Below are 272110 nucleotides of genomic sequence, written 5' to 3'. Positions count from 1 at the left end.
GACACCAACTGGAGATTAATGGTGTCAATCAGCAAGTCCTCATTGACCACAGTGGTGTTCCAGTGATTCCTCCAGCTGGAAGCCTTCCCTCATTTACACCAGTGGGAGACATGTCCCCAGAGCTGCAGCGGTCAATGCCAGCTACAGACCTGGCCCCCAGCCCAGCTTCTGCTTGTCTTATGTTTAGGAGCACGCTGAAACTTAGGATGCCTGGGGCTGAGGCAGGTGTGGTGTGAGAAGGAGAGGCTGACAGCTCCAGACCCTGCTCTTCCATCCATCCACCCACCCACCAACTTATACATCCATCCACTCACCTACCCACCCATCTATCTACCCACCTATCCATCCATCCATCCATCCATCCATCCATCCATCCATCCAACTGTCCACCAATCCATGCATCTATCCACGCATTTTTCCATCCATCCATCCACCCACCCACCCATCTATCCATCCATCTCTCCTTCCATCCATGCCTCCATCCTTCACCATACTGTCCTGGAGCTCTCATCTGAGGGATTGAAGGGTCACCACAGAGAACTGTTATTACTCCCTGTGCTCATCCTGTGGGAAACTGAGGCACAAATGGTGGCATGATCCCCATATGTCATGTCCACTGGGGAGGCATGAATGGGGAGGTGGATGGGTGCTGTAACCCGTGCCATGCCGCTCCGTGCTACAATGCCCTCCCAAGTGTCTAGGTTAGGGACTGGCCCTCAGGAGCACGAGAAGGGATGCGTCATCCATCCTGTTACACGTGCCTCAGCCCCTGACCCATTTCTAGCACAACACGCTGCCTCCAATGATCCTGAAATGCCACCACCATATCTAGGACACTTGAGTTTCTTCCTTTTTGCATGATAAATGAAGGCATCTTGGGAAGAGCTCAGAGTAGCGCAGTGGAGAGCAGCCAAGCCAGAAAACAAGCGTCCTATCCATGTTGGGCACATCCTTGTGGCATTTTAACCTACTTCTGTGCTCCTCAAAGCAAGTTTGCACTCCCTGTGCCTCCCACCTGAGCTCTGCACCCCACGTCCCAGCCATGAGTCAACACCAGCAAGGGCTGACCCATGGTCCTGTGGCCCCACGGCAGCACGGAGAGCCTGGGACATGCAAGAACCTGACACACAGCAGAGAGGGGTGAGCAGCGTGGGTACATATCTGGCCTGCTTGGAGATGCTGAGGCCCAGTGTGCTGCCCCATCAACCACAGGATTCCCTGCTGTGGGGCTCGCGAGAGGCTGACATCCTCTGGGTGTTCAGAGAACAAGCAAAACAGGGGGAAAAAAATGCCTATAAACACAGCTCCCAAAGTCTGGTGCTGTAATTCCCCAAGCTACAAATTGCTAGCGCTTGGAAGAGCATCAGGGTAAGGGTGAGGGCATACTTGGGTGACCAGCCAGCCGCAGGGATGGGAAGGGAGTGAGTCATGGCTCAGCCCCGAAGATGCTGGGAGCATGATGGTGGTTCAAACTCCACTGCAGCAGGAAGGGAGATGTGGAAGCACCGCCCTGTGGAGGTCTACGCTGGGTTTGAAGTGATGCCTCCCTCTTGCTTGACCCCTCTGCAGACCCCTGTAGCTCCCCAAAGTGAGGTGCCCTTGTCCATCTGCTTGGGACAGTTCCCTGAACCATGCCCAGGGGGTTTCGGGGGATGTCAATTGGGCTGGGCCAAAACCGTGCCAGGAAGCATGGGGAGAGCCGCAAAGTAGGTGGTCACAGTGCAAGACTCTTGACAGTGTTGTTTTGCTTGCATAGAAACAAGGCATTTTTGGTGGCCACACATCACCCAAACACCTCGCCCAACCCGGGGGTGTCAGCCACCCACCAACCAGATTGCAGGGTTGAAGGGAAACTGAGGCACGTCTGATGCCAACCACTTTGGCTGAGGTGGTCTCCGGGCACCAGGTGTCAGGCTGCGGGGCTTTGGACGTGGTCCTGGGAGGGTGGAGGCGCCTGGAGCCGGCATCAAGGATCAAACCTGTCATTTTGCTGTCAAGCAGCTTCCTCTCTCTGCCCCTCCAGCCATCACCCGCCCCCGTCCGCTCCACCCCTCCCGCTCCTCGTCCTTGGGAAGAGCACGCCCATCCCCGTGGCCTCGGGGCGGGGATGCGGAGCCGGGCTCCCCCGCCCCGAAGGAGAAGTGACCGGGCTTTTACTCTGCCTGCTAGCAAGCAGGGAGGCGGCGAGACCCCCCAGAGACCCCCGGGGCTCCACACCCCCGGAACCCCCCGGGACGTGCCCTGGCCCCACGGAGGGAAAATAGCCGCAGGGCCGGGCCGCAGCTCTAGGCGGGGCCGCCGGCTGTCGCGACAGAGCCGGGTCGGGGACACCGGGAGGAGCGGGCTGACCCACCCGAGTCCGTGCGGAGCCCGCCCCGGGCCCCCTCGGCAGCGCTCCCGGGCGCAGCCGCCAGTGGGGCGGAGATGGAGGGATGCGGGGGGCGGTGAGGGGGGCGGGCGGCAGGAATCGATCCTCACAAAATCAATGATTTCTTGGGTTTTTCGGGGGGGGGGGGTGGGGGCGCGAGGGGCAGGGCCGGGGGTGTGGCGGGAGAATAGACACCCACGTCGAGGAAAAACTGCGGAGGGGAGTTACCGCGCCTTTCCAAGCGGCTGAAATCTTCAGGAGGAAGACGAGGGAGAATGGTCCTGTCTCGGGGACCCCCACGAGACCCCGTGCTCCCTCCGAGCCACCCCCCCCCCCCGTCCCCACCTCCCCCCCCCCGCCCCGCATCTCCTTCACCCTCCACTCGAATGCTTAAAAGCCTTTTGCATTCAGTCAGCGCCCTGCAGGAGGGACCCACCCGCGACGGGACGGGCTGGGGGGCGGCACACGCCGCGCATCGCCCGCAGAAATACCGCATCTCCCGGGCAGGGGGGGCGGCAGCACTGGGGAGGGGCTATCGGGAGGGCTGGGCTGGGTCCCGAGCCCCGTTTCCCCGTCCACAAGCGCTTCCCAAAGGGCTGCGGCCCCGCCGTGTCCCGGGAGACGGGGGTAGCCGTGTCCCGTGGCTGCCCCGACGGCATCCGAGCCCGTCCGGGTGGGGGGGACCGGGGGAGGCGGCCTGGAGGGAAGGCGGCCAGCGGGGGGGCTGGATTATGGTTGCTGCCAAGTGCGTGTGAGTTGTACTCGTTGCTCTGCGGGGAGGGCGTTTATTATGGGTTATAAATATATATTTTTTTTTATTTATTTGTGGGGGCGTGGGGGGGTGCCGCGCCCGCCCCGGGCAGCAGCCGGCTCTATCCCCGCCGCAGGCTGGCGAGCGGCGGCGGTGGGTGGGTGGTGGGATGGGAAAGGGGTGGTGAGGAGGGAGGGGGCAGCGTGCGGAGGGGGAGGCTGGCAGAAATGCTAATTCCTCCCTTCGCTCTCGCCTCGGCAGCCCAGTGCCCGCACGGTCCCGCTCCGGCTCGCAGCTCAGCCCGGAGGGGTGCGGGGGTCCGGGCGGGGTCCCCCACCTCCGCGCCGCGCCCCTCACCCCTGGGTCCGGGCTGGCGGAGGCTCCTCCGTGCCACAGGGACGGGGGTCGGGAGGAGGATGAGGAGGACCGGTAACGGCGAGGAGAAGCGCTGCGTGCTGCTTAACGCCACTTAGGAGCGGGTAAGGTGCGGGGTCACCCCCGATGTGGAGGGGGGAGGGGGGGCGGTGGGGGGTCAGGGGAGAGAGGAAAATAGGGAAGGAGAGAACTGGGGAGAGACGGGCGAGGGAGGGATAAAAGTGCGGAGAGGAAGAGGGAAAAGGCTGGAAGGAGAAAGAAAGAAAAAAAAAGCGAAAGAAAGAATAGAAAAAGGTAAAATTAAAGCAAAGAAGGAAGAAAACGAGATTTAATTTTTTTATTTGGAGGGGGGAGCGCAACCAAGACAAGAAAAAAAGAGTGAGAAGGGTGGGAAGAGCCGGAGGGGAAAGGGAGGAAAACGGGGGAGAGGAGGGGAAGGGGAAAGAGGGAGCGAGAAGGAGCGAGGGTCGAGGGGGCGGCAGGCGGGGGGAACTGGGCACAGACAATGGGGCGCGGCCCCGCCGGGCCGGGAGGGGACCGCGAGTGGGGCGGGGCCGGGGGGCGGGAGCCCTGAGAGCCCCCTCTGTCCCTTGGCAGGGGGAGATGGCCCCGCTGCTGTCCCTGTGGCTGGTGGCCCTGCTCGGCCTGGCCCGGGCGTGCCCCGAGCCCTGCGCTTGCGTGGACAAGTACGCACACCAGTTCGCCGACTGCGCCTACAAGGATCTCCAGGTGGTGCCCACGGGGCTGCCCTCCAACGTGACCACCCTCAGCCTCTCGGCCAACAAGATCACCTCGCTGCAGCAGCGTTCCTTTGTGGAGGTGACCCAGGTCACCTCCCTCTGGCTGGCACACAATGAGATCCGTTCCATCGAGCCTGGTACCTTTGCCATCCTGGTGCAGCTGAAAAACCTCGACATCAGCCACAACCAGATTGTGGATTTCCCCTGGCAGGACCTCTACAACCTCAGTGCTCTCCAGCTGCTCAAGATGAACAATAACCACATGGCTCTGGTGCCTCAGGGGGCCTTCCACACCCTGAAGGACCTCCGGTCCCTACGCATCAACAACAACAAGTTCACCACCCTTGCAGAGGGTATCTTCGACTCGCTTAGTTCCCTTTCCCACCTGCAGATCTACAACAACCCCTTCGAGTGCTCCTGCAAGCTCCAGTGGTTGAAGAAGTGGATGGACAGCACACTCATCTCCATCCCTGAGAAGGACTCCATCACTTGTGCCCTCCCAGAGCAGCTCCGAGGAGTGCCGGTGGGGAAGATCCCAGACGTGCAGTGCACCTCGCCTACTGTGCAGCTGACCTATTACCCCAACCTGGACACCACAGAGCTCTTTGATGGCTTCACCCTGACACTGCACTGTGCCGTGATGGGCACCCCGCCACCTGAAGTGAGCTGGAAGATCCGCACCTCCAGCCAAACCCTGGAGCTCAATGGGAACCTGAAGGAGAGCGCTGGGAAGGACCTCCCCAAACAGGACCCTGAGCGCTTCTTGGTCTTCAAGAACGGCACATTGATGATTCCCCACCTGAGCAAGCGGGAAGAAGGCACCTACACCTGCCTGGCCACCAATGAAATGGGGAGCAATCAGACTTCGGTCAACGTGGCTGTGGCAGGCACCCAGAAATACCCAATGCAGCCTGGGAGGGATGCACTGGGGGGCAAAGCACAGCCAGGTGACAAGAAGCCTGGGGCCAAGGGAGCAAAGAACAGTGTGCTCATGCCAGATGAGAGGAGCAAACCCCTCGGTCCCACCCGGCAGAGCCATTCATCCTCAGCAGCAGGGACAGAGTCCACAGGAAATGGACAAGTCCCTTTCCAGCTTCCACCCTTTGAGAAGAAGTGTGGCTCCACACAAACCAGCAAGTACATTTCCAACCACGCCTTTAACCAGAGCGGTGACTTCAAGCAGCACACATTTGACCTGGGGGTGATTGCTTTAGATGTGTCAGAGCGCGACGCCCGAGTGCAGCTCACGCCCACCTACATGCAGCCTGAGAAGGTCCACCTCAGGATGCTCTACCTGTGCCAGGAGAGCAGCCAGGGCCACGCCTTGGTCCAGTGGTCCAAGATCGAGGAAGGGGTGAACTCGTACTGGTTCCAGGGCTTGAGCCCCGGCACCAACTACTCTGTGTGTCTCACCTACCTGGGGGAGGACTGCCAGGTCCAAGTGGTCTTCACCACCAAAAAAGAGATTCCCTCGCTCATCATCATTGTGGTCGTAAGCATCTTCTTGCTGGTGCTGGCCACCTTACCCCTGATGGGGGCCACGTGGTGCCACCTCCTCTCCAAGTACCAGGGTAAGACCTACAAGCTCATCATGAAAGCCCAGAACCCCGACCAGATGGAAAAGCACATGGCCGCTGACTTCGACCCCCGTGCCTCCTACCTGGAGTCCGAGAAGAACTACAATCCCAGCGAGGTGGGGGAAGCGGATGTGGAGGAAGAAGAGGAAGAGGAGGAGGAAGGAGGCAGGTGGAGGAGGAGGAGAGAAACCGAAGGGGCTCCAGAGCTGGAGCAAGAGGAGAGCGTGGCGGCCAGCTCCATGGTGGAGTCGCAATCCAAAGTCAACGGCGAGGAGTTTGAAGTCCGCTCCGAGTACAGCGACAAGCTGCCGCTGGGCGCCGAGGCTGTCACCATCTCCCAGGAGATCAACGGCAACTACCGGCAGCGCCCGCGCTGAGCCTCCCCGCACCCCTCTGCCCCCCTCCCCGCTCCCCACCTCCCCCCGCCACCCCCCACCCCCCCCACCCCCGCCTCCCGGGGCACCGCCGCTGCTTTTCCTTAGAGGAAAGACCGCAACATCCTCAGCGACTGCCCGCCTGACCTTCCTCCTCCTCCTCTTCCTCCTCCCTCAGGTGGCAGGTCCCCGGGGAAGGGACTTCGCCCCGAGGATGCTTGGGGCGGGCGGAATTTATCTCCCAGATTTCGTTTCCGTCTTGGGTACCGGCGGTGCCTGCAACCTGCTCGGCGACAGCACCACAACGACTCCCGGTCCCCCGCCCGCCTCGGCCCTCCGCTCACCCCCTATTTTCTTTCTCCTTAAAGGAAAAAAACGAAAAAAAGAGAAAAAATGGCTAAAAGAAAAAAGCCCGATATTCCAAAACCTCTTTTTTTTTTCCTGGAAACAATTGAGTCCCCGGTGGGTCCCTGCGGCTACTCGGTCCGGTCCCGCCGCTCCCTCGGTCCCCGGTGAGTCCCCTCCGCTCCCCGATCTGGCCCCGCCGAGCCCCGGTGCGAAGCTCGCCGCAGCCCGGTGCGGAACCTCTCGCTCCGCGCCGCGTCCCGGTGGGTCTCTGCCGCGCCTCGGTCCGCGCCCCGCCGCTCCCCGGGGGGTGCCTATCGCGCTCCGGTGCATCCCTATTTTCCCGGTGGGTACCGCGGCCCCCCGGTCCCTGCCGCTCCTCGGCGGTGCTCTCCGTTCCCCGGTGGGTGCCGGGGCTGCCCGGTGCGCCACCCTCCCCGCTGCCCGGGGGCCGCCGGGCTGCCCGGTGCTCTCCCCTCTGCGCTCCCCGGTGCCCTCCCCGGTGCGCCGTTCAGCACCCGGCGGGGTTGGACAGCTCCGCGCCCCCCGCCCGCTCCCCGGGGTGGCGGGGGCGGCCCGACCCCCGCGGTCCCACCCCGACTCCCCCCCGGCCCGGCGGGGCCTCTATGTGTGTTGGGTAGAGTAGCCTTGTAGCCAAGTGTCTGTGCCGTAGACGCGCCCGCGCTGCTGGCGGGCGGGCAGCCGGGGGTCCGGCCCCGAGAGGCGAGGGGTCGCCGCCGCCGCCGCCCCCCGCCTCCGGTTCCCGGGAGCCCCGGGGCCGGCGAGAGCCGCGGGCGCCTTTCTGCGAGCTTCTGTCTGTGAAAGAGTCAATAAAAGGGATTGAAAGTGGAGCCGGGTCTGTGCTTGATGGGGGCGAGGGGGAGGTTGTACTCGGTGCCCCCCCCGGTGCCCCCGGGCTCTGCCCGGTACAGCCTGGCACAGCCGAGGGGACCCCGAGGAGACTGGGGTGCAGAGACACATTGCCGCAGCTACCAGCAAAGCATGCACACAGAGTCTATAAATATACTTTTTTTCCCCTACCCATACACCATGCACCCCGTACTGTATATATGTTATATTTCTGTATTTCTGTATATCCATATTATATGTAATTCACACACATACTATATATGTAGCTACACATGCACACTATATATACACATCTATGCTGTATACACTCCTTTTATATATACGCACACTCTACGTATACACACAAATAATTGTTATATGCACTTTACTATGCACACATATTTCATATGTACTCAGGTCTATACCCATGATATAATTTTTTATAAATTCAGCATATGTATGAAAATACAATAAACCAAATATGTTATGTACTCTGTAGACACATTCTCTGTAAACCAAATATATTGAAAAATACACACAGTGTTTTTCCCCTGGCACATACACACACTCTACACACATAGCAGTACTCATACACTATATACATACATATACAGTAAGAACACATACAATTTATATAAGCTCTGTGCACCTATGTGCACACAATATATATGCTCAATATCTATACAGATACATGCTAAATACCCACACTACCCGTGTATACACACGTTCTTTCTCCATGCATGCATACGCCCAACGCTTGTCTCCTATACACACCCTGTATGTATGTACATATGTACATTCCTGGCTGGCTCTGTGCCATCCCGCAGAGCTGTGTCGGGGGCAGGATGGGGCTGCCTGGGTAGGGTTAGTGTCACCCTGGTCCCCAAGCACTCCCAGCCCCAAGACCAGGGGTGCTAAGAAGGTGCCCGGTGGATTTTCACCCCCTCCCAGCCCGGCCGGGAGCACTCGTATCTCACCCAGCTGATGATTTAAGCTCACATTTACACAGTGAAGATTTAAGGCTGCATTTGATTGCTTTTCTTATCTGTAGCTTCAAAGCCACATGCCTTCCTAGTGTCCCTGCATGAGAGGCGTCGTCCCACTGTCATGTGGGGACGGTCACCCACTCACCAACACCCATGGGTGGCCCCTGAGGCCCCACTGATGCCCCTCGCCCTTCCCAAACGCAGCCTCTGCATCCCAGTAGATCCTCCCCTTAAGCAAGCACTCGCTTCTCCATCCTCCAGAGGAAGTCTTTCTATTTTAAGTCTGGCCTCTGCATCTTTCTCCTATAGCAGGGAGCGTGGGGGAGACAGACAAAGCAGGCTGGCAAGCAAAGAGGCAGTGGGCAGGGGGTGCCCACCCAAATCCCCCAAATCCTGGGAATCTGCAGCTGCTCCACAGCAGCCCAGGTGTTTGCTCTAGCTTTTAAAACCCCGTGCCAAGCAGAGACTTCCCCTTGTAGACAAATCCCCCTCTGTGGATACACTTATAATTGAGTTTCACGCTTAGAAACATATAAGGAATAGAAAAAGAACAATCATCTCTGCCTCTGTTTAATTAGAGAGTAATAGATTTCCCCGCCTAACATATCTATAGGGAATCTCGCTGTGATGAGCTACCTACTGACACTGGATTACGCCAAGATTTGGTCCTTTTCGGGAGGGTGCTAATTAGCACCCGGTGCCCAAAGGCACAAGAAGGGGTCAGGGATGGAGCTTTGTACCCTCCCACCCCCTCCATGTCCAGGGGGGGCTGGAAAGGGTTTCTCCTGGAAAGGGTTAATGCATCCCAGCACGAAGGCTCAGCCCCTCTTGAGGCATTAACCCTTCTGCAGAGCCTGCTGCCAGCCCGGGGTTGTGTGGGACTTGCCACTCGTGATGGTGACAAGCTCACGCCCACGCAGCCCGGGCTGTCACACACTTAGAGTGTCACTTAAACTGTGGGAAGGCGTCTGGCACCCTTTACCCAGGACAGCCTCAGAATAAAGCAGCTTCATCCCTTCCACCCCCAAATTATCTCTTATCCCAAATGAAAAAAACAAGGGAAAAGATCATCACTGTGTCCCCCACGGTATGGTCACCGGCAGCACCACAGCCTGCACCCACTGCAGGAGTTGTGCCTCGGGGGGTCACAGATGGAGTCTGGGGTCCCTGTAGACATGGACAGAGCAGCCCCTTTGATGGTCAAGACGTGCTTCACAGAACGGGGGACTGCTGGACTATCCCCCTCCAGCCAGACATCACCCTGCCCTGCTCCAGGGTGATGGGCACTGCCGACAGCAACCCACGGGGGTCAGGAAGCAGCTCCCGTGCTGGCCCTGTCCGTGACAGCATCACACCCAAGAGGGGCAGTAGCAGCTCCCAGAAGTGCCTTGCAAAGCACATCCTGACCCCCACGGAGAAAATCCACAGTCCACCAGGCATGCCAGCACCTCCCACAGCTGCCACGCTGTGAAGCCGCCTGATGAACACTCAAGATTCAAAATAATCCCTTTCTCCCTTGCGTGGCACTATTTTTAACCCCAGGCCTGTTCCCAGCCTGGCCTCAGCCAATGCGGCATGACAAGTGTGAAGACAAGGAGCTGGGTTGGGATACAGGGAGGTGAACCTCTCCAGGGGAGCTCCAACCCCCACCCTGCCCCACCTTGGCAAGTTCAGGGCCTTTTCCAAGGAGGGTCTGGCTTGCTCTGGGTTGGAGGTCCTTGGCCCTCTGGTTTGGAGGTCCTTGCCCCTCTGCAGAGGGATGGGGGGAAGCCCCAGTTTGCACAGTGGATGAGCATGGGAGGGCAGGGAGCAAGGACCCACTCACCATTGCAGCCCTGGATGTCCACCTCTTCCTGAGTGGTCCTGGATGCCCACCTCTTCCTAGGTGGTCCTGGCGGGCCAGAGGACGGTGCCTGAAGGATGAACGTTCCCTGATGTACTTTTAAAAGCTTTTATCAGCAGTTTATTGCAGGGCAGAGCTGGCTCTGGGTGACCTCCCTGTACCTCGAGGGCTCATCCTCCTTCCTCCTGCCACCCTAATGCAGCCCCTGGGCACCCACCCACCCTCCTTCCCACCCTGCCCCAGCCCCACACAGCCCTGCAGCGGGGGCACCCTGCGGCCCCCAGGCCCCCCAGCCTTTCACCCCCTCTCAGAGGCAACTCACCGCCCAGCAGCCTCCCCACGTCCTGCAGAAGCCACTCACCCTCCGCCCTGTCCGTCCCCCCCCCCCCGCCACGTCCCCTGGAGGGGTGGGCCGGGGCGGGGGGGCGGCGGGTCGGTTCTTCCCCCGCTGCGGGGGCGGAGGGGGGCCGGCCGCGGCGGGGCTCGGGCAGCGGCCCCCGGGGGAGGCGGGCGGGCGGAGGAAGGGCCCCGGCAGCCGTTTTCCGACAGCGGGAGTGGGTCGGTGCCATGGAAAACAAAAGGGCCCGGGGGACGGGGAGGGGAGGAGAAGCCCGACGAGGACCGAGGGAAGCGGCCGAACCGTTTTCCCCCACTCCGGAGAGGCGAGGGCAAGCGGGCTCCAGCCCCCGACGCCGCCGGTGAAGGGGCAGGAGGGGCCGGGGGCGGGCGCGGGGGACCGAGGAGAGCGGGGGGCCGGGGGGGAGCTGGGGCCCGGGGGGAGCGCTGGGGCCGGGGGGAGCGGGGGGTCTAGGGGGAGCTGGGGGCCGGGGGGAGCGCTGGGGCCGGGGGGAGCGGGGGGTCTAGGGGGAGCTGGGGGCCGGGGGGGCGGGCTGACCGGTTATTCACGGCTCTGGTATGCGGCGTGCCGGCCCCGCTCACCCGCCCCCGGCTGCTCCGCCCGCCCGGGCCGTGGGGCAGCGAGAGGCGGCGGGGAGAGGTAACGGCCCCGGGGGGATGCCGGCGGGGGGTGGGATGGGGTGGGGTGGCAGGGAGCTGGGGTGGAGGGGTGCTTCGGGAGCTCGAGCGGCGCGGGACCCCCCAGCTCTGCTTCCCGGGCATCCCGCAGCGCCTCGCCCGGGGGGTTGGGGGTCTGCCCCTGGGAGCCAGGACCGACACCTCGCTTGGCAGCTTGGGCTGGGACAGATACGGGGCACCCCAAAATGACACCAGACAGGGGTTTTAAATGCATCAGCCAAGGAGACACCGCCCCCCCCCCCCCCAACCCCAGCTCCCCCGCCCCGTACTGCGGGGCTCTCACCCCTTCATCACCCCCACAGCCCTCGGGGCTCCTTCCCCATCCCTTGACCCCCAGTCCCGGGGTGGTCGATCCCTGCAGGACAGGACCCTTTGTGTCCCCTTTTGCACATACACACACACACAGAGTTGTTGTGCAGGCCTTGCTCAGCCTCTCCTTTGCCAATAAAATGTCTCCCCCCTCCTGCTCGAAATGATGGGGTTGGGGACTGGAAGGAGCAGCAAAACTTGCCCACAAGGCAAAGACAAAGGGGTCTCGCTGCCAGCTCCTCGCAGAGCCGCAGTTAACCTCTTCCCTGGTGGGACACAGCTTCCAGCCGCCAGGAACCAAGCGTGCACAGTCCCCTTTGCAAGGCAGGCAGAAGGGGAGTAAGGAGTTAGCTCAGAAATATTTCGCTCTGAAGACTTCCAGCAGCCAGGGACCCCACACTGGCTTGCTGAGAAAAAACACTTAAACGGTTTTTTCCATGACATGGAAAAATATGGAGATGGGGGGTTGGTTTGAGGTCTGAAAGCGTGCTGAAAAATCTCGGCAACTTGATCGTTTAGCGCAAGGCTGGTTGTGAAAGAGTTGTGGTTGCTCTGTTTCTCCTCATTTCAGCCACAGCAGTGTGAAGTCTGAACCCCCAGCTCCCACTTTTCATCCAAAAACTTGGGGAACCAGGACCGTGGGGGCGGGAGAGGTGTGGGATCACATCAAAGATCGAAAAGAGGCATTTTCTAGTGGGGGAAGGAAAGGGTCTAGGGGGAAGGTCCCCGCTCGCTAGGTAATCGAAGGCTCTGCTCTTGGAGAGGAAATGCCTTCTTCAGATTAAGGAGTATTTCAAACAGCCTTTTCCAGCTGAAGTGCTGGAGATAATCACATGGGTGCTTTGCTCTGCTGCCGCTTCCTCTTAGTATTTGGCAAGAAGGTGCAGATCCCCATCTCTGCTAGACCCGTTCCCGTTCATTCCCCCCATCTCTGTTCCCAGGAGGAAGGATGAGGCCCCTGCTCTGCTGCCTGGGGCTGGCTGCATTGCTGGGTCCTTGCCTGGCCTGTCCCAGCACCTGCTCCTGCTCCACCAAGAAGAATGGGCGGTTGTTGGCTGAGTGCGCCTACAAGGATCTCCAGGAGGTACCAGAGGGATTGTCCTCCAACGTGACCATCCTCACCTTGTCAGCCAACAGGATCAGCTGGTTGGGGCAGGGCTCCTTTGCTGAGGTTCCTGAAGTGCAGTCACTGTGGTTGGGCTACAACCAGATCGGGGTGGTGGAACCAGGGGCTTTCGCCCTGTTAGTGCACCTGAAGAACCTGGACCTGAGCCACAACAAGATTGCAGATTTCCCCTGGCAGGACCTCCGTAACCTGAGTGCTCTGCAGATCCTGAAGATGAACAACAACCGCCTGTCTGGGCTGCCCCGGGATGCTTTCCACTCCTTGAAGGACCTGCGCTCCCTCTGGCTCAACGACAATGAGTTGACCACCTTGGCTGAGGGCACCTTTGACAACCTTCCCTCCCTGTCCCAGCTTCAGCTCTTCAACAACCCCTTCAACTGCTCCTGCAAGGTCTTCTGGCTGAAGAAGTGGACCGAGAACACTTCCGTCTCCATCACCAAGGGGGGCTCTACCTTATGTGTGGCTCCTGGCAGACTGAAGGGCAGGGCGGTCACAGACATCCCGGACCACCACTGTGTTGCCCCCTCCGTGCAGCTCACCTACCTCTCCAACCTGGACAACACCGTCATGTATGATGGCCTCACCCTGACCCTGCACTGCAGTGTGGCGGGCAGCCCTCCACCAGAGATCAGGTGGAAGATCCAGACCTCCAGCCGCCGCGTTGAGATCAACGGACCCAACGTGGCACGGGATGGAAATGTCAAGCAGAGCCAAGAGCACTTCTTGGTCTTCAAGAATGGCACCATGGCCATCCCCAACTTCAGCAAGGAGGATGAAGGCACCTACACCTGCCTTGCTGTCAACGATGTGGGCACGCGGGATGTCTCTGTCAACGTAGCCTTGGCTGGCTCGGAGAATCCAGCTGAAGACCTGCTCCGAGATGACCCCCAAGCCAGCCACCTTGGGGGTCGGAGCTGCTACAAGGGGGATGAAATGGATCCCTCTGGTGCCGGAGAAAAGCTGGTGATTGTTTACCACATGCCAAGGGAGTCGAAGAGCAGGGCTGGAGGAGCAGCGCCCCAGGTCCATCTGGGGACCCTCCTGCTGGCTTTGAGCATCGTGCTCTGCTGTTAGAGGGGGGAGAAGGAAACGGTGCCTCGGGGATTCCCCCTCTTTCTGTAGCATTTATCTTCACGTAGTGCCACGCCTTTGCTGAGCTTCTGGAAACTGTGGGCGGTCAGCAGTCAAAGGGGGCCAAGACTCAGGCCCAGGGCTGGTGGTTCAGCCCCTCCTTAAATGGGGGCCAGGCTGGGCTCCATTAATTGAGAGCTTCAAACGAGCTCGGGTGATGTAGAGCAGATCCATGCCATGCTGCCACTTGCCAGGCATCCAAATCTGCTGCTTCCTGACATCTCCCTCCTGAGACCAAAGCACAGCTGCAGGGTTAAAGTCTGCCCTCAACAGGGCGATCATCAGCCACGCCCAGAGCCCACCACAAGCCCTCCTCCACCCGCAGCAGCCAGCCGTGACCAGGGAGGGGATCTCTCACAGAGGATCCCATCAGTCCATCAGCACCAAAGATGGCATCCCTACCGTGACCAGCACCCAGGCCCTTGGTTGGCCAGGTGCATCCTTCCTACCACCCACCTCTGGTGAAGCACCAGGAGCAGAAGGACCAGCCTGAGAGAGGGAGAATAGCCTGGGCATGGAGTCCTGGGGTCCCAGGGCGCATGGCTTTGAGGGACAGAGATACGGTGGTGCTTTATAAGCAAGATGAGTACAGTAGGACACATTGGATGGGGCCATGGGCTTGGATCAGGCCATGTTATAGAGCAGGAGAAGTTTTCTCACAGGCTTCATCCCTGCAGAAGCACAAAAGGCTCCTCCTGGCTGGGTGCTGGGAGCATACAGGGTGCCTGCACCCTCCCTGCATGTCACAGGATCAGGCCCTGCCACCCTCGGTACCTCTCCCAGATGTGATGCAGCTGATTCCCACTCGCCTCACCCCTCCTCCTTCTGTTTCACCGCTGAAGCCTGCGGTACAAAATGCTCACCTGGGCTGGACCCACTGAGCTGCCCTGCTCCAGCTCTGACCCCTGAGGGGGGGGATTGAGCTCAAAGACCAAAATAATTTCCCAGCGCTCCTCTCTGATGGGAAACCGAGCAGGGGCTGCATGATGGAGCAGGAGGAAGAAAGATTGGGAAAACCCAGACAGCAGAGAGAGAAGCTGAACTGACCTATAAGCCACAAACACACTCCTTAAGTGCTTTAGTATTCCCACGCGGGACATATATACCATACCCGGCTGCCCTGGGGTGCTGGGGAACCTGTTGCCTTATGGCGGGGGGCTGAGCATCTCCATCTCCCCCCGACCGAGGCACGGGTGTTCCAGCTCTCGTGCCTTCTGCCAGCACTCACCTGCGGGAGCTGGGCAGACCCCTACAGCCACCCTCGCCTTATAACCAAACTGTACAGACAGCAATAAATACCTTTTTTTTTTTTTTTAAACAAGCTGGTGTGTGCTGCTTCTGTTCACCCCCAAATCCCGCAGGCCCAACATCATCTGGGATACCACAACTCATCACCAACCCTCTTTGCTCAGGGGGCACCCCATTTTCCTCTCCAGCTCCCCCAAAGCCCTCCCTGTGCTGTAGCATCCCTCCATGATGGCCTTGGAGGGAGGATGCACTTACAGGATACCCAAAAATCCCTCCCCATTGCTGCCTGCGGAAGGCAGTGACGCCAAAATCAGCTGAAAAGCAGCTACCCTGGAGCCTCAAGTCTCCACACAAGCTCTCCAGCCCCACAGTTCAGTGTCCAGCCAGCTCACAGGGCAAGGAAAGGGGCAGCCGAGTTGCTGCCATACTCCAACACAGTCAGGCTACGGCGCCGAGGTCTCTGTGGGGGTCCCAAGGCAGAAACAGCCTAGAAACAGCCAGCGGCTCCTTGTACGAACAGCCTTTGATGCTAACAAGCAGGCGCATATTTTTCCCATTACAGGCAGAAAGGATGAAAAACATCACGGCCCCAATGAGAGTTTTGGTTTCATTTCATAGGATACAACTTCTAACATCAATTTTATCCCAGCCGGGGTCCTCCCTCCCTGCCTGACTTGGAGTAGGGGGGGTACAGGAGCTTATTCCTGTAAAAGGGTATGGAGCTTGGGATAAGGATAAAAAAAATAAGATTTAGGCTCTCAGCAGCCCTAAGCCATGCCTGAAAGTCTCTGCCCACATTGCAGAACTACTGCTCCCCCCGGCTTCCCTGGTGCGTGGCTGTTTTGTCACCAGAAAGGCGAATTCCTCCACATTCACCAGCTCACTCATTGCTTTTATGACAAATTATTAGCAATATTAAGCATCACTCATTCATAACAAACAGGGCACCCTGCCACATGACTTCAGGGCTGGATGCTGCAGGTAATATCACACTTGGTTTCACCATCCTGACCCACCATGGCCACTGGCCAGTGCATGTCCAGGATGCCACAACCCCTATCAGCTCCTCTCTGTCTCTCCCATTTGCAAAGCCCCAGCACGACCCAGACCTGAATTTCCATGCCCCACATGGGCAGTTTTTCATTAAGGGCTGTGTTCAGCCGGATCAGCTCCCTGCACCACCTCACTGTCAGCTCAGGGGGTGGGTGGAGGGGACTGCGGCTACGCAGGGGCAGAGCTATCCCATGGCCATACCCGACGTTGGGGGTTTAAGAGAAGACGCGTGAAGAGCAGCTCAGTTCACCCCCCCAGGACACCCTGCTTATGTCAAAGAAGGGAAAGAAAGCAAGAAAGTTAATGAAGCCACCTCCTGCCTTCCTCCCAGGGCTGTCATCTCTCACCTCGGCCCCAGCCCACTGCCTGCCAAGACATCTCCAGGACGCCTTGGGCAGGGCTGTGTAAACAGATGCCGAAATCCAGCTCCACCCATGGCCCAGAGCTGCCAAAGATTTTAGGGATTACCAGGGCTGCACTCAAAGCCCCAGTGTGTCTCGGAAGCTGGAGTTGGGCTGGGATGGTCTGCGAGGGAAAGGCACAGCCCTTGCTTTCAGGCATCCCTGGGTATATGCAGGATACCCAGCACCCACCAGCACTGCATCTCTCCTGCGCTCAGACGCACAAACCCAAGCACACACACCACAAAGCCCAGAGCTGGAAAGCAGCAGGAACTGCACCTTGGGCTCCTGCTGTCTTGAAAAGAAAACAACCCAGACCTGCCTCTGGTGCCACTGCTGTCACCAGTTTGGTGACATCTTACTATGTGCCAGACAGTAATCAAATACTATCAAATCAAATCCAAACCAAACCGGTGTTGTTTTAATCGTATTTGATTAGTGGGCAGTGGATGTGACAGGGTTTTGAGCATCCAAGCACACCGGGTGGCTGTTGGGGCAGCACCGGCAGGCAGCAGGTGGAGGCAGGGACACACACACACCCCCCCTTCCCTGGGATAGAACAGGAGGGGGTCAGGCTCCTGGGGAAAGGGACAGCTCCCACTCAGGGAGCCTCAGTGTTGTGGGGAGATGCCAGGACACTCCAGGCAAACCCCAAAGCGCAGGGTTCAGCTTTGCTCACCCCAGCGAGGGGGCACAGGGTCCTTGAAAGCCTGCAGAGAGAGGAGATCCCTGGAGTGAGGGGCTCAAACCCCACTGAGCAGAAGGGATGGTCCAGCAGCCCTGCTCTGTGCAAGGTGGGCTGCACAGTCTCAAAGGCAGCTGCTTTAGCAAGGCTGACGTGTTTGGGATGGTATTGAGATGGAGAGCGAGGAGCCGCCAGAACAACTTGCCAAGAGCCCTGCTTGCTGCCTGCAGTGGATAACTGACACCAGGCACCCTTCCAGCCAACAAAGGCAGGACTTTCAAGGGACACATGGTGGGAAAGGGTGATCCAGCAACACCTTGGATGCATGCCTTTCATGATTTAGCCACCAAATGTCCTGTTGCAGTCCCCCTCCTTCATGGGAGCTGTGGTTTAGGGGGCAAACATTTTGATGGGAAAGCAAACTGATGGGCTTTGCACTAAATTTTCCCAAAGGTGGTGAGGAAGATGACAGATTTGGTCCCATCACCCCCAGGTCAAGCAGATCTACCACAAAAGCCTCTTCTGACAAGGTCAGTCCCAACCACCACCCGGAGACATGGCTACAATAGTCCTCATGTCCCTCCTGCCAGGTCTGGTTTATGCGGGAATGGCCAAGAGACCAAGCACACCCCAAGCATAGGAATGAGGTATGTGATTTATTAACCTTCCCCGACTCAGCATGTCCAAGTGAGGTATAAAACTGCTTTCTATAGATTCAAGCTCAGCTCACTTGGAGGGTCACCAGCCCTGGGGAGCTGCTGGCTTTAAACACAAGGAGGGGGGTAAGGGGGGTGGGGCGGGCAGAGCAAGAGGCATCAGTGGGGATGTTACAGGGGACAGAAAGCAAATGGCTCTGCAACTTCACAGCCTAGAGCAGGAGCAGATGGGGATTTTAGCCTTCACAAAATTGGAGGAAAAAAGTCCCAGGGTTAGGTACAATGTCCAAAGGGAGCCAGGACCAGACCTGCAAGGGAGAAGCTGGGGATGGGGTTGGCAGTGGGGACCTTCTCCACAGGGAAACCGCGCTGAGATGCAGGTAGTTCCTCATGCTCAGTCTGGGTGAAGATCCCTTCACACACACACATGCACACACACACCCTTCTCCCTCTTTCCTTACTGCCCTGGTGCTGGGGACTTGTGCCTGCCTTGCCACATGTCGGCAAGGCAACAGTTGAGAACTGGTGGGCTCATTGCAGGAGTGGCTCCTAAGAAGTTTCTGAGATGCCTGAAAGGTTTAGCTTGGCTCATCAACCCCCCTCCATCCAGGTCAGGCTTAAAGGTGACCTGTTTATCTTTACCTCTGGACCTTGGTAGTGGCTCAGAATGGACGTAGAGCTCAAAACCAGCCCCTGTCACCACTGGAAACAGACCAGAGGCTGGAAAGGGGCGAGAGGTGCCTGAAACTCCTTACAGCACAGGAGGAGAGTCAATGGGAGACAGGGGTGGGATGGGATGGGAGGGTGCGTGGGAGGCAGAGAGAGGTGGGGGGCTTCTCTGGAGGTCAGGGCTTGGGGGGGCTGAGCTGGGTGCCATTGGCTGTGGGGTTGGAGAGGGCAGTTTTCCGGCAAGCAGTCAGCGAGGGGTTGTTGAGGAGTGTGTAGGCCAGCCACCAGCGGGCTCGGCTCTGCTTGAACCTGGCTCTGCTTGGAGGAGTCTTCTTGGGCTGCATCAGCTGGATGCCTGAAAGGAGGTAGGAGGGGGGGAAATTTCAGCCCCAGCTCCCCCTCGCTGGGGCTGCCCAGATGTCATCTACACCCTGGGACAAAAGCAGAGGAGCCCCATCCTGCCCTTGCATGGGGCAGAGGAACAGGAGAAGCACCTGGGAGAGACAATCACATACCAAGCAGAGGTGGCATAAAAGTGGAGGGCACCAGAGCCACAGCCCCCAGTGGTCCCTTTACCCCAAGGCACCACCAGCATCTCTAGAGGAGCAGCAAACCCGCAGAAGAGACCCCGATGCTGCCCCATGGCAATGGCCTTGTATCCCCCCAGCGGTGGTGGGAAGGTCTCACCTTCTTCCACGTTGCTTGCCCGGAGCCCCGGTGGCCCCTCTGGCCTGGCCAGCTGGAGAAGCAGCAAGCAAAAAGCTTTCATCACCGGGTGGGACTGGCTGACCTCGATTTTCAGATAGTGGCAGTAAGTGTGGTAGCCTGGGGGAACACAGCCCATGGTAAATGCATATGGTGGGGCCAGACTTCATGGTTCCCCCCTCCCTCCTGCCCTGGAGCAAAGGGGAGGGTCATTTGCCAGGCTCCATCTCCACCCTGTCAGAGCTGCTCTGCTTTCAGAGCTGGGGATTAGTTCTACTCCCAAAATCCCATCAGGAAAAGCAGAGGAAGGGCTGAGGTCCTCTCCCTGCTGTTTTTAGTGCAGGAGAAGGGAGGGTCTGCTACCCATGAGAACAGGGTCTGGCCACTGGTGAAGCCCAGGGGAACCCCAGAAGGGCATCACCTGCCCTTGGGCATGGATGGAAAAGCAGGACAAAGAGGGCATCAGAAGCCACTTGCTCCAGTTGTCTCACCTGCCCATTTCTGAATGCAGGTGGTTTGAAGCCACCCTCATTCCTGGCAGCTCCAGGTGATGGAGGAGCCCCAGGCGCTGTCCCTCAGGAGCTCGGTGGTGGGAGAAGGGCTCTCACGTTCACAGAGATGCTGCAGAGGGAACCCCGCCATGCCCTACCTGGGTCGAAGGTCTCCACGCCACGGTTCAGCAGGCTGATGTCCAGCTGGCAGAAGTGGATGGCATTATAAAGGCCAGAAATGACCATCCTCCACACCCCAGCCAAAACGCCCACCAGGATGTTGATGGGGAAGAGCAGGTAGGTGACTATGTAGAGAGCTCGCCTGCGGGTGGAGAAGGAGGAGTAAGGAACACAAACACCACGGGATGGGAAGCAGGGCCCTTCCCTTCCAGAGAAACCTGCCAAAATAAGCCTCCCACCCTTCCCTGACTCCTCAGCAGACACAGTCCCCATCTGAGGTGTCTCCATCCCATGGAGAGAAGCAAACACCCTCCCAGGCTCTTGCAGAGGAGACAGCATGGTGCACAGTCAGGACTTCAGAGCCTGGCCCCCAGCACCCAGCACATGCAGAGGCTCCATTTCTCCTTGAAGACTTAGAAATGAGCCAGAGCGTGAGGCTGGTGGTTTGGGATGGAGAACATCAGCTCCTATGGAGGCCAGAAAAGCCTAGAGCAGCCTCCCCACTGTGCTGGGCAAGTGATGGAGGTGGTGGAAGTGCCGTGCCTGGGTGGAGCAGGACACCTAGATCCGTCTGTCATCCTGGTCTTCAATGTAAGGAGACAGCTTAAGCAGTGACACCATGCGCGAGTGAGGGACCACATCTGCTGGCAGTGTGTGAGCTGGTCCAGCTGATCCTGAGGAATCTGGGCTTCCTCTGAGGCTTGCAAATACGGGTGGTGGAGCAGAGCACAGACTTCGCCAGCTTCACCCCACCAAAAGCAAGGCTGTAAAGGGACCATGGCCCTCTATAGCACCTAAAGAAACCTCTCTGGGAACACGGAGCCACTTAAATCCCTCAAACCCACAGGCTTTCCCCCTTGAGCTCACAGCACAGAGAACACCACAACAGCAGGGGCACATGTAAACCCAACACAGTCCTGGACCTCAGGAAGGTCAGCTCTGACCTGAAGACCCCCCCCACATCCCCATACCTGTTGGTGAGCTCCTTCCGGAGGGGATGCTGCTCCAGGAATTGGTAGTGAGCTGCCAAATTTTGCACAATGACGGCAACAACCAGGGTCAACCAGAAGGGCCTGGATGGGAGGGAAGAGGCAGGTTGGACACCAGGAGGGTCTCAAGCATGAGACACCATCCCAGGCAGCAGAAACCTCCAGAAAAGTTGAAAGAGCCCAAGGTAGAGCCTCCCTCTGACAGAGTATCCCCAAACCACACCATGGCCATGGAAATGGCACCCACTTGGGTCTTCCCTCCCCCGAGGGCTGGGTGCACTCACCACATGTTCTGAATGATTTTGAAGAGGTGCGTGTTTGTGCCAGACTGGAGCGGGATGATGAAGAGGAAGGTAAGCCCCACCAAGCAGATGAAGAAAATCACTTGCTGGATGAGGAGACCTGGAAGGGACATATAGGGACAGAAACTGTGGTGGGGAAGGCTGGAGAAGTGGTTCTTGTTCTTGCACTTATTCCCCAAACCCATGCTCGTTGCTGAGCATGTCTTTCATTTTAATCCCATAAAGAGCTTGCAAGATCCTTACCTGCCTCCCCTGCTCCAAACACAATGCTCTGCGCGGGATTTAATTACAAGTTCAGCCTTTCTTATCACTCCCAACATTATCCCCGCTGAGAAGAGCCATCACTCGAGGCTGCAACTATGATGCCTCATCATAAAAATCAGCCTGAGCTCTGATTTCTAATCATAAATCACACCAAGATCAGAAGCAGTTGTGGTTTCTTGTGCTTGAGCTCGTGCTTCATCTCCACTGCTTTGCTTTAATGACTTGAAAATCAAGATTTTTAAGCAGGAGGTAGATTCACAGCAGCATGGTGAGATGCAGCCAGCTCTGCCAGGGATACACCGAGTGGGTGGCCGAAGGAAAGCTGCTCCTCACTGGCAAAGGGGTACAAGGGGCTCCTGGGTGCTCCCCAGCTCCTACCTCCACACTAATCTCTGCAATCTGCCTGCAGAAATAGGTCCACTTTCCTGATGGGTGGTCACCAACAGAGCTGGTGCCCCACCCCCTCACCCCCCCTTCTATCAACCCCCTGGAGCCTCAGCTGCACTCTCCTGTGTAGCCTCAGGGTGCTGACATGGTTGGGTGTTGTCCATGTATCACTGAAGCCACTGCCTAGAGTCACTTCCCATGGGCCAGAGAGGCCTTAAAATGTCTCCAAACCATGGTGGGGTGAAGATTTCTAACCCTTTGACATCCTCCACCCATTCATGGGCTCGCCAGCCCTCCCAGCCAGGGATACCTGGGCTGTGCTGGGGAAGATGCACAGCAAGGAGCACCCAGGATATGAAGACAGGGACTGGAGGAGACAGACAGTCCTTTGCACGAGATGCTGCGACAGCTTCTCAAATCAAAATATTTGGGCTTGAGCCAAAACGAGTCATTATTTCCCCACCGCCTTTTTTTATTTTCTTCCCGACCATTTGGTGTTCAGCATGGCCCTTCCCGTGGAAGGACAGATTGTGTTTGGGGAAAGAGGAACAAAAGCCTCACAGCCATCCCTTTGCAAAAACGGGGCAAGAAAGGGGGAAGAGATGCTTAAACCTGGGGTAGGTTGTGCAAGGTGGGGGTTCACCACCCATCCGCCCCCTCATGCTCCCCAGCACCCTTTACCCAGGCAGGCAAAAGCCGTCTGGAAGCTGGCAAAGCTCATCCAGCAGACGATGGCTTGTCGGGACGGGCGGAGGATATGTGCTTTGTAGAAAACATCCAGCACAGCCCCTTGGTAGAGTGCCTTCAGGTTGTTCCTGGGGAGAGAGACCAGCTGCATCCCAGCTTAGTGACAAGGTCAAGGCCAGAGGAGTGAGGACACCGTACCTGTGCATCACCAGCGTCCTCAGGAGCATGGCGCAGGTCAGCAGGCAGCACAGCACCAGCGAGCAGATGTAGCAGACTGCGAAGGAGCAGGGGGAGATAGCCAGGTCAGGGCTGCAGCCAGCCCCAGCAATGGGATTTTGTTGTAAAATGTATCTCAGGAGCATTGCGGGGGGGCTGAGTTATGGGGTTGCATGGATGACACCCCCCCCCAGCAGGGCACCGTGCCTCAGTTTCCCTCCATATCCCCCTTTGCGATACAGGGTTCTCCATCTCCCAGGTAGGCATGAACAGATGCCAACAGTGAAAGGGAAGGAGAGAAGCAAGTAGCCAGGGGAAATACAAGCAGCTCAGCTAGCTCAGCACTGGAAAAATCATTGAGCAAGCCATGATAAGCAGGCAGTGTGACGGAGAGAACCTAGGAAAATGATCTCAGAACAGGGGAAAGCTGGGGAAAGAAAGTAAGAGTGGGGAAGGAGGTCTGTGAGGAGGGAAGGAGATATCAGGAAAACAAAGAGGATGAGAGAAGCTTGGTGACTTGGGAAAAGCCATAAGCCACCACACCACACCCCAGGGTTGGTGGTACCCCAAGGTAGTGCCATGCAGGAGAAGGGGGGCACCCCTGCCATCCCCGCACCTCCCCATCCAGGGCTTTCAATTATCCAGGGGGCTGGGGGCCATCTGCTCGATTCCAGCACATATCAAAGCCCTCACCCGAAGGGCAGCATCTGCAGCGCGGTGCTGCCGACTCTCCCTGCCTCGCCATCTTGGCACGAGGCGGCTGCTCGGAGATGCCTGGCACGGCACCAGGATCACGCGGCTGCCTTTCATGTCTTGGCTCCAGCAGCTGGGTTTTAAGTCCCCCTGGAAGCCGCCCCATCACCAGCCAGTTTCCTGGACCACCCTCTGGGTTAGAAATCTCTCTAATTAAGTCCTGAAATCCTCCAAAAATCACCTGTGATTGCAGGACCTGTCTGGGAACCCACCTTCCAGTGACCACAGGTAGTACTTGACGGTGTTGAGCTCCTTCTCCATGTCACCTGGGACAGCCGGGTTCTCCGAGGGCACTAAGCCAAACTGGACCAACAACACGACGATGTCCTTCGTCATTCCCGCCCGCACAATCTGGATGGTGGGGACAACAGCTACCAGGAGCAGCAGGGCAACCTGCGAGGGAGCAGTGCCACGTGAGCCCTGGGTCATGGCATCCCACTGCTGAGCCATCGCCTTAGCTTAAAGACTTAAGGCTGGCTGAGCTCTGGAAGCACATGGCCGGTTGCTGCGGCTCAGCCGAGGGATGGTAATACCGTGAGGCACGTTAATACCATCCCTGTAGCCAAAACTGTGGTGTGGCAATGACCTCTGGGCTCCTTTGCCTCAGGAGGACACGGCCAAGAAGGCAGAGAGGGGGCTTTGCTTGGCATTTAACCATCAGCATCACCTGGTAGACAGCAATCACGGCTGTGGTTATGGACAGGACGAGCTTTAGCGGGATCCGGAAACCTGTAAGGCAGAATTGGAGGGTTGTATTGGAGAGGAGCTGTGATCTGGGATCACAGGGAGCAGCTGCAGATCCACCCAACCCAGCAGCCAAAGCAAACATCCCGGGGGGAGAGCACTGGAACAGGGCATAAGTCAAATATTCATTGGGATTTCCCTGGGGAAATCCTGCAAGGATATATGGCTGGGAGCCGTTTCTCTGTACTTCAGCTGGATGGATTTCCTTCCTGTTGATCCTCCTTTCCCGCAAGGCTGTGAAACCTCGTGTGCCCACAGCACTGAGTCCCACCAGCTGGGTGCCTGCTGCATGGGGAGCCGCATCCCAGGACAGTTCTCCCCACACTGCTTCCATGGGCAGAGGGGGCCAGGAGTAGCTCCCCATTCCTGGGCTGTTAGGGATTTTATCCACTTACTGTAGATTTTATTCCCTTGTCATAGCCTTATCAAGCATCGGGCTGTGATATTAGCACAACCCAAGCCTGAACCTGGCTGCCTCAGTCCACCTGGTGCCCCCATGGTGGGGGGGTCCATCTCCCCACCCCAATCCACAACAGTTTGTGCAAAGCCAAGGCGTCGCACGTGCGGCAGGCGGCAGCTGCCGTGGCACAGATGCTTTGGGGAAGGAGCCAAGAAAGGCATTTGCTTTCCCTGGGGAGAGGGAGGCAGCCTGTTTGCTGAGATGCTGCTGCAGCCAAGAGCGCAGCCCTTGCCTGCCCACAGCCTACCTTCCTCAGGAGTGTAGATGTAGGAGCGTAAATATGTCTGGACCCTTGATAGGAGGCTCTCTTCTATCTTCGAGGAGCTGGAGGAGGAAGGAGAGGGTGAAAAGCATGTCCCTCGGGAGCAGGGAACCCCTGTGCCCCTGCTGCAGGCAGCGGGCAGCCAGGCAGGGCTGGCACAGGCGCTGCTGGTCAGGCAGAGCTCAGGGAAGGTGTCAGTCATCCTTACCTCCCCTTCTGAGGGCGTTTGGACAGGACAGCCTTTAGGTACTTCTTATAATAACCTCTCCCTGTAACCTTAAGGATAGCAGCGATAAGTTGCCTGATTTGAGCACAAGGATGAGCTCAGGCACTCAGGGCAGGGAGAGGTGACTTTGCCTTTTGGGTGGCCAGAGCATCTACATCCCACCTGGCAGCCACCTCCTTGCTCTGCTACCCCTGGTTACCCACCCATCACCTGCACAATGCCCTGCAGCACCCTCTGCCAGGGATGGGCTCTCAGCCCTTGTTTGGCTAGCCACCATGTTAGAGCCATGCTGGCAGCAAATCTTCCAGCACTGCAAAGGTGGAAATAAATCCGCCTTGTTCCTGTCAACAAAGCAGCCCAGAACCAGGCATACTGGTAGGACAGCTGAAACCCCTCATTCCCATCAGCCAGCTCCCAGCAAGTGCCCTGGGGTCACTTCAGTCCATGCTTGGGCTGACTTTTTTTTTTTTTTTTAAGTACGTTTTTCCTCCTCTCTTCCCAACAAAGCCTCAGCATTTCCCAAAAGGCCAGGGATTATCCAGCCTGCCAGGAAAACAAGGCAACCCCAGTCCCAGCCTGAACAGGATGCATTGATGCCTTAAGCCTCTTGTACTAAGGAGTTTACTCCAAAGATGGATTTTTCACTCCCTTTTCAAATCCAGCAAGATAAATAGAGCCGCAACCCGTGCTGTCAGAGGGACAGAAGGGAGGCAGCTCCTGGTACCAGAACAAAGTGGGGAACACATGCCCTGGGACCACCCCAGTTCTCCCAGTCCCCAAGGCATATGGGCTGTGGGGCAGGAGAGCTCCCATAGCCATGCAGGTCCATCAAGGGGCTCTCCCATGCTACCAGCCCCTGAGTTGCCCCATGGATCTTCATTACCTCCTTATCCAAGGTCTCCTCCTGCCCGGTGAAGCTCCTGATGAGCAGGGATGGATACCAAAGGCTTAAGAGCACAAGGCAGAGGATGATGGGGACGTAAGAGAGTGTGGAGTAGTACCTGTATATCTGGGGAGAAGAAGAGATGTCACACATGGCATCACCCCACCCTGGGAGCTGTGTCCTGGTGACACCTTAATGTCACTTACAGGAGGCAATGAGAAAGCCACGCCAGCCCCCCTTTCCCTCTCCATGCAGTGGGGCACGTACCTTCGGTGACTGGGGACAATCCACCTTCTGCCAGATGTGGACCACGCAGTGGCACCAGGAGAGCAGGCAGCCCATGAGGTAGCTGACCCTGTGCCGGACGGTGGCACAGGCGATCAGGGGATAGTAGAAGGCTGGGTAGTATAGCAAAGCCAGGATCTTCCAGTACTCTAGATAGTACGGTGGGATGTGAGGAGGGAGAGATAAACAGGCAAGAGAAGGCAGCATGCTCAGGAGGGACCAGGGTGAACAGGCTGCTCAGGGTGCCACCTGAAGTTGCACACCTCTTGGGTGGGGAGGAGTGTGGTGCCCATGGGCCAGGAGGGTGCTCGCCTTACCCCGGGTGCTCTGAGAGGAGTAGGTGATGAGCGGCAGAGGATCCCTGTCCAAGACCAGCACGCACAGGGAGGAGAACAGGATGCCGAACACCGCGGCCACCAGCCCTTGGTTGCCTTCCTCCTCCAGAAAGTTGGCTGGGCTGCAAGCCAAGGAAAGAATGAGCCCAATACCAGATCATGGGCACCCTGTCCCCACCGTCCTCTGCCCCAGGGCTGGTTTATTGCATGCTGCACCCCAGCATCCCTCCATCTGCTTGGCTGCAGGGTAACAGGGACCCCAGGGACTGGGATGCAGGGCCAAGATACCTGAGAAGTCCTGGGACACCATTCCAGCAGCTTTGGTGGAGACGTCTGCGTTTCACCAGCAAGGACAAGCCCACGAGCACAGCCAGCTGCCAGAAACCCAATCAAGGGAACAATAAATCCATGGGGGGGGTGCCCGGGGGAGGGGGGGGGAGGGGGGCGCTAAGACGTGCTGCTATGTGATGGGAGCCTCCACAGAGACACCATCTCCACCTAACATCCTAAATGCAGACATGGCTGAAGCAGCATCAAGCTGCTCTGATGAGTTACAGGCTCTAAATGCCTCAGAGGGACCGTGCTGGGAAAAAATAAAAATGCATCAAAACCTTCCATTGACTACAGGCACGGAGCAAAGTCTGGAGATGTGTGAGTCCCCTCTTAGAGCATCCCAACTCAAACCTCACTCCAGCTCAAGCTGAAGAGCCTAGATCTGCTATTTGGGGGTAGATGGGCATGACCCAAGCTGGGGGGACAGCAAATACGATGTCAGGGCAGATAACCTACCCCGTGGGACTCCTTACTTACGGAGACGGGTGCCATGCAGATGTGATACAGTCTGGGAGAAATGGTGGGGTCGCAGTCTGGGATTGTGCTGGGAAACATGCTAGAATGAGGGGAAAAAAAATAATCATGTGTGGTTGTATTCAGTCCCAGAAGGGCAAAGCAGAGATGCCGGGGTAATGCCCATTTACACGGCAGCGTGATGCTGAGATGGGGCAAACCTCTGAAGAGCCGCCTTACACAACCAGCAATAACCAGGGATGAAGTCACCCTCACAAGATGATTTTATGATCAAGTGAGAGAGATAACACCCGGAAGCGACCCCGAGCTGATCCCCACAGGGATTGGGCAACCTCCCTGCATGTACAGGATGCTGAGGCTGAACAGGAGATCAGCAAGGAAGGATGAAGCCCCCCATTACCCCTTTTACCCCCATATCCATTCTGGCTCTGCCCTTTCAAGGGATGCAGCCTGCAAAGCAGCAGTTGTCCTTACTACCTAAGGCACTGCGCTTAATACATGTCAGCTGGGAGGCTGAAGACCCCTTGTAGGGTATTCTGATGCCTTTCCTATGGGAGATGGACCAGCCCCAGAGCTGGGGGGGCTGGCAGAGGTGGTGGCTGCCTGGGGTATGTGCATGTAGGATGAGGTCCAAGTGCTGCATCCCCTGGCCAGCCAAGGCCGGCCAAGCAGACATGCCAGCCTTTGTTTTATTTATTCGCTTTCTGGCCTCCATCACATTCCTTAATCCCTGCTTTGCTGCAGCAGCCCTCTTCTCCCCATGGCCAGGCATGACCATGCCCAGCCACCTTCACCCATGGGTAGAAAAACCCTGTGTCAGGGAGCTGAAGCTCCTGAGCCCCATAACTTGCCAGGGGGACACCACAGGAGCCCTCATGCCCTCCCAACCCCCACAGTGCTGGTGGGGTGGGCAGAGATGGGAGACCAGCTGCAGAGCTCCCACCAGCAAGGGTCCGATAGTGAAATCAGGATTTCTCAGGCATCATATGTCTGAGGCGGTCACCAGCCTGCCACAAAAGGCTTCATAGGACCAGCTGTTGTTAACAAAGCTCCAATTTCTGCCTTTTTTTTCTCTGCCAACAGCTGGCCTTGGGTAGACCAGAAAATTCCTGCTGCTAAAAAATATCCAGGCTCTGGAAATCGAGGGCGCTCGCCTGTAAGACTGAAAGCACAGGAATACCAAAACCTGAGAACACAGGAATACCAAAACCTTTCTGGTACCACCAGGGCTTAAGCTTCTAAATCCAGAGCATCCAGGAGCCATCAGATGGGCAACTCCCTGAGGCTGCCTTCATCTCTTCACTGACCACGGCTTGCTGCAAAGCAGGACACCCAGAAAATAACCTAGAAATGTCTAGCAGAGGTGTGGGTCATGCAAGTGGGGCTTCGCCTGGGAAAACCAGGGTGAGGCAAGGAGATTGCAAAGGCTGTTTTGCAATGCAGAAGATTAAGGACAAGGAGGAACCCTTTGGGCTGGTCACTGCTGGGATCTCCTCCTGCTTGCCCTCAGGATTAGGTATCAGTCAACTGAGTGGTATAAAATCCACCCGCAGAGGACTAAGTCAACAGAGGAACAATAGATGATGGTAGATGGGCCTTGGGATGCCCAGCTTCCAGATTTGTGGGACACCACTGCTCCATGCCTCAGCTTCCCCTCCCTATAGCACTCCTCTTGTCCTTGGGAAGGGTGCTCAGCTAGGATGGGATGAAGAGCACTGCTCTTGAGAGTACGTTCAGTTAAAGCGTGAACCATCATGGATGGAGAGGGAATAGGCTTTACAGGACACACTGATACACCAGCTGCGGGTGGGCTGGGGGGGAAAGGACATCCATGGAAGCCCAGGGATGGTCAGCCTTATTTTGTTCAGAGTCACCATGCCATGCAAGGACCCAGCTGAGCATCCCAGCCCTGTCCCGTTGCTCACTCCCTTCACCCCTAGCTGAGATCTGCACAGCTGCTTTGCAGAGAACTGGGGTGGGATTAAGGCAGGGGACAGATTTGCAAGGCTGTGTCATGGGGATGTCTCCAAACCCAGAAACGTGGAGCCAGAGCAGCCCTGTCTAGGCCAGCAAAGGCTCTGGGAGCTTCAGAGGGATGAGGGCAGCAGGTTAACACCATGCACTTTGCATTTTGGGGAAGGCTAAGCAGAGATGCCTGCTGCAGGGTTCACCCCAGCTCTTGCCAGAAGTACCCTAAAGAAATGAAGCATTTTTAGGAGGCTGAAACAAGGCTTTTTAATCACCTCCCACTCAGGAATAAATCGTGGCTCTGTAGCTCAGAGGATGTTGCTCTACGGAAGGGATAGAGCAGCTGGGCAGGAGGCTGGCAGCCACTCAGGGTGAAGCCAGCAGGGACAGGGAACATGTGGCACCCACCAGCAGGGTTGGACACTTACTCATCCTGTGGCACGGCCGGGTCCATGGTTTCATAGATGTACCAGTCAGAAACGAGGTCTTCTGAGTCAGCAAAGCCATTGTCCAGCAGAGCCTCATGCATCCCAGCAGAGCCGTTGGCTGCCATGGCTGTCTCCTTCCTCCCTCCACGGGCTGGAGAGAGACAGCAAGAGGCAGCTGGAGACAGAACGCAACCAGGCTTTCCCAAGGTGGGTCCTCCTGGGAAATGCAGGGATGGAGGCGCTGAGCCAAGACACTTTATCTTCTCAGGTCACTCCCGCAGCTGGGGCGGGGCACTGGGAGCTTTCAAAATCCAGCTGTGCCTCCAAGGATCCAGCTTTTATCTGGACTCGGAGGGAGGGAGGGAGAAGGGATGAGCACCCCCCATACAGCACAACCCGAGTGCTCAGGGCACACCTAATAGTCCCCCAGCTGCTCCCTGCCTGCCGCGGGATGCTGATAGACTTGGAGCCTTTGTTTGGGTTGTTTAACAGCTTTTACGCCAACAACTTGAAACCGGCACAAGGGTCAAGTTTTGGGCTTGGCAGCACAGGCTGGCTGGCAAAGAGGAGACGAGACCTCATCACGGCTGAGGAGCCCATGACCTGCAACCCCAATGTCCCCCTGTGCCACCCAGATGCCCCACACAACATCCAGCCTCTCCCAGCCCTGGGAGGAAACCTCAGCCCCTCTCCCTTTGTAGCAATAAAAAGGAAGGAGGATTTGTCGCAGTGCCAGACCCAACAAGCTCTTGTTTCTCCTTCTCCCCATTATTTTTTGATGACTTTGGCCCAGACAGCCCCACACCCTCTGCTGCTGTCCCAGAGCTACATCACACAAGCTGCAACATGCCTCATCTACCATAGCTATTTGAAAGTCAGTGCCCAAATGCCAGGCAGCAATGCTCAGCGCAACCTCCAAGCCCCAGGAACCAGCCCAGGACCTGGGGACACCTCATCCCACAGCTCCAGGATGTCACCAAACCCCCCAGGGCTGCTCAGTAGCTCCAAGGGAATGGGTAGGAGGTGGAGGGCTGAGCTGACAGCTCTGCTCCAGGCTGCTGTTTGTACAGCTGGTGTTCACCAGGGACTGTGATGGATGCAGCGTGTCAGCTTCAAAGAGATTCCCCAAATCAGGGCTGTGGCCCTGCAGGCAGCCCCGTCTTGGGACAGACAAGTGGCACTCACCACCATGGCCACACTGCCCATGGCCTGATGATCCACTGGGTATCACATCCCCAGCTGTGTTCTGGGTCCCTTCCAAGGACTCCCTTGTGAGACCCGGGACCTTCACCTCTCTTCTCAGGGAACCAAAACTCAGGTAGAAAGCAGGTCCCCCCCACCCCAGCATTTGGTCCATGTCAGGGTGCCACCACCATACTTCTCCCCACCAGCTCAGGCTCCAGCAGAGGAAGGACAGATCCCACCAGCCCCAGTTGACCGTCTAACTCAGACAGATCCCAGGCCTCATCCTTAGCGCACCCAGTGCATGTCCCAGCTTCAAGGCATCGACTCTCCAGCCATCCCTTGGTTTTGCCTGTGCAGGGAAGCAGCTCTGACCTCACCTCCCAGGAATGTAGCACTCCTTAAAAAGGTAGAAGGAGCCAGTAAAGTTCTTGGCAGCGAGCACACACACACCTGCAAGCACCTTTCTCCTCCTGTGGGGTCACTAAAGGCTGGCAGGGCTTGGAAGAATTGGGGGTGGGGTTCAGGCAGGTAAAGCAAGCCATGCCAGCCCTGGCACAGGGCCGCATCCTTCTGGGGATACCGATTCCCCTGCCAAGCAGCGTTCAGATGAATGGCCAGCTCCAAAAGCCACCATGGGACTGCCCATGCCTGTCTCACCTCCCCATGGGGTCACCCAAAGAATCGCAACCAGAAGAAAGATCTACCTACCCACCATCCCAGCCATGCAGCATTACCCCATGGGATCCACCTCTGAACGAGCCAGCAGATGCCACCTTGCCCGTGCCCTGACTTGCAGCCGCTCGGGGACATGGCAGCCACAGAAAAGCAGGAAGGAAAGAAAAGAAAGGCTCAGTGAGAGGCACGGTGCAGGCAGCCCTCAGGGAGCCCTGCCGGGCAAGCTGCAGCCTCAACCCATGCCAGGCAGCAGCAACATCACGAGATCAAGCTGACAAGCTCCCCGGGTGGTGACATGTCAGCTCCCTTTCCAGCACATCCTTGCTCGGAGCATCATGCACATCTGGACCTCAGGGCTTTGCTGCCCGTCTCTGTCTGGGTATGGGACCAAGGTGGGTCAGCACTGTCCCAGCACCAGGTGATCTTCAAGTCCTCCAGCCCAGTTCTCTCACCTTTACGACATGTTCATACTCATCTTCATGCTGTCTCTCTCCAGGGGAAGGTCTCCTCTTGTGGTCCACCAAGCAGGGTGGCAACATCTTGGTCACCATTCAGGAATGGTCTGGAGAAATCAGGAGGTGCTTCAGCACCTCCAGCACACCTGCTAGACACCATCAGGCAAGCCATGGCAGTGCAAGGCTGAGCGAGTGATGGTGAGGCATGGGGACATCCCAGCCTGGACCCCAGGGGGCCCTCTTATTGTCCTGGCCAACAGGGCTGGCACTGTGCTGGAGGAGAGGTCTTGCTGCCAGTGGGCATTTCAGCTGGGGAGAGGCACATGATGAAGGGCTTCAGCCTCACCGCAGAACAGGGAAGAGTTACCCCCCCTATTCCCGCACAAGCTGCAAATCCCAAATCCGGTGTCCCAGAGGAGGAGGAGGAGGGGAGGCAGGTGTGCCAAAACCTCAGCGGGATCAGCATCCCCAGCCAGGGCAAGGCCACCACCCTCCACCCTGCTCGGCGGGTGCTGGCTCCTCTGCCGGGGCTGCCCGAGATCCCGGCCTTGCAGCCCCCCCGTGCCCTGGGTTTCCCCGAAACCTGAGCTCTGTGCTCCTCTGGTAACCTCTGCTGGAACAGCCGGGGCCTTTGATCGCAGCAGCCTCGCCTGAGATTGATGGGTTCAATAAAGCTCCTTCATATTCTTCATTTCCCACTATCCATCACTCTCTGGGGAGCTTTTGCATCCCACCACTACGAATTAAACTTGGGAGGGGGCATAAGGGAATTACCCCCCCCTTTCCTTCCTCCCGTTCAGCCTAATGGTGATGCCTTGTGTACAGCTTTTAATAAAAATGATAAAGATCTCATTTCACAATTGTTCAGGGAGCCCTTGGGCCAGGGCAGGGAGGGGAGAGAGTTGTTTAAGCGAGATCTCTAATTCAATCGCCACTTGGATGGTGGCTGCTGGGCTGGTCCCTGCAAAGCCAGGTGGCAGAGGAATGGCTTTAGAGGACCTCAGAGAGAGAATGGCCTTCCCAAAGGTGGATTTAGCAGCTTCAGGTGATGCTTAGAGAGGCAAAGCCCAATCTCACGTCAGCACAAGCCGAGCCAGCCAACTTCAGCCCCAAAGTCAGTGTCCCAGCCCCAAAATGAGATGAGAAAGGCTGGTTTGCAGGCACTTGTGCTCAGCTAGGAAGGACAAGGGGACAGCCTGTCCCATCCCTTCGCTCCACTGATGACTTTGGAGCCATCCAAGCTCCAAAGATGCCCTGTCCAGCCCTTGCCCAGAGTTTTTTGAAGACTTTGATCATCTTTCTGGAAAAGCAGTTTTTCCAGCGTGAAGATCCCATGCTGTCTCCAAGTTCCCCAACCACAAGTGCTGCAAAGCCCACGCACACCCTGGACCACCCAGCTGGAGGCTGGGACCTCCAGGAAGTCACTGCCCACCCTTCCTCCAAGACAGGCTCAGCCCCAGGGGTTTGAGAACACCAAACTCATTGCACTGGTGAGCTGGTGCGGGAAGCCCGGTGGCTGGGGAACTGACCTCACCCCAGCCCAGAGCTCTCCCCATCCCCTCGGAAAAGCCCCTGCCTGGGCAGGGAAAGGTCCACAGGAAGTTTTTCATCCCACCCAGCCATCCCACTCTGACGGTGTTTTCCTCCCTCTTGCCAGATCAGACATGGGGAGGCCTGTTCTCACCCCATTCCCCAAATCCCTCCTGCACCCCAACCTCCAGCACCTGGGGGAGAGCTGTGGAGCCCCACAGCTCCTCGCAGACCCTTTCCTCTGCAGAGCTGGAGCCTGCAGATAATAAATCCACCACGGAGATCATAAACACGCTTGCCAGAAAGTCAGAGAAGCCCCTTTTGCATTTTAAAAGCAAAGGCAGCGTGAACATTTAAGCCAAAGAGGCTGTTTAAGGTTATTTTTAGGCTCCTGATTTCCCCCCTCCCTGCCCCCCTTCCTTCATTTCCAAGTAAAGGCAGAGGCACCTGCTGCACACAAAGCCCCCCCACAAGCCAGGGGAAGGGGAAAAGTCAGGAGTTTGCAGGATTGGACCAAAACTTGCTGACAAGGTCATCTGCCAGCACGGAAAAGAGTGCTGGGGGGGTGTCAGGGCAGAGCACCCCATATCCTCCGCTCCTGCGATGCTGGGGGTGTGTGTCAGGGCAGAGCACCCCGTATCCTCTGCTCCTGTGATGCTGGGGGGGTTCAGAGCAGAGCACCCCGTATCCTCCGCTCCTGCGATGCTGCAGGGGGAGCAAGCATCTCCCAGGAAAAGCCCCCCCGTCCCCCCCCCCCCCCCCGACTGCTTCCCAAAAGGGGGTGAAATCCCTGCTTAAAGCTTAAAGGCAGAGCTCGGATTTTTGGAGGGGGGTCCTGCACCCCAGAGCAGGATTTGCCCCAGTACAAACAGGCTGCAAACTGAAGCTCGCATTTACAACCTGGAGCAACCAACAACTCCACGGGGTTCGTTTAAGCCCGGCTTCCCCATGACGCCAAGTTTGCAAGAAGCAACAACATAAAGGGGTGGGGGGAGAGGAAAGACGGCAAAAAAACCGTTACCTGCTTCCAGCCAGCGACCTCCTCGCCAGGCACCCGGGCACTTGGCTTGGTGTGGGTCTTGGGAGAAGCGTGGCCTTGCTAAGCGGGGTCTACAGCATCCGCTGGCGGGAGCTGGGTGCGGATGCAGCCATGCAAGCTTGAAGGCAAAGTTCAGAGCACCAGCGGCGAGTGAGCGGAGGCTCGCGGTGGCTCAGGGAACTTTATCCCCTCCATCGCCAGGAGGCCTTGGCTGGGGGCCACCCTGGGGTTTAGAAAATTAAAAACAACCAACCCCGTGCTCCGCTCTCCCTTTGATTAGGCAGAGCTTTTCGGGAGAGGAGGCAGCTTGACCCAGCCCCCTTCTTCCCCAGCTCTCCGGCAGCTCAGCTGGGCTTTAGCTGCTCCCGCCACCCCGCTGTGCCAAGGTTTAGGGGGTAGCCCAGGGACTGAGATGCTGCTGTGTCCCCTCTAAGGAATGCAAACAGCTGTGCTTCCTCCTGGGGTAAATCAAAAGGCCAGCTCCCTACTGGTGTAAATCAGTTGAGCCTGATCCTTTGCTCAGTTGGTACAAGTTGGTTCCCAGGGGTGGGAACAGGGAAGGAAAGTTTTGGGTTGGTACAAACTTGGGGGCAGGTGTCACTGGTTTGGGGACAGCATCACTAGAGCATCCTCCCCACAGCTCCTTGGAGATGGCCAGATCCTGCCCAGGGCTTATGCAGCAAGTGACCACCCCACAGCAATGGAAAACAGCCTGGAGGAGGTGAGAAAGGGATGGAAAACATCTTGGGGTGTGAACTGGGGGATGCTTTGCCGCAGCGGTCAGGACAGGAGTAACCAGCCCTGGTGGTGCAGGCAGCTGGGAAGAGCAGGCAGCTTTGCTGTGCTGCCCTTATCCATCTGCTCCTTGGCCAACACATCCTTCCCACCAGCTACACACAGCCCAGGAGACAGCAGCTTGCAAAAAAAGAATATAATCTGGACAAATAAACACACAGTCCACATGTGACAACAAGTGGACCGAAGGAAAATTAATCAAGGTTGAAGATTTAGCTTAATTTTTAGCCAAAAGCTTGTGGCAATGCTGAACAAAATGACCTGCAGTGTTGTTTTGGTGGTTTTTGGTTTGGTTGGGGTTTTTTTCTTTTTTTTCTTTTCCCTTCCCTGGGACTGTTTTTAAATGAGAAATGCTGCTGTTGAATCCCAGAGGTGCTTCCTGGGAAAGCTGAGGGACTGGGGAAAGGGCTAGCAGAGATGGAAGGGGCTGAAATTCAGAATTTGGGGGTGTGTGGGTCCCTCCTAGACAAAGATACTCCAGCGATATCCATCCTGATCTTAGCAAAGTAATTATACAGATGCACAGTAGCCCTGGAAGGGTTTGGTTGCTACCAAAACATCTCAAGACACTCGAATATCCTGCAAAAAGTTGGTATTCCAGCAGTTTGTCATTTCCAACCCCAAAATGGCAGTTAGGAAAGCAGCCACAAGCCTTGGATATGGGGTTTCCACCCAGGCTCTGATGTTGCACCCTGCCAAGGTTTGCTGCCCTCTTCTCAGGCAGCAGCGGTGCAGGCAGCAGGGACCAGGCTGGGAAAGGTCCTACAAGGTATAGATGAACCAAGAGCTCGGTGGCATCCCCAGATGATGCTGCTTTCACTGGATAAGCATGGAGATGGGATGGTTTTCCTGCTTCTTACACCTCTCCCAGTCCTGAGCAGCAGCTGCAGGGTGCTGAAACCCTCCAGCGCTACGAGTCCCTCTCTACAGGCATCCTTGGCCTCTGCCCCACACAGTAAGGTCATTCTCGAATCCCTTTTCTGCTTCTGCAGAAGCATGCTCTCCTTGTATGCATCGGTGTCCTGAGCCGCTTGTATCTTGTAGCACTGGGTAAGGTGCTGGAGCGTTGAGATTCAGATACAACCCAGCAGCCTCAAACAAATCACTGTGCCCATGGGGACCCCTCCCTCAGGGAAAGGATTTTTATGTGGAGGAACAAGAGCTAAGGACAGCAGGAACCCACCTTTGGCCAAAACACTTAGTTCCCATCATTATTACTCAGCTTTCCAGACCCAAACCTTGAACTCATTACACAGGCAGAGCTCCAGCCATCAAAGGCCACCTTTGATTTTACAGAACAAAAAATCCACAGGCTGCCAAAATAAATAGACCTCACACCATCCCATAAATCAACCTCAGTCCCAATAGAGCCATAAAAATTGGTATTTGAGGGCCGGGGGGGCAAGGGAGGGTCTCAGCCCCAGGTTTGGCTGTGCCTTGTGTTCCGTTAACACTATGGAGGTGGCACCTCCAGACCTGCCACACGTGTGCCTTTGGCACAGCTGGGAACATGCTGCATGAATGAACTGTGCCTTAGATTAGATTATGGGAAAATTAGTCTTTGATGATGCTGTCATTAGCAGTGGCTCCGTAATGTGTTTGCACAAGGGCGGAGAGGAAATTAAGCAGGCTAGTTAAGGATGAAATAGCTTCCATTTCCCCACATTAGAGCCTGGCAGGGTTTTAATTGAGGCAGAGGAAACTTTCAGAAGCATTTGGGAGCTGAGGACCAGGCTGTGGTCCTTCACAGGGTGGGATCACCAGGCACCCTGCCGCTGCACCCCAGGGAAGCAAAGCCCAGCTCAGTGGCACAGGCTCCCCACCACGGTATGGAGGTGCAGGGGGGGGCCGGAGTGAGTCTCAGCTGCGCATCAGCACAACGGTGACATCTCCAGATGAGACTAGCAGCCCACATTGCCATGATTTTATGGGTGAAACAGCTCAGAGCAGCATCACACACAATTTAAGCCATCCCGAGGCTCAGCTGGGAGAAGCACCTTGCTCCAACACAGCGCTGCTTTAGGAGCACTGAGTGGTCTCCAGCCATCAGGGGGAAGAACCACCAACTCCTCCAACAGCATTAAAAGCATTTTATGCTCTCAGCCCTCTCAAGGAAGCAATCCAGCCATCAGCATACCCAAACACCCTGGAGACGTTAGCACTCTTCCCGACAAGCTTGGCTGGCAGGGGAATAATCCCCCTGTAGCCCCATTTCACCAGTTCAGGCTTAGCATCACACAGAGCACCCTGCTCCTCTGCTTTAAACCCAACTCAGTGCCCCAAAGCCCCTGAATTATAACTCATTTCCCTCCTGCCCTCACCCTGACCTCTGCAACATCCTCACCACAGCAGGAGGTTAAACGCACCAGCCAAGGTTGTATTCAGCACCTCAAGGCAAGGCTTCAACCTGCAGTTTTCTTCCCCAAATACAAACCACGGAAGGACCAGGAGGTTCAACCAGCCTCCCTGGAAGCATCAGGGATGTGTGGCAGGCCAGGATTTATTTTTAGTGAGTCCACCTGTGGCCCACGCACCCAGCCAAAGGGATTCTTGGGGGCAGTGATTTTGGTACAGGTCTCAGCTGGATGCCTCACAGGTCCCAGGGCTGCTCCCATACTAGAAAAAAGAAAAAGTTCTATGCCCCAGGGTCTCACATGGTGTTTTATCCCCCAACCTGTCCCCCCCAAGGATAATCTTGTTGTTTCAAGTTTGCACCAGCGTGAAGAGACTGGAATGTGGCTTTTTATATGGAGTGCAGAGCTGTCTTAGAGAAGGGCCATCTGCCAGCCCGGCTCCGGCTCACGTTTCACAGGAAACGTCCCAAAAGCTGTGGGAACACGCTATCTCAGCGCGATGGGGGAATGAGACATGACAGGGCAGGGGGCTCCTGGTGAGAATCAGCCTGTGCTGCTGTTCCAGCTCCTGCCCACCCCAGACCATTGACACCCTTGATGTCAGTCCTAAAATATCCGTGGTGGGACTAACCTCCAGATGCTCAGCTGGCTTGGCAGCAGGTTTAGCAGGCAGGGAGATCAGCTCCAGTTGCACCAGCCAGAAGCATGGACTCCTGGGTGGGAAAGAGCAGCTCACAATGCTGAGCTGGAGGAAAGCAGACCTGGACCAAACCCCCTTTGCAGCCAGCTTTGACTCAGGTCGTACACCTGAGAGGCTCCCGATCCACATGCAGGCACCCCACCAGCCCCAGTTTCCCTTCTGCAGCCCCACCACACCTCCCAGGACATCCCCAGCCCTCACTGAGGCAGTGAGACCCCAGCCCTGGGTCATCCTCTCGGTGCCCAAAGCCCAGGGAGCTCCCAGGCAGGCTGCAAATGCCATCTCCAAGCTGTGCATGCAAAGAATGTTTTCAGCTGCTTTTTTTCTTTTGTACAGACACTTCAGGTCATGGGGCAGTTTCTACCTCGGGCCTGTCTTCAAAGTCACCAGGCATTAGGATTAGGTGAGTGAATGGCCCCTGTCCCTTTTGGGAGCCGAACTAACAGCCAAGCACTGCTCCCCAGCCTCATCCCATTCCTTTCCCTTGGCTTGCCTGACCCTGTGCCACAAGCAAACCCAGCTAAAAACTTTCCTTAGAGACAAACCAGTCCCATCAGTGGGAAATCCAGCAAACAGCCCATGGGTGCAGGAGGAGCCAGTTTGCCTCACGGGGGTCAGCAACATATGGGAGCAACTGGCATGGCTTGCACTGTCCTCAGCACCAGCATCTCCCAGAGGCTCTGCAACATCCTACATGTCCCTGCGTAGTGAATGTCCCAAGGAAAAGGGCTCAGGGAGCTATCAACTCCCACCTGCAGGGGTGCACCCACACCCCCAACACACCCTGCGTGCACACGTCTGTTGCATGGCTCAGCATCACCCTGGATATTCTGGGCTGTTTGCTGGAAGGCAGCCACTGCTTTGCATCTAGTTACCTGGTTTCTCAGCAAACAAACGGAAGTTCAAAACCCCTGTCCCTGCCATTGCACAGGGGCAGGAAAGCTCTCAGCATCTCCCTACGACACTGAAGGATGCTTTTTCAGGGAAAGGGATTTCTTTTGGTTTTTTGCTCTCTTTGAAAGCTGCCTGCAGAGGTGTGAAGCCACCACATTACCCGGGGGCACCCCCAGGCACTTTCCCCACTGGAGAGGGGGAGTGGGGCAGCAAAGCCAGCTTGGCTCAGAAACCTGCCCCAGGCTGCCAGGAGGGCTTGCTCCAGGGCAGAGACCTGCAAGGTCCCTGCTCTCAAGGAGGATTCATCTCCAGATCCCGTCTCTGTCCCATGGCAGGCAAGGCAAGGGAGCCCCTCATCCCCCTGACCCTGCAGTGCTCCCAGCTGAAGGCTGAGGAGAAGACCCTGGATTTTGAGTTTGAGGTGGTTAGTGCCCAGTTTAACCGGCGGGGCTGCTACGCCCTGCGGCTCACCGTGGAGAACCCGCTGCTGCAGGGCTCTGGTGCTGGCGTCCAGCTCCGCATCAACAGTGGGGAGGTCATGCAGAGCAGCACTGCCATCACCGACACCATCGAGCAGAGCAACCTCAACCAGATCCATTCCTTCCAGAGGAGGAAATTCACCTTCACCCTGCCCAGAGGTAAGAGGCTGGGTGCCACAAGGAGAGGCTGACGGGGAAGGTGACCCAGGAGCACAGCTCTGCAGCAAGCACAGCCTGTCTCAGGGCTGCAAACCCCTGTAACCATGCTCACACCTTCAACCGTGCAGCAAAACCCTGAGCTGGAGCCAAGGCTGCCTGAGCTTAGTGGGGTGCATGGGGCGGGTCCAGCTTGGAGAGCGAGGTCAACACCACCACCGATGCAAACTCCTCCCACCAATATCTAAGATCTAGATGGACCCAGGCTAGGTAACCTGTTTGCTAGGGTTCGAAGAGCAGAGCTAACCAGGGCTGCTGATGGATGAGCCTGGGAGATGCTCTGGGACCACCAGCCCTCCTAAGCAAGACTTAACCTCCTACCACTCCCGGCAGGTTTCTGCAAGAATGACAAGAACCACGATGTGCGGCTCCATATCGAGGCCCTGCACTTCCCCAGGAGGGCGGAGAGGATGAGCAGGCAGGTGGGCAGAGCCTTCTTTGCCATCTACCCCCCGCCCCAACCAGCCCCGGATGAAGCTCTCTGCCAGGAAGGATGAGGACTGGTACCGCTATAGCGCTGTGATGGCTTTGCTACGGGTGGGCAGCGAGCAGCCGGCGATGCATTGTGGCCGGCTGGCCTTCACTGCATCTCTGCACGAGCACCAGCCTCCCACCATGCTGGCTTCCCCCCCCTCCGCTCTCCTCCAGCGCCCAGAAAAGAGACCAGCAAGCAGCAGGCACAGCCCCAGCATCCCCAGCCCTGGGCATCCTTGTCCCCAACCGTTCGCTCCGTACAGCTGAGTCTGCTTACCACTCCCTGCCCACTGAGGGCCATACCCGCTCCCGCAAGGTAGGAAAGCCCAGATTTGGGCACCAGAAATCCTATGCCCCAACAAAACAAGAGTAGACCAGTCTGTGTAGGACAGGATTTGGCCCTAGGGTAGCTAGATGGTTCCACATGGGTACCAGCTAGAATAAAAACAGGCAGAGAGGTCTTTATAGCTTTCAGGGGTGTCTTCAGTAAACAGCACAGCCTTGCCTCAGTTTCCCGTCCTTCATTCCCCAACATTGCTGAGAAGAAGCCTAGTACCTGTCCCCTGCAGGCAACTCAAGTTAGAGACCCTCTTTCTGCAGGACAGAAACAAGCTGAGACAAGCTCAAGATGCAGGTAGGGCTTTAGTGAGACAGCAGGCACCCAGGCAAAACCAGTAAAGATGGTCCCACCACTCAAACCATGCTCAGAGCTGTAGGAAAAGGTCTTTTATGGAGTATCCACTTGGCTCTGCCCACCTCACCATAGTCCAACACAGTATTAACCATCATGTACCAAGCACAAGACCCATAGCTTGTCCCTGGGCACCTTCAATGCTCTCCAGCATCACTCTGCCCTCCTCTGTCCCACCCTTTTAAGGGCTGGGAGCAGCCAGCCCCCATCAGAGACAGCTGGGAGCTGGGCTCTAAAAAGCTCATTAATAAGATAATTTTTTTAAATGAGACTAGGTTGGCGGCTGGGGGGGGTGGGGTGTTGGGGGTTTTTTTGTTTGTTTTTTGGTTTTTTTTTTTGTTTGTTTTGTTTTGATTTTTTTTTCCCTGAAGCAGTTAGGGCTGTGGAGTAGCAATCCCTAAGGGTGTATGTAGAGGGGGAGGGACCTCTAAGTCTGAAATAAATGTTGTTGGGGTGGTTGTGACTGTTTTAGGATAGGGGTTTTTTATGCATTGCAAAAGTTCTGCCCTTGAAGGGTAAGGTCCTGTGCCCAGCTGTTAGAGGATGGAGCTGGGATGTGGGAGGAGATGTTATGGGAGATGCTGGGGGGACTGGGAAAGGGGTGCTGGACCCCAAAGCTGAGTCTTCAAATCCCTTCTCTTACCCTCAGAGGCTGCAGGCTGACCCTGCACTCAGCTCCTCCCCGGAGCTCCTGGATGACTTGGCAGATGAGCATCCTTCCTCCTCCTCCTCTTCTTCCTCAGTGCCTGCCCCTGCTGTGCTGAGCCACAGCAGCTTCCACCTCTCCTCGCCAGGCTACAGCCCGGATCTGGCCTCCTCGCCAGCACAGGTGAGTGCGTCCGGTGGAGAAGGTACCATCCTAAATTAATTACAAAATGCTATTGTTCATTGTAGCTTGCTGTCAGAGCTTTGCAGTGCTGGAGGGGTGCAAGGGGACACAGCCACTTCCATCCTGTCCCTGGCTCAGCTTGGGTACCAGCCCTGCTCCTGTTCTCAGGCCATCATGTCCCCAGCCTAGTCATGGGGATGGGGAATGAGACATCAAACTTTGCATTTCTAGTACCAAAAGGCAGCCCTGCAGGCTGGCTATCCCCAGGCAGGGGATGGTGCCACCCAGAAGCTCTTAAAATGCTGACTGCAGGCATCTGGGACTGACACATCTTAAATGTTTCATCTTGCAGCTCAAACCTAGGCTTCTAAAAACTGCAGAAGCCATAGGGCAGGGCTAACGAGAGGCTGCGTTTGTCTTTCCTTAGTTATGTTAAAAGCTGTCTAAATAGAGGAAAAAGACAAACCTTACCCCAGGGGCTCCATTTCCTGCATCTCGCTGTAAGAATAACATGTCTGCTGATGAAGATGTTGTCTATGCTGCTTTCAGAGGTGTCTCATACACCTGTGAAAACATTGCTTGAGAAAGCTGGATTACAGCACCGGGGAAGGGATTGATCTCATGAACCCTCCCTAGGCATCCTCTGGGCTTGCTTCGTTTTCCAGGGAGTCCCTCGCGTCCTCCAGCTGAGCTGGTGGGAGAGCTGGGGCTGGTGGGCTCAATGTCAAGGTCTTCTGCAGCCTCTGGGCCACCAGCAAAGGCTGCTAGCTCAGGGATGGGGCTGGCAGCTCTTAGCCCCCCAGCTAAGGGCTTCCATGGTGGAGAGGTGACAAGGGACTCTACAGGTGGTGGCTTGTGTCCAGGGTGCAGTCACAAGGATGTCCTCGATGCTGGACACGTGCTTCTTGGTCCTGGTGACCACGTTGGTGTGGCTTTGAGGTAAACATTGGGTTGGCATCCCTCTCCACTCCGGTGTGCCCTGCCCGGGAGCTGCAGTGCTGCAGGATGCCTTCCTGCCTCCGCTCTTTCCCTTGTACAGGATAAATGTGTTGCTAATGACTCGGGGGCACTTGGTCCATGTATTTCACAGGAGTTACAGGGTGCTCAAGCCCTGCTGAGCTGCTCAGCCACTTTCCAGGGACGCTGCCTGCTCCTTGTGCTGCAGGCAGGATGCTGAGCACTGCAAACCCTCAGGACCCTGGAGCAACTCATCACCTTTCACAGCATTTAGTTTCTGATTTTTCCAGTGGATGTGCTATCCCTGCCCTGATCAGCCAAAAATTTACTGGCCAGAAATGCTTATTAGCGAGGCCTGATTGAGTTTGCTCAGCAAACGTCTAGACGGAAACTCTTTTGAGCTGTGGAAATCGATAACAATCAGCTGGGATGCGGAGCGGGATGCGGAGCCAGGCCAGGGGCGTAAGGCAAGGCATTAGCAAATGCAATTTCGCTCCTGGGCCCCCGGAGGGAATGCAATAAATCACCTGCTGCTGATGTCATCCGGCAAGTATTTGCCAGGATGGTTTTTATTTAAAAATTAAAAGCTGAGAGGTGGGGGGATGTTGGCTCCCTGCCCTCCTTGGAGAGCTGGAGTGATGGAAAACTTACTGGAGGGTGGGTGAGCTGTGCTGGGTTATGGGGAAGGGGGATGGATCAGGTGGAGCTGGGAGGGAGTTTTAATCTCTGAGAGCACTCCTGGGATGCTGCAGCCCAGAGCAAGCTGAAGCTATGGGAGCTGCTTGTCAGTCTGGAGCTGGTTTGGCTCTTGGTGGTCCAAACCTGAACATCATAAAGCTTCACATGTTGATCCTGCAGTGTGTGGTGAAGGTGAACCCTAAACTGAAGTGTGAGAGGTTAAATATCTTCCTAAATTCAGGCAGGACTTGGGTGATCAATAGTTTGGGGAGTCAATAATGCTGGGGCATGGAGACGGGCCAGTTCAGAGGGGTGAGGAGTGCCATCACAGTGCTGCTGCTTGGACCGGTGTCCTGAGGCATCCGGATGCTGGGGTATCACATCTGCTTTGCTTCCCCAAATGGAAAAGGCATGAGGATGCGTCCCAGCAGGGTACCAGCTCCTTGACACCGCCTTTGTGCTGAGCATCTCATCTGCAGGATGATGGGGGTGATGGATGGGTCCTGAGCTCTACCCAAAAGGCCAAGGCACGGGGATAATGATTTTTCTCATCTCGCCGCAACCTGTGGATAATGTATTCCTAGGCACGAAGCAGGAGGCTTTGCTGTCTGTTCAAATGCCTCGTGTGCGCTGCGGAGCCAGACGGCTCCCTAATTGTCCCAGGACCTGGGCACGGCACCGAGCAGATCGATAACAGGCCGTGGATGTTGTCTCAGTTACTGGGATGGCTGAGGCTGAGCCTTGGAGCTGTCAGCCCCAGGGATACCTCCTCCCCCAGCCCGGCAAGGATGGAGGAGAGGGGACTGGGCTCGCCAGGACCCCTGGGGACTTAGCAGCAGAGCACAGGGCTCAGTTAAGGGGAATCAGCCCCCAGGTGAGCAGAAGTCTGTCCTTCCTCTGGGAACCATTCCCATTTTACTTCCAGCAGGTCTACGTGGTGCTGGGGGGAAGGAGCCAGATTTTGGAGATCTCCTTGGCACTAGGATTTGGTTGCAAGCCCGTGGAAGATGGTTTGTTTCCAGTCTCCCTGGACCAGCTGGCAGCAAGGCGCCCATCCCAAAACAGCAATCTGTTGCTGTCAGGGTACAAGGAATCGCAGCCTTTCTGCAGCAAACAAATGGGTTTGCACACAGCTTGTGTTCCTGCTTGGTCCCGCTTGTTTACCAGGCTGCACAAGTGCAGGGGTGTCAGGCAGCTTCCCACGGCAAGCACACCCCATCCCTGCTGGGCAAAGCCAGCTGTGACTTGTGGAGCTTCAACAAGTCTGGCAAAGGGGATCAAACCTGCTCCTGGCTCCACTGACACCGTGCTTTATCCCTCTGGATTCCCCATGGAGCCAAACAGCTTCCCTAGTAAAGCATGCACAGGTGCAAAGCCACTCGGTGTAACACAAGTCACAGGAACGAGCACAAAAGTTCCCCAGGAATAAAGACCACCTTTATTTTTTTAGCAGGATAAAGAAAGCAAAGCAGTGGCTCCTCAAGCACCGAGTGCATTTCGGGCACAGGGACCTGGGAGAGTCTGAGCCACAGCTGGACGCCTTTTGGCCCCTCTTTTTGGCAGGTTCAGGCTGGGGCTTCCTTAATGCATGCATGGGGGTATCTCGGGGTCCCTTCTCCTCTGGTCCCATGTGGATGACTGGCTGTGAACTGAACTGCACTAGCTCGCTAGCTCTGCTGCTTCTTGGTGGGGAGCAGTGCCCAACCCTGGCCTCTCCTGAATGCTTCAAATCAAACCCAGACCCGACTGCAAGCCTGGCTCAACCATCCGGCCGTGCCGAGGGGCTGGGGGATGGTTTTGGGCAGAGACATCACATTTCTGTGTGCCTGCAGTGGCAGGGCAAGGATGCTTGCACTGGGATGCGGATGCCCTCGTGATGTGCCCCATCTCACTGAGCAGTGATGGTAGATAAAAGCTGCTGCCTTCCCATCGCCGGAGCAGCAGGGCTGGGGCAGAGGTCTCTGTTAGTGCGTGATGGATGGCGTGTGTCTCCTGTCTGTCCTCTGGCCAGCTCATCCATCACTCATCCCAGTGACAGCAGCTGTCACAGGGAGGGTGGCAGGGGTCCAGCCCTCTTCCCCAGCCTGCTGCCCTGACTGTAGGGTGAGGGGCTGAAGCTGCCTCGTCTCGCTGAAAGTCCAATGAGGCTGAAAAACAAACTTTGCCGGCAGGGCTCGCCCCAGGATGCGGGTGAGATGAATAATGCCGCTCCAGCGAACAATTTGTAGGGCTTTGGAAAGCTGTCAGCCCAGGGAGGAGTGTGCCTTGACGGGTTCATCAGGGACTTTGCCTTCCTCCAGCAACGCCCCGGCTCTCGGCATCCCTTGATCATCCCTGCTTCGTGCTGGAGGGAGCTGAAACCAAAAGGGGACCAGAGGCAAATGGCTTTGGGATACTGCTTTCATAGCTCAGATTTACTGAAAGGTTGGTTTTTCGGATGTGAAATGCATATTCCTAGTGATATAATGCAAGGAATTTATATCCCCTATCATACCATCTGGGAGCTGAGGCTGCCCAGTTTGGTCCAAAAGTCTTGTTCTCTGCATGCTTCTCCCTACCCGGGTAGAGATCTGGCATGGAAATGGGCCAGTGCACAGTGGCGTTTCTCATTTTCTTAGCTAAAATGGAGAACAATCTTTTTGGGTTGAGAAGACTGATCCTCAAGAGGTTTTTCAGGCTGTGCCTCAATTTACTTGTCTGTAAAGCATAAACTCTTTGGATGCTCAGAGGAAACACAGGCAGGAGGAGAGGCTGCTAACTCTAATTCCTGCAATTTAAGTCATCATGTCCCTTTAAGTGTCAAATAACTGCCATGATGAGAAAAGCAAATGGGGTTAAAAAGAGAAAATTGCTCCTTTTTAAGAGGCTGGGGGGGGGGGGGGGGGGGGAAGGAGGAGGGGGGGAAATTGCACTGGTGCCACAGATAAATATAGAAAGTGTAAAACTCTCCTAATGGAGCAGATGAGGCGGTGCTGGGCTGCTGGCCCATTTAATTATTTGACAGGTGAATTGGGAGTTTTCTACAGAAATGGAAGGAAAATGAATTTGGCAATTTTTAGCCCAAAGGGGTTCCCAGCTGGCGGCAATGGGGGCTCCCCAGGGAAATCGGCTTGGAGTCGACATCCCTGCGTGCTGATGGGAGAGAGCATCCTCCCTCCCAGCGCCTCAAAACCACCCTGTGATCTCTAACGAGCTCCCGCAGGGTCCCCTAGAGGAAACAACTTGCTTAAAAATAATAAGAAGAATATATCAAGCTCAGCCCAATTCCAAGGACAAAATCCCTTCCTTTCCCTGCTGCTGCCTTGGATATGGGAGCAGAGCAGCAGTGTCTGCCTGCAGCAATGGGGGTTACTGGAGCAGTGGGGAGGGCTGGGGCTGGCAGGATGAAATGATGAATAAAACAGTGTTTGCTTTCCTACATTGCGTTTCTTCCCCTCCCTTTTGTTTTGCTGGGGATCTGCTAAAGGGCTTTAACCACTCAGCTGTTTCTCCTTGGAGGATGGTTTGAACCTGCTGCATGAAGGTGTTGGGAAATACCCCTTGTAATACAATTGGGTTTGCTTCAAAAACGAGCTTGGGCTGCCTCGGGCCGTTGGTGGAGCTGAAGTTCTCCAACCATATGGCTGTTTATCTTAGGGCTGTGTTTTGAGCTGTGCTTGTCAGTCTAGAGCCTTTGCAGGGGGGAGGATACGCTTGCTGGCTCCTAGAAATGGAAACCATGTGCGTGCTGGCTCCTTCCATTTGGAAAGCTGATGGATTTTCCTTGCCTTGTGCCCCCACTCTGTGTCATCCTAGAGGCTATTTTTTCAAGAGCGGGGGCTTCTCAGTCACATGCTAATTGCAGGGGTCATTACAGGGGGACTGTGTTCTCCTCCCATCCCATGCCAAGCCACCTCAAGGCATCAGGGAGCAAAACCTCAGCAGTGTCTGAGCAAAGAGGGAGAAAGCATCCGCAGCTCGATCCAGCAGGATAACACCTTCCTGTGCTGCATCAGCAAACTATGGATGAGCTCACATGCCTTCCACTGGTGCAGGGAGATCACGGCACCGTGCAAAAGCCCCTTGCTTTGAAGGGGCAGCACCATGCTGCAGTTGCATCCCTGCTTGAAGGACCACGGTGCTGGGGATGCCCATCGGTGCAGCTCGGTGCTCCTCTCCCATGGGTGGGAGCAGGGGTCAGAGGAAGAAGAGCGCTGATACTGTTTTAATCTTCCTTTTAACTGTAATTGCATTTGGCTGGCTCCCCCGAGCTTGTTCCGGGAGATGCATTTTTCCCAGCTAGATTGCTTTCCTTGTTTTGCTCATTGGAGACAGGCCGGGGCCTGTGTCATGCCAGCTATGCATTAATAGAGCCTCAAATGAGATTTCACAGCCTCAAATATGATTAGTGCCGAGGCTCCGGTTGCTTTGGAGAGCGGGGCAGAGAGATAGAGATGAGGAGCTGTGATGCTTGGGGGGGGTGGTGCAAACCCATGCAGATGTGGGATGTCACACTGTACCCTAACAGCCTGAGCTTGCAGGGACCATGGGGCAGCTGGGATGCAATGTATCACCCACCCCCAGAAAATCATGAACTCAGGATGCTGAATTGTCCCTCGCACGGCATATTGGGTGAAGGCTGGTCTGGGCATAGCAGCTGCATCCACTCACCCATCAGCTGCTGAGTCCTTGCTGTAAGCCCATATTTCACCCTGTTTTGCTGCCAATGACATGTAAAATCTCCCCTCCCATACCAGTTCCCCTGTGCCCAGAGGTGTGTGCCTGCTCGCTGCTGTGATGGAGCTGATCACCTTCTAGCTGGCTGCTCGGCCCCGTTCTGTGGCATCCCTGGGGCTCTTGGTGTGCTCTTACATCCCAAAGCTCTGAGGTCCAGCCCTGAGAGATGGCTAGATCTGCCAGGATGCCCCAAGGGACACCTGGGGACCGAGCATCCTCAGGCTGGCCTGGCTCCAGCGTGTCCCAGCTATGCTCCAGCCCTCCCTCATGTTCAGACATGAACACAGGGCACAGAGCTGGAGGTGTAACTGGTGGCCCGATCCTGCCGCTTGTTTAAAGCCAAGTGGCACTTTATTTCCCATCCTCTGGGCTGCCAGGGGAGGGGAAGCAGCTTGCTGGTGTTTAGCTGCCATAAGGAAGCTTGAAAGGAGCCTGGGGAGACATCACATAGGAAAACTCACACCAGCCCCAGTCCATCTTCACTCATGGAGCCTACTATTATTTTATGAAGTCTCAGGAGGAGGATAAAGCCGACACATTCCAAACAGCTGCTCGTAAATTGCCAGGGGCAGGGAGGAGCTCAGGGCTGCGAACGCTCCTGCAGTATAAGAGTGGGTCCCCGCTCCCGAGGCAGCATTGCTCCTGGCTTTAGCTGGACCTGGGGTGCTTGTGGGGCTCACTACAAAGGACCAGGAGGGTCCCAGTCCTTCCATGGTAGGCCAGGGGCTGGTGTCTTCTCATGCAGAGCAGCAGTGCATCGTCCCAAGGTGCATGGGCAGGGCTGTGTTTGGGGCTGTGGAGGTGAATGCTGCAGGTGTACATCCCCAAGGCACTCACCTCTGGTCTTGTGCTGTCCGGTGCACCAGAGAAATCAAAATCCAAGGAGAACCCAACAAGCACTGCCCTTCTGCCAGAAGGATGATGCAGCTGTGGTCTCCAGCTGTGGGCAGGGGCCAAGCTGGGATGGAGGAGCCCCCACAGTGCCATGCCTGGGGGTCCCTGCTGGCTCCCAGCCTGGGCTGTCCTCCCTGAACTAAACGCCCGGCTCTTGAGGCTATTTATGTCTTGTCAGCTCGCAGCCAGAAGCAATTTAATCTTGGCTGAGCGCTGCTGTAGAGGAGCTGCCTGGGCCCCAATGCTTTTTTCGAGATGATAAAGAGTTGATAGAAAAACAAATTACAATGATGGCAGCTCAGGCACCGTTAATCAACCTCCCCGCAACATTGCAGTGTGGATAATTAATAATCATCCTTAAGGATGCTTTAAGGGTGGCTTGGGGTTAAGGTGTTGCGTGGGATCAGGGCAGCGGATTGTGTTGAAATGCTCAAGATGCTCCACAGGAGTTGGTGATGCTCCAAGGGAGCTCAAAATGTTTTGAATGCAGTGTCCCCAGCTGAGACCCTTGGGGACATGGGAACTTTGTTTGTTCTCCACCTCCGCAAGCTACAGGTTGCAAACTACTGGGTGAGAGCACCTGGTTTGGCAAGGACAGAGAAGTTTTGCTTCCCACTGAGTAAGAGAGCTGAAAAAGAAGCGTGGGCTCTACCTGGAACCACAGGCGCCCTCCTTTCTGGAAGAAATACTGAATTTCCTCCTGGCTTTGAGTAGTGACTGGAGGGTTTTTTTGGTAGTTAATCACAGCCTTGCTGAGGGTTTCATGTACCAATTGCCTGCAAAGCCTGGCATTGTTCACACCTGCTATTTTTAAAATGTTTTTTTCTCCTGCTGAGTTTTACTTAGCTTAACTGCTTGTGAATTTTCTATTAAAACTGCTCGCTAATTATCATGCTGTAACCATTGCTAGCGGTAAAACCTACTTGTTTTTTTAGGGAGACGTAAATGTAAGTGGTGGGTATGAAGATGTGCTAAGAAACCTGCTTCTGTTATGCAGAATGGGAAAGAAAATAGGGGAAAACATAGGAAAATGTCCCAAAATAGTGATCTGGAGCTGTAAATAAGGGTGTGGTGCAGGACAACGATCCAGCTGAGGGCCCGGAGACCACCACAGGAGAGCTCCATCAGCAAGCTGGGAGGTGTCCATGCAATTCAAAGCAAGGTTGTTTCCTAGCTCTGCCAGCTGGAATTCCTCTGGATTGAGTTTTTAGTGAGTATTTGGGGTGCAAATATTAAAAATCCAGAGCCTGAAGAGATGGTCTCTTGAAAAGAGAGGTCTCCAGGGGGAGCATTGCTGCCTGCCCTGCCTGCGGACCCAGCACTCTGCCTCTTCGAAGCCCCCAGTCCCCCTTGCCCTCCCTCTGTGACGCAGCTTGTGTTGATACAGCCCAGGGGTCCTAAACCCGAGCCTGTGCTTTCCTCCTCCTTCCCCCAGCTCCATCCTGCAGTTGTCCTCTTTGCTAGTGCTGGGGTGGGGCAAAATCATGCTTGCTTGCTTGCTTCTTTTTTTTTTTTTTTTTTTTAGGGTAGTGTTTATGCTTTTCCACGTGCTTTTGGGGTGCAGGGAGAGCTCGGGTGCTTGGGCAGGGTGCGGAGCAGCTCTGGCTGCCAGCAGGGTGAGACTGTGCCTGTGGGGAGTGACTTGATGGGTAGCATCTCACATCAGGTCAAGAAACCCTGTAATTTCCCCTCTCCATCAGCATCACTGGGCAGGGGGATAATTGCCACAGGGCTGGAGCTGAGGTGGGTTTGGGATCCTTCTCCCTGTTCCACTCTGCTGGTTGGGGAATCCTCCCCTACCTCGTGTTTCTGTTCCTTCAGTGCCGCTTTCTGGCTGTCACGGATCTAAGCCTGTCCCCAGCACCCAGCCCCGAGCCCCAGCTGGCTTCTGAGCTGACAGCAAAAAGCTAAGCTGGAGGAAAAGCAGATTTAAATGTTTTTTCTAGGTTGTTGGTGCTCAGAGCACCCAGGTTTCCACCCCACGAGCAATCCTCAGGTTGGTCTTGTTACCCCCCACAGTGGCAGGTCACCTCACCACTGCCAAGCCCATCACTGCTGCAGCCGGGCAGCCTCAGGACAGACAAGGGAGAGGGCTTAGGACAAACCAGCCCCTCATTACCCTGTTTGGAGGCAAAGCCACGTGTCGGAGGGGGATTTGCAGGCAGTGGCTTTGAGAAGCCCGCAGGGTGGTCGCTGGGCTGGAGCTTTTGCTTCAGCCCCAGGAGCTCAGAAGGATGGATGCATGGAGGGTTTGCTTTGCAGGGTATGAATCGGTGTGGGGTGGGTTTAACCCCTTGTAGCCACAGCCCTATGCAGTATCAGATGCATCAAAGCTGCCCGAAACGGTGGCAGGGTGAGGCCACAGGCAGTGGGGGACGGGGGACGGCACTGTCTCTCACTTGGACAGGGTGTGATGGGTGCGGGGAAGGTCCCCCGTGAGTGAGGAGCGGCAGCTTGCGGCTCTGCTGCGCCTTATCACATCAGCTGGTGGGAATTAATGAGCTGGGGTGGGGGGAGCTGCCGTGCTCTCCCCTTTTCCCCCCCAGACTGGGCTGAGATCCCAGTTCCTGTGGAGTCCCTATAAATTGCAGAATTGCCTGGGGTGGTGAGAAGAGGGAGCAGGGGGGCGACAGGGGCTGGGTAGGGTTGTTTGCAGGTCAGAGGGCCATGGGGGAAATTGAGGTGCTTTAGATGGTTAATGCCTGTTCTGGTGACCTGGCTTGGGGTCTTTGGTTGGGCCGTGGCATAGCTGGCCCCCATGGACCATGCTGAGCAGGGCTGCTAGACTGCTTTCGCCCCATGCAGGATGTTGTCATGCTGCTGGGTGTCCTCCCGGTGAGCCCAGCACTCACGGTGGCCCTGCCATGGCATAGTGACATCCATGGTGTGGAGCCACAGCTGGGCACTGGGGACAGGGAAGAGGCAGCTGTGATGGGGATGTGCCATGGGTGCCATCTCCCCAGCTTGTTCTCCCTCATCTGGGCTCTCAGCATTAGCAAAGCTCTTGGGGACTGGCTTGGGTGATGGAGACGTGCTGGCAATACCATCTTCCCAACTTGTTCTCCTCCATCTAGGCTTTCAGCATTGAACAGGGACTGTGGGGACAAGTCTGGGTCATGGGAATGTTCTGGGGACATCATCTCCCCCATCTGGGCTCTCAGCATCCAGCTGTGGCCATGGGGACAAGGTTGGGTGATAGGGACATGCCTACAGCTTTGCAGGAGCAGCCAACCACCCCCAACCTTGACATCTCTCCCACTTGCTCCTGGCAGGTATCCAAGTCCCCCACTGGGATGGAGGAGCCCGAGCATGTACCGGTGGCTGGTGAGGGACATGTGGCCCGCCTGGGGAAGGAAGCCATCACTGTCACCCTCCACAGTGCCAGCAACCTGCCGACCACACAGGAGGGCCGGGTGCCGTGTCCATACGTTGTTGTGTGAGTACCCAGCATCCACAAAGGGGACAACGGAGATTGTGGGGACACAGAGAAAGGGTTGAAGAGCTGTCACCCTATTGATAACTCTTTAAAAGCCTCAGGGATGGGGGGAAACCTCTTTAGCGGTGACATGCACAAGCATCACCTCCATGGGATGCTCAGTGTGGGGAGAGGAGCCAGGACTCTGCGCTGAGATGAGGGAAGGCAGGGAGTGGGGCACCTTGGCTCGCTGAAGTATTGGGAAGAAAGCATTCCTAATATTGAAAGTATAAAATGATGTCAAAGAATCCACAGGGTAATGCTGCCTGGGTTTTAGGATGATATCACAATAAATAAAAGAGTGTTTTAATAAATAAAACAGGATGCTTGGGTAAGGAGAACTTGCCTCCTTATGCATTATGTATGTGCCAGGGGACTCAATTAGCCGGTCATGCTTTGGTCTGTGTTAAGAGGGAGGCCTCTCTGCTCGGCACTGCTGCGGGGCGAACCTGGGGTCCCAAAGAGCCCTTCCAGGAAGCAGAGAGGCTTTGGCATTGCTTCCCTGGAAAAGGGGGGAGAAAGCCGCTGTAGGTGGCTTTGGAGCTTCGTCTGGCTGCGAAGTCTGGTTTCTCCAGGGCACCTCCCTGGGGCAGCGCCGGGCAGGCTGGTTGCACCAATGCCAGGGGACAGGGAGGCAGGGCTGGGGCTTGTCCGCTGGGGATGATCAGCAGCTAGGGCTGTGAAAGCCTGGAAACATCTGTGCAAGCCTGTAGGGCAAACTGTTGCTTGCTGGGCATTTTCCAGTGTAGAAACCCTGAGGTCCGTGGTGAAGGTGGTCCCAGGATCTGCCGGCATGGCACAGTGTGCCTTTTCTCCATGGTGCCCAGCCATGTTGGACATCCCAGAGACTCCCTAGCCAGGAGGGATGCAGCTCTCAATCGTCAGGTTTTCAGCAGCCAGGGCTGGCTGGCACGTGGACTGGCAGCCTCCACTGCCACCCCTCCATCACCCCTTCCCCTTTTTCCACCCCCCACCCCCCACCCCCCCACCCCCATGCCAAGGACCCGCTCTCTGCCCTGACAGCCTGAGTAACTCCACGCAGGAGTTGTCTCTATTTCCATAAACCAATTATACCCAGTTGATCTCAGGAGATTTAAACATCAATATCCTAAATGATAGCACGAGGGTGGCGTGTGATTGTTGCATCTCTCTTTACATTCTGGTGCTGCTCCATCACCGCATTGCCATGGTAACGGGGGAGTGATGGAGGGAAGGGGAGGGTGGTATTAGGGATGCAGGACACATGAGGGGCCTTTTAGTAACCATAGTGAGGGAGCCAAGGCAGAAGGGAATCAGTTATTGTTTTTCAGGGCACTTGCTTTAGAAGGAGAGTAGCATGTTGCATTTAAAAGGTGGGTTTTTACGGACGGGAAGGAGAAGCAGTTGGTTGATGTGCTGGGGGGGACGACCTAGTTGCAGCTGATCCCCCCGAAGCGGCTGGGTACCACCAGCAGCACCAGCCTGAGCTCAAACTGCCGGCACCCAGAGCGTCACCCCCCAAAATCAGGAGTGGGGTGGGAGGAGGGGAGCAATACTGTTCACGCCAGCCCTTTGTGGCTGTGCCCGGTCACTCACGCCCGGACTCAGCATCCCACAGTGCTCCATAGCTGTGTGCATTGCTTCCAGCTCTCGGTGCAGAGGACTGGGGAGGGAAAGGTTTAGAAGAGTGAATGTGAAAGACCTCAAGCAGCAGGAGAGCCCACACAGGCATCCCGATGGGCTGTGGCTCATCCCTGCCCTGGAGAGGGTGTTCCAGTGTCCCAGCAGCAGCTTGGTTCTGCTTCTTATCCTCTGAATGCTGAGCAAATCCCCACTCCCTGCTTTCAGGGGCACCCGTGGGTCTGCTTGGCATCTTCCTTTCACTCCCCCACGCACACAGACAAATTGCTCCTGAACCAGCGTGATGCAGGGATGACCTTGGCGTGCCGGAGCCAGGTGTGTTTGCAATTAACAGCACAAAGCGCCTGGCTCTGGCTGGCTTCTCCTCTCCATTGAGGACTGTGGGCGGGTGAAAGTACCTCCTGGCTTCTTCCTTTCTGCTCTTCAGCACCAAGACAAGAAACTCAAGGTCGCTGCTGAATGTGCCGTCTGCTCCCAGCCTGGGGGATGGGGGCTCTGACGTCTGCCTGCCTGCGGGTGTGCCTGTGCAGGCAGTGGTCCTGCTTGTGGGGTCCTGGGATGCTCCAGCTGGGAAGGGGTTAGGGTGTTGCTGCATGCAAAGCCTTTTGGCTCTGCAATGTGCCCAGAAATGAATCAGAGGCTCAGCTGATAGCCCCAGTGCAAGGGGGTGTGGGAAGTGGGACCAAGCGAGGTCTTTGGGGGCCCCCTCCTCACCCCAGCACCCAGCTTAGGTCATGGTGGCATGAAGATGGGTCGATCTGGGGTTATATAGAGGGTCAGGAGCAATGTAAAAATTGTGTTTCTCAAAGAAAAGGAGGAATTATAATTCTTCCTTTCTCATTTTGAATCTTTTCAGAAATTGCCCTTACACCTCTGTGACTTTTTTTCTCTGTATTTAATCACCCAAACTGAACCTGAGCCCCCCAGGCTCAGTGGGGCTGCATGGTGGGGGGCAGCATTGTCTTCCCCAGGACTGGACCCTCCAGCCACCACATTGGTAACAGCTGGGATGTCGGTTCTGCCAGCCGTGGCAGTGCTGCGTGGGATTTTTCTTCCCTGAGAACCAGGCACCTGCACCACTGCATTGCCTCTGCAGGGATGTCGGCCCCAAGAAATAACTCACCCTGTAGAGATAATAACTTCTAATCCTGGATAAATAAATATTTACGAGGGCTTGGCACAGCCCTGCCAAGCCCTTTGCTGGGCACCCGGGTGTCACACGCAGCGGGGTGGCTGCCTGACGCCATCCCCAAACACTGTAGCTGAGACACTAATGTATAATAACTCCCCAGGGGCGGCCGTCTTCATCTTTTATCTTTATCTTTTATCACAGCGGTGGGTGGCTGGGGCATCCCGGCATGGCAGAGCAAAGTGCCTGCCCTGGAGCAGGCGGGGAGGGATGTAGAGCATCAGAGGAGCATCTCTTGGTCTGTCCCAGCCATGTCCTGCCCCGAGGCATGCGATCTCGTGGGCAGCTGTCTGCAGTGCCTGCTTGCTGGAGACCCCATCTCCTGCCCCACCAGTGGGTCTGAAGCTCGCTGGGGTGAGGAGGAGACATCAAACCACATCTGCTCTCTGCTGATCCTGCTGCCCCCGGCCTATTAATTTGATTTTGAAGCACATCCCCATGTGTTGTACTGTTGCAGATTGTTTTCTGCCCCGCCCCGCCCCCCCCCCCCCCCCCCCCCCCACTTACACAGCCCTTTTTGAATGCTCTCTCATCCTTAGGCAAGTCTATAATGAAGGGGGCCCAGAGCAGCCAGTTCTCACCCTCCTCCTCCTCCTACCCCCCAGCACAGGTCTGGCTTCATTCGGACTCTGAGCACGTTGCTGATCAAGCAATCCCCCACAGAGCTCATTACTGGAGAGCCGATTTCCTACAGCCCCTCCACAAGAGTGCCAGCCCGATGCTAATTCCCACCTGCCGGAGCTGGCCGGCTCAGCTCCATCCCTGAGGGCTTCTCTGGAGCACAGGACATGGATGTAGCATGGCTGAGGGTCTGAGAGGGTGGCTGGGAGTGAATGAAGGTTCTGCAAGCATAGAACATCCTCTGATCAGGCTGGGAGGAACCTGCTTGTCCCACCACTACCTGGAGCTGACCCTACAGCTAGAAGGACCTTAATCATCTCCTCTCCCCCAAAGCTGGGGTCTCCAGCTCCCAGGGAGTGGCAAAGTGCCACCATCTGCTTTCAGTCACTACAGTGTGCTAGTAACCTCTCCCTAAGAGCCATGTTGGCTTTGCTCCAGCAAGAACTTTCCTGGAGGAGCCAGCACTAGACACTTTATCATCTCAACATGCAGAGCAACCCACTGACAGGGCTGGGGCATCTGCGTCATGTTGGCCTGACACCACATCACCATCCCCCTGCACTCTGATCAGGGATGGAGAGGACCTGAGGTCACCACACCACCAGGCAGTGGGTCTCTGCTGTGGTCTTGGAACTCCCAGGATAACACCAAGTGTTTTGCTGGGTAGCAGAGACCCCCCTAAAAAATCTGCCAGCCCCCTAATGGGCAGGGACATTATTATCATTAGCCAAGCTCATGAGTAACTGATGATCAATTGATAAAAGTGGGAGGGACAGTCCCAAAACAACCCTGATGGTGATGGCCCTGCACCAGCGTGGGTGAAGAATTACCCAGGGCCCATAGCTGCTAAAACTGCTGTAATTATTGCTCAGCCTCGTTACGTGTTGAGCTTAATGACAGCAGTTGTTAACATTCAATCTTCTCTCTCCTTTCCCAGAAGCCTCCTCCCTGTCCCTTCATCAATACAGTGGATAATTAGCCTCTGGGGTCTGAAATAGCCTTTTGGATAAAAAGAGCTACAAACCCCGTCACTGGAGACTCAGCAGGATCTGGCAGCCTGGAGTAAAACTGGCCCTGGACCCCCAGTGCAGCCCCCCAGAGCCAGGGCAGAGCTTTGCTGAGGGTGGCAGGAGGGTGGGCTGCCTGCTGTCAGATGCACCGAGCAGTATCAGTGCTCATCCCTCTCCCAGGCCCAGCTCCCCACTGACATATTCCCCTTCCTCACCCAGTAACTGGCCTGTCTTGCTTCCCTTTTCCTCCCAGTAAGACCAGCAGAGGGGATGAGCAGGAGCAGAAGCCGAAGGCTACTCGTGCAACCTCAGTGCCCACCCACACACCCACCTGGGAGGAGGAGGTGACGGTGGAAATAGATGCTGAAGATGCAGGCTGGGCAGGTGAGAGCATTGGAGGACCATGGGAACAGGGATGCTGAGGACTGGGACACAGGACTCATCTCCTCAAAGGGTTAATTTTGGGATATTAGGGAGCATTTGCTCCAAAGGATGAGGAAGAGGATGGCTGCGATGGGGACAAGCCATGCCCTGAGCCCTGCGTGGCTGTGATGGCTTCAGGGTATGACCAGGAGGGACATGCCCCCAGATATGGTGCTGCAGGATGGGGCAAGTGACAGTGCTTGAGCTCGGAGCATCCTCCAAAGCATCCCATGGGAATCAGCATCGGGGCAGCCCTCCAAAACTTTCCCTGCTGCCATCCCAACACCTTGTATTGGTTGGACCCACATAATGATGCTGTTACTCCCCACACAGGGCTGCTAAGTCTGTAATTGTAAACCCGTGGCATTAGGGGCCAGGGTTTGATTATAATCAGACTGTTGCAAAACAAACTGTGGGAGCCAATCTTCACATCATGCCTAATCCCATCAGGCCCTGACCTAAATGAAATTGAGGAGCTTTTGGTGTACTTTGGACCTGTCCCGTGTGGTACCAGGAGGGATGTGGGGATGGGACCTCCAGCCCTCTTCATCCGTCTCCCAGAATCCCCCAGATGTTTGGAGATGGTCATCCCCCAAACCGTCAGACCAGAGCTGTCATTTCAGATGCAGCTCACACCTTTGCTTGCACAGAAACATGGGGTCCACCCTTTTCTTGCTCAGAAATAGTTTCCATCAGCGGGGCTGCTGAGTGTAATCTGTCATCGGTGACGACTAGCAGAAAAGCCACTTGTCTCTCGCACAACCCCAGAACATTTTCCCTGGTGCTCTTTCCCCAAGGTGCTGGGAGGAAAAGAAAATCTCCATATAAATCGAGCACTTGCTGAAAAGCATGAGCTCAGGGAGGAGCACGCACTTGCTTAGCCCATCATCTTTGTTCTGGGGACACACAGGACCTGTGGCATCACCAGGTTGGCCAAGCAGGAGTTAAGGCGGGTGCCTTGCAGTATCATTAAGCTGGGGGAAGGGAAGCCCAAGTCTTGATGGCAGCATAAAGAGAAGGCGGTTTTCCCTTCCATCAGCTCCTTTTTTTTTCTGATAAAAGGCTCCTGCTCATGCTTGTCAACTAAATTGCAGCTTTGCTTTAAATTAAGGGAAGAGCTGGAGGTGCTAGTGCCCGTGGAGGTGATGTTGCCATGCCAGGGGACAGACCTGACAGCCCTGAGAGGGCAGATGCCATGGTGGCAAGTGGCCTCAAAACCCACGGTTGGCTGCGGGCTGACCCCAGGGCAGGGGGAGCTCAGGGAAGGATGCCACCCCCTGCAGCTGAGTGGGGTGGGTTGGAGGCAGGGAGGTGGATTAGATGGATCAGTGGGAAATCCCAGGTTCTTAGATGGGAATCTGCATTGTTGCCGGTTGTTCATGGGCTTTGCTTTCTTGGGGATGCCTGGGACATGTTCTTGATGTCTCCTTGAGATGTATGCATATAAACCCAGGATGGGTGTAAATCCTGCCCATGTCTACCCCACCATGACCTGTGAGGGGAAGGGGCTGCTGAAAATGAATCAATGCCTTCTGGCCCTTCTTCACCCAGACCTTCCCCTGAACATCTCCCCCTTGCTTCGCCTGCTCCCCTCTTCCACAAACCCTGCAGCCAGCCCCACAGCTGACCCTCTCCCTTCCAGCCCTGACTCTCATCGTGGCAGACAAAGCCACCAAGGAGGCGTTGGGGACCTTCCACTTGCCAGTGAGGCATCTCCAGCCCTTCCAGCCCCACCACTGCAAGCTGGTTCTGGTAGGTACAGCACCTGCCCCTCCATCCTGCTTATTCCTGCTTACAACTTTGCTTTGCACCAGCTGTAGCTGCGGGCTGTGGGCAAAGGGAGCCTTGTGTAATGGTGTAATCCCAGTGGGAAAACCGAATTTGGCAAGTCAAGGAAGGTGCTCAAAGAGGCTTGTGAGCTTCCTGCGAGGTGGGAACAAGGCAGGCGTTGTGCTGGGCCTTTTTCATCTCTCTCCAGTGGGAAAATGTGGAGGAAAAGCAATGGGATTGCAAGCTGGGAAGTGCTTTTGCCCTCAGCATCCTGTGCTCAGTTGACCCCTCAGCAGCTGTGGGGCCAGGCCATACGTCCAAATGTTTGTTAAACAGGGGCTGCTGTGCATTCCTTAATGAGGCAGGTACCCAGCCCCAGAGAGAAGCTGCTTCCTAAGCCCTTTGGTGGGGATTTCTCCATCTCAACTTGTAAACAGTCCCAGGAACCTGGCTGACAGCCCCCTGTACAGCTGAGACCTGGCAAACTCACTCAGTACACCCCCCAAATCAGCCTCCCCTATGCTCTGGCTGGCAGAAATTAGTGTCCTCTTCCCTGCACAGGGATTGGGAGCAATTAAATATTTAAATGCAAAAAGATTTATTATATTGATCTTTTCCGGGAAGGCTCTAGGGAACAGTAAGCTTTAATTATCAGTTGGTGCTTTATTGTCAGTGATGGGCTGCCTGCGCGCCCAGTGCACACATTTGGTGACCTTGACCCTTCCTCCTCCCACGGGTCACTCTTCTCCGCAAACAGCCAAGGACACGGGACCCTGTGGGGACAGTCCTGCACACCACCATCATCCGCAAAGGGAGCTTCATCCCTCGCTGTGATGGATTCAGCTATGCAGCCTTGGAGGTGAGAGGTGGCCCTGGGGACAGGAGGTGGCAGCAGGGGTTTGCAGGGTCTGGGATGGACCAGAGCATCTCAACTCAGAGAGGATGCTGCTGCACGTTGTCTCCTGCTGTGGTGGATCTTATGCTGATTTAGGGCAGCTTTATTTCCCCCCCATTTGCTGTGCCCTCACCACTGACACCCCCCCACACACACTTCCCAGGTGCTGCTGCGGGGGCTGTCGGCCCCCCTGGCCAGCCCCCCTGGGGCCCTCGTCGCTGTGGCCAGAGTTGTGACCAATGTTCAGGAGTACAAGTGAGTGGTGACCATGGGGGGCTGCTGGTGACGTGGGTGGGTGGTGCTGGGTTTGGGACAATTGCCTCCTCCCACGGTACATGGCTTGCCGGGAATGGATGTGGCCCCACACATGCTGACTCTCCCCCTTTCCATCACTTCACAGGCACCGCATGGAGAAACATCCCATCTCCTGTCCTGGCATCAGTCCCACTACCATCACATTCCCAGACCCTCCAGCATCAGCCTTCAGTATCGCCCGAGCTGCCAACCATGGCTACCCACAGGTACAAGGCTGAGCATGGCCGTGGGGGTGCACGGGTCCAGCAGCATCCATCCCATCCAGGTACCAATGAGCATCTCTCCTTTGGCAGGGGAGCTGAGCACCCCTGCAGAGAAAAGCTTTAGGGGCAAAGCAATGCTTTGAGCATCAAAAACACGGTCCTCCTTGCCCTGCCTGCAGAAACCCACAGGCAGCACCTCATTTGTGTCTTGTCCTTCATTTTTCCCTCTGCTCCGCTCACGCCTCCGGCTTGAGTGCCGCCTCTCAAAGGCAGAGACCTTCTCCTCCCCGGCCTTAAGTACCGTGGGGAAAGCTAGCGACGCACAACTTCAAAATAGCTGTTGCCAGGGAAACATATGCTTTCAGCACGCGGCATCATCAGTGAGCAGGAGGAGGGCCCCCCTTTTGTTCCCGAGCCCTGCCAAAAATTGGCAAGGAGGGAGAGGCAGGGGACTGGAGGGATGCTGGGGCAGGGGGGAGGTGTGAGGGGGCAGCCAAGCCAGAAGCCAGCGTGAAGCTGCCGCCTCTCAAAACCAGGGCTGCTCCATCCCTTCACCTCTGAAAAGTGCCAGCCGAAAGCGTGGTGAGGGCAGATGTCCAGCCACCCCGAAAAGATGGATCCAGCTGGTCCCAAGTGCTGGCGGAGCACATGTTTCTCCATCTTGGTCCTTCTCCCCCGTGTGTTGAATTTTGATCGTCGGGGAGTGAAGCACCTTTGTACCAACATGTTCGGGGAGCCCATAAATAAAATATTACTTAGAGGAGACCAGCCAAATGCCGAGTCACCCACAAGGCAGTGAATTATCATAAAAATCACTAGTGCGTTTCATTCATTACAATAATTGTTGTTTTATTGCCCCCCTCTCCTTTTCCTCCCTGAGTTGTTCTTTGCAGGTGAGAGGCAGGGGGAGCACCGAGGACCCTCTGCTTTGGGTCTGTACCTGCCCTAGCCCCCCTGGAATCAGCACCCCCAGCCCCACCGTGGCAGTGGGCTCAGGGTACAGGCTGCCCATGCCAGCTCTGGAGCAGATATTGCAAAAGAAATCCCCATGCTCTTGCCCCTGTGCTATCTTTTGGCCACCCCCCAAGATGCAGCACCCAGAGGCTGCAGTTTCTCAGCCAGAGCAAGGATATTCCACTCCTCTAAATGCAGCCAAAATGCATTTCCTTTGGATGTATATGGATAAATACAACCCCCACCCCACCCCCCACCCCGTGAAGCTGTGGTACCCAGGCGCTGGGCGAGCCCAAGCCAAGCCCCACAGCCCTGGCACAGGCGGCAGTGCCAACACGGAGCTGTGGGAGCCCAATGCAAGAGGACAAGTGATTAAACCCAGCCATCTGGCCTGCATGCACGCTGTTGCCTCCTCCTCTCCTTCTCCTCCTCCTCCCCTCCGTGCCCACATGGCTCTGTCTGTCTCTGCACATCACTGAGGATGCTCTCCCTGGGGATGCACAGACAGGTTGCCCTGGGGAGCTGCGTAATCCCCATCCGCTCTCTCCTCCCATCTCCTGCCTCAGTTTCCCCACACGTAGGATGCGCCTCCTTCCCGGGGAGGATGTTCTCCTAATGCCTAGGAGGAAAGCTTAAGGGGGAGGCTGGGAGGAGGAGGAGGAGGGAACGTTGCTGCTCCAGTTCCAGAGGTTAATGGCTTTCCCTGAGTGAACTCCTGGGCAGGCTAATCGGATTCGATAATTCTGCCAGCCCAGCGTGTCCTCTCGCCTGTCGATTCCCATCAGCATCTGCAGACAACAGCACTTGGGTTCACCTTCAGCGGGGCACCCCTCATACTTCTCTTACTTAGGGGGTTTTTGGGTTCCCCGGTTGTTAACCTTTCCCTGCCTGGCCAGGGGCCTGGAGACCTGGTCTTCCTGGCCAGGACTTAGCTGAGACCTGCACAGAGCCACCTGTAAGAGTGTTGGGTGCTCTCCTTGGGTGCTCCTGTTGAGCCAACAGCCCCTTTCTCACCAAAAGGGATGGGTTTGGACACACTGGTGCAATGGCAAATCCACAGGGCGGATGGGCACTGGGCTGTGCCTCCTACAGAAAGCCACGCTGCGTCTGTCCTCCAAGCACCAAGCTCAAACCTCTCTACCATAAATCTCCTTTTGGGTTCTTTCCCTTGGGGACCCTCCAGCTTAACCCATGTATCTGGAGCTTCTCACTCTTCTGGGGTCTGCACCATCTGGACAGGCAGCCGTGAGGACCAGGGGATGGCCCCATCCCCTGGGAAGGCAGGGGAGATGCTGTGGGCTTGGCCACCTCTACCCCTCCTCATGCCAATGATGCTGCCTTTGAATCAGCTCTCAGCAGATGAGCTGGGGTAGCTAAGGAGGATGAAGGCGTCTCCTTGCTCCTCCTCCTCCTCCCCATCCCCTTTGTTGTTTCTCCAGGTGGCCCTTGGCAGAGGCAGTTGCTGTGCCAAGATGTCTGCCCAAATCAGTGCATCAGCTCTGATGCCCTGGTGCAGAGCATCCATCTGTCCCGCCAAGCCGGTGGGAAGCAGCCTGGACCAAGCAAGCACTCCTGCCCCACCCCCCACAGCCCCCAAAATCAGGGGGGGAAATCAGGAACGACATCTCCCATCCCTGTCCGGGTGAGAGGAGCCATGTGGGCTTGGGACCTCTGGCAATTGGGGTCAAATTAACAATATGCTCCCACATTTGACTTTTCCCTTCCCTGCTGAGTCTGAAATGGCACCGTCTCACAGTGCCTTGTACAGGTCGATGCCAGGAAAAGTAACTGGAGGCGGTGTTCAGTGCTTTTTAGATTTTTCCCTCCAAAATTGGGCTTTCTGAGGCTGATGAAACAGCCCCGTGGGCTGGGATGCAGGCTGGGAAAAGAGAGGAGTGACTGCAGAGTGCTGAGCCAGATCCAGCTGCTGGGAGCTGCCCCAGTCTGTATAGGTTTTCCATAAGGACTTACAGGCACAGACTGGGCTCCCTGCAGTCAAAGCAATCTGCATCCCAGCTGAAAACCCCAGCTGACGCTAGGGAGCCCCTGACAAATTCCCAGCCAAGAGAGCCAGCCCGGTGCTGAGCCAGCACTAAGCGCTGCCCAGTGCAGGCCGTTGCGGAGGTGTTCTTGGCTCTGAAGCATCCCAGCCCCGCACTCCCCTTGCTAACAGCTCCCAGGGCTGGGTAATGCACCGTTGTGGGTCTCTGAGGTGCGTAATGCCCATTAGCATCCCCAAACATGAGCAGGGGAAGACCCTCCTCAACCAAGCATAAATGTGCTGATGCAGAAAAGCCGATCGGCATCTCATCCCTGTGGGGCAATGCTGACCAAGGGGAGGGAGTAACAGCATTAAAAAGGAGCTGCTGTCAATAATTTCTCGATGTTGGGCAGCCAGTGTTAAGGCTGACCTTTGGAGAGCTGGCAGGGCTCTCCCAAGGTAAAGAGAAGCAGCTGCTGGCAGGGATGGACCGATGCCATTTCCGACGACAGATCTCGGCTCTGGGGATAAACATGTTGCCCACTGTTCAATATCTGTCAGGACACCCAGATGTCATGCTTAGGAAAGGGTTTTGTGATGATATATGGACCGCAAAATCCTGTTTGGGCTTTCGGGGTCCATGGTTCATTGCAAAACTCTTTCCCAAGTGCAAGTGCCAGGTTGCCGGACAGATACCAAAAGGCTCACCCCAGAGCAGCGTGGGTCATCCTCCAGGCTCTTCCCATGATGTTTTGAAGCATGGGGTAGTTGGTCCATGTGGTGTTTTCCTCCTCTGGCTCTGCGAGGGGGAAGCTTTTGGCAGGAATTAGCCAGAGAGAAGTAGCCAAGCTTGAAGACCCAGTGAAAGCCAGGGGTGGGATGCAGCTGCGCAGGCTGTGCTTTTTGTTACCCCACCTCTCCTCTCTCCCCTATCTATCTGCTTATTTATCTCTAGAGAGAGAAGGTATCTGAAGGAAAATTTTCCTGTTGTCTCCTAAGATGTCCCGACCAGCTGGACCCCCAGAGCAGCCAACCTGGGACACCTCCTTCCTCTTCCAAGGCCGAGATGTAGCCACCATCTTCTCCGAAGATACTGCCCTGGCAATAGAATATTATCCGTACAAAACCAGTGAGTTCAGGGTCCCCACCGAGGATGCTCTCCCTTGTCCCTGGGCTTGGCCAGGGGCAGGTCCTGGGCTGCCGTGCCCCCAGCCAGCTGCTCTCACCCCTTCCCCAGTGTGGGATGCTCCAGGCACCCTTGTTCCTGTGGGATACTCGGTGCTGCCCCTCACCAGCCACGTTTTCCAGGAGCTAGCGGCACAGAGCGGTGGGATGCGTGTGGATGGCCTCGCTGTGCAGGTAAGCCAGGAGCTTTGGGGTAACACTGGGCAGGCTGGCACGGTGATGGTACCTATAGGTGGTGATACCTATAGCTGCTGGGATGGTGAGATGGAGATACCACCTCTTCATCTGGGTGGGCCACCCAGCACAGAGCTCCCAAGCATCCCATGGGAAGCCAGGGTCTCTGCTCCAACCCACAGCCCCGTGCCTTCGGGTGGCATTTGGGTGATGTCAAAGGCACAAAGGGCTCCAGTAGAAACCCAGAGGCCAGTGCAGGCTGTGACCCTTCCTCTGCCTCCCCAGGGCACGGACCTCAAAACCACAACTGGGGCCACCCCAACCGTGGGGCTCTGCCTGCAGCTCCTTCGATCGGAGGTGAGATGCTGGGGAAGGCGAACCCCGAGGTGGGAGGAATGGGGGTGGGGTGGGAGGGATGGGGATGGGGTGGGAGATGGCTCTTTAGAGCTACCACCCTCTCTCCAAACCTCTCAGGTGGGGATCAGCTGGGCTGGGGCTGGGTTTTATCCCTTGCACCTGTTGTCTCAGAGCTCTGAACCACGCCACTGGGCAACTGAAAAAAAGTGGCATCGTTCTTGCTTTCACGTATCCATCCTTTTCCCAGGGGTTTTGGCACATGCTTGTATTCCCAGGCAATCCTGACCAGAGGCAGCAGAGCAGGCAGGGCACAGGCAGGGTATCTGGGAGAGGCTGTTCACTGTCTCCATGTGGAGAAAGGCCAGGCTGGTTAACCGCAGTAACAAATGTCCAGCTGTCTTCATCCAGCATTTGTGGTCCCCAGGGATGTCACAGCAGGGAGGGAATTTGGCTGCTTTTCCTGGGGAGGAGGGAACCCTGCTAGCCCTTGGCTCCAGGACCAGCCCTTAGGCAGGTTAGGATGCAACCATGAGCCCAATCGATCTAATTACTGCAGCCTCCAGCCTCTGCTCCCATCTGCAAAAAAAAAAAAAAAAATAATCCTATCCCTAAAGTGAATTTGGGACGGGTCTGGATGCTGCGCTGGTGACCGTATCCCACCATCCCCCTGGGAGCCGTGGGGGCCAGGGCTGGCTGGTGGGGGTCTTTGGAGGGATTGCCCAGGGGGGTCAGCAAAAAGGGGTCTGCGTGTGATGAATTATTCACATGGGTGTCACTAAGTGCAGAATTAATCCTTTTGCTTCCAGCTGGCTGCTGCACTAAATTATCACTCGCAGTCATGCGGGAAAATGCTGCGGAATTCATTTAGCTGATTATTGTTTTGATCTGGGAGCTGTAATTTTTTTTTCTCCTCTTCCCCAACCTCTCCCTTTCCCCCCCTCCAGCCCTGCCTTCCTTAATATATGTAAGAGCTGGGAGTGGAAACAAAAAGCAGGAGAGCCAGAGCTGGCCTTGGGCTCTGCGTCTGGTTAATTCATCCGGCGGCAGCCCAGGCAGACGGACCCAGAGCGATGCAAATCAATGAGCGAGCTGCCACCGAGCAGGGAAGGGCATGTTCAGCTCCTCCCAGCATTGCCGAGGCCCTTGTTCCTTGCCTGGAGGTCAGGATTTTCTAAGGAAGATGCTGCAGCTGGCTGGCTGTGATCCCCAGCACCCCAAAACCACGGCCTGACAGGCAGGGGAGATGATGTTGTGGCTGCAGGGGCAGATCCTCTCCTCTCCCACTTTGAGCAGCCCCAGGCTTCAAGGGATGCTTGAAGGCTGGATTTCCAAGTCCTCAGCTCATGGATTAGTCCTGGGCTCAGCTTTGGGACAACAAGAAGCGGCCAAATGGGGGCCAGGAGGTAAAGACAGTCAAGGACCAACAAGGCATTGGGGCAGCCTTTGTACCAGGGTTGTCTTCGGGGTGTGAGGAGCCACAGCATCCCTGCCTGTCCTCTGGGGTGTGAGGAGCCCCAGCATCCCTGCCCATCCTGCCCCATGCTCCCTCACCCCACAGCTCTCCCCAGCCGGGTGGCAAAGGAGAAGAGTCACCAAGCTTATCTTGTTTCTTTTTTTTTTTTTTTTTTTTTTTTTTTTTAGTATTTTAATGTAGAGAGCTGAAAATGCATAACCTAGATTGGCTGGGCTTTTTATAACAAACAGCTAAATAAACTCTGGGCCATCTGTACTCCCCGGCACACTCGGAGCTGGGTGTAAATCCCGGCAGCTCCGTGGCCTCTGCAGGGATTTCACCAACTCCTACCAGGGGTCTGGATGCTCCCGAGCTCGGCTTCAGATGCTCACATAGACCCTCCCTGCTGGGAAAATGTCTCGAGCGCCAGGGTTTTCCAGGGATAAGGGACTCCCCATAAATAAGACTCATCCCCCAGTATTTCTGCAGGGTCTCAGACCCTGCTACATTTGTAATAGCCACAGGGAAAGGGTTTGGAGCAGCTGCTTTATTAAAAGCCAAGATCCCTGACACCAGGGATGAGCAAACAGGAGCTGTATTATCCCAGGGAAAGGGCAGTGCTGGGTTGCAGCCCCCCCACCCCTGTAAAGGCACCGAGACCCCCAGATTTGCCCCCACCCAGCCCATTTCCCCCTGCCTTCATCACCCTGCGCTCCCTCTTTGGAGTCCAAATGAGAACAAAAGACTTTGATCATCTCAGGGAGACAAAGAAATCAAAGACTTCAGCAAAACGCTGGCGTTTTAGCAAATTAATGGCTGTCACTGAAAAACTGTTGCAGCGGGAAAAGCTGCAGCTGACTTCATCCACCTCCGTACTGGCTGGTGGCTCAAGGCAAGGCTCCTGCTTTTTCTTCATTCTTCTTTTTGCACCCCAAATTTAGTGCCTTGCCCAGGAGAGATGAGTTTGACCATGCAGTAGCCAGTGGCAAATCCATGTACAGGGTCAGCAGGATGTGGTCCCTGATGTGCCCGGGGGATGCTGAGCCCCATCCAAGGGCTGGAAAATACACACCGGAGGCACCTTTACTCCTAAGGGATTTATTCATCACCCCTGTTTATTAGCCAGCCTGTTTCACAATTTGTTTTGGCACGACCCCACCTTGCTCAGCCCATTAACTCAGGACCTGGGACCTTTGGGGTCGCCTCAAGCCTCTGCCACCCACTTTGCTGAGCACCCTTGGTCACGTCACCCAAGACAGGGTCTGGGAACATGCCGGCACGTGGTGACAGCCTCTGAAAAAAAAGGGAAAAGCTAGTGCTATTTATTTCCAGGCAAGAAAAAAAAAAAATTGACAGGCTGCTTATATCATTGCTTAAACAGCCTTAATTTCTATAATTGCTGCCATTTAAAACCAGAAGCAGATCGGTGCCTGGTGTAAATTGTCACAGCGCCAGGGTGTAAATTGTCACCATGCCAGCCTGGTGACCAAACCCCTTTCGGGCTGGCAAAAAAATAGGTTTACAATTGGTTGGGGAGTGGGGAATCACCGTGTGTTTCCCATTACTTCAGCCTGTCTGGTCAGGTTTGCCCTCCATGAGCGCCGACACTGGGGTTTTATCCCCAAACCACGTTGCAGGGGATGGAGAAGTTGGTGAAAGGCTGGTTTCGGTGAAGCATCACCCTGCCCTGCTAATCATCTTCTCCTGGTGAGCTGGCAAACCCTCCGAGGGCTTTCGGCAGAGCTTGCCAGCTCTTGATTGACACCTGTCAATCAAACACATCACCCATTCCTCTTATTGCATGGCAAATTACAAGAGGCATTATGGCATCACTGTCGGCTGGGAGCATTGTTAGCTGGGGAGAGCCAAGCCAGTGAGGAACCAAAAAAAAAGAAGCAGGGAATGTCTTTGTTAAGGAGAATTTGTTGGTTTCCGCCGGCTGGTCCTGGGGGAGCGTTCAGGGCAGCGCTAATTGAATTAAGAGCACATGCACTCGGGCGAGCAGCTCTCCGATGGGCAATGGTGGCGGGACCGGGCTGGCCATCGCTCCGGCGCGGCGGGCAGCAGCTGCACACTGGCCTCAGTAATTGCAGGCAGAGCCTAAACTGTTGCATTTTGCATGATGCTGTTCCCCAGGGAGGGGGAGAGTGGTGGGGCGGGGGGCATCTTCACCCCAGCTTTGATGCTGAAGGAGCTTGGTTGAGGTCAGGGCGGTGGCGTAATGAAATGCGGCAGCAGAGGGGATGATGATGCTGATGGTGTTAATGAGGCAGTGATGGGGAAGGGCACGGGGACGCCTCTGGACACTTCATCCCTGCTGCCGGGCAGGGGGATGCTCACCACTCTGGTTAGCTGCACTAACGAGGCGCGGCCGGGCGCAGGCACGGAGCAATCCCCAGTGAGGGCCACTTCGCTGCTGCCCATGCCCGCAGCCAATTTGGAGAGGGCGCACAGCCTGACTGCTCAGCTGGCAAAGCGAAGAGAGCATCCAGGAGGTGGGGGGGTGAGGGGGAGCAGCGGATTTGCCAGGTCACGGTCACCAGCTCTTAGGCAGTAAATTAGGTGGGTGCTGGCGTGCCATGCCTTGATGCGAGGATCCCAGTGGCAAGGCAGGTCCCGATCACCTAAATCTGCCCCAATACTGGGAGCCAGGGCAGCCAGGTCAGGGCAATAGTCCCTGTCCATGACCTTGCCGTTGCAGGCAGCAGCAAGGAGTGTGCGGACTCCATCGTTTATTCCATTAGATCTGACTTCCCCCTCTAACCGGATTAGAGAGGAGTCTATAAAAGCCAGGCTGGCGGGAGGAGAGCAGGGCGCACCGAGCCGGGTGCGGGAAATGAGGGGCAGGGAAATGACATTACTGCTGCCAGCAGCATCTGGCAGGGGTCTGGCAGGGGCTGCCCATGTGCCCCAGGTGCCTTATCCGGCCAGCACCGAAGCCAGGGCAGCGCCAGGCAGCAAGGTGGCTTTTAGCATCCCTTTGCACCCACAGGGCCTGGGCACCCACCTCCTGCCCTCCCAGGGACGGGGGGAGACAGGCTGAGGGGGGCACAGAGCTGCCATTTCCACCATCACAGGCTTCAGTGTGAAGGACAGCGTCCTCCTCCTTGCCTTGTCAGCCAGGCACTGGTTCACCCCAGGGACTCCCTCCCTGCCCAAAGCTCCCCTCGCACTTCGCAAAGGTGACATGAGTGTGGCCAACCCACAGCTCTGTCCCATCACGCCAGTCCTGGGGACATACTGGAGACTTGGGTGGTGGGGCAGGAGACATGCAGTGGGGGTGGCTCAGTCCAGGTGCCCCCTCCTTGCCCCTGCCACCCCATCCATCCATCATCCAGACCATTATCTCTCCCTTCCCAGAGACCAGCAGCGTTCCTGCCCCTGTTGGGCAGCGGTGCCCTGCCCAGCCTGGAGCCCACCACCGCCAGCATGCTCAGGAGGGGCGAGGAGCTGCCGCCAGCCCCTGTGCAGCCATTTTATTGCCAGGTAAGAAGCAGCCAGCGATGGCATGCTGGCACCCTGCCCGCTGCATCACCCTGCCAGCCCCCGAGAAGGCACACACTCTGCCTCCTAACAGTGAAAATCTGGCATAGATCCCACATTTTAATCTCCCAATCTATGCACTGCTGGGAGGGACGGGTTTTATCTGTAGCCTGGTTGTAACAATAATTTCTTGTGTTGTGCCCATGGAGGAGCCTTTCTGGCAGTGCCCACATCCCCAGTGCCCAGCTGTTTCAGGGTGGCACAGGGGCTGGAGGGGGGACAGCATCCCATCACCTTGCTGGTGGCAGTGCTTACTGGAGCAGCCTGGATGCACCAGCTTCGATCTAATTGCTCAATCCCAAATCCATTTAGCAAATTCTCTCCTATTACCACTGCATTATGCTGGAGACCCCAGGCACCTCCAAGCTCATACCTTTTGGCTCCAGGAAAAAAAAGAAAAGGCAGCTGTTCTCCTCCTCCAGCCTTTGTACCGATAAATGGAGCCCTTGGATGAATTTAAACCCAGCCCTCCTGGTCCTAATATCTTCCTGTACTTTAAGGCATCTGGCTTTAAAAATAACAGGTCGTTAAACCCCAATTCTGCTTATTAAATAGCTGGGAGGGAAGGGGTGGAGGGGCCCTGTGCTGCCCCAAAGCCCGGTTATTTCCCCCTCAGCAGATGACCTGCAACCCAATCCCTTTTCTCCCTACGATTCAGGCTGCAAAGCAAGAAGAAAATTAACAATAAAATAACAACCATAAAAAATAGAGAAAAGCTATTTGTTTTTCCTCCAGCTGTTTTAATTCCTCCAATCCACTGAGCTTTATTACTTCCCTTTCCGTGGCTGTGCCGGCTGCTTTATGCCCAGCCTAATAGAAACCTGGAATGGGTCACGCGGAGGTGGGTACCGCAGCACGGCTGAAATGCGGTGAGGATGCGAAGTCCAAATTTGATGGAGCCCTGGGCTCCAGAGAAGCCCCACCACCCTTCAGACCTGTGCAGGACCCAGCCCTGGCATTACTACATGGTCTATGCGACGTGTTTTCACCCCCAGCTTTGCCACTTGTGTGTGCTGATGCCCCGAGCAGCCTCAAGCCCAGCTGGCTGTATCCTCACAGCAGCACCCCTGGGTCGGCAGGTGAGGGCAGGTGGGAATTGGTCTTGAGGATGCTTCCAGCATCCAGTTTTAAAGCCTGAGTGGGGCAGTGGCCCAGAAAGGGTTTGCACAAGCCTTGGGCACCCCTGCCCTGCCTAAACATCTTTTTGTTCTGGCTAAAAATTTTAGAAAGCGTTGCTGGTAGTATTATTATTTTCCCCCCCCAACCTTTGACAGCCGTTTTCTTTCTTTTGCTTGTTTCTCCCTCCTAAAGCACAAATTATTTTCACTCCACTTGCATTGCAGTGTGGGGAATTTGCTTGGAAAGCCCTGCAAGCCCATCTCCTGACAGCCCCGGGAATCAGGGCTGACACCCTACTAATGGAGCGTGCGTGCAGGAGGGAGCTGGGACATGACAGCCCCCCCGGCAGTGGGGTCTAGGGGGGTCTGGGGGGGAGCACTCTGCTGATCACAGCCCTGTCACTTCTTCCCACTCTGCTCTGGCTGATCAAACCCGGATCCCGGTCCCTACCCTGCGGCTTTAGAGGTCCTGCTCCAGATCTGCTTGTTAATGCCTTCATTAAAAAAGGGCGGGGGGGGGGGGGCGGGGAGAGGAAAACAAAGCAATGAGGAATATTATCAGAGATGGGGTAAACGTGCCCTGCCCTGGTCCCACGGAGGCAGAAAAGCCTCTGCGCAGGTTTGTGCTGGGACATGAGCCCCCCCTCGGGCTTATCAAGGTCTGAGACTGATCTCTGCTGGATGAGCGTTCTGACCTTAGGCCGAGGTTTACACCGGGCTCAGCCGCACCGTGTTTTCCTACCCTTGTGCCCTCTTGCTAAATAGATTTGTGCCTCTCTTACCAGTCAATGAATAATTTACAAGCAGCACTTAACGATTAGGGGGGCGTTTTCTCCAACCTCTTCAAACATTTGCTTCTTCTTCAAGCCTTTCTCTCCCTGCTCCCATCACCCCTGTTTCCCTGACCTGTCACTGCCGGGGGTTTCACAAGCCAGAGGGTCTCCTGTGGGGCTGGCAGAAGTCAGTGGTTTGAGGTGTTTTTTGCCTTGCTGGTATTTTGTTCCTGGCACTGCACGTGTGCCATCAGCTCTATCGCATGAGAGCCCAGATGTGCAGACTGTCCCCCAAAACCGCACCATGGCATGGCAGAACAGGCAGCTGTGAGGGGGGATCAGGATTTCTTGCTTGGGGCCCCTTTGCAGGACCCATTTCCAGCTGCTGGGTGACCTCCGAGGAAGACAAGGGCTCCTGTGGCTGCTGAGCAGGGGGTTCTGCCTCAGCGAGCTGGGAGGGGACCCCCCAGCACAGGCACTGCTGAGCCCAGCAGCTCCGCCAGCCTGGTGCCTGCAAAGGTGGCCCACTGGTGGTGGTGGTGGTGGGGGGTGGTTGCGGTGCGGGGGGACAAGGTGCTGTGAGGGAAAATGATGGTGCATGGGAGAGGGTGCTGCAAGGTGTGAAGGTGCTGCAAGGGCTGAGAGTGCTGCAAGGGGAGAGGGTGCTTTGAGGGGATAGAGGGATGGGAGGGGAGGGGGGGATGGGAGGGAAAATGATACTGCAAGGGGAGAGGGTGCTGCAGGGGATGAAGATGCTGCAGGTGGTTAAGGTGCTGCAGGGGGTGAGGGTGCTAAAGGGTGATGGTGAGCAGGGGTGAAGGTGCTTCAGGGTCAGGGTGTCACAGGGTGAAGGTGCCATAGGGTCAGATTGCTGTAGGCTCAAGGTACCACAGGGTCAGGGTGCCGTGGGGTCAGGGTGTGTGCAGGGTGCTGTGGGCTCAGGGTCAGGGTGCAGTGGGATCATGGTGCCGTGGCTTCATTGTGCTCTGGCTCAGGGTGCTGTGGGATCAGGGTGCTGTGATTCAGGGTGCTGCAGGGTGCCGTGGCTCAGGGTGCTGTGGCTCAGGGTCAGGGTGGTGCAGGGTGCCGTGGCTCAGGGTGCTGTGGCTCAGGGTGCTGTGGCTCAGGGTGCTGTGGCTCAGGGTCAGGGTGGTGCAGGGTGCTGTGGCTCAGGGTGCTGTGGCTCAGGGTCAGGGTGGTGCAGGGTGCTGTGGCGCAGGGTGCTGTGGCTCAGGGTGCTGTGGCTCAGGGTCAGGGTGGTGCAGGGTGCTGTGGCTCAGGGTCAGGGTGGTGCAGGGTGCTGTGGCTCAGGGTGCTGTGGCTCAGGGTCAGGGTGGTGCAGGGTGCTGTGGCGCAGGGTGCTGTGGCTCAGGGTCAGGGTGGCGCAGGGTGCTGTGGCTCAGGGTCAGGGTGGTGCAGGGTGCTGTGGCGCAGGGTGCCGTGGCTCAGGGTGCTGTGGCGCAGGGTGCTGTGGCTCAGGGTCAGGGTGGCGCAGGGTGCCGTGGCTCAGGGTGCCGTGGCTCAGGGTGCTGTGGCTCAGGGTCAGGGTGGTGCAGGGTGCTGTGGCGCAGGGTGCCGTGGCTCAGGGTGCTGTGGCTCAGGGTGCTGTGGCTCAGGGTCAGGGTGGTGCAGGGTGCTGTGGCTCAGGGTGCTGTGGCTCAGGGTCAGGGTGGTGCAGGGTGCTGTGGCGCAGGGTGCTGTGAGCCCCCATCCCGCCGGTGCCGCGGCCGTTGCGGTGCGCGGCAGCAGCGCCCCCTGGCGGTGTCTCCGCGCTCCGCCATCCCGCCCGCCGCTGCGCCGCGGCTGCCGGGGGTCCCGCAGCTCCGGGGGGGTCCCGCAGCGCCCTGGGCAGCTGTGCTCGGGCTGGGCTGGGGGTGTCCCACTGCGCCCTGGCCCCGGATGAGGCTCAGTTAGGTTTGCCGGTGAGCTGGACACCCATGGGTGCCCGAGCCCCCACGGCACGAGGCTGGGCACCCCCAGCACACCTGTCATGCAGGATTAAGCCCATCAATAAAAGCGACCCATAAATCAGCTGATGTGACCCCACGTTATATTTGTGCCCCTCTTATTTCTCAAGGACATTAAAGATTCAGCAATTTGCTTCCGCTTTTATTTAATTAGCTTTTTGCCCCTTTTATTTAATTAGCCAGCACTCAAAGATCCCGTGCCGAGGGTGGGTCCCCCAGTGTCCCCACTGTGTGACATGGGGGCACGGATGGGGTGCCCTGCATCCAGCATCACAAGGTGGGGAGAGGCCCTTGATGGCATTCAGAGTACGACAGAAACCTCCCAGCACCCAAATCCAGCCTCAGTCCCCCCAGTCCCTGTTTCCAGCTGGCTGGGCTGGGGAGAGGAAAAGTAGCTGGAAATGTTGTTTTCTTGGAGGCAAGATGGGGCGAGGTGGGATGGTGAAGAGGGGGATAGAGGGGCGAGCGGGTTGCAGGACAGTGGAGGGTGCTGGAGGGGCAGGGACCCAACGGCAGGGGGTTGGGGGTCTGGGGGGGGTCTGGGGTTGCAGACGGTCTGAGTGCTGCAGCTGTGCTGCATCGGGGTTTGTTGGTGACCCAGGCTCTGGGCAGCAGTGGGAAACACATCGAGCTTGGTGGGTTTTGCATGTGCTTCTCCCTCTTGGGGCTGCATGGCCATGGGTGGGGCAGTGGGGGGTATGGCCTGGGGCCCCCAGCAGCCAGCCAGAGCAGGGAAAAAAAGAGAAAACTGCTCCAAAATTCTGGGTTTTGTGTGTCTGGGGGTGCATGCATTGGCATGGGTGCGCCCCTGTGTGTCCTGCTCCAACGTAACCCCAGCAGCGCTACTAAACTCTTGGTGAGCGCAGCACAGGAGGGCTCATCCATCCTCACTTAGTGACTTCTCAGCTTTTCCCGGTGCTAATTAACAAAGGATGGGGCCCAACAGCTGGGAGGAGACGCTCAGGGCGGCGGGTGCTGAGGGCAGTGGGTGCTGCACAGCGCTGGGTGTTATCAGCCTGGTGGCTTGGGGTGTTGATGGATTTATGCTCGCTGCTGAAATGCAAGGGGGTTTTATCAGCAAATCGAGTCGATACATAAGCAAACGTGAAAATGGATGGCCACCACGCCGGCCATAAACTGCTGCCAGGCCAAGGGCAAGTCACAGCAGCGCCTGTCACTGGGGGGGGGGCGGGGGGAAGCTTGGGGGTTAGCCCTCTGCAGCCACTGGTTTTCCAAAGCTAGGGGCTGAGAACGCTTTGAGGGCACTTAAAAAGTGTGGGGTTAGGGGAGGGTATGTAACTCGGGTCCCGTGCACAGGTTTTAAAAGGGATGCTTGGAAAACAGACCCTTTGGGGTGCTGCCAAGTCTCCTGCTGGTACTGGGGTTTTTTGTTGTATTTCTCCACTTCCTCACATCCCCAGCTGCTAGAATTGTGTTTACCTTACACAGATGAGGATGTTTTCCTATGAGGAAAAAAAAAAAACCCACAAAGAGCCAGTGGGAACCCAGGGTAACAGTCGCAACCTGTCTCCCTCATTTTTTGATCACAGGAGGGGGCTTTTTTACGCTTGGCCCCAGTTTGCGGTCATGGGTGAGCAGCAGTGGTGGGGGATGCTCTGGCCCATCCTGGGAGGCTCTGCTGACCTTCCCTTCCTCCTTTTCCCTTTGGTCCCCACCACCAGCAGCAGGACATCCCTTTGGGACATCATTCTGGTTGTCCCAGTCCCTCCCAAAAGCAGCCCCGTGCAACGGGATGGGGAGGAAATTGTTTTTCAGGAGCCAAGTGCTGACTCAGCCAGAGTTTGCTCCCAAAAGTCATCTCATCTCTTCCTAGCTGTCGATTTTCTCTTTTTCTCTCTCTCTCTTTTTTTTTCTTTTTTTTTTTTTTTCCTTCTTTTTCTTTGAGCAAAATAAACCAGCAGCGACTCGCAGAGGAATCACAGTCCCTGCTGGTAGCACAACTGCTTTCTTGAGCCTTATCTTGAAGAAGCAGGCAGGCGGTGGGAGCCCAAGGAGCAGTTGTCCCTACACGGAGCATCCTGCCTCCCCGAGTTACCCGGTGTAATCTAGAGGCTTTTATTTCCTTGTACGACACGATATCAGCAGCCGGCAGCTGGGCCCGGAGCCGGATAGCGATGGTAATCACCCACCCTAAAATCATCATCCTGGTTAGGAAGGGAGCAGAAGATGTGGTGTCTCTATTAAATCGAACTCGGCTCAGATTAAGCGCTTTTCAATGCAATCCAATTAACTCTTAAATTGAATTGTAATGCTTTGGCTAATATACCCCCGTCCCTGCACAGCTCCCCGCCCCCAGCCCATGCATGGGAAGGGAGTTCAGCCTTAGTTTAATCAGATAAAATCCCGCTTATGTGCTGCCTTTCACCGGCTGGTGCATCCTGCCTGGTGTGTGGGCAGTGGGGGGCTAAAGACCCCCCTGTTTCCCCCAGGGGACCGATAAATGCCCCAGGGATTGGGGCTCACCAGGGAAATGCTTTGATTTTGGAAGTAGGGCGGGGGAGGCAGGGAAATGTTGCCCCACATATACATCTTTTCCCCGGGCGTTGTCCAGAGGATGGGTTTGGGTACTGGTGTGTCCCCAGGGAGGGGCTGGGGGCATCCAGGACCTGACATCCCCCCCAGCCCCATCCCGTACCAGTGTCCCAAGGGGATGTGTAAGGTTGATGAGGGCATCAGGCAAAGCAAATAAAGGCGTAGCTATCTCCTGATGGTTTCCTTGTGAGCTTTTGTTCCACAAAAGAGGGAGAAATAGGATTTTTTTTCCCTCTGATCTTCCTAAGCTGCTGCAGCAATTTTTTTTTCCTCAGATATGTAAATCTGAGCTTATCCCATCTTCATAACAATTAAGGAATTGGGCTTAATACTCATCCAGGGACATGTTATTTGTTGAGCTGGAGGGAGATTGTGTTGCGGAAGAGGCTGGTGCTCTGCCAGGGGCTCAAATGCCTCTGTGCTCACAAGTGAAACGAGTTGGCCTGTCCTCAGCCGCTCTCAGGGTGCATTGCTGTCCCCTCCCCGGCCAGGGATGGGGTCAGGCCAGGCCATGCCAATGCAGAACCCTCTGGCACACCTTATTTTTGGCCACTTTCGGACCTTCCAGCCTCCTGTGGCGGTTTATTGCTAACCCCACTCCCTTGCTTCACTCCATGCTGCTCCGTCTAGAGTCTAGAGATGGATTGATTCCAGCAGTCGAAGCTAATCGGATACATCAAAGCGTCTTGGAGCAATTTGTTAAGTAAATAAATAATAAAAAAAAAAAACAAACTTGGCCTAAGCAAATATAGGAAGGAGGGGGGTGGTTTGTCGGGGTGGATGAAAGGCTCTAAAGGCAGAGGAAGCTTCAGAGGCTTGGAAATTATGAGGAAAAAAATTTAAAAATAAATAGTTGAGTGCAAGGAGTTTCAAAGCTTCCATCATTTCAGACGTGGATTCCCAGCCTTTCATCCCAGACCCCTGCGGGAAGGAGAGACGCAGCTATCTCTGGGTGGATGTGAGATAGGAGGTGTAGGGGGAAATGTGTCCAAATACCCTTAACTCTGCACCCATCCCTGGGGACAGCGCCGGGGTGATGCTGCCTGCGGGGAGTGGGACCGCGGGCAGAAAAATGGGGTGGTGGTTATCTGAGCAGCGCTGGGCTGGGACTGAAGGCTGGGTATGGTCTTCCAGCCTCTGCAGGTGTTGTCTGAGCCTAGAAAAGCCATGGGTGAACCCAGCACCTTCCAGCACAGGCAGGGAAAGCAGCTGCCCAGCCTGGGCAAGCCAAATGCAGCCCTGTGCATTATTGATGGAGCAGATAATTGCACACTTCCCACTGGCTCTTTGATGAAAAATTGATGGCACGGGACGAGGTAGCGAGGGGCTCCATCGACTTACACCGGCCTCTTTGTTTCCTAACAAACACCAGAGGAGAGGTGGGTGCAGGATGCTGCAGCGGGTAGGAGGTGCAAGAGCCGCTGCGGGTGCCCTGAAAGGGGGATGGGACTGGGGGAACCAGCTGGGACAGAGCATCCCTAGCCTTAAAATCCTATAAATTCAATCTGGGGATGAAAGTGGGGTTTGATCAGCAAATTATCCTCTGTTCAGGATCAGGCCAAACCCCAAGGCAGAGCTGAAGCCTGATGCCGCCCAGCATCTCCAAGACATTGGTCCTCAGAAGTTAATTGAGCATTTGAAACATCAGAGAAGTGTGCTGGGAGGGGAGAGCGTTTCCATGCCCGCATCCAAGGCATGGAAATGAGGTGCTGTCACTGCCAGAGCCACCTGGCCGCACTGGGACCCGGTGGTGGCTGCCACCGTCACCTCCCTGGGTCTGCGCTGCTGGGAGCAGGAGATAAGGCAATGGGGACCGAAACGGGGCTGGGGCTGGGGAGGGGGGGCTGGGGGCTGTAAGGGGCTGGTGTCTCAAAGGGAGTGCTTGCAGGCAGGCAGAGCTGCAGGCAGGTGCTGCCCGCTGGGCCCGCTGGCTTTGGAAGGGGCAATGGCACGTGCGATGGTAGGAGGGATGCTAGAGGGGGAGAGATGCGGGTGGCCAGGGCAAGGAGCCGCACAGCCAGCTGCCTGCAGCTGGGATGCACCCGTGTGGGAGCAGCCGGGTGATTTTAGGCACTGAGCTGCTGCAGGGAGGAGCTGCTAAGGGAAGGGTTGTGTTGTAGCAACAGCCACCGGCGTGCCAGGCTGCCAGGAGCCCTTGCACCACCAAAATCCCTTTGCCAGCAGGAAGGGCCTGGGAAAAACAGCTTTTCCTCATGCTACAACCCCCCCAGCATGGCTGTAAGTCCACTGGCCAGCAGCTCAGGTGGTGGCACGGGGATGGGGACGGGATGTTTGTCCGGGGGTGGCTGAGCCGCTGGGAGTTTGTTTGGAGCAGGCAGAGCCTGGCAACCCGCTGGCAGGCAGGGCTGGCTGAGGGGAGCAGGGTGCTGGGGGCACCCCAGGAGCGGGGACAATGCTGTACTACAGACCCTTCTCTGCCACTGTGAGTGGGGGGGGGGGGGGGGGGGCACTGGGCGGGGGTGGGGACGTCGCCCTGTTCCTGGTGTCACCAACAGGAGCTGAGGACTCAAAGGTCCCTGTCACAGGGACAGTGCCTGGCTGGGGTTGCTTTCAGCCACAACCAAATTTCCTCCCAAGGGTGCATGGGTTAATGGTCCAGCCATGCGATGATGCTCAAAGCCAGGCATTTCTAAGTGTCCCCAGCCTCAGGAGAAGGTCTTCCAGCCCTGCAGCCACAACATGTTACACCCAAACCTCAAAGCGGGGTGTTGGAAGCATCGCAGCCAGTGATTGTGGAGGCTTTTGGGGCAGGGCTGGATCCTGACCCCACACCTGCAGTGCCAAGGGTGTTTTGCTCCAGGTGAAAGCCAGGAACGCTGCTCCCAGCCATGGGGAAGGGGCTGAAGGAGCTTGCTGCTCCTCTCAGAGGGCTTTCCCCAGTCTGCTCCTTATCCTCACCCTCTTCTCTGATGTCTCCTGCCAGCTCCACCAAGACAACGTGTCCCTCCCAGGAGCTGACAGCGTGGCCAGCATCCTGCCCGGAAAGCAGCCATTCCCACGTGGGACAGGAGCGCTGGCAGGGGAGCAGAGGTATGGGGACCACGCCGGTTTTGCGGCCCCCTCTTGGCTCCTTCTTCTCATCCTCCTTGGGGTGGTTTCCTCCTTCCTCCGTTCTCCCCATGTTTTCCCCAGCAGCTTCTCCTCCTGCCCCACCACTGCTGATCTTTCTCCTCATCTCCTCCAGGCTCCCATCCTTACTGCACCCCCACCCCCACCCAAACTTGCCTTGCCCCCTGGCACCCCATACAGGCTCCTGGCTCCTACAGAGCATTCCTCAGCAAAGGCTTTGCCGGTGTTTCACTCTGGTGGGAGCAGCTGGCCAAGGGTGTCCCCCTGTTCTCTGCTCTGCAGGTCCCAGGAGATCATCAGGGACCCCCAGGAGCTGGTGAGTGCCAGGGGAATGGGAGGAGTAGGGGGCAGCGGGGGCATGGGGGGGGACAGCAGTGTCCCTGAGGCAGGTCCTGGCTCCGGTGGGGACCAACGTCCGGCTGCTGTTGGCTCTGTGCTGCCGGTGAGTGAAGGTCTCGGTGGGGGCAGTGCTTGAGTTTGGCTGTAAGGGGCTGCACCTTGGGCACCAACCCAGTCCTGGGTGAACCAGATCCCAGGCAGCTGGGGAGGAGGGGGCTGAGCCTCTGGCTGCACCTGCCCCCCCCTTCCCCAAGGCTGTGTGATGCCGCTGCACCCCCTCCCCGCGCCCCAGCCCCCCCCGCAGGCCGCTGGCCAAGGCCGTCCCCAAGGCTGGGAGTGGGGGGCCAGGGGAGCTGGAGGCACGCGGCTCCCTCCGGCCAAGGTCCCTGCTGTCGGGATCCTCTCCACAGCCCGGCGTGGCAGGGAGGGATTCAGGAGGGTCTGCCTGGGAAGGTGCAAACCCTTGGGGAATTATTTCCCCCCAGCATCACCCGGCAAGGTGTCGTGCAGCCACACGGGTGCTAAAAAAACCCCAGGCTCATCTGTGTAAACATTCATCCCTCTGTTATTCTTCACCACCTCCCTTCTTCTAAATACCTGCAAAGCCTCGTAAGGCTCAGAGCGTGTGGCTGACCCCCAGCTGCAGCACTGCTGCACCCCATGGTCTTGGGAGAGCTGGTTTTCCTCCCAGGGGGTGGTAGGAAGAGATGGGGAAATGGGGGGGGGGGGGGCTGGTGGCTGGAGGGAGAGATGGGGGGGTGGGCAGGAGAAGGTTTGGAGGGACAGGAGAGAAGGATGGATGGATGGAGAAGAGAAGAGAAGGATACATGGATGCATGGATGGATGGGAAGAGGATGGATGGTTGCAAGAGGCAGGGGAAAACCTGGATGTTTCTTAGCTCCTCCATGGTGGGTCTGACTCTCCAAAGAAATACCCTCAGCCGAGCTTCTGGTGCTGGGGAAAGCCCCGGCTGGCCGCGGGGTGCCAGCAGCTCTGCTCTGGGCTGGCAGGAGGCGAGCGGCTACCGACTGGCACTGAAGCGGATGGCAGGGGACCTCCTGTCCCTGCGCCAGCATGTCACCAGCCTAGAGGTGGAGAACGGGCATCTGCGGCGCAGCCTGGCCACGCAGGAGGACCTGGGCCACGCTCTGCTCACCGACGTGGACCTGGATGTCATGACCCGGGAGGAGCTGCTAGACAGGCTCAGTGCGTGACAGGGGAGGGGAAGGTGGGAAGTGGGGGACCCCCCTCCCTGTTGCAGCAGAGGGGGCTGCACCATCCCTGGCCAGGTGACAAGGATGTGGCATGGGCTGTTGCAGCCACCCTCAAGCGCAAGCTGGTGGCCAGCACGGCAGAGATGAGGAGACTGAAGGACCGTGTTCAGCAGCTGCAGAATGAGCTGATCCGGGTATGGACAGTGGCAGGAGTGTGCAGGAGCTGCCTGGGAGGGATGGAGTGGGGGTGGAGGAGCAGGGGGGCAGCAGGGAGAGCGTCATGGCACCCCCATAGCCAAGCGAGTGCCTGAAACCCCCGTGACCCCCACCATGAGCCTCTCCCAGCTCTACAAGTGATGCCCTAAGGCTTGAGGCTCAGCGCAGTGGTCCCTGGGGGCTTTTCCCCTTCCTCCCCCCCAGAAAAACGACCGGGAGAAGGAGCTGGTGCTGCTCCAGCGAGCCCACCAGCAGCAGCAGGCTGCGCTGAGGAGGTGCCAGGAGAAGGTGGCCAAGACGAAGGGCTTGGAGGAGACAGTGCGGCAGCAGGAGAAAGTGAGTTGTGGGGCACAAGGTCGGGGTGGGAAGGTCAGCCTGGGGGGGCATGAGGCTCTGTGGAGCAGATGGGACCCTCCGGCCCATCCCAGCCCTCCATGAGATCTGCCTGGTCCCAGGACCATGGTGGCTGGGGAGGTGTGATGGTCACCACTGCCTCGTGTTGAGCTGGTGACATGGGAATGGCTCTGCTCGCTCCCAAGGTGATCGAGGTGATGGAGCGGGTGCTGCAGGAGCAGCTCACTGGGACGGGCCTGAGCACTGAGAAGCCATCAGGTGGGTGCAAGCAGAGATGGGGACCCTCGGGGGGGGGGGGGGCCTGCTGCATTCCTTTGGCCGTGGGATGGTCTGTGGTGGGGGATCAGAGTTGGTCCTGAGCCCTCCAGCACCCATTCCTGGGTGTCGGGGAGGTGAGGGCTTGCTCCTAACCCCCATCTCTGCACGGGATGGGGGTGTAGGACACATCCCCCCCCACTCCCCAGGTGAAGCCCTCTCCGAGGAGGTGTACACTGCTCTGCTGGCTGAGAACCGCAGGCTGCGGGAGGAGCTGGCCAGGCCCCACCACCACCCCACCCCCCTCTCCCCACGGCCCCCAGCTTTGCCGGTGAGACTGGGGAGGGGGGAACAGGGCTGAGATGGGGAGTAGAGATGTGGCACCCCAGAAAGCAACACCAGGGGGTAACTGGGCAAACTGGGGGCATCACCTAGGTGGCAACTCCAGCTCTGTGGGGTGATAGCCACCCCCGTGGCTTGCTGCCCCCCAAGAGCAGGGTGTAGGAAGCGGGGGGTGATCCAGCATTGCCTTTCCTCTCTCCTGCTCATCTCATGGCCTGCAGGGTGTTTTCGGGGGTGCGGAGAAGCTGTCTCTGCTGGCCAGGCTGGAGGAGGCACAAGCCCGCGGGCGGGTGCTGGAGAGGCAGGTGGGCATCGCCCTCCTGCACCCCACTTGCTGGTGGGGAGCTTGGGGGTGTTGGGCCAGAATGGGGGGCTCCTCTAGCCCCCGCACCTTGGAGAGAACGAGCCTGGTTTGGGTCTGTCCCAGCTGGAGGAGGCGGCGAGGAGATGGGGAAGGGAGAAGCAGGAGCTTGGCACTCGTCTGCTGGAGAGGGAGCACGGCTTCCCCCACGCCCCCGCCTCGGTGAGCACCCGGGGGGCACCAGGGCCACCCCACATGGGGGCTGGCAGCCAGTGCTCAAGATCGAGGGGGGCTCAGAGCCACCCCTCTGCACTCAGGCAGCTGGCAGGGGGGGGATAGCGGGGGGACTCCGTGCCCACCCCTACATCAGGGAGGATTTGCCTCAGTTTCCCTGCAGGACCCTGGGCAAGAGGTAGAGAGGAGGGTGGTCCCTGGCACCACAGGACCCCCCCAGCATCCCAGGATACCCCCCAACCTCAGACCCCCTTGTTGCAGTCCTCTCATCCCCACCCGATGCCCCCCAGAGAGGGCTGTATTTACAGCTCCTGAGACATTCTCCTGTTCCCCAGCAGAACCTGCCAGCGATCTCCGCAGCCCCCCCGAGAAGACCGCAGACCCTGGACCCTCTGCCCCAGCCCGTGCCTGGGGAAAGAGCTGGAGAAAACTAATGCTGGCATGAAGGAGCCAGTGCTTTTTCAGATGATGAAATTACAGAGTAAATCAGAGGCGAAGCAAAACGTGAGAGGGTGTCGGAGAAGCAGGGCTGCAGTCCCCGGCGTGGTCCCTGGGGACCCCTGCGCAGCCGGATGGGTGCAGCAGCACCCTCCACCCTGCGCTCCGTGGGGTGACGGTGGGGGCTGGGGTTTCGGGGGTTTATCTCCCCCGTGGCGTAAGCGCAGCCTTGAGCGGAGGCAGGGATGCACGGAGCCAAGGCTGTGGCCGTGAGAGCGTCCCAGCCGTCCCCCAGCTCGCATCCCTGAGCTGGTCTGGCTGTAAGGAGCTGAAAGCGCTTGCTGGGATGGTGGGGGTGACCCCCCAGCTGGGACCAGCTGGGTGTCACCCGGGGTCGGGTTCCTCATGCTTGGGGCTCAAGCGGCCGTAAGGTCAAGTAGATGGGTTTGTCTGGGATCAGGATGAGATCAAACTTGGTCCCGACTTCCACCGCTCTCATGGTTTCGATCTTGAAGTTCTCCAGGATCTGGGATGTGGGAGAAAAGAGAAGATGGGAAACACTGGAGGTGCCAACACCCACGTGCCGCCTCCCCGACCCCTTGCAGTGCCATGCCCCCAATGTCCCCAGCAGCAGGATGCTCACCTGCATGAGGAAGAGCTGCATCTCCAGCTCAGCGATCCGGCGTCCCAGGCACTGGCGGGGTCCGAAACCAAAACTCAGCCCCTTGAAGTGCTTGGGGCCAGCTGCCAGCCAGCGCTGGGGGCTGAACTGCTCCGGCTTGGGGAAGACCTCAGGATCCCGGCCCATGGCGTAGAGACCGACCTGCACCAGCGTCTGCAGGGAAGGATCAGCCCCTGTGGGTCTTGGCTCCCCACGTGGCTCAGCTGGTGCTTGGGGTGCAGGAAGGGGGTGCAAGGATGGGATCCAGCCCCACGGCTGCTCCCTCATGTCACCCACCCATGCTCCAGGTCCCACCTCCACCCAGAGCCCTGTGTGAAGCAGGCTGGGGTGAGGAGGGACCTGGAGGCCATGCTAACCTTTGGGGGGATGCGGTAGTCCTGGAGGATGACCTCCTGAGTGGTGTACCTCTGCAGGGTCACTGCCACGGGATGCAGCCTAGGGGGACAGGTCCCACACACCTGATTTTGGGGGCAGCCTCACCTGCTCATGTCCCACCTCAATGCACGACATCCCAACAGTGCCAGCGATTCGGGGAGGGAAGGGGCTGGGGGTGGTTTTCAGCGGGGGCTTCTCCTCACCGGAGTGTCTCCTTGATGGTGGCTTTGAGCAGCCGGATGGTTTTCAGCATCTTCACCCTGTCCCCTGCTGCCTCCTGCTTGGCAGCCAGGACTTCTGCCCGCAGCTGCTCCTGGACCCCCGGGGACCGCGCCAGCTCAAACATGGCCCACTGCAGCGTCATGGAGGTCTGGAGCAGGGCAGGAGAGCGAGGCTCAACACCAGCCAGGACCTTCTCCCTGCCCAGCAACCCTGCCCGCTCCTTACGGTGTCCACCCCGCCCGCCATCATCTCGGTGACGCTGGCCTTGATGTCATCCAAGGGCAGCTTGTCCTGCATGATCAGGCTGCAGAGGATGCCCATGTACTCCTTGGTGCTCTTGCGTTGCAGCCGCAGGTCCCGATAGACGTTTTGTATGCATTTGTCCGCTGAAAAGACATGGAGACATGGTGTGGTCTTCCTCCCCCAGGGCCATGGTGGAGGAGGAAGGCACCAGATGTGGCACCTTAGGACATCGTTGTCCCATGCCAGTGGCTTTTCCATGGGAGCTGCTCCTGTGGCAGCTTGGGACTGCGGTCCCTGCTGCAGGACCCAGCAGTGGCTGGGTGGGCACAGAGGGTTAGGGATGAGGATGCCCTGGGGGAGGACACCCTGCAAGAGAGTTGTGCCAGGTGCCAAAAGCTCTCAGAGGCCACAAGTCCCTCTGGGAGAGCTGCTCCCCTCAACATGATGCCCATCATCTGCCCTTTATCGCTCCTGGACAGTTCCCCACTGTTCCACCCCACAAGCTCCAGATATGAAAAGCCTTCCTGGACCTGGTGGCCCCTTGCTGGGTGGTTGGACCCAGGAGAAGGTCTCTGCGCTGGTGAGATGAGGTTGCGCTACAGACCCAGGTCCTCAAAGGGGCCTTGGGTGACACAGGACGGTGCGGGCAGGAGAAGCACTCACCCTGGGAGAAGATGGCATCCCAGGCCCGGACGTGGTCCCGCCACATCTTGGCGTTGAGGTGGCGGAGGAGGGCAGGCGGCAGGTAGAGCATGGGCGAGGTGGTGTGGAACATCAGGGTCACGGCATCGATGAAGCGCTGCGCCTCGGGGTCCACAAAGTCCTGCAGCAGCCCCAGCCGCTCCCCGTAGAGCACGTGGCACACGGCTGCAAGCACAGCACCCGTGAGGGGACCCAGCCAGGGGGGAACTTCGTCCCCTCCACCCTCTCATGGCCAGCTCCAGCCTTTCTATGGGGACCTGGCTTGGCCTCCTGCTCACTCTGAGCATCACAGGGCCAGGAAGGCATCCCTTGTTGGGCATCAGTTGATGACCGGTAGATGATAAAACAGTGTTTTATCAACAGTTTTGGGTTGTTCTCTGCTTGTCCAGGGAGAGGACATCCCTCTAGACCCTGTGGCTTTGGGGGAGAAGCTTGTTTGCCCATCTCTGCGGATGAAGCTGGCGGAAACACAGTGTTACCCATCTCGGGTACCTTGCAAAGAGGTGTTTCAGGGGGACATGCCTTGCAGAGACCCATGCCCCAGACACTCACACTCCAGGGCAAAGCGGAAGAGCTCGTGGGTGAAGTCGGCCGTCCAGCGCTCCCGGCCGCTCTTCCCCACCTGGGCCCGTGCCCGCTGGATGAAGTCCTCGCCCACTTGGCTCAGCAGAGGCACAAAACTCTCCACCACCTGCGGTGACAGCACCTCCTTGTTGAGCATCAGGCGGTCCGAGCGCCAGGCCTCCCCCGTCCTGTGGGACACCAAAGTGGGGGGTCAGAAGTGTCCTCCCCCATCCACGAACCCCACACACCCCCTCCCAGAGGATGTCACCTCCCAAAGCACAGGGCCAGTCAGCATCCTCATCACCCTCCTGATGCTCCAGCTTCTCACCACCCCATGTGCCAGGGCTATTGCGTTAGAACCTGGGAGCCCCGTTTTAAGGGTAACCCCCTGGCACCCCGACTCACTTGAGGAGCACGCCGTAGGGCTTGTTGCGGTAGTCGCGGTAAGCCACCCAGGGGGGTACACTGAAGCGCTCCGGCAGCGTCCCCTCCGCCTGGAAAAGGGTGGCAGCGTCCTGGGGGCTGATGATGTTCACACTCTCATAGACACCCAGCTTCTCCCTGTTGGGGTGCGGAGGGGGGTCAGCCCCGCACGCTGACCCCCACCTGCACCCCTCCCCGCAGCCTCTCACCTCCCCAGATCAAGCACCTTCCCCCAGCGCCCCCAAATCAACCACCCTTCCCTTCGCACCCCCTAAAATCCTGCCTGCAGGTCCCATCCCAGGGTATGCAGCGGCTCAGCACCAGAATCAGGCTCCCAGGGCTCAGGCAGCCACAGCCAGGGGTGCAGGACCTGGACCCCCACCCTTCCTCCTCTGCCTGGGGATGTCAGCTCCAGACCCCACGGAGATCAGGGTGGGCAAAGTCCGTCTCCAGCCCCCCCACCCCCTCCTCCCGACATCCCACATCCGCCAGGCACGAATGGGTCTCCCCTTTCGCCCCTCACCGTGGCACACAGCCAGCCGGGCGGCTCCAGCAGCTCAGGCACCCATTCACCCCCTCCTCACCCAGAGCAGGACTGGAAATAGCAACAGCATCCTGGACTGGGCAGGCTGTGGAGCCGGGGGGAGCGGGGCGGGGGGTGCCGGGGGCAGACTGCTGCCTCACCTGTAAATGGGCCCGAACTGCTGGAACTTGCGAGCCATGATGTGGTGGACGTTGTGCAAGCCGCCCTCCTGCCAGAAGCGGTAGAGGTTGAGCCAGCCAGCGCGCCAGTCGCCAGGCAGCTGGTTGAAGGGCCGAGGAGCTGGTGGGATGGGGGAGGCAGCCCCTCCAGCCCTGCGGCAGCCCCCGGCTGGGGCTGGGGGCCATCCCCGCAAGGCACCCGCAGCCCGGGCGAGCATGGGAGCAGGTGGCGGGGGAGGGAGTCGAGGGTGGCCTCTTTTGTCCCCCCGGCTGGCCTCACTCAAGGCGAGATGCTCATGCTCTTGCCCGCCTCCCGATGAGTCACGGCCGCCCCAGGGACAGGGACAGGCGAGGGCATCTCGCCCCGGCAAGGCGGCAGGCACTGGGGCACGGGGCAGCCAAAAGTGGTCGGCGGAGCCCCATCCCCTCCCAGCCCAGCCGTAGCGGGGCTTGCCAGGTGATGCACAGACCCTGAGTGGCATGGGGTGACAATGGGTGACGCTGGCAGGTGGCCCACACCACCCCAATAAAAGCGGGTGCTGTTGCAAGCGCTGAAAATGAAAATTTAACTGCCAAGGGGAGGTATGCTTTGTCTGCAAAATAAATAATAAAAATTACCTAGGGGACAAAACAAAGCTCAGGCGTGATGGGTGACCACAGGAGGGGACATCCTTGGGGACTGCCTGGCCATTGCCAGGGGTGTCTCACCTCTGCCCGCCCCAGGACAGGGGGTGCTGGGGGAGGCGGGTCCCCCCCTCCCAGGGCAGCATCAGCTGTCATTTAGTGCAGGAACCCCAACACACACACACACACACCAGGAGGGAAAGACTTTTTGGGGTGTCACGGTCCCCACCAAGCCAGGGACAAAGGCTCCAGCCCCTAAGATCAGTGGCAGACAAGATCCTGTGTCCCTAGGCCCAATGACACCCACTGGTGACCAGTTAGCAATGGGGGGGTGTGGGTGGTTTGTGTCTGTGGGAAGGGAGGAACTGGGGGGGCCCTGAGCCTTTCTGGGGTGTCCCTTCGGGGTGTCCCTGGAGTTGGCCTTGAGAACCCCCAGGGTGCCCCTGGGGTGTCCCTGGAGTGTGGGGAGGACTCCAGACATGTCCCCTGCCTGCACCGACTCTGTCCCCTCCTGTCCTTGCCCCCTGACTGCACCAACTCTGTCCCTCCTGTCCCCTGCCTGTCACCACCTCCATCCCTGCCCTGTCCCCTGCCTGCACTGGCGCTGTCCCCTGCCTGCACCACCTCTGTCCCCACCCTGTCCCCTACCTGGCACCTCTTCTGTCCCTCCTGTCCCCTGCCTAGCACTGCTTCTGCCCTTGTCCCCTGCCCACACCACCTTTGTCCCCTCCTGCCCCTGTCCCCTGCCTGTCCCCTCCTCTGTCCACATCCTGTCCCCTACTTTGCACCTCCTCTAGAGGTCCCTCCTGTCTCTTGCCTGTACCACCTCTGTCCCTCCCTGTCCCCTGCCTGCACTGGCTCTGTCCCCTCTTGCCCCCTATCAGGACACTGGCTCTGTCCCCTCCTGTCCCAGCCACTCATCGCTTGCTCCAGCTGCCACCATCTGCATGAAGACACCTGCCCTGGGTGACCACCTGCCAGCCCAGTGCACACCCTGAAGCAGCCCTACAGCCCGGGGACATGGTGGCACAGTGCCACCCCCCTGTCCTCCCCCCCTGCACTGCCACTGTCCTGGGTGGGACCCGCTGCCCCCTCTCTGGCCAAGGGAACGGGGTCAGTCTGGAGCGGTTTGGCCAAGCTGATGCTCGTAAAAACACAGGCCCAGGGGACACGGAGGGACGCGTGGGCACAGGGCTGAGCTCTGCCCTCACACGGGGCTGGGTGGCCCTGTCAGCCACCAGCTCCAGCCCCCAGAGGGGACAGCCACCCATCACACTCCGTGCCACCTCTGCACCCCCTCTCTCCCCCACCTCCCTGAAGCGTGGGGAGCCAGCTCACGGGCTCCATCCCCCCAGCCTGGCCCCCACATCTCCAAGGGGTCCCACACACACTTCCGTGCCCGCCCCCCGTGGTGCCCCCAGCTTGTCAGGGCCCCTCCCCAGCAGCGTTGCTGCCGCTGCAGCACGAAGGGAATGTGGCGGTTCGTCCCCCCTCAGCCACCCCCCAGCACGCTGCTGGCACAGGAACCCACGTGGCTGGGGGGGCTCTGACGGAAAGTTGGGGGGTGAGAGCAGGAAACAGGCCGGGGAGGTGCTCAGCAACCCGCAGTATCACTCCTTCTAGCAGAAACCGCAGCAGGGAGGGGGCTCTGGTGGCTTTTGCTGATGGCCCCATCGATGCCAAGCGAAGCAGTCGGCATGTGGCCAGGGGCGGCATTCCCCCGCCTCTGCCGCAGCAGCTCGCCCACGAAGCCCACATGACTCAGGCATACTCTCTGCTATTTCTGCACGAACCAAAATTCTGCACGAACCAAAACCGAGAGTCTTTCCCCTCCCCTAGTGGCCTCCTCCCCTTGTCACCCATGCTGGGGACAAGGTTTGTCCCGCCAGCAGAGTTTCCTCCTAATGAGAGGTGGCGCCCATGGGTGCCACACTTTCGCTTTTCACCCGTGGGGCTTTCCTGGCGCGTATCATCTTCCAAGCAAGTGGGGTGACTAATCTGCCTGACACCTTCACACCTTGCCCCGGTAAATCACACCTCGGAGAGGCTGCTGACACCCCCTCAGCTTTCTGCTCCATGGCAGGTAACCCTGCTGAGCCAGCACCGCAGCCCCAGCCCCAGCGAGACCCCAGCCTCCCTGGAAAATCCACCCCCCCAGCCTCATCCCTGGGGCTGGGAATGCCAAGGCTGCAGTGGTTAAGCAGAGGGAAGGTGTTTTGGTGGAGCAAGCTCATCCCTTCCGCATCTCTGTCCCCCAGAACCGACGGGAACCAGCTGGGATGGGGCTGACTTCAGCCGGGGTGATGCTGGAAGCAGATCTGTTTTGGTGGGGGCAAGGGACTGCATCCCCTCACCAGGATGGAAAGCGGAGCACAAGGGTGAAATCGGTGGCTGGAAACAGGGCACGGAGCTGGCCACATTGCTTTCTTACCTTAAAAATGCAGCCTGCATCCATAGGTGGACCTACGCAGCTCAGCTTGCACCAGTCCCTTGGGAAGGACAGTAGTTTCCATGTGTTTTCCAACAGGCTCTTTTCTTTTCTGCACCATTTTCATCCTGGGGTCTTCCCTCCTCTCTGTGTGAGTGAATCCATTCATCGCAAGCTTTCAGCTCCTGCCCACGAGCAGGTGGTTGGGAAAATTTCAGTAGTAAAACTCTTGCCCAGAAACCCCCCATGATTCACTTTGAGACTGGAGGGGTGGGGGGAAACTCATTTTCATAATGTTATCTTGAAAAAGAAAGAACTGTCAGCTGCTAACAGACCATAGCCATGATCAAGCAGTTGCTGCTGGAGGGTTTCCCCTGGGAGCAGAGAGAAGAGGATGACCTGGATGTGCCAGGCAGCATCCCTGAGGGATGCGGCGCTGAGCGCATGGTGCTTGAGGAGCTGCCAGGGGCACTCAGATGGACCCAGCCAGGACAAGCTTTAATCTGAAACAGCAGCAATTCTACCTTGTTTTTATTGCCCTGCTCCATTAAACTGAATCTCCTCTTACTAATTTATTTCGTGCAGTCCCCAAACCAAAAATTGCCGGGCTGATGCCTGGATTTCGGGGCCTCCATCAAGCTGGGATGGGGCACCTCACCCTCGTGGCTGGGACTGCTCCTTGGGGATCTCAGGGTGGAAGTTCATGGCTGGGGGAAAAGCATTTGTGCGGCTGAGGGCAGGAGTGTGGCCCATGGGAGGAAGGCACACTGGTTTAGCTCATGTTTAACTTCCTCCAGCATCTCTAGGTCACCTCGTTTCCAGTAAACGGCTGGATTTCCCACTCGCGTTGCTCACCGCTCCGTCTTGGTGGCAGAGCATCACCCACGCCACATCTGCCATGCCCCAGCATGGGCCACGGGCAAAAGGAACCCAGAGCCACACACAGGCAGACAGACACCTGTCCAAGGCTGGCCAGATCCTGAGATCCCCAGGGAAAAGGGGGGGAACGGCAGCAAACACCCCCTGCAAGCAGAGCTGCCACATCACCGACGGGGAAACGGCTTGGACAGGGAGGAGCAAGGGGTGACGGCAGCTGGGTGGCAGGGTTTCGGGCACCCGACCCAGACACCTGAGCTCAGCGGATGGCTCCCTTTTGCCCCCCTGTCCCAGGGGGCGCGGGCGATGGCACTGGGCCAGGTGGGGTGGGCTGGGTGGGCAGGACACCCGTGGGGAGATGGCCCGGGGGTGACAGCCCGTGGGAGCGCGGCTGGGTCGCGCCGGCTCTGGTTGCGGCTGCAGTTCGATGCAAGAAAAGATGCAAGATAGAAAAATGCAGGGGGAGGGCTCCAGCCGGTCTGCCGCAGGGAACGAACGGGGAGGGTGGAAGCTGTTGCCGTGAGGCGGCAGCACCTCTCCATCCCTGGGATCCAGCTCTTGCGAAACCAGGAGCGGCCGCCGGGGCTTTCGCATTCCAGGCTCCAGCCGGCGCCTTCTGGGATTGCTCTGCACCCTCATCCCGCCGGGAAAAGCTGCCCAGGGGGTTGATGTAGCTGCAGACAGCATCTCAGATGAGCCTGCAGTCAGTGCGTGCCCTGGATGCCTCGCGTGGAGCGAGCAGGCAGCTCCTGTGGGATTTCTCACCAGCTCTTGCATCCAGTTCAGACGGATACAGGATTTCCTGGGTCTATTGTCCTGCCCAGCAAAGCCTCCTCCCAGAGCAGCTTCCAAGGCCACTGGTAAGGCTGGAGGCAGAAATAGCCCCAAAAAACAGTGCTGGGGAAAAAACTGAACACTGTTGGGGCTTTTGTTCCAGGCGTGCGACCGTGCCTCCCTCCGCCTGCGCCGCAGGAAGCCTGGAGAAGCTGCTGCAGTACCTGACCTTCCTGTGCGTGCCTGCTGCCATTGAAACAAGGCTCTCGAAATAACTCGCTCAAACAATGTGGCCATCGAGCAACGCCTCAGCCTTGCCCTCCCCACACGCAGGTTCTCCCTCCGGCAGCCCCGGAGCCTGCAATCAATTCCAGCGCATGTGTTTGCCCACATCTTTCAGCTCATAGTACCTAGAGGAAATAGTTGGTGGCCAGGGGAAATGCAGCCCAGAACAAAACACAACCTGAAATGTGCAGTCTGATGCTTTCCTCAAGAAATTTAGCAAAAGGCTCCATCTTTTGTCCTGGCTGTCCTCGGGGAGCAGGGTTGGGGACCCACTTACAAAAGCTGGGCTGGGGGAGGAGACGCTGCTGCAAGGCCCTGTGCAGGTCTGAGGGGTCTCTGTGCTGCCCAGGGACTCCGAGTTGTCCCTGTGGCACTTGGTCCCACGCTCCGAGCCTGCTTCTTGGGCAAGAAAAAGGAGCCTGGGCAGCCCCAATGCTGCTACTGCAGCCCTGCACCCCGCACATCCCCAGCCCATCGATTCTGACCCGCTCCCGGGGGTTCAGCATCGCCTCCGTGTGCTGCTCCCCACCCTCCCGCTTGCCTCTTCCCAGGGCACTGCAGAACACGTCAGTGTCTGGGCTTTTTCCTGAGGGGTTTTAGAGCTTTGGTAATCCAACCCTTGGCAACAACAGAGCTGGAAATGCAACATCTCCATGTCCACACACAGCACCCAAGCGATGACACCGGGGCACGGGCTGTCTCTCCCCTCCTGTCCTGGGTGAGCTCCCGCCGCCTCCCACCACAAAGGTGGGGGCTGCCAGAAATCCCGCTTCTTGTTTTAGCTCCACTGAAACCCACCTGCCTTTCGGGCTCATTTCTTCTTCTTTACGTCAAGATGCCGCTGCCGCATATGCTGCCGGCGCCAGCGGGAAGTTTTCTGCCAAACCCAGTGCTAAGAAAGAAGTAAGGCAGGGGAGGCTTTCACTTTCAGCTGCCAATCCCTCCCTGCAGACCAAGGACCTGCAAAACCCTCCTGCAAACCCAGGTCCCAGGGGACAGAGGTGCCCGTCCCCGTGCCCCTACCCAGTCCCCGTCACCGCCGAGGCTTTGTGGATGGAGCTCGATGGGGCACGGCCACAAACCAGGGCTGGAGCCTGGGGGGCTCCTACCCCACTGCCAGTGCCTCCTGCATATTTTCTGACCTACCTGCAGGAACAGGCCCAGCAGCAAGCGCTAGGAGTAGCACACAGAAAGGCAGCTGGGCACGGCTTTAGCTGAAGCCACAACCCTTTGAAAGCCCTGCAACAGGGGGCCGAGAGCCGCAACAGGTCTGCTGGGTTCTGCAGCCAGTCCTGCTTTTGTGCCAAGGTGCTTTGATGGAGGGTTTGAAAGAGAAGGGGAGGCATCGTTCTCTCCTGCTTCTGCTGGCACATTTTAAAAGCTTGAATTCCTATTCCCTGCTTCCTTCCATCCCAAGCTTTCTCCCCACCCGCCGGCTGTCAACCACCAGCTCATTTTTCCCAAACCCAGCAAATGAAGAGAGCTGCGAGTTCAGCGTCGCTCCGTCTCACGGGCTGTCCAGCCAGGCAGCCCCTGCATTCACCCCTAAAAGCCACCCCTGATGTCAGAGCCACCGCAACCACCCCCAGCTCCCCGCGAGCAGCAGAGCTGCAGGCAGAAGGTGCTGGGATGGCTCCGTGCCCAGGAGGACCCGCTATTTATATCCCTCCCTTTCTGCGGGTGGTCGGCAGTGGCGAGTGGGGTGCTGCTAACAGCCCCCTTGGGTTTTTCCAGCAGGAATCTGCCCAGCTTTTCACTCCCGATGGTGCCAGCCTGAAGTGGGAGCAGCAAGCCCAGGGCACAAGGGATGGCCAGGGGCTGCTGCTGGAGAGGAGAGGCAGGCGAGACATGGAAGGGGACCCCTTGGTTGTGGAGGAAGAGGGACAGGGGAGACCCCAGGCACCATCTCAGCAGCATCCCTTGGCTCCTGGTGAGGAACACAGCACTTGCCTGCTCTTTTCCATTCTTTATTTCAACAATCACATTCTCACTTTGGTCACAGCTCTGAAAGGATTTTTTTGGTAGCTGTTGTTTTTTCTCTTCTCTAATTTGAACTCACTTTCTATAATATTATAAAATTATACAAGTACAGTAATTACCAGCTGATAATAAATAGGTATTTGTTAGTTCACAAAGTTAAAGTGCTTTGAGAAGGGATGTAAGAAGCTCTATCCTAGATTTGGGGAGGGTATCTTGGAAATGTAGTGCAGTAGGAAGCTCTGGCCCGTTGTCCATAGTCCGTGGTCACAAGAGGCACGTGGCATCTCTCCCCCTTGCCAAAAAGACCCCTCGGACACCCCTGAGCATCTCTGAGCAGACACGAAGCAGGAGTTGTGCTGCTGTGACAGCTTACTGGAAGCATGAGATACGATGCCCACTCCATTAGACGGCCCAAGGCTGGGGCATTTCAGCCGTCGAGAGGGCTAGGAAAGGTTCAGACAAGGTGTGGGATTGCCCCTCGCCCACAGGGGTGGGGAGAGCATCCCATTTTTCACAGTTTAGTCTTGCTCGGAGACCTCAAAGCAAACCCTGGTGCTCGCCTGTCCCCTCACTGCGAGGGAGAGAGGCACATCTGCTCCGGGCGGTGGGGACAGCCACAGCCCCCCTGAGATCAGCAGCCTGCCGCCCCTTTCCCTGAGGAAGCCCGGTCCCTCTCCTGGAGGAGAGGTGCTGGGAGCAGGGCTGCCTGCTGCCCACAGATAAATGCCCTTAGCTGCCTGCAGAGGATTTGTGCGTTTAAAACTTCTTCCCAGGGCCTCCTGGTTTTCGTTCAGGCTCTTGCTTCTACGTTCCCTTCCCGTCCCCTTCGGTCTGACCTTCCCCACACCCCAAATCTAGTCATCTTCCGAGGCTTTTCCGTGCAAAATGCTAACTTTGCGCCTGCCCTCGCCTTGCAGGTTTCCAGTGCTAGTTCCCGATCCCCCTCCCATGTCAAAGCCAGCTGCAAAAAACAAAAATAAACCAAACCCTAGAACCCTTCCAGAGCACAATTCTCCAGGTCAGAAGGGGATTCACATGCGACACTGGGAACGTTCCAGCTGCTTGCCAGCCCAAACAGACATTAGCCACTAAAAACTTGGAGGCATTAGTCCCCGCTTGGAGCGAACCACAGATCAACAAGTTAAAAAGGCCAAGGGCTGGCTCCTCCTCTTCATCACATGCATGTTCCCAAAGAGAGGAGTCATTGTGCCCTGAGGATCAGTGCATGCACATCGGCAGAAGTCCCCTGAATGTCCACACCCAGGGTAGGCTCAGGACGATAACCAGTACAAAGCGACCAGCACGGGCTCGGGGAGAGGCTGACACCACTCCCTTCAAGCTGCTGGCTACAGTGAATGTCCCCCACTTGTTAGGGTACCCCTTCCCTCCCTGTCCCCAAACCCTGCTCCATCTGGCCCTGCAGTCATATCTTCCTTGCCACAACCCTTCCACCAAGGCCAAAGATGGAGGGGTTGCTGCCCAGGACCCCTTCTGAGACAGTCAGAGATTAACGTCCAAGGAGCAACTAAAAGAATGGCAATCTCGCCTCAGGAGCGGACAGCAAGTGCAGGAAGAGTAGCAGCAGCCAGGACGGTGGGAACACAGTCCTGTTGTGTTCAGTGGAAGAGCTCCACCAACACCACCATCAGGAGCAGCTGCAGCCAAGAGCCAAACGTCATGGTGGCCTGGCCCTTCTGGGACATGAACCTGAGTTGGTTGACCAGGCGCTCCTTCACCAGAGCCTGCCTGAAGCCATCCTCCTCCGAGATGCAGACGTAGTGGCCGTAGTGAATGTGGCTCACGTTCTGGATGAAGTGGAAGCAGTCCTGCTGAGGGTGGGTGGTGTTGCAGGTCTTGATGAGGCTGTTGTTGTGGTACCAGTTGTAAGTGGCATAGTGGGACTCAATGGGACAGTTGAGATAGTAGCGGGAGAAAGGGACGACTGTGATGTTCTGATAGTCATCTACTGGAAGAGATGGAGAAGGGGGGATGAGACAGGCATGTCCAGGAACCACGGATTCCCTCCAGAAGTCTGGCGGAAAGAACAGCTGGGTCGCTGGGGCCATGTTACACAGCCTTTTAACGATAATGGCAGAGCCTGACCCAAGCCTGGTGAAGTCCATGGGATCCTTCTCCCAGGACATCAGCAAACACAGAGTTTAAGCCCTCTCACCCAGCCCAGAAATGCATTACCAATTAACTCCAAGCTGAGACTTGCTCGGTGTGTTGGCTCCAGCACGGTCATTCCCAGCTCCCCAGCAATGAGTTGCAACACCGTGCACAACCCATACAAAGACCTGAGAATCCATCACCCTGCCCCAAACAGCCCCTGCACACATGGCCTACAGCTCAAAACCTTTACATACCTTCCTTAACATCCCCCTTTTGGCACTTCCCTCCCCATGGGTCCAGGTTCAGGGTCTGGTGCACCTCCCTAGCAGATGGGAATAAACATTAACAACGCATTTAACGTTAGGGAAGCAGCGCTTCAGGGCTAGGAAAGGAACTGCTCGTACAAGATATGATGGATCAGATAAGGAAGAAAGTTTAAACTGTTATCTGGGTGAGGAAAAACACGTGCCGCACCCTCACCCAGGAGCTCAGTGGATGACAAGTTTGAGACCCAGCAACCCACCACAATCAGCTGCTTTAAACAGCAGAGCTACGCACACCTCTAACGGCAAAAGAGAGGCTGGGTGCTCAAAACCCACTGGCCTCTCCCCTCTCCAGGGCAGGGGTGCTGCGGGAGGGGTGGGTCCCTGCAGAGGCACAGCTTCTGGGGACAGCGCAGATGACTGTGCTGTTACTGCCTGGATATGACAGGGCCATCTCTCCCTGTGATGGGAAGATGGCCTCAAAACCACCTGGCCAGGAAGAGGAATACTGAGGGTCTCGGTATTTCACACGTGAAAGCAAGCAGCTGAAGGTGATGGAGAAACAGTGGACTGTCAGCGCCACGTACCGGCTTAGATAAACCGACTGACAACTCCCATTGAGCCACCCGCAGTACGGGTCCCTCGCCAGCAAGCAGCTGTCACAGTTGTTGCGATACACCCTGCACATGTCCATGGGTATCTCCATGACTTTATTTGTTGAGCCAACGTACAGCATCGCCTGCAGGAGGAAAGCAGAGGGGCTGATCACCCTGGCACCGTGTCCCAGTGCCACCTTATGAGTGTTTAGCTGTCTAGCACTTTTCCTGCAGCTTCACCATGATACTGGGGTGGATTTCACCAGCGAGGCTGGTAGGTCTCCAGGCAATGCAGTCAGAAGTCCCTATCATGGGAAGGGAAGCAGCCGTCCTTCCCCCATCAGCCCAGTGTATAAGTAAGTTTGTTCCATCTGTGACAGCAGTGTCGTCACCTCTGGGATGGAGCACCAGTGCTGTCTGACAGCTCATCTGCCAGCAACGCTGGACAAGAGGGAAACTGCAGGGGGAGACCACTGTGCTGGGATTTGGCCAGCCCTCACCTTCAAAAGGTGTCTGAAAAGCTCTGCTGCCCACTGACCACACAGCTACCCAGGACTGGGGACATCAGCCTAGCTGTTCAGATTTAGCAAAGCGTGCTGCAGGTCCCTCCACCCCCCCAACCCCTCCAGAGGCTACTTCCAGATCCAGGGGTTGTCATTAAACCATCTGTCCCCGCCTCCCCTGCTGCCTGCTTTTAAAGCTAAATAAAGCCTGACCCACTGTTTTCCTTCCTATGGAGCAGGCAGACTCACTCTCTTGTGGTCCAGGATCATGGACTGGATTGGGTCCTTCTTTGGGAAGACCTGGATCTCCATGATGTTCTGCACCCCATCCGGCAGCTCCACGATCTTGTGGATGGATCCCTTGTCTAGAAAGAAAGAGGGGAGAGCCCTGATGAAGCATGCTGAGAGCAGAAAGGCAAGGCAGAGGGGCTGCAGGCAGGGGTGGGGAAGCCAGGCAGAGAACCAGCTCTGCCCCCAGCCCTCTCGCTGTGGCAGACAATACCCACTCCGCAGAGTCAGGCTCGACTGGATTCCTGAAACCAGCCACCCGGAGAAGACAGGGCCTTTCTTGGAAGGAGCCTGCTTGCTCTGCTAGGAAATCATCCCCCAGACAGTGGCGTTTCCCACAGCGGAGCCTTGTCATCCTCCCAGCCAAGAGCCATGAGGAACCCATTTCCCACCGCCCTTCGGGACCCAGCAGTGCCTGCCTCCATCAGCTGCTCTGTAACAGCCTCAGCAAGAAAAAACAACCGCTTTCGGGCTCCGCTCTGCTTTGATCACTGGCCTCTTCTTCTGTGAGCCTCATCTCACTGCTCGCCTGAGGCTGAAACTTGGGGGTTTGCCTTTCTGTTTTTCTAATTAAACTGACTCCCCTCTCCAGTTAGACAACTCCAAACCGGTGATTTAAGAAAATGAGTCAGTTTGGCGGAGGGGCAGAAAGGCAGATCCTGAGGGAACAGCACTCAGGAATCCCCTCAGGAAAAATAAAACCCTCTTTTAGTACTTGCATGGTTCCCCCTTCCCAAACAGGCGCTCCCTTCTCCACCATCAACCAGGGGTAGGTGAAAGATGTGACCCCAGGTCAGGCAGGGATTAGGACCTCCCAGATGCTGGCCCTTGCCTCTGTGCCTGCCCCAGTGAGGGTGGGCAGCTGCCCTGCGCAGCTCTGCATCTTGGAGCAAGCTCCCTGGCAGGACTCTGCAAGGCGTTAGCTGCATTTAAGCTACGGCTTTCAGCAAGATAAGAACAATCTGAGCATGCGCGGGCCCTAATCCAACGTAGGCCACCTACTGAGAGCCGTCTGCATGTTTCTAATCACAGATTAGGAAAACAAAACCCCCAGAAAGTCCCTCCACAAGTGCCAGTGAAGAAATCCCAGCACAGTGCAGAAAAGACCAGAGGCATAGCTGTAGGGAGCAAGCCCTGGGGAGGGGAGGCAGGCCGGCTTCTAAGAGAGGGAAGCACTGCGTCAGGGACCTTTGCACCTTCTGGGCAGTGAGCAGCTGCATTGCAGGGGAACCCAGGCAGATGCCTGAGTTTACCAACCTTTTGCTCTCCATCCCATTCACCTGCAGCTTAATTGCCTTGGTCCAGCTCGGCAGCACCTCCAGGGGGCAGCCCCCAGGACCACCAGCAGCTGTGATCAGCTGGCCGTGTCTCCAGCCAGAGGTGCTGGCCTCACAGGAAACCTGCACTGCTGCACCAGAGCAATCGGGGACAGGAGATGACAGAGTGGGTCCCTTTGCAAAGGATTTCTGCTTGACAGTGTAAAGCTGCACCTGGGGAGAGCTGTGCTACCTCTCTCGCCCTAAAAACTCTTTGCCTCAGACCTACCACAGTCTGAAGCAGCCCAGCTAGGGTAAATGCCACGTGCTGGGGTTCTGCTTTCAGTCTTTGCCTACGCAGCCAAATTGGATGTATTTAGCTGTACTGGGACTTGGCAGCTCTTTTCTGCTTGACAAACATATGCCAAGTTGGCAACACAGCCCCTTGCTTTGCTCTGCACTGGGGGTCTTGTCTGCTTCCCTTGGGTTCCCTGCCCTTGAGGGGAAAGCAAACTCCAGGGAACTTCAAAGGGAATGGTTCCTAGTACCTGTTGCCAGATAAAGCACGTTGTAGCGGCGTCCATCACCCACAGAGACCTCGTGCACCCCGATCTTCTGATAGCGGTGCTTGTTGTGGAATAAGGGGCTCTTGGTAGGTGAGAGGGGCTCCACCCGGTCCTCCACCTCTGGGTGGCTGTCGGCTATCTTGAAGGTCTCACTGGGGGTGTGCTGTCCAGAGGCAACGCACTACGGCAAGTGGGGACAAAAGCCACCGTCAGTCAGACGGGTCCCTCAGGATGAGGCTCGAGGGCAGGAGAGCAAGGCAGGGCACAGCGCAGATACCTCAGCCCACAGGATGCCCTGGCATGGGCACAAACCTGCCCTGGGGCTAAATGCAAGCCCTGCAGCTGCTGCACTCATGCTCATGCCAGGTCCTACCAGCGATCTGCCCCAGCAGAAGCTGCAGTTTAGGAGACTCACGCCCTGTCACCCCTGCAGAGGCTTAGGGGAGCCTCTCCCCACCCTGCTGTTTGCTGCCAGGTCAGTGGTGCACCCGTAACCACAAGGCTGGGCTGCAGGTTGGCTTGGCAAAACCCACAGGGTTAGCAAACACAAGGCACGTCATTGCCCTCCAGCTTCACACACAGACCTGTTCACCAAGGTGCATAAGAGCCCATCCCCCCTCTCTTTCTATGAAGGCATTGGACCTTATCCAGCCTCCTTTTTTTTTCCGGCAACAAAGCTCAGATCCTTCCCGCAGCACCTACAACCTTCTTCGCTGCCCCAGCTCCCACCTGGCTGCTCAGTGGTGGGACTGTCCCCACAACCGTCCCAGCTACTCTGCCAACTAACTGCAGTGGCAGAGCAGGGACCAGCTCTCCTGGCCTCGGGAGGCCTCTCCACTTCATGTCGGCATCTTTTATCACTCACTCACCTGCCCAGGCTTGATCTCTGGGTTGGGACCATTATAGCCTTTGAGTTTAGATGTCCGGAACACATTGTCAATGTCCCCAAAGGAATAGACGCAAACAGCAGAGCTTCCCCTGTGGGCAATAAGACAAAGAGGGGGTCAGGGAGATAGTGGCCATTAGCCCTACAGCTGGGGCACGGCCGCGTGCATCGTGCCTTCACTGACGACATCCACTGGTTTCCACCCATGTGACTGCCAGAGACACTAAAGGGCTGAAAGAAAGGATTTGGCCCATGGGACAGGACATGCCGCTGGTCTGGCAAAGACCCTCACCAGGTGTTTGTGAAGAGCCCATAGACTTTGGAGTGCCGCCAGTTACTTGCAGGGACAAAGAAGACATCTTGCAACCAGTTGAAGTTGCCCTTTGTGACTGGGTCAACACAAATCAAGCTGGCCTTCAGGAAGGTGGTCCACTTGGAAGCAGAGAGTGAACTGGTTCCCCCTTTATCTTCCTGGGGAGAGGGAAAGAAAGGAGTCAGGGTTTGGCAGAGAAGAACACAAAGTGCCCCCCAGTCCAGCATCTTGGATGGATAACTGGGGGATGCTCCAGAGGTATATTTGATACTGGTCACTGCAACTGTTGTGTGCCTCCCTAACATCCCAGAAAGACAGAACAGGGCTTTCTCTCCCCTGCAGGCAAGATGGGAGCCAGATGACGGGAAGGCCAAGGGACATGGCTGTACCCCACACAAACTCTGTGGCAGAGGAGAGGGGCCAAATCATGTGCCGACAGCACCAGGCATGTCCATTTGCCAGCCTTGTAATACTCTTGGCCACCCACCACACTGCTCCCGTGGTACCTTACACAGCTGGGCCACTCGGGAGATGTTTCGAGGGGCCTCAGGACTCTTATCCGGGTTATCTTCACGAAAGAAGTAGTAAATCTTGTCCTGGTGAGGCTCTTCATGCCTTAACGTGGTGGCTTTGACAAACTGAGGGTCTGAAAAGAGAAGTGAGCCATCAGAAAACCTTGGCCTGAACACATGCATTAGAGCTGAAAAGTCACTAGTGGGAACCAAACCAGCATGCTCTGCAGCTAACCACTCACACTCGCGCAAGATGCAGAAACACGCACACAGTCTGTGCTGCAGGTGAAGGACAGGTCCAAGCACATCTTCTACACCTGAGCGGTGCATCTCACTAACAACCGCTCTTCACATGCCACCTTCCCCGTGGATTCCCCTTTCTCTCCCTTCCGCCCAAATCCACGCAAGTCCCCAGAGCCCGGTGAAGTCTCGGCTACTTAGCAGCAAAGGAAACCTGTTCTCCCTGCTTGCGCAGCAGAGCTGTTATCACAGAGGAAGGCTCCCTCAGTGGCAGCAAGCTGCACTGTTGTTTGTTTGCTGTGGAAAACCCAGTGATGCTCTTCCTATTAATACAGCGCTGCCATAAAGGGCATCCCCAGCAGTACCAGGGTCCCTCTGAACATCGTTAGCTGGCTTCCCCATGGCAGGGAGCTCTGCGTAAGCAGGGGATGAGCCTCGCGGCTCCATTAGTTTTGTTTGCTGGTGGCTTGGTTGCCCCCTCCATTGCCCTGCATGCACAAGTTCTGTTTTGCCCTGGTGTCATTTTGATTTGCTTTTTTTCTTTGGCCAGTGGTTCAATAATCTCCCATTTCCCCGTGTCACTGGAGAGGCTTGCGGGAAGGCAATGTAATAAGCTCACGGAAACTGAGGAGGGTCCTTTCTCTCTATTCCCCACCCTGTCCCATGCACAGCCCAACATGTTCCTGCTTCAAGGTCTCACCCTGGCTGGGGATTTGGAAAGAGTCACTGCCCGGAGTGGAAGTTGTTCTTCCCGTTTCCATCACTGCACGGCAGCTGATGGGCACCTTTACACAACTGCATTTCCTTCCAGCATCTGACAAGGGACTTGCCACTCATTTGTCTTCATTTCCCCATCTCCTCACCCTGAGCAAGAGGAACTCAATTGTCTTGTTCCACAAGCAAAGAGGTGAAATTTCCCCAGCTGGCAGCAAGAGAGCCGCTGGGTCACTGGCATTGCGGATGGGGACCAGATCAGCCCTCTCCGCTGCTCTAGGGGTGACTGAACCCAAACAAGAAGCTCTGGAGCTACGCCCCAGCTGAGCAGAAAGGATGTACCCCTCCAAGCTGTACTGTGTACTTACCGCCCACAGGTGTGGGCTGACCAAAAGTTCAACTTATCTGCCTGGTGGGGCAAAGCAGCGGGTCCCGTGCCTTCAGGATGTTCCCCGTACTTACTCTGCATCACTGTGTCACTTGTGTAGAGCTCTCCACCCCCTCTCACTCGACGGAAACGGGGTATCTTGCCATTCTGCTGGCTCTTCTTGATGGTGGAGTAGATGTCGTGACCTGTGGGAATAGGAAAACTCATTTGCAGCCTAGTATTTCTGGAGGGGGCAGAAGGGTGTGTGCGAAGAAAACAAAGAACCTAGAACTCTGGGCACATGGACTCACAGAGGCAGTGGATAGAGTTTGAGAAACCCAGTCCTCACTGCTAGTACTGAGCAAGCCTGGCTGGACTCCCCCAGTCCTTTTTGTTAAAGAGTGGCTGGGACAGATTCCCTGCCTCTGGGAAGGATCCTCATCTGTCCCTCTGTCAGTTCCAGAGCAGTGGAGTCACTGCAGGACCCTCCTTCCCCACCATTACCATTGCACTCTACCCTCTCGCGCAGAGACTCAATCCTCATGCCCTGGGCAGGAATAAACAACTTTGTGCCACGCTCTGTCCCAGGAGGACGTGCATTTCAATGAGGTAAAAGCAAGAAGCACCAAGGCCAACTAGAGAAGAGGGACAAAGCCCTTAGAACAGCCTCAAGATGCCCCTTTTTGCCACAGAGAGCCCAGCCTTCCTACACAGCACTACGACTGAAAATACGTGAGTAGTCAGACTTACCATCAACGACGACGAGGGTATTCGAGTCAGGGGTGAAAGGAGCAATACCTCTCCCATCCCACGGAGTGCTCTCCTTTCTCTGCGTCTGGGTAAGGACAGAAATGGCCCCCAGGTGTGATCAGTTCAGGGAAGGCAGGGGAGCCAGGTGCCCACATCCACCCCTGCAAAAGGAGGAGAGCAGCTCTCCTTGGCTAGCGCAGCCCAAGTAAGAGAAGGGCACAGCCCATCGCTGAATGGGCCAGGCAGAGCCCCTGCTGCAGACAAGAGGTGAGGAGAGGGGAGCTACAACAAGTGAGCACAGAGGTGGCAAGCACAGACCTCTGCTCACATGGGCTGTCCCATGCTGTCACGATAAGCTCCTCAAGGGTGCTGGCATTTGGGCTTTTCGGAGCACTCTGAGAAGGAGGGGGGATCAGGGCACCATTTTATAGGTGGAGGTAACATGAAACAAAATAGCAAATGCCTCTGGTCCCATCACAGGTGGCCACAGCATACCAAGTTCCAGCAGGTAGGAGCACAGGCACCGGTCCCACACACTAACATCCCGTCTCCATACTTCTCCACTAAAGTGAGGTAATTTTTATTGTCCCCCTGCAAGAGAAAGAAAAGAAGCGTGAGTGGCTGCTAATGGCAGATCACAGCCCCACAGCTCCAAGCCCCCTGCACTACCAAGCACACTGCTATATGGCTTCCTAGCTTTCTCATGGGTCTTAAAACCAGAGGAGGAAGCTACTATCACCTCATCTGATCTCTTGCTCCACAGGCACTTGAGGTCTTCACCCAGAGAAAGCACGTGTGGAGCATGCACAGCTCCTTCCCTAGCAGTCCTCCAACCCTCACCCATCCAGCTGTTCCACATGCTGTTCCACCACAGGTAGGACCTACCAAACTCCCAGGCATCATGCACTGTCCTTCATTTTTCACAGGGAATTCTTCCTAGGATAAAAGAGAAAGAGATATGATTTAATTTCTGCCCTCTAAAAGCCAACTAACATGGGCTCAGCCCCATGTACTACATGCTAGTCACTCTCTTCACAAGAAGCAGAACAAGCATGTTGGTGAGAAGGTCATTAAACACTGCAATGCAGCCCTCTTCCCCACCTTGGCATTTGAAAACCCTTGGGGAGGCTGGGCTGGATCTCTCAGTCCCTCAAGGTGATGGGGAGAAGTGGGATGCAGGGCCAAAGCAGCAGACATGACTGGCAGCCAGCCTGAGCTGCTCTCCAAAGGATTTTGGGAGAGGATCTGTCATTGTGGGGAACAGCCGTTTGATAGTGGGTGGTGGAGTCCAATGGTTGGGATCCATGAACCACACTGTTCCTGGGACAACAAGAAGGGAAATACCTGGGCCCAAACTTCAACAACTGACTTGAGCAGGACAAGAAGAGGTCATGAGAAAGCCAGCTGGGGGTTTTCCTGCTGTAGTAACAGTGCCCAGCTGATCCAGAACTTCCTGCTTTCGAGAAGGGCTCCAACAATGGAAAGGGATGAGAACGTAGCTTCTCCCCAGTGACATGAGTTTGAGCATCCCTTCTCACACTAAAGAAAGGGTCCCTCATTGGAAAAATCCTCCCCCTGGGGCAACAAAGGCCGCAGGAGGATCATAGCCTGGGAAAAATCCACCCATGGCTAGCATAGCAGACTTCCCCCTTGCTGCAGCTATTCACCATACTGACATTGCAGCTTCCCAGATGGATGGGACAGGCTGGGCAGAGATCAGACCCTTCCAGATCTGACTTCGCTGCTGGCAAAGACACTAAGCGAGGTATCTAGTGTTTGGGCTGTGAGACAGATGCTGCACACTTTCTTATAGGGCTCCATAGCCAAATGTAGAGCATCCTTACCGTGTAGTTCTCATAGGTGGCAAAGTCATAGTAATAAAGTCTTCCCTCTCCTCCAATGTAAATGGCTGAGCTGTTTTCTTTATGATAGAAGACCGGGTACCTCTCACTCCTGGGAAATGCATACTCTTTCGCACCTAGAAACAGCACAAGAGGAGATACTCGTCAGGGGAACCGCAGCTGACTGTGGAGAACACCTGCAGCCAGCTCAGGCTGATCAACTCCCTTTCTATGTCCTCCGATGAGAAAAACAAGGACACGGGGCTGGGAGCCCTCTGGGATGGCTGGCCCCGTGCCAAAGAGGCCGGGAAAGGCAGCTCCTGGGCTCAGAGATGCGCTATTGTCCCCTTGACCCCAGGGGAAGGAAGAGCTGCACAATGGAGCAGCCCAGCCTGGCTTCTGCAGGGCTGGTGATGGAGGAAGATGAGGAGGAAGGGAAACTTTGATGCAGGAGCTGAGGCAGGAGAGCAGAAGTTCAAGGTGACCTAGAACTGGCTGTGCAGCAGCCAGGTGAGCGCTGCCTTCCCACCTGCTCTAATGGCCAAGTGCCTCCCAGCTTTGACATGAAGGGCTCCCTCCTCACTCTGGCCATCCCCTGACAGCCACACTGGGCAAGTGCCTCGGAGATTTGGCTCCTGCACCCTCTTGCATTTGACAGGCCTGCAGGTTTTTCTGCCCTGCAGCTTTTTCTGCCCTGCTTTGGGCCCCTGCACATGCTTAACTGGAGCTGTGAGTTCTTATCTGGCTGAACGGGAGAGGAGCTGCTGTGCTGCTCTGCAGCTGGGGGTCAACCGCCCTGTGCCCATGGGGTAGGTCACCCGCCACAGCCCAGCACCACACCTCTCCTCGCCAGCCTCCAGCCGCACCGTCAGCATGCTCCCTGCAAGGGCCAGGAGGGGACGGACAGGGTTTGGAGCCCACACATGACAAGGGAATGGTGCACATAAAGCCACAACTCATGGGCTCCACACCCCAGATGTGAACAAGAAGTGACCTGCAAGACCTAGGTCCCATGTCACAACCAGCTGTTGCAGATGGGAAGCTTTCCAGGCCCAGCTGGGAGGAAGAACTGCCTGTCCTCCCCTCTTTCCTTCCTCTTTCACCTGCCAACTTTTCCATCTCCTCTTTCCTAAAACCATCCTCCCTTTCCCGCTGCATTGCCAGCTCAGGTGTGGGAGGCTGGCCCTGCACTGCAGCACAGTTGTGATTATCCTCCCCTGAGGCTTTTGCTGTTGCTTGAAGGGGTCTGCTGGTCCTTCATCCCTCTCCAGGATGGTGCAGCCACATCTGGGCAGCTTTGAGCAGCTGTGCCAGGGCCCAGCTCCACAGCAGGGTGCAATGCCCGTGGCACATGTGCTGCTGTAGGCTAACCTGTCCCCTACCACAGTCTGCAGCAGTGACACCAGGAGGATTGCTCCTCCAAGAGGGAAAAGTCTCCAGTCAGGACTGACCTCTGCTTAGTGTGACAGGGCACTCTGTTTTCATCTCTCCCTCTTTTCCCTTTTCCAAAGAAGAGGGGGCCTCTCTCCTGGCAAGTGTTGCTGCTCCCAGCAGACAAAGGCTGCGTCTGCCTCGGGAGCTGGCTGCCTGCATAGACAGGCAATTAATCAGTGGCACGTGTCCCCCTCTATTTATAGGGGCACTTGGCAGGACAGGCAAAGGACAATCTTTGCACAGTCCAGCACTCCCCCTCTGCCCGGAGCATGCTGCGCAGGGGTCCTGCTAAGGCTCTGCCAAGCCAAAAATAAAAAAGACTTATTAGAGGTCACTGGGGCTACTGAATGCCCCCTTGATTTGCAGCTTTTTTCCTCCACTATGCTGGTCACACCTCCTCCGGGTCTCTAATCCCTGTGGGGTTAAATGGCACCCAGCCAGCAAGGCCTTCCCATCACCAGCTTGATGCCAGCCACCACTTTGTGATGGGAAATCCTGCCAAACCCAGGGGTGGCTGTTTCGCAAGGGTACCTCAGCCGCAAAGAGAGAGGGTGGAGGTGTGCCATGGGCCAGAACTATCTCTGCCCTCCAGCCCACAGTTTCTCACTAACGCAACACCTCTGGGCTGCCCCCCCCCCCGGACCACAGAACAGAGGCTGTGGGGCTGCATGGCAGCAGGGGGGGATTCAGCAGTTGGGACCCTGCAGCTAGGAAAGCTCGGCAGAATGATGGTCCCTGCCTGCTCCCTGTCTCCTCCCAAGCCCTACTGTCTCTCCTCTGCCCAAGGACACAGAGAAACTCCTGAGCATGTGCTTTGCCTGCTGGAGAAGCTGGCATCAAATCTTTTCAGAGTGACTGTGCAACTCACTTGCCTAAATGGCCCCAACAAGCAGGCAGCCAGCGGAGCATGCCAGCTAGCCCCGGGAATCTCATCAGCCACAGACCAAGTCTGTGCTTGCTAGGGAGGAGAGGACTAATCCCCTCTTCACCACTCCCCTTCTTTCCAGCAGTCCTTAAAATCCCCCTCTTGACCTACAGAGCAGGCAGGCAACAGCCCACGCACACGGCAGCCCCTAAAGCCCCTCTCCCCCATCCAGCTACCACCGTCAGTACAACCCATCACCAACATGCCACAAGCCGGTCTGGCGAGACTTCAGCAAACTTTGCTCTTGTTTTCAAACCTCCAGCCCAGCCCCTAAAGTTGCTGCTAATACAGGAAAATGTACACCTGCAGCCACTCCCTGCTCCTCTTCCTCCACCTCACCCTTTCGCACACTTCAGGCCCCCCCCCCCACCTCCTATTAACTTTGGGTTTGATTTGAGGCTTTTTCACAGCATTGCCTCTTCCTTAAGCTCAGCTCCGAGAGCCGTGCCAACCTACAAGGACACACTTCTCTCCAAACAGCCAGAAACAAACAAGCCCAAAACAATAATTTGGTCGGCGCCAACATATTATTTATCCTACTGCTCCCCAGGGACGGCACTGAATCACTAAGCTGAGGGTAAACAGCTCTGCTAGCCAGGGCCCAGAAGCGTGTTTGCGGCTCCAGCACTGATATAACTTAATCTGGAAGGGAGCTTTTAAAAGGTGCTTTCACAAGCAGGTGCTGGGGTCCTTCTGCCTCTGCATCAGCCCCCTGGCTGAACTGCAAAGCTGGCCCTCAGCCCCTGCTCTGCCTCAGACAGCTGGGCTTAAGGAAGTGGTTTGACCGCCTTTGCCTCTGCTTCTCATCTGGCAGGATCAGGGGGAGCAACCCTGCACCCACAGACTGGGGACCTGGGGTATAAATGGCTTCAAGAGCCAGGGACGATGAGGCCGAGAGCATCTAATGGCCCACATTATGCCCCCCGAGAAGGGCACATGCCTCCCCTAGCAAGTCCAAGGCTGCTTTTGACACTGCGAATAAAGGCTTGCCCGCCCTGGAAGGGGGAAAGGCATGACCCTGCCATCACCCTCCCTCCAAAATAGAGTCTGGAGCTTCAGAAGACACAGGGCTCATTTCCAGAGCCTTGCTAACCCCGCTGAGTCCCTCTGCCTGGCATTTACTGCAAACGCCACCATCAGCGCACAAATCAATGGCACAATTGTCAATTGAAATGCTAACCCCAGTCCGGAGGAATGAAAGGGAGAAAGAGCAGCTTTGTGCTTTACAGGGAGGATGGAGAGTACCACACCAGACTGAAGAAGAAGAATATTAAATGAGGGAGAAGGAGGGAGCCCGGTGCATCTCAGAAGGATGCCTGCAGGGTGAGGTAACGGAGGAGGATGGAAACGAAGAGGGAGGTGCTCTGGATGAGATGAGGGTAGGGAGGCCTGTCCTAAACACAGAGAGCAATGCAGATAACAAATGGAGCAATCCTGCTTCCCCCACCTGACAGGGAGCGATGGGCCTGCCTCCCTAGCCACAGCTTGGGAAAATCCAGCTTTAATAACACACCAAAGGGCTGTGGCCCCCTCTGGGTCCAGAAGCCCTTTCACAAAGGCACATAGAGCCTGCGCAGGGCCTGGCCCTCCCCAGCACCATGGCAGGGTCAGGCTCCCAGAGCATCCCAGAGCTTTGTGCAGGAGGGAGCATGCCCCCCACCTCCAGAACAGATGTCCAACTAGAGAAGCAGCGTGGGTGTACAGCCTCATTGCAGACAAACTCAACAACCCAGCTCTCATTCCGGCTGACTCAGCTACGGCCATTCTCCCTTCCACACTCCCGGTCTGGCAGCTGGCTCCAGCACCCCAGACACTCAGCTTAGTCATTGGCTTGCACAGCTCCCAGCACCAGTAGCGGGCCAGTCTTTGTGGGTCTACGATTCACTGATGCTGGGGGAGGACTACATCTCCCTGAAATGGAAGTCGTGGTTCAAATCCACCCTGGTGCCAGCATTTTAAAATGAGGAACTGAGATAAAGCCTGGGTAAAGTAAAAAAGGAAAGGAGGACAAGATTAAGAACCCATTGCTTCTTGGAAGCAACACTGATGCAGACAAGGGGCAGATCTTTTACTTGCTGTTCATAAAACCCTTGTTAAGTGGGATCCCCCCTTGGAGTATGAAGAGTGAAAATCAGGCAGAGTATGGGGTTTACCTGCTCCCTGGCATTACCTGCTCCATACCACAGGGTCTGTGCTGCCCTGAGCAGGGGAAGTTCCTTTAGCTAGGCTGCCTGTGTTCTCCCACTCTCGTGCTGCTGTCATATGATGCGGACACAGGGCTGGGCCACCCATCAAATGGCAAAATGGGATTTAAACAGGTGCAGCACCAAAGCTCACTGCTGTGGCAAACGCAGCCAAATCTCCAGCGCCGCCGCACTCCCCGACGCCCAGGCAATCCACCCGGCAGCCCTGGGAACTCTTCTCGCTATAACACATTAGAACGCTGTCAGCCGTCACCATCATGCATCCTACCCTCCCCAGCATGATGCTGGTGACACTGCCACCTGCTCTGCTGCCTGCAGGTCTGACAGCGAGCGCTCTCTTGCCTGAGTCATAGCACTGGTTGGATCCTTTCTAAGTTCCCTACTTCTACAACCAATTTCTCATTTCCCAGGTTTTACTTCTTTATTCCTCTTTGAATAGACTGAGCAGATTACGACCTTGATAGCAACGTGTCTCCTGCAATCTGACTAGGATTGGCTCTGACAGAAAAAGGAAATCTGTCTGCTCAACGCTGACTCAAGGACTGGCAACGCCGAGGACTCCCCGGGGTCTCGTCTCCTACACCTGTGCCAGAGCTCTCACCTCCCAGCAATGCCATGAGTCAGGGCTGACTGCGTGCTCCAGGCTCCTGCACATCACCCCGCTTTGGGGACACAAGAGCTGCCTTGACTCGGTGATATCAATCACCCTTCCGCTTCCCCAGCGCACTCAGGATGTGTGATAAGCAGCCCAGCACAGGCGGATCAACTGCTTTTCTTTAAGGGCTGGGAATGTGACTCAGGTCCGCTACCTTAGTCACACACAGGGATCAGGACTCCTGGTTCTGGTCCCAGCTCTGACATCACTCATTACGGCAGTTCCAGTTTCACTATTTGCCCAGGCAAGACCAGGAGGACTATACCCCGATTTCCTACCTCCTTGGCCAGACACCTGCCTGGAAGCCCCATCAGCAGACGGTCTCCTCTAAGGGGAGCACGGGAAGTCACAGCACCCACCCCAGAGGGATGTGAACACCACACGGAGCCACCATGGGTCCCCTCCATCCCTGGGAGAAGGACTGGACTGAACCACACTGCTCCCCATCCAAGAGCCACACGCCGTCTGTCTCCGCAGCTCCACCACAGATGCTGGTGAGAAGCCAAGCTGCGTGTTTGGTTTTTTTTTTTTTTTTTTTTTTTAGATGATCTATAAATTCCCAAGTTGAGACATTTCAGAAGGAGGAAGCATGCCTCCGGGGGAGCTGCTGTGCTCACCAAGCAGCTAGGTTTTTTCTTCCCTTGTGACTTTGCCCAAAGGGAGCAATGTGACACAAGGAAACCACAGTCAGGCCTGGGAGGTGCTCCCCAGAGCCACGCTCACCCGCCAGCCAACTCCTTCCCAGGGGATGGATGCCTCCAACAGTCTGACAGGCCTTTGGGAGCCGGCAGATCCTGCAGTGACAGGGGGGTTTTATAGGAACAATTTGTCTCTAGATGAGACAACCCAGGAGGGACACTCTGGGGGGGGGGTTGCCCTGACCTGCCACAGAGTAATTGAGGGGCTTTGAGTTGCAAGGTCTCTAACACACACCAGCCAACACGCCTTGTGGAAAATTGTATGCTTCGTAGGAGGGGTTTCTGAGAAAGGAGCAAAAAGGCAATACAATGTGGGAAACCACTTCCTTCCCATTGTTCACGGCAAAACTTGGCCTGTTGTTCCCTCCTCTTCCCAGCTTATGCCACCAGCACTCTACACCAAGGGATTTAGCTGCACCCCTGGGAGCCGGGGTCCTTACAGCCAGCTGTCAGTGCTGGGGCAGGAAGGCACGGGAAGGCTGAAGGGCCAGCCCAAACACCGCTCGGTGTACAGAGCTCCCCCGCACCGTTTCGGGTCAGCCCGTGCTCCAACATCAGTCATTTCTCCAAGAAAGTAAAATAAAAAGAGCAGAACCTGATCCCCTACAGATTTCTATCCTGTACCCCAAAAAGCTCCCTCCACAGTCCTCCCAGGGCCAGGTATCATCCTTGTCCCTCCCTGTTCCCTACCTATTCAGCTTGGCACAACATAGCTGACTGGGAGCATGGCCATGAGCCCATCAGCCTGGTAGCTGGCACATCTCAGAAGGGATCTGTGTTGCCTGCCTTCCCCTCCCTGTCTCCCCTCGCCCCTGCCTTCTTTTCAGGATGCTTGCAGGGACACTCCAAAACTCCTCTGTGGTATTAGTCTGCCAGGAGCCAAAAGGCACTGGGGAGCAGCAGCAAAAACCAGGCAGCCAGAAAGAGTGCTAAAAATGTCCCTTACTGAAGCGTGACCAGACACAGACATGCATGTTTCCTGCTCCTTAAAGCCCTCTGCACTCTCCTTGGGACCACACAGCTCCCTGCCATGGGGAGACCCCCAGCTGATGCCCACCAGGAGAGCCAGAGGGCAGGGTCTGGCAATTCAGATCAAACAAGCCTTGTTGTGGCCATGAGTCACCTGCGTACTTCATATCTGACACAGCCTCCCCCGCCGGGGCAGGGGGCACCGGCCAGGTAGGGCAGCAACACTGAGGTCAGTGCAGCTGCCTTTGCTTTAACCAGGCACTCCCACAAACGCATCCCAAGAGCATGAGTGTGCCCAGAAAGGACAGAGTAAGTAAAAATGGTTTCTAAGTAAAGGCAAAGTGCTTTCTCATCACCCGGGGCAGGTAAAAGCCCTGATCATAATTCTCCCCTGACCTCCATCCTGTAGGAAACATTGCAGTTTGGCTCCTGAAAGCAGCACAGCTGAGAGCGAGGGCGAGGGCTGTGTACTGCTGTCCTTTCTGTTTTCCATCTGTAGCCATCATCCGTCATGCAGAGAACCAGTAAGCCCAGCACTGGGCAGCACAGGCAGCCCGCAGGAGGCTGGAGAGGATCAGGGGGACGTGCAGCCCTGTAGCTAAGGGGCCCATGTGCTTGTGGGGAAACCCAGAAGAAAGAGAGGTGTGAAAGTAGAGAGTGGGGACAAGCAGCCAGGAAACCCATGTTACTCAAACCCAGACCTGCTTGCCTTACACATTTCACCCCTCTTTCTTCTTTTAAGTTTGCAGCAAGCCAGTTTAATCTATTTAGTATTTCTCCTCCTGTCTCTTCCCCAAGACGGTTTGGAGACAAGCAGTATTTAATCATCTGCCAAGAAACCTCACGCTATCTTTCCCTCACACCCCTTCCAAACTGCTTCTGACTCCCTCCAAGCACCCCTTACAAAGGAAAGAGCGAGGCTATGGATATCTCAGTAACATCTACATCCTCTCTGCAGTGGGACTTTTCCACCCTTGGCCAAGCTACATTCCCAGCTGCCACCATACAACACTGCTCGCCTTCTCTCTGGCTTCTTCCCCAACCGCCTCTGAAGACCCTGCAATCACAGGGTGCTTGTGCAGCTGCTTTCTGCTGCCCTCAAGACACCCCTGCCATCAACAGCAAAATGCTCTGGAGCAGAGGAAACAATTCAGCCTGCATTTTCGGGGATATATCCTACCAAAGCTCTCAGCCTGTGTGCAGTCCAAATGCCCAGGAGGGCTGCGCTAGCGTGGCAGAAAGGCAGGCTCAAGCTCACCGAGTATGCTCTAACTAGATGAATATGCTTTATTTTAGAGTTACACTACAGAAGGCAAATATTCTGGCACATTAACAATTTCCACGCTATTTCTGGTGAGCTCCGGAGCGTCTTGGCAGCAGGCAGCAGTATTCAATGCAGGGGTGAGCTAGGGCAGGAAGAAAGAGGGGGAAAAAAAAAAAACCCTCTCAGTTTGGTAACCCAGCTGCTGGGCATGGGCATGCCTGCTCAAAAGCTCTTCTGAGAGCTATGCAGCCTATATCCCCTTCGCCGGAGCCAGAGCCAGCAGTGGGCTCAAACACCCACTCATCGAGCAACAAAAGAGGCCCCTAACCTGCAGCCAGGAAGGAACAAGCCTTGAATTCAAAGTCTCTGCCATCAGGCAGGGCTCCGTGAACAGGGGCAGCGTTGCAGGACTCCGCTTACCCTCCGAAGGCTTGAACCAGAGCGCTTTGCGCTCCAGGAAAGATAGGTTTCTCCTTTCTAAACACAAAATGACTACGTGACAGGCATCGCAGTATTTTCTATGCATGCTAACACACCACCGATATCCCCTGCCCCCCAGCCGCCTGCTCACCCCCCCAAAATTATGCAGCACTGAAGCCTGTGCCACTGCAAGATGAGTCCGGAGCCTTTGATTTCACGGATATAGCCTGTCATCTAGCAGGTACGTTTTTCCCAACCAGCCCCGAAGCAGAGCTGCCTGCTGCACCCTACGGATTGCGGGTGCTAAATTTAGAGCCAGGTTTTGTTACTTTCCAAAAGCTGCTCCCTGTAATGACAGTCCTGAGCTTTGCCGTGTTCCTGCTGGAAGCTGGGCAACTTCGGCCTGTGATTATGCTATTTTATTATACGGTCACTGGAACAATGGCAGAACAATAAAAGGATGGGTTTAGCAGGAGAGCTGCTATCTGGAGAGCACAGCTGCCCCTCCTGCTAGGAAGGTCAGTTTCCAGAGAGTGATTTATCATAAAAAGCCTTGCAGGATAAAGATTGCCCCAAGCACCTCCATGAGCATCCACCAGCAAAACAGCCGCTTTACCTTTTAGCTTAATTGGCAGCCATATCCCGCCTCCCTGCTGCTGGTTAGGGCAGGGCAGCCAAGAAACCCTTCTCGGGCACATGCCATCTTCTCCCAGCCCAGGGAAGGCTAGCCAGAAGGTGGACACAGGGTAAGGGGACCTGTGCAATTCCCCGTGAAGCCTCCACCCTCTGCAGAGGTTTAAAGGTGGGAAGAAAGATCTGTGGCTCTGGAGTGAGGACGAAGTTTCAGTTTCCTATAGAAAACTGATGAGATTATGCACACAGCAAAGGGAGTTCCTCACCAGGTTGGGAAGGGCCTCCTCAGGCTCTTTGCAGCCCTTCTACCTGCTGCTGTAGGCTTCCCACCCATGCAACGAGTGTCAGCCAGGTCTCAGCCCTGCAGCCTTCTGGGTTTGTGCTGGGGCAGGCCACGCAGCCCTTCCTAGCATCCCCTTTCTGCCCGCTTGCACCCCACCAGCAGGAACACACAGTATCTATTCTTCTCACGTCCGTCTTTGGCTGCAGTGCCACATTACTCACACTTGGAAAGCCAAACCACTGCGTTACAGTCAGTCGTTTCAAACCAGACACTCAAATGAGACTTGCCAAAACTTGTATTATCCAAGATACAAGCAAATCCATGGCCATGGTTGTTGCAAGCAGCCCAAGGGCAGGTGTCTGGCTGGAACGGTCCATGCATTCCCCACGGAAGCTCCTACAGCTCCTTAAACTTGTAGTGCCCTCTCCCTCCCAGAACACACACCCAATAAAGGAGAATAATTTAACCCCAGCGGGTAATTAGATGTGGAGTCATTGCTGCAGGAGGATGCTGACACCAGGGTTCAAACTGGGGACTGAGTAGTTATAGCACTAGAGAACCAGAGCTGTCAGTAAGGCTGATACGAGGTCTATTATATGAAGCCTGTTGCTTCAGACTTAAGCTGCTCTGAAATTAGTAGAGGTGGTAGGAGATGCTTCCACATCCAGCTCCTGGGGCACTCTTACCATGTTCCTCTGTCACACCAGACACAGACAGAGCCTACTACACCGGGTGGAGCTGGGATTGAAAAGAGTGCCCAACAGGAGGAACAAGTCCTATTCTTGGAGCAACCAGAAATAGCCACACACCATAGGATGTAGCTCAATAGGAGAGAGCTGGCTGCAAAACAAGCAATTTCCTCCTTCTAACTTACCTTCCAGCCTTTTTTCTGGATACAAGCTTCTCTAAAAAGCATCATGTACTCAGTGCTTAGATTTAGTTTGTACTCAAGTACTCAGGCTTAGATTTAGTTTGTCCTGCTCCAAGGCACTGAGCCTGGCTACATAACTACAGAATACCTTCCAAGGGCAATTTTCTGCGATTCTGACCAAGAATCAGCCCGAGGGCTGGCACAGAGCTGAGCAGCAGGTCAGCAATTTGCATCTGCCTCTCTTTCCCAGCCCTGAGCATTTCAGTGCAGCAGCCACAACTTTTGTTAGTTTGCCCATGCCTGTTGTTTTTGTGTCACGCTCTTGCAACAGGAGGTGGTTGTGATTCACTCACTTGGTTTGTTTGGTTTGTTTTTCCTTTTCAATCTGCACAGAGCAAAAAATATTTTCAACCAACGTTTCATGATACCAGCATCACCCACCCTGTAAAAATGAGCCGTCTGCAGAAAATAGCATTGCTGGGAAAGAGAGACGCTTTCTCCTGGAAATACTGATGCGCTGAGACCTTCATGTGAAACTGTCCTACAGAGATGCTTCACACCCATGGGACCATGGCTCCTGAGAAAACAGTGCCACTGTCACGACGGAGTAAAAGCTAGTGCTAACACCACTCTCATTTTGCCACCACTCCCCATCAGTACGAGTTCAACCTCATCTCTGATCAGCTCTCTTGCTTTGCTAGCTGAATGCAGCACCACTGCACTGGCGGGCACAAAGAGCTCCTAGAAGAGCTCCTACAGCACTCAGAGATGCTTCCTGGCACAGTTTTCCCAGGGAAAGGAGAGGCAGCCGAGCTTGGCAAAGCCCAGGAGCTGCTATGGGCAGGGCAGGCAATTTCCAGGAACGGCCATCTCAATGCCTCCCCGTCACCCAGGGCAGGCTAGAGCCAGTTTACCCCGTTCAAGGCAGCCAAGGGTCAAGTGTATAATCTTTCTTTTCCCCTGCAGGACCTGCTTATCTCCTGTGAGCTATGCACCAGCTCAGAACCTGTCCCTTCCAGTTTCCAGCGTCACCTGTTAATGAGAAACAGGGTAATAATTAAACTGTTAGACCCCATGCTATTGCAAGGTATAAATGCAGCAGGCAGCCAGAGAAGGGCTGAGTTTATCTTAGATCTACACACATGCAAGCAAACAGGGACAAGACAATCTTAAGCATGGCGGTAGCTAAAAATTATTCCTATGCTGCACCAAAGGCCCCAGGCTACAGCAGCCTGACATAGCCCTCAGGCTCCTTGCTGTCCTCACTGCACTTCTCTGCTCTCCCAATGCTCGGTGACTTTCCGGTCATGAGACAGCCAGCCTAGGATGCCACCCTCCCACTCCACACAGAGGGGCTTATCCGCCTCTGCTCCGTCACCCGGACAGCGCTGCCCAGCCCCAGGACATAGCGGTCTCCATCTCTGCAGATGGGTCAGAAGAGTAAACATGCTATCTGTGCTGACAAGCTAAAGCTCAGTGTGGGATGTGAACGCACCTTTCTCAAAGCAAAGCCCAGCCGGTCAGCATTTAGTTAGAAAAATACATGGAGGCAGGGGGAGGCTGGAAATAAAAGGGAAGATAAGCAAGAACACAACGTGCAAAGTTGAAGCACTTGCTTCTGCGCCAGCCCAGGCTGCTAAGGCTGAACTCACTCCCACTCTGCATATTTCAACAGACAGGGAACTTGCCGTTTACCATCTTCCTTCGTTAGGACACTGGAGAGGGTAATAGCCAGAAGAGACCCTGACCCACCCGCATGCTGTGTCAGCTGCAAAGGAGAGACAGGGCAAAGCCCTGGCCACTAAAAAGGATCTTCAGCACTTCAGATATGAGCAGTGGTCTGGAGCTGACCTCAGCCCTTTGGTCTCAGTGTCTTTCCAGTAAGAGGAAGAAATCCTGCAGAGTCACACGTGCTTTGAAAGAGCTGCTTTACCCAGCCGGACCCCAGAGCTGGCCACCTGTGCCAGCTGCCGGGAGAGCATCAGGGATCACTCACCCTGCCTTTGGTGGCAAACGCTCCCCAGCACATGTTGAAACTGGGCTGGTCTTTGGGGAAACCTGTCCCTTCCTCACGCCCTCCTGCACTGCGCTGCACCCTCAGGGAGGCGAAATAAAGGCAGCACAGCGGCCGAGGCCTTGGGGCTGGCTTTATACGCACTGCATTCATGGAAAGGCAGATCTGCAGAACACGGTGCTCCAGCCACCCACCGCCCTGGCCCCACACCACAGGTCTGAGGCCCCAGGACTGTAAAGTTACTTAAATCCCAGAGCTCCAAGCACCGAGACAGGCTGACTCTGTTTCTTTGTCTTCAGATGTGAGCTCGGGATTGTGCCACCTAAGCCCAGCTACATATTCTTCCCATGTCGCAATGTCCCCTCACCTATTTCTTGCTATGAAAACGGACAATGAGGGACCATGGGGCAAAAGAGCAGAGTAGTTCAGGCTGCCTGCAGCGAGGCCAGGGCTCCCTCCCTGAGCCTGGGGGGGGTGCTGGCGAGGGGAGCAAGGCTGAGAGATGGAAGGGCAGCTGCACTTTGCCCAGCACCAATTTCCTCCTCTTCCCCAGTACTGCAGCCCAAGGAGGGATCCCACACATGTACTCTTCCCTCCGGGAGAAGGCTGGGTTTTGGCCAGCACCAGGAATCTTTCCCTTCACCCACAGGGCTGTAACGTCTTGAGGTGTCTTTACTGAGGCTGCCGTACCTGGTGCTAGTAACGATGGGCTATGGCGTGTAAGAAATTTAATTATGTGAAAAGCTGCCGGCTCCTGCAGAGCCCAGGGCTGAGGCCAGCGTTGCACCACTGCAAACGCAGCACATCAGGCCCAGCCCCAGCATGAACACCCATGCAAATGTCCCAGACTGCTGCTCTTCTCCATCCAGCTCCCAGCCTCCAGGACCAGGGCTCAAGCCGCAAACCGAGCCCTGCAGTACTGTGACCCCCACTGCGAGGGACGAGCCTCTCCATGCGGATGCAAACAGCAGCAGTGTGCTGACCTGCAGGTTTTACTAAAGATGCTGCGCTTGCCTTTCACTGTGTCTGGATCATTGGGGAAGTTAACAAGGGCTCCCTGTTGTCCCTGGCATCCCCTTTGCCCCTGTCCCATGTCTTCACCCTCCTCCAGAACCTCCTCTGCACCCTCCTCCCCACCCACAGACCCACTTCCTAAAGGGTAGAGGTTACGCTGAGCAAAATGCAATCTGTTAAATAGGACACAGGACTGACACGTAACGAGTGTGCCACACAGCTACCTCTGAGATCTCCCTAACTGATTTCCCTCTTGGCCTGTGTCCCAGCTAAGCGCTCACTCACTCTCTCTCTCTTAAAAAAAAAAAAAAAAAAAAAAAAAAAAAAAGAGAGAAACAGATATAAGCAGAAGCTGATCCCCTTGCAGGGAAGTGTCCTAACACTAATTGGCTTCGGTGTTTCTCAGTAACAGATCCTTGTTGTGTTCGATGCCGGGAAAGCCACCCTCTGACACAGATGCAGGGAAAGGTCAAATGACCACACCGCACAAGCATGCCAAGCACAGCCCACGGACACAGGTAGAAATCAAGCACTCGAGCCCCCTCTTCCCCCGCAGCACAGCTTTACTCCAGGACAGGCATTTCCAGCCACACCAGCCTCCAGCAATTTAACTTTCCCCCCTACCTTCCCTAAGCAGGGCAGGGGAAACGTCTACAGAGAAATGCATAACCCCCATCCTCTGTTCAGTCTCAGGCTCTGTGCCTTTTTCCCTGCTTGCACCCCCTTTTCTGAGCCACTTAATGTGCCAGCAGATAAAACAAATGACGCAATACCAGAAGCAACCTTTTGCTGCCCTCCCTACCGGTGTTTCTCCCCTTTGTGCGATGATGGAGGCCACCTCCGAGCCACGCACCCACTGCCCTTCCCTCTGCTCCGGGCCCTTCCTCCACAGGCAGCGATGGGCCTGAAGGAGAAGGGCATAATAAATAATGGCAGAAGAATAACAGATGGCGCAGAATAAACCACGGGAAATTTGTGTCCTCTGAAGTTGTCGGCGAATAGGAAACACAGAGGAGCTGTTGTACTGCAGAGCAGCGTGAGATCTGCAGCTCGGCTCAAACCGCCGGCTTAGCCAAACACCAGAACTGCCGGGGACAAGACGGGGTCTTTTGTTAAAGCCTCCCTGGAGGGTATTAATCAAAAAGCTTGGAAGACACATGATAAAACCAGTAAACGTTAGTCTGCTCTTTTCAACACATGAAGCTTGGGCTGTACTCTAAGCTTGCTCCTTGAAAACATTTCTTTGTTCAGTTTCTGCTAAAATCAGATCTGATTATAAGTCCTTGTGTGACATTTCAGATGTATATATTTTCTCAGAGAACAGAGATCTTCTGCAAATATTTACTCACAGAACTCATTTGCAACTAACAGGGTAAGTACATCAGATGAATAAGAAAATTAACTGTATTATGCAAATACACTTCTCCATTTCTCTCTGCAAGTTACGGGAAATGGTTACTGTGTCTGTTTCAGGGCTTTTCGACAGCCTTTAATATAGCCAGCCTGTAGGAAAGTATTTTTAGAATATAAAAAGGAAAGGAGTTGGAAAGAACAGCAATCTAAAAATTCAATTAAAAGCAATCGAGCAAGCCAGAAGCCCCTTCCTGAGATTACAGGCATTTTAGCTCATCTTAATGAGGGCCAAAAGTCTCCCCAAAGAGACAAAAGGAATAAAACAAAAAGACCAACTCTTCTCAAAAAGCAAGACACAGGTAGAAAATGCACAGTGCAGGGAGCAGCTGTCAGCTGCAGACATTGCTGCATCTCAAGGTTGCAGCCCACCGCAGCCCGGGACTTACCTTGCGGAGCCGTGATGATCCTGGGGTTCACCTTGGAGCGCCCCGCTGCCCACATGCCCAGCTGGCTGGCCCACAGGGCCACCAAGAGGGCAACAGGCGACCTCCTGCCCATTTCTACTTATTCAGTGAGCAGAGATCATGAGCCTGTGAGGCTGACAGCTGCATCGCTCGCCTTATACAAAAGAGTGGGCAGCATCCAGGGCAGCCAATGAGTGGAACAGAGGGCGGGACCAAAGCAAACCTATTAAAAACACCGGAGACCATCTAACACCGATCTTCATCAGTTCATACCTCCAGGCTCTGCTGGGGTTTTTGGTCCTTTCTTTCCACCCCACCCCCCCTGCCCCTCCTCCTGTAAGGGGAAGGTGAGAGTCTGATGGCTTTGTTCACCTTCAGGCTCTTGAGAAAAGCTGCAGCTGGCTCAAGGCTCACCATCAACTTACCAGAGACTTTTAAGAGGAATATTGAGGTTGATACAAACAAAGTAAGAATTAAAATATGTGTAAGAACGCACAAGCAGCAAGAGCAGACCAAGGGTGCAGAGGCTGATAACAAAGGATTGCTGCACCCGGTTGCTTCAACAGAAGGATGTGTGGAGAGCAGAAAGCTGTGCTCAGAGAGAGGGCAGCAAGAACAGCTCACCAACAGAAGACCTTGTGCTACCATCAGGAGGATGCAGCAGGGCTGCAGCATATCTCATGCGCCAGCCCTCTTCCTGCTGGGGCTACAATGAAATAATAGCAAAAGGCCACTCCTAGCAAAATGAAACACTGCCCAAAACGTCATTCCTTCATCACCAGAGGTCAGGAAGACTATGAGACAAATACCAGAGACACGACGACAACTCATCTGTGCCTTATCCTGTGGCACACACCCCCCTCACCAAACCAGTCGAACTTGTATGGTGGTGCCTGCATGAGTGCTGGTGGGAATGAGTGTAATCCCAGAGCACATGTGGGAAATCCACTTGGAGCTGGGGTGAAGAAATACTCCTTCCCTAAGATCCCGCCCTTACTTTTGTGATGCTAATGTTCTCCGAAAGGAGGGGATGCTGAGCAGCCTGCTCACGGGGCTGGCCTGCCACAGGGCTGTGGCACAACCTTTGGAAAGTCACTTTGCTTTGCCAAACCTTCCCATCCTCCCGATTCCCCATCGAGAGGCCAGGAAGGGCTGACAGTCTTTGTGAAGCGCTGTGAGGCTTGTTAATGAGAAGAGCAGGGCATTACGTGCAAGGAAAGCGAGGTCGGACGTGACCAGAATAGGAGAGCCCCACGGGGAACTCACAAGGATGAGAGACGCAGCTGCACTCTGTAAAGTTGGTATTGAAGCTAGACCCGGGACTGCTCTGCTCCTGAAGGAGATGAACAGTGGCAGGGCAAGGGGGGCAGTCTGGAGGAAGCAAAAAATTAATGAGCCAGCTAATAGTGAATTTTAAGGACCCACAGGAATTTCCCACCAACTCTAAGTATGGGGTTTCATCTTTCTCTTTAACGAAGTACCTGCTGGGGTAATGACAGTATAATAACATACAAATCATTCTGGTTTTTCACTTCTGGATATGGTGATTCCCAGCCTTGAACCATTTTGGGTTCCTGCTCAGCTTGAAACAACTGCCTGCTCCCCCACAGAGGCAGCTGCATTTCTCTACCTGCCCCACTGCTCCCAGAGGTGCTAAAACCTGTTATCACTTGTTTTCTTGCAGAGAATGCTTCCTGAAAAACATGGAATTCATTAGGACCCTTCCACACAGTCACAAGTGAAAAAGAAATGCCATTTGTAAATCAACAGTCTAAGCCATACAACCCATGCTGGTTCCTTAATAAAAAGATGGGGACTTAGCATTTTGCATTCACCCCAAATTTGGGCTCCACTATGAGAGCTGCATACGTTATTATCTGCTTTGCCTTTTATGACACGATGCAGCTGGTGGGCTAGGAAACTGGCTTTCAACTCCTACTCTTGACAAAGTTGCCAACTGGAAACACAGAAGGGTTCTGATCAGAGATGAACAAGGAGAGTTTCTGCCATATTAGAACAGCAAATCCTTTGCTTTTCCGTTTTTCTTGCCCCTAACACAGCTGGGGACTCTGCATGGTTAACTTTTAGGGGGGTTTTTTTCCACCTACAGCTAAATACAATGCTCCTGTGTATAAAATTCAGCTTCAAGCTCTCCCAAGAGCTTGGAAGTGTTCAGCTCTAGGCTCTTTTTACTTCAACACATGATACCACTCCACCTCCTAGACGAGGAGCTGAGCCTCCCCATGAACATGACTGTATTGTGGTCCTGGATACAGAACGATGTTGTAGCACCTTTGCTTTCGCAAAGCAAGAAACTCAGCAGACCGGCATGTATCAATTAAATACAAAGCTGTGTGAGATCTCTGCGTGCATCTCACCAGCAAAGGAGCGCACAGCAGAGGAGAAAAATGTGATAGTGATGGAACACGCAAGTACGCAGGAGCATCCCACTCAAAGTGCTGGTTACAACTCTTGAAATGAATGGTCTTCATTAAAACTGAGCTTTCACCCAAATGCCTTTGCTCCCTCCAGAAGCTACAGCTCACCTTAGCGTCCTTTTCCCTCCCCACAAGCTCCTTCAGGGCAGCAATGTGACTGCTCAGCCAGGGTGAGACGGACTCCCACAGATGAAGAAACATTAGATCATTGCGCAGGCCAACACTGAGAAAAAGACTTCAACATGCAGGCAAGATTTAGAGGGTCAGGGGAGTGGCATGACACACACTGTGTGATGCATTGCGAAAATAATCCCACCATGAGTTCCCCGTGGGCAGGGCTGTCCCACAGACGAGACAAGCAGCACAGCGCAATGCTGCACACATTTGATCAAGAAGCAGCCCAGCCTGCACACTTGGGAGGAGTGCAGAGATGGTTTCAAGGTTGCTTCAACCCTGTACCAGTTTGCAGGAGGCGCTGAACACAGAACATTGCCCTGAATACATCCAGAAACCTGCTGTGCACTAAGTACACACACCCCCGTCCCACAGCAGGAAGCACTTCTGTGAGGGTTTGTTTCTCAGGACCTGCTCAGCCACATGTCCTCCAACTATCCGACAAGGAACATGTAACACAAATCCATTAGATTCCAGGCACGAACTCCTGCCTCAGCCCCCTCCTGCAGAGGTTTCCGTCTGCTTCACTCAAGTATCAAAACTTCCACAGTGCAAATTATGTGCAGTTTTTTCCAGATCATGCTACTCTGTTCCAACATAGATCAGAAGGCAGCTTCCCCCAAGTATCCTGTAAAAATCATAAAGCACAGACTTTCCTTGGGAGGAACAGTTTTATTCATCACTGCAGAGAAGACAGAATGCTTTTGTGTTTGTGGCCCAAGCAGTCTAACCGTTACGAAACCTCCCATTTTAGCTGGCATCTTTTCATTAAAGATGAGCAGGTACATAGAATATTATTCACAAGAACATCTCAGTTACCTCCTGCTAACCTCAGGCCAGGAATGTGACCCTGGGAAACAGTCAGTAGGCGTTGATGGGTTTGAACACAGACAAATCTTCCTTGGAAAAAAAATGTCAACACCACAAACATTCTTATCCCTGCAAAAGCCAGGCAAAGAAATTTTTTCTCTGTTGTGCTATCTCTTCCAGAAACCCGACAAGGACATCTCGATTTCTGGCTGTTATCAGCTCCAGCAGCTTCAGAATAGCACAAACAGGGACCTTTCTGAACATGGTGCAAAGGGCTGAGGATGCTCACCAGGTCCATCATGGCACATGTGTTTCCCCAGTCCCTCCCTAGACGATACTGGGAGACTGCATGTTTTGACACAGAGCACGGGAAATCCTGTTAAGCCCTGCTTGTGCAGGGACCCTGCTCTGGGATGGACTGATGTCCCATGAGGCTGGGACACAAGCATAAATGACCATTACAGAGCTTTGGAAGATCAGAGCTTCTATTTCTTACCCCTTGCATTTTGCCTTTGGGAACAAGTTAACTTATAAGCATAGACTTTAAGAGAAAAAATGTGAAATTCCACTCACTTGTTTCTTTTGGCACGGACCAACAGGTCCTTCAGTCCTCAGATGACAAAGTGAGGCAAGAAGGAAGCAAAGCAGATCATTTATCAGCAAGCTGCTGCATTCTGCTTTCAACACACAAATCCTACCCCCAACTCACATTCACTGCAGAGAGCTACAACCTCAACCATCCCTTCCTAAAGCCACAGCCCTGCAATGGCCATCAACCCTTCAGCCTCTCCAGGCATCCTGTTTTCATGCAAGCACATCTCCATCAGCTCTTTAAGCTGGACTGAGTCTGGGGGAGGGAGCTGATCAGCTGGTCTACCTCCCCTTCTCAGTTCTACCATGATGCTGAAAGACAGCACAGAGTAGCTACTGCCCCAAGAAGCGTTACTGAAGGGGTCAGAAGCCTCCACGTGCTAGATGCCACTCCCAAGCCTTTAAATGTGAGTCAGGGAAGGGGTGAAGGAACCATGTGTCCCAGGACATTTTCCAGTAGATCAACCCCTTTGACTTGCAGAAACAAACCCGTGACAGAGCTGTCTCATACTCAACTCTTTGGACAGCAGCACAAAAAACCCTACAGTGGGACTCCCCTTCTTTCAGTGCTTTCCCCTCTGCACTGAGGAAACCCCTGGGGCTCGCCCCAGGCAGGACCTCCCAGAGCAGAGCTTCACACCGCTAGTCACTGACTGCAGTAGCTTGCAGAGGTCCTGCCCGAGGACCAGCCACAAACTCAGCTCATCTAGATGACCCCAAACTACACCTTTTCTTTACAAACACCCATTTCGTTGGCAATATGCATTTCACCTGAATGCCTGTCACATTAACAAGCAGCACTGACAATATTGATTCAGTGACAACTCACTGACAGAGCAGGAAAGGAGGTAAAAAAGATGCACATCGGTGACATACTGCCACGTGTGCGCACCCCTCAGACAGGGGTGCCAAAGGCTTTAGGCAGAGTAAATTAAATCCAATGCAGAGTCCTACCCAATTAAGAGAAAGTTTAAACAAAAAAGAACAGAAATAAGTTGCTTTGTGGAGATTGATCTGCCACACTCCCACCTCCAGAGCTGCATATTGATATATTAATGCTGCACAGCACGTCAGCTCTGTCTTCTGCCGAGGGCCCAGCAGGCCAGACTCTTTTGCTTACCTGAAACTCCTGGTGTTTCTTTTCTTGACCGCTGTGTTTCTCTGCTTCCTGGCAGGACCTGGATTTCACGCTCTCCTGCAAGAATGGCTAACTTTCAGCAGTGGGCAATGCAGCCACCTCAGCAGTACCAATTCCCACATCTGCCAGCTGCTCTGAATGGCCCCAAGAAGGGTCCAGCACCCACCATCCCATAAACAAGCTTATAAGCCCCTTTTATCAGCTCCAGTAAACCCACAAAGCTCTCCTGGTAACACACAAGTTAAGGTTCACTCTCTGCAGTTTGGTCTCATCCCCTGCCATAATGTGGGTTGGAATTTTAGTCCACATTTCCCTCTGGGGAATCAAAGTCAGTCACCTGGCCCCCAAGAAGCCACTTCAAACTGCTGCTGGGAAAAATGCCAACAGAATCTCTTCTATGCTGACCAGGCACATAAGATTAAGTGGAGGCTGCTCAGGAAAGTAAACTATTTTATAGATATTAAACCGACCTTCTAGTGCTCAAGTACTTCCAGCAGTGATATCTGTCTCGCCAGGAAGGGAGAGACATCCAAGTGGTCCATTTCCTACTCCTCCCTCCTGTTTTGGCCCCTGCTAGCCAACCCTGGGCCAAATGACGCAGAAGGTAAGTGTCTGCAGTTCAGCACTGTCCTTGGCTCTAAATTCTGAGCCTGCCCAGTGACATGAAGGCTCAGCACCACAGATGCACTGGTTTCTCCTTCCATCAGACATGGCAAGCCCTCCATCTCTTCCAGCAGGAGGTTGGGAACAGCTCAGGATCTCACTCTGTGCTAGACCCATTTGACCTATTTTTCCCTGTGAGCTGTCAAAACTCTTAAAAGGGACACTGGCCTGGGCAGGAAAGAGCTCCTCTTTCTTCCTGCCTCCTATCTGCCCATCCCTGTTTAGGCTCCATGCCTGTCACCTGCTTCCCGGTTATTATGTGTCCAGACTGCTCCCACACAGCTCATTGTGAAAAGCGATTGCAGGAAGCCGTAGAAGCAACCAGGTCACAGACTTTTGGGAGAGGAGGAAAAGAAAAATAAAAAATGAGGTGGAGGAGGAATAAATGGACAGGAACTCACATGATCAAACACCAGCTGGCAGGATCCATGAGCTAATTAAATTATGTGTAACTGAAGATCCTCTGGGATCAAAGCATTTAATGCCAGGGAGCTACACCTTGGAATGGAATCCTGAAGAGACTGAATTGTCAGGACTCTTTCCCTTCCCTGGAACATGGACATATGCAAGCAACCCCATTAACACAAAGGTAAACAGAGTGAAGCCTGCTTTGCAGGATGTCGGGGCAGCATGCTGTGCATTGCTGTCATTAGCAATCCTCTCTGCTCTTTAGTGAGATTAAGTGACAATTTTCTTCCTGACTGCCTGACTCCCCTAGCTATCCTTGTCACCTCTTGCTGCTTCAGTAGCCACAGCAGTCCCAGGCACCCAAAAATGAAACCTCCAGCTTTACTGGGACCACTGCCACCCCTTTAGAGTGCAACATCCCAGAAATTACCTGTGCCACAGTCCCACGGCTGCACATCATCTCTTCCTTCCAGCTGCTGGACACTCTTGTGGGTCACTGATTTTGAAACTGTGGCTAAAGCACAGGACTCCCTGCTGCAGGGTGGGACAGAGGCTACAATTTTATCTGTGTTTAAAGAAAAAAGTTCTGTGGGGTCTGTTAACTATCAACATCCCATAACTAGCTCTACAAGTCCCTAAGCCTCAGAGAACTGGATGCTGGAAAACCTATTAAAGATGGATCTTTCTCTACTCACCCTGTTCTTAAGTTTTCCTGCAGCACCTGTTATTGGCCATTGCAGGAAGACAGGGGACTGGCTCTGATCCTACACAACCCATTTGATGCTTTTATTACCCCTGGAGTGGAACTCCACAGCTCTCCAGCTTCTCCCTCAAACTTAACACCTACACTAATGCACCCTACTCAACAAGCGGTCCACGACTCTTAAATCAGCAAGGTACTTATTTCAGGGCCGGGGCAGGGCGGGGGAAAGTCACAAAGTGATTCTTTGTGCTGGCAGCCTGGAACACCCAGAAGTCAGCTAGAGAGACTGCGCAGTCAGAAATGCTCCCCCAAATCCTGGTCTCACTTTAAGAGCATTGGGATTTGGGTGGGGGGTTTTTTGTTGTTTTTTATTAAAAGTTTCCAGGTTCAGTTCAAAAGGACTAGAGTCAGGAAGCTTCACGTTCAAAGCCAGTGGCCCAGCCATTGTCTTGACTTCAAAGGATTTATCAGGGGATGTTTGTCATCTTCCCTCTGAACTTTCCTTTTGCTTACCATACTCTTAAACTCAAGCATCCTTTTAAGGCACAACTAGAACTACATGCACTACTATAAACCAAAGGATTATTCGTAAACAGTGTTATTTATAAATATACTGAAAATGTCACATCATGAAAATATTTCTATTTCCTAATACTTTTTTCTATATTTATACTTTTATAATGTTTCTGCTTACACCAACTTAAAATAGTCAGTTGCCTTAAAACCACACTGTTTTATAGTGCTGTTCTCCAGTTAGCATCAGACCGACTTAGCTGTGCAAAGCGCAGTTCCTTAGGAGGATGCTTTGATGACTGAAGTCACAGAGCTCCCCTTTCGTCACTTCTAAGGAAAATGTTGATCCATGCTAGGAAAGGGACTGAGTCCCACAGGAGACAGACTGTTGGGAAGCCGCACTGTATCACCTGTCCTGATCTTTGGGCTCTCACCTTATTCCTGATCAGCTGTCCCAGCATCCGTAAAACTCTTTCCTCCTTCCTCAAAAGTCTGCCTGAGACAGAGTAAGACCAAGATTTCATTATTTCCAAGGAAATCCCAACCAGGTCCCACTGCTCCCTCTTCCCTTTGCCCTGCCACTAGCCTGTCCCCCTTAGTGAGACTGTTCGGCTCACTCAACCGGGACAAAGCTAACTTAAGAATAAAACCTGAAAATGATTATGTTTCCTGACACTTCAGAATTCCCCACAAGGAAAAAGCTGAAAGCAATCGGGAAACTACCAAGTCCTTTGGAAAGAAAGCAAGCCGATGGGCCAGGTTTCTGCCAGATAAGTTCCCTGTTCGTGGCACAGATGTATCCTGCCACGCTGCTGAAGCTTACCCCTGCCCTAGCAAATCCCAAGGGAGACGCTGAGCTGCTGCACCCTGGAGCACTGTAGGAAGTCATCTTCACCAGTCCTCTGAATAACGTGCCACAGAGGAGCTGGGGGGCCGTGGTGTGTAGCCCCACACTGTGCTGGGAAGAAGAGAACAGCATTCCCTCAGCTCAGCACAGACATCTGTACTGGTTCTTGTACCAGCGTCCTGCAAGCTGGGGGCACGAGCCTCCGTTTGGCTGGGGGGAGCAAGGAAGAAACATTTATTCTGAATACTGGAGACACATGGGAGTACGAGGGGAAATCTCTCCCACTAGTCATTTGAAGTCAGAAATCAAGGCAGAAGAGCTTGAAACTTTGGTAGTTTATGTTGTCACCCAACAAACCACCCAAGCACGCCCACACCAGAGAGACTGCATCTGCACATAAACAATTAATACCTTAACCATCAACGTCTGGTCCTGGGATAGATCTTGCCAGTTGTGTTCATTTCACGCATGGGAAGGCTCCAGCATCATTGTAAAAGCACAGGAAGACAGAGGTGGGCAGTCACACAGGCTGAGGTACTGCAAAAGCTATCAGGGACATGAAGCCTAGGAGACTCTGCTGTCTCCATTTCACGCTTCTGCTGGAAAATTGCCCCTACACACTACTGCTTGGCTCCTCATGGAGACAATCGGCTCAGGACTGTCTTAGGCAGAAATACACAAGGCAGAAATGGTGAAAAAGCCATCAAGGTGGCCCACAAAGAGAAGCAGAGCACATATGGTGAAGAGCCTAGATCCCAGCCACACTGCCAGCCCCTGCAGGTGTCCACAATGCGCCAGCATTGATGGTCAAACACCAGAACAAATAACAAGATTACTGAAAACACAAGAGAACAAACAGCTGCTACCATTACTGCTGAAAACACCCGCTGTTACTGCCTCCCTTGTCAGCTCCGCTACAGGCAAAGAAGGCACTGGACCAAAAATTTCTCTTTCATGTCAGAACCAGAAAGTCCCTACCAAAGGCGCTTATGTTGGGGAACTGTGGTCTGACCTCCACCTCTTCAAAGGGTCAGCCAAGCACCTCCCAGGCTGCTGTCACAGCACAGATGCTTGGCTGGCAAACAGAGCATGGTGGAGGCTGGGCACACACGGAGGATACAGGTAGGCCGAGACCCAACAAGAATGGATGATCATCTAACCCAAACATGGAAGGAGTAAGCAAAGCTGACACGGGAGGAGGGGAAGGTGTCAGGGCAGTGGCACCAAGGATGGACCACAAAGAACAGGCAGGTGGGAGACAGCGCATCACAGTTTGCTCCCAAAAGAGCAGAATCTGTTGTGTTCAGCCACTGATAAATTAGTGCCTGGACTTAGCTGCTCTCTCAGCAAGCAACGGATACCAGCATCTCCCAGAGTCATTCCACGTTTGCTCAATATCCCTCTTCGGATATAGGCTCCTCCAGTGACTGTAGGAATAAGGACAACTGGCTCAGACAAGAGACCTCACATTACATGCCCATAAGCCACATTTTGGCTGCTAAGCCCAGGAAAAGGGCCTCTCCAAACAAGCGTGTGCCTCCTGCAGCCTTCACCCGGCCAGTTTCTCCCCTTACCAGAGGCTGTGCTGGCTGAGAGTTTTCTCTGCACACAGAGGTGCCTGCCAGCCCTGCTTTCATCTCAAAGCTGGGAAGCGGGAGGCACTTGGACACTAGAGCAGGTGGGAAGGCAGCGCTCATGTGGCTGCTGCACAGCCAGTTCTGAGGATCTCTGAGCTTCTACTCTCCTACCAGAGCTCCTGCATCAAAGTTTCCATTTCTCCTCCTCCTCCATCACCAGCCCTGCAGGTGCCAGGCAGAGCATCTCTTCCCATCCCTGCATCTCTAAATTTGCCTGGTTGCTGAGCACGTCTATTCTAGGCAGCCAAAGGCAGGCGAAATGAGGGAAGCGAAGCGCACGCATCAGCCGCATCGTGAACAGTATCTGCCAAGTTCTTCTCTGCTATAGCCAGTTCAGACAGAGAATGTGTCTGATGCAGTACTCCGAGCCAAGTAACAGTTTGTGAAAGAAATCAGAAAAAAGTTATTTCCATGCAAAATGTCCAAGCAATTTTCAATTATCTGGGGACACAGGGAGAAGCAGAAATAGCCATTAAAACAAGAAACTATTTAATACACAACATGGGTCAACAAAGTGATCAAATCATAAGAGCAAGGTCATCACAGGAAAGAAATACCATCTGGGACACCAAGCTGCCCTAAGCTGAGAATTGACGTGGTACAGCATAGTAAACTAGTCACCCTGGTCCCAAAGCTGGTCCTGCTAGCCCTGAGCCTACAAATGCTTTCCAGCTTTGGGCAGCAGCATCTGCGATACAGCTAATCCTCGGTTAGCCCGGGAGGATTGAGGGCTGACAGCAGGGCTTGTCTCCACAGTGGGGAAGGGAGGGAGGATGCTGTGCATATGCTGTTCACTCCTCGAGCAAAGCATGGGGTGAAAGCACCAGGAATGGGAACAAATTAATCAGTTTTCATACACGTAAAATCATCGCCATCATCTGGACCAGGTTTCCAAAGCGGGCAGTAACCCGAAAGGGTGGAAAGTCAGTTATGTCCATCACATCTTATATTCTACATACTGAAAAATAAAAACAGTCCCTCCTCCCTCCTGAGAGACTTAATCCTCTAGACAGGATTAAAGTCTATCAGTCAACAGACTACCCTGGAGAGAACAATCCAGCATTTGCTGGGTGATAGCTGAGATCGTATCAGCAAGCTATCATAGCACTTGGAGAGGATTTAGATGGGAACACAGGCAGCCTGAAGGTAGGAGAGCATTTTCTGCTTTTAGCTTCCCTAGTAACGCATGGTGGCATTTCAGGCAAACCAGCTCCCATTTTCATGCCTTGTTAATCTCAATGGTACAATCAGAGCGAAGTTAGGCCCAGCTCTGGTTCTGGCTTCTCTCAGTTCCCATTGACTGTAATTACAAGCAAGTGCCTTTGATGTCTTTGCAGCTCAGGTCTTAACTGCCTCAAATGTGGCACCCAGGATTAAAGACCCTTTGGAAAACACTTGGCTGCGGCCAGACTAACCCGTGTCAGAGACAAGGCATTTCTCCCAAGTCATTCTGCAGCATCTCTCTCTCTCTGGCCACTGCCTCAACACTTATGCTTGTCGTCCTTTTACTGTCACCTTGTGGTGGCCATGAACTCCTGTGCCTGTACCCTTGCTCTTGTCAGCTTGCAGGACTCTACCAGCCTCACCCAACAACTGAGAAAAAACAGGTTTCTGCTGAGAAGGAGACATGATGCTTCTCTGCAGCACCTTCTTGGAGATATCTGCAGCACAAATAGTTCTTTTAGTAATGGACTAACTCATGGCAGGATGGCTGTGCAGGTCAGCTACACCCCAAACACCGCTCTCCTAAGAGATAAAGCTTTGCTCTCCGAGAGGAGTGCCCTCTGCTGAAATAACAGTCCTACAACAGGCAAAGCATTTTCTCCAGCCTCCTTCAGGCGATGAGCACGCTGCCTCGCAGATCTGGAACACAATCCGGGACAGACCACAACCCAAACAACAGGCAAGTGAATACAGTCCATTTAATACAGTTAAACACAGAGGGACCTCAACAGCAAACCAAGATAGACAGAGGCACGTCAGGTGGGCAGGAACAAAACAGGCAGGAGAATGTGTTGACAGATCTAAGACCACAGAACCATAGGTGCCACATCTCTCCAACACACAGAGCCACATGCTGCTCTGTGCTGGACAAATTCTGAGGTCAGGAGGAGGAGGCTGGAGAGAGGTAGCTGGAGCTGGAGGAGCTGCCCTCAGCATGGTCAGTGCTCTCAAACAGAAGTGCACTGCCCACCTGCAAGGAAAGGAGCAGGCATCCCAACTCCTCCATGCTGGAGAAAGGAACCCCACTGCAGAGAGGAGTTACAGGGCCAAGTCCCAGACCAAGGAATGTCACAGCTGCCGCAGTGCAACTCACCAGTCCAGCCTCTCCGGCCCAAAAAGCTAGGGAGCTCCACCAGCAAAGATGAGCTCCAGGGCAGCCTGAATGTCCCCTCCAGTGGCCTGCAGGGCTCGGAGACTTAGCTCATCATCATGTATGCCCATGTCTCGCAGCTGCTGAAGCTGTGGTTGCCACTGGCTCTACAGACAGGAGACAAAAGAAGCTAAGGGTAGGTGCAAGAGTCCAAGCAGAAACAAACCAGCTTTCTCCACAGCCCGCTCTTACACACTGCATTCTCCCACCTCTCTCTAGCTCACGACTGCAATGCTAAGTGTGCAAGCAGATCTCGAAAGCTCAGAGTCTTGCTGCAAACTCCCCAAATCCACCAGCCCACCGTCCCACTTTCACTTGGTACTTTTGCACCAGTCTATCACACCTCCTGCAAGAAGCACTTCTCCGGCAATGTCCCTTTCAGCTCAGTGCCCTGTCCCAAGGGGCAGCTGGAAGAACCACCTCCACCCTGCAACGCTCAGTGAAATATGGGCTCCCGAAAGAAAAGGCTGTGACACTGACCTGCAGGCTGGGCTGCCCCGAGGCCTGAAGGGCATGCTGTAAGGCCTGGCTGAAGAGGTCGTTGGTGATGGGTGTTCCTGACTGGACACTGGATGACATTGGGGAGGTTCCAGAGGAGTGACCCTAGGAGAAAGTAAGTTGTACACAGATCAGAGGAACACTTGTCACAGAAACCAGAGCCAGCACAGAGCAATGCCTGCTGCATCATGCCTCCTTGAGCCCATATGAAAGAGAACTCAGCCATAAGAAAATAAAGCAGCGAGGGGTCCCAGACCCAAGCAGGGCTTGTGCTCAGTCAGGCGCTGGTTTTATGGCCCAGGAAGAACTCCCTAGCTGCTGTGCTGCCACTGTACCTGGGTGCCAGGGGTGGGTGTGTGGGAGCTGCTCTCTGGGGTGCTTGCCAGTGCCAGCGCAGTCGCCAGCTCGCTCTGGGTGATCGGCCGGGGCCCAGCAGCCCCAGCGTAGCCAAGGGAAGCTGGGCGGGAGCCAGAAGTGCTGCTGGATGGCGTAGACCTTGTGCTCTGCATGGAGGAGGAAAAAAAACCAAAACAACCCACCTCTGACGTCGGTGTCCATGTCCCAGTAAAATCTGTCTCGTGCTCATTCCGAGGGATCCCATTCCTACACTACTGGAAACTTAAACGTGCAGAACTTTTTTTAAAAAAAATATGACAGTAGGATGTGCTTTTTGCACAAACTCAGCTATTACAAAGCTGCAGAATCTGGCAGTAAACTTTTTAATGTATCATCCATCAGCTTAAAAACAAAGCATTATTAGCCCGTAACAAAACAACTAGCTGTTGACAGGCACTTTTCCTGTCTAAACACGCCATTTCTCTTACAAAATTCTTTGTCCTTTGGACAGGAAAACTTCCTATTGCAGAATAAGAGCAGAGACCAACACTCCCATGCTGCTTGGCCATGCTCATCTGTGCACAACTATTTCTGCATCAGTTTGGCTATGAAGGTATTTACTCTGAGGACAAGTGCTGCTTCAAGTTGGGCTTCTGCATTCTTCTGTTGTGACCCTACTTCAGCACTGAAGAAAATCTGAACACAAACAACATCTGCGCACGCCACAATCAACATCTGTCTCCACAATACCCCTGGAAGCCAGAGCAGCTCATGGTGTTCACGAGACAGGAAAAGAGAAAACCTGTGGAGTCTTTAAGGGCTACGAGTTAAACCCATATTGCAAGTCCAAAACAGCTGTTCCACCCAACATGGCCACTTACCTGGTGAAAGTCATCTTCATCATCAGAGAGACCCTCAAACAGAAAGCCACCTGCAACAGAGAGGAGAACCAACAGATGGAGAAAACTGGGTGCTGGCAGGAATGATGCACCAGAGGAGAATCCTGGGGAGCCCTTGGCCATGCCGCCAGGCTCAGCCCCAGCTAACGCACTGGTTAGGACAGAAGCCTCAGCACCAACCAGTTCACGTGCAGCAGGTCAGGCCCACCATTTGCACAAAGCAGAGGCCACAGCACAGCTACCAACACACCTGGATGGGAGGCCCTGAGGCCAAAGTGCCTCAGGTGAGCCTCACACAGTGCAAAACTTATCAAGCCACAGTGCATGTTTCTAGCTCAGGAACCCAAACCTCTTTTACTCTCAGCCTGGGGATGGGATGACCGTGTCAGTACTGCACACATTTATCTGCAAATCCCGCAGAACATCGTTTCTGCAGGTTCCTCACTCAACCGTATGGCTGAACGTACCTGGCATGTCCCGGTAGGAGCCAGAGGACATGCCTCGGGAAGATGTCTCTGGAGCTGGGAGGGGGGTGCTGCCAGCCACCGAGTGTAGAACAAGGACAATGGCATTCACAAGTGCAGGGTGAGCTGGGATTAGCCTGGAGAGAAAGCATGGAAGAACAAATCATGCACACATGGAACCTAAGAAATCAGCAGCTCAATACTGGCAAAGAACTTAATGGCACAGCCATCACCACTGGCTGCACCAACACCACTGCCTTTTGCTGTCCAGCAACAAACACCTCCCCACATCGTTCCATGCAGCTGAAGAAGCTGGGGCTCCTTCTTGACCCCACGTTGACCCTCCCATGGTACAGATTTCCCACGTGCCCTCATGGGAGCAACTCTCTGCTGTGAGCAACCAGATCCAGATTTGAATCCATGATCTGGAGACGATGATGGCCCTGCCTCCCACTAAATATCCTTCAGTTTAATCCAACAGTGGAGGCAGATGTGTATCAAAGTATCAGCTCCCTCCTTCCTGCTGCTGAGGAAGACAAGTCCTAACCTGGATCTCTGGCCTGGTGTATCTGTACTGGCAGGCAGGAGCAGAATTCTCCCACCCAGAGGGAAGCAGTCTATACAACAGTGCAACAAAAGCATTGCTTAGTCACTCCACCAGCTCATGTGAACTTACGTGTCCAGCATGTTGGGGTCTGCAAAAACTGAAAAGAGATCCTTGTCCTGTAGGACTCCTGAGAGGGACCAGGAAACATGACAAGACAGGATACAAGAAACAGGAGCCATTCAAACAAGAGTCATGGGAAAAACCAAAATAATTAATTGTTTTTCAGGAACTGAGTCACTAGCAAATACAATAAATACTCATTATTGTTCTCTCTGAAGCCTTTTACATCTTCCTGGAGAGACTCTCCATCACAGCCACCCACCCAGGGGATGGGGCTTTCCCAGCAGATCCCATAGGCTGGGCACCAGCACAGACAGCTCCACCTTAAGGGCAGGATCAAATCAAGCCAGGTTGTGACCGCATCTTGTATTCCACCTGTCTCAGAGCAACGTGCCAACAAGCCTAGTAACCATGTCAGAACAAGTGAGATGTAATGAACATTTTTGTAACACTTTGCAGCTGGGAGAAAGCACCCATCTCCACTGCTCTCCTTTGGGCTCCATGTTCCCTAATCCTTTTGAAGCCAGCACCCGTCCCCAGACATCACCAATGGAGCACAACACTGACACCTGAGCAGGCACTGACACTCATGCTCCACAAAGCAACCCACTTTCTCCAGAGAAGGGGAACTCTCCCTTCCCCATGTCAGGAGTTAAACACAGACTATCTTTATTTGGCTTTCCTCAGATCCTCTGGATCACATCTGGACTCACCTAAAGCAACAGGGTCGCTGCTCAGGCCAGGAGTGGCTACAATGATCTGATCCAGCGACTCCTTGTTCCCCAGCATTTTAAAGACCTGCCAGAGAAATCAGAGCAGATCAGCAATGTTGCACAACCAGGCTCCGCCACGGGACTTTCTTCACAGAGAGGGGACAGACAAAAGACACCCAGACAGCACAGTATGAAGCCCCACTCACTGCATCTCTGTAGGCAGGACTGCTGTGCAGGGCAGTGTGAAGGACCCGGAATTCCCGTACTGCTGCCACCTTATCCACAGGCTCTGAGGGAGAAAAAACAACAGAACAAAACACAGTTCTCTCTGTCAGCTTTACCAGCCATTTTACATGCCACTGGGGCTTCCACACTGCAATCGCAGTGGTGATTCTTTAATGCCCCTGGAGTCAGCTAGCCCAAAGAGGAAGGGCACAGACTAATGATTGCAAATGTCTCAGTACAGTTACCGCAGCATAACAAAGAACAGAACTTTCAGTTTCCAGATACATGAAAAAATATATTCTCCTACATGTAAAAAGGAGCTGTACTGAAGTAATTAACTCTAACAGGCAGACTAGGAACACACGCAAGCCTGCTCATCCCTCAAGCTGAGTAACCAGTCGCTTTGTTGTTGTCTATTCTCTGGCAACACCCTAAAATCGATTACAGTCAATTAAGGAAAGGATATTCACTCTCTGTATTAAATAGTTCATTCCTTAATGCTCTCATCAGCAAGAAAACATAACACCCATTTGCTCCTCTTAGAGGTGGAGGGTTCCTCCACAAACATATCGATCAATTCCTCCTGAAAAACCCATGTCAGCCTCCCAGAAACAAATCACAAGAGAAGCTGTTCCTCAGTCGCAAGGAACCTACACCAAACACATCCCAAGGCAATCTAAGCAGGAACCCACAGTCCTCTCCTCACCTGGTTTCTGATCAGGCTCAGGCCAGGATTTGCGCAGGACATGAACAGTGGAGCCAGGCTGAATGCCATAAAAATCCAGCGTCTGGTCATCCCTCAGCTTACGGCCACAATAGATGAGATCTAGGAGAGAGAATCATCTAAAGATAAACACCTCTGGCACACTCAGAAAGGGCCTTGGGTCTTTAAGTGAGGACTGCCTGGGGGTGATTGCTCCACATGTGTAGCTACTTCATCTGCCAGCCACACAGGGACTCCATAACACAGGGGAGTTATGGAGCTGAGATTCACAGAACGTGACTTTGCCACCTCCTTTAGAAGAGCTGACCTCTCTGACAGCTCTCATTAGAGTTCTCACAAGGACACACTGGTGGTAGCAAGTCAAAAGATTTCTTAGCAAGGGCACCAACACCACAGAAGCACTGTGATCTCAAGCACACACAGAACAAACTATGCAAATCACAAGGTACTACGACCACACTTTGAGCCCCTGGCCATGCTCCCCGGTTGCACCAAGTCTTCCCACCAGCCCAACACCAGTAACAGGGCATTTGTGTCGCAGCCGCAGAAAAGAGAAGAAGAGGGTGGCCCCAGGTGGGAGGGCTCTGACATGACACACACAAGCACCTACCGATGAGCTCAGGGTCTGGGACCGATTCCTGCAGCTTGCCGGTGATGAGCTGCTTGAGGTACGAGATGCTGCACCCACCAAGTGGGCATTCTCCCAGCTCTGTCTCCGGCAAATGTAAGATGGATTTGGGAGCCAGCGGCTGATCTGCCAGCTTCACCGCGATGTGCCACTCCGGCAGGGACATTCCAGCTTCTCGCTGGCTGAGTCACAGGCCAACCTAAGCCCCACAAAGCTCTGTCGGGAAGATCCACGAAGGTCTCCTCGGGGAAGGGAGGAAAACAAACCAAAGTGAGACCCTCCATTAACCAAAGACATTATAAATTCACAGGCCAGCACACAGGAGGCCTGACCAACACACAGCCATGCTTTTTAGGTTCCTACCTCTGTCTTAAGCCATATCTGAAGCTGCAGGGATGGCGGAAAGGCCTCTGCTACCCTCAACACCCAGCCGAGAAAGAGAAGCTAAGGGCAAGGCCCGGCCTGCCTAGCAGGCGCACCCCAGGCCCCTCTCCAACCCCGGAAGGCCCCGTTTCCCGGCACGGAGACGGCGGAGCAGAGGACAGATGCGGGGTAAGGCGCCCACGGCCGCTTAGCGAGGTACCCCAGCAGTACCAGGCCCCCCCCCCCGCCGCACAGCCCCCCACCCAGCGCCCCCCCCCCCCGCCAGCCCTTCCTCCCCTCGACCGCGTCCCCAGGGAGCACCGGAAACGGAAGTTCTCTTCGGCTGCGCGGTGCACCCTGGGAAACGGAGTCCGCCAGGGAAGGCTATATGTAACGCCAGGCGGTTCCGAGGTGGGGATGGTGCCGATTGGCTGGGCTTACTACGACGAACGGGAACGAGCCAATAGGCGGCCAGCTGGGGGTTTACAAGCCGGAGCGCGCCCGGAGGGCAGCAGTGCCGGCGGGGCCGGCGCCGGGAGCACGGCTTGGTGCTGTGCCCTCGGGCAGGGAAGCGGGCTGTGTCACAGCTACGGCAGACGTGGGGGACGGAAGGACAAGCCTCAGCAGTAGGAGCTGAGGGGTCAGAAGCCCATGGAGACATAACCAAATGCTTCCCTCAAGAGCCCCAGCTACTTTTCAATTAACAATACTTAAGGAGTGGCCACCCTTCCCCACAGAAGGGGGACAGCCTGCAGACAGCCCCTGAAGTAGGGGTTTCCCCAGCTGAGCAAGTTCATCACCATCTGCTGCTTCATCTTATCACTCTCTCCCAAAAAAGGAGAAGCCACTACTCCTCCAGTCACCAATCTTTGTGCCAAGGCACCAAGTTTTTCTGACAAGAGCTGCTTGTGTTCTAAAAAAAGCCAAGTTACCATTAAAGTACAGAAAGGCTGCAAGAGTCACATACCAGTCAAGCTTTCCTTCCTAACAGTTCTTAACATGGTCTGCACTGCACAGGGCAGCTTTAAAAGGTGCCATTACATGATTTGTATAGCATTTCCCCCCAGTTTTGTTTTCCAAGTATTAAGCAGCAGGCAGCTACAAGCTATGTTTGCACCAAAATCATGTACTGCACAATAATTCCTTGTAGCAAGAAGATAGAGAGCCCATGCTGAAAGAAAGCAAGATAACCTCTTACAGTTTTTTAAGCTTAAGAAGTTTATTTGTTTTCCTACAAAGGAGTCAGTTGTGACAAATCTAAAGGTGACAAGTCTAACTTTAGTGTCATCCTACCAGTGTTACATCAGAGAAGTGAACAACCCTCCATCTATTTTCAAGCCCCAGAGCGCCATGAGGAGGAGCAGCTAGCCAGCCAAAGAACTACAGCCTAACAGGCCATTAAAATGCACATGTCACTACTCAGTACCTCAACATATTAGTTAAAACATGAAATAACAGTCGAACAATCCTGGTCCAACGTGGAAGGAGGAGGGTGCCCCAGCACGCATCCTGGCAAGGACAGCCCTCAGGTGACTGCCAGCAGTCCCTCTTAGAAGCACTTGCGATGGACAATGGAAGGGCCAGACTCATCATACTCCTGCTTGCTGATCCACATCTGCTGGAAGGTGGAGAGAGATGCCAGGATGGAGCCACCAATCCAGACAGAGTATTTACGCTCCGGTGGGGCGATAATCTTTATCTTCATGGTGCTGGGTGCCAGGGCCGTGATTTCCTTCTGCATTCTGTCAGCAATACCAGGGTACATGGTGGTACCCCCAGACAGCACAGTGTTGGCATACAGGTCCTTCCTGATGTCCACATCACACTTCATGATTGAATTGAAAGTGGTCTCGTGGATGCCGCAGGACTCCATGCCCAGGAAAGAGGGCTGGAATATGGCCTCAGGGCATCGGAAACGCTCATTCCCAATAGTGATCACCTGCCCATCAGGCAGCTCATAGCTTTTCTCCAGGGAGGAGGAAGAGGCAGCTGTGGCCATCTCCTGCTCAAAGTCCAGAGCAACATAGCAGAGCTTCTCCTTGATGTCCCGCACAATCTCTCTCTCAGCTGTGGTGGTGAAGCTGTAGCCCCGCTCCGTGAGGATCTTCATGAGGTAGTCGGTCAGGTCACGGCCAGCCAAGTCTAGACGCAGGATAGCATGGGGCAGCGCATAGCCTTCATAGATGGGCACAGTGTGGGTGACACCATCCCCAGAGTCCATGACTATACCGGTGGTGCGGCCAGAGGCATAGAGGGACAGCACAGCCTGGATGGCTACGTACATAGCTGGGGTGTTGAAGGTCTCAAACATGATCTGGGTCATCTTCTCCCGGTTGGCCTTAGGGTTCAGGGGGGCCTCAGTGAGCAGGACAGGGTGCTCCTCTGGGGCAACACGCAGCTCATTGTAGAAGGTATGGTGCCATATCTTCTCCATGTCATCCCAGTTGGTGACGATGCCATGCTCAATGGGATACTTCAGAGTGAGGATGCCCCTCTTGCTCTGGGCTTCATCCCCCACATAGCTGTCCTTCTGCCCCATGCCCACCATGACACCCTGATGCCGGGGACGCCCCACAATGGAGGGAAAGACTGCACGGGGGGCATCATCCCCTGCAAAACCTGCCTTGCACATGCCAGAGCCATTGTCCACAACAAGGGCAGCAATCTCTTCATCCGCCATGCTGACCAGGCCTGAAGCAAGTATGGACACAAAGATATCACAGAGTGCCAGAACAGAGCAAGAACATCACAGAGCCCTGAAACCTGCCCCTACACACTATACACCTGAAATGATTTAATAGGCTAGGGAGCTCCAACAGCAACATGAGGGATTTAAGGGGAGAAAGGATATTGAGGCATCTTGAAAGGTTGTCCCAGAGAGCCCTCTGGGGCTGAGTGGGGAAGACACCAGTGAGACATGATACCTATTTATTCCCCGAAAGCATACAGATATATACACACACAGCCCCAGAAAAGATAAGCACTGACCGTTCCCACTCCCTCCCCAGGGACCAGCAGGTACCAACCAGCGGGGATGGCCCGATACAGATCCCCCCCTACAGATCTCCATACATTTTCACCACAAACCTGAAAGGAACAAAGAAAAGCCCCAACACAGGGCAGCCCCTCCCCACCACTGAGGCCCAAGCAGGCAGCGGGGCCCCCCGAGCCCGCCCCCAGGGAAACAGCCGCCTCAGCCCTCACCTACACGCGCTCCCCACCCCACGGCAGCTCCTCCTCAGCGAGTGCCAGCCCAGCCCCGCGCGCGCCCTTTTATCCCCCCGGAACCGGAAGCCGCTTCTTGCTTCGGTATTTAATTGGCTCCCGGCCTCTGCGCAATCCCGCCCTTTCCTCCTCTTAAGCCGCTTCCGGGCGCGGGGCGGTGGCGGTTCGTCTTCCGTCACCGGGGCCGTATCCGGAAGTAAGGCGGGCGCTTCCGTTACTGGGCACCGCCTCCGCCGCCCCGTTTCCGGCTGGGCCGAGGAGGGGCGGCGCGGGGTGGGGAGGGGGGGGCGGAAAGAGGCAGTGCCGCGGGCGGAGCTGAGGCGGCCGCGCACGGGCCGGCAGCGACCCGCTCCCGGGGCCCGCGGGAGGTAACGGCCCCGTTTGCCCCGGGGGGGGGGGAGTTTGCGGTGGGTACGGTTGGAGGGTGGCACCGCTCTGGGGGCCAGGCCTGCAGCGGGGGCCGCTATGGGAGGGGGGCTGGCTGAAGCTCACCGGCAAGCAGGGCCGGTTTGGGGCCGGGGGGCAGCCGCCCTTCTTCGGGGACTCCCCCCTTGGGGGGGGGGTGCGGGGGTTATGGGGCGGGGAGGCCTCCGGTGAAACCGGGAGGGGTGCGGGGGGTGGTTGTGGAGTTGTTTACCGCCGCTGCAGAGCTCAGCCCCCCGGGCTGGGGGGCAGGCTGGCCTCGGCTCCTCACCTCACGCGTTAACTCTTTCAGGTGGTTTTCCCTTGGCAAACCTCTCCCCGGCGCGGAGGGCGTTTGCCCGTTAGGATGCCAACGGGGCTAGTTACAAACGGTGATCCGGGGGCTTTTTGATTTAAGGGGTTCTCCCAGGGACTCGGCCACACAAAGGCTGGTGCTGAGGGTCTGAAGGTTAAACCGAATCCCTTTGCTGCCTTGGCTGGGAGAGGCACAAGAAGTAAGCAAATACCCATGCTGAGGGGTAAAATGAATGTGGAACCCTGGAGTGGTTTAATGTTATTAGTCTAGTTGTGATTGTTATCTTTAACTTTATCCTGATACTGTAGCTTAATTGTTTTCTGTGAGCAATGCATCTCCTTGTTGACTTAAAACTCCCTGCAAAGTTGGCCGTCTCTCTGCAGTAACACCGATACTTGATGTGGGCATCTTTCCTGTATCCAGAAATCATCTTTTTTAGAGGCTTGTGAGGTTTGTGCTGGGCTCTGGTGAAAACCCTCAGCAGTCGCACATAAATCCTGCCGTAACCTGTCACATGCTATTGTACCTGAACTCCAGGAAATACGCGGGCGCCGCATACCAGGGTGTTGCTGCACCTGAGGTGTGTTTGCACAGCACGTTATCCCAGTATCAGGTCATTTATTATTGTTAGTGTACCCGAGGCAGTTAATACACCCGAGTGTATTAACTGCACACCTCCTCCCAGGCAGGAGAGGTGACACCTCACCGTGCCTCAGGTGCAACAATATCCAGCAAGGTGTGGGCTGGAGGCTCTCTAGCCTGGTTTATGGTTGCTGTTGCAACACCCGCACCAGTTCATTGTTGTTTTATTGGAGGAGTATGTGTGGAGCTAGGCCAGATGGTGTATTGTGCTTTCCCAGCGAGTCTTAAGACTCTTTTCAGCTGCCAGGTAATGCGTTATTGCTCCTGACATTCAAACCACTAATCCACTTTATATTGTTTCATTTGCAAGCTAAAGCTATGCTGCTGCCTGCTTGATAAAAATGCAAATGCACCAGCCAGGCTTTTCATTTTGGTGATGGGCTGTTACTTAGTGCAGGAAAGAGTTTGTGAGTGGAAATGAGTTGGGCATCGTAGCTGGTGGGCACTGTACAAGAGAAGTGGTCTGACCACCTTACGAGAAGACTTGGAGTGTGGTAGGGATGCTGTAAGTTGTATTTCACTTTTAAAACTGGTATCTGGTAGGTTATTTCTTGTTTTAGAAGGGAACTGTGTCTTGAGAATGTCTATTAGCAAAATAGTCTTTTTTTCAAGTGTGTGGCTTGAATAGCACAGTGCTGGTTGTAAACAGGGTGGTGGGAGGTGGCCAGGAGACTGTAGCTTGTTTGTAGTTGGCCTTTCCTTTGTTTCTCCAAGCTGACTGTATTTTGTTATCAATGAACCTTGAAGAGCAGCAAGTGGGATCTGTTTAAGCATCTTTTTACATCAAAAAAACACCCGAGAAGGGCAGTCTTTGTCAGCAGGTCCAGTTGGTGACACAAAGTCCAAAATACACATGTTGATTTTAATGGTTGGGGATTAAAGGTGTAGTCGTCTTTCTAGGATTTACTCTAGATCAGAGCTGTGGTCTGTTCTGTTGGTCTTTGCTCAAGAGGAGGCTAGTGCTGGCTCAGCATGGGCTTGCTGCAGGTCAAAATGGAGAGCTAGGGAAGCTCTCGGGTCCTTCGGCTGGGAAAATCAAAGGGGGGCCAGGGCTTGAGATGGGCTGGCAACTCTGGGAACCAGAGACAGGAATTGCTCTGTGCTCAGCAGTCCATTTCAGGCTACAGCGATCTCTGCTGATCTCTCATCTCAATCTCCTTGGGAAGAATAATGGCTAAATATAGTTGGGGTTTTTTAAGAAAGATATATAAAGTGCAAAGAATTAGTAACATAAATAAAGCATTAAAGAATTCATAACTAACTGGTGTGCGATAAATTCCTGCCCGTTTTTTAATAGAAATATGGTCAAGCTTATCATCCCAGCTATCTCCTTTTAAGGTAGTATTTTCAGAAGCACCAAACCCTGGATGTTAAACCTAACATTTCAAAAGTAATTATTTAGGAAGCATGGAAGGCTTCTGACAAAAAATGAACTGCTGGGACTGTGGACAAAGGCATTTCAGATGCTGTATTTGGGGTATATGAAACTGAGGTTATAGCAAATGTGTTCAGCTTGAAAATACAATTAAACAGTCTGAAAATTGAATGCAAGTTTGAGCCTGAGGCTGTTAAACATGAAGCTGATTGTTTCACGGTCTCCTGCACAGGAAAGAGTATTGGCTTTGCACTCTATTTATCCTCTTCCTGGGGAAAAGATGAAAGCATTTTATATTCATACAGACAAATATTTGTCTATCTTTCAGATTCTGCCAATCTCCCAAGGTCGGGGCTTGAACCCTGCTAGATAAAGTCAAAAACGCCCCCCTCTTTTCCCAGCCATGCAAACTGCGGGATGAAGCTGGAAGCTGTGGTCGAGCAGCTGCAGAAGCAGCAGCAGAAGCAGCAAACGCCTCTGCAGATGGATTCCAGGGAGAGACAGCAGAGGCAGATGAGAGAAGCCCAGCTGCTCTACACTCAGCAGCTGGCTGTGCAGCAGGCTGTCCTAGCAGCCACATCTGGCAGGGCTTCAGGCGGCTCTGCTGTTGGTCCCTTGGCCAGAGGCCCACCTGCAGCCGGAGCTACGCGGGCATTTGATCAGAGCAGCATGAATTCAGAGCCAGAAGAGGAAGAGGAGGATGAAGAGGAGGAAGATGAAGAGGAGGAGGAGGAAGAAGGGGGTTTGGAAGGTGGTGATCTTGAGGATGGCGGTGATGTGACTGGAAAGGAAACCTGCTCTGCTCTGAAATACTTTCATGCTCCCAAAGTTGCCCATCACAACCAAAGAGTGGCCTCTACCTCTAATCCTCTTCCAGCTTCAGGGCACCAGCGGGGACAGCAGGGCAAAGAAGAACAGGGTAAAGACACTACTAAGCAACCGTATTCGGGTTCCCCGTCTGGACGCCAGAACTGGCGGTTGGATGAGCAGCTCAAACAGGTTAGTGTTAACATTACTTCTGAGTAAAAATGACCATATTCAGTCAGAGCGAGGGTTTCTTCAGCCCAGTGTCCTGTTACAAGCACTGGCTGTTTGCAAGTGCTTTGGAAAGAGTGTGAGAACTGGGCACATGCAGAACAATGCTTCCCTGGTGTATTCTTCCAGGTTTATTCTTTTATAAAGAAATTTCATAGGAACTTGATTTGCTTTACGGATACAGATTTCCAGCTAAAGATATAGAAATGCCAGTCTGTCAGATCCTTTGTTGGGGAGGGAGTGATCTTTGGCTTGTTTATCTTCTATCTCACTGCTGCTGTGCCATTCAGAATGGAACATGCTGGTGTTATATTTATTTTTGGTGCAGACACTTGCCTGCTAATGTCTCACCCAAGTTATTTCACGTACGATATCTATAACCCCTTTGTGTAAGACCTCTGGGATGCTGTGACTTTGGCTGGATTTCTGGTTGGTGATGTGGGCAGGCAGGGAAGAGTGTGTGTCCTGTCACTGATCCTGTGAGTAAGCAGAGGCACTTGATATTTCATGTGTGGGAAGGAAGAAGCTAGCTTGGTACAGCTTGGTTTTGGTAGGAGGTTAATTCTGTGTTTGAATGAAGAATTATAACTCCTTGTACATAAATGCCAGAGGATCAAGAATTCTTTTTTGTTGTAAGTGGATATTTCAGTTCATGTAGCACTTCTGCTGTTTTGTTTCAGAGCTAACTTGAGCAGACTTTGAGACATTTACAGAATTGATGTGTATCTAAGGCAAAGGACTGTATGGTTTAAATGAAGAAAAAAATTTTACTTAATTGTCCTTTTCTACAAATGTTAGCCTGAATGTCTTGAGGGTTAGGTTTTGCTTCAAATAGTTGTTTGAGCTAAGAAGCCTTGTATGGACAAAACAAGAATGCTCTTCTTCCTTGTCTCCTGCAAACCCGATGAAGTAAAAAAGCTGGAGCTGCTTTGTGGTGGCTGGTGAGCCATTGGTGTTGGAAAGTTTGCTGTGGGTGCTCAGGGCAGGCTCTCCCTGTAGCTGTTGGTTGCATGCATGCAGCTATTTGTTTTATGCTGTTACAGGCAGCCGTTTGAGGAGGAACTGCTAAAGCTCAGCAAGCTTTGTTTCTTCCATTCCATTCAGCATGCCTGTAGGCTCCTACCCAGCTGTTTGTGTAAACTGGTGCCAGTTTGCTGTTTCTACACTGATGCATGTGGCAAGAACTCCTGTAAGTTGGCAGGTGAATGGCAGTTGTACTCTTGGTGCTATAAAGCATACTGGCAAAGCAGCCCTGGCGCATGGGATGCGGCAGGCAACTGGTTGCTGCTGTTTCCTCTGTGCTTTTCAGTTAGGTTGAAAAAAGTGTTACTCAAGCTGCTATAGGGAATTTAGGTGGTTATGTTGGTCAGGGGACAGTCACTAGAGAAATTGCTTCAGAATTTACTGGAGTGGCAAAACCTTCCTCTTTCAGGTCTCTGGGTGGAGAATAGTAGGCAGGTCTCTGGTGTCAGGGGGATCACTGTCTTAAAAAACCCAATAAACTTAGTCCTTGGCTGTTTTCATTTCTAGCTCAACCAGTGTGAACAAGGATGTTGTTGTGCTTCTTCCCAACACTTGCTGGTCTTGTGAGAGTCCTGTGAATCTTCCTGAATTAATAGGCTTGATTCCTAGGTCATTTGCCCTGCTCTGGGAAGACAGATGAGCATAAGTGTGCCAGATCTGTTTGTAGCAGATGTGGAATAGCAAATAAAAAATTAAAAATACTGGTTTATAATTGGCATACTGTGCCCTAATACTGATCCAGTTACTTTGGCCCATTTTGGTAGTAATCAAGTATTTTGGTACTAGGTTGCAGCTTAGCCTCATTTCAGGCCAACTTACTCTGGAAACCAAAGTGCACAAAGCTTCACCAGGAAGTAAAACTAAAAGAACAACTCTCTTGCTGCTGTGTTAATCTGTTTTGCTGCTGGGGAAGCAAATAGTACAGCAGCAAAGAAAGGAATTGGAGAAATTCATGGACATGAAGTTCAGGATGGCTTGTAAGGGAATATCAAGGATGTGCTATGCTACAGCAGTCCTGGGTGGTGGGAACATATGGCAGAAAGTGGGCAGGTTCACATGTTGTCCTGAAATAGCGTCTCCTTGTGCTGTCATTAGAGGTGGAGTAGTGGGCTAGATGGTCTGCCCCAGTGAGGCACGGCATGGATTTGTAGTCCTGCTGGTGAACAACGTTATTAGGGTGCTATGCTGTGCTCAAAAGGCCGTATTGAAGTGCCTCATATTAGTGAGGCTGGTGCAGTATATTCACCTTGAGTAGGGTAAATATTGCAGATCAACTTGTTTGCATTCACCAGTGGAGTCTGCATACCAGGGAGTAAAAATTTAACTGCGGTATAGCAGTTCAGAGCTGGTGAGCGGGGGAGCTGCACGGATGTAGGAATAAACCGGGGCAGGCAGGCAAGAACTGTTAGCTGGCATGACAGCAAAGGGGGAAGAAATGTGTGTGCAGCTGTGGACTGTTCACATAATTCTGTATGCTAAGTGGTAACGCTGCTCCAGTGTGAGCCTTGCTTGAAATTTTTCATTTGAAAGGCATACTTAAAAAAAGCCCAGTATCTTTATTTTTTGTCTTTGTCTAAAATGGTTGTGTTAGGCAGAAGAACCAGGATCAAATGGAGAAGTGCCTGTGTTCTCCAGTTTGTTTTCGAAATGATTCCTGAACTTGTCTTTTTTTAGCTTCTGTTGAGATGGAGGCTAATAACCAGTCTGTGTACGCTGCTTCCAGCTCACTCTGCTCTGGGAGTATTTCTGGTATGCGTAATGGCTGTTGCTTGGGGAAGAGGGGAGAAAAAGTCACTTCTATTCTTTCAAGTGTGGATTGTTTTTCTGAAAGTGACACCCTTGGAGAAAAATGTATCTTGAAAGTGTAAGGCTAAGGTTGCCTGGAAGGTATGTGGTGTGAAGATGGCAGAAAGGTGGAAACTACCAGCAAGATGATGAAGCCCCATTCTGTTCAGTCCTGGACAGCCAAGTAAATAATTGTAGAACAAGCCGGCAGACAAAAGAGCTGGCTCAGCTTATGACACGGGGGCGGTGGGAATCCTGTCAGCACAAAACAACGAGGGAGTGGAGTTGCTTGTCCGGGAGTTGCAGTCTCGAAAGAAGAGCCGGGGAGGGGGGGGTGGTGCTCAGCTCGCTCGCTCCTCGGACTTGCTCGAATCCCCTGCAAATCTGTCACGGCTCCGACAGCCAAAGGCTCCCGCAGCCGTCCCAGAGAAGGGCGTTGTGGGCTGCCTGTCTCTGAAGAAAAATGAGTTTTTAATTCCGCAAGTGAAAATGTTGCTTTTAGCAGATGGTTGGGTGTGGGTCCTTGTCCTGTGGGTTCTCGCATTGCTTGGCGCTGGCTCTGGTTACCGGGGAGAGCCGTGCAGGAGGCGCAGGACAGGACCGCAGCCCACGGGCTTGCTGGTGCTGCTTGCTCCTTTTCCACTCGAAGCTGGTTCTGCAGCAGTAGCATGAGCAATTTTGTCAGTCTTTTACTACAGCATGCACGTTAGTATGTGTATTCCTTGGTGGAATGTAAAAATAAAGTTGAGGTTTTCAGGCATCAGCTGATACTTAATGCCTCCTTAAGTGCAGCAAGGTAAGTGTCCATACAGCAGCTGTCTGACTTGCAGAGAGTGGGTTGTGGTCTGGGTTTTGGGGATGTCTCATGTTAGATTCTCAGAAATCACCAGTCACTCCTGAAAATCCTGACCTAAACTTTTACAAAGGTCATGGTGTTTATTAAGATAAGTCAGCTTAAAATAATTACTTTGCTTTTGCTCTAGGGTCTAGGAATGAGTGGCTGAGATTCCATAACCTTTAAGTATGTGCCTCAAGTGGTGTGTGTATTGAGGTATTGCTCAGGAGATACTCATTAATCCAGAGGGGGTGAAGGTCCCAGGAATACAAAAGTTGCATTTCACACGGTGCATTTTTTTACCTCCAAGTTATTTCAGATATCCAGGCCCCAATTCAAGGGTTGGAATTTTATTTCCTTATGTGGGTCACCGGATATTTTTCTTTTCATGATTTAGTGGGAAGGGAATTCTTTATTAATAGCTAACATTAAATACTTGATTTCTCTTTTCCTGAAAGCTGTTTTCTGTAAGAAGCTTTTAAGTCCTAAACTGCCCATTGCTGCTTCTCTTGAAATTCATGGTTTAGGTTTGTTTTGATGAAGTCTTCATCCCTGTGACAGTCTGCTTCTGTCATAGCACGTAGCTCGGTGTTCATAGTGATCTGCAGCGCAGCATTAGTGGCTGGAGCAACAAAGTCACCTTTTTGTTTAATATACCAAATAACGTATGGGGAGGAGAACCAAGAAACCTCTTGTGATAACGACCGTAGGCAGCAACCTACAAACACCTTGTATTAGACGTCAGAGAGTGCCCCCAGATCTGCATCTCGAGGCAGTTCCACAGGCTTTGTCAAGGCTGCGTTGCTCTGCGGTGCCTGTGCTGCGTGTGGAGGCAGGGCCAAGGAGCAGAGCGAGGAGCTCATTTCTATCTTGGGGAAGATGTGGCTCTTTTTAGGATTTGTTCGGGTGCTAAATTTATCTGTAGGTAGAGTTGCAGCTTGTCTCCTTCAGTGCCAATTCAGAGACATTCTAGCTAACACTGGAGACAGGAGGTGGAAAGAGCTCGAATGTGTTGTATTCTTACACTTCTGTTTTTCTCACTTCAGGGTAAATCTGAGACTCTCATGTGGCAGTGAGAATTTCTCTTCCCACAGCCATATAGCACTGAACAAATCTTCTTGTCACTTACGTTTTAGTTAATTCCTCTGAGTATTTGTGAATAGGAGTCATTCACAAAGAGTCCAACTTTTCCTTAAGGATAAGGAAGCGTATTCCTGTTTTGCAAAGAATTGTGTTAGTGCTGCAGTCACTAGGTCGTGGGAGCACATAAAAGAAACTTAATAAAAAAGGTAATTAATCTGTTAACTTCAGTCCATTCTTTTTCTTTCCTTCCCCATCCTCCCTGCCATTCCTGAAATCACTAAAATGTTTTCAAAACCTGTCTTTGAAGCTTGTAGATATTGAATTGAGCTCTGTTATTAGTAAGACTGGGAAGGGTTTATTCCAATTTCAGCAGAGCTTTACCAGGCAGCTTGTGCATGCAGTAATTATAACTTGGTTCTCCATGCTTGAGAACTTGCAGCTCAGGGCAGTAGTCCTGATCTTATCAGCATTTTGTAGTACAACAGTTTTCTTTATAATAGCATCTGTTTCACTTCCTAAGGCTTAACTCTACCCACAAAAGGAATTTCTGTGGATTCTCTGATAATCCTGAAATTGCTGCCCCTGTACCTTTTCATTGACTCGGTGCTTTCAGTTAACCCATGGGGTAGGGGAGGGGCTCACTTTTTCACTGCAACATTTAGCCTTGTCCCTAAGCGGGTATTTCAGCAGATTTCTGGCCTGAACCCTCTGTCAAAACTGCAGGTCTGCAGTACAGAGGCGCAGAATGATTGAGTTTCATGCCAGAAGGTTTTTTTCTCTTTTCTTTTACATATTAAAGCTTTAGTGGCTTCTCTCCTGTTAGTTTGCCATCTTAATACAACTTTGTACTCTGGCAAAACCTCCTCAGGCTTTAGCTGAGCCCCTCTCAAACAGCTGTATGGAACTGGGTGGGGGAGAAGGGAATGACCTGGAAAAGGAGCATTTCCAGTTTCTCATCACTGTCTCTGTTTGCACACTAACTGTAATTTGTGCAGGCAAAACTGGAGGAAGAGATGATTTACTGCTGTTCTGTTTGCCTTAATACTTTTTTTTTTACTGAGCAGAGTTTTGATTTAGTTCTGATCTCTGGGACAGACATGTGAGATGGTAATATTTGAGAGGTAGGTGTCCTGCAGGGAGGGGTTGAGGCAGCTGGTAAGGTTTTTGTCCGCAAAAGAATGGGCTGGATGAAGCAGGAAAGTTTGTCATCTCCTTTTCTGTCCGCTTGGCAACTCAGGGTTAACTCTGGCTTTTGAATGTGGGATTGGAAACCAAAATTGCTCTGGACATCTGAGCTTCCCTCTAATAAGATATTCCAGGTGGTTAGGGAGTAATCCTAAAATAGGTCCAGATATAATTGCTTCTGAAGCCGGGCCCACAGCCTCTTGGGGAGGGGGCGGTCTGGGGGGGCTCTGATGGTGTCTGCAGTGCAGGGAAGGCTCCCTGGCTCTGCCAGCAGCTCGTGAAGGTGGCCAGCCCTTCCCAACACCTGCCTTCCCACTCAAGCTTTGCATCAGGGGCTCAGGCACAGCCAGTGCCACTTCTGCCACCTTTTTCTGCAAGAAACCAGATAAATTCTTGCCCACGATAATGCAAGGGCCGTTTGTCAAACATCAGCAAATTCCCTCCATACAGGCGGGTAGAGGGAGAGGCAGGACTCTCCCCAGAGGATGACCTGCCTCTCTGAACAGTGTTTTTTCCTTCCTGCCACTATTGCCTGACTTATACAAAGGTCTTTTAATGATTTGTGAGGATATATTGATTTCTCAGGTTCCTGCTGTTCATATGGAGGAGGGCTTCTCAGCATAGGGTAACTTTGTTTTCCTAGGAGGAATGGAAAGGAAGCTTGATACCAAAGCTCCCGCTGAGCGCTCTTGCTGTGCAAAATGTAGTTTATTCTGCATTATGGAGCACCTCTTGCTTCAGTAGCTTCATGGGGCTCTTTACTAATTTACCTGTTCCCGTTGTGCTTGAGTCACTGTTATGACCACTGCCAATGTTTGGTATCTTTGGTTGTAGCCTTGGTGTGGACCCAAAGGTTTTGGTGAGCAGAATAGTCCCTCAAGATCAAAGCTGAGGCCTGGGAAAGTGCCTGTCGGTGCTTGTACTCGGCTCTCTGAATAAATAAGGCTTTATTCCCTGGCTGCTGAGCTGACATTTCATGCTAGCCTGAGATTTTGCTAACCCTGCTACCCAAAACAAACCTGTGCTCTGTCCTCATGTCTCCACAGCCCATGTGGTGTTTCGGTGCACCCTTGCTGATTTACACCACTGCAGCTGCTGCTTGCCCTGAGGTGGATGAGGAGCACTCCCCTTATCTCTTCTGATAGCTTAATGTACGAAGTGGTAACTGGCTTTAAACCTTTCCAGCTATTGCAGGAGGAAATGCTAATACTGTCCACTGTCTCTCACCTCAGATCACTCCATGTCATGCCAGGTTATATCAATCTCTGCCAATTTTCTGGACATATGGCAAAACACTGATGGCATCGGCTAGCTTTAAGCTCCTTTTCACTAGTGATGTGTGGAGGAGCATTACTTCTGTGCTCTTGAGCATCTCAGGATATAGGTATGGGAAGTGGCGTGCATATATTCTGCTTACTCTCTGTATCAATCCTTAATCTTGTCATTCTTTTCTAATTACCCTTGTTCTTCAAATAGAACAAGTAACTTGTCTTTAATCCCATGGAAAGTTTTGTTCCTGGAAACTTTACAAAGTTCAAACCCACTGGCAGTAGAGAATTGTCTCCTTTAAGCTCTCATCTCTTTCCTGTCCCTGTCCTCAAATGCAGCAGAATAAGCTCTCAGCCTGACCAAAGTTCCCTGTGAAAGCACGTTTAACACCACGAGCAGCTTTTCCCTCTGGATTTATAACCAAATACAAACTTGGGAAGAAAGTGGCTCAGCCCTCTACAAATCATTTTGCCTCTGAGTGTATAAAGTTGAGGATGGGAAATATCTGCCGTCTTCTGAAAAGACTGTCTCTTATTCTGACTGTTCACATAGGTTTGTTGATCTGAGTTAACAATCAGTGGGGTTTAGGAGCAGCTGGATGTTACCGTAATTAGCAAAAAACCTGTGGTTTTAATCTCTGCTAGCAAAGGACACCCAGTTGAATCCTCCTGTGAACAAAACTGGTCTTCAGATCTCTTCCTAGAGAGGGCTGGGAATTGATCTGCTGTAATAAACAGCTGACATAACAGAAGTGGCAATAATCCCCCATTAAATATCTTTCAGTTGATGGGACTCACTGGATAATTGACTTTCCAGCAGGAATTACTGGCTCAAACTAAATCAGCAGGCATTAGGGCAGCTCACCAGTGTTTTTTAAAGGGGGCAATGTAGCTTTGCCCAGCCTTGACAAGAGCTATTCATCTGTCTAATTCAATGTATGTGTCACAACCAGATGACTCCAAGAATTCAGATATTGGACCACCTCTCTAATTTGCATGCTTTTTTTGATGTGTGCTGAAAACTCTTGCTATCTTCAGTGCTTTTGTATCTGTATTAGGATGCTGTGTGTTTATCAGAACAGGGTAGTCAAAGCTACCTTGCTGCATGGATTTGGCTGCTCTTTCCTCAAGTGGCTCTGGAGTACTTGCTGTGCTGGAGCTTTATGAACTTTATGGTTTAAAGATGCTTGAACATATTTCAGGATCATCCTTCTGGTCCTGCCATACAGCTGGAGGCTGTCCCTGCTGGTTTCCAGCCCTGGTGATCATTTCATGATGATGACTTACCAAGTAGAACAGGCCTAACTAGAGTAATCCTTTTAATGCCTAAGAAGAATGAACCTTAATCCAGCAAAGCTGAGCTTTCCATTTCTGTGGGGAAAATCCACATCCAGTAGCTTCCAGGAGTAAGGGTCCTGGGTGGGCAAGCAGCTTTCCAGTGGGATTATTTCCCTTTCTTTGGCATACTCTGGTGCTGGTTTTTAGGCAAGCCAGGGGAAGGACGGAAGGGTGTTTCCAAGTGTTTGGTGTCGCTGGTGAACAGAAAGGAAGGATGCCTGGGTAACACCTGGACCTTTCACTGGGGTTCTTGGATGTGCACTTGGTAAAAAGATGGATGTGGAGAGCAAAAGCAGCACCTCTATGTAGCTGCTGGAGCTCGTCACAGGAAAGCACCTGCTACAGGGGAGTTAGCGTGCTTCAGTTTAGCAGATGTAGGAAGGTGGCTGTTGAAGATGTTGAGGTCTTTTCCCTAGAATGGTTTTCCCTAGTGTCAAGACAACTTTTTTGAGATACATTTCTGTGGGAGAAGTCTGAGCTGAAAACTTCCCCTACCTGCAGTAGTTCCCAGGAAGGTGGAATGCCACTTCCTGTTTTGGGCTGAGTGTCAGAGATTCCAGGAAAGTGTTCTGTGACAAACGCACAATTCCCCCCATCCTTCTAGTCGTCTTGATCTGAGGCAGCAGCTGATGTTGCACGTGTTTGTGCCCAAAACTGCACATTTGCAGGCTTTCAGGAATTGTCCACAAAACCTTTCCCTGGCAATCCTTTCACGCTTTTATTTCTCTCCCCAGAATGGCAACGTGACCTGGAGCGATGAAGGCGATGGATGCAGAGGAAGAGAAATTTCACGAGACTTTGCCAAGGTCAGTCTGATCATTGGCATTTTGGGGAGGGGGTGACTTTGAGGAATTCTTCCCTGGATCTGTCTCAGAGGGTGACTACAGAGCCCTCACTATTCCTCTATAGTGAATTTGTAAGACAACTGCTTTGTCCTGCAACCCTGTGCCTAAAAACCTGCGACTTTGTTGGGCTGGTTTGGGCCTATTTTGTTGCCTTTGGTCACTGGAATAGTTTGAACAAAGACTTAATAACCAGACTTTTGACATTTAAAATCTTAGTCATACTTTCTCCAGCTTGCAGAAGAGGATTTTGTTTCTTGAACCTGATTAGCACTGTGGTCATGGATTTGAATGTGGCAGCTGTGTGTCACATCAGCCAGAGGAATTCATTTTAAACGAAGCTGGCCCTTTCTGAAAGGGTGCAGCTAATTGCTCTGCAAATACACTGGGGTGTTTTCTTCCCAGAGCTCAGTGTGTGAGAAAGCACAGAGCTTCATAGGAAATGAGCCCAAAAAGCTCCTCTTCTTTTGGACTAGATGAATACCAAGTAGCTACCAGCACCTATGGGGAGGCTGAAATACATATTTCCCAGTGAATCTTTGCTTTTCCATTGAGCTGCTCCACAACAGTAGCTACAACCAGCAAAAAATTCCCTGGAGCAATGCAGGATTCTTCCTCAATGCAAACAAGAGAAGGAATTGAATTCTTCATGTATAGCACTGTCTTCTGTCTTGTTCTGTATCCTCCTGTATCTCAGCAAGAGACTGACCAGCCCTTTCAGCCTGTTGCTTTGTGGCCTCACAGGATTCTTGAGGGGTGAAAATTAGATCATTTTTTTTCTTGTTCAAGAGGTAGCTGCAAGATGGCACTCATGCCTGTCCCTTCTGAAAAATCAGTGGATAACGCTAGCATACAGTGCCTCTCCTTTGGAATAAGCTGCCTATGGAACTTCATTTTAAATGCTTTAAGCCTTTTGGTAAAACTATTTCTGCAGCAAATTGGTTCCAGGATGGTTCCTGACTGAAGGCTTTTTGGCTTATTGTAGAGGGGCCTTTACTGCCAGGCAGTAGTAGTTACAGGAAAGCTCTGTCCTTTCATCTCTTCCTTCAAGGGACTTGGAGTTTGTCACTTATGTGACAATCCCTGAAGGAGGGAATCATGGGGCTAGGAGAAGCTGCAGAGCTTACCTCCATGGTGCCTCAAAGGTACAGACCACTAATCTGCCCTAAACCACCGTCACCTTCCTTTTGGTTGTCTCGTCTTTCTTTCCAGCTTTTCTTAATAGTCTCTCCCCTTTGCTTTTAGGTGCTTTCAAACCTGCTCTGTAACCAGTGCTGTTAACCGGGTTGAATCCTGTTCCCTTCAGGGTGCCAGTCTCCGCTCTGCGTGCATGAGTTACAGAGGGGCTGAGCAAGGCAAACTCTAAGGAGGGTCCTCAAACCTGGTCACCAAAAAACCAAGGAACCCTTCCTTGTTTTGCCTCTTTGCCTGCAGCTGCCTTTCACCCCTCCAGTACAAACACCACGTCACCCATTGGAAGAAGCCAATATTACTTTTTATGTCTCATTGTGGATTGTGCCTTAATTTCTGTGGGTTTTTTTCCTCCCAGCTCTATGAACTGGATAGTGACCCTGAACGGAAGGAGTTCCTGGATGACCTCTTCATCTTTATGCAGAAGAGGGGTGAGTGAGCACTTGTTTGAAGTAGGGTAAATGGGGCACAGTGGTGGTGCTGCTGCTTGACTTCTTCCCTCCTGAGTTTGAAAGAACAGATCCAGCCCTTGAACTTGCAGATCAGGTGGAAGAGCAGTGGTAAGACTTGAAACATTTGCCCTGGGAGATAGGGAGGGCAGTATGAAAGAACTCTTCTGCACTGTAACTTAACTTCACGCTATTTCTTTACCCTCCTACCTAATATTGATGGTGTCCATGTGCTGAAGAGCCCAAGCAGCCTGCTTCCCCAAGGATTTTTGAAACAAGGCTGAGTACCACTGGGGATTCTCTGGTCTCCCCTTCAGGTGGCATGATCACACATCATATGTTTGATTTCAATGGTATGTGGAAGCTGAGTGTGAATGCCTTCACGGCCTGCGTAGAGTAGTGGCGTGCAATCTGGGGACTGGGAAAATAGACACCAAGCCACATTTCCCTGTAAATTCACAATGTGTCAGCTCTCAGTTTTAGTAATTTTGTGTAACTGAGTGTGGAAGTGCAGTTTCTCACATTCCTCCCTGTGGTGTCAGCAGCTTGCAGCTTTCCTTGCTACAGGAGTGGTGATGCATGTGTGAAGTAGCTCAGCTGGGATGTCACAAGCCTCTTTCTGTCTGCTAGTTATCAAAGTTCAGTTCCCTTATTGCAAACTATGCATAACAAAAATGTACATGTATGTGGTATTGTATAAAACATGTTTCTGAACATCTGTAGTAAATCCATTGTGGTGCACTATTCCTTTACCCTGCCAAGCATGCCAGGCTAGACAGACTCTTCAACAAAAATGCTCCTGACAAAAAGTGTTAAATTGTGCTTATAGACCTTTTCATTGTTTCTGAAGAGTCTGCTGAAGGAAGGTGTGAAGAGCAGGCATAAAAAGGGACCCTTTGCTCCCTTTTGGCATAATGCTCTCTGAGTGTGCCAGACCAAACAAGCCAGGCTGTGCTTATTTGAAGGGGGTCTTGTTAGTGTCACCACCAGTATTGTGCCAGGAGTTTAATAACACATAAAGATGCAACATCTCAGTCTCATCTACTTGAAAGTTATCTGTTTGCTGAGTTTGAGCTGGAGTCTTATTTCCTGTTGTCTTTTGAACCCTGCATCTTCAGATGCATCCCCCTCTGGATGCCTAGATCACCAGCAGAGGAAAGGCTGTCCAAAATGCAGCTATTGCAGTTGCTCTTCATGTCTGTGTCCATTTTTCCTGGCTTGGCTAGAGCTGACAGCTGACCTGTGTGAATTTTTACTCTCCAGCAGTTTGAGGTTATGCTTCCAAGGTGGTGAAAAATTGGAGCAGGGTTTTGCTGGTATTTTTGGCTTTCATGTGCAGAGGCATAACTGGGCTTAATTAGTTTACTTGCAAATGTTAACCTGAGCTCACATGTTAATGTAAGGGCTGGGATGACTGACAAGACAGGACAATAATCTGAAGGGTGTGATTGGCAGCAATAGAAACCTCCAGATACCTAGGGAGAAATCTGCTTAATACTTCAGTGTCTCCTTCCTGTTACCTTTTAATTATTTATAATTGACATGTTCCCAGTGCAGGGGCTGAGCTGGTTACCAGCTGGTTGCTGTAGGAGTTTAGCTTTTAATCATCTGGGCATTTCCAAGTGTATTTGTTTTCTGGAGACTCCCTTGTTTTCTTGCTTGCTAGAAGGCTGAAAATGAAATACAAGAACCCAGTGCCCACAGGGGTGAGATGTCGGGAACTGACAGCACACTCCTAGAGGGGCTGGAAATGTTTGGCCCTGCTCTGGGGGACTGGCTAGGTTGCAGGGTGTGAGGCAGTTGTGGGCTTGCTTTGTATTTTGGGACCCCCAAAGTAATAGGCAGGATGACTCTGGGGAGCTAAGCTGCTTCAGGTTGATAGGAGAGCTGAACAGCATACATTGAGCTATAGGAGGCAGCTTCTGTCGTTCATCTGAGCTGCTGTGTCTTAACTGCAGAGGAAATCTTTTGACTTGGCATGGTTTCCCAGAAGCTGGACTGTCCACTTTTCCTGCTATTCCCAGCACTGTCTACAGCAGGACTTTGGTTTTCTACTGAGCAGATGGACTTGCCCACTGTGTCCTATTCTGGGATTCTCAAAAATCTGGAATCTTCTACCACAAAAATATCATAGGATACCATTCAGGCTCTGATTTCTTCTCCCCTCGTTTTATGTGCCAAATGAGCACCTTAAACTATACAAGGCTGAACAGATGCCTTGTTCTGAAAGAGTCCCCCAAAGATGGGGACAACTGAGGGCTCATTGCACCTGAGAGCAAAGTGCTGTGTTTCTTAGCTAGTATGTGTGAAGGGCTGGTTAATTTGCACCTCGTGTCTGAAGGGAATGGAAAGCAGCTCTGCTAATAAACATTGCTGGTGTAAAGATGGGGATTTTGCTGTTGTCCAGGAGAAGTGCTGGCCCTTGTTTAGGACTGATGGATTTGTGGCACAGATTGCAAACTGATGCCAAACCAAAAAAAGCTCGAAGTGAAAGATAAATGACAGATTTCACAGGAGCTACCGAGTAGCTGGAGGGATGAAAAGATTTGGTTGTTGGTGCTGCTGTTAGGAATGTACCTAGAAATGTAAAGCCATGAAACAGGCTTAATGCAGATCAAATGTTCAGGTCTCATCTGCCTCTGAGCACAGCAGGTTGTTGCTGAATGACCACAGCTGCAAGTGATAAAATGGCCCTTCAGTGGCAATAATGATGGAAGAGGGAGATGAGAGGAAAGCTGTAACTCTTCCTTTGTTGGATGTTTTATTCCTTGTATGTGTTTAGGTGAATGGGTCCCACCATGGCTGTGATTGAAGGGGCAGATGGGGAGAGGAGGGGAGACCAGCCGAAGAGAGCAAATTACCGTGTGGGGCTAGCTTCGAGCCAGGCCTACGGCAGGACCAACCTGGCGCAGCTCAGCAGGGACGATGCTAGCTTGCTGTATCACCCTTTCCACCTTTCCTGGTTTTTTTCAGCTCTTCTGCAGTCTCAAACCGAAGGTTGTCTTTCCTCAGGCTGAGCAGGGATAAGCAGCTTCAGTGGTGGCTTCCCTCTGTCTCCGTTGCTGAGCTGGTGTCTTGTGACAAGTTGAGCCTTGGGGTCTGGTTTCCCAGAAGCTCTTAACCTCCTGCAGCGTGAGGAGCTGCTCTGTGGGCAGGCTTGTGGTTCAGGGCATTTTTAAGGGCACGGGCTGAGACTTCTCTGCTAGTGCACTGTGGAGAGGGTTGCATTGCAGGCACAGAGGCTGGATTTGTTCTGCCTGCTGTGGAGAACACTTGAGGCAGGAGCAGTTTTCTAAGTGCCCAGGCTAAAGCTGCATCCATCACAGTAAATCAGGGTAATCTTGTGTTCCCCCATCTTTTGTATTACTGAAAATAATTTTCTTACAGCAAAGTATGTAGCCAGCTAGGCAAGTTCATTTACTCGGGTCTGGCTCAGTGTTAGAGGTGATGACATCTTCCAATTTTCGGGTCTTTCTCACTCTGTGAACATACCCTGGTGGTAAATTTTGTCTCCATCTTTTTTGTGTGTGATAGAAGACATAGGTATGATGATGAGTAGCAGAAAAATGTAGCTGTTAGCCCTGTAGCATGTACTAGGTAGTGTAGCTAGACAGCTTTTTGTCTCCAGATAGTGAAGGACTGTCAGTGGTGTGACTGTTACAGCTGCTGAGGCAGCCACTGATAATGGAGCTGATTGTATTCCACTAGTGCTGGTCAGGAGAGAGTTGGAGTAGTGGGACTGTTTCATCCCCTGGAAGGATCAGTTGTGTTCGTGCAAGACATTCCTCTCGAGAAAAGGTTTGATGAGGAAGAGATCTAACTGTGTGCTATGGTGTATTAGGAAAGGCTCCCTTTCAAGGGAAGCTGTTTTGTTCATTTTAAGTACTGCCTTTGTGAAGACCTCATAAAATGTCTCCAATTGTACAGCTCTACTAATTTTGTTCAAGGTTTCTGTGTGACCTTGGTTTTCCCAGATGGCTTGACCATTCTGTTTTTTTATGTGTATATACATAGAAGGGGCTTTGTAAGTCTGACCGTGTGGTTTTAATGTTTTCCTGCTGTTGTATGCTCTGTCTGCACATTTTAGATGTGGAAATACAACAAATCCAGGGCATTGACAAAAGCGTTTACTGATGGATTCTTTTATCTATAGGCCAAGTGGTGTTTATGAAATGTTTGTTCAGGGAGTACGCTTCATTCTTCTACTGATTGTTTTGCAGGTTTCTTCTTTTGATCCTCTGGAGATATTTTTGTGCCTGAATTAAGCAGTGTAGTTCTGAGACATCAATAGACATAAATTCTCAGCATCCTGTGTTCATGCTACCTGCTTAATGCTGAGCCACAACAAATGTTTCCCTAAATAGTAGATTGTATTCTGCAGTGGAAAAATTCTCACTCGAGGCACTGCAGATATCTCCTCTGGAATGGACCAAACCAACCAGGAAAAGTCCTCTTCCCCGTTAGACTATTGGATTTGTGCACAGCGACTTCTCTGCCTCCTGTACCTCCTTTAAAGAACCTCTTCTGTGGCCAACCATACTGACTTTAGAGTCGGGAAAAATGATGGCTAGTGTCTTGTGCAAATGGTAAGCAGTGGGGACCAGTGAAATATTTTAGCTTTTTATTTTTATATTGTTAGAATGGAAAGAATGACTTTTCCTGAAGTTGTGGGGGGAGCTGGCATTCTGGTTTACATTCCTCTGTATGCTTTAAATGGTTTAAGCTTTTCAGAACATGGAACAGAACGCACTACTCAGTGTACTTAAACACTTCTAAGTGATGCTAGGGTAAAAACAGGTGCAAAGCAAGGTGCTTGGGATCCCTGAACAGCTTGAATCTGGCTCTTCTGGGGATGCAGAGTCCTGTACCTGAGGTAGGGTTCTCTGTAGCATCCACAAAACTCTTGCAGGGAACGTCTTGCTCCACCAGCCTTGGGTCCCAGGTGACTAAAGTCTCCACCAGGCACTTAAGTTGATATTTTGGGGGAGTTTACCTGGGCCAGTTTGCAAACTGCAATAACTTACAAGTAGCTGTCAGCAGGTCCTTCCCATGAAACCCAGACTTGCTCCCCTTTGTTTTTCATACACAAGACATTCATTGTGGCATAGAGACATGAGAACTTTTTTCTCTAATTTGGAAAAAGCCTGGAAGTTACCTTTTGGAAAGATTTTTAAAAAAATTTTTCTGGGAAAATACCCAGTGCAATTCAAATAACTAATATCCCTTAGTTTTAAGCAGCTGAAAAATAGTGCTTTAGAGTGAATGTTGCTTTAGCTTCAAAGAAAAATCATATTTGGAAGCTGCAGTTGTAATTAATGGAAAAATAGTACTGCAAGTTGACTTGGTTCTGGCTTACAGGAGATTTGTTTTAAACTTAGCCAACATGAGGAATGCTTGAGCAGCTTAAATGTTCTGTATGAACCAAGTTGGCACTTGACAGGGTACAGAAGAAGTTAATTTGAAATGATTGGCTGTTGTTGCTTTGCAGGAACCTTTCTGTAGCTTATTCAGCTGATACTACTCTGCTCTAGTGATTGCCAGCTGAGGATCTCTGGATCCCAGGTGCCCCTTCCTGGGTATACAGAATTGAGTGATGGAGTCAGAGGGGGTTTTCCTCGCTCCCCCTGAAGACTGAGATGTTAGATGGTCATGTGTTTCTCCAGTGTCTCAAAGCCTGCATGTTTGCACCTCAAATCCTGGTCTTCTCAAGCTTTTGCTTGTATTGGTACTTCCTCCTTGCTATGGGTGTTCTTGGCCTTTCCCCCCCTCTAAATTTTAGCAGCATGTTTTTCAAATGAGGAATGAACTGCTGCAGTCAAGCAGTGGAGGTGGCTCAGCACTGAAGAGATGACCCTGTAGATATCCAAGTGGATGGAAGAAGGTGGAACCATTTGACATGAAGATGCTTTAATTTTTGACTTGGTTCAGCCTGCCTGACCTACCTTTATTTTCCCCAGCTGCCCTCCTTTATCAGCATTGCAGTCAGTATTTCTGCCTCTCTTTGCCTGAAGAAGAAGAGTTTGCCCATTTAGTTCAGAGGTCACATGTATGGAAACCCACCACCAGTTGTGTGGCAGTTCACCATCTGGTGAAGAAATTTGTAATAGCAAATATATTAGACCCAGCTGTGTCAGTAGCAGCCGGACAGTTGGAGCTGGGTGCAGGAGAGCAAACCTCCGTGGGACCTCTGTTACAGGGGTGTGCAGGAGGGTTACCGTGGCCGGTGCCATGGCTAATACAAGGGGGCAGGGGATGCCAGTTAGGCTGCTGCTGGTTCAGCAGCCGAAATCTGATAAGGGGCTGCTGTCAGCCTTGCTTACTGGGGAGGGAAGCAGAAACTGATGGTGTTTCAAGGGGCGCAGATAAGAAGTGGGCCTCCTGTCAAATAGAGCATGATTAATTACCCTCTATCCTGGCTCCTGCTTTGATAGGAGTTGTCTAATGGTCTGCAGGCTCACAGATCAGGTGGTGACATTCCTGTTGGGAGGTGAGATTGCCTGCTGTGGAAATGCCATGCGTGGGGAGAGATTAGATCAGCTGTGGCATGAACAGGGAGGAAGAGGGGAGAGGTGGTTTCCTTTCTGTATCCCTTAGCTTTTTATTTTAACATTGAGTGCTTGGGACAGACTCAAACCAAATCAACACACAAAACTCATGCAAAGGAGCTGGGGTGGCTGAACGAGCAGCTTTGTGTGAAGCCAGCCAGGGTTTGTCCTTGCAAGAGGAACTGGGGCAGTGCAGAGTTCAAGTTGATTTGCTCGTGTTCTGCACTGCTGACTTGCTGTTGAACTGAATTTTCCTCTGTTTAGCCTGGGAGATGAGGAGGTTGTTCATACCAAGTAATTACTCAGTTTCCCTTCAAATAAACACGAAGACCTCTTCAAGATTTGGTTCAAAATTCTTTTGAATCACTATGGACTTCCCCGGTCTCCTGGGGAAAACCTGTTCCTTTTGGCTGTCTGATACTGTTTCTCTTCTGAACATATTTAGAGTGGAAGGTGGAAAGAGCAGCTCTTACCTGTACAGATAGTGGATTAAAAATGCACACACACAGTGCCTATTTTTCACTCCAGAGTGTACTTTGTTGCGCTCTGAATGTTGCTCTGTGGAATAATGTTCGGGATTCTCACCTCCTTTGTTCCTTACTAAGAAATGGACACTTCTAAAAGTAAATTGGCTAGGAAGAAAAAAAAAAGGGAGGTGATTGCAAAAAGTAGTGCTCCAGGCTGGGTGTAATTAACTGCTCTTTGTCTCTTGCAAGCAGGACAAGTCATGGCTTAGACTGCTTGATGGTGGGGAACTCCCTGCAGTGGGCATGGCTCAGCAGGAGGAGAGGAGAGAGTGGCCCTTGGCAGGGGATCTCCATCGTGGAAGGCTTGCAAATCCCTCCAAAATGAGGGGATGCTTATTTTCTATAATTTGGTTATGAACAGTCTTAGGGGCAGTTTTCCTTGTTTAACATCGGTCTGCATCTTTAGTCTTAGATCTGTCTTAGCCGGGCTTCAGGTTGAAGAACAGGGGGGGGGAAGTTGGGCAGCATGCTTGGGTGGATAGTGAGGAAGATGTTGGTCCAAAGCTTAGTTCCCTTAGGAGAAGGGGAAAGGCTGAGCCCCAGCACTGAGCGGGCGGCTGTTGTGCAGGGGAGCAGAGCCTGCGGGTGCCGATGGCTCAGGCAGTGCCCCCTCTCCAGATACTGGTTCATGGCCAATAGATGTAAAATCAGTCATTCAGAGATGGTCTGGGGTTTACAGCTTCCTCAGTCCCTTCTTAAATGGCTCTTGAAGGATGAAAATTAAACAGTTGCCCCTTCTACCTCGCCGGTACAGGGGACATTGGGGACATTCAAGTCTATCCATATAAGCCCTTTAGGCTTCTGTTGCGTCTGCCTGGAACAGAAGAGGCTTTTGAACAGGGGGAAACAGCTTGGCAGAGGGGGCTGCCTATTTCCCTTGAAGGACAGAGATGTTTATAGCTAGGCAGGCTTCCTCCAGGGAAACTCTATTCCAGAAATCTGGATTGTAGTTACAGCTTGCTTTCCCTGCAGAAGACCAGGAGCCCTTGGGCTGTGGGATGATTCCTCTTTCTCCTTCCAGAGTTTGCCTGCCCTGGAGTTTGTCTTTCTGAGGTCTCCCATGCTCATCAGCTACGCATCACCCCTTTTCCAGTAGAAACAAGACTGCCTGTGTGTCCCAGTTTTGGGTGATTCTTGAAGGAATGGCCTGTACTTACATAGCTGGGGTTATACTAAAAGGAAGAGAAGTTGCTTACGAAGAAAACTAGGAGAGCAGGCAGTCATCTTCCTTATCCTCTTCTTGAGTCAGGCAAGGCTGCTGGCTCTTTGCAAGCACGGTATGTACAGCATTTCTGAGAGCCGGCAGAATAGAGAGGCTTGAAAGTACAGTAAAATGAGTTCGCCATCAAAAGGCAACAAGTCTTATGCTGTGCCCCCGGCTGCTGACCTTTCCCTCTGGAATTCTCCCCTCTGACCTCCGGATCATTAATCCTGATGCTGCCAGATGACAGTAATCCATCATGGCCCCTGACAAGCCTTGCAGCCGCCTGTGAAAGGATCCGCTCGGCTTCAGCATCCAATCGTCCCATGATACTCGTTTTTCAGCCTTTCCTGTTTGAGCGCTGGGGGTTTCCAATAAAGACTTTATCGCCTTGCCTTTCCTCGGTGAGGGGCTGGGGGAGGAGGGGGCTCCCACAGCAGCTTTTCCATGCTTCTCAGCTCTTTTACAGTCAGATCCTGTGAAACATGCCGTGCCCTGGCTTGCTCAGAAAAGTACAGTTAATTTACCAGGTCTAAAACCCAAATGGCTCTTTGCTCACTCTGGGAGACATTACTTGGAGTGGTGCTATGAGAGAGCATGAGAGGGAAGCGATTGCAGCCCCATGCTCAAGTGGTAGAAGGATGGAAGTAGTTTTGTCCCTGCTGTAAAGTTTCTCAGCTGGCATGAAGAAATTTTGTAGGGAGGAGAGAGGGGAAAAAAAAAAGCTGTAGGTCTTAGCTTAATTTATAAAGCTACTAATTAAATTTCAGGGCACTTTGGTCTGTGGGTCTTGTTTAAAAGCAAACTTCAGGAAGGGAAGGTGTCAGAGGGGTAGTAACATGAGGTGGGGAGGTCAGACCCGAGTGCTGTTTCTACTCCAGCCGTGAGCAGGCTCTCTGGAAATATATTTAAGCCTTTATTTCCCACTGTGTAGATAATGTTTGTCCCTTGCACGGGAGCATTTGGATAAATACACTTTTGTCCCTTTTCAGCTGCTACGATGGGATAATCTCAAGAAGAATGAAACTGTTGAGGAAAAATGCAGTATGTTAAAAAGCAGCTATTTCCTTACGCTCTGTGTTAGTGGCTTGTTTGCCTGAGGAGCCTTATCCGTGACCCTTCCCTTTCACTCTCCATCTGGGCACTGTCCAAGGAGAGCTGGATGAAAGTCCCTTCTGGACAAGTTAATGCTATTCCCTAAATTGGATTGGGGAGAAGCGGGTAGCTTGGAGCGGTGCGGGGTTGCTGGAGGAGGAGGGGAGAGGGTCTTGATGCTGCCCCCGGGGAGCAAAGGCTTTGCTGGCAGTGTGATGCCACTTGGGACACCCTGGCTCTCCTTGCTGCTGGGGCAGAAATGCTGAACTGTTAATGAAGGGGCATTTTGGGGTGGAAAGAAACCACCCCTGGCTCTTCCTAGAGACCTCCAACATAAATATTTCCCTGCTCTTCATTGGGAGCGGGCTGGGTGTGACTGGTTACTGTGGCTCAGCTGATGAATGATAACTTAAGGCTGGTAACATGATCGCTCCCAGCCCTCTGTGTGTCTGAAATGACGCTGTTGGTGTGCTCTTAATCTTTGCAATAACACACTGAGACAAAATGGTGGCTGAGGAAAAACTGAAGCAAACTGAGGATTGCATTTACACAGGCTGGCCTTTTGGGAGGGGCTGGCTCCTGGCTTGGGGCAGCCGGCTGGGATGGATGGATGCAAGGAGCTGCAGCACATTTAAACAGTTTGGAAACATCTCTATCTCCCCTCCCTGAGGGAACCGTCGTCTCTGAAATGCAGGAAGAGGATCTGATGCAGTTTGTGAAATTACTGCTTTGTGGACTTTTCTGCTGGGGACAGGGAAGGGGTTGTTTAGACAAGGCAAGGAAAAGAGGATATATTATAGATACGAAATGACAGAGCATGTGGACCAAGCCTGATCAGGTTGCTCTTTGTTTTCTTACAGTTTAAGAGTTAGTAACTTGGTGAAACTGAAGGGCAGCCCTTTTAAAGCTGCAAAAGTTTTCTTTTTCTATCCAACATCTCATTAACCTGTGGGAATTGGTACCATGAGCTAATGCATAACAGGCTTCAAAAAGAAAGGAAGAAAAAAAAAATTACACTTACATGTATAATGAGGACATCTGCAGAGCTGAGCTGAACTCCTTTTCACTAAACAGAATAAAACCCATTTATAAGGGCCATAAACTGCTCTGCTTCGGGGCATTAACCGAATCGCTGGCTGATGAGCAGTGGCAGAAGTCTCCCCTGTGGGTTGGGTATTCCATAATTGTCCATTACAGCGCTTCGCAGGCTTTCCTGTAAAGGCTGGTGCTGACCATTGTGGTAGACAGGATACTGACCTCAGATGGATGGCTCTTTGATCCAGGACAGTATTTCCTATGCAAAATAAAAGGTTTGCTATATCAGCAGGTTTTTTCTCCTCTTCCTCTCCTTGCCTAAATCTCATTAGTTTGACCTTTTCAAACCCTGCACGCTTTATCACTTTAAGGTGCTGCTAAAAGGGCACTATCGGGTTAAAAATCAGATGTTTCTTACTTCTGTTAACCCAGAAGATGACAGAACTGAACAGGAGGGGTAGAGCTGTTTCCCTGTCTGTCCTCTCAAGGATCGAGGATAGAGTAGGACCTTGTTTTGGGCTCCAGAAAGTGCTTGGGGGTACCTGGTGCTTCTCCCAGCCACCATGAGGATGCCTGGTGTTGCCATGTCTGAAGTCAGGCACACTGTTGCTTCGTCACACTGCTTGTTTGTTCATCTCCACCATCCCCACGATTGCTCTAGCTTTCTCGTAACAAGTTACGGCTCCAGCAGCTGGGTTGCAGTTGCTACCAAGGTACACGTGTGGCCTCAGTGGTGTGTCATTTGGGAGCATGTTCAGGAAGGGGTGGGAGGGTGAAAATGCTTTGTGAGAGCAGTAGCCGCAGCAAAACATGCACGTGCTTGTGAGGGAGGATAGAGGTGCATGTACATGGGGGAACGAGGTGCTCTCAGGTGTCGTGGCCCCCTTTGTCACTGTTCCCAAGCAATACAGGATAGCAAATCCTGGGGAGTTGAGGGAGACAAATCCCCATGTATAAGTAGCTTCAGTTGCCTGGCTGCTCAGCCCCTTCCTGAGCGCAAGCAATACAGATTTTTATCTGAGATTGCCCTGGGAGCCCATAAAAAATGATTCCTCTGTGCTGCTCCCTCACCCCTAGGACTGAATAGTCCCTACTTCCCCTCTTCCTATTTTAGAAGTTGCTGCTAGCTGCAGGTTATTATTTGTCTGATAATTGCTTTTGCCTACAGGAAAGGATTTTTCATGGAAAGGACGTGCCATGTAGCTACACTTCTCTGGCTCATTTACTCACCCATCGAGAGGTCTCAAGTCAGGCTACAAATACAGTTGCCTGAATTTCCTATTAGAAAGAAGATCGATAGCCCCAACCTGCCGGTTTTCTTGGCCTCATTTTCTTTCTGACTCCATGTTTCCTTCCCTGCTGTTTCCCTCCAGGAACTCCCATCAATCGGATACCCATCATGGCAAAGCAGATCCTGGATCTCTATATGCTCTACAAGCTGGTAACTGAGAAAGGAGGGCTGGTGGAAATCATCAACAAGAAGATCTGGCGAGAGATCACCAAAGGCCTTAATCTGCCCACCTCCATCACCAGTGCTGCGTTCACGCTTCGAACCCAGTAAGTCCAGAAGGTCTGACAGCGTGGATGGGAACACGAAGCAGGGACTGGGGAGTGTGAAGCAGGGACTGGGGTGGAAAAATTGAAAGACTAAATTCTGCTCTGTGCCCAGGGAGGAGCTTTATTTGTCCCTCTCGCCCTAGGCTTGCAGTTTTAACTTTTCCTTTCTTCCTTCTGCTCTCATTTTTATTTTAGCCGTGATTCCCCTTGCATCCCTACAACCCCAGCACTAATATGCTATCGCCTTGTTCCCTGTGCTCTGCACCTCCCTCTATCCTGTGCCTTTCTCACCTCTTCAGAGCTTAAACTCCTCGGGGCAAGGAGGGTCTTGCTCTGTCTCTGGAGAGCACTTGGCACAGCGAGGGGGGAGGGAGGCCTCCTGATTTTTAGGCATCAAGTATGAACTTGATCATTTCGTGTCTGTAATCACTACTAAGTTGTGGAAACTTGCATTTAGCACCTGCTTACTGTGAGGATTGCTTTTCTGACCTGCAGTACCTCACATTGATTAATTTGAGCAATTAATTGATTAACATGAGCAATTAATGCGAGCAATAAAGAAGTAGAGTAAGCAGAGGAAAAAGAATGGTGAAAGTAAACCGCAAAGCTGTGCTTCAGTGACTCGAGCACGGAAGGCTGGGCTCTGGGAATCCATACCCAGCTCTTGTACAGACTCTGTTTTCTTGGAAGTTGTAAGAGCCCCTGGGACCCAGAGAGGGAAGCTCCTTGCCATTCCTACAGCCTTCGGTACAAACAGGCTGTCTCCTGTAAATGTGTGTGCCAGAATTCCGCAGAAGTGGTAAGGTTTGGTGCTGCCCAACAGAAATGACTTGGACAAGGGTAATCCTTCAAACTTCCTTCCTTGTGTTGAGTGTACAGTCCAAGATCTGAATTCTTACAATTTTAGGTGGTATCTCAGTTGCAGAGGAATTCTGCATGGGTTTTTTCTGCCATTGTGGGTGTAGTAGTATGTAACTATGTGCTTCCCTATAAACACTGAGTAAACTCAAAGTTTGAGAGCTGTGCTTCACACCCAAACCGCTCAGTGCTCATCCAACCAAGCGTAGCTGCTGTCATGATATGCAAAGCCTCCAGATCTGCAGAAGACTTCAGTCGGAAGGACTTCCTGAATATGGTGCTTGTTGCTGTAGCCTATAATTTCATGTTCTACTGAGAAACCTACTTGAGTTTCCCTGTGCTCGCCTCTCTCCCAGGTACATGAAGTACCTATATGCCTACGAATGCGAGAAGAAATCCCTCAGTTCCCCTGCTGAGCTTCAGGCTGCAATTGATGGCAACAGGCGGGAAGGCAGGCGGCCCAGCTACAGCTCCTCTTTGTTCAGCTACTCGCCCACCACCACAGGGCCTCCTTCCCTCCTGTCTCCCCCAAAGATCCGCTTCCCCATCATCGGTGTCGCGCCAGGCAGTGGGACCAGCAATCCTCGGGTGTCTCCAGCAGCAGCTGTCAGAAAAGGTCAGCAGCTACTTGTACTTGCAGCAAAGAGGGCGGCCGGCGGTTTCCACGTTTGCGTGCTCGCTCTAGGAAGGGCTGTGGGAGGGACTAAGTGGCTCTTACCTTTTCTAGGTGACGGTGTGCCCTTGACTGTGTCTATGCCAAATCGTATTGCTGTGCCAGTGACCTTGGCTAGCCAGCAGGCAACTGTGGCAGCAAGAACAGCCACCCTGGAGCAGCTGAGGGAGAGGCTGGAGTCGGGAGAGCCTCCAGAGAAGAAGGTCTCGCGGATGACGGAGGAGGAGCAGCGGCTTGTCCAGCAGGCTCTTCAGCGCAACCTGTTCAGCATGGCGCGGCAGATCCCCATGAAGATCAAAATCAATGGCAAGGGTAAGCAGCACCTCTGGATACACAAAAGGTCGTTGCAGACTGCAGCAGGGAGGGAATTGCTCCCAGTCTAGGATGTCAGACACCTCTTCACACACGGGCTCGATTATCTCTCTGGGTACCAGGCAGAGGTCACTGTCAAGCAGCTGTTAAAATGGAGCACAGTAACTGCAAAGCTAAACTGTAGCAATATTTTGTTAGGTTTTACTTACTGCTGCTGGTTTTATTCTTGTTGATGCATAATCCAGCATCACCTGAATCCAGCCTGGATTCGGAAGAATCCTAGCTGTGTTCAGAAAGCTCTGCATCTAAGCTGATAAAACCCACTTGACCCCTACAACAAGACCCTTACTCTGGGCTTAGGACCTCCTGCGTTGATCGCGGTGAGATTGCTTCAGGACTCAAGCTCGCAGAACTTGCACTGTGGGGAATTACCGGTTTCAGTTGATGACTAGCTCGGTTGTCCTTGCAGCAGTGCTCTGTTACGTGCTGTGAGTGTGTTCCTTCCTTTATGGGAAGCACATGGGCTGGCTGAAACTGCTTTGGTTCATGTAGCTGACCCCTTCGTGTTTAATACCTGGTGTACATCAGATCCGAGAGCGTGCTTTAGCCTCGCCAAAGGCAGCCCTTCGATTCTGCTGTCAGTGAGATGGCTTTTGGAAGGGAAGCCTGTCCTGTGCCAGACGCTCAGCTTTCCCCTGTCTTGCTCTCATCTGAGCCTCCTGCCAGCGTTGTGCTGCAGGGAATGATTTTCTGTCCTTTCTTGCTCACAAACCCTTTCAATTGATCGTGTCGGTAACGGCTTTTTCTGTACGGATAGCAGACTGCAGGAGGTGGGGGAGAGATGCCCAGCTTTTAGGAATCCTTTGTCAGGTGTGATGTGGAGGCCACAAAGACCTGTGTATCTGCAGGGGCCCCTGCACAGCCCACGGCTTTTAGCAAGTCAGGTGATTTCTACCAACATCTGCTGCAACCCTATGCACAGCCTCCAGGCAAAGAACTCCTGGCAAGGCTGGGTTAGAAGGTCACATATAAGCAGCATTCATGGCCTGGGAAATGCACTCCTGAAATGCTTTGTAAAAGGGGAGTCGCCCTGTAAAGGTCACATTGTCAGAATCAATACTGTTATATAGTGGCTTCAAAAGCTGATTAAGTGCCGTGGCTCCCTTACCTGTCCCCGGGGCTGCACTTCACTGGACAGCAAAGCCTCAGAAAATTTCAGTCCCAACAGCTGCTTCCTCCAAACCTTTTGATCCATTAAAATTAAAGGTCTCAGACCCCCTATTAATTGTGCAGTTGGATGTAGGTGCAAGGCCAGGCAAGTTTGGCACCCCTTGGAAGAAAGGGAAGAGTTGTTCTCGAGGCCCTTGCTAGCAGTGCTGGTAAATGCTTTATTGAGACACTTTGCCAGAAACGTACATGGCAGAGGGTCAGAGCAGGTTCCCCTCCAAAGCAGCAGCAGCTGGCTGCGGGGTTAAACGGCACTGGGACTTCCCATCACAGTTCCTGACAGCGATGCGTCCACCTACATTTCACCTTTACATAAAAACAAAACCAGTGAGCAAAAGGGAATACAAATTTTATCGAGTAATGTTTATCACTCTCATCTCAATTTAGTTTGGTTTTTTTCCTCTCCACCCTGAACTTCCGAAATCAAAATGCTAGGGATAATTTTAGTCTCTACCAAGAGTGACAGGCTGAGGGCTGAGCCCCAAGGACTCAGTGATACTACTCCCACCTTTGTTAGGGCACAAAAGACAGGACAGACTTGCTAATTTTCCCAATTGCAAAATAAAAATAATATTGAGCTTTGTAAAGTCTTTTGAGAGGCACTTTTGAAAAGCACTGCACGAGCTTATCATAGCTTGATAGCAATGTGTAGGTTAGATGTTGACAATGTCCTTAGTGTTCCTTACAGGGACGGTGAACTTGCTGTCCTAGCTCCTTCCAAGTCTGCTAAAGCCACGCATTTTGCATGCAGTGCCAGAGCCCGAGCAGACTGTCTGCGTAATCTCTCTCTGTTTTAATAGCCCAGTGCCCCAAAACCAACATCGGGTGGGCCGGCAACCACGGTACGGCTGTGCAAACTGTGCAGATGCAGTCCTGCGAGCCAGGGCCACGGCCGCCAGTTGCTTCGGTTGGAGGTTCAGAAACATCCAGGAGAATGGGACAACCGGCTCCCCTGAGACATCAGTGCAAATTGAACCCCACGGACACTTCCAGAGCGGCCCATCAGGGCTTAGAAAGGGCTCCCCGGGCTGAGGACACTGGAAAAACACATTTCCCAGGCTGGAGGGGCAGCCAAGTGTTGTGCTGCTGGGTTGAGCCCCTGGCCCTGCGGGTGGTCCCCTCCCTCCAGTGGCCGCTGGAGCTGCTGCAGCCTGAGCCGTGCCCAGGGAGTCGCAGCAGCTCCCCGGGAAGCTGCCACCCCTCAGTGAAGGAGTAGGGGCATGTCCCTGTGCTCCCAGTCTGCTGCCAGCACGGCCACAGTCCAGCCCATTTAAATGTGCTCTTGTGTCGTGTGTGGAAGGGACATTAACTGGGCCCTCCAGTGTGCGAGTCGGGGAGATGTGGAAGTGCCACTGGGCTCACAGCCGACCCTCGGATCACACCAATTATGTAGACATAATAGGACTGGAAGTGAATGTTGTGAGGGATTTCCTCACCATAGAGGGGACAGGAGGAGGACTGTGTCCACCTTTGATCATCTCTGGGTAGTGCAGGGAACGGGATAGTTACTCTCTAACTCTGCATCTCTTCTTTCTTGAAAAGAAGATAAAGCAGACTCGGCAGCGGCGGCGGCGGCACTGAATTTGTCACCTAACGGCATTGGGAGTATTAACATGTCTGTGGAGATTAACGGCACAACTTACGCTGGTGAGAAGGAACTGCTCCCGGGGGGGTGTGGAGAGCCAGGCTGGTGGCACGGAGCGGGGCACGGAGGGGGTGGCGTGGCGTGGCGTGCTGTGCTCCCCGGGGCTGGCCTCTGCCGAAGCGTGACACGCGCAGCCTGCCCGGCTCAGGAGGCTCAGCAGAGATGGTTTCCATTCTTTCTGGGTTTTGGTCCTGCAGTCGAGTGCCCTTTCCTTTTGGCGGTGGTTGTTAGTATTCTTAAAATCCAAGGGAAGGGACTTCTACAGCAGTGTTAGTAGGAAGGAGTATGATCCCGCTTCTCCTGCTGAGGAGTGGCTTTACTCAGCTCTTCCTCACGCATCTCTGGGAAGCACGAACTGTTGTCCCGTGTACTCTGCTCAAGGCATTTCACTTCTGCAGGTCACACACGTGCATCCTTGGACAAAGCCCAGGTGGGAGGCCTGGCACTGCGGTGCAATGCAAGTTGCTTCTCTCCTCCAAAGGTGTTGAAGCCATTTGGGATCTTTGTCTTCTGTAAGCGCAACATCCCCGTGACAGAGGCTGCCAGAACAAGTCCTGGGGGATCCCTTCTTATATCCTGGTCACTATTGACCCTCCGATCTGTCTCTGAGCCTCCTTGTCTTGTGCTGAGCCTCTTTCTGTTGGGATGAGGTTGCTGGGGTTGGATTGAGTGTCCTTTGCTCTGCACCCTATCCTTCTTGGCCGTGCCACCCCATAGTCCCAGTAACCCTTCTTTTTACCTCTCTCTGCCTCGCAGGAGTGCTCTTTGCCCAGAAGCCGGTCGTCCATCTCATTGCAGGCTCCAGCACCCAAAGTTCCTGCAGCAGCAGCAGCAGCTCCCACTGCTCTCCCAGCCCTACCTCATCCCGGGGAACCCCCAGCGCAGAGCCCTCCACCAGCTGGTCTCTCTGATGGACGGCCGAGCCTGCTGTCTCTCACACTGGCCTCCGGCAGCTCTTCTCTCTGCTCTCGGCAGGGAGCGAGCCAGGAAGGAGTCGCACAGATTACCTCATCTCAAGGAACCTGCTTTTGTGGTTGGCCAACAGCAAGATGATGATGATGCTGAAACCTTTCCATGCCAGCAAGTTTTTCTTCATCGTCTGTTTGTCCAGCCTTTTTTCTTTATTCTCCCCTTTCTTCCTCCCTTTTGCTTTTTGTTTTCTTCCTCCTCCTCCCAGGGTTTGCTGTGTTCCTGTTGCGGGTGGGACATGGAGGGGGGGGGCATGCCTGGCGTTTTTCAATCAGGGACCGTCTCTAGGAGCTGTGGGTTGAGAGATGGCTGAGACGTCACCAAGGCAGGTGGAAAGACCTGGAGTTGGGGCCCAGAAACGTGGTTCTCCTCGAACCAGTGGCCGCAAGGACTCTTCCCACAAAACAACCCTGTGTATTGACAATCCTAAGAGCCGGTGGGGTGCCTTGCCCCTGTCCTCCCGGGGCTTGTGCCGTGTGGCTGCAGAGCGGGCAGGCTTCCTCACTTTCCTTCTTCAGGCTCTGTCGTGGTCCGGTGTTCATCTGTCCTCCCGTAGAACACGTGTTCTTGGCTGGTGAGCCTCCTTCCCCCACCCCGAGGTCTCAGCAAGAGGGGAAGGACTTTCTCACCGCTATGTTTGACCCATAGACACATTAAAAACCTCTCGTCAGCTGCTTCGCTCTCCTGGCTGGTGCTGGCCTCTCCCCTACGGTTGCCTTCAGGCTTTCAGCCAAGTTTTGAATGCCCTTGACCTTGTCTCTCTGCCCTCGAGGAACTCATCCCACTGGCATTTACCCTGACAGCCTGAACTTACTGTGGCTCGGTGTTTTGATCCTCTGCCCCCCTCGTCACCAAAGAGCTGTCATTTCGATTGATCTGGGCTTCCTGGGGCGACTTCCTTCTCGTCAGGTTCAGTAGCCCCTGGAAGCTCTCCCCATCTGTGCGCTGGCCACATAGAAATTAAATACTTGAAATCTGATTCAGCAGGGCTGCAGGGTGTGTGTAGGTGTCGTGGTTAATGCCACACGTGTGTTTCTTGGTTGGTCTCTGGACAAGCCTGCAGAAGCCCAGTCCCCTGCAAATTGTACATGCACAAAAAGGCAGCTGCTCTCAGCTGAGTGAGACCTTCTGCGCTCCTGGGCAGAAGCAGGGAAGAGGAAATCTGGCCCTTCCTTGCCTTTTCCCTTAAACCTGCAGTTGAAAGCAAGTGAAGGCTGGCCCTGGCTCTCCTGTGTCTGGAGCCAAGTAAGCTGACTTGGTGACTCCATCAACTCCGCTCCTGCGCAGGTGGCCTCATTCTGTCCCTTCTCTCCTTCTGGCCTTTCCCACACATGCTTTCCCCAGCCTGGAGATCAGGTCCAAGCACCATCCATCCTGCCCTGGTGACGTCCTTCCCATCCTCTGGGCCCAAGTCAGGTTTTTTTGAGCAGATGAAATACCTCAGATATGTACTTGTTGTTGGGTTTTTTGTTTGTTTTGGGTTGGTTTTTTTTTAATCTCTTCAGGAAGTATTGGCATATCTTATCGCTTGGGTTTTTATATGTGGTTTTGCTGACATTGTGTTGATTATTTTTTTTTATTTTTAATTGTATCACCAAAGACAAAGTAAAAAAAAAAAAAAAAAAAGCTGAGCTAAAGAGCAGTGGCTTCCCCAGCCTTTAGGCCAGCAGGAGACAAGCTGAACAGCATAGTCCCAGGACATGTGCATGACACGGGAGGACAGGTACAGGTAGGGCAAGAGTGGCTGCTTACTTAGAAGATGTGTCCTTTTGTGTTGGATGTGAGGGTGTCTCCAGAGTCCCTGTTGTTTTTCTAAGCTCCAGGATCTGAGCTTGCCTTTAGCAAAGCTGCTCAGCGCAGCTGGGAGATGATGGCGCTGCTTACACTACAGACTGGCCAAGCCTCTCGCAGGACGGTGGTTTCTGGCACCTGAAAGAACAGCTTGGCCTTGTGGTGCTGCACCCAGCTGCCTCCTCTGCCGTGCTGGGACTTCGTTACCCAGGCACAGCTAATTCTGCCTACACTACAAGACTAAGCCATGTTAGGTAGCCTTTGTGAGAGGCACCAAAATAAGAAGTTATTCTAGTTTTTCACCTGTGCGCGGGTGCCTCTGTAAGAACCACCTGAGCCAGTAGATATGTTGTGACCAAATCCAGAGGTTCAGGCTACTAAAAAGCAGTTTCCTGGCGTGTGGTGGGTGAGTTGCCCGGTGTCACACCAGTACGAGGTCACCTTTTTGCTGCTCGCGCAGGCGAGCAGAGCTGTTGGGAGAACTGAGCTCCGTGCGGGTCCGGAGGCTGGAGGTGCTGTGCCTGCCTGCACCGCTGAGCCCGAGCTCAGCCTGGAAGCGTCTGTCCTGTTCCTGCCCGGTCCTTTCTGCCACGCACTGTGAGCAGCCCAGCCCAGCCCGGGCTCTGTCAGACTTCACGAGCCCGGGGAGCTCCCTCGGTCCCCCTGGCTAGCTGCGGCACGGGCCCTGCGCCCCCGGGGTGCCCCTGCTCCTAGAACCTCCTTATTTTATACTACTGAAAAGAGCATGGCTTTAAGAAACGGAGCCAGACACCACCACAGGAAAAGCCCCAGCAGCAGCTGGAGCATCAGGCTTAAAACCGTACCTAGGAACCAAAATGAATAATCCTTCCTTGGAACTCTCAAGCGTCAGGTTCTCCTTTTTAATCCCCCAGCGTTGCTCAGCGGTGCTGCTGCTCTGCCTTGAGAGCCGAGCGCTGGTGCCAAGGCTTGTGTAAACCGTAGGTAAGACCTCCTGGGTGCAAGCAGCTCTGCGCTCTCTAGACGTTAGTTTATACACTGTGGCTTGAGTTGTCCCGCTGCATGACGTCACGAGGACTTGGTGGGAGGACGAGGGAGAAGGGGTGGGAATGCCCGTGTCCTGAGATGGATGCTGCTCGAGATGTCCCCCCTCCAGCTGCTTTTAGCGGGAGCAGCGGCCGCCTGCGGGGCAGGGAAGCGAGCTGAGCTGCTCGTGGGTGCAGGGAGCTTGCTCGACAGATCCCACGGGCCTCCGTGGCACCTCACCCTCGCAGGCTCGGAGAGGGTTTCCCAGACTCTGGGACTCATTCAGATTGTTGGGTTTTTTCCCCTTTTTTGTTTTCTTTTGTTCGGGTTTTGTTTATTTTATTTGGGGGTGGGTTTGGGGGCTGTTTCCTATGAGTGGGACTGGGGCACTTTTTGCTTTTCCTTGTTCTTTCTTCTCTGGTCCTGGGGAGCAGAGGTTAGTAATGGGTGGTTTTGCTTATGTATCACATGCTAACATTGTGTTTTCTTGCACAGAAAGGCACTGGAATCACTGAACTGCTAAACAGCTTTGACACTACTAGAGTATTAATGTTTATAAGCTTTACACAACTAGACTGGAAATAGACAGGGACTAACAGATCGTTTTGTATCCAATTCAGGGAAAGAATCAAGTCGGGATGTGTAACAGATACCTCAGTAAAAATAAGCTGCAACAATAAACTGGTCCTTGCTCAGTACACGGGGGCAAGGACCAGCCCTTCAGACTGTGAAGAGTGACCCTTTCCCCCAGCCCGGCTTTGATACTGGCAGTTGGCTTAACGAGTGTTTTGCCAAGCTCCAGGTCTCCTGCTGAGCTGCCAGGCTTTGGGGACAGGGTTATGGAAACCAGCAGCAGAGACAGGGCGGCCGAGCCGGGAGCCAGGGAAGGCTGAGCAGGGGCGGTGGATCCCCCTCCTCTCCCCGGCTCCGCTTCATTTCACTCGACTGTGTTCGATTGTATAGTACTCAGGGGTTTTGATACTGCGGGTAGGACTGTTCCTCGCGTGAAGTGCTCTGCTTTGCAGTGTGGCTAATTCTCTTTCAACTCCAGACCAGCGAAGGTTTTGCAGTGAGCAGCCAAAAAAAAACACCAAAAACCAAACCAAAAGCGCCCAGCTTGCTTCCGTGCAGCCTTGATGCTCCTGTTTCAGGGGGAGATTTGCCAGCTGGGTTTGATGCCCAGCTGGGGGGAAAAAAAAACCACAAAACAAAAACAAAACACAAAACCAAACCTGCTTGTCCTCTTCCAGCAGATCCCAGTTTATGCTGGGAAGGCACAAAGATTGTGACCTGGGAAAGGGGGAAGAGGCAAGGGGGAGGCTGCGTGCCTGCTCGGCTCCCAAAGTGAATGTGAACGTGTCACACCAAGTCCTTTTGGCCACTGCGTGTGTGTGTGTGTGCTCCGAACAGAGTCAGATCAGATGTTTTCACCAAACAGCTGCAGCAGCCTTGCTACTAGTTTTCTTACCTATTTAAAAAAAAAAATAAAATAAAAAATAAATAAAAAAAAAGAAATGTGATAGCCTAGGCGGTGGATAAATACCTCAACGTCTCCTTCCAACAAGTGTCTGTATATGTTGTTGTTGGGTTTTTTCTATCTTACACGTTATCTGAATGTTTATATTCCAATAAACTTCTACCTCTTCACACAGTGACCCTGCAAGCCTGTTTTGTGGCCATGCTGTTTGGCTGAAGCGCAAGTTAAAAATTTCCCAGCCCCTTCTTCATCCCGGGAAAATATTCCCAGAGGCTGGCTCAGCCTAGATCCTAGATGAGGTTTACGTCTTTGCAGGTCTTTGCTCTCCCAGTTTGTACCCTTGTGGGGAGAACTGGGCTCTAAACCCGCTGTGGCAGGCTGCGGTTTGGAGCGGTGGCTAGAAAGGAGCTGGGTACTTACGGGGTGGAGCCAAAGGGCTTCCAGGTTGGATGCTCCCTGGTGAACCCCTGCACACAGCTCTGGGGGAGAACAGGCGTGAAACAGGATGAGTTACGCTGATCTCCTCTCCCAGGCGTCCCTGGAGGGCTCAGAGCCGCAGCTGTCCCTGCCCCGTGTCCCTTACCCAGCCCCGGCCTGGCAAGGGCCAAGCTGGGGCAGGAGCTGCTCCCCCAGACCCTCCCGTCACCGCCTCCTGCACAAAAATGACATTTTGTGCTATTCACGCAGCACCTGATGTTGTTTTTCCAGTCATTGAACCAGTTCAGCCGTTGGAGAGGAACTGGTTTCCAGCCCTTTTCATACCAGTCTGTCTGATGCCTCGGTGTCTGTTTGTTTTGGCCAGTGGCCCGTCCGTGGTGGCTGGGTGCTGGGATGGGGCTCAGCACCACAACCTTCCCCATCCTCCCACCGACGCCCGCCATGCCCATGCCATGGAGTTGGAAACCTCTCCCCTCCTGCCCGCACCCTGCCTGCGCTGCCCGCTGGCCTCTCCATCGGCACCTGGCTGCAGGGGGGACCCATGGGTGGCTCTGGAACACGCATCCAACGGCGGCGGCAGTGCCGGGGCTGTGGCACACGCTGGCACGGCCTCCCAGAGCACAGATCCACTTGGGCTTCCTCGGCGGCACCAGGGCGGGATGCTGTAAGGCACCAGTCGCGCCTGTTCTGAGCATCCTGGCTGCCTCGGCTGCCCCCCTGCAGAGGACGGAACAGCAGCGCGCTGAAGGGTGCAGAGAAGCCGCCTGCTCGCACAGCACCCGAGCCACAAAATTCAGCTGCCTCTTGGGGTTTCTGCAGATTTCACTCCACGCTGTGCGAGAAGAGCCGTGCCTGTGTTTTACAGCCCCCCGCCCCCCCCCCCCCGGTTATCGGACAAGAGTTGGCTGGCAGAGCCTCCCAGCATACCTGGGCTCCGGTCCCAGCCTATCCGGGTGGCAGGCAGGTGAAGGCAGAGCCTTTCCCCCGCGTTCCCTTCCCCTTGCCCACCGCTGCCTTTGGCCTTGCCCAGCTCCAGCTTTTCCCGGCTCAAGGACCCATCTGCCCTCACTTCACACCTTAAAAGCCAGATGCCTGAAGCAGGTAAGGTGGGTTCTGGCAAAGGGGGGGAGCAAACACCCTTGGGGCGCACGGCCGTGGTGTTTATCCACCAGCAGCCTTAATATCGGGGGTGGGAATGTGTGGGCCCCAGTGCCGGGCTGGAGGGGGGTCTCAGAGACCTGTTGTCAGGTGAAGGGGGGCTCCATGGTGGCCACCCCAACCTCAGCGCCAAGATCCAGGACAGCCCTGCAGCCCTGCCAGCCTCCAGCCCTCTTACCTGCTCGGTGCAGCAGGTTGCTGCACAGCATCGTCCCACCTGGCTGCCCCAGCACCCTGAAACAGGCACCCAAAGGGGACCCCACTCACCCTCCCCAGCCCCACAGACCAGTGCGGATCTGTACGCCTGCGGTGGCCATGCTCCAGCCCTCCCAACTCGCTTTCCCAGGGCTGGATGCCCGTGGACATTGGCAGCCGTTGTTTGGGCTGGAATATAATCCTCCAGGCAAGTTCACATCCCAGCCCCCTTCCCTCCATCCCTCCCCTAAATGCCGCCATTTGCCGCTCATCCCACCGCAGCCTGGCTTCCCTAACACATAACAAAGGGCTAAAGACGCCCAGCGCAGAGGGAAGTATCTGGGCAGGAGAGCCCAGCGCCACGCGTGGGGCAAACACGACGATTCCTCCACCCAGGCGGCTCAGGCTCTGGCGGAGCTTTGCCCAGACCCTGCTCTCCGTAATCCCTCACTGCAGGGCTGCAGGCGAAGCCGGCTCTGTGCACGGGAGGGATTTGCATTGGCGCTTGTTGCTCACCTCTGAAAAACAAGTTTCCTACGAAACTTCAGCGCTGATGTCCAGGAGTTTGGTTCCCTGGTCCTTAAACGATCCACATGCAGAGATGCCACCCTGCTCAGCTGCTGGGGAGCCCGAAACCCCGCGGGCATCCCAGCCAGGAGGGATAAAGTCCAGCTTAACCCCCCCAGGACACTGGTCCTCTGGGCACAGCTTGGGGAGGAGGTGCCCCCTCTTTGGGGGCCAGGCTTGGATACATAACAACTTGGGGAGCGCTGCCGCTTTGAATCCAGCTCAGGCATCCCCAAATCTCCCCCTTGCAGGTCTCCTGCTCCTCCCCAGGGGCACCAGGGCCTCCCCACGCATTTTGTGCGCCGCCCCCCCCCCCCAAGCAAGCGACCCGCATCACCCTGGCAGCAGGGCTAATAACTGATAATGCCGCCTTTCCCAAGCCCTTATCACCCCCGGGGTGAGGCTCCGTTTGTTTTCGCCTCGCCGGAGCGGCCTGGTGTCAGGCTGCCCACACCCACAGGTGCCGAGCACGGCCCTGACCAAGCCAACTCCCACCTTCTGGCTTTGGGATGCCCCACTCCGATCCCGGATTGCAACGATGGGGGTGGGTCACAGGCATGGCAGGGGAGGTGGGCACCCAGGCCTTGCTCTTCTCCATTGCTCCATCCCCCGCCGAGAGCCACGGCAGTGCAGCCCTGGCAAGATCTGCTGTGCTAGTAGTGCCCGTCTCTCTCCAGTGCATTTGCAGGTCTTCCTTGGTGCAGGGCTGGCCCTGCTCTGTCTCAGCATCCTCCTGGGCTGCACCGTGTGCTGGTGGCACCGCCAGCACCCCCGCCTCAGCCGGGAGCAGGCAATGGTGGAGCTGGGACCTGCTCTGCCCGCCGCGACGGTGCCGGTGCCTGTCCAGCAGGTGTATGAAGAAGTGGCAGGGGAGGTGCTGGGTGCCCAGGAAAAAGAGGGTTCCTGTGCATCATCAGCACCCTGCAGGGCCTTCCTCCGTGGCAGAGCATCCTTGCCCACTCTTCCCTTCCCTAAAAAGCCGGCGAAAGCATGGCAGCGCTGCCGCACCATCTCCAGAGCCAAACTCTGCAATGAGGAAAGCCCACTAGTGCACCCCATCCCAGGACCACCCACCCTGCTGCCCGCTGGCGCTGGCCGCAAGCAGCGTCCCCGGCTCCACTGCAACTTGTTCTACTCGCCAGCTGAGGCCACGCTCACTGTGACAATTCTCAGCATCTCCTACCTGCCCAAGGGCTGCTACGTCAAGGTGTACCTGCTGCCGCAGCTCCCGGCATCCCGGCATGTGGCCATGCACCACAGCAGCCTCCACCCTGCCCGCCGGCAGCCGTGCCGGTTCGGCCGGTACAGCCTGGAGGAGCTGAGGAGCTTCACCCTGCACTTCACCGTCTACACCAGGTTCTGCAGCCTCAAGGACTCCTTTGTGGGAGAGGTCCTCTTTCCCTGTGCTCAGGCCACCTGGGACCCCTGGGCATCTTCTTGCTACAGCTGGGAGCTGTCAAGCACCAAAACCAAGCTCAGAAAGGTGAGGCAGCAGCAGGCTCCAGCACGGGGGTTGTCTTCATGTTTTGGCTGAGCTCTGCTTGGTCTCAGAGCCCTAAAACTCCCCAGTGAGAGGCAGAGCCTCCTCCAAGCACCACCCGGTGGGAGGCAGCAGGAGGGACTGAAGGCACTGAGACAGCAACCCCCATCCCTGTGGTGTCCTCTGCTGTGGTGCAGGTTCATCAGCTGCCCATAATTAACATCCATCAACCATAAGGAGTGGCAGCATCTCTGCCTGGGGGCTTCGCTGAAGATGGGGGTGCCTGGGTGGAAGGGGTAAATGCAGAGCTGGCACCATCCTCGCGGGGATGGTAAGCATCAATTTCACCTTCCTGGCCCTTTTTTGCCCATTCATGACCCACCCGTAGTGTAGGTGGGAGGCAAGCATCCCTGAGCTGGAGAGACTAGAGGAGGTTGGAGAAGGTTTCACGGTGTTTCCTGCTCTCTCACCTCATTCCAGTGCCTCAGCGCCCATGATGCGAGCCGCAGCGTCCTCTCCTTCCCACCCAAACCACCCACATCCCTTGGCCAGCTTTTCCTTCTCCAGCCCTGGCCAGCCGCATCAAGGTGCTGGTCCACAAGGCAGAGCACCTGGGCCAGCTCTCGCACATGCCGGGCACACCAGGTAGGGCACGGGGCATGGACCGGGGGGCAAGGCGATGCCCAGGTGGGCACAGGGAATGGCAACCCCTCCTTTTGCTTGGCAGGTAGTCTTATTTCCTCTTGAACTTCTCTTTCCTAAGCTAAATGAGTACAGGTAGGGCAGCTAGGATCTAGACATCTCCAATATGGCCCCCAAACGCTTAAAATATACATATTTATATATGTAAAAAAAATAGCACGGGGCTTTCTGTCCCACTGGCTGTTATCATCTCTGTCTCCCCCCAGCTCACGCAAAGCCTGGGACGTGGGCAGGGACATGAGCTGAGGACTCTGGAGGTCCTTGCTCCCAACCAGGGAGGGGAGGGGTAGGTGCAACCAAGATGGACAGCATCTCCCTGTCCTCTGCCCACAGCTCCGCAGAGCCCCACGGAGGACCTGTAGCCCCCCCCCCGGCACCCCAATGTGGCTGCCCATGGTGTGCAGGAATCTGGCTTGCCAACCTCCAGCCTCCCTCCCTGGTGCGTGCCCGGAGCAGGTCCCTCTCACCAAGGCTCTGTCTCCATTTCCAGGCCACTATGTCATCATCCACCTTTACCACAATGGCCACATCATCGACACCAAGGAGACCAAGTCCATCACTGGCTACAACCCCATCTGGAACATGCCCTTCCTCTTCAGCCTCCCTGCTGGGGACATCCAGAAGCAAGAGCTATCCTTGGAGTTCACTGTCATGCAGGTGAGCAGGATGGAGGTGACCACAGCTAAGAAGGTGGCCTGGGTCACCTGTGCTCAGAAGCTCCTCCTGCAACCAAGGGTCTCAGCCCCCACTTGCGGGAGGGGCACAGGCAAGCCCCAAGGAGCTATTTCTTGCTGTCCACGGGAGGTTGCTGGGGTGGGATTGCTCTTCTTGGGGTAACGGGTGTTCCTAGCTCTGCTGGAAGGCCACCAGCCATGTCCCACACTGCTTCTGCCCCTCTCCTGCCACAGGGTCGCATCTACACCCGCAGCTCCCCACTGGGCCGCGTGCAGGTGGGCCCCTGTGCCCCCGGGGCCGGGTTGCTGCACTGGAGGGAGATGTGCAGCCGGGGGCAGCTGGAGTCAGCGCGGTGGCACCGGATCCAGCCCGATGCTCTGGGACCCCGGCCGTGCCCGCAGCCCACGGGCAGGGCTTGTCCAGGGCTCAGCTGCCCACAGGAGTGAGGGAAGGGGGGTCCCCAAGCCTGGAGAGGTGAGGTCTCAGCCCACACATCCTTGTGGGAGAACTCTGGGCTCCATCACCAGGGCTGGAGATCCTCTGGGGGGTAGCCTGTGTGAGATGGCTTCAGCCCTGGGGAGAGAAGAGGAGCCTTCCCCTGCTACGCCCACCAGCCAGCCACTCGGTGCCTGCACCTGGAGTGAGCCCCGAGCACCCAAAAGCTCGGTTGTGGTAGGAGACGGGTGGGAAGCTCACCCGAATGGGAGACCAGCCCCGTGGCCACCACGGTGGTGGAATCTACTGTCCCTTCTAACCCACCGCCACCAGCCCACCCTTTCCGCCCAGTCCCACAGCAGGGAAGACCCTCACCAGGCTGTCCCCTGTCCACACAGGCTGGGACACGCTCTGCTCCTCCACGAGAGCCACAAAGACTTGCTGACACCACCCCAACCCTCCCTGCACCAGTGCTAAAGGTGTTCATCAGCACTTTTCATTAATTGCTGGCCCAAATGAGTGGTTGATGGACAAACAAAAGGTCTGAGCACGATTGCACACGCAGAGTGGTTGAAGCTCTTTCCTATCCCGGTGCTCTTCGCGTGGCTGTGCCATGGGCCAGCAGCATCCACAGTCCCGCTTTGGGAGCAAGGCTTGTCCTCCAGAGCCTGGTGGGAGGGGATGGTCACCTGTCCCCGTGGGGACAACGGTGGCTCTCAGCCCCGCTTGGTGGAAGGAGTTTGTCTGCAGAGCCCATGGGGGGAGAAGGTACACAGGCCACAGTGATGGAGACCGTGGTGGGAAGGCCATGGAGAGGGCTGCCATCATGAGGGTTGTCATTGCGAACACTGTCATGGTGAGGAAGGCCATGGCAAAGGCTGGGTGAGGAAGGCCACGGTGACAAAGGCTGTGCCAAGGAAGGCCATGGGGGCCGGGGGGCGGTGCGGCGGGGGCCGGTGCGGCGGGGGGCGATGAGGCGGGGGGCGGTGCCCGGTGGCCCGGCCGAGGCGGGGGGGCGGTGCGGCGGGGGGCGGTGCGGCGGGGGGCGGTGCGGCGGGGGGCGGTGCCCGGTGGCCCGGCCGAGGCGGGGGGCGGTGCGGCGGGGGGCGGTGCGGCGGGGGGGCGGTGCGGCGGGGGGCGGTGCGGCGGGGGGGCGGTGCCCGGTGGCCCGGCCGAGGCGGGGGCCGGTGCGGCGGGGGGGCGGTGCGGCGGGGGGCGGTGAGGCGGCGGCCCGTGCCAGCCCCAGCCCGGCTCCCCGCGCCCCCCGGGCGGGCCCGTTCCCCGCGGCCCCCGCGCGGCAGCCGTCAACTGCGGCCCCCGGGGCACCGAGCGGCGGCGGAAGCGGCCCGGGGCGGAGCCGATCCGGCCGCGCGGGGCGGGGCGGGGCGGGGCGGGCGGCACCGGAACCGGAAGCGGCAACGTCGGCGCTGCGGGGCCGGGGGGGCCAGGCCGGGCCGCACCCGCCGAGCGGAGGGGCGCGGAGGGGCGGTGAGCCAGCGGGGCCGGCCCGGCGGGGCGGGGCTGGGGGCGCCCGGCGGGGCCGCCCGGTGGGGCGGGGATCCGGCCCGGCGCTCCGGAGCTGGGAGCTCGGGCCCGGGCCCGGGCCGCCGCGCGCCGCTGTGGGACGTGTGGCCCCGGCGGGGACCGTGCCCCGGGGCGGGCGGCGGGGCCTCGGCCCGGAGCTCACGGGCTGGGGGCAGCCGGGCACGCCCCGCCCAGCGGTTACCGCAGCCGGGGAACGCGAGCGGCACCGGGGGGGCTCTGCAGGGGTCACCGGGGGGGTCTGTAGAGGGCACCGGGGCAGTAACTGCTAACGGCCTGCTTGCTGAGGGGAGGCCTCCGGCTGCAACCCCCCCACGCTGCCGGCGGGTGGGCAGGCGGGTGGGCAGGGGCCGGCTTCCCTGGGCACGCCGGGGGGCTGCGCCTGCACCCCTCGGGCAGGGGGGCTGGGGTCCCTCGGGGCGGGGGGACAGGCTGTGAACCCCCCTGTCCCCCCAGATGCATCACTGTAAGCGATACCGGTCCCCGGAGCAGGAGAGCTACCTGGCACACAGGTGGAAGAGGAAGAGGTCTTGCAGCAGAGACTACGAGGGGAGGCTGCGGTACCCACCCCGCAGGGATCTCGCCAGGAGGTCGCGATCGAGAAGGTACGGGGGGCTTCAGGCCGGGGGGACAGCCTGCCCGCCGGCAGCCACCCTGGCGGGGCGAGCGAGCAGGGACGGTTATCTAATAAACCCTCGTCCTCAATTCTGCTCGTGTTTCAGAGCGAGTGCTGAGCGCTGGCAGCTTTCATTTCCTGACTGCAGATCAGCTTTAGACCTGTAAATCCCAGAGATGGAAGTAAAGGGCTTAATTGCGTGTGCCTTTCCTTATGCATTTCTGCCGCTGCATCCAGCCAAAAGTTCTTCCCAAAGCCACGTCTTTAATACTAATGAGGGAGAGCAGCCTGCCCTGGAATCACATTTCCCGGTTCTAATGCTGTGCAGGCATTAAAGTCTTTCTCTCCCAACGACCCACTTCCTTCTGAAAGTGTTACAAACCAGACTGAAAGTAACGACACTTTTCCCTCGCCTATCCTGTCAGAAAGGATCTGAGCATCACTAATGATCTTTCCTGCTTTGACTCTGGATTTTTACCTTTGATCCTCTCTTTGTTCAGCCTTTCCACAGGGACAATTAGGTACTGGAAGCGGGGTGGATAAGGCCTCTGATAACAGAAGCTGCGGCGAGGTTTCTGGAATAGAGGCGGGAACGCTGATGGGGAGCCGTGTGCTGACATGTCGTGGTGTTCGACCAAAACAGGCTAGCAGTCCTCGCTGCTCGGTGGTACTGGAGCTGGTGTGGTTCCACTGGTTCGGCCAGTGGTTGAACAGGGCAGGTGCAGGCAGAAGGGAGCTGAGTTCATCTTTAAATTCCTGAAATGTTCTACAGATTAATTTCTCTTCTGAGCCTGGCTTTTGTTTACTTGAAGGAAGTGGATTGTGAAACACCCAGTGGGCTTTCCCATTTTTCCATCTGATGGGTTAGGTAGGACAGATTTGGATGAACACAGGCTTTTGCCGTTTTAGTTCCAGACTCTGAGCCTCTCACAGGTTCCCTGGTCTCCTCTGTAGCTGAGTCCTTCAGGTTGTCATTTCTGATTCCTCTGTATCTTGAAAGTAAACACTGAAGTTTCAAGGTGTGTTTGAAGTGGAGTATTGATGTTGGAACAGAGCCATGGGGGTTTGGGTTTTTTGTGTTTTGGATAGTTCAGTGGTGACCTAGAGCCACTGCTTTCAGCGGGCAGTTTGACATTGTATTCTTGACCCAAGAGGAGATGAATGTGAAGCTGTCGGCGAGACAGCTAACTGTTGCTAAAGCAGAGAAGCACAAACAACGCAGGTTCCTGTTTCCGGGCTGATGCAGCTGCAGCGAGGTCTTGGTTGGCGAAGCCATTGCTCTTGCTGTCAGCTGGGTGATGGCATTAACCTGGCCCGGCACGTGCCCAGAATGCTGCTGTTTGTCCTTGGAAAGCCAACGTGCTGTTCTTAGTTCCAGGTTGTGACATCTTCTACCAAAAATGCAGTTTCTCACTCAATATGTGTGAGAAAAAAGCAAGACTTGTGGTGGAGGCTGGTTTATTAGACCAGCTGCAAGGGCTAAGTGCAAAAGACTTTGTTGTGCTTTCGGGGGCAGAAGTGATGGAATGGAATCACTGCTAAGCAATACCATTTTTGTCGTCCAGTTTGAGAGGTACCACAACAGTGCTGCCAAGGAAACATGTGGGACCCACAGAGCAAAAGGCAGGAGCTGCAGAACTGCAGTTTGAGGCACTTGGAGCTTGCAGATGCTTGCTCATTGAGCGCGGGGCGGGGAGAGTTGCTCTTATCGTTAATGTGCACACATGGTACCTAAAACTGTGCGTGCGATGCCAGCTTGTAAGTACTCCCTCAGGAGAGCTTTGTCTGAGGTCTTCTGGCCCTTCCTGATGCAGAGATGAGCTTGACCAAGAGTTTCCTTTAGATACTTGCAGAGCTCAGTTGTTGCTAGAGGTGCAGGAGCTTGACTATACTGTGGAGACCAATTTTTCCTTCTAGCTCTCGCTAATGGTGTGTTGAGCTGGGCTGTGTGTATATGTACACAGAAGGCTTGGTGGTTAGGGGACTCCAGTCCCCCCTGGGGTGATGCCTAGAGCACTGCTGCTGGCCTCAGTTCTCGTTTGCTTAAGAACTAATGAGAGACCTCCCTGGGGGAGGAGAAACGATGCTAGAAAAACACTTGGTATGGTGGCAGGGGTGGCTCAGATGAGGTAGGCAGCTCAGATCGAGCTCCAAGTGAGTTGTCTCCCCCCCAGCCCCTTGGAACATGGGAGTACCGCACTATTTTTCTCTTGAAAACTTTCTCCTTTTTCTCATCTGAGAAGCGGCCAGCATTGGAGCTGCAGCAGAGGGGTGGTTTGATGCTGGGGCGCTAGCTGTTTCTTCCCTGCCACCAGGGAGTGGGAGCAAGAGCTCTTAAGTTTCAGCAGGATTCTGTCTTTCCTGCTTTTCCAGGCTTATAAATGCATTGTTGTTTGTCCTACAGCCATGACAGGATGCCTTATCACAGGAGATACAGACGGGACAGTGATGCCTACAGATTTGAAGACCGAAGCCCGTCTTTTGGAGAGGATTATTACTCGACCCGCTCGCGAAACTGGCGGCGATCCAGAGGCAGAGAGCAGCACCGTCCCAAGAAGCATCAGCATCACTGCCGGAAACGCAGGACCAGGTCTTGTAGCAGTGCCTCCTCGGTGAGTAGCATCCAGAATGAGTTTAGGATTGTTCAGGGGTTTAACTGTTCTTACCTCCTTTCAGCTCTGAACACTCTGGGTGAGTACCTCTGATCCCATTTTTGTGTGTGTTTTCATTACGTGGAATGTATAGTCCGAAATCTGTGTCTTGTTCAGTAGGAAGCATTTGTAGCTATTGGTTTTTACCAGTCCAGCCCCTGCAGCCTTAATAGTGAGGAAACGAAGCCGTATTCTTTATGGCTGGGGAGGGGATGCGGGAGAGCTTCAAATGGCACACACGTGACAGGCTAACAGGGGCGCGCCTGGCCGCAGGCCAGCCTGGCTGCTGGGGATGGGGCATTGTTCAGGTTTATACGTGGCTGGGGCTTCACTTCTGCGTACCGCCGCTGCTGCTCGGGGCTTTGGTATGCAGCGGTGGTACGGAGCGCTCCTGCAAAGGCACGTTGGTTTGACTGTGTGCCAGGATCCTGTACCAGATGGGATCAATCAGCCAGTTCTCCGAGTCGTTAGCCCTGTGCTTATTAACCCCTGTCCCACTGTACTTAGAGAAAGGCTTCCACCTTCTGAGGGTACGCACGTGTCCTCGTTCCTGTTTCCACACAAGTGTCCTTGGATTTCAGCTTCTTTGAAAACTTCCCTGTTTTCCACCCTGAAACATAGTATTCCTTTCAAGGATTAACAGGGAATATTTGGAACTGGGTGGGGAGGCTGGTCCCGAGACTGGGAGTACCCTGGAAATGTTGTGAGGTATCGGACCGAAGGTCTCTGCTTCACTGCTTCTCTCCTGTAAGGAACGTTTCCATCTTTCACACGTTTGTCGCTTTTAAATGTCACTACAACTAAACGACCGAGTCCTGATCCCTGCAGTTGTAGTGGATATCTGCATGGCTGGGAACTTCTGACGGTCTGTTGCTTTCCTCCTTTTATTTCTTTCCAGTTGACTCTCTTAGTTTTAGGCAGAGCCAGGGTTATGATGAAAATGCTCCAGTGCGGTTTGTGTGTGTGTGATAACGGTGTACAGGTTTGGGCTGGCGTGATCCAAATCCCTTGAAGTCTCACAGCTGTCTCAACTGTCCTCTCTACCTTCTCCTCCGTTTCAGCTGACCTTTTGGGGTTTGATTGTAGCTCATTATTTTGGACTAGCTGGGGGGTGAGGGGCACAGAAGAGAAGCCTGATAGAAGCTCAGGAGTGGAAGTGTAGAGCTTTGTATTAATTTCTTCGGCTGTAGAGATTGTAACTATTTTTAAAGCTGGATAGAAAAAGATCAGGAATTAGGACAGCTCGCTTTGTGGACCCTGGGTCCTTTCTGGAATGTTCGGCTGGTTTTCCAGTAGAAGCTAGCAGTAGCAGAGGTAAATGTGACCTCGAACCTTTAGTGGGCACCTGAAGCAGAGTGAAATGCTCCCCGGGGATTAATTTAACTGGCCTGTTCCTGAAGTTCTCCCAGGCTTAAAATTGCATCCTAAGGCCAATGCACAACACCAGGTCTGTTTGCAGCCCGTCGGGCGTATGGATTTAGGATCAGCATCGTAGTTGGTTCTGTCAAGAAGGGAAGGGCTGGTTCGTAGCCGGGGCAGGACACGGCTCTGGGTAGCTGGTGATCTGTCAACTGAGGTACAAAAGAGCAGGCTACACAGAGGGAGAACTGCTACTCTGGCTTCTACTGGACAGCTTGTCCAAACTGACAGCTTGTATACCCTTCATCACTTTTGCCAGCGGAGAAAATGACGTTCTTCTGGCAAAGCCCTCCTTCTTCTTGTGCCTCTGGCAGCATCCTCTGGTGCTGCGGAGGAAGCTGCTCCTGTGGGGAACGGTGGTGCCAAGCCAAGCCACCTAACACTGGAGCTTCCCAGCTGCTGCTTCCCTTCAGAGAAGAGGGGGGCATTTTACTGCCTAAGAGGCGGCGGCACCAGAGGTGTAGCTAATGAGAGAGTTTTCTTTACATACCTGTAGCTGTTGATTACTTTTCTGTTTTGAAGTTAGTTTGTGTCTTGACGTGTCCCTTGCAATATCCCTATCGTTATATATGCTGTGTGCCTTATGAAATGCTGGGATCTGGAAAATCCAACCACCGACGCACCGTCATCTCCACCTTTGAATGACAACACAATCCTGCCACTCGGAACTGCCCGCTGTGCGCGCTTGGTCGTATGCCGTTTCGGGGGGCGGTGTGTACAGAGAAGCCAACAGAGCAGTAAGCGCAGCAGGAGCGTGGAAGATGACAAGGAAGGCCACCTGGTGTGCAGGATCGGCGATTGGCTTCAAGAGCGATGTACAGCCACCTTTCGTAAAACTTTACCTCTCTACTTTCTATCCCCATGTTAGACGAGATCTCTCGTATTGTACTGGAGGGGTCTCTAGTGTTTTATTGCTTATAAATGGACTGGCCAGTAAATTGCCTGAGGCAGACAATAGACACTTGAGTTTTAAAGAGTGTAGCAGTGACATTTTTTGCTTTGACATTTTATTGCTGTGAAATTGCAGGACCTCAGCTCTCGCCAAGACCCTGAATTCACATCCACTCCTGTTTTCTCTCCTAGATGAAATTGTTGGCAGCCTTGGTGAAGGCACTTTTGGCAAAGTGGTGGAGTGTGTGGACCATGCCAGGTAGGCATCTTTCCCTTCCAGATAACTCGTCTGTCCCATGTGCACCAAGCCCAGATGCTGGCAAGCGTGGCAGGATTAGTGCTGCCAGTTTTGCCTGGGCCTCCACTGGACCGAACTGTTGTCACCTTCCACTTGTCGCTGTGGTAGAAGTTGTTTCTCATAGCAGGTGGGAAGGGGCCTCATACCTCAGTGCCCCGAGTGTGCAGGCTGGTGTGTGAAGGGAGGCAGGGGAGTTTGTTCAGTGGCTGAGAGCTCCGGCACAGGCTGTTCTACTGCAGTGGACTCCGGCTGAGGGATGGGCCAGGCAGCTGGGGAAAGTGACCTCTTAAATCTGCTGGGGTACCTCTCTATTTTTTTTTTTAACCTCTCCTGTGATTACACTTGACCCCTGCCTCTTCCTGACCTTTTGTCTGGCTCTGAGCCGTGGGGGTCAACTTAGTATAGGAGCTGCTGGGATCTCCTGCCTCCTCAGAAATCTCTCTGGCACAGTTGGAGAGGGGAGGTGGCTGCTGGCGTCACGGTGACCTTACAGACTGCTGTGTCAGGAAATGGTGTGCTCGCAGAGCTGTCTGCAGCTCTCTTTGGAGTGTTACCAAGCAATAACCTTTCGCTTCAAATTAACTGCCGGTCAAGCAGCATAAATCTTTGGCAGACCTTGAGAGCTTTGTTGGGACCCAGAAATGATAGAACATTTCAACACATGAAGACCTGACGGGAGTAACTGGGATGTGCCCTCTTTCTGTGGACTGAGGATGTGTGTATGTGGGCTTTTCTGTCTGACTCCATTTTTTTGTCTCTTCCCTTACAGAGGCAAATCTCAAGTGGCACTGAAAATTATAAAAAATGTTGGAAAGTACCGAGAAGCAGCCAGGCTGGAAATTAATGTCCTGAAAAAAATCAAAGAGAAGGACAAGGAGAACAAATTGTAAGTTCCTACGAGACTCCTGGGTAGTCAGTACCACATCCTTGCAGATAAGCGCTCTGCTTGGGTGATATCTAGAGAAACACGGGTTGAGGGCTTGGCTCCTGTGTGTGGGGAAACCTCTCTCTGGTCTTGGAAGAAGTCTGTCTCTAGTTCTACTGAACACTTGTTTTCTTAAAACTCTTAATGATTGACGTGCTAGGTCACAGTGAGGAAAAATTAACCAAAACTTTTCTAACAACCACCTGCTGCCTTGTCCCACTTGAACTGGAGATCTCTCCCTTAGAGGTGGTTGAGCAAAGTGGGGAGGGAGTGTCTCTCTGGTGTACATAGAGGGATTACTGTGCTTCTGAGTCAGCTGGCTCGGAGCTTTTGCTCACCAACCACTTCTGAAGTAGCCAGAAACAGGGAGGATGACTGTTCTGTCGACTCCCTGAACGACGGTTAATCCTCATGTCTTTCTCTCTGCACAGCTTGTGTGTCCTGATGTCAGACTGGTTCAACTTCCATGGCCACATGTGCATTGCCTTTGAGCTTCTGGGCAAGAACACTTTCGAGTTCCTGAAGGAGAATAACTTCCAGCCATACCCTCTCCCTCAGATCCGGCACATGGCCTACCAGCTCTGCCATGCCTTGAGATGTAAGTCACCCAGGGCCAGCCTCGCCAGGCGACGATGTCTCACCAGAATGAGTCGGGAGGGAGCTGAGAAGGGCTTGGCTTGGTGCTTTGATGGGCAGTTGTAGGGGTGCTTCAGCGCGTGGTTCCTTATATGGGTTTTTTTTTTCTCTCCTCTTTGCCACCTGTGCAGTTTTACATGACAACCAGCTGACTCACACTGACCTCAAGCCAGAAAACATCTTGTTTGTCAATTCGGATTTTGACACTCTGTACAATGAGAAAAAGGTGCGTCCAAATGAGAAGTGAATAGACGAGGAATAGCCTGCCTTTCCCTCCCTGCAGAAATTGGATCTTCCCTGTTCTGTACGTGCCCCACAGGGCTTTAAAAGTCTGTTTAATAGGAACAAACCGTAAGTCAGGCCTCTTCTTTCTCCCATGTCTTCTAAAAGCCTTAAGACTGCTTCAGTGGCTCCAGTCCACGAAGCGGAGTGTTCGGTGGCTTTCCTTAACGCCAATCTGAGACGTAAAGAGCTCAGAGCTTCACAGTTATAATCCTTCCGATTAGTAGTGCAGACATGGTAGCTCTGGGGTCAGAGAGCTCCTCTCAAAGCCTAGCGTAATCCTAACCCAGCTATTAGAAGCACTGAAGACTTGTTTGCTTGCAGAGCTGCGAGGAGAAATCCATTCGGAACACAAGCATTCGTGTGGCAGACTTTGGAAGCGCCACCTTCGATCATGAGCACCACACCACTATTGTGGCTACCCGGCACTACCGTCCACCAGAAGTGATTCTGGGTAAGTACTGCTGGGATTTCGGGAGCCGCAGAGGGGTGGAGAACAGTTGTCCCAGGAATGCTGCAGGATGATGCTGTCTAGAGGAAAACCAGCTTGAGAGTGCTCTAGTTTTTGGGGGCAACCTGTTCCCTGCCAGTCCTCTTGCCAGCATGCAGCACCAGAAAACGCACAGATAACTTCGAGATCTGTCTTTGTGTAGTCCCCTCAGTTTCAACGAGGAACTAGTAGAAATCTGGTGGGACTTGTTGAGAGCATGAAGTTAACTTTATTTTCTTTGCAGAGCTGGGCTGGGCGCAGCCATGTGATGTCTGGAGTACCGGCTGCATTCTGTTTGAGTATTACCGTGGCTTCACGCTCTTCCAGGTATGATTCTTGCAAAAGGCATTGTACCCTAAAAATCCTTAACGTCTAAAAAGGCTCAAACTTCAGTGAAGGGAAGGAAAAGGCAGATCAGGCAGTAAAAGTCAGAAGCTGAGTTTGAAAGTAAGCGCAGGAAAACTCTGTGTGAGGACCTGTGCCTTGCCAGAAGGCCGAGGTTCAGATCTCTTCTGGTTTCTTCACTGTGCCTATGAATAGAAAAATGAGAGGATGCAGAGGTGGGCAGGACCTGCATCATTCCTGAGGGAGGCTTGTCTCATCTTCCCCTGTACTTGTATAGGTGACAGATCTTTCGTCGTCAGACCTCGCAAGTTCTGAATTAATGCACCATTGCTCTTTTCCTTTGCAGACTCATGAGAATCGTGAGCATCTTGTCATGATGGAAAAAATCCTCGGGCCAATTCCATCTCACATGATTCACAAAACTCGGTAAGAACCTCTTCCTGAACTCAGACAGTCCAGTCAGCTCTTGGTGACTAATTACTCAGGATGCCAACCCTCTTTTTTCACACTGGGTCTCACCTACATGGATGTAACTGTGGGAGACATGCTGGAAGTATGTCCCACTAACCACCTTACTTACCTTTGCAGGAAGCAAAAATATTTCCACAACGGGAACCTGGTATGGGATGAGAACACGTCTGATGGCAGATACGTCCAAGAGAACTGCAAGCCCCTGCGGGTAGGTGCTGCTCTGCAGCCAGCTGGCTGTGTCATGAGGCTGAGCTGCCGTGCCGTTCCCTTCCCGCATCAGCGGTGCGGGGTGTGTGGAGGGGAATTTCCTGTAGTAACGGGCTTTTAGAGAGTCCTAAACTCTCACCTGCGCTAACAGTAGGTTATTGGTGTGGCTGAAGTAGGACTGATACTAGGGCACTGGAGGGGCGCTGTACTTCGGGCTGGGAGACAGCCCTTGCCTCGCTGTGTCACAGAACTAGGGCCTTGGGCTTCGATCCCTGTCCTACCAGAGCGCTGCACCCCTCTCTGTCCCCCCCCCTTCTCTTTTCAGACGTACATGTTGCATGACTCACTGGAGCATGCGCAGCTCTTTGACTTGATGAGGAGGATGTTGGAATTTGACCCTTCGCAGAGGATCACGTTCTCGGAAGCCCTCCTGCATCCCTTCTTTGCTGGCCTCTCTGCAGAGGAGAGGATGCTGTGCGGCCGAGGTGCCAGCCGCGACCTGAGCAGATGACAGCTGGGGAGGGTGCGGTGCCTGCTGGATCTGTACATACGGGATCGGTTTAGCCACGGCAGTTCAGCCCCGCTTGCTCTCTTCTCTCGGAGGCAGGGCACTGCAACAAGGACCCTGGGCGTAGGGGAGGGGAAGAAAAACTACATTGGAAAGCACAGATTTGTCTATTTATATGTTGTAAAGTTAAAATAAAGTGTTTCTTATTGTTTGATACTTCCCTTGTCAGCAGGTGTCGGGTTCTCTTGCTCCCAGCTTTGCCTTAACGTTGAAAAATTAACTGGAAACTAAGCAGCAGGAATCGCTGCTGCATTGGAGGGCAAAGAGCGAGGGTGCACGGACTGACCCCCCCTCGTCCCTGCTCCTCAACCGCGCAGAGCAGCGGGAAGGCTTGCTCCAGCTGCAGTGTCAGGCTCTAGCGCAACAGCAGACAAACAGCTGCACACGAATAGCACACATGAATAGTTGCACTTTTATTTCAGGGCATCCCCCAGTAGTGGCAGGAATTAGTCATTACAAACATTAGGTCACAAATGGAGTATCAAGCAGTGACAGTGCAGTGATCGTCACATGTTAGTGACCAGAGCAGCACTCGTGGGCAGTTCCTAAGATGGTGGTTAAGGTTGGGGGTAGAGACTATATCAAACACAGCTAAAAAAAGTGTTCCATTCTTTGAACTAACTGGTGATGTGAGGAAAGGGGGAGAAGAAGGGACCCAGACCCTTCTCACACCTGCACATAAGATGCATTTCACATGGGTGAGGCCAGTGCTTCCACAAGTCAGCCTGCCAAATGCCCAAATCCACTCTCACCCCCAGAAAGCAAGCACACCGTAAAGTTCAACTGTGTCCAACACAGCCCAGAGCTGCCTGATGTGCCCTAAACACCGCACAAGTAGGGACTGGGAATCCCTTTCCTTCCCTGAGGGTTTGTACCCTTGTGTTGTGCAATACTGCTCACTGTATTAATTTTTTTTGCTTAAACGTGGGGAACCCTATTGCTGCATGGCTGGCAACGCACCGGCGTCTTGGTGCTTCCTGGATTTGTCCAGCAGCAAATAGAGATGTGATTCCAGCCGCCATCCCTGCAAAAACATCTTCACCTGGTTCAGTGCCCTCCAGCCAGTGGCACAGCAGCAGAGCGGCAGACAAGGACCCTGTGATGAAGACTTGAGTATTTCTACACACCGTGCTCAGTGCATACAGTCTACAGTTTAATGGTCAAACCCAGAAGGGGCAAGAAAAGCTGCAGCCTGGTTCAAGAAAAGCAGGAATAGAAACAGCAAGTTCTCTTACCGAATGTCTTGAGCAAAGGAAGTGAAAGTAAGGGGACTAAAGCTAATGCTACTACAGCAACAACCAAGCAAAGTCATCCACCTTTTTAACCCAGCTGCTGCTTCTCTGCCTGGCTAAAGATTAGATGAAACTGAAACAGCCAAAGAAACAAGGCAGGCAGAGGGAAGCCTAGCGTCTGCACGTTAAATATCCAACCACAGTGCTATTCCTTCCCAGTGCAGCTGAGTCAGAACCACAGCCTGTTAAATGCCACTCAAGTTCTAGCTGAAACATGGGTCACCTGAGGAATAGGTGCTCCAGCTTTGCCTTTTCTGCCGGAGAGGAACTGCTCGAGGGCAGAGCTACACCCATCACAGCACCGACAAGCCCTCAAGCCCTTCTGTGTGAGTGCCAAGGCCACTCAGAGTAAGCTGGCAGGCACAGTTCAGCCAATCCAACCCTCAGCTGTGACAGAAGCTCAGGGGAACCTGGGGTCCAGACACCGACAGGGGCAGAGCCCTTCATCCTGCTGAGGTAGATACGGCACAGTGCAGGTGGTCTGGCAGGGGAAGAGACCCCAGCGGGCTGTGGGGGTGAGCCCCAGCACCCCCCAGCCTCCTGTCCTTACAGGCTGGGTTTTCCCCCATCACTCCATGCTTCCAGATGACATCAATTACTCCACTGCTTCTTTTCAACTGGGAAAGTCTCTTCCCTCAATACACCTGGCCTTTGTTCTAAGCAGATGAAAGGGAAAGACAAGCGCCTGACCTGTAAATCCTCACTACTCAGAGCACGAGCGGGTCAGTAGGTTTGCTAAGTGGGACTCACCTGCTTAGCAGAGCCCAGCAACAGAGCAGCTGCAACAGCAGGTGACCATTTTTAGATATCCCTGTGCTTCAGCCTCACAAAAGATCCAGCTCTCCTGGAGAAAAGGCACTGTTTCAAGCTCTAAAGCTCTCCCAGATGCCAGGAACAGGGTCTGTGCAGGGTACCAGAAGAGCAGCAGAGCTTCAAGTACCACCCACACTCTTGGCACTGGGAGCAAGGAGGGAGCTGAGCGCCACTTTGCAAGAACAGGGACCCTGCCTTGCCTCTGCCCAGTTCCTCAGAGGGAACAGCTCACCCTTACAGCACCTCCTGCATCACTCTAGGTTCAGCACTTCCCTGGCTCAGCGGGCACAAAGCCTTCAGAGAGCAGCACAGAGCCAGCATGATGGACTCCCAAAGCCAGCTGAGCTGAGGGTTTCTCAGCTTGTCCCTGCACCAGGGTCAACAAAATGAACATGGGAGAAGATAACCCAATGCCTCCTGGCAGCACGTGGGAAGCAAGTGCTGCACAAGAGCAGTTAGCAGAGCAACCCAGGGCAGATCCTCTACAGTAATTCAACAAAACCCGCCTGCCGTTCCCCTCCAGAAGGGCAGCAGCTCTCACCACACCATCCCCTACAGGCAAACAGGACCCTGTGAGCTGAGGACCCAAGGCCCTCCTCAAGCTGGTTCCCAGCACACAGACACACACACAAGCCCACCCTATACGCAGGCTTTGAGTCCAAAGGGAATGAACGGATCCGTGACCTACTTCCCAAACCACATTGAGTGTAGAAGGGATACTGGAAGCACTGGGGGAAATATCACCTGCACCATACACCATGCAACAAACTGAAGAGTGACACTGCTCTGCTTCACTATCCTTTCCCCAATTCAGCCACTCACTGTGCCAGAAAGAAGGCGGGAAAAAAAGAAAACCAAAAAAACAACCCCCCAAAACCCCCACACAACTATCCTGGAAAAGTTCTTTTCCAAAACACACCTCATTCCCGTATCCTGGGTTTCACCCACTAAGCAAACAAAAACCCAACAAAGTATATAAGCAAGTAAGGCCTAGCTGAGGACATCAGTGTTCCCAGAGCATGTGAAACCTGAGAGCTTCTGCTCTTGACACAAGCTTTCCAAAGAGGGAACGCTCTCCTTGAGGAGCTGGAGGGTCCAGGAGGGAGAGCAAGCTACAACTGCCTTCAGAAACATAAAACAGGGGAGGGGAGTCAAAAAGAACAACGGAATGAAACCACGTCCTCCCTTCTGCTATGACTGCAACAGAAGGTATTTCTACACAATCAAGGGGTGCTGTTCCCACCAGGATGCCCTCGCTGGGTCTATCCACCCAGAAGGACAGAAACACATCTCAAATCTCCAAACCACCCATCACTTGTACCACCTCCACGTACACCCCCTCATTAAAGAGCCTCCCGGCTGGGGCTGGGCAGCAGCAGCCGCCTTCACTGGGGACAGACACCATCATCCTGCATGTTCCTTCATACAATGGCACAAGAGAATGAAAACAGCTTTGCAGGAACATTCACTTCCTCCTCTTTTTGTTTCGTTTTATGATTATTCTTTTTTTTTTTTAAACACACAATGTTTCTTCTGGAAGGAAAATTCTCCAGAACTTCACATCCTTAAGGCGTCACGAGTTTACTAGTCAGGATCCACTGGACAGCTTAATTTGACAGACCTCCTCCTTCTCTCTTCTCTCCCTTCAGAGCCATGGCTGGATGGGCTCTAAGTGGAGTGCAAGGGGATGACGAATTTGCAGCCGAAAGGCGAGTGGTAGTTTATTCCCACTTCTTGAAAGACCTTCTGGGGAATGCCAATGTCACAGAGGTACACGCGCCCTGCCCTCTCGCCCAAGGGCAGGGGCAGGCCCAAGGCCAGCGACCACTTGGCATCGATGCCCTGCTCCATTTCATTTATCGGAGGGTCTATGCTGAGGACGGGTGCCCGGTTCTGGTTGGCCCAGTCCACAACTGCTTTGTACCAAGGCTGATCCCTCAAAAAGGCATTTTCATGACAATCCAGGCAGTTGATCACTAGGTCAACAGGGGTATCTGGGAGATCTGAAAGAAACACAAACACCGCTGAGTGCTGAGGATCAACCTGAAACCACAAACTGAGGCTCAGTGCCTTCCCCCCCTGCACCGCCAGCAGATTTTTCATTTTTGCCTCCAGCACCCACAGTCTCGCTGCATGGTAAGACAGCCTGGTCTTACCTGTTATTGCTGTCATTCTGCAAAAAAGACACTGACACCAATATTTAAAAGCTCTTTAGCACCCTGGAGAACATTCACAGACTCTCAGGTACAAAAATCTCCTCAAGTGGTCAGCACGTGAGCAGCCCTGGATGCTGCTGCTGAGCTGGCTCACCAGTCCAGGCAGCCCAGGGAAGCAGCACTGCTCTCTCTCCGTTATAAAAGGACCATTTTATATTCCACAAGCTGAAAAGAAAGCTATTTTTTCTGGAGCACACCAACCAGCTCTGCTATGGAAAGGCAGCTTGAGCTGCACTGCTGCCTGCCCCACTGAGCTCCACCAGTCTCAGTGCACTCACCTGCTCTGTACCACATCCACTGCATTCCTTTTACCCGACAGACCACAAAGTCCTTGGTGCAAAATCGCTTATAATCTTTACTAAGAGGCAAGTAGCTCAGCCAGCACAACACAGCCCCCCACGCTGCCAAAGCGGAAAACATTGTACAGTGCCCTAATTCCCAGGTTTGTTTCTCCCAAGAAGTTTAAATGGACCAGGTTTAAAACGAACACTGGTGAAATGACAAACAGAAGCCAGCTCTCTCACAGAAGATGGAGCATTGGTTTATCCTAGGACATACTAAGAGATGTGAATGTTGACAACTGCTGGGCCTAGTTCAGCAAAGCTGCCTGCTTGATTTGAAGCAGCAGCAGGATGCTCATTTGCTTGCAGTTTCGATGTGCTCGAACAAGGAAGGCCCTTATGCTAAGACAGCGGCTGGCCTGACTCAGATCCACGCAGCAGCTCTTCCATATTTGTTCAAACAGGAAACATCTGCACCAGCACAACCGCTCCAGTGTTGAACCTCTCAAGTGGCTGCTGCCCTGCCAGCCTCCAGGCAGCCACCTGCCGGTGGCAGTGCCACTAGATGGTGCCACCGGGCCAGGCAGGCAGCGGGGAGCCGAGCCGCGCAGGTCTCTGCCAGGTGCGGGGCAGCCCAGAGCAGATCTGCTCCCCAGCCGCTTACCTTTGACGCTGGACACCTGCTGGCCTTGCGTCTTGCCGAAAAGGTTCAACTCGTTGGTGATGGATTCCAGCATCTTGACAAAGTTGGGAAGGAAAAGGATGACGTGGACGTCGTGGTTGGAGAGGTGCCGCCCACAGCTGATCCCCTGGGCCCCCTTCACGTGGGGGCCGCACAGCAGGGCTACCGTAGGCCGTTGATGCACGTTCTTCGGATTCAGCCTGAAACACAGACAAAAGGGGACTGTTAATAAACCCCAGGATCTCCTACCTTCTTCCTGCAAGACAAAAAATTAAAAAAAATAATCACTACAATGTAAATTAGCAGGTGTTTTGCAAATCTTCCGTTGCCTCTGAAGAAGGAACCCACACCCTTTTGTAGTGCTGATGCCAGAGAGCTGCTCTGCCTGCACATTCCCTTCCAGACTTCCTTGCACCCACAGCAGAGAGCACAAGGTCCCGGTCTTTCCTAGCTCAGCATGAAACCAACTCATACTTTCAAAGCAGGGGTATTTGCACTGCTCGTGTAGCAAGCAATTTCACTTTTAGGAGGTTTTTTTCTTTGTCCCTCTGATTTTAGAAGAAAGCTGTCCTATATAACCTTAAAAATATGGGCTGACTTCTCTCGTCAGCAGAACCACAGTTAAAAAAATGAAGAAAAATAATTTCTACTCCCTAAGCCTCAACAACTGCAAAATAAAGCTGATCTATTTAAATGGCCTGCAAGCCACCAAGGGTGGCTTACACTAGGATTTTCAGTTGATAAAGTCAGTGCTGCTCTCAATCAAATGGTCAGGTCCCTGGTAAAGCACTACCAAATACACATATGGAGAGTTAACGCTTACCTTCCATTTCCGGAGCAAATAATTTGGAGCAGCTATTAACAACATAAAAATACACATGCAATTGTCTGCCCACATCAACAGCTATGGTAAGGCACATCGCTATGCAGGCACAGAGCAGACCTTTCAAAGGAGTCAGAACATATATTCACGTGCCAAGCAGTAAGTGCACTCCAAACCTGCTAGCAAACTCGGCCCTCCGAAAGGGCAGGATATTCTCAGTTTTGGTGTAGATGCCTGAAAGCTAAGTTAGCACTGTGAAAAGCTAAGCAGCACTTTGTTTTCATGAGCTGGCTTTTGGTTTTATTGATATAACTAATTTGTACCATGTAAAAACAACAAAGGAAAGGAAGGTTTCCTTATTTGCAAAAAGGACTAGCTTGCTACATATTCCGCAATGGTTCAATCTGCCTTGGGCTACACCTGCATAAAGCTCAGTTCCCTGAAAAAACTCCCACTAAGCAAGAGAGAAAAATCTCAGGTCTGCCTGTTCTGTCTTTAACTCAAGGGATACTTCTGCTTCTGGGACACAGGAGCCAAAGAGAAGCCCTCAGTAAGTCACCCACCCAAGACGGTATGTTCAGCCAGCCCTTTTCTAGAGAGAGGAAAAGAACAGTAAGAACATGGAAACCTACTGTAAGTCTCTCTCCTACTTCAGGAGCTTGAGCCTCACACTTCACCATTTGGAAACAGGCTGATGCAGGAGCTACGACACAGGTCTGCATGGCATTAGGATGAGGGTTTTTTTCTTTCAGAGGCAAGGAAGGCAGAGTGGTGACAGCTGCCTCCAGCTGCAGGACCACTGAGGGACTAGAGCAAGCAGCAGCAGGCACTGACTCAAAGGTAACCTCTCCGGCTCTTCTCCCTCAGCCCCACTTAATGGAGCAAGACAAGATGAGCCCTGCTTAGAGGGGGCAAACCCGCAGCAGAGCAAAAGGGAACTGCTTTACCTGTTGGGCCCCCCAAGGAGACTCAGGGCCATCTGACTTGCGCACACTCCTGTCATCTCCAGCCTCCGCTCCAGAGTCAGCCCATGCTTCTCAGCAACTGAGAGCAGCTTTTTGTGAAGCTCGTAAGATACACTTGGAACAACCAGCCCGGAGTCTAGGGTTCAAAGAGAGGGGAGGGAGGAAGACAGAAATGGGTATTATCAGAGATTTTTCCAGAATGCTGCAGACTAGTAAGGTTTTATGTAACAGCACTTAGAAATAATGACAGTGAAAAGGCTTATTAGCTGCTACCAAGGGTCTGCTTAACCCAGTAATCCAGGTCCCTTCCAAGACCATCAAATGAATCCAAACTAGTGCATCAGAGTCAGCTTACTCTGGGCGAAGCAGAGACAGCTAAACACAACTGCTGGTCTTGGAATAATATGTTTCCACAAAAATTCAGCAGGCACCTGGCAATTCTAGCAATGCATGGACTGAAAAGGCCTTTTTGACTTACAGGTCACCAGTGCTTTAACCCACACTCAAGCACATCTAAATGTTCCTAATCACTGTGAATGTCAGAAGAGCAGCTGTGAACCAGATTTCCCACCAAAACAGCTTGGATGCATTATGCTTCCTGACATCGGTAGTGACCAGCTCCAAACTTCCAGCCCTTAACCCACATATCACAGCAAAACAAGACATCCCACATTTACTAGGGAGACGTCCGCACCACCTGAGCTGTTGTCATGCCAGAAGGGCTGGCTTCAGATACAAAAGCTGAATCATGACACACTGAAGCAGCAGGCAAATGATGCAGCTGAGAGAATAAAGCCTGCAGAAAAATACTTCTCAGACATTTTTGACAGCCTGGTCTGTGAGCCAGGAAATGCTCCAGCATGTGGATGAAGGGAAAACAAACAAGAGAGGTTTTGTTAAGCACTGAGAACAGCGCCTGCAGTAGGCAGTGGTACAATCCTTCCCACTCACTTCTACAGTGAACTTGCCTGGCATCTGCAGGTAAGAGAAACACAAACCTGAACAACTCTTCTGGCTGATTTTTTTATACTTTACTTCTTCCAGGAGGCCAAGCTGACACTGACTTCACAGAAATAAATCCTGCAATAACATCTGTAAACTCTCCTGGAAACAGATACAGAGGATTCCTTGCTGCCAAAAGGTGGATCAGTTTGAGGAAAGCCACAGCAATTTTTCCGTGGTGTGCTGAATAGTGGAGGGCAAGGAAACTGAAAATAGTTACTCATGGTGTACAGAGAGAGAAGCACAAAATGTAAGTGACAGGTGAGAAAACTGCTGCAGCAGCCAGCCAGATATCCCTGAATACCTTCAGCCACAGAAATCAGCCTCTTCATTCTAACTTTTCTCCAAAATAATTCTGATATCCAACCCCTTTTGCTCTGTGTTTAAGGATTTGCAGCACTGTAGAATCAGAAACACGCTATTCTTCCCTAGAAACATCCTCCTGCAAGGCCTGGATGTCCTTAACTGTCTCCCAGCTAAGGAGCAGTGCAGCTTAATTCCCTCCCCATATGGGACAGCCACATAGCTGGAGCACAGCTGCCACCAAGAAAAGCTCTCAGCTCCTGCTGTTCACATCACTCACAAGCACTGCTCTGAGCTAAACAAGCAATCCCAGCAGAGTCCAGCCGGGCAAGGGTTCTGTGAATTTACTGTTAGTTCCTACTCTGGGACAGGCAGATGAGGTGCACAGGAATCGGGCACAATGGGACAAAAAGGTCCAGGACTCAGACCGATGCCTGCTAGAGCTCAGGCATGATGCCAAATGTCAGGCCAAAGCGTGAACTCGGTCCTTCCATCAGCACACACTGCTTCTGCAGTGTTCAACGGCCAGCAGCCCTGACTCACCCTTGCACTCCCATCAGCCGCTCTGCCTCTGAACTCGGGGCAATGGCAGCCACCCAGGTGCTCATCGCAGCCCAGCAGGGCTCGGACCGCCTGCACTAATGGGGAAGAGTCGTGGGAACAAGACATGCTCCAGGGAGAATGCTCTGCAGTGATATGAGCTCAAAGAGGAACAGCCACAGCATATACATCCGCTCAGAGAAGAAACCAGTTACTTGTGGGCTCAGGCTCTTTTGTAGCCAGAACAAACGTGTGAAGAACCAGTTGTAACAAGCAAGTATCACATTCAATGAGAAAAGAAGCATACATTTTAATTGTGAGGAATTATTTGTACTGCCCTATTTCCCCAGGGTGCCCCAGTCACAAACCACTAAGTCAAGCTACGGCACAAATGGCAGGTTTTGTACATCTCGAGGTTTTCAGAGTCAAATCGGAGGTACTCCTGCAAGGTAACAGCAAAATGTTGTGGAGCAGATCCTGCTGAATCCTCCTGGCCTTCATTTCTGAACACACCAGCTAGTGCTTTGCAGATAAAGAGGGCCCAAACGTGTTCAAACACTTGACCTTGCATGCTAACTGCTGATTAAGCTACTTCTGCTAATAGTCTTTCATTACATGCAGCACACATGCAAGCATGTTATCAAAGTCATTTCAGACTCCTGATAGCAGCCTCTGAACATTTGGAGTCATAAGCCACTAATAATCCTAAGCCCGTCGCACTAGTCACGCACCTGCCCTGTGTTCACACACCCTCTTAGCCTCCAGAGTCACGCAAGGCTCGGCTCTGCCTTTCCCATTCACACTTCTGCTACTTCATCAGGTCTTGTTTTTCAAGCTTGAGGGAGGACTTGGAATGAATGACCTGAGGTCAGGATCTCTCCAAATGGTTTCATGGGATGCATCCTCTGCTAACCTGAAACTGGGGGTCCCAAACTGTACTTTTGCTCCTTCTAATTTGCAGGACCACAAATTCCCTGCTTCGATTATGCACAAACTCTCCAGCTGGAAGGGTGAGTTGATCTACATTCTGTACCTACCCGATTTTAGCAGGACTATTGCCAAGGCCGCCTCTGTACCCATTTACATCTTTCCCTCAATCATTTTCCCCAGACCACGAGCTTTAGTAAACCTGCATTGACCATCAGCTCGATGCAACTCAGTGCCCAGTGGGTTAAAGCAAAGGGGGTAACTGGGAGGCAGGAGGCATGAGATGAACTTGCATTTAGCATGACAGTGCTACACTTTGTCCTAATTGCTCCCTCTCAGAAGCAGGCTTAAATGCCAAGAGAACTTCCCTTCTTCGCACTCACGCAAGGTCCAACCAGTCAGACTGGCTTATCAAAACCAGGCCGAGGGGAGTTAAATAAACTCTGGCAGAAAGCAATCAAGGAGGTGATGTGTAAACCCACAAACAATAACACTACTGCAACAAAACTGAACTCCTGCCAACTTTAATTATGTTTGGGTTGGACAGAGCATCTTTATTGTCTGGTAATGAAGGTAATAAAATAAATTAGCTCAGGCCTTTTAATATTAAATAAATGTATTTTACAGCTGCCTGGAAAAAAAAAAGGCAGATATAGACTAGACACTTTTGTGACATGCAGAGTAGTGCTGAAGCCTGATTAAACACAAAGTATTCTCCATTTATGAGGCACACTCTATGCCGGGCACTACCACTGCGAACAAGTTCTCTCCTCAAGTTTTGCTATGCAACGTTACACACATACTGGTTGGATTAAAACACCCTATGCCAGCAGAAGGACTGAGCTAACTCTCCAGAATTTAAGAGGTTTTCCCCAAATAAGCCCAGCGCAACATTGCTGTCGGAATTCCAAAGGCCTGCCATGCTTGCTGTAGCAAAAAAAAAAAGAAAAAAAGAAAAAAGAGAGTTGTTGCTGGAGTAACTCAACGTGTAAGCCCCATCTTTTGTCTATTTCAGCAGCTCTCTAGCTGCTAAAATAAATACAGGCAAGCTGCAGGAATGGATGAGATGGAACTAGACTTAGGATCTCCTGGAAGCTGTATGTAATGCTGTTAGTTCTTTCCTTTAGCAATAAATAACTCTAGGTTCCAGAGCCACACAGCTTATGGTATAAGATGCAGCTATGTGAAGCAGGTATAACTCTTGCCCAGTTTAGGAAGATGAGGCATTACTTGCAGTCTTTTTCTGGTTGTAAAGCTGGAGCCACCTGCCTGCCAACTCAGCAAAACAGTTACTTGCCCCACAACCATGAATGATTTTCTCCATAACCTTAAGGGCTAGATAATTAAAAATAATGATGACTAAAAAAAGTAAGACAAATTCTTTGAGTTCTGGCTGACCTTCCAATGTCAGCCTCTCCCAGCATTAGTGCACAATTCACCCCAGCTGAGCAAAAAACTGCCTGAGGGACAAAGAGATTTTGCCCCATGACCGCTTTGTTTTCTCCTGCCATTGGACAAAATGAACTTAATTTGCACTCTACTCAAAGATCCCAGAAACGCTTCACACATTCAATATACAGAATCGCTGTAAGGCAGTCATTCATAAACTGAAGAGCTAAAAGCTACAGAGAGCAGAAAAGTCAGTCAAGGACATGGAACACACACACACAAAAAAAGAGATATACTGTCAGCATCATCCTCACAGAACAGACTCAGCCTTAGCTTTGTAGTCTGACCCTGGCACATAAGCTCTACCTGCTGCACTAATTTACTTCTAAGCGCATATTTTCTTTCATTATCTCCTTACCATAGGGAAAAAAGGTTTCTTGAAGGACAGGCTTGAAGTCTGGTTAGGAGGAGAACAGAGAAATACTGACAGTCAGATTTTTTTGAGCACAGTCCTGCTTTCACTTGACAAGTTCTACAGCAGCCAAGTTCAGAAAAAAACCCCACCACTTACTTTCCAGAAGAGACACTGAGACAGAAACAGCATATTTTCCACACTAACAGCATTAATTAGAAGAGAACCTGCTTCGGACAAAGCCTTACTAGTACATGAGGGAAAGAAATACATACCTTACCTATGTGGCATACAGCTCTCTACCCATTCCCAGTGTGCTCACAAAGACCCTGTCTGGCCAGACACCACTGCTCAAAAAGCCAGGCTTTGGGTACAAGCCCACCGCACACATCTGCACCCCCCTACACTGCAAGGGAAACCAGAAAGGCGAGGGTGTGGCATATGAGAATTTCAGTCCCATTTGATGCCCACAGTCCAGGTGAGGGAGGTTTTAATCCAGTATAATCATCACGAACTGGAACCCATGGTATGCACGTGGTACATGCTACCAGTGACTAAACAGAGTTGAGGAAAGGAGAGATGAACTGCAAAAAGGAACCACCTGTACAGCCTGCTATGCTTCAGGTTGTATTATACAGTTACTGACGACAAGCAGAGATACTCCATCCTGCTGCAAACTCCTCTGAGCTCCAACATACCTGCAGAACGCTGGCTTTGCACTTACTGCTACAAGACCTGATCCCAAAACAAGGTGCTGTTCAAACACAGATCATTTCAATGCTGATAGCCAACAGAGGAACTGAGACAGAGCTATGCCAACACACATGAAATTCTCTAGCTGGACAGCTCAAAGCAGAAAAAAAGACAGCTCACACAAGGATCAGCCCTTCCAGGGAGGGAGATTTTTGTTAAACAGTTGCACTCCTCCTTTCAAGCATCATGTAATGCTAAATAAAGAGAACGATCAATAGCAGCCAGCCCTAAAGAGTAAAGACTAATTATATATTTGGAAGTGATTTGTATGTGAAGCCCCAGGAACAGGCTCAGCTCAGTCATGCTCAAAGACCTGGTAAGCTCTATTAGCTTCAGGTTTTCATTTTTGTTTGGAACAGATCCCATCTTCATTCCCTGCTTACTTCTAAAACACATGCTAGTGTACCTACGTGACAGCCGGGCTCCATAAAATTAGCTCTCAGAAAAGCATCCTGGTAGACTGAAGTGTTTATCAAGCTTTGCTTACATCCTACACAAATCAACTTATTTTAGTCAGCAATAAAAACAGACTGGAAGCCCTGCAGATTAGTCTTTTAGAGAACTGGCATCAGCAGTTTGCTGGTTTTACTGCTGCACATCCTGGCTATTTCCTAGATCCACAGAAACATGGCATAAAAGAGCATGCAAGGATTCACAGGCTTCTTCCACAGGTAGAAGAGCTGGATATTAGCTCAATCACCAGCATCACTTTTTTTGTGCTATTATAGCAGACAGAATAATCACTGTATCAGCCAGAGTTCTTTTAAGACAATCAAGATTGGACTAGAGTAAAAAATTACAAAGTACTTATTTCTCCTGTAACTAGGAAGTGCTTTTTGCAAGTAGAGCTCCCCTTTGAAGTCCAGGGAAAAGTCTGTAGGGAGAATTCAGAAGCGGAAAGAAAATTTCTGCCACAGATATAGCCAAAATCATGGATTTGGGGCTACTGGCACTCTCATCTCATTTCAGCGGTTGCTGCTCTTTGAGCCACTAAGAGGCAGGCTGCCTACAGTTTAGCATCCTCCTTCCAGCTGCTGAACAAAGAAATCAGGATTTATTCCGCCCCCCCCCCCCCCCAAGTGACAGCCCATCATTACTCCAAACACACCGAGTATCTTTCTGTCCCTTGGAGGGCTGACTCACTACAGAAAACGCTAGACTGCATGCCAGAAACAGCAGGCAAGTTACAACTGTTTACAAAAGCTTTTGCTAGATAGCCATTAGCATTTCCTAAGTAAAAGTAAACTTCCTCAGAGGACACAAAGGAAGTTACCCTCTGTGGGAAAAATATAGAGAGAAATACAGCACTGGGACACTTTTATCATCATTCACAGGACTGTGAACATGCCTGGCTCAGCACAGGCGACAGGGAACTGTAGTTGTCAATACCCTGCCCGTTGTGTGACATGACAGCTTTTCTTCCAAACAAATCCAGAATTCCATAGGGGAAACTAATCATCCAACAGTAGCTAATGAGGCTAGCAAGACCCTGCAACTACAGAGGGAAGTCGTTCACCACCCTCCCTGCACAGGCTTGCCAAGAACAAAACAAGAAAACAGCAGCCCTTTCACTGTGCTGCTCCCTTCAGCACACTGCAAAGAAAGAGCCAAGAGTTTCCATAGTGAAAGACGATGGGAGTTTAGCAAACATGATTTCATTTTCACCCCCTGAATTTACTTACTGATGCTTGCTGCTTATTGCATGTCAGAATCCTCCTCCCAGGAACTGTACTGCTAGAACACCGTATTAGCCATACTTCTCAAGCTGGCAGCTAACAGTAGGTTAGCTTTTGTTTCAGACTAGACATACATAGAGGCCCCGTCTCCTCTAAACAAGCCAGCTGGAAGATGAATTGACAAGTAGTAAACTTAAAAAATAAAAATAGTAAATCACATACAAAAATGAAGAAGCGCTTATTCACACAGCACACAGGCATCTGGTGGAGCTTCTTGCTACAGGACACTCTGGAGATATTGAAAGCTTGCACAGATATAAAAAGCAGTAAGTTAAATTAAGCAGAAGGAAAAAAAACCCTCATCAAAAGCTATTAATATTGAACTAACACTTCTGCTTCAGGAAGTCTTAAAATCATGAAAGACAAAGCACTCAGGAGAAAGTCTCACTGCACGTTTACTCTGTTTTTTTCACTTTTCCTTATAAGTATCCTTGAAAACACAATACTGAGCTGGACAAGCTCTGATACGACCCAGTATGTTTTTACCTCATTCAAGAGCAGAACAGATCCACAGGAAGATGGATGATATGAATGGAAAAAAAAATTTTTTTTTTAAATAAAAAGCAGCAAATCATTACAAGTGAATCAGCTTTCTCCTCTAGTGTTTCACCACCCAAACGGAGTTTCTGGGCAGAGAAAGAATGACAGATCAAGGACCTGATCACACTTCTGCTCAGTGACCAGCCCACCCAGATACCAGCTATTTAGTGTCTCTCCACAAAAAGATCTGAAATTTTATTTCATCCTGATGTAGAAAAGAAGTGTTCCTGGAATGCCAAAGCTCCTTCACTCCTACATTTTTCAAGTGCTAAAAAGCATGCAAACAGAAGGCAGGACACCACAACTAGACTAAAATTACAGGAATTGGCACCTAAATGTAGCATAAAGCACATATGCTGTACTTGATAGCATGTATATATACAGAAATAAAAAGATTCCTTATAGTAAAATCTATTCACACACATAAGCAGCTCCTGTTGAAAGCACCATTATCTGGTGCTTGGCCAAAAAAATATACTACTGAACATAAAATGAGAACAATTCTACCCTTCCCCAGAGCCATGGATTAGGAGCTGAATAGTTATTCTCTGCACTGTGATGTTAGGAGTGCTGCCTCCCTGCAGCCAGGCAGCTCACTGATCCATCCCGCTGCCTTCACCTCCCCCCAAGAGTCTATGCAGTGGCAGCAAGGACCAGAAATCAGACTTGCAAGAGAACATCTGTGCAGCAGCGGGCACCAGTGAGCTAAACTAGTTTCCCCTGATGATACACTTCATGAATACTTAACTCATGCATCTGCCGTGAAGTTTTTCTTTCCTTTTACAGTTAAGATGAAGGTAAAGCAAAGGACAGAAAGACACAGCTTGCTCTCAGCACACTCTCAATCTTTCACACAGCAGCAGTGGGCAGTAAGTTGCAGGGAGACCCCACATAAAATGCCTTTTGTACAATGAATGTTAGGAATTAGGGCTGGGAAGAGCCAGAACTGTTTAAACGTCATTGGTGTAAAAAGAAAATTCTGCAAAACCATGCAGAAATATGTAACTACCAGCCAAGGAATATCAGGAGCACATGACATCTACTTTTTATCAAGAAAGCACAATGACATGCTACCATGTACCAGAATCCTGAGACCATCCCTCCCTCTCAAGAGCCAGCCATCAAGTCCATGCAGGTTCATCATGCTACTGAAATCAAAGGATTCAAATGGCTCCTATTCAGTTTACATTCTTGTTATCCAACTATCGGCTTTGTTCCCTACTGCAAAAACACTTACCTTGTTGCCCTATCTGAATATATTTTATCTCTGATATATTGCAAAAAAAGGTTATATGTAGATACAAGGCACAAATCCAACTTTATGTAAATGAACACCCTTGCTTGTACCACATTAAGCTGATAAGACACCCCTTGGGGAAAACAATCCAACACACATGCCCCAGAAAAGTGGCAGAGTTTGCATCCTTATCAGTAAGGGACATGGCATACCCGTACAGAACTCTTTGCTAGCATTCTGGGGTACGACAATCCTTCTGTAGACTATGGGCTCTGATTCCAAGATGTTCTCATCGTGCCGATAGCGAGCTGGTTTCTCATTTGGGGTCCCCCGGGAACGAGTGCCACTCCTCCTCTCGTAAGTTTCAATCTCTTCAAACACAGCTGCCTTGTCAAAAAGGGCCAGGTTCCCTTCAAAATCAAAATCTGTGTCTGGGATTTCGTCAATGTCATCCCCAAAGCATTCATCATCTTTGCTCTTCATCTGCCCGTTTTTCAAGCCACTCTTCTTTGGAGTCACTTGGTTTGGATGACGGCTGCTGGATGACCCTAAACCAAAATAAAAGCAAGTTGAAAGTGTGTCGTAAATGGAAAAAGCCACATTTGCTCATACAGTTTCTCAGCAAATTTTGTGAGAGAGAGGAGCTCGTGCTTGCAGTCCACCAACTCAAAGGATACACGCTTCCCAAAGAAGCTACAGCCCTCACCTTTGGCATTACTCATGCTAAGATAAGCTAACAGAAAAGAGAACAAAAGCATCAGGAGAGAGACTTTCAGGGACTTTCCATCTCAGCAAGGTTAGAAAAACAAGCTTGACCACAGTAGCAAAAGAAGCGCATCTCCACTTTTTTTTAATTCAACATGGTGTCAACATTAGTGATAAGATAATAAGCTAGACATGATCTAGGACAGTTTTTCTCCTATACTGAGCTCATGTTCACTCAGGCATGTGGCCCAAGACTTTCTCTGGAATTTCCCTAAATTTCAGAAACTAATGTAGGTGTTTAATTCCATAACAGGCTGACCACCTATTAATGATCATTAAAGGAGAACTTAAAACCCTGAATATAAAGCATTTCTTTCTCCTTGCACTTGCTACCATTAAGTACACATTTCTGTAGTGATATAAAGTCCACTTCCTTATTCCTAGTTCATTATTCTACTTAATTCATCACCTTGCATGTTTAAGTACACTTCTTTCCAGTCACAAGAAATTGTGAAAGCCTGATTTCTCTGGAGTAAGACAGATGAAAGTTTCCTCATTGTCAGCTTACAGCTGGAGCCCAAGGACTGATACAAACCCACGTGCAATTATAAGGCCAATATATCCTTTTACTTGCTTATTTGTTATGCTATCATTCAGGTCACCCCTACAAACTCGGGTCCAGACAATACTAATCTGTTTGCTATACCTATTGTTAAATATGCAATTAGTAGAAAATATTTCAGGCTAACTTCAGCAATTACAGGTATCACATACAGTGTCCAACAGATGGAGTAAGAGTTACTATGCCAAAACTGCTTCCTCTACTAAAGTATTTCTTATAGTTTAAGACAATCACTTTTCTGAGTAATTTCTACGAATGAATGTATTGACAGAAGCCATTTGATAACACAGAAACAAATCATCACCAATTTACTAGGATGATGTGTGTTCTTTATATACCCCCTCCATAAATAAAAAAGCAGCATTTCTTTGTCTTTATACATTATTTCCCATCAGTAAGAGAAGACAGGAAGAATTTCAAGTCATCTAAGGATACTTAGACAATACCCCAAAAAGATCTGCAATAGGCACAACCTTCATGGCATCCCACAAAGTTACTTGTCACCTTTGTAAGTGCAGACAAGTCTAGCTTGACCTTGACAAACCCCTCCTCCTTCCCCCTGCCTGGAAAGGCTTATCTGTAACCTTGGGTTAGACTGGTGGAGCAGTCGCAAGCTGCCAAACAAACCTGAGCTCTGGTTTCCCACATTTCCCAAGCGTGAAATCCTCCACTCCATCACCAGGAACAGCACTTCCCTAGAAAGTGAAGGGCCTTCCTCCTGTCAATTGTTTCTACAGGAGCGTTCATTCATCTCAGGGTCAGGACAGGAACTGCTACACTCAAAACCAACGTGCCGGTTTTGGCCAAGTTAACAAACAGAACTCATCTCTCTATAGTAAAGTTATTCAGTAGCTCAATTACACAATTTAAATTGCTGCCATTAACTCCAGAACACCCTTATGACCACCTGAAGCCTTTACAGAAAGCACTACAAAAACAGACTGGAGCAGAGCATGCATCCCTGGAAGATACAGATGGGCTTGCCTGTGGCTCTCAGACACTTACCATGGACTTTGTGAGCTCTGAAAAATTTGTTATACAGCGTGATACTAAGTTCAATAACACCATATCTAACTTATGCCATGCTGAAAGATGGCTTGCTAAGGATATATACCTGGTTTTATTCTCAACTAGGAATATGCTGTCTCAGTAAGGATCTTACTCCATTTATTTTTCCCCGTATTTTAGACAGCATGTTGCTTGTTTGTTCTAGAGAACTGTTTAAGTGACTAGCCCGAAAGCTTTCCCAGCCCCACAGCAAGAAAGCTCTGTAAAAAGCTCAGCGGCTCCTTCTCTGGAGCCTGTCTCAAGTACTTGAGCAAAGCAAAACAGAACCAAACACCCTAAACACTCCCTCTCAAAAAACTTCTTCAGCTTTAGTCTCCAACCATGCCATAGTCCAGCAACAACCAAAGCACACACAGGAAGTCAGTGTCCAGTTATTTCACACCTTGAAAAGCCAGAGATAAGACCCGAAATCTTCAAAGCTTTGCAAAGTCATCACTCCCCATTAAAAAAAAAAACCAACAACAACCACCAACCACACACCAAACAAAACCAAAACAACCCAAAAAAGCCCCACAATGACAACTCTCCTGGTGCAAGTCCTTTATGGTTCTGGGGTTTTGGTTTGTTTTAAATACGGCAAGAGTTTGAGTGCTCAACTTATACCAGTTTAAAAAGTTTTGCTCAAGCATCCCTAGCAAGCACTGAAGAGACTGGAAGAATCAATTTTTCCCAGCTTTATCACCTGGCCTAATGAAAGATGTTAGCTTTTCCCCTTCTTCTCCAACACCATTATAGCTATAGCACTGCTATGTGAAATAAAAGATCTTAAAGGGCATCCAAGAGATTCATGAGTATAACCTGAAAGGAGGCTGTGGCGAGGTGGGTGTCAGTCTCTTCTCCCAAGTAACAAGCGATAGGACAAGCAAAAACGGTCTCAAGTTGTGCCAGGGGGCTTTTAGACTGGATATTAGGAAAAACTTCTTCCTGAAAGGGTTGTCAAGCCCTGAACAGGCTGCCCAGGGAAGCAGTTAAGTCACCATTCCTGGAGGTATTTAAAAGACATATGTAGACATGGCCCTTAGGGACACGGTTTAGTGGTGGACTTGGCAGCGCTGCGTCAACCATTGGACTTGATGATCTTAAAGGTCTTTTCCAACCTAAATGATTCTATGATTCTACAAAGTTATGACAGCTAACAGCATAAGTCTCTTGCAGCAACACAGCTACCCTGCCTTCTAACCTCACTGCATCATGAAAATCCCTGACTACAGCACAAAGCCAGTTACTTCTTCAAAACAGCAGTATCAGTACAACAGCCAGCATGAAATATTTATTCTGCACATACTGGAGCAACTGAAACTAGCAGCACAGCATTGTGTGGTCAGCGTTGCCACACTTTGACAATACTATTTATAATAATTTTAAATTACTATTAACTACAGGCAGTTCATTTTCAGACAGTGATTTTCAAGCTGCTGGAGACATCAAGGAGTTTTTACATAAAAACAACTGGGTGAGTGCAATACACCTTTTGCCAAGAAGCCACTGAAGGACAGATAGTAGAGTTCAAGAGTTGCTGGTGACAAAACATGATTTAGGACAGAGGAAAGGGTAAGGCTTTCTGGCGAGCAGAATTCCAGTATGCAAGCTGTGACCACTCATTTACATGCATAGTTTTGAGAGAAAGGAAAAGCTTTTTACTAATGCACAACTTTCTCTGCTGTGAAGGATCCCCAAACAAAAGCTGACAAAAAACACTCCGAAGTTGTGTACAGCTTGGTATGGAGCTTGCAACTGCCATTACTGACAAGGGAACTGCATCCAACACTGCTGCTACCAGCCGCACAAGACCAACCAGACCCAGCCAACACAATGGGCTGAGTTCTCCCAACGCTCGCAAACTCCAGGTCAAAGCAAGTCAAGAGACTCTGAATTCAGATGAATAAGCTGGAGCCTACACTGAACACAATGGCAAAACAAGCATGCTTCTTGTGTCAATGTCAAGTGTTATGACAACTCAGTCTGTTCCTGTTACCCAACAAGAGTTTTTACACTCATTGCCAGATTCTTCTGCAAACAACTCCACGCTACCCTCAGCTGACCTGAAAAGCAAAATGTGGAGATAGATGCACCGCCATGCAGTGGATCCAGGGGACAGAAGCAGCTGATGTGAGCAGTGTGTTAATGCAGCTTTTCATTCTGTCAGCATTTGAAAAGCTGCAAGAACAATGGCTGGAAAGCTCCCCAGGCTCCCCTGCAGACACAATGAATGGGAGCCAAGACCGCACCTCATCAAAACAAGACATATCGGCATTGTGGTGGGCAGCTCTCTAATCCATACCAATGGATGCCAACTCCAAAATACTGCTGACCCACACAACTGGCTGTCTTTTCATGGACTGTGTTACAACCTCGGAATAGAAGTTGCTCAGAACACAGCACAGGCCTCCAACGAACTCCAAGCGGTTACGTGGTGCTCCTCTTAAAGCATCTCCACCTGGACAGGCAAGACAACTGGCAGCTAATTTCATTCAGGGAAAAGAGAAAAGCCTAAAAAGAGGGCAAGGGGATGGCAGGGAAAACTCAGGCAGAAGAATCTGAGATAAGGCTAACAGGAGAAGTGTCCATTGCCTTCCAGGGCACTAGCGTGACACACCAGACCAAGCCGTTGCCTGAAAGCTGCTACTCACAGCTGCGCTTGCCTCCATGGCCTAATCCAAGCAGCTACAGAAAGCCAGTCCTTCCAGTCCAGCTCCTTCGGATCGCAGCTTCCAGCGCCTCTGCCCTGTGTGTGTATGCATGAAGCTTATTAAGGAGAACAGCACATGGCTCCCCATCAAGCTGGCAGCTTGACGCTGCACAGAAAAGCGCCTCCCTCAAAAGATAAACAATACTTCCCAGGCTTTTTTTGTTCCTTAGGAAAAAAAAACTTTCATGTATAGCACACAAGCAAATGTAAAGTCCCTAGTGAGCTGGCCGCCTTCCTGCAAGATCCCTGTGGGAGCTTTTGCTGCCAGCCCTGGCATGAACAAGCCTGGTGCCAGCACGGCACAGAAGCCATTGTTGTGAAACCTGCGTTGAAATTTGTTGTTTATTGATTCTTGTCACACAAGTACTTTGAAGAGGGAACTTTGTCCCTGACTTAGCACGCTAAAGGGCATCAAAAGGTCAACTTTCAGCTGTAATAAACCCTGTACGTCTTAAGTTCTAGATGACATCTCAGCCCACTCTTCCCGGATGCCTGTACTCAGCACCTCCATAGAGCCAGGACCTCCTCCATCCCCCTGCCAAGATTCAAGCATCATTTGCCCTACTCTCCAAATACACACATTTTGGAGGGTAGGAGTTTACTTCTCTACCTCACTTGTTCTAAAACGAATCCAAGCTAACAATAATCTACAGCTAGCACCTTGCTCAACTTCTTTCAAAATCTGTAAAAGAAAATCTGACCTCCTGTTGTGCTCATGTAAAACCAACGCAGGCTATTTATGGACCCAAGTGGTCTGAAGCACTCACTGCTCACCCCAGACCTACCAGACACTGACAAAACAGCGGTAAGTGAGGTAACCCTCCTACACACTCCATTCAACCAGAATAAAACAAAGCAGAAGTTATTTTAGACATATAGGTAGCTGACATTGAAGTTTGAAAAAGTTTTCCTAAGAACAACCAAAGTAACATACTTAAACAACTAACTGGAATTTAGGAAGAGCTGGGGAATCAAAAAAACAAAGTTAAACCTAAAGGAGTCACAGCTCTCTTCCTACAACAAGTACTACACAGTATTTAAGCCTGGGTAGAAGTAAAACACTCAAAGCCAGACAGGCTTGAAGATGGTCACCAGGCACGCCAAGGAGTGCACACCTCCCCCTCCACATTGTTCTAGCCTTTCTCCTCCCCTCAACCCTATTTGGCAATCATTTAAAGAAGTGAATATGAAAAGAGTTGCAACCCTTTCAGAAAATAATGCAGCTGTTGGTGGGGGAGGAAGACTTCCAGAGGTCCAGGCATTTCTCCACAAAAATACACCCTTTGATCTCCCCGTTTAACTGGCCTTGCCCACCTTGGTTTTGTTTCTTTTCTAAACACAAAAGCAAGGGGAAAAAATGAAGTCATGGAAATCCTCTGGATACGTACTGATGCTTCAACAATTAAGTCATGGAAATATTCTGGATATATATACTGACATTTCAATAATTGCATGATGAAGATCTGGAAAGGAGCATAGCCCAGGGGACTTTAAGAAGAGAAGAACATATTCAGTTTTGGCACAGCATGAGAGCTGGCTGAAGATTTTATGAACAGAAATAAAAATAACGGATGCTTGACTTTGAGATGCGCTGATTGTATCTTTACATCATCCTCATTACAGCCCGTTAATTTGTATTTTTAACAACACAGCAAATAACATTTGTAATTAACTTGCAGGGTGATGTTGTAATAGGTTATGGTTATACAGGCTTTAAATAGAAAAGCTTTATAATATTGCAATTTGTTTCCAGTTCCTTTTAGAGGAAAGACGGAGGCTGGCACTTGGGCAATTTTCAAATAGGAAAGACGGGAGGAATGAGGAAATCGCTGTAACTGGCATTATTCAGCTCTACAGTTTCTAACATCTGATGCTGGTGAAGCAGAATAACACACAGGGTGGGACAGGGAACATCTCCACTAATTAAACCTGAATATTCACCTTAACAAAAAAATTGTTAAAGAACTATTTGCTTTTTAGGTAAACAGGCGTCACCCACACTTCTCAGAAATGCTGCAGTAAAGAAAACACCAGTACGTTGCTCTTCACACGCTCAAGATTGTGGATGAGATTGCATCACCATCTAAGCATAACAGATCTGAAGATAAGTGCCAGACATTTGGAAGATCTGTACTTATAATACTTTGAAGCACAGCTTGTGAAGTCTTTCTCCTCACTGTTTAACTTCCTCTTCTCCAGACCTTCAGGTGGCAACACAAGCATAAAAGCAAACAGAGGAAAGTTTGCAGCACTGTTTGAAACGTTCTTGCCAAAAGAGGGAAGATGTTGCAGCAGTAACTCAGGTAGGCAAAAAGGAAAGCTGCAGGATAACACCCATACTCACAGGAATTGTGTCTACGACGGAAGCCTTTGGATTGTGTCAGTGTTTCCACGTGTCGATCCATGTAGCTCTTGGAGCACTGTTGCTGTGGAGAGATGATAATATCCTGATTCTTCCCGTCTGTTCTCCTTGGGATATTCTGCGGGGCACTGCTGGAGATGGGCTTCTTTAACACTTTCCCGGTGCCGTTCTGACTGGGACCCACTTGGCATCCAACCCCAGGGATGCCCATTTCTGTCTGCTGCAGATCCCCACACTGTCTGCTGTCCCCTGGCCCTGGGATCTCCAGAATTTTCAGCTCCGTAATGTCACCTGCCCTAAAAACAGGAAAAGAAAAGCAGACATTCAGGAACTTAGCATTCCAGGTACCTCTGCAAAACATAACCCCTATAAAAAAATCTGCAACACTGTACAGTGTTTTTTTTCCAATGCCATTATCAATAGAAACAAGAAAAAATAAAGTATTTTAATTCTTAAGCATAGAGAATATTTCCACAGACATCAAAATATTACATGGAAATGGCAGTAATCTTCAAAACAACAATGATTATTTCTATACTGCACCTGGATTTTATTTGAAAGGTTGTTCCCAGCTGAAACGGGAATCAGTCAAGCAGAAAATGGAATCAACTGGCACAGATCTTTGCAGAAATCTGCAGTAATTTAACAGTTTCTAGACAATATAATTAATCTCAGCCCTGAGGCTACTATTACTTTTAATCTGTTTCTACAGAAAGCTACCCTTAGATTAGTGCAACTCATGCTCAGATAAGGATGGCACTTCCCACTTCCTCAGAAAAAGGATACGGAAACTAATGTAGCACAAGCCAAAATGAAACACAAAAGTCATCATTTGCAGTGATTGCAAGAAAAAAAAATCATCAAAAATTAATGTCTTCTATTTTAAACTTTGTCCAACTGGGATACAAAAGTAGCCAGAGCTTGCTACAGACGTTCACACTTCTGGAAGAATATGGTTATTGTCTCTCCCCACTGTCTCTCTTTAAAATCCAAGGGGAAAAAAAAAATAGACTTCAGGGAATCAATCTTATTAAAAAATCAGTGACTCAGTCTTAACTATCACAATATGCCAGGTAACAGGAAAATTTCCAGTGAAGAGTGACTCTTTATTTATTCTTTTTAAGCACAGTGTTACCAGGAGCTGGTGGGAAAGAACTCCTGAGAGCTACAACTCCCTCCTGTCTACACAGAGGAAAGAACGTAGCAGGAGGCAGAGGGGATGGAGCTGGATTTAGTCACTGCATTTAATTGTATGAGGGCAATAATTTTAAGTGATCTACCACTCTGCCTTCTCTTCTGTCATACTTTAATTAGATATAGTATGCATGCTGAGAGCAAAGCTTTAAGAGAGTATGCCATCCTTCTCAGCTGCCCAGAAACCTAACAACAGCGTGTATACACAAAATACATATACAGATACACAAACCTATATATATATACACACATACACACACACAGTCTCACCCACAAATAACCTCCAAGTGTGAGCTACACCATTTCTAACACTAGGATCACAGAGCCAGAAAATAACCTCCTGCGCACAAACTAACAGAAACATGAGAGGCACTTCTCATCCAAAGATGCTCAGTGGCAGCAGGGAGATTTAAGGCAAAAAACTAATGTCTGGGGAAAAAGAAAACAAAACCAAACATCCAGACCATCACAGACCCTGCCTGAAAAAAGGGAGGTGGGGAAAGGATGACACTAACCTGAAGGTGACTTCTGGCACGAGGCACTTGACCCCATTATGGAAGGGCCGCGTCAGGGAAATGGTCTGGCTGACCTGATCCACAGCAGACACTCGTCCTTGGTAGACTCCCAAGCTTTCTCCACAATTAATTGACACAATGCTCCCGAGCCAGTCCGTAGCCATATTTCTGGCACACAATTGCTGTGAAGAGACACAGGCCTGGCTGTAACAAGATGCAGAAAGTGACAACCTGAATCAGCACCAACTGCATCCCCCAGCCCAGAAACCTGGCTCCCACCCAGGCTCCAGCTTTGTCAGCTTCTCTCTTCTTTGTGGGTGGAAATAACATCCATACAGACACTGGCAATCACAGCGAGCGTGTAAATCCCTGGATGGGGCTTCGCCTATACAGTTGTTTGTAATGCAGATCACTGTTTGTATCATTAAAGGAATAATTTTCTAACTGAATTCAAGACCAACAGCTTCCAACAGCAACATTTAGTCCTGTCTGCGGGCATGCTCCCTATAATTTCAAACAGAAATTTTTTTTCACTTCCCTTTTTAAAATTTTGACATCTGAACACTGGGGCAGGACAGCTTTTGTGAATACTCAGCAGTGAGAAGATTGATCTCTGCACTTACAAATGAGAACCAACACCTTTAATGGAACAGACAGATACAGAGGGGAGGGAAAAAAAACCCAACACTGGAGTCCAGGACAAAAGCCTTCATGCTCTCCAAAGCCAGGAGTATTAATATTACTGCCACAATTAGATAAATGAAAAAAGAAAGTTGCACTCCTTTCTAGTGCCAAGTCCTACCAGAATACAGGGGGAAAAACACACTTTATTTAGTTAAGATGCTCAGTCCCACGTAATTCCCTCAGTTTTGATGCTTGACTGAACTTGTATCAACACACTTTGAAGCAGCTAAGCACATCTTTTGATCCGAGATTTCTTCCTCCAGACAAAGAACACAGGAAGATGACAGGCTCACTAGCATCACGGTAGCGTGGAGGAGCTGACAAGCTCATAAATGAAAATTACTACCGTATACATTTGCCTTTCATTCTGTAATTGACAGTAACAGGGAGAACGCTTAATATTTACTCTACAGAACACAAAGACAGAAAGCACAGGAGATAACCCAGGAAGATTAACATCAGTATATAAACCACATTTCTGTGAGAGTCATTTTAATTGTCTTCAAGCCCTTCCTGTCCCAAGCTTCTTGGAAAAAGATGCAAGGGAAAAAAACCTGGAAATAACTAGGATGTATACATGCTGCCAGAAAAAAAACCTCCTCACTTCCCTCAGCTTTCAGGGGACTGAAAACAGGACACTTCAAAGTTAAGTGAACGCTAGATTTGGTGACCAACCCATAAATTTGTCAGAACCATCCTCCTCTCTTTCCTGTTTCTGTGTATTTATATTAACCCATTATAACAATGTCTGGATTACAAAATGACAGCTGATAAAAAGCACTTTCAAAACACAGATAACACATCCCCAAGTATCTCCAGTAAAACTAAAATTTCACTCCCTTTCCTGTTTTTTGTATCTCTTTTTGAAAACAAGGGAATGAGTTCAGTATGTCCTACCATCTTTAGAAGGATTCTTTACAAAAAATAAGTCTCCTTTACCAAGTAAAAAAAAAAAACAAAAAGTCTAGGTTTGCATACAAACATAAACCAAACCAAGGGAAACTCCTCATCTCAAAGGAGATTCTACCACTTTGTGTGCAAATCATTTAGAAGAGAGAATGAAATACCCATGCAGTGAACAATTTACTTCATCACATGTGAGAAACATGAGCACATTTGTTTGTTTACATACAAGTGGAAAGTCAAACCTCCTGTCTAATATTGGGTTATATTCCAGGGTTTTTTCGCATAACTGATATCTTGTATTCCCCCACACGTCTTATTTCAAGTGGGTATTTTTGAAACACCTGACATTCTTGCAAGTTTCAAAAGAAAGTAAAATCAGAGCGTACTCAAACATGCATGCAGCACTTTAATAGTTTGTAAGCAACAACTTAGCATGTGGTGAGTCAATAGCTTTGCACAACGGACACTGCTGGTTGAGAATAATGCCACTGTGCACGTTGTCTCCAGCTGCTAGATGAGTTAGCACCGAGGTGGCTTCTTTCAGTTACGAGGAAAGCAGCCACAGGGCCCACCCGCTCCGTCCGGGGGGGACCAGCTGGCGTGGGATACACGCTCCCAGCGGGGCTCGGCTCCGCCGGCTGGGCCCAGGCCGGCCCCCGCCGCAGAACACAGGCCCCCAGAAGTAAACACAGGCCCGCTCTGCGCGGAGCCCAGCTAGAGGCCTCGGTGCCCCGGGCGGGCAGGCGCCCGGCCCAGCCTCCACAGGCCCTGCCCTCCCCAGCCGCTCCCCGGCCGCAGCCTCCCCACGGCGGCCCCAGGCAGGCCAGGGAGGGCCCGGCGCCACGGCCGCGCCTCACGGGAGGGCCGAGCGAGGCCCAGCCCCCTACCCGGGGCCCCGGCTCTTCCCGGCCCGCTCCCGCCGGACCCCTCGGGACGAGGGGACGGGGAGGGGGAGCGCCCCCGCCTCACCTGCCCCCGCCGCTCGCTCCCCGCCTCACCCGCCGCCTCTCCGCCGCAGCGACGCTCGGCGCTACCGTCACTTCCTGCCCCGCGCCCCGCCCGGGAGCGGCGCTCCAGCCACCGCCGGGCGACCATAGAGAGGCGCGGAGGAGTCGCTGCTCGGCGCATGCGCAGTGCGACGGCGCGGCGGGAGCCGCCATCGCACCGCCCTCACACCTCCAGTGCCTTCCGCGCACCAGCACCCCTCCGCCATGCGTCCAGCACACCTACGTCACGTCTACATCACACCTCCATTGCCTCTGTGACCTCTGTCACACCCCGTCACTGTTGCCTCACGTCCTCCATCAGCTGTCAATTCCATCCCACTCCAGTCACCTCCATCACATCCCTGTCACCTCCATCCCACCCCAGTCACCTCCATCCCACCCCAGTCACCTCAGTCCCACCCCTGTCACCTCCATCCCACCCCAGTCACCTCCATCCCACCCTTGTCACCTCCATCCCACCCTTGTCACTTCTGTCCCACCTGTATCACTGCTGCCACACGTCCTCATCAGTGGTAGGTGTCCCTGCCCATGGCACAGGGGGTGGAACTGGGTGATCTTTAAGGTCCCTGTCAACCCAAACCCTTCTGTAGTTCTACGATTCTATGTCTCTATCACCCCCATCACCACTCCAGATGTTCTCCATCACCTCTGTCACACTTGCATCCTCTCTGTGACATCAATCACACCTGCATCCCTTCTTTGACCTCCACCACCTCTATCATCTCCTCCACACCTCCATTGCCTCCATCATGCCTCCATCACCCCCATTATATCTCTATCACCTCTGTCACACCTTCATCACCTCCTTCACCTCCATCATACCTCTGTCACCTCCATCACCTCTGTCACACCGCAATCAGCTCCATCACACCTCCATCACCTCCACCACACCTCCATCACCTTCGTCACCTCCATGACCTCCTTCACACCTCCATCACCTTCCTTGGACTCACCGGCAGAGGCACGGATACATCCATCTCCCACTTTCCCCTTGGCTCCATTAAAAGCAGCTTTTACCCGCTCTGAAGCCAGAGGCTGTTTTGCTGATTACTGGGAGGAAGGAGCGGGTGGGGTGCTGGATCCGCACGCTGCTGACCTTCCCCAGCTAATGGCAGGCTGTCCCGGGGATGCTAATTAAAAGCCAAATCGTTGTGATAGCAGTCAGTAACAATAACACTAAGGTGAGCAAGGTCATGGGGGGAGGAAGGCTCCTCATACCGAGAGCCGCTTTTCCACAGCACAGCCCCAAAATTAAAAATAACTGAATTATTCAGCTGTCCTTTATGTCTTGGTGATAGACAGCGTCAAATATTAACTTTTCTGCACTTATTCTGATTTTTTCCCTGTGTGGGGCAAGGGTAGCTCACACCACAGAGCACCCCAGGGCAGGGATTTGGGGAAAAGAACACTTTTCAGCAGAAGACTGAATTTGGCCAAGATTCCCGATGTTACAGCCCTGTTTGAGGGCTTGGCTAAATATTTGTGGCTCGTGAAAATGTCCCTGTGGGGCAAGAGCTGTTTCCTACCCTGCCGAGCTGGCAACCCTGGCAGGCTGGTCCCTGCAGGGATGCCACTTCAGGTATGCGCCGGCCCCAACTTTTCATATACTTCCATATTATTTGCATGGCAATTTAATGTTTCTTGCCTTTTTTAAAAGTTAAGTTATGCAAAGCCTCAGAAATAACCATGCTTCGAGATGGGGAAGCACAGAGTAGGCAATGGCTCAAAGCATCCCTCTGTGGATTGCCTCCCTGAAGGCTCTGAAAGGCTTTTTTCAAGCTATTGATTTTTTTTTTCAGGGACAGAATGGCTAATCTTGATTTTTAGTGAAAACCTGAACTAAGCCAGAGCTTGGCATCACCTCTCTGCAAATCACAGCTGAGGCTGTAGCTTCTTTATATACGCAGGAAGAGGGACCAGAGACAGCACCCACAAGGGCTAAAAACTGCCCCTAAAGGCACTGGGGTCCCACCCCTGACAGTAACAGGACAGCCAACTCACGTGTCTGTAGGAAAACCCCTGATCCAACATACCCAAGTCAGATTGTAAAGGATGATAGAGAGGTAGAGGGGGCTTCCCCCCCTCCCCCCAAAAAAATCTTTTTCCAGTGGAATAAGACCAGCAAGAACCAAGCAAGAAACTTTCATATACATATTTATTGGATTAGAAATACTGTGCAGTTGATATCCCAGCATATGGATGCATTCCACACAAGCAGGAATTGCTGCTCCGTTTGCCATGAGAATTCACCTTCACGCTGGCTAAAGCGGATGCAACATAAGGCAGCGCATCCCCTGCGGTCCTCAGACCAGTGCTCCTGTTACTTGTCTGAGTATAGACATCTATTGCTTAACAAAAAATAAAACCACACTAGTTCAAAACAAAAGATGCATAGCCTGAAAGCCAGAAGTGTTCTGCTGTGCCTCTTACTACATCTTGTCCCTTGTTCTGAGTCCTTCGATATTTTCCAGGAGGCTTCTTGTTAGGAATTTAGCTAATATGTCAATTTGCGAGCAGCGCTACTTATGAATATATATAACTTTTTTCCCCCCAGTAGGCCGTCACCAAGGATTGGTAGAAACACTTGGGTATTGATTTAATGAATTTACATTCAGGGAATGTGGCTGTGCGAGGTGGCACCCAGCAGGGCTCCGCTTGGGCTGGGTGCTGCCGCAGGGAGCCACTGCATCGGCTGGAGAGCCCCTTCCCACCAGCACAGGGAGCCAGCGGCTTGGCAAACAGCTCTGCCAAATGAGCTTAAAGACTTTCCCCACCGCACAAAAAGGCTGGCCAGGTTTCTCGGGGAGGAACATGCAGGTTTATTCCCATTTTGTGGATGAAGGGAGTTGCCCACAGCAACTCCAGCTCTGCCTGCAGCACCGGGCAGGTTGAGGACACCCCTACTGATGTCCCACACTGCTTCTCCCAGCCCAAAGCCTCCCCCTCCCCACCACAGGGCTGCGGCCCCCTGGACTTGCCCAGGAGGGGTGGGCAGGCTGGACCCCGGTGAGCTTTCCTGCACGCAAGGGCAGTGGAGCAGTCTGGGGGGGCTGCGAGGAGCCCGGCAAATCTGGCGTTATCCCTCCCTGCTCGCAATTACACGAGATGAACAAGCCTCCAGTGAAGCAACACTGCGAGGGGCTGCGCTGGCTTCCAGAGAGCGCTGGCAAAGGCAGGCTGAGTGTCTGAGTCCAAGGGCTGGCTTTCTGCAAAGCGACACGTCCTCCCACAGCTTATGCTGAGTTCTTCACGGGGAAACGCTTCTTAATCTGGAAGCACTCGCATTTCTTGTATTTCATTGTCAGTCCATACTGAGGAGTGATGTCCACCTCCTCCCCAGGGAGAAGGCTGAACTCCAGCTGCTGCAGCATGGTGGTCAAGAAGAGGAAGATCTCCCACCGGCCTATGGACTCCCCGATGCATCGCCTCTTCCCCAAGCCGAAAGCCATCACCTTGTCACTCTCTGTCCTACTTATTTCAGTCCCTGCAGCATTGAGGAACCGCTCAGGGTTGAAAGTTGAAGGGTCCTTCCAAAGGGTCCTGGAGCAGAAAGGAGACATGCTGAAGGAAGCTGTTTTCAGCCATTGTGGTAGGGACAGCAATAAAAAAAAACCAAACAAAAAACCAAAAACAAAAAACCAAATCCTCGCAGAGAGCAGCACTGCAATGCTTTCTCATTTCACCCTCCAAAAACTTTGGCAACCTCTACCCCAATCTAAAATGCCAACTAAGTGTCAGACACCATCAGCTCAGTCTACTGAGACCTCTATTTCAAACTCTGATTGTGTTTGCCTGTGCAGATACCAGAGATGGATTTAATTCAGCATGCAATAGCGAGAGATCCTGCAGTTTCAGCCAAAAGGAGAGCACAGAAATCGGTCAGCAGCTCATAAAAAAAAAAAAAGAACGGAAACCTGAAGGTTTTGCTGGTAGAACTCAAAGAGGGAAAACTTCCCAACCTGTCCCAACTCAGCTGCTGGGAGGTGCCAGGTGGGATTTTCCAGTGTCTTAGCTAAGAATTTATGCTTGGATATGGAGAATCCTCTCTGACCCTAAAGACACTGTCCTGTTGCAGTGCTCACCAGCACAAGCAGAAGAAAAGTTTAATGTTTCTGCACTGCTGGGCTATTTGGATACAAGTCTCTTGAACTTCTGATCCAGAACACCTGGTCTGGGAACCACCTTGTGTATCAAGCCTTAGTCAACTTACTGCCCCCCAGGAGGGTTTCTACTGGAGAGCAGTGGAGGAGTAAACCAGGGCTTTGGTTTCCAGAGCCCCTTTCAATCACCAAAGCTGATTATCAGCAATAACAACATGAGCCTATTGAGTTTAACGAGAGGCACGTCAGGGCATATTTCTTCCTGAAAGAGGGAACCGGGCTCAGCTCTTGCTGAGCACATCCAGAGCCGTCAACCCAGATCACAAGGGCTGCTTGGCAGCAGGATCTACTGATTCCTGATTATTCAGCAGCCCAAGCTGCCAGCCCTTGCACGTATGTGGAAAGTCCGGTGCATTGAGGACATCACATTACTGCACAGAAATTGGGTAAGCCCTGGTGTTGGGGACTTGCTGAACTGGTGACCAAGTCAACCCAAGGTGGCTCCATGCCCCGGAGAGCCAAGGCTGGGCTGAGGAAACCCACGTGATTTTTGGTCCGATCTGCCTTTTCCTGCCTTCGTGGCCCATCTGGCTTTTGGCATGTTGCTCTAAAGGATCAGAGTGATCTTAAAGCCAAGCAAACCCACGGCAGCCTGGGTGAGCACGGGGGGTTTGGGATACTCACTCATCATGATTCACTTGCCACTGGTTGATAAACACGCAGGTATCCTTGGGGATGTAATAGCCATTCAACACTGTCGCTTTTGTTGTACTGAAAGTAATAAAGGCAGGGGGGAAGAAAAGTTAAGAGGAGACCCACAGCTTTGCAACAAAACAAAGCTTGGCAAGCCCTAGGGGCGTTCCGTTTTCAATACCCTATTTGTACTTCTAGAGCTGGCTAGAAAATACCCCGGTTTGTATTTCAGAGACTAAATAGTCTTGGTTAACACTTTTCCTCAAGCAGAAAGATTTTAGTTTCAGGAAGCTGGATGAGTTGTGTTGTGGTTTCTTCCAAGGCAGAGGGAAGTAAAAACCCAGGGGTGTTCACCATCCCTCTACTAGCAAAGGCTTTGGAATAAAACTACCCTCAAAGGAAAGGATTCACCCCCAGGAGGGCAGCAAGCTGGGCAACAGATGCAGCCACAGGTGCCAGCACTATCAGCGAGCACGAAAGACACAGGGAGCTTTAGCACAAGTAACTCAGGCTGTGCACTGGAATATTTCCCCGTAGCAGGGACTGGTTCCCAGGCAATTATCTGCCAAAATGGCACTTCCCAGAAAAACACTCCAAAAAACCCCCAACACCCCAGACAACATGTCAGCCACTCCAGCCCGTACCTGTGCGGGATGGTGAAGGGCAGGAAGGAGGAGTGCCTGAACATCTCCAGGATAAAGGCTTCTGTGTAGGGCAGCATGCCCCGGTCCGACAGCCTCGGTCTCCTCTCCCAGCCGATGGTCTGGTCTGTGGGAGGTCGAGAGAAGGGAGTGGGTTGGGGCCAGCCCTTGCCAGAGAGTTTTTAGCCCCGGCAAAAGCAGGTTCATGGACTCACCTAGTTCTTCATGGATCTTCTTCTGGATGTTGGGATACAAGGCAACATACATGAGGCTCCAGGATAGGCCAGTTGTCACAGTGTCAAAACCTGGGTGGATGTGAAAAAGATACTTAGTTACCAAAAGAGGACAGGCTAGCAGGTATTTACAGATCCCATCACTCCAGACGTTTGCCTTGGAGCAGTTCCACCATCAGCTATGACCAAATAACCATTTGCTCTGGTCACTGCTCAGGAGGGCACCCGGGAGCCCAGCAGCAGCTCCAAACACTCAAGCGTGGCCAGGGTCTCACCCCAACAGCTCCAACGCCCCCACCCAGCCTCCCAGCAGCAAGGCTTCACCCCCAGAAATGTTCCCACCTGCTCCAAAGAGGTCATTGACAATGCTGATGATCTTCTCATTGGAGAGCAGGACACAGGCATCCTCCCCTGTGCTCTTCTCCTGGCAGTGCTCTATCAGCGAATCCGTGATGTCCCGGATGTGCTCCTGGGGAAGAGCAGGTGAGTCAGGGACATCATGGACATCCAGGGCTGGGGAAACCTCCCCCAGCCAGTGCCAGCTCTCGGGGGCATTAACTACAGATTGGAGAGCTCCGAGGAGCTTTCCTGGGCAGAGGTGGGGGGACAAGGGAGTACCTTCTTCCCGGCATTGCCCGGCAGGCAGCAACTGACAGTTGTAGGCATCTCTAATCACATCCAAGAGCATTCCAAGCTCTTACCTTATCAAAGCTGGTGTAATGCTCCTGGACAATTTTTTGCACAAAGAAGCTGAAACGCCTGTTGATGTCCTTGAAGAGATGCATGGTGCGGCTGGGAAGATACCGTAGCATGGGGATGAAGTCTGCAGGGTTGCCAGCAGCAGCCACATCCCCAAATTCATTGCCGAGGTTCACCAAGCTGAGCAGCTCTTGGTCGTTGTGCTCGTAACGCTTGCCAAAGCAGATGGCACAGATGACATTGGCCACAGAAACCACCAGGTACCGGTTCAGGTCAAAGCTCTTCTCCTCATCCATCAGCTGCAGGAACTTGGTGACCAGGTAGTCAGCCTCCTTGGAGACGTGCTCCTCCAGCAGGCAGGTGGAGGAGGACGTGGGGCTGGGGGCGATGGAGAAGGTCTTCAGGGCGTTCTGGGCCAGCTTTCTGCGGGCTTTCCACACCTCCCCCGAGTCGGGGCTGAAGGCCAGGCTCTGGCCGTTCGAAATGTATTGGAAGCTGTGGAGGTCCGGGCGCCCCATGAAGTCTTCTCCTTGCTTCACCAGCGCTTGCTTGATGGTGTCCAACCCGCTCAGCACCAGGACGGGACGGGTGCCGATCCTCACCTCCATCACGTCCCCATACTTCTGGCTCAGTCTGGTCAGGACCAGGTGCGTGTCCTTCCTCAGCTCCAGCACGTTGCCGAGGATGGGGTAGCCTCGGGGTCCTGGGGGGCTCTTCAGCTCCTTGGGCACGTGCTGCTGGAGGGACTGGAGCAGCAGGAAGACCAGGCAGAAGACGGCAGCCGCGAGAAGGACCTCAGTGGCCGAGACAGTGCCTTGGCTTCCCACCAGCGACATCACAGCCTTCATCGCTGCCGGCATGTAGGAACCTTAGTAATAAGCCAAAGAGGCATCATGAAGGGGGGAAGTTCCCCAGGGCACCTCTGATTTGAAACACCCTTAGCAGTGACCGCAAAGGGCTGCGGGCAGGAAAGCTGGGCTTAACTTCTGATCCAGAGCTGCACCGGTTTTCTGCACTTCAGGAAACTGCTTGCACTTAAAAGCAGTTTTTGTGCTAGCCAGGAGTGAAAGGAATAGGTCTCAGAGCTATTTCTCTGTGTGTCAGGGAAGGAACCATGCTCTCAACTACTCTTTTCTACCACAAAGCCCTTTCCAGAGTGCTTGACTGTAGGAGAGCTGAATCCTCCTGACTGGAGTCATTAGGTTGCTTGCACCGAGCCTCTGCTCGCCACCAAACTGAATACAGCAGTGCCACAAATTCCTACGAAACCGATGGCCATGAAAGACATGGCTGTGGCATGGGGTGGCGGCACCAGGCTCCCAGCTTTGATAGGAATCCCTCAGAAAACCCTGAGCCAAGGGTAGGAAGAGGCTGGATTCGAAATCCCACCTACCCTTGGGTTGGGCAGGGTGCCACAGCCTGGTCCCACAAGTTGAGGAGCCTGGAGGGCTGATGGGATCCCTGCACCCCAGTGGGTGCAGCCCAGCCAGGACCCTCAGCCCAGCCCGCAGCTGCCGATCGTGGCCACCGCAGGGCAAGGATCACCCCCAGGACCCCCCAGAAATCACCTTCCAACAGCTATGGGAAGGATGCTAACGGGGATTCGGGGAGCTAGAGCAGGGGGACCACCCATAGCAGGGCACCCCCAGGTTTTCCATCCCTCGGGGGTCCCGTGGGGGAGCTGGCAGTGCCCCCCGCACCTCTCCATCCTGCGGGCACAGCCATGCCCCCTACTCACCTCCGGCGCGGCGCGGCGGGGGGCCCGATCCTCGCGGCAGGTACCCCCGCTCGCCCTTCGCTCCTGCTTTATATGCATCGCCGCTCGCCCTGATTGGCCCGGCCACCTCCCGTCACGTGACCGAAGCCTAATCAAAGTTGACGTGCGTCCAAACTCCGAAATAACTCCCCGGACCACCCCCACCCCCCCGCACCCCCGGCCCCTCCGCTCCCGCTCCGCCCGTGGGCTGCGGAGCCCCGCTGCCCTGCCTGTCCCCGTGGGAGGCTGCGAGGGGGCGGGGGAAGGGGGGGGTTGTCCCAACGGGCCGGGGGGTGCCGGTGCCTCCCGTGGGTTTCAGACCGGGGCGGGCATCGCGTGCGAAGCGGGCGGGATGTTTGGGCAACCCGCACCGCCCCGGTCACTCCAGTCACGCTACCGGCAGGATCTTAAAGGCGCCGGTCCCGAGCCCCGGTTCCCCCCACGACCCCCCGGGCAGCGCCCCGGCTCCGCCGCTCCCCGCTGTCGCAGCCCCCGCTGCGGGCACCCGGTTCTATGCAGCACCCCCGCCCCAACCCGCCGCCGGTGCCCGCAGCCCCGGGATGTCCCCAGTGTCCCGAAACCGCGGGGCGAGCGGGAGCGTGGGAAAACAGCCCCGGTGCGCGCGGTGCCGGGCGGGAGGAGGGGGTCACCCCCTCACGGTGCTCCTCGAACGCGCAGGGATGAGCGCTGACCACCCTTCCCACCGCGGTGCTTTAGCAATCCCTCCCCGGGGGCTTGCCCGTCCGCCCGCCGGTGCTGCCCCGTAAAGCAGAGGGAGGGGAGCCGGAGGGGGGTCACCGGCTCCGTTCCACCCCCCGCCCAGCTACGGGGACGCTCTGCTGGTCCCCAGCCCGGACCGGGTCCCCCTGGGGAAGGGGGCGGTGGGGCAGCCCCAGGGGTCACGGCCCTCGCTGCCCCGGCCCAGTTAAAGATTGTCCAGGTTCGCGTGAGAAGCCACCGCGCCCTCTGTCACCTCCTGTCCCCTGCGGACAGAGCGACCCGGGGGTCGAGGTGGCACGGGGATGGGGCTGAGGTGCAGCTGGAGGGGGGGGGGCACGTCGGGGGGGATGTTCGGGGGACCAGAGGGGGGTCTCAGGCAGAGTTTGCAGCTCCAGCCCTGCCCTCTCCATCCCCGGTCCTCGTGGGGTGACAGGCCAGGACCTGCCCTTCTGGGAGGACAAGGGGGACCAGCCTGAGCCGCAGATGTCACCCCCTTCACCCGCACCCCTGTCCCCAGCCCAGCCACAGAAGGATGGGAAAGGGACCGGGGGTCCCGCCCCGCCGGTGGGTCACAGAGGTGGCACCGGGGACATCGCGTGCGAAGGGGCTCCGGACAGACCCGGGAGGGCTGCCCCGGTCACTCGCAGTCACGCTATGGGTGGGTGGGGGGGGAAATGGCTTTTAAAGGACCAGGGCGGTGGCCTCACGTCCAGGAGCCTGGCCCGGGGTCAAGGCGGCGCCGGAGCCGCTCAGGATCAGCCCCCCCGGCTGCCTGGGGCTGGGGGGGCTCCCCAGCACCGGGGACACGTTCAGGGTAACAGGACTGCATCCCCTCTGCCATGGGATGCTGCCATCACCTGCAAGGGGACAGCAGCCCCCCCTGCCACTTGTGTGCCCCTCCACAGGACACAGACATCCCAGCCCTTTCCAGCCATGAGGAGTGAGGGAAAGGGCAGCTTCCCACCGTGCAAAGCAGGGGGGCTCAGTCGTGTCACCGCCAATGTCCCCTTTGTGGCCCTGGGTACACTGAGCAGTGCCCCAGGCTGCTCCGAGGGTCCCAGGCAGGGCTGTCCATCCCCGAGGGGACACGCTGTGCAAATGCCCCTGTGCTGCCTTTCCCCGCAGCTCAGGAGGGGCTCAGGGCACATGGACCACACAGGACATGGCCACACGGCTGTAAACCCCAGGCAGAGATGTCTCCCCACACGCCGGCACGCACTGTGGCACCCCATCAAACACAGGAGGCACCCATGCCCACAGCTTCCCTGAACCCACGTCCCAGCGCTCACGCGCGTGCATTCACCCCATCTATAGGTACACCTATACAGGCATGTCACTGCGCATACAGACTACACATATACATTGCACATACAGAGCTGATGCGCATCCACGCTGACCCGCAGTGCACACATGCCCATTTTAACATGCTCTCATGTACACAAACATTCTATATGTGTCTTATATATACATAAATAGCTCACTTGCCTACAAATGCACAGCACATTTGTGCTCTTGCATGTATATATTTGCACGTGTTCACATACACACATGCTCTGCCACACGTGCACATGCCTGCAGGCGCCGTCATCCCCTTGCTCACATATATCCTTGCACACACATGTTGGCACAAGCATATGCACCAACAGCCGGGATCCTCCCCTGAGCGGTGACCCACGGAGGGAAGCAAGGGGCATCCTCGTGCGCTCACAGGCGTGTGCGAGCCCTGCCAAGGGCAGGGGCCCGGTGGTGGCTGTGTGGCTGCCCCCCGGGCAGCTCCGGGGAGCCCAGGGCTGAGCGAGGGGCGGTGGCAGGGTGGGGGCCCGTCCCTGGGTGAGGATGTGTTTGGGGTGTGAGGCTGCCTGGCACGCAAGGCGGCAGCTCTTAACGCTGTTCTCATCAGGAGGCACCCTGCCCTGCCAGGGCTTGGCAGCCAGCACAGAGGAGGCTGTTGGGGGGGCAGGGAAAGGGGATGGAGGGGGTGGAAGTGGGGCAGGTGGGTCCTGGGGATCCCTTTGGTGTTCCTGATACGGTTCCAGGACCCTCCCCAGTTCCTCCAGTGCTTTGGGATATGATGTATCAGGAGAGGCTGGTGGGGGGTTCCCCATCAGTGCAAGGCCACAGAGGTCTGAAATGCTGCCTGGGGGGGGTCAGTCTGCACCCCCACCTCCCCAAGCCCATGCAACAGAGCCAGGTAGATCCATGGGGATGGGAGAGGCCATGTGGACCTAGCCTGTGGGACAAGCCCTGTGTTGCCCTGCTCCTGCGAAACCCCAGCCTCCCTCCCCAAAACACTCCCAAGCATCTTCCTCGCTGAAGCCAGGGCCGGTAGGTCTGCAAGGTGCCTGGCAATTATCAGAATGAATATTAGGAGCCAGGGTTTTGTAACTGTTCTTGCCAAACATTAATGAACAGCGTCATTGCTATTAATGAGCCCGATTAGACCAGATGTTGAAAGCCTTTATTAAATATTAGCTCAGCTTTTACCTGGGCCAAATTCCCACTGTAGTTTTCAAAGATGGAATGAAACCTAGGGCCAAACCCCAAAGCCCTGGCTGGTGCCTGCTCATCCCGGCTGCACTTCCCAAAGCCCTGAATTTTGCCCCAACTGGAGCAGCAGCCCTGCTCCCTCCTGCATCTCCTGTGGGTTGGCACACTGTGTTTTTGGAGGGATGAACCGGTCCAGCCTTGCCCAGTACTGCCCCTTTCACCCCTCCTATCTCTCCAGCTCACCTCCTCCCCTCTGCCCTGCCACTCCTCTCCCTCGGAGGAGCTGGGGGAAGCGAGCCAGCCGCCTTCTCACGCAAGCCTGGGCAATCGTTAACCTGAGCCTGGCTCTGCCGCTGGGCCAGAAGGTCCTGCCACCACCAGTCCCAGGGCACAGGGTCACACCGAACGATTCCCCGGGGATGGAGAGGGCTGTGGCTGTGGATGCCTTGCTGCAAACACACCCCCTCGCTGCTGGAAGCAGCCAGAGCCTGCAGCTCCCACCACCTCCAGGGTGGCCATGGAGGTGACAGACCTTTGTGTGCTGGGAACAGTCTGGTCAGCCCAGAAAAGGTCTCTGGGGGAAATGCTAGTACCCACATCCCACGAGGCAGCAATGCCAAGAGCGTGTCCTCTGTCCTCCCTACAGCAGGGGGTGGGGACCCCCTTCTGCCTCCCTGTCCTGGGCTCTAGGGCAGGCACGTGCACTGGGTAGGAGAAGAAGTCACCATTTTTCCCCCAGAGCCTGTTGGAGCTGAGGAATTTTCTTCCCTTGTTTCTCGGGCTGGCTCCAGCCAGGCTCAGCCCCATTTGTCGGTGGGTAGCTATGCCCCAGGGCTTTCATGCTGTGCCCCCCAAGAGATAAGCACCCGGCCGTGCAACAAGGGGAGCGCATATAAAGCTGTGGCCTTCCAGGTGGTGGGAAAAGAAGGCCCAGGTGGGAGATGAGGATGCCCTGGGCTCCCCAGGGCAGGCGGTCCAGGCACCCTCTGCCTATCTTTCCTGGGAGCCACAGGCAGTACAACCTGCCCTGTCTATTGCAAGGACCTGCAGGTAGGAGACAATGTGTGTGTGTGTTCAAACATGGATATAGGACTGGAAGGTCATATACGGGTCTAAAGGAGGAATTCATGCACCGGGCTCCCCCTCCCTCCCCTGCCCACCCAGCGAGCCATGTGTTCCTGCAGGACAGCCCTGTGGCACCCTCGCTCCCTGCCACCCAGCCACCAGCAGATCCAGCCTCCTGCCTACACATGCTCGCAGGGCTGGTGGGCATGGGGCCAGCTTCACCAAGGGGTGGCTGGTCCTTTCCTCCTGCCTCCCTGCGCTGTTCTGAGCTGTGGTTTTCTGTGCCTCAGTGCAAACAGACTGTCTGCCCTGTGCAGGAGCCATGGCTGTGCCAGTGGGCACTGGGGTCTTCTGCAGGGGAAGGGGTGCCATTAAAGGTGCTGGGGGGCTGAGGTCCTCTGTAAGCGATGGGTGTGTCTGGAGACTTTACAGGTTTCCAGCTTTTGCCCTTGAAAACCCCAAAGTGCTGCACAGACAGCTCCATCACCCTGAACTGTTTAAGGACACTTGTTGCCTTTTCTCAGCATCAGGAACATCTGCAGGACTCAAGCTCTTGCTAATCCCGGCTCTTCACCACACTTCTGGTTAACACCTTTAGGGTTCCTACATGCCGGCAGCGATGAAGGCTGTGATGTCGCTGGTGGGAAGCCAAGGCACTGTCTCGGCCACTGAGGTCCTTCTCGCGGCTGCCGTCTTCTGCCTGGTCTTCCTGCTGCTCCAGTCCCTCCAGCAGCACGTGCCCAAGGAGCTGAAGAGCCCCCCAGGACCCCGAGGCTACCCCATCCTCGGCAACGTGCTGGAGCTGAGGAAGGACACGCACCTGGTCCTGACCAGACTGAGCCAGAAGTATGGGGACGTGATGGAGGTGAGGATCGGCACCCGTCCCGTCCTGGTGCTGAGCGGGTTGGACACCATCAAGCAAGCGCTGGTGAAGCAAGGAGAAGACTTCATGGGGCGCCCGGACCTCCACAGCTTCCAATACATTTCGAACGGCCAGAGCCTGGCCTTCAGCCCCGACTCGGGGGAGGTGTGGAAAGCCCGCAGAAAGCTGGCCCAGAACGCCCTGAAGACCTTCTCCATCGCCCCCAGCCCCACGTCCTCCTCCACCTGCCTGCTGGAGGAGCACGTCTCCAAGGAGGCTGACTACCTGGTCACCAAGTTCCTGCAGCTGATGGATGAGGAGAAGAGCTTTGACCTGAACCGGTACCTGGTGGTTTCTGTGGCCAATGTCATCTGTGCCATCTGCTTTGGCAAGCGTTACGAGCACAACGACCAAGAGCTGCTCAGCTTGGTGAACCTCGGCAATGAATTTGGGGATGTGGCTGCTGCTGGCAACCCTGCAGACTTCATCCCCATGCTACGGTATCTTCCCAGCTGCTCCATGAGGTTATTTAAAGATTTCAATGAGTGATTCCTTCATTTCCTGCAGAAAATTGTCCAGGAGCCCTACAAGACCTACAACAAGGTCAGAGCTTGCAGGACCCTCACCTGTACCAGAGGTGCATCCGTGCTCTTTGGTCTATTAGCAAGCTGGTTTTCTTGCAGCCAAGCATCAAAGGGCAGCTACGTTCTTGCCGGTACTGCTGCACTGAGCCGGTCCAGCTGCAGCCTCTCTCACCCGCAGTCTCTCCATGCGCAGGCCAGCACTGCAGCCCTCCTCCTCCTCCTCCTCCATGGCCCTGTGCGACAGGACCACTTTGTTGGTTGGACACCTGATCTGTGCCACAGGTTCCATGCAGGACTGTCTCCTTGTTTTCACAGATTGCAAAAGTGGTAGGGACCAGCAGGGCTGGAAGATGATGATGTTCTCCAGAGCTTGTGTGACCCTGGGCTTCCCCTGCATCAGTAACGCCCATTCCTCTGTGGGTTCTGCTGCCATGACTTGTCTTCTCTTCCTCTCAGAGCATCTGAGACATCACTAACTCCCTCACTGATCAGTGCCTGGGGAAAAAAGTGGTAGCAAATATTGTCGTGCAGATCCCTAAGTAGAAGATCATCAACCTTGTGAACGACTTCTTTGGAGCAGGTATCTTTTCCCACTAGGTCCCTCAGCTACTGCGGATTTTCTCAGGTTCCTCATGTTATAGCTCCATCTGACACATCTTTGTCCAACACCAGGCAGCCAGTTTGGGTCCAAGCAATCGTTCTTCTGCTCATTGGTCTTCTTCGACCTTCCAGAGAAACCTCTTGAGACAGCATGGGACATTAGCCCTGGAAAGAGGCTTCAGGAAAAAGCAAAGGGCACAACTTATAGTCAAGCCTCACAAGCCAGGGTGGCTTTTCCTGGTTCAGGGAGGTGTCTATTGAATGACTGATTTATCTTTGAGTTACTCTGTGGAAACTCCCCCATTCCAGAGAAGTTATACAAACCTGACATAACCGGAGGGTGAATCAGGATGCATGAGAGCAGAATATTTTAGCAAAGTTTTCTCCGACAGGATAGAAACCCAAATCTCACTGTGTGACCCCAACCGGCTCCCTCCTCTCGACCTCCCACAGACCAGACCATCGGCCGGGAGAGGAGACCGAGGCTGTCGGACCGGGGCATGCTGCCCTACACAGAAGCCTTTATCCTGGAGATGTTCAGGCACTCCTCCTTCCTGCCCTTCACCATCCCGCACAGGTACGGGCACAGGGTGCAAAGGAGGGAAGGACAAGGTGGACTTGAGGCATCTTGGAACAGCCACCCCAACAGCAGTGGGCGAGAGGCAGGGAGAGTATTATCGACTTGTAGAGTGATGGCTTCATGGTGGACACGGGGAGCTCACAGCCCTTGTGCAGGCTAACGTAGGAGCTCCCGAAGAGCAATTCTTGCCTTCACTGAAGATGCTCCACCCAGCTCACGGTTGCCCAATCTAGCTCATGGACAATGCAACCACCCCTCATAAAGCCATCTCTCCGGGCCACATCCTTACTTCAGCAGTGTCAGAAGCAAACTAATAGTCCCCTGAGGATGCAGAACCTTTTTGCTTCCGGAACTCTCAGAGACTTTTCTCTCCCCAGCAGGACCAGGGACATAGTGTTGAACAGGTACTATAGCCCAAAGGGCTGTTGTGTGCTTGTGCATCAGTGGGAAGTGAATCATGCTGAGTAAGCACCTTCTGAGGCAGAAAGCCTCCTGCCATGACATACAGGACCCTTCCTGCACAGTTACCTTCCTAGACAGGAGTGGGGTCAACCCACTTTAAAGAGAAAAGGGAGCACGTGAGCTATCTGCTAAATTCAGGGATATTCTTACGGACAGCTCCCACCTTCCAGTGCCCCCCACACCTGTGGCCAGGAGATGCCATCCCAGCATCCAATGCTTGCCCTCCAGGAAGCTTTGGAAGGATCCACTGACCTCCAACCCAGAGCGTTTCCTCAGTGACGAGGGGACCCAAGGGAACAAGGCGGATAAGGAGAAGGTGCTGGTTTTCAGTCTGGGGAAAGGGAAGCGCAGTCACCAGGTGGCAGGTCTTCCCTCTCCTCTCCACCTTGCTCCAGCAGTTGGAGCTCAGTGTCTGTGATGGCAAGAAGGTGGACATGACGTCACTTTATGGACTGCCCCCTGGGAGCACACAAGATGTGACACGTCCAAGCCAAGCAGTGCTTCCCCATGAGGAGCATGGACTGAGCAGTGGGCTCATCTGCTGCCCAGACGTTGCTGGGGGGCAAGGACCTGGGTGTCCTTGCGGCAAAGCTGGGACTGGTACAGTTTTACGGGATGATACAATAAACCGAAGCCACTGAAACTCCTTTTCTATCTTGTTCACTGTGTAGCATTTCTTGCCTTTTTCATTTTCCAGCATTTCTAGTGTTGGATATTCCATCAAATGCTGGATATTCCATCATATCTAGTCTTAGTACCACAAAGCACGTTTATGGGGCATGTGAACTGTCTTTCGCTAGAGGGAAAGGGAAAATACCCCAAACCAGACCGTCTGAGTACCACTGGGCTGTATCCTTTCAGAATCACGCTTCGACAGCTGAAGGACAGCCCACCCATGCCATACTCCTGTGGCCCCCATCCATGTTTAAAATCTTGGATGAACTGATGCCCAAAGCTTGGGTGGAGAGGAGGAGGATGTTATTGAGGTCCAGCCAGTACCACTGTTTCTGGACTAACTGGGACAAGTTTTCAATGGTTGAAATTTACCTTCATCGTTGATGTGTCTGCAGGGAAAAAAACCCCTTGGAAATCTTGGAAAAATGCTAATACATCTCCAAGTCCTCTAAGGACATCTTGTTCCCTTGTCTCTATACTACATTTTTCATCACCTAGCTGAATTATCATGTCACTCTAAGATCCCATTCAAGAGTTTATCTTTGTCCATAAAGAAGCTCAAAGCACTTCAGTGCCTCTTTGAGAATCTGTCAGACAGCCTTGCAGCAGGGGTTCTCCTGCTGCTCAGGTTACTCTCTTCAGAAAAATGAGAGGGATCCTTCAAATGAACTGGGCTGGAGCAAAGCCCCTATGGAGGGACCAGCGTGTTGGAGGACTTCAGCCACCTTCAGCCTCCTTCACCATGGTCATTGAAGGCCCTGAAGGACACAAGGAAGGACACCTTTACTCCTTGCTATTGAGAAAGTCAAGCTGCTGGGATTCTGGACTGGAGCAAGGGTGTTTTCACAACGGGGCAAAGAACGAGAACAGGACTTCCTCTGACTCAGGCCGAAGAGTTTACATTGGCTGCCAGTCAGCCCATGCCAGCAGAGCCAGGTGCCTCCTTTTCTTCCACTTGCATGCAGTGCCATCTTAGCCAGCCACCGCAGTACCTGGCAAGCGATGATACTGGAACAAGTATAACCATCAGGTGCAACGGGTGCTGCTCTTGAACCTGTTCCCATGCTCAGCCATAGCCCCTGACTGATGAAAGCTCCGTGCAGCTCCCAATACCAATCACTCATTAAGCAATGCACAAAAACTTCCCAGAAGAGACAGAAACAAAAGAGCGTGTTGGGGAAGAAAATAGGGAAGCTGATTGCCCAAGACTTCAGGGAGATTCCAGCTAGAGCAGGGAGGTGTTCAGACCCGCTAAACAAGCCCGAATGAAAAGGAGTAGCTCCTTGTCTCTGAGTGTCCAGGTCCTGCCCGGTCACCAGTTTGTGATGAAACACTGAGACGATACAGCCTCAGACCCACCTGAATTCATTGAACCAGCCCAGGCAGCTTCGCTCCATGCTGTGCCGGCTTTGTCTTCACTGTTTAATGTTGTAATCAAAATATTGCAGGAAAAGAGAAGGTGAGGACTGGGAGGTCCAAACCATGGTTTGAGCTATCAAGGCTATCAGAAGCCTTGGAGGAAAAGTAGAAGGATGGTTTAGGACAGCCCATGAGGTCCATCAGCCAAATAACGTCTCCATTATACATGACAAGGGCCATAGGTCAAGACAAGAGAGTCAAGAACCACCTTTCCACTAGGGACATCCCAAAGCTGGCATTCGTCTGCTGCAGGGGAAGGTAAGGTGGGATCTTCCTGGGCATGGGTCTCTCAGTGCCTGACTTGGTGATTCAGAAGAGCACTGGGACCAGCAGGGACTCAGTGGCAGCGCCTCACACCATCCCTGTGGGGCGGAGAGGCTCCCATGGACTTGGCCCAGTGACTCCAGCTGCAGTGAGACCATGCCAGGCTGATGCTGGTGTAGGACCAGAGGCCCCGTTTTCTGAAGCCGTTGCGTGACTCTGCCTGTGTTTACCGATAAGGCCCGAAATAAGCAAGTGCAGTTATAAAGAAGGGTGGGAATTTTTTTTTTTTCCCTTTGGAGATGAGTGTTTTATAGCCGCCGGGCAGATAAGCAGATTAATATTAACATCACTGAGGTGAAACAGCCCCTTGGTGGTGGAAGGTCTCCCTGAGATACATTTATCAGGGGCTGATTGCCTGACCGGGGACACGGCTGCCAGTACCAGCGGGTACAGCCTGGAGACCAGAGACCTGGAAGAAAGAGTCACCCCAGCATCAGGATGGAGAAGGGAAAGGGAAGAGGCTCGAGGGGAAGAGAAATGGGCAGGTGGCTATCCCTCCCCACACAGCCCTTCTCTTTGTGGCGTTGGAGGCAAAACACCCCACTTTATAAAGCCCCATCTTCAGGTGGCATCTCTCCCCTCCCCTGGATGCCAATGGAGACATCACATGCAAGAGACCTTTCCAGGCAGCTTGCACAGGTGGGAGGATGTCCTGAGACCCTGGTCTGATGTCCCTGCACGCACACCTCTCCTTGGACATGCTGGCCCGTCCAAGAGCCCAGTGACCCCTGGTGAGGTCCCACTTTTCTTGCTGGGGGTGCTGCAGCCACACTGCCCCTTCAAGCCCTGCCACCCCAACCCCATCCCCAGGCCTCCTGCCTGCTCCTGGACAATATGGCTGGAAGATCAAAGCCAAGGAGGCTCCTTCAGCAGATGCTTTCCCTGCCGGGTGTGTAGGCAGCCTCCAGCATGCAGGGAGGAGAGCAGCGAGCACAGGCTGAGCATCAAACCAGGTCGCTCAGCCCTGCACTGCTCTTTGCTCTGGAGCAGAGCTCCACCCCCAGATCCCCCCAGCCAGGGACCCTCTGTGAGAAAGGGATGGGGGCACCCTGCTCGCTTCAAGGTGCAGGATCTCAGCTCTTCACCGCCTCCTCTTCCTCATTTCTTCCTGATAAACAAATCCATCGATCAGCATCATGAAAGCCCCAATTGCTCAGAGAAGGTAAGGGACTCCAGCTCCCCTATCTTTGCTTTCCCCTAATGATCTTCCTCAATTAAGCAATCCAATTACTCCCCAAGTAGCCTGCAAGTGCTGTGATACTGAAATTGGGGTGGTGATAAGTCAGAGGAGCTTTTATCACTCCACGGCCAATTGCTTTTATTGTCGGTTTTAAAATGAGTCAGCAGACCAGCCATGGCAGCTGAGCTTCAGCTCCTCTTCCAAAGCGGGGGCTGCTCCCAGCTCCCTCATTCCCACAGGGAAAGACTTCAGGCAGCCACACACCTCCCTCGAGCTGAGACACCTGCCTGGTGCCAGCATTCGGGGTGGTGGCATGTCCTCCCCTCCTGTACCCAGCCCCAAAACAGGCTAGAGGTACCACTCTTCCTCCCAGATGGAAGAGAGGGGCAAGTTGCTCCAACACTTAATGACCCTCCTCAATAAAAGCACATCCTTTATTTCTAACTTCTTTCCTTTGGCTGCTTGTTTATTCTCTTGTGAGATCTGTTATCAGGAATCATCTCCCCATGGGGATTAACTCTTGGGTGTCTCCCTTTTGCTGCTTGTCCCCAACACTGATGACAATCCCTTGATGTCAAAAATTCCACCCTTGGTGCCCTAGAGCTTAAAATAAAACTCTGAATTGTACCTTAAACTCTATTTCTGAGCCATGCATGATTTTTCTTTCTGCCAGTGCTTTTGGGGACATGTCTATCTGAGCTGGTGGCAGCCGATCCTCCAAGCATGGTGAGCTTTGCCCCTGCATCCTGCTGGCCCTGCTGCACCGTCAGACCTTGGGAGTTCATCTTTCTCTTTGCAGCTTCACTCCTCGGACAGTCAGGCTCCCCCGTGCCTTGAACCCCAGGAGCAGTGCTTCACAGCGGGGATAATGGCCGGTTTCTGCCTTTTGGGGGAGAAAATCTTTGCTCAGCCTCCAAGACTGAGCAGCTTCTGGAATGCTGGAGCTGATGGGACTTTTCCCTGGTGAAGTTTCCTTCTGTGGTGGCTCAGAGAAGATGCTGGTCCTCTGCTCGACCCAGGCTAGACCTGTGGATGGAGGAAAGCTGGAGCCAACAGAGCTGGTACATGGCTCTGCCCCTGTGCTGTGAGGGCTCCTAAATCAGTATGAACCCCTCTTGAACAGGCTGTCCAGAGCAGCTGTGAGTGCCCCATCCCTGGCAGTGCCCAAGGCCAGGCTGGACGGGGCTTGGAGCAGCCTGGGCTGGGGGGGGTGTCCCTGCCCCTGGCAGTGGGGTGGAACTTGGTGATTTTTAAGGTCCCTGCCAACCCACACCGTTCCATGATTCTATTCCTTCTCCTCCTCCCACTCCTCACCTCCCTCTTCCCTCTGGAAAGGAGACAGTGTTTGGGCTGATCGATTGCCCTGTGTCATCAGCGGTACAAGGTACCTGTTAATGAGAGAACATGAGAGTGGGTAAGGATGGAGTTTGTCCCCAGGTTAAGAAGGGAAGAACAGAGATGCAGAGATAACCGCTCTTTGCACGCAAAGCACTACTGGAGAAAAGCTATAGGCTCCCGGGAACAGCCTCAAGCCTGGCTGCCCCCCCACCCTTGCATGGGCATGATTTTCCATGGGGGAAAGCAAGGGAGAGGGGAGATGGGGAGCAGCCCTGGAGACATGTCCCCATGGAGCTGGGGGCCACTGGGTGCTGCAAGCACTGGCAGCATGAGCCAAAAGTCTCTGGGATTTCGGATGGTCCTCAAACCCAGCCTCAGCAGCAGGGTGTGGGCTTGGCAGCCGGGATGCATGTCATACAGGGCTGGCAGTCACCTGTATGTCCCCAAAGCTGGTGCTGGGTCTGTGGTGGCAGGCTAGCAGCAGCTACCGCAGAGCAAGTGTAGATCTGGGGGCATCACACAGGGGGATGGGTTCTCATCTGCCCTCACAGACTCCTGTTAACTGGCCCTGTAAGGAGTCCCAGGTCACTGCTCCGCTCTCACCTAAAACCAGCTCCCTGGGTCCCAGCAGGGTGGATAACGCAGGGCTGGCGCTGACCCCCCCGGTGCCAGGGGGGTCACAGGCAGAGTGGTGGGTCTAGTCTGATCCCATGCTGGAGGTGAAAAGCCACCCACCGAGAGCAGTGTCCCCAGCCCACTCCCCTTCTGCTTTAATTAAAACTATTCTGGAACCCAGGGCCCCCCAGGAGACCCCTTCAAATGAGGCTGCCCTCGCACCCGAGGGGCTCTGGGGGCTGGCACAGGGTGAGAAGCCCCCAGAGAGCCAGGGCTGGCTGCCAGTGCTGCGCGGAGCGCAGGACTCTAATTCACTGAAGCATTTTTGTCCCCTCTCGCTGGGGCTTGGGACATGAACGCCCTCCGGTGGCATCTGTCACACCAGCTCTAGCAGTGCCTTTCGCTGCTGAGCACAGGGCCAGGGGGTTCACCCCTGCTCGGAGTTTTTGGAGGGAGCTACATTTGGGGAGGGGGATCTATAGGAGACTGATCCACCCCCCCCCTCCCCGCAGAGCATCCCATGTCCCACACCACCCCTGTAGTTCTGGGAGCCACAGAACCAGGCAAACCTGGTTCCCTTCAGGGTTTTTTCAGCTCGAAGGTGAATCCTCCAGGGTCGAATGAGCTGGGAGCTTTCACGCCAGCTTGCCTCTGATGTTTCCAGCCATCGCCTGCGGATTCTCCACTGTCTCGTACATCCAAGGCAGCAACATTCCCTTTCCCTGCCCACCACTCCTCCTCCAGCCTGCACCGCCTGCATCCCTTGGAGGCACCAAACCTGCTGCCCAACTGGGACGCCACAGCCAGGGGATGCAGGGAAGCAGCAGACCGATGAGTGGGCGGTTGCCCATGCTTTGCTCCCTGAAGCAGAGGAATATCAGCCGGTCGGGATTTTATTCACAGCTCCTCCTCTCTTGTGTTCGGGGTTTTTTTTTCCCCTTTTCTATTATTTTCCCTTTTCCTGCCGATTCCCGCCAGCTGAAGGGCCCCCTCTCCTGGTGCAAGGCAAGGAGGTGGCCCTCCACCTCTCTGCCTGGCGTGGCCAAACCCATCCTTCCCTTCTAGCCAGGGGATCACCCACCCTTCAAGCAAAGACCCTTCCTGGGAAAAATCCCAGCCAGGAGGGACATCGCAGCGAGCTGTGCCCAGAGGATTCCCCTCTGGGTCTCCTGCATGGCTCAGCTTTGGCCACCATCACCTGCGTCACCCTTCCAGCCATCTCTGGGGATGCTGATGGTCTTGGAGATTCAGGGATAAACCATCAGAGGGGAGACACCCACCCCCTGCCACCCCCAGCAGCTCCGAGCATTCATGGCTGTGTGTTTTTTGGGGTATTTTCCTATTCTTAGGTCTGAGGGACTGGGAAAATCTGGGACTGGAAACCATTCACCACCAAGCTGGATTCTTGCCTGGTCTTTTCATCTGAGAGCTGAGACCCACCGGCCCCGTGCTGCTCCCCATCCTGGGGAGAGAGGATTCCTGGATCCGGTGGTGCTGAGAGGAAGGATATTTCTGGACTTCTAGTTACTGTCACACAAAAAATACACGTGAAATTCCCACCCGCTGATGGAAACACCCGGAGGGAAAACCCCCCAAGTCTCACCTCCCTTCTCCTCGGTCTCTGGTCCCTGTGGCTGTTCCACCCCTGAGTGCACCACCCGGGTGGGGGGGCTGCGTAGCAGCGGGGTGGGGGCTGCGTTGTGCCCCCAGCAATGGGATCTGGCAGGGAGAGGGCAGGCGGGACAGGAGCGCTCAGCCTGGTGGGCTGTGCCTTTACTCCGAGCAGAGGACATAGATGCTGGGTTTGTGCGTGCTGGGCGTGCAACCGGCTGTTGGCACGTGCATGCACCCACCCTGCACGCACACTTGCACACCCAGCTGCATTTGTGAGCAGGCACAGGTAATGCCGGTGCATGTGCAAACCAAGGTGGGTGCACTGATGCATGCGTGGGTGGGTTGGGGCTTGCAGCTGCGGGTGCGCTTCTGATGCAAACAGATGCATGAGCTGGTTTCATTTCCTCCCAGTACCGCTCTGCATGGGGGCTGGGTGAGGATGAGCCCCTTCCCCACCTTCCCAACGCTCAGTGAACCCGCCAGGTCCCAGGGGAAACTCGGGGCTGCGAAGGCCCTGGGATGCTGGACGCCAGAGCGGGTCCCTGGCTCTTTCCCACGCGCTGTAGGAGCAAGGATGTGCTACCTGGAAATAAGCAGGGCTTTGCAACCCGCTCCCTCGGCCACGGGCATCTCCCCAGCTCTGTCCCCTGCCTCTCCCTGTCCCCTTGTCCCCTTCACATCTCCATCACTTCTTCCTGGTCCCAGGGAGAGCATCCCTGGCTCTCTGAAGGGCTTGTATTTTGAGCCCTCATCCTTTATCTAGCAGAAGAGGGGCTGAGGTGGGTGGGAAGGGTTCCCCCCTCCCCATCCCTGGGGGCATCACACTCAGCGCAGGGAAGTTGGCCACAATTTCTTCCCACGCAACGGCTTCGGAGCAAAGCATTCAGACCCTCCCTGGGCCACCAGAGCTGCTGGCACTGTGCTCCTGGCCAGGCTGTTTTTTGGTCGCCCATGCCTTGGTGGGGGGATGCTGGAGGATGGGGGGATGCAAGTGGGAGCCAAAAAGTGGCGGGAGGCCGGTGCCTGGGCTTCCTGCAGTGGCGTACATGGCGGCAGCGCTGGAGCAGGAAGTGACAGCCACCTCGGTGTCACCGAGGCACCATCACACTTCAGCGTTCCGGCAGCCCACACGGCCAGCAGGGCTTCTCGGTGGCAAGTGGGGGGTCTCTGGGCCCTGCCAGTCCTGCTGCCCTGCCCCAGCACTCCTGAACCTGCGCCCCTCCCCACGGATGGATGCACTGGGGACTGAGCGGGTTGCGGAGCATCCCCAGGGACCAGCATGGTGGCCGACAAGGAAACGTGCCAGGATGCCCAAACACCATTTCCCCTCTCCCAGACCTCCCTCCATCCCGTTCCCTTGCTGGAACAGCCCCCCACACTCTGGCACCCCCAGGGCACTGCCATGCTGCGGCCAGTCAGGGTGGGGGGGTGCCTGGCCCAGGGGTACCCTTGCTCTCTGCCTGCCCGGCCGCAGCTGGAGCCCACTACCCCCTGCCATCATCATCATCATCATCATCATTGCTGTTTATATTATATTGTAGAACCATAGAAACATAGAATGGTTTGAGTTGGAAGGGACCTTAAAGATCATCTAGATACTATAGTATGTTATATTTATATTACAGTATATTTATATTATGTTGGTTTATATTATGTTATGTTGTATTATGTTACATTACTTTAGAGATTATATAATTATTTTGTTATTTGAGCATTTTATTATTATTTAGTGTTGATTTATTATTATTATATTAGTATTTTAGTGCACTTTTAGTACTATTTTGCGCCCATGCAAGCACCCACCAAGCAGGCACCCCCGGCCCACGCAGGAACCCGGGGGACAGCACGAGGCTGGGGCTGGGCAGCACGGCTCGATGCTGGTGTGGGTACGGGTGCTGGTGCAGGTACTGTTGCCGATACAGGTGTGGGTGCCAGTGTGGATCATGATGCTGGGCAGGTGCAGATGCGGGTGCTGATGCTGGTGTGGGCACAGTTGAGGGTACAGGTGCTGGTGCAGGTATGGGTGCGGATGCTGTTGTCGATGCAGGTGTGGGTATGGGTGTGGGTGCCAGTGTAGATGGTGATGCTGGTGCAGGTGCGGGTATGGGTGCTGGTGCGGGCGCAGATGCTGGCGTGGGTGTGGGTGAGGACGCTGGTGCCGATGCCAGTGCCAGTGCCGCTGTGGGTGCAGATGCTGGTACCGATGTGGGTGCCAGTGCCGGTGCGGGTGCCGGTGCGGATGCGGGTGCCGATGCCGGTGCCGCTGCGGGTACGGGCGCGGGTGCCGATGCCGGTGCGGACGCGCGTGCCGGTGCGGACGCCGATGCCGGTGCGGACGGGCGCGGTGCGGCGGTCCCCGGCAGGTGGCGGCCCCGCGCCGTGCCCCGCCGTGCCGGGCCGAGCCGTGCCGGCGCAGGCGCGCTGCTCGGGGCGCTCCGATTCCGGGCGCCGCTTCCTTCCAGCAGGCCCCGCCGCCCCGGGCGGACCCCGCGCCCCTCGCCCGGCCCGAGGTGGGCGGCGGACGCGCCGCTCCCCCCCCGCCTCCCCCCGCCCCCGCGCCCCGCCGCACCGGCTCCCCGCCGCACCGGGTTCGGCCCCGCCGGGCGGCGGCGGTGACTCCGGCGGCTCCGGCTTCCTCCGCCCCTTCCGCCCCCCCGCGCCCCCCCGCCGGCCCAGCCGAGCCCGGAGGCCCCCGGCAGCGCCGCATGGAGCAGCCGGCGGCGGGCTGAGCCCCCTGCCCGGAGGGAGGTGAGTGCCGCCGCCTGCCCGCGCCGTACCGGGGAGCCCCGCCGCCCGGGGGGGGGGGGAGGTGGGCCATGGGGGGTGCCCCTCCCCCGGGTACCCCCGGTTGGGGAGCGCCCCCGCCGCGGGGGGAGCGGGGCCGGGAGCGCGGCGGGTGCGGAGCGCAGACAATGGGGCCTGCGGGGCGGGCCGGGGAGGCGGGGGGAACCGGAGGGGGACGGGGACAGGGACGGGGACGGGGACAGCCGCCTCGGGCTGCTTGACCCGGTGGGTGACCCCATCACAGGCCGCTCCCGCTCAGCCACCGTCCCCGGGGACCCCAGCATCCCCCAGCCGCCGGGGGGGCGGGGGGCGCATCCTGCCGGCTGCGGCGGCGGGGAGAGCCGGGGACCCGGCAGCATCCCCCGCTCCGGGGGGGCCGGCCCCGCAGCCCCGGAGCTGCCCCCGGTAAGGGGCTGCGCCCCCGCCCCCTGCTGTGGCCCCATCCGGTACAAAGGCCGGGGCCGGTTCGGTACCGGGAGGCCGAGTTGCTGGCGGGGCTGTGCAGAGCGGTTCGTGCAGGAGGGGGGAGCTCGGGCCGGCCCTCAAAAGGGGCCGGCAACAATATATTTTTTAATTTTTTTTTTTTTTTTTTTTTGTCAATAAGGCGTTGACGGGTTATTTATAGCCCTGGCTGTTGCTCGTAGGTTTATCGAGAGTGAAAGGGGCTGTGCCATCGTGGGGAAAAAAAAGTAAAAAAAAAAAATAAAAAAAATAAAAATTGAAAATCGAAGGTGAAAGGGCCAGGGAGCCAAAGGAGGAGGAGGAGGATGGCTGCCTTCCTCTCAGGACAGAGGGGATCTCGCCCCTCACATTCCCCCGGGGTTTGTTCCCTTGTTCCCACCGGACCCCCACGCAGGAGCCCATCCCAATCCTGGCAAGGCAGAGTGGCCGAAGAGGTCCGTGGAAGCGCGGCGGGGGGATGCAGGAGGCTTTGGGAGCATCCCTGGGAGAAGGGGGTCCCTGTCCTCCCATCCCTCATTGGGCATCAGCAGGAAGGTAGTGATGAGCCAAAGCCTCGCGACGGGGAGCGGCACTGGGATAAGCTCCTCAGGGATGCTATCCCTGTGAACCCGGGGAGTTTTGGGTGCTCTTTGCCCTGCGACTGCTGCCTCCCCGCTGCCTTTTCAGTTTTGGGTGGGTGTTTGCAAAAAAACCTTTCAACCGCATCCTGGCTTGGCCCCTGCCAGCGCCAGGGCGGCTTCACCGGCAGCCACTCCTCTCCGCACCATGTGCCCATTTCTGGGGATACCCTGACACCCTCCAGCACCTGGGATGGGAATACCAGGGTGACTTGTGGGGTAATGAGGGCAGGATGATTTCATCCTGATGAGGATTTTCGTAGGGAAGAGGAGGACCAGGAAAACCCCTCTGCGATGGGGAGGCCGGGAGCAGCATCTCTCCAGGCCTCCACCTGCCTCCGACTATCTTCCAGGCACCTTCTGAGGTCTGAGCAGCAACATCATCTCTTTTTCTTTTGAAAAGAAGAAACACACATCCCCAAAGAAAAAAAAAAGAAAAAAAAAAAAGGAAGGACCCCCCCCCCCTCCTTCCCCAGCAGGGCACCTGGTCAAAGCTGGGTTGGGGGAGCAGCAGCAAAACCCTCCCTTGTGAGCGCAGCCAGCTCGCTGATGAGATAAAGGAGGAACGTTTTTCTTTCGATTATAGCAATCGTAGGTGTTACTTGTAATAACAGGCGATAAGATCTTTTGGAGAGAGTAAGGATGTTGTCTGGTTTTAGTTTTTTTTTGTTTTTTTTTAAGTTTAAAGAAACTCGGGTTGTTGAGCGCTGGGAGATGTTTTGGTGAGGGTGAGATGGATGAGCGGGGTGGGGTGGATGTGGATGGCGCCTGCATGCCCATTTCCGACAGGAATGAAGCTTTCCTGCCATCTACAACTAAACTTTTATTTTAAATAGTGTTGCAGGGTCTGCTCCCCGTTTCCCTCCAGCTGATTGGGTTTGAAATGGAAATGCAGCATCTTTCCCGCAACCCATCCGATGGTGCCGGTGCTCTTCGGGTGGTTTGGGGTCCCTGACTCCCCCCGGGCGCCGGTCCCAGCCTGCCTGCGGGTTTGGCACAGCACGATTTTGGCTGGTGATTAACAAGAAAAAAGGTTTCCCTGGCTCATTTTCGTGGTGCCCTTTGGATTACCCGTGTGGCAAAGCTATTCACCGTACCTGCCCTGCCCACCCTTCCCAGCTGCTGGCTGCTGAGCCGGGCTTCCTGGAGGGAAATCCAGGAGCGGGGCTGGGAGGGAGGCAGCAGGGATGGGCCTGACCTGGTGGGTGACCCCATCACAGACCGCATGGCCCCCGGCCCTCCGCAGCACCGGGCTGAGGTTCCTCACCAGGGTGCCTGGGTGGAGCGGCTCAAAGGATGCTCAGGCGGAGGATGGGGAAGAAAGGGAAGTGGTTTTCTGCGGAGAAAAGGCTGGTGGGTGCCCCGGCTGCTTCCCTGAGCGCCTCTTTGGGGATGGGGAGTTTCCAGGGGGAGTGAAACCCTTGTCTGCAGGGCTGAAAATAGCCAAACCTGGCCCTCGGCCCTGCTGAATTGGTTGGGCTGCTCCGTGGCTATATTTTTAATTTAATTTTATTTTTTTTCAAGCTGACTTCTGCTGCTGCGCACCCTCCCTGGGGAAGCACCTCTGCTTTCGGAGAGAAGGGGCGATGCCGGTGTTTTCCCGGAGCTCGCCGGCAGGGAAGGCAGGGGATGCTGCCTTTAGGCTCTGGATCTGCACCAGCATCACTGCATCCTTCTCCCAACCCGGCATCCCATAGGGATAAGCTGGGATGGCGGAAGCGAACGCTGGCACGAGGCTGGGGCCGGCCTGGGTGACGGCGGGTGACGCGCTCGGCAGGAACCGCTGGCTGTCACATGAGGCCACCGCAGGCAGCGGTGCCTTCGGGGGCTGGTTGGCAGTGGCCCCGGAGCTTGGTGCTCTTGGGGGCCTGTGGTTTCCTCCTCTTCGGAAAGCCTCGGCTTTAAGGCAGAAATTAGGTAACAATTAAAAAAAAAAAAAATCAGGCTGCTGCTTAAAAGTCATCCTCAGGAGGAGGAAGGTCTGTGCCGACGTGTAGAAGGGGGCGTCAGGGGCTCTGCAAAGGGCAGTTCCCGGTGCCGTTAACCGCCTCCCCTGTAGAACCGATAAGCAAATTTCTTGCGCTATATTTATAACAATGCCACCACCTGATGCCATGAATGTCCGTGGTTCAGGAAGGTAAAAATCCTGGGTCTGGCTGGAGTGTGTTCCTCTTGGTGTGGTTTGCTGGGACAGTTTTGTCTGAGAAAGAAAATACTCTTATGAAGGCTTGAAACCCGAAGAAAAAAAAGAAGAAAAAACTATAAATTTTGTATCCTCTCTGCATTTATGAAATATAAATGCTGGTGACATTCGTGAGCTGAAAGCTCAAACAACCGGCCTCGGGGATTGGGAAAGTCCAGCTCCCACGCAGGGTGGAAAATGGCTTTTCCAACCTCCAGGTAGACTGTGGTCCTGGGACAGACCTGTGGGCATCCCTTCCAGGTGATGCTGCCCGGCATCCCCACCCAGCTCCAGCAGGCAAAACCCAGCTGGAATTTTCCAGCTGTGGTCACATCTGGGTTGAAACGGCCATCCTGCTTGCATTTTCTCCTTTGGTTATTTTAAAGCGGCGACACCGGAGTGCCCAGCCTGTGGGAAGCGCTGACTCAGCGCTTCGGGGCTGAGCTGCTCCTTGAGCAACACCCGGGGCCGGCTCCTGCTTGGCATCTGGGGGGGGGGGGGGGGGGGGGGGGCGTGGATGGAGAACGGGGCTGAAAACCCAAGTGATGGGAAATTGCCTCCGCAGGGATGCAGGGGCACGTATTCCTAAACCAGGTCCTTCCAGACTTCAGCCACATCCCTCTGATGGAGAGGTGTAGTTTATTCCCTGTTTTTCTTGAGCTGCATTTCATACTGGCGGTGTCCAGACCCTTTGCTGAAATTTTTGCTCCCCACCAGGTATAAATTCAGAATTTAACCAAAAATCACCGTGAAAATGAAGAGGGTTTGAGCTGGGGCTGCATTCCCAGCTGATGGTCTTCAGTCCAGCATCACCCAGTGCTGCCCTCCCCTGGGTCCTCGCCGCCTCGGTGATGGTATCCCCAGGCTCGTGGGTGCCACCAAGTTGGGTTTGGTGCCATCTCGAGAGGCTTTTCTTCATCAACAGCCCTGGGGCTGGCTGGGAGGAAAACCGACCTGACACATGGGGCCCTGACGCTGCGGTGATGGGCTTCACTGGTGAACCCCAACGCTCAGCTTTGGGTCCCCAAGCTCTGTCCTTAGGGTGAGCACCTGAGCCTTGATTTCTCCTCTCTGATGCCAAAAATAAAGCAACTTGCAGCATGTCCCCTCTCCAGGGGAAGGTGAGGGAGGTCGTGACAACGTGATGCCTTTTCCAGAAGGCTCCGGGCACGGCTGTGGTGGAAGCGGGGCCATGCTCGCATGTTTGCACCCGCTCTCTTCCTCCCCGTGGTTCTGCCCCTTATCTTCTTCCTCCTCCTGTCCCTGCCGGCCTTGCCTCTCGTTTCGGTTCCGCCTTCCCAAAATATTCTGAGCTGCTGACAGCAGGGCCGGGAGCAATGGCCACTGGCAGCTCCGAATCGATATGAGGAATTCATTACCTGGGTGGGTTTTGGGGTGTGCGGGCAGCGATGCCCTGCCTGCATCCCACGCATCCTGCTCCGTGCCCCCCGCTCGGCACGACCCCGGTGCCCTGGCCCAAGAAAGCCTGGTTTGACGCCGGGGCCGGTGACTTCATCTCTTCCCAGGGGTAGAAGTGGCGAAAATAAAGCTGGGTTTGTTCCCCTCCCACGTGCAGGGCAGGATGCAACCCAGCCCAGACGCTGTTGGGGGGGAGCACAGCACCCCCGGAGGGTGCATCCTCCTGGGATTTAGGAGCCGGCAGGAGGTCCTGCGTCCCGCAGCGCTGATGGGTTTTATCCTGCACGGAATAGATTTATTTTATTTCTTTTGGATCCCAGACCTGGGAAGCTCCCAGGGCTGGATGTTTCCACACGTGGGCCAGCAGGCATCATGGGAGAGCGGGGCTCAGGCTGCATAGCCCCTGGTGCTGCCGGGGGGGATGGACACCGGGATGCTGGGTGGGGTGTGAGCGGGGGGCTCAGGGTGGCTGCTCCTCGCCAGCTGGATCCCATCGCTGCCCTGTGCCTCAGTTTCCCCCTTGGTGCTGCAGGGCCTGTGCACTGCCTTGCTGATGGGTGCACCACCCTGGAGGAGGGTGCAGGAGGCTTTGCAGGATGGGGCTGGGGGGCTTGCCAAGGCAGAGGTGGTTGTGCACATGCCAGGCAGAGGGTCTGGAGCTTCTCGCGGCTGGTTCTCAGCTGGCCACCACGGTGCAGTAACCACTCTGGGCTGGGGAGTGGGCTTCAGCTGCCCCGGAGGTCATCTCAGTTCCCTTCCCATCCCCGGGCATCTCTGCACCGTCCTGGTTTTTCCCTGGGATTGCTGGTGCAGATGCTGCAGTGGCCACACAGCATGTAAAACTCCGCTCTTAAGAAGCTGTATCCGTGCAAATACCTTATAATCTGGGTGAGCAGCTCGGCGCCGGCCCCCAGCTGCCGGGGGGGCTGAGCAGACCCGGAGCTCCCACTTTCACATTGGGTTGGGGACGTTTTGGAAGCAGCACCTCAGGCAGGACCTGCTCCCTTCTCGGTGGTGGAAGAGATGCTTGCTCACCCTGGGGAGCATCCTTTGCAGGGGGGGCTGCTCCCTGCCCATCACCCTTCCGCAGCCTGCCCCACCATGCCTGCTTCTCAGTCGTCCTTTCCCTCTGCAGGTCTCATGGTACCAAGTGGCGTGTCCCCCCTGTGAGATTCGTGCTCCCCAACCTCCTGAGAAGATGTCAGGGATGCAGGTAAGTGCCGGGCAGGGAGGAGAGGCAGGGGTGGAGCAGGCTCTCCAGCCATTCAGAGATGGCCCCAAGGCTCAGGAGGGACATGGGGACACTTGTCCCCATCCGCCTCATGCCCCTGCAGAAGCCCAGCACTGCAGGGACCTGCAGTTTTGTGTCTGTGTCCCCCCTTCTGTCCCCATTCCAGCCAAAAATCACTGTCTGAGCTCTCAGGGCTGCCCCAAATCCCCCAAACTGGTTCTGGTTTAAGTGAATCCCATCTGGGTTTGCATCAGAGAGACAGGGGCCCCACGTGCCTGTGGCAGGGGTCCCTATGGGTCAAGGGGGGCTGAGGGTGGGGGCTGCGCCCAGCCAGACTCTGAGCCGCCCCCCTCTCCCCGGCCAGGCCGTTTGGCCATCTGGTACAGAATGTATCGCCAAGTACAACTTCCACGGTACGGCGGAGCAGGACCTGCCTTTCAGCAAAGGAGACGTCCTTACCATCGTCGCTGTCACCAAGGTATGGCCGTTGCCTCCCCACGACCCCCCTGCTGCTGCCACTCCCAATGCTGGGATTTCCACGGGATGCCAGGAGCGTCCCTGCACCCCGCAGGACTTTTGCTGTGCTGGTGGGATCCCCTGGTCCCGCTGGAAGTCCCGCAGAGCCAGCAGGGCAGGAATGGGGCCACTCGTTTGGTTAATTAATTCATGGCCTCGTTAGTTAAGGTTTCTCCGAAATGTAAACCTCTCGGTGCCTCCTGGGAGGTGGAGGAGGGAGGGGAGAGGCTCGCAACTGGGGAGCGATGCTGTGCTGGGTGCCGGGGGAGAAAAAGAGAGGGGCTGTAGTTCGGGGGGCTCCGGGATGCCCAGCAGCCTGGGAGGGGGATTGCAGTGACCCCCATGGGGCCACGAGCACTGGGGTTTGCTGGCCCCAGCACCAACCCCAACCTTTGCGGCTGTCCCCTGGCCACCCTGTCCTGCCTGCAGCCGGGCCGGGGGGCTGGGGACACGCAGGCAGCTGCCTGGGAAAGGAGGGACCGCGCTGACACCCCCACGGGCTCCTTTGGTGGGATGCTGCCATCTCCAGGGGCCGTGGGCTGGTGGTGACACCTCTGCTGTCCCCACAGGATCCCAACTGGTACAAGGCGAAAAACAAGGTGGGCCGGGAGGGCATCATCCCCGCTAACTACGTGCAGAAGCGGGAAGGAGTGAAAGCTGGGATCAAGCTCAGCCTCATGCCGTGAGTATCTGCCAAGGACTCTGCCGGGGTGGGCTGGGGGCAGCTGGCTTGGTCTGGAGCAGCCCCCCTGTGCTGGGCCAGAGAGCCAGTCGCCCTGTGTCCTGATGGAAGCAGCGTCCCTCGCCAGGACCCTTAGTGGGGTCGGGAGGGGGAAGGGGCCAGGGCTTGGGCTCAGCGGGCAGAGGGTGGCCAGATGGCATTTCACAGTGGGTCCCTGACCCAAAGCTGTGGCTGTAAAGGCTGCTGGGGGAAAGAATGGGTTGGAACGGGGTCTGTGCGGGGGGGCAGGAGGTGGGCAGGCAGGCAGGTAGGTAGGTGGATGGTTCTGATGTCCCTGCTGCATCCCAGAGCCACCGGTGACCCCCAGTCTGGAGGAGCTGGGGCTGCCGTGGGATGGAAACCCCCAAGTGCGGAGGGGCTGAGTCCCCAGAATGGGGGAGCAGGATGCTGTGAAGGGAGCTGGGGCGGGGGGCGGGGGAGCAGCAAGGAGGAGCACGGGCAAGCTGGCTGCGCGCAGGCGGGGATGCAGGCTGCTCCGTGTCCCCATCGCCACCAAACACAGCCCCACAGGGCTCTGGCCAGTGAGTCCCCAGCCCCTGACCTGCCCGCTGTGCCCTGTGGCAGATGGTTCCATGGGAAGATCACGCGGGAGCAGGCAGAGCGGCTGCTGTACCCCCCCGAGACAGGGCTGTTCCTGGTGCGGGAGAGCACCAACTACCCCGGGGACTACACCCTGTGCGTCAGTTGCGAGGGGAAGGTGGAGCACTACCGCATCATCTACTCCTCCAGCAAGCTGAGCATTGACGAGGAGGTCTACTTTGAAAACCTCATGCAGCTGGTGGAGGTGAGGTCTCACCTGTCGACAGGAGCTATCACCGGTCCTGTCCCCCTCGGCCAGCCTGGGGACCGTAGGTTGAGGTTGGGGGAGCCATATAGGTCAGAGCTGGTGGGACAGCAGGCCTGTGGCCCAGGAGATGGTGGGACCTTCTCTGCTGACCCATGGGCTGGGCTGGGGCTGCAGGTCTGGAGCCCAGGAGATGGCGGGACCTTCTCTGTTGACCCCCTGGGTGAGGTTGGGGCTGCAAGTCTGGAGCTCGGGAGGTGGTGGGACCTCCTCTGCTGACTCCCATGGGTGGGTTGGGGCTGCTGGGGACAGACCCCTGGGGCAAGGCGGGGGTAGGGACAGGGCAGAGCAGGTGGGTTGACAGGGCACGATGTGCAGGGGACAGAGGGACCAGGAGGAGGGTCCCCAAGCCCCCACCGGACCCATCTGTGGCCTCGTGCTGCCACCTGGTGGGGTCCCAGAGCCTGGCATCGCCTTGGCAGGGACCCCCACCCCCGGGTGTCACCCCCAGCACCGCCCATCCCACCGCGATGCCCCCCAGGTCTGCCCCTCACTCCCATCTCCCCCCCAGCATTACACCACGGACGCGGACGGGCTCTGCACCCGCCTCATCAAACCCAAGGTGATGGAGGGGACGGTGGCAGCACAGGACGAGTTCTCCCGCAGTGAGTGGCCGTGCCCCTTCCCTGGCTCCTGGGGACCCCCCCGCACCCCCTCACTCTCCCTTCTCCCCCGTGCAGGCGGCTGGGCCCTCAACATGAAGGACCTCAAGCTGTTGCAGATCATTGGCAAAGGGGAATTCGGAGGTGAGCCCCGTGTCCCCAATGCCGCGGTGGCCCTAGGCAGGGGGGCTCCTCTGTAGCCCCCCCAGGGTGATGGTGGGGTCCCAGGAGGCCGGGATGCTTCCCAGTGCCTCCTGTGCCCGTCTCTCCTGGCCCGCAGACGTGATGCTGGGGGATTACCGGGGGAACAAAGTCGCCGTGAAGTGCATTAAAAACGACGCCACAGCGCAAGCCTTTCTGGCGGAGGCGTCTGTCATGACGTGAGTGTTACCCGGGGGGGGGGACGACGACAATGCAAGGGAGGGGGCACCTCTGTCCGTATGAGTGGAGGCGGGTGATCCCCGATGCCCTGCGGGGGCCGTGGGAGCCCCCTTCTCCCCAGAGCCCTGCTCTGAGCCCCCTGCGCCGCGCAGGCAGCTCCGACACAGCAACCTGGTGCAGCTTCTGGGGGTGATCGTGGAGGAGAAGAGCGGCCTTTACATCGTCACTGAGTACATGGCCAAGGTGAGACCCCCACCCCGGTACCCACCCTCCTACTCTGGTCCCTCTGCCCCGCCTCCCCACAGCATTCCCCCAGGGTGTCACCCTGGCAGACACAGCTGGGTCATCCCAGCTTGGGTGGCATCTCCCTGGGGCCACCATGGTGTTTGGAGGTGGCAGTGCCCCTGTTGGCTCCGAGGGAGGGACCTCATCCCTAGGTCCTGCCCCACATGGGAGGGGGCAGCGTGTGGGATGCTGACCCTGATGGCACCATCTCTCTCTCCATCCCTCCAGGGCAGTCTAGTAGACTACCTGCGGTCGCGCGGGCGGTCAGTCCTCGGTGCAGACTGCCTGCTGAAGTTCTCCTTGTAAGTACGGGGCAAGGCACCAAGGGTTGGCTGTTCTACCGCCCTGACCTGCACCCACCGGCATGGTGGGGCCACCTCACTAACCCTCTTTTCCCCACCCCGCCCCAACCAGAGATGTCTGTGAAGCCATGGAGTACCTGGAAGCCAACAACTTTGTCCACCGGGACCTGGCGGCAAGGAACGTCCTGGTTTCGGAGGACAACATCGCGAAGGTCAGCGATTTCGGGCTGACCAAGGAAGCCTCCTCCACGCAAGACACGGGGAAGCTGCCGGTGAAGTGGACGGCGCCAGAAGCACTTAGAGAAAAGGTGGGTGAGCGGAGCCAGGGGGTCCCCTGCCTGCAAGGATGTGGTGGAGGCTGGAGGAAGGGGACATGTCCCATGCCACCAATGATTTTACATGTAAAGATGGTGCTTGAGCCCCAGTTCCCACTGTCTGACCCCCAAAACCAGCTGCCCTGAGGGTGGGGAAGGTCTGTTGCCCCCCCCCCCGGCCTGAGCCTGCTCACAGGGCTTCTCTCCCCTCCCTCCAGAAATTCTCCACCAAGTCGGACGTGTGGAGCTTCGGGATCCTCCTCTGGGAAATCTACTCCTTCGGGCGAGTGCCTTATCCAAGAATTGTAAGTGAGGACCACCGCCCTCCCCTCCGGGCTGGTTTTTGGGGGTGCTGAGCCCCTGTTTATGGGGCAACCCGCACCTCCTCATCCTGAAACCCATCCCCTGTACCCCCAGCCCCTGAAGGATGTGGTACCCCGCGTGGAGAAGGGCTATAAGATGGATGCTCCCGACGGTTGCCCCGCCGTCGTCTACGAGGTGATGAAGAAGTGCTGGACCCTGGACCCCGGCCACCGGCCGTCCTTCCACCAGCTCCGCGAACAGCTAGTGCATATCAAAGAGAAGGAGCTCTACCTGTGAGGGGGAGGCTCACCCCCCCGGCAGCCGGAGGGGACCCACACTGCAGGGGGGACCAGGGTGTGGGCAGCCCCCTTGCCCAGCCCTGCCACCAGGAGCGGCCAGGAGGGAGCCCCGGGGGTGTCCTTCCCCCCTTCTTGCCCCCCCCCCCCCCCAGCCAGTTCTCCCGGTTGCTTCCAAACTTCCAAATCAATCTCCTTTTTTTTTTTTTTTTTTTTTTTTTTTCCCAGGTTTTGGGGTTGTTTTTTTGGTCTCCCAGCTCTTTTTTTATTATTTTTTGGGTGGGGTTTTTTGTTTTCTGAGTTTTTTGGGGGGAGGGTGTTGGGTTTTTTGGTTGTTTTTTATTATTTCAAGCAGGGCCCAGCAGAGCGCTGGGTGTTTTACTAAAGTACGAATCTTATTTTTTAATGTAATTAAAAGAAAAAAAAAAAAAGAAAAAAAAGAGAGAGAAGAAGGTTAATAAAAGAAGAATAATAATAAAATAAATAAGCCAATGAAACGGACACACAAAAAGGAAACCCCAACGACAGAAGTGATGGTTAAAGGGGAGACGCTGGACTCGCCGCCCGGTTGGGAGAGTGCGGCCGCGTCCCCGTGAGACGCTTTTTTTTTTGGGTTGTTTTGCTTTAAACTCGTTGCAATGTTTGCATGCTGTCTCCAGAGGCCTTTTTTTCCAGTCCTGTCCAGTGCTTTATTCTCATGTAATGCTACCGACTGTGAGATTAAAACTGTAATAAAAAAAAACCATTCCCTACGGATGCGGCACATCCTGCCTCACCGCCCCTCTGTGTCTGGCTCTGCTCCCATGGGATGCAGCTCTGGGGAAGGGGGCGGAATGCAGTGCCCTGGGGGTCCTGGGATCCTGTGGCAGGGTACGAGGTGGGGACAGTCCCCCCGTCTCTGCCCAGGGTCCCCACACGGGGATGAGCATCACTTGGTTCCATGCTGCCCATGGGAACTGGTGAGGCTGTGCCGGGGCTGAGGCTGCCGGGTGATGGCACAGCTCCCCTTTAAGCTGGGCTTTACCTTCTGCCCTGGAGATGCTTGAAGCAGGCGGGGGAAGATCTGGGGATGGATTTTGGGGCTGATCCCTGGACCTTGTGGACCTTGTTCCCTGCCCTGCTTGTCTCAGCCAAGGGGCTAAAGACAGCTGTACAGTGGGACCCCCCGTGCCCTGGACCACCGGCCCCAAAGGAGGTGTCCCCAGGGAGGAGGTGTCCCTGGGGGTCTCTGCTGGCTTGAAGGGTGTTGAGTGGAGGTGGCATCTGGCACACAGGGCTCAGTAGGTTTAAAATAGTTCCCTTCATCCATGGAGAATTACTGAATGATGCGTGAGGCATCGGCTTTGCCGGCTGCCTGATTTGCAAGCTGGAATCGGGAGCGCTCTGTCTCTTTTGGGCCAGGATCGGGACCATGACTCCTCTTGGTGGGGTCAAAGGAAAAAATAGGGAGCACTGGGACAGCAGGCACAGCTCAGGTCTAGGTGGGATGGAGTGCCACAGCCTTCAGGAGCTGCCTGGTGCGGAGGGGAGGTGGCAGTAGCGACAGAAGTCACATCCTGACTCCCCCTGAGACCTCAGTGTGGCCAGGTGCTTGCAGGGGATGGGACAGGGATATGGCGAGGCTTGATCCACTGTACGGTTTCATTTCCCCTGGGCTAACTGCCCCCCCCTCCTCTCGTCCACGTTCCCCCTGTTCCTCCTAGAGCTCCGGCAGGCCCCAGCCATATAAGCAGCTTTACTTTTTGGGCTTATGAAGATTAAAGTCATTTACAGGCAAAGCCTGCAAGAAAGACGGCTTTTGAAATGGCGAGAAATACTCAGCACCTTCATGTGATGGTAGGCATCAGTGAGCAGGGAGGAGGTTTGGTCCGATCCCCCCTCGCATCCCCTCCACCCCCTCGCCCTGGGTTACCGCTGGCCAATGGACCCCTGCCAGCCATCAAAAAAAGGAGGAAAACCTCACCCCAAACCCCTTTAGACCTTTGGTTTTCCTCTAAATGGCACCGAGCTGCCAATCTCTGGGGCTGTGACCCGTCCCATGGGCAGGAGGGGGGTCTGGGGGGTGCTTGGTGCCACACTGACATCCTCGGCACCCTCGGGGTTGGGAGGGTGTTGGGAGAGGGCTGCTGTGAGAAATCCCGTTCTTCACTGCGAAGAGGGGAGAGTAGCTCTGCCAACCCCCCCGCCGCCACCGGTCTCCGTGCCTCAGTTTCCTCCATCCAAGGCTGTTCGCTCCTGGCTCCTGTCTCTGGGTCCACCCCCGCTTTGGGCTGCTGCCCGGTGATGCACAGCCAGGGATAGCCTGTATCACACTAGGTGATTTCTCCCCAGGGATTTTGGTGCTGTTCCCATCAGTTGCGGACCAACTCAGCAGCAGCTTGTGCACCAGCGCGGGCTGAGGGGACAGGCTGCCAGCTCCTGGGGGACAGCCAGGGGGCTACTGTGGTTTCTGGGCTCTGGGTCACATGTCCCCCTCCTCCTCCTCCCACTGGCAACAAGAAGATGGGCAGTGGGCCCAGTTGTGTCAGCTCCCATCCTGCCTCAGGTTCGCAGCGTGAATCACCATCGGCAGCAGCAGGCAGGGAGCATCCCCGCTGCCCGGGACGCCAGCGCTGCCCAGCGCCGGGGTGCCCACGCAGGACCACCGACGGACTTTGCCTCTCCCCCTGCCTTTGCCGCATGGTGTGCGAGGCGGACAGAGACACGGGGTTTAAAAAACTCCTGCAAATTCAGCCTCCAGTTCTGGCAGCCCTCATGCCTCTTCCCTCTGCCGCGCTGATCAGCATCCCACCCTGGACTGGAGCTCAGCACCCCCAGCCGGATCAGGGTGTCTGCTGGCTTGGCACCACTGTTGCCTTGGTGTGCAGACCCTGCAGGAGGTGAAAGGACAATCTCTAAGGCCACATGTGCTTTGCTTTTCCTTCCCTCTGTCACCTTGACGGCTCCTCCACTTGCCCCACAGGCTCACTGGGGGTCACCCTGGCCAGAGCATCTCCCCCAGCGCCAGCTCTGGCTCCTTCTCGGTGCAGCCTGTCCCTGCCCCTGCTCCCTGCAGGTATCCTCTGCCTCCTCCATCGCTGCTCTTTCCTTTAGCTTTGGCTCTTCCTGAGTGCCTTGCCCATGTCCCAGCCCCTGCCTGCCTTCTCCCCCTTACGTGGGGAGCCACAGGGATGCAGCGAGCCTTCCTTTCCCTAAACAAACAAAAATCCCAGACTCACTTCAAAGGAAAGCAGAGCACCCATCTGTTCCCAGAGCAATTCCAGCTGCAGCAGTCGCTCGCTGCTTCCCATTTCCCAGGGTTTCACAGCATCCATCCCAAGAGGAGGGGGTGTAGTGCCCAGGCAGGCCCCCTCCCAAACTGCCCACTGCTTAATTCCCTCAGGGCTGCTTGGAGCAAATTACCAGCTCTAATTAAGACCTGACGATGCTTCTTCTGCTCCATCCTTGATGTGCAGACTTCCGAACCCCTGGCAGACCTTGCCAGCATCTGTGAACTGCCTGTACCTCCTCCCTCTCCGTGACTGACTTTATCACGAGGACTATTTTTAGCGTGATGTACAAAGCCATTCCCATCACCGTTCAGTGTCGTTCACCTCTCCAGCTCCACTCTCTGGCTTTTCCTTCTGAGCACTCCAGGAAATTAAGGCAAAGCTGGAAAGATCCCCTGTGGGAAAACTGTGTGTGTGTGCGGCTGTGTGTGTGTTTCAGCTGGCGTGTGCCTTTGCTCCGGGCTCGCTCTCCACCACCGGCAGCAAAGCAGCACATGGTCTCCCCATGTGCCTGTTTACATGCTCTGTGTGTGTCTGTCCGTGTGTATTTGTGTCACTGCTCGGGTGCAGACTCTGCCATGGGAGCCTCCCCCCACCCCAGCCACCTCCCTCTTCTTCTTCACCCCCAACAGCATCTCTCTGCGCAGCACATGTGCCGGCAGGGCTTACAACCACCCTGACCTGTGCTGTGACCTGCTCCCCTGCCGGATTACCTTCCTCATCTGATACTGCACCCCATGGCATCCCCAAACGCCCCAGCACCTGGGGAAGAGGCTGTATGTCCCCCTGCACACAGCTCTGGCAGGACCATTCCCAGCCCACCCACCCCAAACCCACCGAAAAATATCAGGAGCCTGGGCAGCCCCCTGCTCAGCGAGACATGGGGGTTCAGAGCGAACCAGGGGGGCATCTCAGCAGCATCCCCACTCCCAGCTTCCCTTCCCAGGCACTGCTCAGGCTCTGCCAGGGGATGCTCTGGCATACTCAGGGTGAGGAGGGGGGCGGTCAGCCAGGGATTTGCCAGGGTACCTGGCTGTCGCATCTCCTCCTGCCCAGAAATAAAGGGGGAGGGACGGATCCTTCCCACGAGCTGGCATTAAACCTCCCTGGGCGGTGAGGGCTGTGCTGGTCTTGTGTGGATTTGAAGAGGATAACCTGTAATGCCTGTACGTGTGTGTGTTTATACATGTGTGCGTATTCATAAGCGAGATTTGAAGGAGTTACAGCATACGGAACAGGATAGGCTATTCATTATCAAAATAATACTAGCAATATAAAACTATTTAGTTGTTATACAGTGGCAAAAGGATGAGCATGACCTTGTAAAGGACCTTGCAACTTCCCCTGCATGCCCCCTCTCAGGATCAGCCTGCCACAAGCAGAGGCAGCGACATCCCCGCTGAGGGCTGCTCTGCAGGCGCACGGGGGCACGAGAGCTTGGGATGCAATTAAACACAAGTTCAGAAAAGCAACAACAACAACAACAAATTAATTACATGAAGCAACATGTGACATATAGCTGATGTGATACATAACTCTCCCTCAGTATAATTAAGGCCTAATATCAAATAAGAACAGTAATAACACACACACCCACCCCCGCTTTGGGATTTCTTCATCCTTAGGCGATGATGACAGATTTTTGGAACTTAAAGGCTTGGTTCTACAGGAGTAGGAAGGCTTTACATCGGAATGGCCTCCTGAGGTCACGACAAGGCAGCTTTGATTTCGTTTCCGTACAAAGCTGACTGCTGCGTTGCATTTCATCTTCCTCAGCCAAGACAAACTGTGGACACATTCAGCTTTATTTAATTACATCCAAGTAACATGAAAGGAAGTAATTTTATTTGATAATTTACACCACCATTACCCTAAACTTTCTTTATTTCCTATGTTAATGACACTGTGGCACTTTTACCCCAGTGAGTGCTGGGCAGAAGAGAACCTGCTGTCCTTTGAAGGGGTGTTTTGCTCAAGACCGCAGGGTATTTTCTCTTGAGCTTTTGGCAGCTGAAGCTCATGGTGGTCCGTAACAGCGCCGGAACTCTCTGGCCAGGCTGTCCCCACCAAGGCCGCTCTGCACTTCCCGCCCCCCAGACCCCAGTGCTTCAGTGCCTCAGCATTTTCGTAATAACTTTTTAATAGCTGTCACGGAGTAATAGTTACCTTCTCACAGCTAAGCAGTTTACGTGGAGAAGCTGATTGCGTCTGTGAGGATAAAAAACATACTTTCACCAGCTGTTCTATGGTAAAAAAATGGATGTTTCAGCAGAGATTAATTAGTATTGAGATTTAATCAGTGGTTGCTCTATTGCTTTTTTGCTGGTGAAGACCTCAAAGAAAGGGGGCAGGTGTCTCCCTCTGTCCCCAAGGCAGGATTCACAATGCTGCTGGCCGTAGCTCCCTGCCCAGGGGATGCTCAGCTCCCGGGTCCATTCCAGATGCCACCGTCACCAGACGGATGTCACTGTGCCCGGAGCAGGCAGCTGCCCTAGCTGTGTGGCAGCGATGGGCACAGCAGGGTATCCCTGTCCCCATCCCGCTGGAGCATCCCCATCCAGCATCCCCACCCGCAGGCAGGAAGAGCAAAGGTGACTCCACTCCTCTGTGCCCAGGGTCAGGGCTGAGCACAGAGGTCCCTGTGTTTGCAGTGCCTGTCCCCATCACAAGAAGTGACAATCAACTGCCAAGTGCAAGCAGCACTTCTGCCAGCAGAGAGGCTGCCTGCTTTGTTTAGAAATTCCTTCTCATTGCCTCCCGTCGGGTCTCCAGCACACACACACAGAGGCATGTCTTTCCAGCATTAACTCACCTACTCAGGGTCTTCAAAGGTTTACACCTTTGTGTTCCCCTGGATTTCAGGCTGGCAAGGGTCAGATGGCTGCCCTTGGGCGGCCTTACTGCTACTGCATTGCAACTCAAGGTCACAGACCCTTCCCCACCCCTGTACAATCTATGGGGTAACCTCAAGAATCAGCTGCTCCGGGAAGTCCTGGCCATTTCTGGTCCCCTTCAAGGGTCTCTGGAGCATCATATGAAACCCTGGTTGAGGGGAGAGCTTCCAGCTGTGGCTTTGGAGCCAGTTCTCCTGTTACCTGGAAAGAAGAACTGAAATGATCCCTCTCACTGTGGCAGAGGAAACCGAACTGCTCACATCCTATTCAAATCAGGTGTCGATGTTGCGAGAGGATCCTCTTAACTTCCACCAGCTTGTCTGAGGCTGGCTGCTACGGGGGGACGTTTCATCTCCCTCCTGTCTAATCCATGGAGATGTGTGATATAGCATAAGCTAATATAATAGGTCATGCAAGGATTTACATCTCATTACTGCAGGTTAGAGTCCTGGGAGGAAGGATGAGTCATTCTTACTTGAATATATTTCAGGGATAAGGAACAGTTCAGCTGCCCAAAGAAAAGCAAACAGGAAATCAACCACCTCGAAGCATCACCGTGGGCTCAACCACCAGCCCCCTGTGCCCTCTGGTTGTCACCTCTGCCTCCAGGTGGGACACTGGCCTCCCTGGGAAGAGCACGGGCCGAAGAGCCAAAAGGACAGGAAAGCTGCCAAGCAGCTGCAGGACCTCGCTGAAGGTCCTTTCCTTTGCCTTTTGCTCCATCCCTATAAAACCAGCGCCCCAACCACCCCTGGCTGCAAGAGGCTGCAAAAAGGCCAACCTCGCGGCATGTCCATCGCCTGGTGAGTGAGCAGCCCTGCCGCAAGTGACCGGGCCCCAGCTGCCACCAGTAATCGTGTGCTCATTTTCACCTAGCTGCTTTGGCCAAACATTTCTGCTCATCAAGAGCTGTTTTCTTTTAGTTTCTCAGACAGGGAGGCTACATGGTAGCTGACCCATCTAACCCAGCTGGAAAAAATCGGTCCTGACTTCAAGTCTCTTACTGTTAGTGAATGCTTAGATAGAAATCCGGACTGAGCAAAGCTCCTAGGACCAGTCCGCTCTGAACTGACCCAAGGCTCAGACCTGCCCGGCATCCAAGGGCAAAGCAGCTCTGGGACACAAGCAGGGATGCTTCTTCTCTCTGCCCCTCTTTTCATCCAGTCTTTGTCTCACTGACAGCCAGAACTTGAACACGCTGTTGGCAATGGGACATCTGCAGGGTGCCTGGGGCTGTCAGCCTATTCCTGAGCAGGCTGTGAAAGCTCACTGTGGGTCAAAATTCCTTTTGCATGGGCTGTCCATGGAAATATGCTTAGGGGGTCTGCAGATCCTGTGAAAAGGGAAAATCCTTGCTTCAAACAGCAGCTAAGGCTCACAAGCACCCAGCTCAGCGTTCATCAGGGCGAGCGGCAGCCACAGGGGCATCTGCGTGGTGGGGAGATGCTGTGGGTGATGCCAGAGCTGTGCCAAGCGGTGCCTCGGGCAGGCGTCCCTCAGCCCAGCCCCTGCATGCAAAGGCATTTTGCACATGCAGGTGAACTCAGGGGAACGGCTGGCATCGCTCAGGGGGCTCTGGTCCCCCAGAATTTAACCCTAGCCCTGGGGAGCCGAACAAATCCCCTTTTGCCACTTCCAAAAGTGGGCTCCAACTCTAACAGCAGCGGTCACTGCCTAATTGCTGACAAGATTATTACCCAAGAAAAATACATGGGGTTTTTCAAGTTTTCCTTTTAAGACAAATTTTTGCTTTTTTAGACAAATGGTGCTACCTCGGGCAAGGGGGGAAGGGAGAAGATGGGCCGATTCCCCCTCCCTCTTGCACTTTATCGCTTCGCAGCTGTTCCATCATTTTAATCTGCAGAGATTGTCTTTAAATTTCGGAAATGAAATTATTTCCTGCAAGCCGGGCTTGGGGTTTGGCTCCACACTCATTTTTCATGAGCAGAGAAGAAAAAAGGAAGAAATGTATGTTAAGGCCAGGCTGGCCATCTGGCAGGGAGGTGCGTTCCTGCTGCCATTAATTGCTCGCTCCCCAAGGCCTGCGATGCGGCCGCAGTCAGAGGGGATGGCAGGAGTGGGGGTGGGGGTGGGATGGGAGCCGGGGGAGCCGGAGGGGCCGAGGGAGTTATGCAACAGGATCGATGCTTGCTCCGTCCTTGGCCTCCAGACCGATGTGACCCGTGAGCCGAGGGTCCCAGGGCCGGCACCCAGCAGCGGGGCAGTGTCTGTGGGGACCGACCGCAGCATTAATGTTAATTAGCAGAATTAATACCACAGGGGAAGGGAGGAGGATGCTCTCGGGCACGTCAGCTTTTACACCTACGGGTGGGCTCACGTACGGTGCCCACCCAGGCTCAGGCCTGGCTTCTCCTTCTTCCACAGCCCGATGATGGGGAATGAAGTGCGAAAAGAACGTTTCGGTGGGTGGGTGCCCCGCCGAGGTGGCGGGGGGGTAAGGCTCCCGCAGCGCCCCCGCGCCATCAGCCCCCGCCGCTGCCCCGGGGACCGGCACCCGCCCCGGGGGCTCCAGTGCGGATGGTTCCCGCGGGGGGGCCGGGACCTGCCGTGCCCCCGGGGCGGGGGGCGCGGCGGGGGCGGGGCGGGGGGCGGGGCGGGGCGGGGCGGGGCGGGGCGGTGGGGAGCCGCGCGCACACCGGAGCTGTCCGTGCCCCGGTGCTGCAGCCCCGGCCGCTCCGCTCCCGCCCGCGCATCCCCCCCGGGGCCGCGGGGCGGCGGGGCCCCGCTCACCGCCCAGTCCGGACACTCCCGCTCCCGCACCCCGGGAACTCGGCTCCACAGCATCCCGGATCCTCGGTATCCCGGTGCTTCGGCGTCCCGGGAACTCGGATCCACGGCATCCCGGCTGCTCGGTACCCCAGTGCTCCAGCATCCCAGGAACTCGGCTCCACAGCATCTCGGATCCTCGGTATCCCGGTGCTCCGGCGTCCCGGGAACTCGGATCCACAGCATCCCAGCTGCTCCGTAACCCGGTGCTCCGGCATCCCGGCTGCTCCGTAACCCGGTGCTCCAGCATCCCGGGAACTCCGCTCCACAGCATCCCGGCTGCTCGGTAACCTAGGACTCCGGCATCCCAGGAATTCGGCTCCGTTGCACCCGGGGATCCCAGGAATTCGGTGCTCCAGCTTCCCAGGAACTCGGTCCCGCTGACCCCGGCTCCCCGATAATCCAGTACTCCAGCTCCCCGGGCACGTGCACCCGCTGCACCCCAGCTTCCCGGTAACTCCCTACCCCTGGCACCCCCGCACCGGGCACACCCCGGCTCCCCGGGCTTCCCTGTAACTCAGCATCCCCATCTCCCCCCCACCTCGGTATCCCAGCACCCCAACTTCCCATTAACCCCAGTTCTCCTGCACCCCAGCTCCACAGCAGCTCCCCACACCGGCTCCCCAGCACCCGTGCCCCCCTGGCCCGTGGGCTCCCCAGCCCCCCAGGACCGCGACCATGGCATTCATGGTGAAGAGTATGGTGGGGGGGCAGCTGAAGAACCTGACGGGCGGCCTGGGTGGCGAGGAGAAGAGCGAGGGGGAAAAGTCTCCAGCTGAGGCACAGGGCATGACCCGCGAGGAGTACGAGGAATATCAGCGGCAGCTGGTGGAGGAGAAGTAAGTGCAGCCGGCACCGGGTACTGGGGCAGGCTGGGCACCGGGGGTCCCACCGGGGAAAGGGGTGCTCCCTCCGCAGCCCCCCATCCCGTGCACGGGAGGCTGGGGGGAGACAGTGCTGGGGGCTGCAGAGCCATGAGGGAGCTTAATGAACCCCCTAATCCCTTAATCCGCTTCCTCGCCCGGGAGATGGGATTGTTTTCTCCTTTCAGGCTGCGCTGGGGGGAGGAAATTGTGGGGAACCGGGACTTTGCAGAGGAGATGAGGGGTACCCGGTTTGGGGGGGGAGGGGGGAAAAGATGCTCCGAGCCGGACTCGGTGCCCTGTGTGGTAACTGCCCTGTGTGGTTCGCAGGATGGAGAGAGATGCCCAGTTTGCCCAGCGCAAGGCAGAGAGGGCCACGGTCAGGTCCCACTTCCGAGACAAGTACCGGCTCCCCAAGGTACAGCCGTGCCGGGCACGGGGGGGGGCACAGGGAGGCGAGTCCCCACACAGCCCACCAGCGGATCTTGGTGGATGGGACTGGGGGGACAGACAGCACCCCTGCTCTGCAGGCTCTGCAGGGCGGGGAAGGGGCACCAGCCTCCCTTTGCTGGGTGGGCTTTGAGCCACAAAGCCTAGGTGCAAATCAGTTCCTGTGAAAAGCATCCTTCCCCCCAAATCTTGGTCCCTCACCATCACCCCTGAGCACCGCAAGCCACCAGCCCCAAACAGTGGGACCCCCAACACCCCCCCTCTGCCTTGCTCGATCCCCCTCTTCCTCTTTTTTGCCCCCTAAATCCAGCTGGAGGAGGGAAAGTCACCTTCACCCTGGACTCCCAACCCTGTAGCTGGGAGTGGAGCCGGAGTTACACCCTCCCGGCTGGATTAGCCAGCTCCTCTCCTCGGATTATTTGGCAAACATTTCCTACCTCAACTCCTATTTTGGAATTTCTGCCCAGTGAATGATTCACTGAAAACAAATTAATCAAGAGATAATTCAGCCATTCTTGGAACTGCCACAAGCTCTTCCGCCCCCAGATCCCCCCTTTATTCAGCCAGAGTCTCTCAGTGGTAAATACTCTAGATTGGAACCGGGCTAATATTAGTTGGGGAAGGTCAGCTAAGCCAAGTGATATTGTTCAGATTGTTTGGTGCTGTTCAGCCAGCCTGGATGCACACCCCACTGCTTCTCACACCCCTTTGATTGCCAGGAAATAAACAACTAGAGAATTTATTTTTCCCCTGCCAAAAGCCAGAAAAGGCAGAAAAAGAAGAGACGGGAGATTTTTTTCTCCAGGGGAAATGGGGGTTTGTTCAGATCTGGCCCCCCGCTCCTTTTGCTGCTTTCTCATGCTTGAGATGTCCCTTCTAATCTTTCAACAAGTTTCTTCTGCTCATTACTGATCCTGCTTGGCAGCCAGGCTGCCTCTTGCAAAGTCTCCCTGTGGCTCTCCCGCACAGAGCTGACCCCGATCTCCGGTGGGTGCTGCCGTTAAGCATACGTGTAGATTAATTGGGTGCCTAAACCTCCCCAGCCTCTCCAAAGCCAGCTGAAAGCCAATTTATACTGATGCTGGCACACTCGGGTTTTCATCTCACTTCTTGCTGCGTCCACTGGTGTGTGCCCTGGCTCTGTCAGCCCTGTCCCCTCCGGGTCAGCATCCTACCCACAGCACGGGCATGGCAGTGAGCCCCAGGGACCAGCCCACACAGACCTGAACATGGAAATAGCCCAAAGCCCACGCAGACACTGCCATGAACCTTGCACGTGCTTTTAGTGCCTCCAGAAGCCCACCACCACCACCTTCCCACCTGCCACATCCCCCGCCTGACTTTCTCCTGGCCCATTTCAGAATGAGACGGATGACAACCAGATTCAGCTGGTGGGAGGTGACGTGGAGCTGCCCAAAGAGCTGGCCAAGATGATTGAGCAGGACAACGAGGAGGAGGAAGAGAAGAACTCGGTGATCGGCCAGCTCAGCAACATCCAGAACCTGGACCTTGATTCCTTGAAAGACAAAGCTTCGGCCACACTAGAGGACCTGAAGCAATCGGCTGAGAAATGCACCATGATGTGAGCCGGCTGAACCCCCTGCTCCCCGTCAGCGTGACGGGGGGGGAGACGGGAGGTGATGCAGCCCAGGGTCTGGCGGTGGCTGCTGCCTGCAGCGGGGACCCCACTGATGTTGTCACCCTTGCTTTGTGTGAGTTGGGTCCTCCCTCTGAGCCATGTGAAGCCTCAAGTCCCTGACCCAGATGTCCCTGATGTGTGGTTTTTGTTTTGTTCTCCAGTCTGAGGTTAAAGCAAAGAGCCAGCATGTCCCCCCGGTGCCCCAGCGCCTCCTCCTGTGCCCATGGTAGTGGGTGTCTTCAGCAAGAGCTGGGGGGGTTGCAGGGAAGGAAAGCCCCGAGTGACCTTGGAGTGTTATTGAACCATGTCAGCATGGGAAGGCAAAGGCTTTCCAGCAGAGTGGTGGCCATACACCATGCCTCTGCCTACACATTCCAGCCAAGCCTCCTAGAAATTACAGGGAGTCTCCAATTTGCTTTGCAAGGAGGAGGCACAACCCCCCAGCCTCACATCCTATACCCATCACATAAGACATGACATCCCATCTGTGCAAGAAATGCCAACCACCTTGTCCCGGAGAGCCCCTTTCAAAGGAGTCAGCTGGGAAGGACCTGCTGTGTGATCCCATTTAGCCCAGCGGGAAGGGGGGTGCTGAGGACCAGAGGGCTGAAGCCTGAACTAGTGCTAGAGAGGAATAAACCCCTTCCCCGGTGCTCATCTGAACCCACAAAAGCCCTTCCCCAGAGCAGTGGTGGCACACCCTCCCTCTCCCAGGGTGGGATCCACTCCTGTCCTTGTTCCTTTCAGGTGAAGAACAAAGTAATAAGGGAAAAATCTCTGCCCCCCCCCCCTCCTCCTC

General features: G+C 54.0%; 15 protein-coding genes and 1 pseudogene across 29 annotated transcripts; 8 read left to right on the top strand and 8 right to left on the bottom strand.

Annotated features, from left to right (window-relative positions):
- The first annotated feature begins 3359 nt into the window (after positions 1-3359).
- Positions 3360-10365, top strand: ISLR2 (immunoglobulin superfamily containing leucine rich repeat 2). The gene is made up of 2 exons (XM_055793904.1): positions 3360-3598; positions 4092-10365. Exon 2 carries the CDS (start codon positions 4098-4100, stop codon positions 6186-6188), a length of 2091 nt encoding a protein of 696 aa, XP_055649879.1. The 5' UTR covers positions 3360-3598; positions 4092-4097; the 3' UTR covers positions 6189-10365.
- A 293-nt stretch (positions 10366-10658) lies between these two features.
- ISLR (immunoglobulin superfamily containing leucine rich repeat) lies at positions 10659-15127 on the top strand. Of its 3 annotated transcripts, none has more exons than XM_055793191.1 (2): positions 10659-10766; positions 12494-15127. In XM_055793191.1, the coding sequence occupies exon 2, from the start codon at positions 12502-12504 to the stop codon at positions 13750-13752; it is 1251 nt and encodes a 416-aa protein (XP_055649166.1). In that variant the 5' UTR covers positions 10659-10766; positions 12494-12501; the 3' UTR covers positions 13753-15127. The 3 variants fall into 3 exon arrangements, with proteins under 3 accessions (XP_055649166.1, XP_055649173.1, XP_055649158.1); XM_055793198.1 differs by lacking the exon at positions 10659-10766 and adding an exon at positions 10773-10906; XM_055793183.1 differs by lacking the exon at positions 10659-10766 and adding an exon at positions 11111-11205.
- A 2141-nt stretch (positions 15128-17268) lies between these two features.
- On the bottom strand, positions 17269-34946 carry STRA6 (signaling receptor and transporter of retinol STRA6). The gene is made up of 18 exons (XM_055813352.1): positions 34760-34946; positions 29894-30044; positions 27501-27579; positions 26979-27064; positions 26673-26812; positions 26338-26504; positions 26071-26196; positions 25170-25237; positions 24947-25023; positions 24163-24224; positions 23708-23888; positions 22725-22800; positions 22521-22654; positions 21171-21288; positions 20869-20970; positions 19876-20039; positions 19209-19346; positions 17269-18876 (listed from the first exon to the last, which is right to left on the bottom strand). Exons 2-18 carry the CDS (start codon positions 30016-30018, stop codon positions 18698-18700), a joined length of 2022 nt encoding a protein of 673 aa, XP_055669327.1. The 5' UTR covers positions 30019-30044; positions 34760-34946; the 3' UTR covers positions 17269-18697.
- Positions 34947-39848: 4902 nt separating this feature from the next.
- On the top strand, positions 39849-83819 carry CCDC33 (coiled-coil domain containing 33). Its single transcript, XM_055796328.1, is given in 24 exon segments — positions 39849-40158; positions 40549-40664; positions 40666-40854; positions 40856-41005; positions 42030-42209; positions 52727-52890; positions 57623-57753; positions 59435-59544; positions 60320-60421; positions 60621-60712; positions 60858-60978; positions 64910-65039; positions 65148-65269; positions 65555-65626; positions 70440-70565; positions 79978-80084; positions 80406-80581; positions 81249-81668; positions 81782-81870; positions 82097-82228; positions 82432-82504; positions 82711-82832; positions 83065-83152; positions 83727-83819. Coding segments are annotated over 24 exon segments (3408 nt in total). The 3' UTR covers positions 83813-83819.
- Positions 83820-83849: 30 nt separating this feature from the next.
- Positions 83850-93594, bottom strand: LOC101916429 (cholesterol side-chain cleavage enzyme, mitochondrial). 3 transcript variants are annotated; one of them, XM_055793825.1, is made up of 11 exons: positions 93515-93594; positions 90785-90966; positions 87712-87779; positions 87010-87165; positions 86593-86792; positions 86002-86205; positions 85321-85481; positions 85077-85243; positions 84855-84933; positions 84460-84651; positions 83853-84342 (listed from the first exon to the last, which is right to left on the bottom strand). In XM_055793825.1, the coding sequence occupies exons 2-11, from the start codon at positions 90806-90808 to the stop codon at positions 84220-84222; spliced, it is 1374 nt and encodes a 457-aa protein (XP_055649800.1). In that variant the 5' UTR covers positions 90809-90966; positions 93515-93594; the 3' UTR covers positions 83853-84219. The 3 variants fall into 3 exon arrangements, with proteins under 3 accessions (XP_005239488.2, XP_055649800.1, XP_055649799.1); XM_055793824.1 differs by lacking the exon at positions 93515-93594 and having other exon boundaries at positions 90785-91032; XM_005239431.3 differs by lacking the exons at positions 90785-90966; positions 93515-93594 and having other exon boundaries at positions 83850-84342; positions 87712-88666.
- A 1075-nt stretch (positions 93595-94669) lies between these two features.
- Positions 94670-121271, bottom strand: SEMA7A (semaphorin 7A (John Milton Hagen blood group)). 2 transcript variants are annotated; one of them, XM_005239392.4, is made up of 14 exons: positions 121087-121271; positions 105907-106040; positions 104948-104998; positions 104558-104653; positions 104063-104147; positions 103408-103518; positions 101986-102125; positions 101459-101637; positions 101150-101258; positions 100263-100461; positions 98420-98535; positions 97659-97810; positions 97063-97130; positions 94670-96662 (listed from the first exon to the last, which is right to left on the bottom strand). In XM_005239392.4, exons 1-14 carry the CDS (start codon positions 121196-121198, stop codon positions 96313-96315), a joined length of 1902 nt encoding a protein of 633 aa, XP_005239449.1. In that variant the 5' UTR covers positions 121199-121271; the 3' UTR covers positions 94670-96312. The 2 variants fall into 2 exon arrangements, with proteins under 2 accessions (XP_005239449.1, XP_013156275.1); XM_013300821.3 differs by having other exon boundaries at positions 94670-96659; positions 121087-121270.
- Positions 121272-132934: 11663 nt separating this feature from the next.
- On the bottom strand, positions 132935-139166 carry UBL7 (ubiquitin like 7). Of its 2 annotated transcripts, none has more exons than XM_027789505.2 (11): positions 138918-139166; positions 138537-138796; positions 137909-138028; positions 137184-137266; positions 136978-137062; positions 136274-136331; positions 135601-135734; positions 135116-135165; positions 134234-134401; positions 133881-134003; positions 132935-133507 (listed from the first exon to the last, which is right to left on the bottom strand). In XM_027789505.2, exons 2-11 carry the CDS (start codon positions 138718-138720, stop codon positions 133370-133372), a joined length of 1143 nt encoding a protein of 380 aa, XP_027645306.1. In that variant the 5' UTR covers positions 138721-138796; positions 138918-139166; the 3' UTR covers positions 132935-133369. The 2 variants fall into 2 exon arrangements, with proteins under 2 accessions (XP_027645306.1, XP_013156276.1); XM_013300822.3 differs by having other exon boundaries at positions 138537-138793.
- A 955-nt stretch (positions 139167-140121) lies between these two features.
- LOC101924846 (actin, cytoplasmic type 5) lies at positions 140122-142237 on the bottom strand. Of its 3 annotated transcripts, none has more exons than XM_027789525.2 (2): positions 142139-142237; positions 140122-141608 (listed from the first exon to the last, which is right to left on the bottom strand). In XM_027789525.2, exon 2 carries the CDS (start codon positions 141595-141597, stop codon positions 140467-140469), a length of 1131 nt encoding a protein of 376 aa, XP_027645326.1. In that variant the 5' UTR covers positions 141598-141608; positions 142139-142237; the 3' UTR covers positions 140122-140466. The 3 variants fall into 3 exon arrangements, with proteins under 3 accessions (XP_027645326.1, XP_005239451.1, XP_013156255.1); XM_005239394.4 differs by having other exon boundaries at positions 142122-142201; XM_013300801.3 differs by having other exon boundaries at positions 142126-142149.
- A 39-nt stretch (positions 142238-142276) lies between these two features.
- On the top strand, positions 142277-178998 carry ARID3B (AT-rich interaction domain 3B). 4 transcript variants are annotated; one of them, XM_055818336.1, is made up of 9 exons: positions 142277-142338; positions 145206-145876; positions 155164-155235; positions 156821-156893; positions 168688-168871; positions 170086-170345; positions 170457-170714; positions 173484-173588; positions 174343-178998. In XM_055818336.1, the coding sequence occupies exons 2-9, from the start codon at positions 145295-145297 to the stop codon at positions 174495-174497; spliced, it is 1689 nt and encodes a 562-aa protein (XP_055674311.1). In that variant the 5' UTR covers positions 142277-142338; positions 145206-145294; the 3' UTR covers positions 174498-178998. The 4 variants fall into 4 exon arrangements, with proteins under 4 accessions (XP_055674311.1, XP_055674306.1, XP_055674315.1 ...); XM_055818331.1 differs by lacking the exon at positions 142277-142338 and adding an exon at positions 142374-142510; XM_055818340.1 differs by lacking the exon at positions 142277-142338 and adding an exon at positions 142432-142549 and having other exon boundaries at positions 173487-173588.
- Positions 178999-185729: 6731 nt separating this feature from the next.
- Positions 185730-195975, top strand: CLK3 (CDC like kinase 3). Of its 2 annotated transcripts, XM_055818297.1 has the most exons (13): positions 185730-185966; positions 186477-186625; positions 189041-189248; positions 191428-191521; positions 191790-191856; positions 192665-192781; positions 193252-193418; positions 193588-193682; positions 194063-194192; positions 194473-194555; positions 194920-194999; positions 195162-195252; positions 195577-195975. In XM_055818297.1, the coding sequence occupies exons 2-13, from the start codon at positions 186477-186479 to the stop codon at positions 195760-195762; spliced, it is 1467 nt and encodes a 488-aa protein (XP_055674272.1). In that variant the 5' UTR covers positions 185730-185966; the 3' UTR covers positions 195763-195975. The 2 variants fall into 2 exon arrangements, with proteins under 2 accessions (XP_055674272.1, XP_027645338.1); XM_027789537.2 differs by lacking the exons at positions 185730-185966; positions 186477-186625; positions 191428-191521 and having other exon boundaries at positions 189111-189248.
- Positions 195976-196213: 238 nt separating this feature from the next.
- On the bottom strand, positions 196214-223533 carry EDC3 (enhancer of mRNA decapping 3). Of its 2 annotated transcripts, none has more exons than XM_055818290.1 (7): positions 223445-223533; positions 220886-221067; positions 219159-219472; positions 211943-212278; positions 202874-203027; positions 201086-201303; positions 196214-199927 (listed from the first exon to the last, which is right to left on the bottom strand). In XM_055818290.1, exons 2-7 carry the CDS (start codon positions 221047-221049, stop codon positions 199593-199595), a joined length of 1521 nt encoding a protein of 506 aa, XP_055674265.1. In that variant the 5' UTR covers positions 221050-221067; positions 223445-223533; the 3' UTR covers positions 196214-199592. The 2 variants fall into 2 exon arrangements, with proteins under 2 accessions (XP_055674265.1, XP_055674268.1); XM_055818293.1 differs by having other exon boundaries at positions 223474-223519.
- A 2086-nt stretch (positions 223534-225619) lies between these two features.
- On the bottom strand, positions 225620-231749 carry LOC101910881 (cytochrome P450 1A4-like). Its single transcript, XM_013300766.3, has 7 exons — positions 231587-231749; positions 229851-230716; positions 229492-229618; positions 229132-229221; positions 228920-229043; positions 228267-228353; positions 225620-227022 (listed from the first exon to the last, which is right to left on the bottom strand). Exons 2-7 carry the CDS (start codon positions 230706-230708, stop codon positions 226716-226718), a joined length of 1593 nt encoding a protein of 530 aa, XP_013156220.3. The 5' UTR covers positions 230709-230716; positions 231587-231749; the 3' UTR covers positions 225620-226715.
- Positions 231750-235981: 4232 nt separating this feature from the next.
- Positions 235982-239489, top strand: LOC101916600 (cytochrome P450 1A5-like; annotated as a pseudogene).
- A 2092-nt stretch (positions 239490-241581) lies between these two features.
- Positions 241582-249777, bottom strand: LOC129783834 (collagen alpha-1(I) chain-like). Its single transcript, XM_055796139.1, has 3 exons — positions 249724-249777; positions 246119-249048; positions 241582-243588 (listed from the first exon to the last, which is right to left on the bottom strand). Exons 1-2 carry the CDS (start codon positions 249775-249777, stop codon positions 248071-248073), a joined length of 1032 nt encoding a protein of 343 aa, XP_055652114.1. The 3' UTR covers positions 241582-243588; positions 246119-248070.
- Positions 248707-260172, top strand: CSK (C-terminal Src kinase). The gene is made up of 13 exons (XM_055789824.1): positions 248707-248877; positions 254729-254806; positions 255189-255302; positions 255910-256022; positions 256647-256866; positions 257438-257531; positions 257607-257672; positions 257809-257908; positions 258062-258152; positions 258423-258496; positions 258609-258804; positions 259029-259115; positions 259228-260172. The coding sequence occupies exons 2-13, from the start codon at positions 254792-254794 to the stop codon at positions 259408-259410; spliced, it is 1353 nt and encodes a 450-aa protein (XP_055645799.1). The 5' UTR covers positions 248707-248877; positions 254729-254791; the 3' UTR covers positions 259411-260172.
- Positions 260173-268180: 8008 nt separating this feature from the next.
- CPLX3 (complexin 3) lies at positions 268181-271748 on the top strand. 2 transcript variants are annotated; one of them, XM_005239400.3, is made up of 4 exons: positions 268181-268812; positions 268955-269198; positions 269553-269640; positions 271034-271748. In XM_005239400.3, exons 2-4 carry the CDS (start codon positions 269038-269040, stop codon positions 271256-271258), a joined length of 474 nt encoding a protein of 157 aa, XP_005239457.1. In that variant the 5' UTR covers positions 268181-268812; positions 268955-269037; the 3' UTR covers positions 271259-271748. The 2 variants fall into 2 exon arrangements, with proteins under 2 accessions (XP_005239457.1, XP_055667792.1); XM_055811817.1 differs by lacking the exon at positions 268181-268812 and having other exon boundaries at positions 268854-269198.
- The last annotated feature ends 362 nt before the right edge of the window (positions 271749-272110 follow it).

The sequence above is a fragment of the Falco peregrinus genome, chromosome 1 (genome assembly GCF_023634155.1).
Source record: "Falco peregrinus isolate bFalPer1 chromosome 1, bFalPer1.pri, whole genome shotgun sequence".
NCBI classification, from domain to species: Eukaryota; Metazoa; Chordata; class Aves; order Falconiformes; family Falconidae; genus Falco; species Falco peregrinus.
The sequence above is the reverse complement of the archived record's forward strand: the minus strand, read 5'-3'. Positions and strand labels throughout refer to the sequence as shown.

What these genes read in the sequence shown, in the direction of transcription:
- ISLR2 (XM_055793904.1), top strand. Translation starts at nt 4,098, where the DNA reads ATGGCCCCGCTGCTGTCCCTGTGGCTGGTGGCCCTGCTCGGCCTGGCC.
- ISLR (XM_055793183.1), top strand. Translation starts at nt 11,124, where the DNA reads ATGCGGCGTGCCGGCCCCGCTCACCCGCCCCCGGCTGCTCCGCCCGCC. An exon ending in GCGAGAGGCGGCGGGGAGAG is followed by an intron (nt 11,206 to 12,493) that starts GTAACGGCCCCG and finishes CTCTGTTCCCAG; the next exon opens with GAGGAAGGATGAGGCCCCTG.
- STRA6 (XM_055813352.1), bottom strand. Translation starts at nt 30,018, where the DNA reads ATGGCAGCCAACGGCTCTGCTGGGATGCATGAGGCTCTGCTGGACAAT. An exon ending in GGTGTCCCAGGACTTCTCAG is followed by an intron (nt 26,813 to 26,978) that starts GTATCTTGGCCC and finishes CTTGGCTTGCAG; the next exon opens with CCCAGCCAACTTTCTGGAGG. An exon ending in CTCCTCTCAGAGCACCCGGG is followed by an intron (nt 26,505 to 26,672) that starts GTAAGGCGAGCA and finishes CGTACTATCTAG; the next exon opens with AGTACTGGAAGATCCTGGCT.
- LOC101916429 (XM_005239431.3), bottom strand. Translation starts at nt 88,211, where the DNA reads ATGCCACTCAGGGTCTGTGCATCACCTGGCAAGCCCCGCTACGGCTGG. An exon ending in CCCTACGGCGTGCTCCTCAA is followed by an intron (nt 86,793 to 87,009) that starts GTGAGTCGGGGT and finishes GGTGTCCCACAG; the next exon opens with GACGGGGGAGGCCTGGCGCT. An exon ending in TGCAGCTCTTCCTCATGCAG is followed by an intron (nt 84,343 to 84,459) that starts GTGAGCATCCTG and finishes CCCACATCCCAG; the next exon opens with ATCCTGGAGAACTTCAAGAT.
- SEMA7A (XM_005239392.4), bottom strand. Translation starts at nt 121,198, where the DNA reads ATGGGCAGGAGGTCGCCTGTTGCCCTCTTGGTGGCCCTGTGGGCCAGC. An exon ending in TACCCTCGTCGTCGTTGATG is followed by an intron (nt 103,519 to 104,062) that starts GTAAGTCTGACT and finishes CTATTCCCACAG; the next exon opens with GTCACGACATCTACTCCACC. An exon ending in AAAGGGGGATGTTAAGGAAG is followed by an intron (nt 96,663 to 97,062) that starts GTATGTAAAGGT and finishes CATCTCTTCCAG; the next exon opens with TAGATGACTATCAGAACATC.
- UBL7 (XM_027789505.2), bottom strand. Translation starts at nt 138,720, where the DNA reads ATGTCCCTGCCGGAGTGGCACATCGCGGTGAAGCTGGCAGATCAGCCG. An exon ending in GTCCTGCCTACAGAGATGCA is followed by an intron (nt 137,063 to 137,183) that starts GTGAGTGGGGCT and finishes TTTCTCTGGCAG; the next exon opens with GTCTTTAAAATGCTGGGGAA. An exon ending in CTCCTACCGGGACATGCCAG is followed by an intron (nt 135,166 to 135,600) that starts GTACGTTCAGCC and finishes TCTCTGTTGCAG; the next exon opens with GTGGCTTTCTGTTTGAGGGT.
- LOC101924846 (XM_027789525.2), bottom strand. Translation starts at nt 141,597, where the DNA reads ATGGCGGATGAAGAGATTGCTGCCCTTGTTGTGGACAATGGCTCTGGC.
- ARID3B (XM_055818336.1), top strand. Translation starts at nt 145,295, where the DNA reads ATGAAGCTGGAAGCTGTGGTCGAGCAGCTGCAGAAGCAGCAGCAGAAG. An exon ending in TTTCACGAGACTTTGCCAAG is followed by an intron (nt 155,236 to 156,820) that starts GTCAGTCTGATC and finishes TTTTCCTCCCAG; the next exon opens with CTCTATGAACTGGATAGTGA. An exon ending in TAACGGCACAACTTACGCTG is followed by an intron (nt 173,589 to 174,342) that starts GTGAGAAGGAAC and finishes TCTGCCTCGCAG; the next exon opens with GAGTGCTCTTTGCCCAGAAG.
- CLK3 (XM_055818297.1), top strand. Translation starts at nt 186,477, where the DNA reads ATGCATCACTGTAAGCGATACCGGTCCCCGGAGCAGGAGAGCTACCTG. An exon ending in AGGAGGTCGCGATCGAGAAG is followed by an intron (nt 186,626 to 189,040) that starts GTACGGGGGGCT and finishes TTTGTCCTACAG; the next exon opens with CCATGACAGGATGCCTTATC. An exon ending in AAGGACAAGGAGAACAAATT is followed by an intron (nt 192,782 to 193,251) that starts GTAAGTTCCTAC and finishes CTCTCTGCACAG; the next exon opens with CTTGTGTGTCCTGATGTCAG.
- EDC3 (XM_055818290.1), bottom strand. Translation starts at nt 221,049, where the DNA reads ATGGCTACGGACTGGCTCGGGAGCATTGTGTCAATTAATTGTGGAGAA. An exon ending in CTCCTTGGGGGGCCCAACAG is followed by an intron (nt 201,304 to 202,873) that starts GTAAAGCAGTTC and finishes TCTGTGTTTCAG; the next exon opens with GCTGAATCCGAAGAACGTGC. An exon ending in GCAGGTGTCCAGCGTCAAAG is followed by an intron (nt 199,928 to 201,085) that starts GTAAGCGGCTGG and finishes TGTTTCTTTCAG; the next exon opens with ATCTCCCAGATACCCCTGTT.
- LOC101910881 (XM_013300766.3), bottom strand. Translation starts at nt 230,708, where the DNA reads ATGCCGGCAGCGATGAAGGCTGTGATGTCGCTGGTGGGAAGCCAAGGC. An exon ending in GAAGATCCATGAAGAACTAG is followed by an intron (nt 229,044 to 229,131) that starts GTGAGTCCATGA and finishes GACCTCCCACAG; the next exon opens with ACCAGACCATCGGCTGGGAG. An exon ending in CCCTTCACCATCCCGCACAG is followed by an intron (nt 228,354 to 228,919) that starts GTACGGGCTGGA and finishes TATTACTTTCAG; the next exon opens with TACAACAAAAGCGACAGTGT.
- LOC129783834 (XM_055796139.1), bottom strand. Translation starts at nt 249,777, where the DNA reads ATGGGCTCCTGCGTGGGGGTCCGGTGGGAACAAGGGAACAAACCCCGG. An exon ending in GGAACAAACCCCGGGGGAAT is followed by an intron (nt 249,049 to 249,723) that starts GTGAGGGGCGAG and finishes CCCGCCCCGCAG; the next exon opens with GCCCCATTGTCTGCGCTCCG.
- CSK (XM_055789824.1), top strand. An exon ending in ATCAAGCTCAGCCTCATGCC is followed by an intron (nt 256,023 to 256,646) that starts GTGAGTATCTGC and finishes GCCCTGTGGCAG; the next exon opens with ATGGTTCCATGGGAAGATCA. An exon ending in GCGGAGGCGTCTGTCATGAC is followed by an intron (nt 257,909 to 258,061) that starts GTGAGTGTTACC and finishes TGCGCCGCGCAG; the next exon opens with GCAGCTCCGACACAGCAACC.
- CPLX3 (XM_005239400.3), top strand. Translation starts at nt 269,038, where the DNA reads ATGGCATTCATGGTGAAGAGTATGGTGGGGGGGCAGCTGAAGAACCTG. An exon ending in CGGCAGCTGGTGGAGGAGAA is followed by an intron (nt 269,199 to 269,552) that starts GTAAGTGCAGCC and finishes TGTGGTTCGCAG; the next exon opens with GATGGAGAGAGATGCCCAGT. An exon ending in ACAAGTACCGGCTCCCCAAG is followed by an intron (nt 269,641 to 271,033) that starts GTACAGCCGTGC and finishes GGCCCATTTCAG; the next exon opens with AATGAGACGGATGACAACCA.